General features: G+C 40.7%; 9 protein-coding genes and 1 long non-coding RNA gene across 12 annotated transcripts in view; 6 read left to right on the forward strand and 4 right to left on the reverse strand.

Annotated features, from left to right (window-relative positions):
• lin28b (lin-28 homolog B (C. elegans)) overlaps positions 1–7,267 on the reverse strand; it is a 20,257-nt gene extending 12,990 nt beyond the window's left edge. The window contains exons 1-2 of one of the 2 annotated variants that reach the window (XM_061707073.1): positions 7,053–7,267; positions 6,118–6,299 (exon numbers count right to left, since the gene is read on the reverse strand). In XM_061707073.1, coding sequence (XP_061563057.1) covers positions 6,118–6,299; positions 7,053–7,062 — 192 coding nt within the window. In that variant the 5' untranslated portion in view covers positions 7,063–7,267. The remainder of the gene's footprint in view (positions 1–6,117; positions 6,300–7,052) is intronic. The other variant, XM_061707074.1, reaches the window with a different exon arrangement.
• Positions 7,268–16,290: 9,023 nt separating this feature from the next.
• On the reverse strand, positions 16,291–31,271 carry prep (prolyl endopeptidase). The gene is made up of 14 exons (XM_061747104.1): positions 31,081–31,271; positions 30,719–30,793; positions 27,290–27,423; positions 26,188–26,318; positions 25,786–25,995; positions 24,835–24,956; positions 24,640–24,745; positions 24,149–24,340; positions 23,836–24,033; positions 23,029–23,132; positions 20,072–20,303; positions 19,400–19,531; positions 19,148–19,304; positions 16,291–17,700 (listed from the first exon to the last, which is right to left on the reverse strand). The coding sequence occupies exons 1-14, from the start codon at positions 31,216–31,218 to the stop codon at positions 17,406–17,408; spliced, it is 2,226 nt and encodes a 741-aa protein (XP_061603088.1). The 5' UTR covers positions 31,219–31,271; the 3' UTR covers positions 16,291–17,405.
• A 21,654-nt stretch (positions 31,272–52,925) lies between these two features.
• prdm1c (PR domain containing 1c, with ZNF domain) lies at positions 52,926–60,905 on the forward strand. Of its 2 annotated transcripts, XM_061746501.1 has the most exons (8): positions 52,926–53,071; positions 54,332–54,559; positions 55,714–55,833; positions 56,735–56,987; positions 58,474–59,486; positions 59,585–59,713; positions 59,933–59,993; positions 60,133–60,369. In XM_061746501.1, exons 1-8 carry the CDS (start codon positions 53,045–53,047, stop codon positions 60,225–60,227), a joined length of 1,926 nt encoding a protein of 641 aa, XP_061602485.1. In that variant the 5' UTR covers positions 52,926–53,044; the 3' UTR covers positions 60,228–60,369. The 2 variants fall into 2 exon arrangements, with proteins under 2 accessions (XP_061602485.1, XP_061602484.1); XM_061746500.1 differs by having other exon boundaries at positions 59,933–60,905.
• Positions 60,906–68,190: 7,285 nt separating this feature from the next.
• Positions 68,191–73,730, forward strand: xkr5a (XK related 5a). Its single transcript, XM_061746657.1, has 7 exons — positions 68,191–68,415; positions 69,541–69,724; positions 69,943–70,127; positions 70,220–70,432; positions 71,345–71,514; positions 71,761–71,872; positions 72,480–73,730. Exons 1-7 carry the CDS (start codon positions 68,301–68,303, stop codon positions 73,427–73,429), a joined length of 1,929 nt encoding a protein of 642 aa, XP_061602641.1. The 5' UTR covers positions 68,191–68,300; the 3' UTR covers positions 73,430–73,730.
• A 2,660-nt stretch (positions 73,731–76,390) lies between these two features.
• On the forward strand, positions 76,391–86,320 carry tram2 (translocation associated membrane protein 2). Its single transcript, XM_061706943.1, has 11 exons — positions 76,391–76,585; positions 80,665–80,728; positions 80,951–81,060; positions 81,766–81,882; positions 81,990–82,048; positions 83,593–83,677; positions 83,861–83,931; positions 84,188–84,292; positions 84,445–84,588; positions 85,225–85,382; positions 85,509–86,320. Exons 1-11 carry the CDS (start codon positions 76,466–76,468, stop codon positions 85,583–85,585), a joined length of 1,110 nt encoding a protein of 369 aa, XP_061562927.1. The 5' UTR covers positions 76,391–76,465; the 3' UTR covers positions 85,586–86,320.
• A 331-nt stretch (positions 86,321–86,651) lies between these two features.
• Positions 86,652–93,866, reverse strand: efhc1 (EF-hand domain (C-terminal) containing 1). Its single transcript, XM_061707092.1, has 10 exons — positions 93,801–93,866; positions 90,828–91,049; positions 90,439–90,726; positions 90,155–90,304; positions 89,280–89,466; positions 88,858–89,084; positions 88,612–88,752; positions 88,104–88,317; positions 86,899–87,039; positions 86,652–86,758 (listed from the first exon to the last, which is right to left on the reverse strand). Exons 1-10 carry the CDS (start codon positions 93,864–93,866, stop codon positions 86,733–86,735), a joined length of 1,662 nt encoding a protein of 553 aa, XP_061563076.1. The 3' UTR covers positions 86,652–86,732.
• Positions 93,867–94,073: 207 nt separating this feature from the next.
• LOC133464566 (protein eva-1 homolog C) lies at positions 94,074–185,159 on the reverse strand. The gene is made up of 8 exons (XM_061746620.1): positions 184,915–185,159; positions 154,881–155,104; positions 151,255–151,378; positions 147,772–147,924; positions 137,590–137,733; positions 99,514–99,615; positions 97,798–98,016; positions 94,074–96,480 (listed from the first exon to the last, which is right to left on the reverse strand). The coding sequence occupies exons 1-8, from the start codon at positions 185,021–185,023 to the stop codon at positions 96,101–96,103; spliced, it is 1,455 nt and encodes a 484-aa protein (XP_061602604.1). The 5' UTR covers positions 185,024–185,159; the 3' UTR covers positions 94,074–96,100.
• LOC133464569 (uncharacterized) lies at positions 124,896–137,751 on the forward strand. Its single transcript, XR_009784488.1, has 3 exons — positions 124,896–124,942; positions 130,227–130,397; positions 137,498–137,751. It is a non-coding gene; the product is annotated as an uncharacterized LOC133464569 (long non-coding RNA).
• A 1,075-nt stretch (positions 185,160–186,234) lies between the features above and the next one.
• mrpl19 (mitochondrial ribosomal protein L19) lies at positions 186,235–191,365 on the forward strand. The gene is made up of 6 exons (XM_061746621.1): positions 186,235–186,348; positions 186,553–186,664; positions 186,769–186,887; positions 187,335–187,469; positions 190,327–190,508; positions 190,692–191,365. Exons 1-6 carry the CDS (start codon positions 186,270–186,272, stop codon positions 190,911–190,913), a joined length of 849 nt encoding a protein of 282 aa, XP_061602605.1. The 5' UTR covers positions 186,235–186,269; the 3' UTR covers positions 190,914–191,365.
• Positions 191,366–270,013: 78,648 nt separating this feature from the next.
• Positions 270,014–275,980, forward strand: mycn (MYCN proto-oncogene, bHLH transcription factor). The gene is made up of 3 exons (XM_061706891.1): positions 270,014–270,142; positions 270,679–271,347; positions 273,698–275,980. The coding sequence occupies exons 2-3, from the start codon at positions 270,705–270,707 to the stop codon at positions 274,498–274,500; spliced, it is 1,446 nt and encodes a 481-aa protein (XP_061562875.1). The 5' UTR covers positions 270,014–270,142; positions 270,679–270,704; the 3' UTR covers positions 274,501–275,980.
• The last annotated feature ends 12,378 nt before the right edge of the window (positions 275,981–288,358 follow it).

Below are 288,358 nucleotides of genomic sequence, written 5' to 3' on the forward strand. Positions count from 1 at the left end.
GAGTGCGAGAGAGGTGGCGTTCAGCATGTGGTTGGGAGCCATTCAATAGCTTTTTATACACAGGAAATGCTAAGTGGACAAAGATGGACATAGCTCAACATGACGTTTATGAACCAATGTGGGAGGAAGATGGGAAAGGAGTGGGAAAGGTGAGAAAAGGAGGGAAAACACACACACTGCAGTGAAAACCACCAACAGCGTCACCCTCATGACGCTGACACACCAGCTCTCCCCAACACGCTGTCATTAGTGGCCCCGACCCTTGAACCCTGCCCAACCCCCATCAAACACTTAAAAGCCTTCAAGTTTCCCCTGCCTCAAATTAACAACATCCAACACCCCTGATTATGACTGAGGCAAATATTTGATCTGGGGGAGGAAGCACTAGATCATCTTACTACGTTTATCAGCACGAGGGGGGAAATGAAGCTCGGTGAGGTGGCTGGTGATAAAACACAGCCACAACAACCGGCACCTTTGCAAAACAGACCCACATCTCACCGTTCCCAAGCATTTTTTATCCACTATATAAATAAATGTCTTTGAATTTAAATTAAAAAAAAGATCAAATTCAATTAATGTCTTTAGGCATGTGTCGCATTTTTATTTTAATCTCCATGCGATTGGATTAATTCTTTTTAGAACACTAAATTGGTTCTTTATCATGTAATTACTGCACATGTTCTGTATTAAACTGATTATTTAACAATCTCTTTTCCCAGTTCGATGTGCTTACAGAAGCACACGGGAAGCAGCAGCTTTTAGTTTCCGTTTTTTTCTTTTCTTTTCTTTTTTTAACATGAGACACAAATAACTTTGTAGCAACGATTTTTTTCAATATAAAACTAAACCAAAAGGGAAATACTATAGAGGATAGAGATAAATATGACCCAAAGTGGATAAAGTAACTTCAGGCAGTTTCTTTATAACAGTACATCTAATATTTAGTTATCAACATTTTATTTGGCCCTATTGAAGCTTTTTGACAATTCTTTTCTTTACAAAAAATAACTATAATAGGAATTTGTCCTCGTCAAAATTGTTCACATTTTAAAAACTATTACCGACTTATGAATAAAATCTTAAATAAAAGAAAAGATATTTACTTTTGTGAGATCAAACAATTTGTTCTTTAACTTCATATCCAGATTGTTTGATCGACTTGTAAAACAAATGTCTACTTCTGAAATTGGAGGATTTATTTGTTGTTTAGGACATGTAATTAATGACGATAAAATGCAATAAGAAGACATACTCAGTCTATGACGTTTTAATCCTTTTTTGACTTTTTTAAGACTAAAAAAAATGAAAATATTCCAACTGGTAATGAAAAAAATAATGTGTTATTCGATTCAGTTTTGCTCAAATTTGTCTCAACCTCCTAAGACCTGGCGTACACATATCTGCACATCACACGTTTCGCTGTCTATGTCATAAAAATTAATTTCTTAACGGGGGCCCAAAGCAACAAAAAAAAAAAGCACCAGGATTTAGGAGATTAAATATTAAATAAGATAATAAAACATGTCAACAAAAAATATCAAATAGAAATCACTGCTGAAATTCTCTGTCTGGTATTTTATTAACATTATCTTAAATATTGTCATTAGTATTATTATTGTCATTATTATTATTATTATTATTTATTATTATTATTATTATTATCATCATTATTTTTATAACTACCACTACTAATGCATTAGATCAGTAAATGTAGGATGTTTAAACATCCCAAAAACATGACCTTCTCCCCGTATGACCAGCTAACTGCTCTCTTTATGTCTCAGTAGCGTTTCTGGAGCCCTGCCCTGCTTTTTCCTCTGCCTCCATTCCAATTACCAATCATCTCCGCTGTATGTGGCCATAGTATGTGGCCTGCTCCTTGAAAGGCAGTCACATGACCGGTCTTTCTTCTTCTTTTGCTCTTTTTGATGTACAGAAGAGAAGGGTGGTTGGGCGCTAGTGTGTGTGTGTGTGTGTGTGTGTGTGTGTGTGTGTGTGTGTGTGTGTGTGTGTGTGTGTGTGTGTGTGTGTGTGTGTGTGTGTGTATGCATGGAGTAGTGTGTCTGCAGGAGACAAAGCCTGATACTGGCTATCTGGAGGCAGAGTTGGGTGGGGCCTGCATGCCAAACGGTGACACAGACCAGAGGTTAATCTCACTAGGGGCCCACTTTAACCTCACTACACAAAACACACACTCTTTCGAGCGTGCACGCATGCACACACTTGAAACCTAAACCATCTTACAACGGCTCACATGTAGATTCAACAACTTTGTGGTAAAGAGCGGAGAGTAAGAACACACACACACACACACACACACACACTTAAAGGCTCCGTAAATTGAGCACGCTCTCCGGGTTCCCGATGAATAACAGCAGTAAAATGTTAAACATTTCAAATTGATTGCTGACAAAGGGCAAGCATCCCCCCACATCACCGCCACAAATAACATCAGCGTATGTAACAGTAGGAACTAAAACACACACAGACAAACTCAGCCGGGGGCAGAATGGGGGCCGACGGACAGATGATTGGGAGCAGAGATGTATTGTATCAAGAAGTGAAGATGCTACGTTACTCCCTCATCTTCCTAAAGGAAGGGATCGGACTTAAGCAGTGATGAGGAGGCTTCCCGGGAGGAGAACTCGTGATCGGGTGGGGACCCTATCACATATATATACAGCCACTTCACCCTCCCTTTCTTACTTCCCGCTCCTCCACTTACTCGTCTTTTTCCAACCTCTCACTCTTGTTTTTTCCTCTTCGACCACCACTAGCACCCTCTCCCTCCCCAGCCCGGTACATCCACCCCTCACCCACACGTATTTTTCCCACAACCCTCCTCTTTCCCTCTCCTGAGGAAACTCCTCCTCTCTCTCTCTCCCTCTCTCTCTCTCTCACATGTCCCCCTGTCCTCTAACACTCTCTTCCCCTCTCCATCGCTCTCACCCCTTTCTCTTGTGGATATAGGCTCAGTGTTTTGAAGGAATAAGTGGGAATTCTTCCACAGATTCTTTCATTCTTCAGATTCACTGAAAGCAAACCTTCAGCTGCAAATGCTGAAAACATCCAAATCTTTATGTAAAGTTAATATCTCTTCTTATACGATAACAATCTGCTTTGTGAGCAACCTTTTTGTTAGGATGCCCCTGATCTGAAATATTTCTATCCAAACAAAAACATTCCCGTTTCCAGGATTTATTTGAGATGCTTTAGCAGCACAGAACATTAACTGACAGGTTATAATTCAATTTGCCCAAATCTGAACATTTCCTCTGCACCTGGAAACATCATCCAAATAGCTTTGGGCTGCTGGCAGAGGAGGCAGAGGAGGAGGAGCAGCCAGAGAAAATGAGTGGCTGACTTAATGAGAATGAATGTGAACCCGTGCAAAGAAATGGGCCGTCTCACATTCAACATGAGGATTTGCTTCTGAATGCGTATCGTCTTCTCTTTGTGCTAAATGACAGCTGTATTCATGTAAACATGGAACCCAGACACACTGGGATGAAAATGCACAAACGTAAACACATGATTCATTGTATGGTTGTTAAATTCAAGGGGAAAATTTGCATTTTTATGGCATGTGAAAAATACATCTATTGCTGCACTTTGAATAATTTCAGATGCAGATGTAGCACGACCCACAACAACTTTTCTCTGGACAATTCCCGTCAAAAAGGCTTAAAGCATTGTGGACTGAATAAAAATGTGAATGCTATGTTGCTCTGTGAAAAAAAAAAGTCTCACATAGCAAGCATTGCACCAATCTCAGATACTATCACAGTTTTGAGGTGTGTAACTTTTATAAGCAGCGACTATGACCTTTATGGTGACTATTACATTTTTTTTCTCGGAAAACAAATGTTTGATTATAACTGAAACATTTATCTAAGTGTGTAGCATGTAGTCAAGAAGGCAAGAAAGGATAAAACTGCAGCATGCACACACCACCTACATTGTCAATCCATTTGAATGATTTGGTCAATATGCAATTCAATTTTATACATCGAGCTTCCATGAAAACGGTGCATTACTTAAACTCTAAAAGCAACAACATCACACCAGCCTGCGGCGTCCTGCTGGTTACAGGATGCTGATACAGACAGTGTTTATTTGACTCCTCCTCAGCTCTGAAGGCTGTCTCGCAGACCTGCCTGTGCTCTTGCTGGCCTGAGCCACATCTAAAACATATCTGGCCAGCGGGGAAGACGGGATCCTGGTGTACCAGAATGGATGTGGTCAGTTAATGGTGGTGCATAGTACAAGTATATGAAAAAAAACTGTAGTGACGCACTTTCCCCAGCCTCAGCAGCATCTTAACACTGTATTCACACACAAAGAGTGACAATAACTTAACCTGTGGTATTTTAAGAAGGGGATAATATTTACATTTAAGTCCTCCACATTTACCAGAGACTTCTAGTTGCTACTTTCCTTAGCCAAAAGTATATCATAACTTTAAAAACAATGAATAGCAATGATAATAAATACTCAATAAATACGTTTACATCTAATCAATGCATCTAAAATCAGTACAAATCAGCCATAAACCAATTAGCTATAACATCACTTGCTGCTTGGATAAATATAGTCATGATAATGTTTCAACAGTATGACAGCAAAGACAGAACCTGTTCTGGTGTTAATTAATATGCATCTCATCTCTGACTAAATGATTATAATGAGCAAGCATCACCGTGTACTTTTAACGCTCCTCATTTCACAAGATTCGTCTTTAATTAACAAGATTACAGGAGAATTTTTATAAAGTAGCTTAGTTTTTCAGATTTATTTATGTTTAAAACTAATACATGAATTGCACCAATGGATTAAGATATAAATAACATGTTATAAACACATCACATGAAGTTAGTTTGAAATATGATTTAACCAAAAGATTAATACGGAGAATTTTATTATAGCTGCAAATGTGTGCTTAAAAAAAAAAAAGCATTTAAGGCCCAATTACATCACAGCAAGCTGTCCCAGTGGTTGAGACACAGAACAGGCAGGAAAAAAGAAACAAGACCAGACCACTTTCTATTTTTAGACTGACATCCAACTTACAAAAAAATACAAATTGGAGTTTAGGTTCTGTAAATGTGATTTTAACTCCTTTTGGTCCACTGTGTATGTATCTCCCCACTCTTAACACGCCACATGGTAATAGCCACTGAGCTCACGTGTCTTTTCCATCCTTGCCAACATGTCACCTCCACTACATTCCCCCATTTCCCATCAGTGCAGCACACCACCCTCTGAGGCCACAATAAAGACAAGACGTGGTGTCAGATGAAATGGGGGAAATGGCCCTCCTCATCTTCTCTCGTTACTGCTGGAGTTTTTAAAAGCCACTCCAGGACCGTAAAAAGGGGCGATTTAACGGGGAAGAAAGGGGCTAAAATGAGAGAGAGAGAGAGAGAGAGAGAGAGAGAGAGAGAGAGAGAGAGAGAGAGAGAGAGAGAGAGAGAGGGGGGGGGGACCTCCATGCTTAGTGTTTTTTTCCAACGGACTGAGGAAAAAAAAACAAAAAAAACAACAAGGCCTCAGAAATGAAAAACTGCGTGAACAATAAATCCACAGCGCGTCTCGTCAAAGCAAAAAAGGGGATGTTTTGTTTCAATAAACTGCACAAATCCGAGCGTTCAAAGTTCATAGACGACGGTGTTCTCGCTGGATGGTTGCGAGGGGGGAAATCTCTGCTGTCCACTCGGACCAAAGTGTGAAACTAACCATGTCAGAACTAAGCACACACATTTCTCCCCTTCCCTTCGCAGGGGCGAGCAGGGAGGGGAGAGCTGATCGCATGTGGCCCAGAGAGGAAACTGATTTTTTTTTTTTTTTTTTTTTTCCTTCTCCCTCCTCAGCCCGTGGACAACGTGTGATTGCACAGTAACATGTTGGGAAATGCAAAACATCCGGATGATACATTATAACAACCGGCTGACGATTTGAAAAGAGGAAAGAAAAAGAGGGGGGCATCAGGAAGGGATCTGAAGTAACACTTTGAAATTTGGTTGTCGGAGGAAATGAAAGTAATCGATCACTTGTCGCCTGTCTCCACGCGTCTTAACGAGGCCGCCGCGGGAGCAGATGTTTAACTCAACTTACTTGGTGGACGAAAACATCCAGGGGGGGGTCCACGGGGCCCCCTTCGCTGTTGGTCATTGAGATGAATCCGAAGCCCATTCGGACGTTGAACCACTTGCAAAAGCCCGATCCCGACAGGATCTGCTGGGCTCGGGTCCGGTCCTCCTGCTCCGCCGACCTGGCGGGGTCTTCTCCGCCACCTCCTGCAACAAGGGGCCCCACACAAGCAGCGACACTTAGGAACACGCACGTCGCAGAAAGCACACACAATACTACAGGAGTCCCTAAACTTCCACGGGCTCTGGTGGTTTAAATACAAAAAATGAAGAAAAACAAAAAAAGAAAGAAGACTTCAAAAGAAAACGTGGGGGAATCCCCTCCACTTGCAGTGTGAAGTTCACTGCCGGTAGAAATTTTCAACATCACTTCAACGGCCAGGGGCGCATGGTGCTGAGACCTTTCCCCCTAGCTCCTGCAAAAAAAAGTTGTCACTCCATGACAGATAAATGGCTCTCTGCTTCGTGCACGGGCATGCTCGCTCTGTGCAACTTGTGGAGGGCTTGGCCCCCACCCTGCATCCACAGGCCCGTGTCCCGCTGCAGGAGCTGCAGGAGCCGGGCAGGTGTACGCACGGCTCCCCGAGCTGCACTATGGGGCCGGATGGCATCTATACCGCAACAATGCTGCGTATCTCTGCGTAGGAAAACACGCTCAGACGCGGTTTTTGTTGTTGTTTTTTCTTTTTTGGCTTGTTTTTTTTTTGTTATTGTTTTTTTTTTTTTTTTTTTGTGAGGATTGGAAGAATAATCACGTCGCACCTTGCCTCCCCTCCCTTCCTGCGTGAGCGGTGAGAGGAGAAAAACTAGCAGGAGAGGAGGGGAGGGGAGGGGGTGGGGGGGAGAAAAAGAAGAAAAAAAAAGAGGGGGGTGGGAAATAGAAAATAATTTCTGAATAACCTTCGGCCATGTTTCCCCGCGGACCCTCTGCGCCCAAGTTGCAATAGAAAAGCGTCCTCTGCGAAAACGGGCTGCGGTAGTCACCATTAATCCGACATCCTCGATCCCATCGCTCACCAGTTCCGCTCGCATGGTACGGCGTGCTTTCTGCCTTTTGGTATTTTTGTCATGTCTTTTCTCTCTTCTCCTCAATCCCTTCCTCACTCACACCACCTCTGTACTGTTCGTCCCCCCTCCTCCTCCTCCTCCTCCTCCTCCTCCTCCTCCCTTCCTCGCTCCCTCCTTCGCTCTCATTCGCTCTCGTGCTGGCTGTGCCCGTTCCCGTAGTGAGAACACGTGACTCTGTCAATTACATGCTTTCTTGCCACTAATTTCTGCAGAGAAGAAGGGAGCCGAAACTTGCACCGTCGTTCGGCAACATCCGCCCGAGTTTGATCACAGAGAAAGGGAGAGGAAATAAGTCAGATGAAATAAAAACGAGTACTGTAGGAATGATGGCTTGTTGTTTTTTTTGTTTTTTTTTAGGAGGGTGAAAAGGCAGCGCGATATGCCGCGTTTGTGTGGAGGTTGTGTATGATAAGGGGCTGGTGTAGCCACATAAGGCTATTATGTACTGAGATTAGATCAAATGATTGGATGGGATTAAATTATGTTTTAATGAATCCTGTGGGATAATTGGGTGGCCATGGTAACAGGGGAAAACACAGAAACAACGAATCAAGCAATTAGAAAGGAAAGCATAGGCGATGATGATGTTAGACACCTAAATACACAGCAGTGTATTACCCAAAAAAATACTCTCCTATCTTGTGCTTCCTTCTTAAATCGCGTGGTTTTGCATTACTTAAACCACTCTGAATACATCAACATGTAAAGAAAAATACAAATAAAACTGCATGTTAGATTTGAGATCAAATTCAGCTGCTACAGAGGAATATCTGAGTTTTTAAGAGCAATCTCAACAGCTCTAACCCATGAGGCATTGTTTTTATAATCTTGAATCCAAACGTTGATGAAAACCAATATTCAGTTGGGTGAGAACAAAACCCTGAATACATCAACATGTAAAGAAAAATACAAATAACACTGCATGTTAGATTTGAGATCAAATTCAGCTGCTACAGAGGAATATCTGAGTTTTTAAGCGCAATCTCAACAGCTCTAACCCATGAGGCATTGTTTTTATAATCTTGAATCCAAATGTAAATGAAAACCAATATTCAGTTGAGTGAGAACAAGACTACTATAATCCCCGTAAAACCTACTGTAGAGACACAACCTTTGTGTCATCCAGCTCCAGACCGTTTTAAAGTCTTGATTTAAATCTCAGCTGAATGTCTCTGCTGCAGGAGAAAACAACCACTCAGATTAAGAAAACTAAATTCCCTTTCACCTGAAGCTAAAACTTACGGATAATGTAAAACAAAGCATGCACATGTCTTCCAGCTCATGTTGCTAACACGCGACCAGTAACCTCCCAGCATCATAGTGGGCACCAGAGGAGAGTTGAACTCACAGCTTTGGAATGTGAGGGGAAAACTCAGGAAAACAAACCTGAAATGTGTCAGTTGTGATTCACACAGGACATTAGAGCATCAGCTATTTGGCTCCACTCACTTATTCTGTTGGGTTTTTATAAATTCCTGCAAAAATGTGAGTAACATGTTGGATCAAGTTGGTGTCTGAGAATCAACCACAGTATTTGATTTTTTTTGTTTTCCTGCATCACAAAAGAATAGTTTTTTTTTTCCACAGTCTTACACTTTGTAACCTTATATAAAGAAATATGTCCCTGTCTCAAGTTTCCACAAGTTGCACAGAGCACAATAAGTCTTCCTGTTTTTTTTTTTGTCCTCAAAAACAGAAAGTTGCAGGGAAGAGTTTGTGCGGTTTTTCAAGGCCATGGGGCAGCTCGACAACAACAAGCCTGAAAAATAGTCTGCTCACTGAGAAACTCCCTGTCTTATCTCACACCTAACTCCAGCGAGATGTTTCTCATGGGGTTATTCCCGGTTGTGAAGAAAGAGGTAAAACACATTGGAGGAATGAAACAACAACAAGCCTATCTCCACCCACTAACCCCTGAGAGCCCACCCTCCGGAATTCACTGGCTTTGCCCCTACCCCCATTCCAATCCATCCCAGCCCCCGCGCAAAGGCCTGTTTTTGAAGATGCTTGTAGTGGAGGCCTCTGCAGTCGCCACAGAATTAGGGTTTGGGTCACAGGATTGGATACCAGTGTCAGATGTTATCCACTCACTCATATCCTGACAGGACCTTTCTGATTAGGACAAGTCAGTGGAAATCAGCGCAGTGCAGCTCACTGGTGTGTGCAACAAAATGACAGGGAGTGATTCAAATGTGTCTGGCTTTGTTTCTTCCTGTTTTAGTCACAATAAGTGACTTTAACGGTGAAGGACAGATTTCTGGAGATTTCGAGACACCTTCATTCAGTTTAACATCATTTTTAAGTTTGTAAAATATTCTTTCATTTGTGAGCTTTAAATGAAACATCTGGGGAAAGCTTACGTTTGTGAAGTCTGATGCTTATAATCATTCTTCGTCATGCTTTTAGTTTAAACTTATCTTTCATTATTTATTTTCTCTTTTTGCAATTGCAGTGAAAATGTATCTTTTTTCAGTTTTATTTAATTCCTATAACATTGAACATTGTTTTCAAACATAACACTTTCCTGCTTTCTGAGAAGTGAAGAAACAAAAATAAGTTTTATTTTAATGTTACTTTGCAAAACATCAGGTTACTCAGATTTGGAATACAACCTGGATCACCATGAACACAAGATCCTCCCGTGTTTCTTCACCTACCTGCCTTTAAACCATCACCATAAAGCCACAGTTTTCATTTTCATTTGAGCCATATGCAAAGATTATTTTTCAGTATTTTCTTCTGTTTTCTCTATGTTGAGTCGAGGAAACTGAAAAACAATATTCAGGCTTAAAAGAACAAACAATGACATACTGGCCTCTTTAGTAGTTTTATTTTCTTAACATCACTTGAAACTTTTATAACCAACACAAACATAAATCAAAGTTGCTCTGTGAGTAAAACAGGCTTTTCAACCAGGATCAGTCATTTTGAACCTTTGAGAAGTAAAAAACAAAAATTGCTTTAAACGCTGATTGAAGTGACACATCAGTGAGATGAATATGAAGGAATCTCAATCAGATCTGATAATACAACTTCCTAATTAGCTGTTTTGTTCTGTTTGCCTTCTTCAACTTTGACTTTTTGTTTATGTTTTTTGAGGACTTGATTTAGCTTTTTCCCTATTTTCCTGAAACGTAAAAAGAACACAGAGTTTTATGAAAGGTTAGAGATTAAAAAGAAAAAAATAACTGCTCATATAACTTTTTCATTGTGCTATTGTAGCTGGTTTAACACCCACAAGTTTATCAGCCCTTATGTCCCCTTTATAAATTAGTTTTATCTTTCATCATTACATTTTTATATATATATTCTCTATCAAACAAAATGTATTCAAAACCTGTTGCATCAGCTTTTGGGGACCCTATAAAAATTGCCTTTTCTTAAGATATAAGGATTATTTTAGTTGTTTTGTGCTAGCTAGCTTTAATGTAAGTTTCTGGAAATATTTTGTTCACAGTTAAGATATATTTGATGTAAAGATACCTGCAAGTGGATTTAAAATTCTTAATGAAATAAAAAATATTGTCCAAATGTCCTCCTAACCCACTTGTTGCTAATACCAATCTATATTAGAATGATATATGCTTTTAGAGTAACTGTTTATTTTGGTTTACAAATAACATTTGTTTTTTACATTGTAATAAATCAAAACAGCTTGGATTTAGTTTAGTGCCATTCAAACATCCAATAAACCACAGTGAATACTCATATCGAGTTGTTATGTCAATATGTGAATTAATAATTAGAAAAATAAATGTAAATGAAAACCCAACAAAAAACATATTTTCCCTTCAAAACTTTTTTTTTTTTTTCAGAAAAAAAAGTGGACTGTGATTTGTAGGCATGGCTTAGATAACACCAACTCAAGGTTGTGGATTTAGCTGAACTAATGGACACTTTTGTTTCTTCTCGTATACCTTGAATGGTGTTGTTTTTAAAGCTGCAACTGAAATATTTATTTCTCCAAGTTGTGTAAAGCTATCAGGAGAGTCACTGCAGTGCAAACTGAAGCCAGTTGAATCTTCGATGAAAATCTGCATTTATGAGCACCTGATGAACAAAACCAGACTCCTGCCTGGTTTGAATACCAACTTTCTGAGCAGACTTTACATTCCATCACCCCAACTAACCCCACCCATCCCCCACTCCTCACCCTGTAGGCTCCCAGAGGAAATTTGCCTTTACCCTGCACTGCTGTCAATGTAGTTCAAAGGGTTCATTGAGTCCCTGTCTCTTTTCTCCTTTTTTTTTTTCATTTGAGGGGGTTGTTTTTGTCATTTACTTCATGCATTCCAGCTACCAATCCCTCACTTTTTTAATACCTCTTACAAGTAAGGGTAAACAGTACCCAAGCAGGTCATCTGCTATTATGGCCATTTTTTTTAGCAACTCGCTGGGTAATGTCATCCAAAGTGCTTTCAGCGCAAAAAAATAGGTCATTTTCTTAATTGTATCAATGTCTAACACAAATCATATGTATTATTGACCTTGTTGACTTTTACTTCACAGCAAGTTTCTGAGTTTTCCTGGAAAAGACAAGATCACCATTTTTTGGGGAAAAAAAATACTTTTCTTCAGCTACATTCACAGATTTCGTTAAAAAATATTTAGACTCAACGGAAAAAACGAATGGACACGCTCTACTAAAGGAATCGAGTGTAATGTGTTTTATATTTCACCACAAATGCATCATAAACAAAAGCTTCACTAGTCATCTTTGTGGGTTCATTTCATTATAATAAAGAGAAGTTGTTCGTTCAAATTTGTTATTCGCGTAGATGGCTTAACACGGCGTTCATTCCGACGGTTATTTATTAAACCACGTCCAAAACGGCCACACGAATAATAAATAACACACAAATAACATATCTTGCAATGAAAGACAGTCGGTGAATTCAAGCGTTGTTGGGTAATATAACTAAAAAAAAGAAAAGAAAAAAACACATAAAATAAACTTTTGAAATTTGATTGAATTACGTGATCCTAGAAAGAAAAACATATATCCTGCAGCAGCGACTAAATAGCCTGCAAATATGTGAATGAAACGCCCGTGACGTCACAGGGAGGGGGCGGATGGAGGAGAAGCGCTTCAACAAGCCGGTGAGCCAAAAATAAAATAAAGAAAAATAATAACTAGCACCTTGGGACCAGATCCTTTCACGTACCATTCAAACTCAGTCTTATGTTATTTCGTTGTGTTTGTCGGCGGGAATTAGACCGGTCACTGTGGGCTTTCTCTTGCCCATGAGTTCATATCACAGTTTGAAGTTTTTTTTGTTTCCCCCCACTTTTTATTTATGGTATGAATGCAGTCTTCCAAAGTCCAGAACCAAAAGATGTGCTCGATGAATCCTCTTAACAAAAGATCACTTCGATGTTCATTTAACAAACTTTTTCTTCAATTATTGCATGTGGCTCCAACATGATATGATCATTTTCGGTCTTTTTTTGGTATTTCCTTACAAAGAGTAGCTGGTTAGTTTTGATGTCCTTTTCTTGGAAATGATTGCCAGGGATTTGGGTCGGCTACGTGCACCCATCTTTAACTTTACATCTTCAACAGAGTAAAACATGTTAGGTTTTCATTAAACGTCGGTCTCCTCAGATCAATAAACACAGCATCTGAATTGATAAATATATCACAACACACATGCGGTGTTCTCATTAATGAGGGGAGGATACACGGTAGCAATTCAAGCAAAGCATTTCTGTAGACTCACCTGTGTGAGAGGCAGGAGAAGGAGTGGACATCTTTGTGAATTCTTCGTGAATAAATGAAGGTGCACGTTTTCCTTGAATGTGTCCTTAAGTCGAGATCGGCGGTCCTGCCGGACTTCAGCTCTGCCGACTCTGCAGTTTGAGTTGCATGTTTAGACTGACTTTATCTAACCTGCGTGGCGCATGATGCCAAATGACCGACTGGAATCAAAGAGATTTTCCATGGATGAATATTTCATAGTGACTGTAACAGAAGCTGCGGCAGCGCGAGGCACAGCCCGGTTACAATGGACCGTCAGATTTCTGGAGGCTCCTGCACAGATCTGAAATCTCCAAGGTGTTCCACATTGAAAAGACGCATTTTTTTCACTTCAATTCCGAACTTCTCTCAAATGAGTTGCTTTAAGCTCAGGGGCATTGCCGTCCATTGTTTTACTGAAAAGGTAGGGAAAAAAAGCTGCATCTATGCAAGCATTTCAGGACCAACATACTCGCCTAAATTTCTCATCAGAAAAAGTGATGATGGATCCATTAGTGGATCATCTGAACCTTTAAGCCAAGATGTTATTTTAAGGCCTATTCCAACATGCTCCCAGTCTTCCCCACCTCTCTTTCTCTCTTGTTGATAAAGATCCATACTTCACATCCCCCACCCAGTCTATTCACAAGCAGGATTCACCTACTCAATAGGCTACCACAGAAATATGTCCACACTCCAAGGCCACTACAAGTATTTTGCCCCCAAATCATAAAAAACAGTCATACTAAACATATCTTGGCTGAACCTGTTATATGATCAAATATAGTTTATCTACTCTTCCAATGAAGAAAAACACACAAAAAACAAAACAAACAAAAGAAGAAAAAAAAACGCCAAACTTTTCCTACTGATCTGACGTCGGCTCTAGTCTCACTTAGCCTTGTAACCGCACATGTGAGCTGGTTCCAGATCAGTGATCGGGGCCTGATCGGAGTAAAGAACTGGGGGTGGAACTGCGTGCCTACAAATAGCGCCATCCATCGGTTCCCTGATGACATGTCACCTTTACTTTTCATGGATAGAGAGGAAAACGTTGCACTTTAACAAATGGGACAATAATAAATAAATAAACAAGAAAAACGAAACCAAAAAGTAGTTAAAACTGATATAAATAAACTAACCGCACACATAACAATTAACCTTCCGCCATGTAACATAGATCCTTTACAGTGGCATGTGGTTTCCAATTGGCGGATTAATATTACAACATGTTAAGTGGTTAATTGGTCGTTTTATAAACGCCTTGGTCCTTTCCACCCATTTAAAAGTCAATTTCGTACCATTATACCGTTTGACTTGAATGACACATCCACCTTTATTTAGTTGTTGCAAAGTTTTGGGCAGAGAGCAGCTTGTGGGCACTCCGACAGTTTCACCTGCCGGGCGCCATCTGCTGGTGTGACGTCAACCGTCACCTGCGCGGACGTGCTGGCGCGCACGGACAGGCCAGCTGCAAACGGGAGTTTGGTTTTCCACGCTTTCAATCCCGCTGCCGTGTTGTGAAATAAAGATGATTACAAGAGGTGGAAGACTGAACAGTCCCAGGGGAGCAGCATTGAGCGGAAGTACAGAAAGCTATTTATCTTCTAATCTACAGGTACGATATTACATTAACTGCTGAAAGGAGATCCGGAAGCCGGCATGTTTGCGGTCTGAGTGATGCTTTGAGATAACTTAATGCTGTGCATGTTTTTTTCCCCTAGTAAATTATTTTTTTCTGGAAAATCATTTTCTGATGTAAGAAACTTTTAGTTATATCTGAGAACAGATTCCTGCTTGTTTAGTCTAAGTTAATGACAGCCTAATAAGGCTATAAGCATTAGTCTAAACAAAGGGGAGGGAATTAAACCCCGCCCCCATATCAAACTTTCAATTTACACAATTTATGACACATTTTTATTGAGACTTTATTTCGTTTTTATGTGTTGAATTTTGTTCTCATGTTTATCCTGTTTGAAGTAAGTACCAAAGTTAGTTTTTAATGATGATTTTTAAAAAACAAACCAAAAAACCACTGTTAAGAGTATTTTTGTTAGATTGAACTAGTTAGATTTTTTTTTTGTTTTTATTTTAATCAAACATAAATTAACCACAATTGCTGCTTTTTTAAATGTCATTTTCAGCCAAAGAATTTAGTTTTTGCCCATTTGGAGTTTCAGCAGGACATTTAACTTTCAGTAAGGTAAACTAAATCAGTGTTGTTGAAAGCACTTTTTTGTAAGTTAAATAACTATATTGTATATCTTGCACTTGGCCTCAGTTTAAAGGCTTTTGAGAAGACGAGAAAACTTTCTGCTTTTATATGTAGATGTCTATTAAAAAAGGTTGATCTCTTGCACTTTTTATTGCAGTGTTTTTGTTAGAAGATGATGCTTTTTATTTACTATAAAAATGTGAAACCATAGTAGAGTTTAAACACTTTTATCAAAGATCTCAACCTCTAAACTTCCATTAAACTTATTTTTTTCACTTTAATATATCACTTTTCCCTGACATCTTACATGAAGTGGAATAAAGATAACAACTTTAACATTTTCAACATCTTGACTAACTTCTTTAAAGACACATTTATGTCCATCTAAATGTTCCAAAATTTAATTAATAGTTTACTAACTGTTAATTGTAAAAATCCCTCTTGGGTTTGCTTCATGTTTTAACTTCTAGCTTCAATTCACAAAATTAGAATTTAAGGTTTGGCCTATTAAAAAGTCACCTGAACGTTTAATTTGGAAACTTGTGTATTTCTTTATACAGTGACAAAGTTTATAATCAAATGAAATGTATTTTGATTGTTAATAATTGGGATTTACAGATGATTTCATAATAATTGTTGATAATCTAATCCCTGTAATTAAATCATTACCATGAAGTGTGGAGAAGAGATTAATCTTCTGTTTAGGCCTCAGTCCAGTTGGCCTTCAGTATGAAATGTTGCAATTAGATTATTATAATCAAAATCAAGGGGATTGTGACAAAAATGTAAATAGATAATACATTAAAACGGTTTGCACTTTGTTCCATTTTGTTTTTGTTCAAAGTCAAAAGTTTGAAGAGTTTTACCCTTTTTCTTTATCTTATTTTTTAGAACAATCAAATCATGTCATAAATTACAAAATAATTTAATACAACATACTTGAAAGCATTATATATGAGTTGTATTCTCTTATGTAGATTCAGTTGGTGCTCCATGGATTTTTATGCAGAAAAAAATTAATCAGTCATTTTAAAAGAAACAAACAAAAACAAGAAAAAACAAAAGTCATTCTGCTGTTCCAAATATTTACTTAAACACAATAGTGGAATAAAAGAAAGGTTCCTGAACATGAAACATTCATGTGAAAAATCCTCATGGGACCGCTGTGTGAAACATACCACCCTCGTTTTCTGCCACTGCTTCAGGTGCTTGTTGGTTGAAAAGTGAGCGCCCCCTGCTGGCAGACGACGCAATCACAGTTACTGCAACATCAGCAGCAGCTCCAGCTATCATCACATCATCCATTTGCGACTTGAAGTTTTCACCTGTAAATCTTTATATAAATATATTCAAATGCACGTAAGTTATTTAAAGCTCCCTTTATTGATAATACCGATAATAATAAACTGTGTTGTTCCAGATGGGGCAGTTTCTATATTGCAGCAATGAGACAAATGAAAAAAAGAAGCCATTACATTGTGGTGAAGCTCATCAAATACTGCTGAAGAAAAAGATGATAAATTGCTTTTAAAAAGTTGTTTATTGTAGTTGTGGCTCTGTTTTTAGTTCCCTTTGAAAGGGTAAACAATCAGCACAAGTCAAGAGGTAGAAATCAATCTAAAAGAAGTCTGGGAACCGACAGTAAAACACACACACACACACACACACACACAAACACACGCACAAACACTTCCACATGCATACCACACTTTCTTTTTTGGAGGTTGCCATGCCAAAAGCAATACTGTCCATTTGTACCATAGCAGAATTCAGTCGGCATTGTGCATTATGCAACAATTTAAACTCAAATGGGCACCGTAATGTATACAAACAACAAATAAATAATTTGCATCATGTTTGAGCTCCTACAGATTGCAGGAGACAATCCTTAAAGTGTTTGCCATTGATACCTCAGGACTGTAATGCCTGATTACTGTAATCATGAAAGTAGCCCCTAAACTGTATAAAGAACTACAGAGAGAGCCTTCAATACATTAGCTCTGTGCAGGTGAGACACTGACAGGCTCACGCTAAGAGGAGGAGGAAACATAACCCCCCCCCCCCCCAAAAAAAACAAAACAAAACGGATTAAACAAAATCAATATGTGCTGGCGGCTGAGTAAACACAAGTTTATGTGTAGGTATTATTAAAGAACACGTCAACAGCGGGGGGTAACAGTCTTGTAGATTTGCGTAAAAGGAAAATGCAAATAAAACTGGGGGGGGAGGCAGGTTACTTGACCCAGGAGATGTTGAGACAACGGGCGATGAAGGCGTAGGTGTCGGCCACCTCCTGGATGACTTTGCTGGTGGGCTTGCCAGCGCCGTGACCTGACTTTGTGTCAACAAGGATGAACAGGGGGTTGGTCTGCTTGGGGCTACGACCTACAATCTGCTGCAAGGTGGCGATATATTTGAGGGAGTGGAGAGGCACTACCCGGTCATCATGGTCCCCCGTCAGCAGTAGGACTGCAGGATACTGGACCCCATTGCCTTCTGGGATGTGGATGTTATGCAGTGGGGAGTATCTGGAAAAGAGACAGAAATTATATATTTTCCCTTTATCATCTCTATTTTTTAACACAGATTAATGAGCAATTGTAATTGTCAGAGAGAAATGAAAAAGTGCAGTTATTTGTCCAAGGTCAAGGTGACATATTTAAAACTAACAAACGGTTCAAAACTTTTCAGATTTGAAAAGTAAACATTAAAAAAAATGACAAAAGAGGGAAACCAGTAAACCATTATAGAGTCAGACAATCACTTGATAAATCAAAACAGCCATTGAAGATGCAGGTAGACTATATTTTGCCATGTCAGGCCACATGTTTGTGTAGCTGTTTAGTGTCCTCTGTAAAAGATATGTGCTTAGGCCCTTTAGGCTGAACCAGAGTGAGTTTCAGGGTGTTGTTTGAGATGTACTCGGACGTTATCTTTGGAGATGATCCTTCCAAGTTTCTCAGACAGTTCTGTCACGTAACACTGACAGTATTTTTGTGCCCACTTTTCTTTTCTTCTGTTAGATGAAATGGTGTTTTCTTCAATGGTTCTTAGCCAAGTTGGCAAAGGCTCAATTCAGCTATTTGCAGGCTTGAAGTGTTTTCTTGATGCATCTGTTTTCTTATTCTTTTTCCTTAAAACGAGCCTCAGTCTGATGGTTCAGTGTTCCAACGACACAAAGCTTGTGTGTCAGCGTGTGATGTGAATCAACAAGAGGATATTGGTCTGTGTGAAGGTTTTTGGTATCTCAGTACTGAGACTTCTATCTATCTTCCCAAATGTGCACATAGGTCTAAAAAGCTTGTTATTTTTTGCATTTTGTCTATTGAACATGGGGGTGGGCGACATGTTCCTGAACATCCTCATCGTTCATCTGTGACAACAGCTCTCTTGTTAGTATATAATAATAAAGAAATCCATCTTTTTCAAGAAAAACAGGTTCATACTAATTGTGAAGAATAATGGAAATATTTTGTTTTGAGGTTTAAAACACCTAAGAGACCAGGCTCGTTGCAGTCACTGATTCAAATATCATGTCAGAGTGTTTGAGGAAAATGGGACGCCTTTTGAGTAAATGCTGAGTGTTGAACTGGAAGAGGAGCTCTCAGCAGGACAGATCGGTTCAAAATGAAGGAAGGTTATGAAATGTAAAGTCAAAGACCTAAGATCTAAATATCACCAAAATGTACATTTGCAAAACATCCAATAAAACCCTAAAATAACCCCAAACTGCTATAGAAAGGAAAACTAGGAAACAAGCTTCTTTCTTAAAAGGTAAAAGAAAAAAAGACTGATACTGTTCAAGCATCTTCTTCAATGATCACGCTCCTCAATTATGTTGAAAAAGTTAACTGCTTCAAGGATCATTATTGAATAAATAATGAAATTAATCAACCTAATTTATTTGAGTTTAGGAATCCTATGATGTAGTTTTTAATATACAACAACTTAATGCTCTGGTTATTGAACACCTACTTCATGAGGCATTCAAACTGCTGCTTGTTGTCTGAACAGCCAAAGTCTGTGGTCCAGGCGTGGCCGATGGTGAACTTGTGGAACTTCAGCATGTCCATGACGCCCACCTGGGCTACTGCACAGCCAAACAGTTCAGGCCGTTGATTCACACAGGCAGCTGGCAGAAGAAGCACACACAATGGCATGACGGTCACCACTCGCTACTGTTACAGTCTTTTACCCATCAATGTTGTCATTCAGCAGCAAACACACCTACGAGCAGACCCCCGTTGGAACCTCCGTTTATGGTCAGTTTGGAAGGGGATGTGTAACCCTCCTTGACGAGATATTCAGCTGCACAGTGGAAGTCTGTGAAGCAGTTCTGCTTGTTTGCCAGCATGCCAGCTGAAAAGAAAAACATAAATATGATTACAGGGTGCAAACATTAATCAGTGAGCTCCAGCCCCTTCTGTCAAAAACAACAAGCAAAAACATATTTGCATGATTGCTTTGTGCTTGTATTTTACCAATTTCCATTAGTCATGTTTTCATTTTGTTGTCAGTAATAAGGTACAATTATTTGTTAAAAAAAAAAAAAAACTCAATATTCAAGCACAGCAAATGTTATTTAATGCAAAACTGAATATGTTTTGTTTCAGACCTAAATAGATCAATATGTGATCTAACTAGACATGGAAAATGTATCAGAATTGTAATACTATCAATGTACAAGTCACAACAGTATGTGCAGTGCAGATATCAATTTTTGACATTGTCCACATATTTAACAGCATATGAATACACTTGTGGGAAACTTTCAGCGTCAGTGATTTCACTTTGAATATTTGAATATATTGTAGGCAAAAGATCCTGTAGAAATAAAAATTCCCTTGGGACGACAGTAGGTCTGCACGCTTATGCTCATAAATGCGTGAAGCTGCCCACCTTTGTGCCAGGTCTCCCCATACTCTCCTCCACCTCTGATGTTGGCAACCGCCAGAATTCCTCCCAGATGTCTGACGAAGATGAGTCGGGAGACGCTATAGCTTGGTGTGATGGAAATGTTAAAACCCCCGTAGCCATACAGAAAACCTGGATGGGAGCCATCCAATTTAATTCCCTTCTTGTGAACGATAAACATGGGTATCTGAGTGCCATCCTTGGAGGGATAGAAGATCTGACAAAACAGAGAAAAACCATCATAGAAACAAACATTCAGAAAAACAATAATGAATTGGTCGACTACCATAAAGCCTACATCATCCACATCAACCCTTGTATTGCAGTCAGATGACATGACAGCTCATAAAATCACACCCTCAGGGCCTTGTAATGTTATTTCAGACCACATCCACTTTAGCAGAAATACAACCATAAATTCAATTCAAAGACACAGCCCTTTCAGAGGCAGTGCTCCCAAGTCGACTAAAATTCCACTCTCTCAGATAGTAGCAATAGAATTAAAAAAAATGGAGCCAGAGTTTAATTTATGCAGCAACGTGGGATAAGAAAGGATGTGTTAAAGATATAAAAGATGTTTCAAATTCCTTAACTAAGAGATATGAAATTAAAATGAATGCAACAATGCCTAACACCATTTCATCTGGATGTAACATTTACAACCAACATTTGGCAACTTATTGACAGGCAACATCAGAATAATAATAGATTACATTTATATTGCGTTTTTCTTGGACACTCAAAGCACTCTCAATGGTACCATTATTCATTCACTCCATTCATACTTGGTGATGGTAAACTGCATATGAAGCCACAGCAGCCCTGGGGCAGACTGACGGAAACGTGGCAGCTGATCCACACCAACCGCCTCTTCCACCACCACCGGAACATTCATACAACATTCACACACCAGCGAGGCCTCACTGGAGGCAAGGAGGATGAAGTGTCTTGCCCAAGGACACGACGACGGATGTCTGGGGGAGCAGGGTTTGAACCACCAATCCTTTGGATCCTTGGACGACCCGCTCTACCACCTTAGCCACTGCCCCCCCCCACTTTGGTGTTGAATTTGACATGACTCTCAACAGGCCACATTATCATTTGGATAAAACTGTACCAAATGATTGTCACTCAATATGTTGGTGGTCTTCTTTAAATGTGTTAACGTTGAGCCGTTGTTCCCTGGAAATTTAGCAGTTAGCACTTATCTTCATAATTGATCATTCAGTGGATAAATAAAATAAAAAAATACTTTTTTTCTTCTACTCAGGGGTATTGTGTAATAGGTTTTCTGGGAACTGGGAGTGGGAATTGATGCGTGTTAACTGTAGTATAGTTTGATTGTATATGTGGGTAAAGACTTCAGGGTTATGTTTCTATGTTTATTGGAGTGTGATTGTCGTCTATGCCTCTCGTGTCCAAGACAAATTTCTCCTAAGGAGACAATAAAGATTCAACTTATCTTATCTTAAATGATTACAAAGTAAGGGAAAAACATTTTGTAAATATTAACATCTTGATTTGAATATTTGTAATTATTCTAGTTTCTTACTCAGTGTTAATATTTGGGCAGATGGCCCAGACATATAAAAACAACCAAAGGACATTTGGCAATGCAGATTATTTAAAAACAGTCCAAGAACCTATGCATTATTAAAAGCATATATATATATATATATATGCTTACTGCCGAGTTTGGTTGAAAAAGAAAAAAGGGGTATTTTGTTTAAAATATAGCAAGACTTTCTCCCACTCTGCTTCAAAGCCAGAGGGGCCGATTTCATATTTGTGAATGACCAAAATGATCATAATGGATGAATCTAAGTATAGTGCCAGTGCAGTTAGTTGGGCTGAATAAATGTGTCGGCCTGCGTATCTGTCCACCTTCTGTGTGTGAACTAAAACTATGCACTATTGTAACCAAATTCAAAAATAAGTTCAAAAATAAAATATTAAATATAAAACATTGATATGATGATAATATAATAATACCATGATAGTAGCAATTTGAAGCAAGTGTTTGCATGACCGCTCTCCGCTGTGGTGAAGACGCACCACATCATACCAGGTGCCCTGTAAGCCACTTGGTATGTTAAATTCTTTTTACACACCCTACTCTTAACCTCTGCTCTCCGCGCTGTACAGTCTCTAGCCAAAAAACACTTAATTTATCACTCCTTGCAATTTATAGTATGTTTTTTGTTTTGTTTTGTTTTTTTGTCTTTGCTTCTTGTCTAGATACCTCTGTTACTTGTCCAATATATCCATTCTTTTTCAATGTTTGAACCCAAATTATTAGATTTGTTTTGTATAAAACCTCCTGGGTTGAGGTTCATAAAAGGGTAGACATAATAAGCCTTGGCTTCAGCCTATACCTTTTCGGTGCCACTTAAAATATTGGACCTTTTTTATGTTGTATCCAAATGGACCGAAATAAAAAAATCAAAATCAATCTGTTAACTGAAAAACAGAATGAACAAGAAGGATGTAAATGTGAGTGATACAGGAAAATAACAGCAAAGGTGTTCTGTGCCTTTTAATAAGTGAAAATATTATTTGCAAAAACTGTCGCAAAGTGCTGGTGCACATATATTTGGTTGCATATGTAATTAGAAATTCAAGGTGGAGCTCTGAGAGGTGGAAATGCTTTAACCGTGAGACAACATATATACATTAAAATACGACTTGAGAAGAATGCAGATGATAAAACTTAACATACGCCAGTTACACAGGCAACATCGAACTCATTTTTTCATGGCCAGTTGCTACCTTATGTTTGGTCAGTACTTGTACTTGGAAAATGAGTTGATAAGTTGATTTTGTTCCAGATCTAGGTGTTGATGTTTCTTAAACATCACTCATAGAGGAAGTTGTGGAAATTGTGAGGAAACAACAACCAACTAATATCAAACATCAGTAATCCCACCTTTAAATTTGGTTACCTGGGTGGTCTGGTAGTCGGAGGGGTTGAAACCCTTGACAGTGACCTCTCTGAAGATGTGTGGCTGCAGTGGCTCCTTAGTAAGGTCACAGTGGTAAATGATGGCTAGATGGGAGAGAAGAAAAAGCAGCATTTAAATGTTTCGGCATTGCTTTAACAAAAGGTTAAAAGTCACAATTCATTTTTGAACCCATTTCATGCAACTAAGAAATAATAATAAAAAAAAAAGGCAAAAGGTAAAGTAGCAATGTTAAAACACATTAAATCTGACAGGCTTTTGAAGATTCAAGATAAACTTGAGCAGTAGCAGCTAAACAGAAGCCTTTCCTCAAACAAGCACATTATGACCACATCAGTGTTTCCCAACAGAGGTTTTGCTTTGATCTGATAACAAGAACAAAATATTTGGCCACAATCCATATTTTCACTGCGCAGGGTAGAAGCAGATTCCCAGAAGGCTAACAGTTATGCAGAGTTTCCAGACTCCGACAGGTTTACAGTGACATGCTTTCATTTTTGTGAAATAGTAGCTTTGCACAATAAATTAGTGGAGAAGAGGCTGCAATAATAGCTGGCTATCAGACAAGGTCAACATGTTTTCCTTATTCTTGTTTTTACACTTTAAGCTTTAACAATTTAATAATCACCTCATACTTGTACGCTGTCCCTGGTTCTGAATTTAAAAAAACAAGATTTGCTCATGCACTCACCACCACCAGTTTATTACACATACCAGGTGTACCTAATAAAAGCCACCGGTGAGTGTAATTTTAATCTTTAATAGTTCAACATTTTAGCAATTTGGTACCTGGAGATAGAAAAGAGGTGAAATAGTAGAAGATCTCGGAGTCCCTCTTTCGTCCTGTGAAGCCCACTATGGAGCCGACATCAAGAGGGAAGGTCCTCAGCTCTTCTCCAGAGCTCAGCGTGTACATCTTCAAAACATTCTTCACATCATGGAGGAAACACACAAAGAGATAGCTGGAGTACGAACAGGTGGCAAACACTGTGGGGAAGACGCAGCAAAAGAAATACAGCAATAAAAAAAAATGCATCTGGCACCATCAGGAGAGTACTAATAGTTTACTAGTGCAGGTCACATGACTATTCCAGCAGCTCACCAATAACGTCCTTGTCATGCTGAGGGATGAGCTCCTTCCAGTTGTTCTGATCAGAAGAAGCAAAGTCGATGTTGATGAGTCTGTAACGGGGGGCGTCTAAGTTGGTCTTGAAAGTGAACAACGTGCCCTCATTGGTCACGTATTCATACTCGGCGTCAAAGTTGTCAATTAATTTCACCCATGGCAAAAGTCCTAAACATAAAAAGGTTTATTTGAAGTGGTGAGTATGTACATTTAGAAAACAAAGTCAGAGAGTACATAAAACAATTGACATATGATGGTGTTGTGCCAAAGCATTGGGCATTAGTTCAGCTTCTTAATCCGAGAGCACACTTTCTGTCAGCCCAGAAGTGTTAGATCCTGTGCCAAAACATTACAGCTCAATACAGTTGGAAGTATATCATTATCTTAAAATCAAAAAGATCTTTTAGCTAATGCAAAAAGCATTTAGAAAAGAAAAGGATCAAGCATGTATTAAAAAAGTGACATACCTGTAATACCCTGAGGAGTTGTTTCAAGGTCACAATACCACAATCTGTTGACAGGATCACAACCCTCTCTGATTGACAGCAGCACGTAGCGCCCATCATCTGATACCTGTGATAGATATCACTGTCACTAAATCGTACCTTGATGAAATTGATAATATATTAATTGCATTAAGCACTGGAGCAAGACATGCATACCTCTGCCCCACTCATCCATTTAGGGTTGTCAGGAAACTCAGCACAAAGCACATCCTCAGACTGCGGAGTCCCCAGTACATGAAAGTACAGCTTCTGATGCAGATTAGTGGAGGTCTCAGTTCCTGACAGGTGCAACAAATTAGAATGTTATCAAAATGATTAAAATGGTAAATCTTAGGGCTGAGCGATATATATATCGAGATTTTAATATATATCGATATATTTTCAAACGCGATATGGTACGAGAAAATATCGTTTATATCGATTTAAAAAAAAAAAAAAAAAAGATTTTTTTATTTTTTTTTTTTAATGATTTTGATATAGCTTATTTTGTGACAAATTGACTTGAATGTTTTATTTGAGATTTGCACAAATGTTTTGTTATTTGCACAACTATCAACCTCAGTTGAAAAGTCTGCCTGTTATTGTACAGTGTATTTTAATTTAATTGTTGTGCAGGAAAGGGATATTTGTTTTATTTTATTCAAGAAGCATTTTTATTCTATATATGAAGGCAGTTTATTTTTATTTAATTTGTTTTATACATGTTGATATTGTGCAGACCTCTGTTAATAAATGTACCTGTGTGACATTTGGCACGAGGCTTTGTATTAAAACTGACTGTTTTTTTAAGGGTTTGCCTCAGAATAAAATGAAGCTAACAGAGATGCTATGCTATAATGCTTTGGGGGAAACCCCAATTATGGCACAGAAAAAATATCGAGATATATATCGAGTATCGCCATTCAGCTAGAAAATATCGAGATATGACTTTTGGTCCATATCGCCCAGCCCTAGTAAATCTAAAAGGATGAACTCTTCAGCAGACAGTGTGAAACCAGAGGGCCGTCTTGTTTTAAGAACTTGTTTCTTACTATAATCTATTTCAGAGTGAGTTATACCAATACTAAAATGTGTCTTCAGTCTGTCTGGATAAAGTTCTTTAGTTACCATCACTTTTTCCCTCCTGGTCAGGATAGGAGTTGTAGAAAAGGCCCTTCCCATCATGAGTCCAGGACATACAACTAAACTTGACCCGCTCCAAGTGGTCCTCCAGTTGCACCGCACCCTCAACACGCAGGAAGTGCATCTCCACCCAGTCTGATCCACTGGCACTGGTGCCATACGCCAGGTATTCCCCATCCTCAGAGAATGCATAGCCTAGGAATAATCAGAAGACACAAGAGGACATTAATAGGGATTATGTGAGAGGTTTGTTCTTAATTGAATAGCTATAAATAGCCATTTACCAAATTTTGCCTTTATTACCATATTAAGTGACTATTCTGTCCCAGTGCCTTTAGCAAAAGCACTTGAATAGCAAGATTAATGAAGTGAAATATGTGACAATACCTCGCAGGGCAACAGTCCCATCATCAGAAAATGTGTTTGGATCTAAGAAGACTGTAGGCTCAGCATCTAGACTCTCCTGCACATACATCACACTCTGGTTCTGGAGACCCGTGTTGTAGAAGTGAAAGTACCTGCAAATAAGGTAGTCATAACATAAAATGAGTCAAACTGTAAAGTAACTACACTGTGATCATTAAGGTCAAACCAAGAGTTATCACATCTTGTGGTGCCATCAGATTAAGCAACTTTGCCATTGCATTTCAAAGTTAAAATCTAAAATAAAAAAGATTTCTTACACTGAGAACTTTTGCTTCAATAAATCATAAATCACACATATGATTTATACATAAGACCTGAGGCACCCTAAGTTACATTTATGGAGTCTTAAAATCATTTATGGGGAACCTTTTGGGGGGGAGGGAAAGAAAAATATTTTGCAAATGAGTTAACTATCAAAATGGTATTAGTTGCAGCTCTAATCATCAAGCCGGTTGAAATTGGAGCAATTATAAATATATATTTTTTGAAAATATGAGATGGATTTTACATGCAAGTTACATCATTTTACTACAATTCTTTTCCAACTGATTCTGTTCACCGTAACAAAGGGCATTGTGTTATTTTTTTTTTTATCAGAAGAGTCTTGATGTATTAGAAAAAACTAAATGCTGGTTTCCTAGGGAAAAAAACAACAAAACAAACAAACAAAAAAAAAAGAAAAACCAAGTGGTATAGTAATAATGCATTCTCTAAAAAAAAGTTACCAGCTTTAAATTCTTGGCAATATACATAATTTCATTCTTATTCCTTCTAAGAAAAGACAGAACAGCTTCAATAGCATGGAAACCCTGGAAACAGTAGCATATATACATATACATCCATGAATAATACCAGCTTTTCCAGTTGATTGTAGTGACTGGCACCAGTACCTCTGACAACTGTCTCGTGTTATAAACAGACACAACAGAAAACTAAGACTCAACAGAGAGGGGGCTCAGCCAGCCAGCAGGTGATTCTGAGAAGCAACAGATCCAACCACTGGACCATGCTGCTGCCCCATCATGACAAGTGTTATTAAAGATTATGTTGCTGCTTGCCTCACCTGCTTCCCCGCCTGAAGGGACAGCTATACTTGGGGTAGTCATACAGCTCGGTCATACGCTCCTTGAACAGGTCTCGCACCTCGCAGCCCTCTAGAAATGGCAACGTCAGCTGGTTCTGAGCATTGACAAAGGCCTGATAAAAGAGAAGAGATTTTACACCTCACTGTATCATCGCCTCTTGGACCAAAATACATGCTTAGTTAGTTAGTTTCCTATGAAGCATCCAGACCCCTTAGGCCATCTGGATCTGGTTTGTTGTGTGTCCCAAGAACAAGAACCAAGCAAGGTGAGGCAGCGTTCAGTTATTCTGCTCCTCACCGGTGGAACAAACTTCCTGTAGACCTGAGGTCTGCTCCAACTGTCAGCTCCTTTAAATCAGGGCTAAAAACATTACCGTTTACTGAAGCGTACTCATAAATTAAATACTTACCTGCTGTACTCTACTGCCCTTACTTTTTAACAACTTGTGCTTTTTATTATTTTACCTCTTTTTATCATTTTATTTTTGTTATTTACTGTTTAATTGTGACTTGCTGCTATTAATGTTGATGATGAATTGTGCTATACAAATAAACTTGCCTTGCCTCTATAACTATGATTTTTAAGTTGCAGCCAAAGACAAATCCGTCTTTGGCTCAAGACAAACCACCCAAGATAAATTATGAATGCAACTTTCTAGAGACATGAATATAATGCGTAATTACACAATCCAAAAAGGAAAGACATTTTATGATCAGACTGAAAACAATCGGGAACTAACAGAAACATATAGCATTACACACATATAGGGCTTGTTCACCAAGGTGCATTCTGGGACGCGGCGGCCGTGTTGGATGCCTCCTGAGTGTAAACAAACAGCAGTGTGGTAGCACCAATTGAACAGACGGAACGCAAAAAAAAAAAAAGATGTTAAAATGCCGGAAAGGAACTGGAATTTACCGGGATACCTTAACCAAGGAAGCCAAGGACCAGTATATGGAGAAAATAATGATTATTAACGGTTTGGATCCATATGAAATCCCTACTAAAGAGTGGAGCTCCGACGAGGACTACTGCCGCAGTTCTGCAGAACCACCATCTCCGACTACCTTGTTTAGGAGTGTTTGGCAGCTGCTTTGGTAAATGTTTGACTCGCCATGTGTTTCAATAAATTTGTATAATAGTACAACATACAGTACATGTTTTGTATAACTCTTACTTTTTCTTTTTTGACTGCTACATTATGCTGACGAGGCTCCGAGGCGTGAGCAATATTTTTGTTTTCCTCGTGGGATTATTTTTTTCCTCTGTAGCTACAAATAGTTAATATTTTTTCATCAACAAACTAGTTTTATCTGAAGATTGGGGTTAATCGCACCACAGAGAGCTGGCCAGCAACTGCATTTAGCTGGAGAAGTGGGGAATAAAACCTGTGTGAATGATGCGACCCCGGTCCGTGTGAGTGTTTGTTTGTGGTTTACTGTGGAAGGTTATGTTTGGTCGTCTTACAGCCGCGATCCAAGCGAGCCGACGACTCTTTTACTCTGTTATCTCAGGTACTTGGCTTCCGTGGTTCTGCCTCCGAGCAGGAAAGCGGTGAAAAGTTAAACCACTAGCGATCTTTTCCCCACGTTTGTTATGTGTGGAGCTGCTGCAGCTACAACACAGCAACGGGTTACCATGGTTACAGAATAACTGAAAGTAACAATTATAAGTAGGCTAAGACAAAACGAAGAGGGAGCCTGTCTGTACACAGTGCACAGTGGTCCGAAGAGCTGCTAAGGTAGCATCCAACAGGGCGGCTCCGCCAGGTGATGACGTCAAGACGACCAAGCCCTATTAAGGACATACCTGTCAAGTCTCCTGTTTTGTACGGGAAACTACTCTTTCCCGCCGTCCTCCCGTATTAGTATTTTCCCCGTAAATTTCCCGTTTTATAATATAATAATTTTTAAACTGCAAACTGAATTGTCACTCATCTCGCGATAACTGCCATTTGCTGTAGCCTGTGTGGCAGTTCTCGCGAGCACAGAGATGACGTCATGAGTTCAGAGGTCTCGTTTACAAACGGATTTGTTTAATACACAGACAGCGCCAGAATGTTACAACAGGTCCTGGAAGCAGATCTAGTGATTCATAAAAGAAATGAAGAGTTTCGCGGCAATCATGTGTTATTTAGACGCTGCAACGTCTGTGTCCCGCGAGTGCCCTCATGCGCTACCGTTATAAGAAGAAGAGGCTCGCAAAAAACTCCTAATATCTTCCGAAGGACTCCAAATGACACCAAACACCTCTGGGTGAGTATACAACCATAAAAAATGCCAGAAATAAGGTCCAGGTTGTAAAAAACCGAACTTTCCCTTTAAGTAGAAATTTTGGTTATCTATACTTCACTGGAGTAATTATTCTTCAGACGACTTTTTACTTTTACTCCTTACATTTTCACGCAATTATCTGTACTTTTTACTCCTTACATTTTAAAAACAGCCTCGTTACTCTATTTCATTTCGGCTTTAAAAAAAAAACTATCCAGTTAAAATTGCTCCATCCGGATAGAGTGAATTTGGTTGTGGTTGTTTCAGATGTTCTTGTCCAGTTTTGTTCTTACATCCGTTCCCTCAGATTCCTGCAACTAAACTTGGATGTACATTCCAATAAAGGTTAGGATAAATGATAACATGCCTCTGAAGTTTGACTTTTTGCACCATTACAATACTTATATAGGCAACTAGTCATCATATCTCCTGCTCTCTGAAACACATGTTAATGCTCAATAGTACACATATATGGTTCTTTAATATATTTGCATTATACTAAGACGCATTAATTTTCAATGGCTTTTGTCCTTAATGGCTTTTTTCCCCCTTACATTACTTTTGCTTTTATACTTTAAGTAGTTTGAAACCAGTACTTTTATACTTTTACTTGAGTAAAAAACTTGAGTTGGTACTACAACTTCTGCAGGAGTATTTTTAAACTCTAGTATCTATACTTCTACCTGAGTAATGAATGTGAATAATTTGACACCTCTGCTCATGGGGGAAGGACCGATGTCCGTCATAAATACCAGAGAGCCACATGAGTGAAAATGACAAATTAAAAGAAAATGTAAATGTTTCACTTGAAGACAATCAATGTTTATATAAACTGAAAATATTTCAAATAAATAAATGTGCTTTAATTCACTTTTTGTGTTTTTATGTAGGCTCTATTATAGGAATTACATACATAGGAATGTCCACAGCATTTCAGTGTCAACAAAGGTAGAACTATCAGATTCTGAGCAGATAATAGCAGTCTGTAAGTGGTTGACAGGTAGTTATTTCTCGTAAATCTGTCTTATAATGTAAGATACTGGACCTCGGTTGGCGGAAAATGTCCCGTATTTTTAAATCCAAACCATGACAGGTCTGATTAAGAATCTAACAATGATTCTAATGAGAGTTTACCTGGGTCTTCTCACTGTCAGGGTCCTCCAGCCAGCTGTAGGGGTCCGGCACCTGGCATCCATGGTACCTGTCCACCTGAGCAGTGACAGTTACATGTGAGGGGTGCAGGTACAGATTATCTCACTACATTCTCCCAAACACAGTGGCACTTTTGTTTTGCTTCTAACAGTTAAACCAGTTATAATAGTAAACATTAAAGCTCAAGTTAAGTGCCCCTTGCTCTTCGTTAACAGTGCCAGTCAGCCCTTTAATGCCCAGCTAAGCTAACTAGCGTGCTAACAAAGCAGGAGCTAGTTGAATGAATGAAAACGTGATGGAGCTTCCGGCCCGGTAGCATGCTCGGCTAGCTCCCGCTTACTTACAACGGCCTCGTCGCGGTAAGCCTGGGGATACTGGAAAGCCATGGTAGAGGTCACTCTTCGGGATTGGCGTGAAAAACAAAGGCGACTAAGGGCTTGTGTCAGGGGTTTTGAGACGCCTCTGTGTAACCTAAAAAGCATGAAGTTGAAGCGCTGGGTTTGTGTGGGAGTGTGTGCACCGCTCACAGCCAACAAGCGCTGCAGGAGGAGAGGCGTCTCTCCCGGTGGAGGGGAACACTACAGCGCCCTCTGCTGGCAAAAGCTGATTTAAAGGGGACCTATTATGAAAAACACGTTTTCTATTGCTTTACATAAAGGCCCAATCCCAATACACCCCTACTTTTCTTCAACTAGCCCTCCCTCACTACCACTACCCCTAAAAAAGAAGGGACAGATTTTAGGGCACTTGAAATCTTCCCAGGGGCCTGTCCCAATACACCCACTACCCCTACTTTTCAGCACCACCACTAATCAGGAAGCTGAGAGCCAAAAGCTGTTTTAATTTCAGCTGTAGCGCTGTTAATATGCCACTTTATTAAGTTTTAATATTTTTTCAGGCGTAAAAGTAACCGTTAAGATCCCCAACCTGGGCTCAGTTTATCCAAATAACGCCTAAGAAATTTGATCTGATGTTTTCGGCGATGATGAGACCGGGGAGCACCAGCACCAGCAGCAGCAGCAGCAGCAGCAGCAGCAGCAGCAGCAGCAGCAGCAGCAGCAGCAGCAGCTCACGTACAGACGTGATCGCCAGGTCAACCTGCGCCGTCGTCCCGGGGAGAAACCTGCAGCTCTGTGGAGAATTACCGCTGGCTGAAATAAATCATTTAGGAAGATAAATGTTGGTTTAATAGATGAAATCTAACAGTTGTAGCTACGCCTGTTAAGAAATTTGCTCAGAAAATTTCGGGATTTCTGCCTGCCTGCCGGCTTCGGGAGATGATTTATGGTTCCGCGTTAAATCGACGCAGAGCCTACGGCATAGGGTACGGCGTACGTCGCGTGTCGCCGCATAACCTACGCCGTAGGCTCTGCGTTGATGTAACACGGAACCATAAATCAGCCTTTATTCTGGCGAGGTTGCAACAACGGGTAAACAAGTGATTATGTACATTCACTGAGTGAATATTATGAAAGTAAAATATATATTTCTCGCTAGAAATGCAGATGCAAATGACGGCGAAAAGCATTCTGGGAAATCTTTCTGGCCCTAGTTCAGCTAGTCAGCATCGGAAATCCCTCGATCCGTAGGGACAGATTCATAGCCACTACACTAGTTTTCCCCACTACCACTAGGTGGAAAGAGGAATTGGGACACCACTACCCTCACGGGAACGCGCAAAATTTAGGGGTAGGGCTGAAAACTAGGGGTAGTGGGAGTATTGGGACAGGGCCAAAGTGGTCTCCCCTCAGCCTGCCAAGTCAGAGAAGGAGGAAAGCAACCAAATTCTGGAGTGTCTGTACAGCCGCCCGGATGAGCCATCCAGTCTGATGTGGCTTCTACGAGCCGTTCAGATTCTGCTCCCGTCGTTACGTAACCAAAATGCAAACCACACCCACAACTATAAAACTGTGTAAAGCCTGAATTATGGTTCTGCGCTACACTAAAGGCTGAGTTATGGTTCTGCGTCAAAACGACGCCTTGCCTACGGCTTAGGGTACGCATCGACGCGTACCACACGCCGTCACTGACGCCGTCACTGACGCGTACCTCCCAAAAATTGTAACTACGCATCGAGGCGACGCAGACCGAGAGGGCTGTGATTGGTTCGCTTGGTAGCAACGCATTTCCGGTTTCTGGTTTGAAGCAGTCGTGAACTTTCAGCGCTCTTTTCTTCGTGTATGTGTGATTTTTTTTTGTTTTGGTTTTTTGCACAATAGTTGTCCTTATCTCTTTGATTCACTGTGACCGGAAAAGTCGGATAAACCATTCAGAAAAAGATCGCGACCTAGCGGTCGCGGGGGGTACTGCACCGTGGCGAAATGGAGTGACGGAGAAGTCTGAAGGGTTCACGACGGCGTCACGGAATGTGCTCTGCGTTAAGCCTGAATTATGGTTCTGCGTTAAATCGACGCCGTGCCTACGCCGTCACCGTGACGCCGTCGTGAACCCCTCTGACTTCTTCGTCACTCCAGTTCGCCGCGGTACAGTATAACTATGGACAACTTTTGTGCAAAAAAAACGGCGCGATAGAAAATAAAGGAATGGAATTGATTTTGTCGCTGACGCTCGCTCGCATCGCATGCAGTTATGACACGGTGTTTAGTTGTGGGCGTGGTTTGCATAGTGTCTGCTGGCTGGAGCTTCCGCCATTTTTTCGTAGCGGTGTATCGCGTCATTCAGGCAGCCAATCAGCACAGAGCCTCATTATCATAGCCCCGCCCACTCAGAATCCCGCATAGATAACGAGGTTAGAGAATGGGAGGATAAAGACATGGTTTAGAGGCTAAATTTCTAATTTATTTAACAAAAACAATCAAAGCTTGTTTTTAAGACATTCAAGGCCTGTTTAAAATAGGTATTAGATGCCATAATAGGTCCCCTTTAAGAGAGAGAGAAAAAATGATCGAATATACAGTACAACATAGCTGTCAAGTCTCCCGTTTTGGCCGGGAAACTACGGTATTTTACCCTCTTTCCCGTCGTCCTACCGTATTAGTATTTTCCCGTAAATTTCCCGTTTTATAATATAATAATTTTTAAAAAGCATTCTTGTGTCTCTCAAAACTGAAGTGTCACCAGTCTCGCCTGCTGTAGCCTGGTTGGCAGTTCTCGTGAGGTTAGTGACAACAACACGGAACAACAAATCAGAGAGATTGATGGATGTAACCAGAGAGAAAAGGCATTTCTGCCAAAAAAAGAGCAAAGACTTCATGTAAATATCTGTAAAAATGGGAAACCGAATTTACTTTCCTAAAGAGGAGCAGGATGGAGCTCAGAAACATGCGTCTGTGTCATCAGTCATTAATGCCAGAGAGCCACATGAGTGAAAATGACAAATTAAAATAAAATGTAGATGTTTCACTTGAAGACAATCAATGTGTATATTCACTGAAAATATGTGCAAATGTGTGCTTTAATTCTCTTTTGTGTTTTCATTTAGGCTCTATTATAGGAATTACATACATAGGAATGTCCACAGCATTTCAGTGTCAAAAAACGTAGAACTATCAGATTCTGAGCACCTAGTTGTAGATTGTAAGTGGTTAAGAGGTAGTTATTTTAGATTTCTCTTAAATCTGTCTTAAAATGTATTAGTTGACCTCAGTCGGGCTGGTGAGACAGCGGGTGGTGGAAAATGTCCCTTATTTTTAAATCCAAAACTTGACAGGTATGCAGTACAATGAAAAGGTATCTGAGGCGGTACCACATTAATGTATTACTTATGACTTGAAAAATAATATTAATCTGGTTTTGTTTACATGTAGTACAATGTCAAAGATTTGTTGCTGAGAGGTTGACAGAACACATTTAAAAGTGTATTTTACTACTTAAAATAGCATAAAAATTAATTTATCCATTCATCCATCTATTATTTAAGCTCACTTACTCCTGTTCAGGGTCACAAGGGTCTGCTGGAGCCTATCCCAGCTCTCTTTGTGCAAAAGACAGGGGTACACCCTTGACAGGTCACCAGTGCAATGACTTCATCATGATTAGCCTGACGTGCATGTTTTTGGGCTGGGAGGAAGTTGGATGACCCAGGGAGAAACCCTATGCAAGGATGAGGAGAACATACAAAACCCACAGAGAAAGACTCCCACCAGGAGCTGAACAAGGACCCTTTTGCTTTGAGGTAACAGTGGTGACCACCAAGCCAAAATGCTGAATGAAAGTGTAAAAATAAATTTAAACAGCGTAATATTACAAAAATAAATTCTTAGTTGCTTAAAGTTTCACTAAGTAAAATGTAAAGTTGTAAACAGTGGCGTTTATCTCTTTCTATAAGGTCACCTGAGACCACAGAGGATCTCCATCACGACTCTTATCTGTCTGACAGTGCAGGACACAGGTCAGCCCTCATTCTTCTTTCTTTCTACTCATCATTCCCCCTCCCCACCTTCCTTCCTCTACTTCTTACTTAATCAATCAGTGCTGATTTGAACATCATTATCTCTGGCAGCTACTCTTACACAATGACAAATAGCACAGGATGAGGCTTATCGAGGTAGCTTAAAGGAAGTGAGTGATAATCATTAATTACAAAAAAAAAGAACCTCCACTGAATTTGGATTTTTTTTAATTTGATTTTGGCCTGCGGCTCTAATTAATCAGCATTTATAAATGGAGATGTAAATAATTCTTATAGTAATATTTATTTTAAAGTGGTTACTTGTGGCATCAATCTTGTTCCTTGTTTTTTTTTTTTTTTTTTTTTACCTCGGTTCTTTAAAAAGGTTTCATTTCACAACAGTTTTCCTGTCAAAAAGGAAACACAATTTTTTGGATACCACCGCAGATCAGACTGTCAGATGTCTTCAAGGGAATTCCACGGTGTTGTTACTTTCAGATTCAGCTTGAGGCGTATCAGAGCTGTCACGCCCCTGAGCCAGATACATTGCAGGCCAAACTTCAGAGGAAGATGGTGTCATCTCTTTAAGGTTGAATGAGCAGCGGAGAGAAAGAGAAGACATGCAGACGGATGAAAAACAAGCTGTGTGTCACGTGTGCTGCTTTCTTCTTTGTTAAGAAAACGTTTTGAAAGGGATGTGTCACAGCTTGTGTCTTTGCTGAGCTCATATTAATACACTGTTGCTCTGCTGAGAGATGAGACTTCTTATAGTAGATCTCTGGAGTTTGTGGGAATGTTTATAGGTGGGTGTGTTTACTATCAAAACTGTGTATCAGCTCCAGGGACCCACTTCCATATGCAGGAGGGAATCCCTTCCTGTTTGCCTTTTCTCCTCTGATGCATCTGTTTTTCTTCACAAACTCGGAAGAGAGGAAAAACTGACAGTTTAAATAAACGTGGACAATGTGGACTTTTTCTGACGGCTCATAGAGCAGTCAGGTTCACGCACTCGTGTAATTGACACAGATCTGGAATGCACTGGTGGTGTCCACGCATGAATTGCACCTCCTTTTCCCTTTGTTTTCCTCCATTGTTCAGAGTCAGCGGTGATCAGTCCCCCATAGTCGGAAGCACCTGTCTCCGTTGCAAAAGACAAAAAAAGGATGACCACCTGTTGTGTTTCGCTGCACGGGTTACTACAAGGTTATCTCATTTAGAAATCTCAATGGCCTCACTCTGACTGGCTCTTGCGAACCAGCAGATTTTGTTGGATGTGTTAAGTCCTGGTTGTTTCACACCTGATTAAATAGTTACAGAGAAAGGAAGTTGATCTGCCCCATCAATGAACACAAGTTAGCAAACTTTAAAATCACATCACTTGATAAAGCACTTTAATGTTGAATGAATACATTAATATATTTGATTCTAACTCCTAATTACATTCAGAGCAACTAAATATTTTCTCATTTTAACTCAGAGAACCCTTAAAAACCACACTTCTGTTTGACACCCAGGAATCTGCTTTGTTTTATAGAAGCTTCTTAACACATTACTTTTTAGATGCTTTTTTAGACTTACTCAAGTTTTTCAGGAAGCACCTTGATTTTGGATTTTGAGTTCGTGTTTTTACTTCATTCAAGTTACTGTTATGTAAGATTTTGTTAATCTTGCTATGGTATTTTCCAGTATGGCGTACACCGCTGGGGCGTCTCTGATAAATGCTGCAACAACCACATGTATATTTGTGATGATAATGGAAAAAAACACTTACTCACAAACCAGTTACTTTTACTTAGGTTTGAAGTATATTCCACAATTGCAGTCAATAATGTGAGCCAGCTAGATGGCTCACATTACTGACTCATCTTTTTGAATGTCTTTAGGCTAAAATAAGCTAAACTAAGCTGAGATGAGTTAATGATCATGAGCTCAGTATACAAAGACATTTACTCACATTTCCCAACAATATTCTCAAATGTTTCCATATGACAACTACGAATAAAGCCAACTAAAACCTTTGTATTCCACAAAATACCAATTTTATATCTTGTTTTGACCAACTGTGTCTAATTGTCTAATCACGTGTCATTATCAAATGCCATTGACTGTTACAAAATATGAACAGATTTGCTGGATTAAAAAAAAAAGAAACATTTGGTTACATTTGGTTACATACATTGCACATTAATTAACATTTCTGTAAATGTGCCAGAATTAGCCAAAAGGCTATTTTTCATCTGTTGTCGTGGACAAGGCTCAGTTTGTCTTGCTAAAAACAAACAAGGTTAAAATGACTACACAAAGCCATTTTATTGTTAAATTCAGATTTGAATAAAATCATTAGTTTTCTCATTCGTCCTTCGCCTGATGCCTGCTCAGGACCAGGGAAGAAAAGCCTTGGTGCAATCTTTTGGTTTCCTTAGCTGGGTGATTTCATTTTTTATTTGACTTTATAATAATTTGGAATTAATTACATTGTTTTTAGAAGTGCCTTGAGGTGACATTTTTTGTGATTTGACACTATATTAGTTAAACTGAATTGAATTGAATTTAACTAAATCCAGCTTCATCATCTTTACTTCCACTCAACTACATACTGTATTCTTCCATTTGATGTTCCTTGGAAGTGGGTTATGCAAGACCGTTACCGTAACACCTGTATAGGTAGTGATAAGAGTAGAGCATAGACTGTATGAAACAATGGATGAAGCATTAGGTCAAGTGACCCATTGGTTTCTGAAGAGCAGTTTGGAAGCTGTTTTTCACCGGAACGCAGCCATGTTGCTTGTGAAGCTGATGTGAATATGCCCAACGTACAGTATGTCAATCAAAGTTAACTTTAAGTTAAAAGGAGCCGCCGGCTCCTACAGCTGAACCCCACCGTCAGACATTTACAGCAGAAAATAACATTTAACCAGTTGACTCGATGGTAAAAATCAAAAATGACAGTTGCATAGCCGACACTGGGTCGGTTATTTGAACCCGGCTGTAAATATGTTTAATTCTGCTCTAAAGTTGGACATCTTAACATGGGAGTCAATGGAGACCGACTCACTTTTGCAGCTAGCCTCAAGCAGTCGGTCAAGGAACTGCAACAAAATCTATTTCCACATGAGTCTCAACCCTGAAGTTGGATGGTTGGGGCTTGGAGTAGAGTGGCTCTTTCCACTGTCTAAAACTGACTGATCAGAAATGAAAAAAGAAAAAAAAAAAAAACCTCATGCAGAACTTTAAAAGGGAGACATATCCACTTTGAAAGTTCTGCGTGAAAGTTCCTGCTTGTGACCTTGAGGCCCAGCGATGAGACATTTTTATTATACCTCTATTGAACCTTGAAGGGTAGCACCTAAGATAATAAAGAGAAGAATAGCTGTGTGTGTGTGAGTGAATCAGCGTTACAAAATGTGCTACTCTTATCAACGACTCCTGTCACTCACATGATGCTGTGATGCCAGTATGCTGTGTGTAATCACAAGTGTATGCCACTTGCATTCAGTATGTGTGAATTACAAAGAGGAACAACTGCGGTTAAACAAGGATGTTTTTTTTTTGTGTTTTTTTCATTCCCATAATCATCGCATGATCACTGTGTGAAAAAGACTATAGTTGAAAACCAAGCTGTTGCGATGAAATCTTGAAATCTTTTTACCAAAGCAGGTGACATTAAGACCTCAGAAAACTGGGTCAGCTTATGAAATAAAGGAGCGTTATAATCAGACTGGTTTCCTCATGTTTCCAAGTTTCCCACTATAGGCGTTATGTGATGCTGTGCTGGACTGGAACCCCATCCAGGGTGTACCCCTGTCTTTGAGAGAGCTGATATTGGTTCCATCAGAACCCTGTAAGTATGAAAAGGATGAATAATCTCCCGTAGAAGTAGCCCAGTAACTACATCCATGTTAAATGGAAACCAAAGCATTTACATCATCCGTTGATGTCATTTGAGCGTAATGTTAATCAGTGAATATCAATACTTGATGTAAAACACTATACTTACAAAATATAATCAAGTTAGGATGTTTATTCTGTCAAGTTTTGCTTTGCATGGGGATTCAACATCAATATAAAAAGTTCCCTTTTTTGCAAGAGATTTTCTTGAAATGTCTCTGCGGTAGACTGATGAGGCATAAACAGTCAGATAAATAGGCCCTTCATGAATAAACTTAACCTGATTTAAGTCAAGTTTCCACTGAACTGTATGTGTACAGCATTTTGGGAGAACCAGCGTCTGTTTTGATTATACAAGCAGTCTCCAGTTTATATCTAACCTAATAACTCTTATACTCTAATTTTTGGACCGTCAGCTTTAACTACTCGTTCCACAGAAACTGGCTCTTTGGCAGCTGTGGTGCTCACTTCACATAAAACATTCCCAGACAACATTAATCATGTTTTTAAGAGAGTCTCCCAACACAAATTATTAATCATTTTTCCATTTATAGATATTTGACATTATTTTTGTCACTAGTGGGATTTCTTTGACCCAACTGTATAACAGATGTGTAGATTTAGGGTCAACACTGTCAGAAGTGAAACATGAGTTCGAGCCACCGGCTCATACCTTAGCATTAAAGATAATTTCCTGCGCTTTTTCTTGCGGGAACACTTTATTTATGAGCGGATTGTTAAATAGCATTTATTACTCATTATAATGGTCTCAAATGTCATTATCAAAAACACAGGATGTCGTGTTTCGACAGTGTTACAGTTGAGGCTGAGTCGCTCAAAGTAATGATAGTAGTCCAGGGGAAACCAACACGACAAAACAATGCACAAGCAATAATAAGGATGCTTTTAAATACAGAGATCACAGGGGACAGCTTCCTGTCTGACTGTCATTAGCCTAGGCCTGGATGTGTGTGTGTTGGGGGAAGGGGGGGGGGGTCCAGTTCAATCTGTCCCCTCAGATGTCCCGAGACAACAGGATGTTATTGGAACTCCAGGTGGGGAAATTACAGCACACATGGAAGATGGAGGCACAAATGATAGGAAACGCTAAATCCGTTTGGATGTGCCAGTTCCAGTCTAGCCCTACTTCAGGCAAAATACTAAGAGCGCTACCTGGTTGGGGATTCAGAAAACAGCCATTATGCATTGTGAGGTGTAAAAACAGACCCAGCTTTGTCTACAGGTAGCGTCACTTCACCTCATGACAGCAATGCTACCTTTAATGAGGTTCTGTCAGTATCTATTCAGACTCACAGCCCTGATTTCTATCAGCTGAAAGAACATAAATAAGAGACACAATAAGATAAGTCAGTCACCCTGAGGGGATTTTTCTTTTTTTTGGTGATGATCATCTTGAAAAGGGAATGAGTACGAGTATGTGCTGAAAGAGCCAAGAATAAAAGGGCAATTAAAAAAAAAGATTGAAAGAAAAACCAAAGGTGTTGGCTATCTTTGATTATCTGTTCAAGGACTATGTCATATTTACACTCCCGCAAGTAATGCATATGAAACAAAAAGCTGACGTCACTGTCTGTAAGTATGTCATTATCTTTCAGCTGAAGCCGTATGCACTTTGTTATCCTCCTGTCAGTGAACTATTCACACTGAAATATTATGTCTGGCCCAGGCATACAGACAACTTGACTGTCTTGTCTTGACTGCCCAGCCTTAATGTGCTTTGCAAGAACCAGCTAAGCGAGAGAACAAAGAGGAGCTCCAACAACACTGACTTCATTTAGAGAAGTGGTTTGTAATCACTGAGCTAAAGTCCACACTGACCAGAGAAACAGGCTTGAAATACTAAGTTTCTCCGTGTCATTACACAAACCCACACCAGCAGTCCATGTCCATCATCCCCCTGTCTTTGAACCTCACATGCTTTGTTTTCTGGGATCGTCAAAGTAAGAAGAGGAGGGAGCAGTGAAGAAAATGAACATTTAGTTTGCGTGCAGACAGATATTACCCTCTTAAAATGCAAAACAAATATGTGTGCACGCGTGCCCTGTAATTTTGTAGTTGACATGTGCACTTACAATGGGGCTTTGGGACCCTGTTAATGACTGGGGCAGGTAACACTGGAGACAGGTGGAGGACAGGGCTGTCTGACTGGTCCAAAAAGGGGAGTGAGTGTGTGTTTGTATGTGCTTGTGCATGACTTTTATGACACAGAGGGAGATGTGTCGACAGACACAGCGGCACCTGGTGATGTCACTCAGGTTGTCAATGAGTGATGGTAAATTCTCCTTTTATAAGGGACACTATGCCTAAGCTCTCACTCAAACAGGAAATTACAAGATTTCACCATCTCATTCATCAGCATACAGGTTGTGAAGACAGAAAGAAGCTAGTCATTTTGGAGGATGGGCTTATTATGCTGCTCAGAATGAAGTTAGATTGTTATGAATCTGCAATCCGTTCTACGAACTTGAAGCACTTTCGTTCTGAAACGTAGCAGTTACATGTAATGATGGATCATCCTGTACACCAGTACAGTCATTTTAGTGTCATGTCAGCTATATGTATTTAAAGAGTTGTAAAAAGATGAGTAAAGTGAACGATACGACATGAATGAAGGCAAAAGGATAATTACAGAACGAAAGCTTCTTATTTTTCTCTACTCAGAACACAAACAACTGTGACATGTTTTTATAACTAAAAGTAGTCTCAGACAAAGATGTTTCAGTTTTTTAGCTGATAAAATAAGCTAGCCAAAGCGAAGCTAATGGCCAATCATAAACCTATTGTGCAGTCACCGACTGTATAAGAATGATTGGACACTGTCGGGTTTTCAGAAAACTGAGATTTTGAAGCTCATTTTTACATTTATACTGTACATGTCGCCATTTTGCAAATGGATGATGCAAGCAGGTCTGGAACACGCCCACTGTAGTTAAGTTACAGTAAGTTAGCTAGTTTAGATTGGCTAGCTCAGTTTACACTAACTAATATGACTTTATATTAATTTTAAACAAATCAACACAAACATCCTTATTTTATGTATTGCTATTGGAACAGATGGAGGATTGGTGGGGCTCCACTGGGGCCGACTAAGTTTGGCATGATGTTGGCCGTTGCCTGACTACCGGTCAGCGCCCACGCATGGCAGGCTGAGAGTCTGAGGTCCCAGCAGGTCTTGTTTCTGCTCTGGCATGTCTGGTGAGTCAGCTTGGATGGGTCCTGAAAAGAGTAGAGGCAGAAGCTGCTGGAAGAGGTAGAAGCTGGTTAGTACGGGCCAACAGCCTTTAAACAGGAGTGGAGATATAGCTGCTTCAGGCATATGCCAAGCTAGCCAAGCAACAGCCAAGCTGTGTTAACATTGGGTGATGACTGACTTACATTTGGAGCAAGGCTCTAGTGGCCAGTCAAGGAACTGCAAACTTTCTTACATCTGCACTGAACTCAGTCTGTGAAATCGTGAGTAACAATCACACAGGAGCATTGTGGCAACACTTGACGGTGGGTGTATCTGATGCTTTGGGTTGTCCCTTGCTGAGATCCTTTTCAGTCCAATAAACAATTCCAATTTTTCTAGTTAAGTAGGATGCTTTGACACAGTCCTGTCACCATCTGGGACTTCATTGGCTAGCACAAGGCTGCGAAGCTGCAATTTGATTAGCTGGCGGTTGCATCAATGCCTTAAAAGTTGACCTTTTCTCAGCATCCAACAGGAGCAACGTCTCCAACATGATGCCATGCACGTACAGTATAATACAGTCAATGTTTTATGTCACCCCATTCAAAATCAATGAACAGCAATGCTGTTGACACTTCCAACAAGCGTGTGAGGGGTTAGCGTACATATACAGGAAGAAACTGATGTGTGTTCTCCTAAATGTCAAACAACTGTGTCAAAGACATCCAGACGTTAATGATATCTCTCTTATTTTGAATCTCACAAAAGCAATAAAAATCTGAAACTTTTAAGAGTGGGATCTCAGTCTCTTTGTTATAAGTCATCCACAAATCAAATCAACATGTTATTTAAATCCATCATGAGTTTGACCCTCTGTCCTCCACAGTACACACGTCGACGTTTCCTTGAGAACACGCTGAGCTCCTGCTTTATTCACAGTGCCTTCAGTGATATGAAGGCACATAAAAGAAAGGAAAAAAAGGCACAGACTAAACAAGAAACACTGTGTGGGAAGTAATGAATGAATGTGACTTGCTGTGTAAAACTGCTTTGTGTGATGAAAAAAATGAGAAAAGCGTTCTGTAGATCCAGTCCATTAGCCTTTATTTTTCTATAAATGTGTGCTTGCTTTTCCTTAACATGTTTAATTTGAACATGGTATAACAGTTCACAACAAACATACCGTAGAGCTATAAATAGACATAATACACACAATTGCGTCCTCTTGGCTGTTAATAATTAAACAACTGTCAAGGTGAGATCCAAGCCAGTATCAGTTTCTGCGCAATAAGGGAATGGTGCCACTTACACCAGGCCCAGATACACATGGTAAACGGGATGCTTATGGGTGAATGCATATACACCAAGTTATTTTACATCAGCTCATGGGACGGCGGGCGTCACTGTCTCTATTGGGGATAGTGGGGGTGAAGCTACTGTATGTGTATGAGAGAGGGAGAGTCAGTCAGAGGAAACTTTACCAGGTGCCAGAGTGTGACAGCATGGATCATGTTCAACTGTTCGTCACAGGACGTCCAGAAATATGGCAGGAATCCGAGAGCAGAGAAAACAACTGAGATGTACTGACGACTGCTGCTCCAGAGAGACAGGCGGATACAAATGTTATAAGAAAACCAGATATACGACATGCAAACCATGTACACATGCTGTTCTAATATATGCTCTCAAAATGGTTTTTTTCTCTTCTTTTTGGGGTTTGATGAACATTTTAAAAGGAACCCTGGCTATTAAGACATGTAGGTCTTAAAAGATAAATGTTGGTATCAATTATAACAATGTGATATAAAAAACCTTTTTGATGTCTTCGTTTTTATAAAATTTGAAAATATAATTTAACATGTAGGTCGCCATTGTTGTAGTGATTCTGGGTAGTAACGTCACACGGTGGCTCCTGCTGGCCCCCGTACACTGTTCTGACACCCAGAAACAGATCAAAACACAGCTAAACAGGTGACGGCGCACCAGAAACACAGATCAAAACACAGCTGAACATTAAGGTGACGGCGCACCTACAAAAAAGTTATAAAAAAAAAAAAAAGTACAGCACCATACAGCATGAACTACAAAAACACCATAAAACTCAGAGACTAACAGACCACACGTTTCAACCAGCAGATAACCGATGCTACAATAAAAACCCCAGCCAGATCTGGCGTCATTAAATTAAATAAAGATGTTCTTGCCTATTTGAAGCGAAGTCTGCGCCTCCCGTTTCGTCAAAGTCTGGGGCCAGTCCCCTCAGCCTCTGGTCTGTCATCAAACGGTGGACCCAGCACCGAGGCCGGTTTTAGGGGGGGGCAGGGGTGGGCTATGCTCACCGGCGTCTCCATCCCGGCCAGAGCGGAGAGCGGAGAGCGCAGAGCGCAGAGCGGAGAGCGGAGAGCGGGTGGCGGAGCGCTGCAGGCTCTAAGCCCCGGCTACGCAGGCTACGGCGTAGCCTACGCCGTCTGCGCCGTAGGCTCCTGCGTAGACGGCGTAGGCTACACCGTCTACGCCGTAGGCTACGCCGTCTACGCAGGAGCCTGATGCACTGGTAAGATGCTCACGACATTGATCATTTTTGCAGATCTCCCGTGCATCACAGAACTTTGATCCAGTTTGCCTGAACTGAGACGTCTTATGGGCTCCCTCGTCAGCCTCCACGGCCGGGAGATGCTGCTCAACTATGTTTTAGATACCTGTCCCAGTTAAACTAACGGGGCTTATCTTCCCAGAGCCACCGCTCTACGTCATCGCCCCCAGAATGCATTGCGCAGGTAGAACATGGCGCCTCCCGCAGGTCAAAATATGTGATAAACATTGTAGATTTTTAAAGCAATTAGATTATTTTATGTGTTTCTAACAACATATTTTAGTATAAGAGAACAATTGTGGCTAATTAGGGACTACATGTCTTAATAGCCAGGGTTCCCTTTAAGCTTAATAGGACACGTAATGCAGTTTGTTTTTCCGTGACTAAGAATGTGAACAAATTTGTGTGCATCCTTCCCGGATGACGCATCCCTCTGTTGGTCATTATTACAGTCTGGCTTAGTAATCAAGAGGAAGACAAAACAATGTAAGGAGGCTTTCATGCAGTCAGGTATGGAGGGTCTGACACTTCCTGTGCTGCACAGCTTAGCGTCATAAGATTCAGTCCACAAATCTTTCTTTCTTTCAGGTTCAATTAAATGCACTGCAGCCACTCACATTCATTTTAGACGCAATGCAACTATGTGCTGTATAGAGTTGAGCAGAATTTGTTTACTTAAGGTTAGCTGAAAGAAAAACCAGACAGCCAAAAGACAAACAAACAAAAAAAATCAAAACCCAACAAGTGGCATCAGTATTAATAATCCTAATTCTATTTCATTTTGCCCAATAAACAGGTCGGATAGAATCGAAACAAGGCGTGGGGAAGAGGAAAGATTTCAGCTGGCACCAAACACCAAAAGGGATGTTTTCTTTTTTTGTTGTCTTTAATGAAATCAAGGGTCACCACCATAAGGGGTGTTTTCAGAACGGAGGTGTGCTTCTAATGGTTAACCATGACTTCACAGTTAGATTTTCTAATAGCACTTATTTCCAATGAAATTAGATACAGGTTGTCAAATCATCATCTTTATCCTGCTCACGGGGGGGTGATGAAGCCCATCCCACTTGTCACCGGGCCATTGGTGAGGTAAACTCTGGACAGCTGGCCAGAGTATCACAGAGACAAACAACTCCACACGTTACACAGTCATATCCAGCCAACATTCAAATGAGGGACTCAAATGAGCAAAAAGTGGACATCAAAATGGACAACTGGTACACTTAATTATTGCTGAGTGCATGTACATTCATACATAAACTGTGTATGCTACTAAAACTACACACTTTTCTCAGCCCATGCCCTACATGCCTTAATACACTTGTATCCATCTAGTCCCCACATGTTTGGTTCACACAGGATTTCCAATTCTCTGAAAAATAGGGAACCAAGTCATTTGCCCATTTACAGGCCAAGCCCTCTCTGTACCCACGTAACCCACGTTTGATCCACATGGGACCCAGGGCAGTTGCTAGGAATTCTTCCCTTAAAGAATATTGCCGTGGGCCCTTTTTTTTTATTGCTGTAACAACAACAAATCTAACAAAACTTTTTTTGTTGTTTTTGGCTACTCAAATGTCGCACTAACACATCTTTACAAGACCACATTGAACACATCATGATAACATAACGGATGTTCGTTTGATGCTCATAATTACTGATAAGGCTAAAAAAAAAAAATTACTGATTAGGCTTGAATGCGTCATAATACAATCCACTGCATGTGGCATGATACTAGCAAAACAAGAATATAAGATATTTCAAATGCTTTATTGCAGCAATATTGCTGCAGAACAAAGAAACTGCTACAGTTAGTCTGGGCTACCTCACCCACCAGATAATCTAGCAACAGATGTTTCTTACCCTGAAAATAAAACATAGAAATTCAAACTAATTTTATCTATACAGCTCAAAACCATCACTAAACATGACATTTAGTCATTTCAAGTGACGGACACTGGCTGATTTATGGTCCGCGTTACACCAACGCAGAGCTTACGACGTATGATACGCGGTGACCCGTACGTACGGTGCGCGTCGCAGCGTATCCTACGCCATCGATTTAACGTGGAACCATAAATCAGGCTTAACGCGCGTGCATTTTCAGTTTTCTTTTCGTCTTTTCAACTGAGCATGCAAATACATAAACTAGGGTGCAATGCATGCTTATGCACCCTCGTAGAACCGGGCCTGGATTTGTGCTTTTTTTGTGGGGCATGATAGCTTTCCACCATCTAGCTACTGTACATCTAGTCCAGCTGTGCTCTCACGTTCACGCAGCGCGCTGCTCACTCGCACAGAGCTGGGTGGACCAAACCATTTTTAAGAAGGGAAGGGGCAAAGGGAATTATCGAAGTGATTTAAATTAGAGAATATTGTGTGACTAGTGGCTCTGTTTGAATTTGGATTCATTAGTATGAGTATATATTGTGTATTATGTATGCATAATCATTTTTTCATAGGTTACTGGGGGGGCCATGTGTGGGCCCTTGTGGGCTGTGGGCCCTTATAATTGTCACCACCTTTCTCCCCCCCTGACGGCGCTGATGGGACCCACATGGATATGCTAGCTGGGGTTTTATCCTCTATCCCTAATCCACTTCATGGTCTCTGGACTGTGGGAGGAGGAGTGAGAAAAAACATATCAGCAAGATTAGAATATAAATGCAGCGTTAACCACAACCCCATCATGCTCTGGAACATTTTTTACTTTAAACATGTTTTCACCAGAGACTTTCAGATTGTTAAAAGAGATGACAATTCAAAAACAGAGAGTATCAATGAGGTCACCACTCAGGCCTTACGAAACATCTTATCAAACATATTTACTGACTAAGTGAAGTTACAGTCATAATAACCATCCACTTAAAACAACATTTTTGTTGCTTTTTGACAGCGGGAACCAATTCCAGGAACTATTCTTTGTCTAGTGTCAATGTTGATCTTGTAAATTCAGCCGGTCATGCTACATTTTCTACTCACTGTACATTTACCACTGTACATTTGCAATGTCTTGCACAGTCACTGTACAGTACATTTCCACCAATTACCATACGGCTGCAGCACTGATGGTTTATGCTAAGAAAGCTCCTACTATGAAAAATGCACTAGAAATGACTGTACTCAAGCATTTTTCTGAAATGCAGTTGTCTGTAGTTCCTGTGGTGCTGACATAAAAAACGAAGAGGCACTGCTTCTAATAGTTACAAGATCTATGATATGGTTCAGAAAGCATTTGCCCGAAAATGGCTCAGTTAGGGACGTAGAACTTTTGAGATTACTCAGAACTTTCTGACCGGGCTGCAGTGCTGAATATCTCTGATCAAATGTCCCAGTTGTTTCATTTCTGCTTTTCCAAAAACGGACTCAGCATTTATTTATTTTTTTCCAACCACATTCAAGCATTTTGAGTTTGGGAGAATATAACAACACTTAACCCTTTAATGCCCATGTAAACCCTTTAAAATCAGGTAAATCTTTACTTTTTTTTTAATTTTTAAGTGTTAAGATTCTAAATTATATTTTTGTATCATTATGAATACACTGAGCAGTCTTATTTATTTATTTATTTTTTATTATCATTGTACAGAACTTTTTCTTTAATATATATATATATCATGGTTGGTGCAGAGGTCTCAGAAATTAATGTATCAAATTAATAAATCCGGCATTATAAGGTGAATGTTTGCACAGAGTCCAATGGATCTCAGTCTAAATAAATTATGATTTAAAGCCTCTGGCAAGTCCCAAAAATGTCATTCCTTTTAAGTGATAATGTGGAAAGAATCCTTACAGACAAACAGAGATCATTTCAACTTTGTATTTGTACAAAAAGTGTATAAAACGGATAGTTTTTATAGGCATACCCCAATCTTGTTATGAGTCCACACAAGTCAACTACTAATGTGCCACAAACTACTGTCAATAGATGCAAAAGGAGGACAGTTCCTTAACTATTTTCTGGAGTTTGGTGTATTGGTCACTAATAACAGTTTATGCTCTTTGCCATCGACCAATCGACTTTCAGTTGTTTTAACTCAAGAATGTTAGTCAAAAGGTTTGTTACAATACTCTATTTCTAGTTGTTACCTAGAGCAAGGTAACTGTAACCCTTTCACACTTGAAAAGGTACCTTCCCAACATGGGCCACAATTAAACCTTTTCCTTCCTTCCTTTTCCTCCAGTTTTTTCTTCACTGCAGATTCACCAGGACACCCAACACAGGTAAATTATGTCCTTGTCACTTTTCAAATACAAACCTGTAGTATCTTCTACAAATGGCAAGTATTAATCCCAAAGGATACGTTTGGGTTTCAAATAATAAAACATTTAATCAGAACCAACAATTTATCAATCAGCTCTAAATTGTGGACAGTGGGATTTTCATTTTATCATTTTATTTTTGTGGGCCCCTTTTATTCATGATTATCGACACTAATCCATACTTAGTGTATGCATAAACTATCAACTGAAAATGCTTTCTGTTCAGGTGAACACTGAGGCTGAAATCAAAGAAAGCAGGTGTTGTTTTTGTACAGCCAACCATGTCTGGAAACACACATGCATCTGTGTTGTCAGTGCCGGGAATTAGGTATCATTTGGTCGCAAGCATCCATTTGCAGGTCAGCTGAGTGCGGAGATACTCTTTTCTCCTCATCTATGTGGGTGGTTTTGTCAGGACTCAAAAAAAGACATCTGCTGTGAAGCACAGCAGCATTCCTCTTAGCCCCGAAACCACGATAATAACTCTTGGCTTGTCAACATGGGATCATCCAGCAATTGAGGGGAGATGGTTGCTGGACTCAGTGGGTGGTAGCTGTGGTACAGTGCTGACATTCATTCACACCTGAAATGGATAAGAAAGCAACAGAGAAAAAAAGATGGATCAAGAGTTGGTACATCACATTCATTAAGTTCACGTTGCTCAGTTTGTGTCAGTGAAGCTTATCTAACCGCGATCAAACTGTCAACGACCGGAAGAAACCTGTGACAAAAGTGTGAATGAGTGATCTCTCAGTCACGAGCAGGACAGGATACTAGGAAATGGAAAGTAAAAGAAATCACTTAGAATTATGAGGTGGATGAGGAGACCGACATAGCTGGTAGGCAGATAACAGTACAACACTGTTATCAGAGAAAAACATCGGGGCAACAAGGTGAGAGGCAGAGGAGTTTTGCAGCCTGATAGTTACGATACGATTCAAGATACTTTTCACTTGACTCAGCCATAAAGATTTAGGAAAGGGAGGGAGGCGGAGGCTTTTTAAAACATGTCAAGTGTAGTGGGTTATAAAATAGACCCATCAAAAAAACCCACCCCTGTTAAAGATCATTGTCCTCATCCATGGGGGAGTTTAAAAAGAAGGAGTGGTCACCTCTAGGCCTCCTGCGAGAAATAACCTAAGGCAAGTACAGACGCAAGCATGGAAATTACAGAGCTAAAAACAAGTCTTCCAGAGGCCCCCGAAGGCACGCTCATCCTGTGTACGCAGGTTTCTACGTTCCAGTTTTGTATATTTACTAATGACTAATTATTCACTCTTCTTTTTAGGTAGTCTACTTGTATGATTGGAAATTTTCCTTTTTCAAAAAAAGGATTGTGAAAATGTTTTCCCCTATTTCCAAAATAAGATAACGTATAGCTTGCCTACTATTTAGTTTACATCTTCACACTTTTCAAAGTTATACATTGATTGCCAGAGTGGCTGCTGTTTAACGAAAGTCTAGATTCTGTGCCGTTTAACTGGACACATCATGTTCATGATCTAAGGCACATGTATAGGCCTACCCAGCAAATAAATAAAAAAAACAAAGAGAAAGAATGTGAAATTACTTTATTTTGACAAAAAAGTGGTGCTGGAGAGTGAAACTGAGCAGTTACTGGACAAAGGCGTGTATCTTTGGTGGTTTTGTTTTCAGATGAGCCACAGGTGACTGATCAGAGTAAATGAACCTAGATAATCGCGTATGGAAAATAAAATGGACTTAGTACTTCATGAGTCAAGTCAACCCTTTTTGAGTAAAGGTCTATTGGAGCCATAAATGTTTTGGAACCATGCATTGCACTTTATGACATTTGTATGTGAACTTAACAGCACACGAAAGGACAAAGTGCCAAAGGAAGTCCGCAATGTTGTTATTGTTCACTCTTATGTGTGCAAATGACATTTCCTTACACTTTTTGCAGTCATTTTTTCGCCTCTGTAAGTCTGCTTATCATCTTGCTATTCTAAGAATGCAATTTTAGAAATCACAAAATTTAAACCAACTTCCAACTAACCATGCAGGTATATATGCCTTACCATGAAAACATCCGCCCACACATGACCAAAGAGCAATCGTGGTTCATGAGCGCTAGACAATTCAGACTAAAAGTCCATGTTGTCATTATGTGAATTAGTCACACTGCACCTCTGAGTAATATATGGAGAGAGGCTAAGGTCCAGATCGAGGCATTAGAGAGGAAAAGGAGGAGGTGGAGAACAGCAGAGCTGAATAGAAGGTGATGAATGAGATGACTGAGGGCAAACAGAAAGAATGAAACTGCAAGAGAGAAGTGGATTTTAAATTATACGGTGGTTCAATGTCAGCAGTCGTAATTAGTAGCTTGGTCAGGTGTGGTGAGTGGGACAGGAAGCCAAAAAAAAAGGAGGACATAACAACACAAAAACAAAGAAAAGTCCATCAAGAGCAGAACATAGTTCGAATATGAGAGTCCAGATATGACAGCCCCCAAAACTGCAGAAATAACAATAAGGTAAATTGTAAAAAAGAACATTGCACTTTGTTAAAGTGAAGGCGAGTGGAAATAAATGCACAGATTCCAAGGTTTTCACAGCATGGCGCGTGTCAAGCGCGTGGATAACAAACCTGAAAAGTCACGCAGTTCCTGAAATAATTGGCAGGCTGCCAAATCAAATGTGTTTGTGGAGAAAGACGGGTGAAAGGAGTCCGGGCTTGAAAGCCAGACAACAGATGTACGCAGTGACTGATCTAAGACTCATCCTGAACCTCCACTCCTCTGCACAGGGCGGACTTTTGGTTACCTGAAGTGGAACGTACCCACACGCTGCAGCATCCTACACTGACCAGTGTGAGAAATTAAGCTTTCATTTGAAACATGTGCCTACGTGAGAGTGAGAACATAATTACTTAAGTTACTGAACATTTTAAGTCATTTTAAGTCAACTCAAACAGTACAAACATGTAAGAAGAGATCATTCCAAAAGATCCTCCAGTTGTACGTGTGTCTTCTTGATCTCATTTGTGTCCACTTCTTGTTTTTCCAATGATCTCATAAAACACAGATATACTGTTCTCTCTGATCGGCTGAGAAAGAGACATGATCTCCTTGATGTCTAGTTTTTGCAAACATGTACACGTTAAAAACTATTTTTTGACACGATTCCAATTACAGAAAAATTATAACAAAAAAAAGTTGTTAGTTTTATAGAGTTCTATCTTATCTAATAGTTCTATCTTTGTCGTCCTACAGCCCACAGTCAACAACTATGTGACTCAAATGAGCAACAATCTGAAAATAGTTCAGCTTGCATATGCTTCTGTGGTAAAGGTTTGCATGCACAGTTCATTTGAAATCAAGAAGTTAACTTTACTTACTGTATTTCCATTTAATTGAAGCAATATAACATTATAGGAAGGACATACATGGAAACAATTACTTTTGGTTTTGTGTTCACGTGCAACATTGAAATTATTTAGGTTCCTATATGACATACACAAAAAAGACTATATAATATTATAAAAACTTTTTCTGGATCTAAATGACCACTGAGGCCCTGACTTCCGGACCCACGGTGCGGGTCTGTCTTCTTCTCACTCATAGATCGAGAGGCTAACTGTCAGAAAATGAAGATGCATCTGCCTGATCCGGACATAGCTGTGTGACAGCCAGCACACACCCCCCACCCCACCACCACCCCACCACCCCCATCTCCCCAACCCTCGAAGAAAAAGCCTCATGCCCCGGGGCAAGAGAGTGACACACACACAAACACTCTTCAAGGAAGAGTCATGGGGCAAAAAAAAGGTGGGGGGAGGAGAAAGAGGACGAGAGGAAAAGGGAGTGTATCTCTCTGTCACACACACTCTCAGACACACACCTTCCCTCCTCCACTCTCAAGGGTTCAGTTGCGCAGTCAGTCACACTTATGCACACAACTGATACTGAGGTTGGGTGAGCGGCAGAAGAGAAGAGACTCGGGACGGCCACAGGTTGCTCAGAGACACTCACACTCGGCGCACGCACAGACAGCCAGACCTATGTGTGGATCCTCTCAAGGCTTCAAAGTAAGTGTGCAACATCTGTCTCAGACTATCTACATGAACATATCAAAGACAATGTGCTTAACAGTCTTTATTGTTTAGTAAACAGAATCTTCTCATCCGTGTTGTTGTTAGGATGAGGTGAAGAGTGCTTTCTAGAGTCAAACTTTAAATGCTGCGCTGCTGACATACAGCTGTGTGCTTCCGATTCATTCTTGACTCAATACGATATCCCTTTGTAGGTTAATGAAGTATTATTGAATTGAAATGAGTGGATCTTCAGAACATCTTTTCTGCTGTGTCACTTGTTTCAATAGTTTCAGAGTGAGCTGTCACGCTTGTGACAGTCATTGCGAGTCAGCTGTGGCGATACTTTAGATATAAATGTCCTCTGTACATTTAATCTCTCCGCACTTTCATTTGCACGTTGTCGTAATCTGTTATTTAGGCTTGTATGTTACTTTTTGTAGGGTTTGTGCCAAATTGTTGAAATGCTTTAAATGTTTAATGGTTACACACAAAAAGTACACATAATTGTAAAGGATCCTGGAATGAATTGCTTCATAATTATTCTTTTATTTACCAGTTTGATTTAACTCTTGAACAGAGTTTAATCTTCCGTCAGTAGAGGACATAAGTCACATGAGTTCTTACCAAATATTACCGAGACAAGGGCTTATCAGTCACTAACTCAAACCGATGAGTCGATGAGAAAAGAACCTCAGCACATATTTCTTCAATCACAAGTTTTCCATCTTCTTTTCACCGTTCTCTGTTTCATCCTATCAGCGGGAGAATTCTGCTTTTGTCAGCGTGGGCTACCTGGCAACAGTCTAGATGTGAAGGGAGAGAGAGGCAGGGATCACATAGAAAGAGAAAGAGAGTTCAGAGTTGGCGGAGGGCCAAGCCTCAGTCAGTTCAGAGGAAGTCTGGTTGATTCACTGGGAGTGCTTGTTTCCTTGTGAAAGTGGTCCTGCTCCAGGGCTGACATGCAAAGGAACCTCCCGTACAGCTCCAGGCTTGTGATTTGGAGCGTCACAGGATGTATGGGACAGTGGGGCCAATGGGGCAGTGAGCATGTAGGTTCCACTTTGAAGTTTGTTTGTCCGGTAGTAGCAGCTGATGGGAAAGTCAGATTCTCCCCCTTAACACGCCCAACTTATCACTGTCTGACTTCAAACTCCAGAGCCTTAGTCTCATTTCAGTCAAGGCTCGAGTCCCCACATTTTTAACGCTGGGTGGCGTGATACATATTTCTTTACTTTATGATTCTTTCTTTTGTAGGCCACCTCAAAAAGAGAGCATAGGAGCATAGGAGCCCCCACTGCAGCAATGTCGGGGGCACAAGATGTAGATACTTCATGCTGGAGCGAGGCGGACTTTGAAGAGAAGTGCACTTACATCGTGAAGGACCAACCGCTAGAAGATGAGTCCCAGAACCGAAGCAGGACACGAGCTGAGAGGTCCCTACCCAGAAACCTTGCCCTGAAACGCTGCCGCAACTCAACAGAGGTAAAAAAAAACCTATACAGATCTATATTTGTAAGATATTTTGTAAAAACCCATACACAGTAGTTGTTTATGCTTTTCGAGACTGCTGGCCGGCTTTGCGTCACTCCAACATCCTTCCATCCATCCTCAGGCGGGAAGCACTTGACATGTTGTTGTCTAATTTGAGCCTTTCCTCTCTTCTATATGTGCGTTGAGGCAAAGGCAGAGACAATAGCCCAGCCCCCTGGACGGCACTCATCCCGAGCACACAATGATCAAAAGCAATCTTAAATTCCCATCCTGTTGTCCGAGCAGAAAATTATACCACGCAGAAAAAATTTAGACAAAATACGGATAACATCAACAAAGTTCAAAGATCCTTGAATGAAGATTTTGTTTAACTTGCTGGAAGAGGCTCAGGAAATCATTATTAGGTGGTAAATGTATGACAGGAGATTAACCTTATAGGACGATTCTCTTCAGAAGCGATAGGAATTGGAGTCTGGTTAAAGAACTTGACATGTTACAGTAATCTGTAACAAAAGAGGAAAGTCAAAGTAAGCCATCATTCAAAGCCCCTGAACATCAGGACAAAACTAGCTGGATAACCTGTTACACTGTTAGACTAACCAACTGCATTCTCTATGCTAGTATTACTCTAAGATGAAAGAGAGAATACATTACCATCGCTTCAGGGCTTTTCTCTCTAAACAAGGAGCTATGGGTGCAGTTAACTGGTCAGGGTGTGACCATGACACCTTATCCACTCTTCCTGGGCCTGAAGGCTTAAGGAATAGGGCTGAGTTTCACACCTGGAGGTAACAGAACAAGAGTGGTGGTGAAATTTTAATATGACAAAGAAACTGAAGATAACCTTGTTGACTGACTTATGAAATATTCAGCATGTGAAGGAAGGAACACATACACCCCTGCGAAAAAAACCACAACACAAAAACCCTTTTTCTTCATGAATACCGTAATTATCATTGGATTAACAGAAAAAAAAGATTAAGTCCAAACATCTTAATTGCTTATTCATATTGCTTTATTTAATTACAAATAAGCAGGAAGGAAGGTCTGATAAGCTTCCCATCCCTCTAATTACATGATCCAGATCACAGTGCTTGCTCATCGAGCCTGTTGTTTGATGTTTCTGTGTCTTGCCCGCTGAACAGGTGCTCGGGGTGACGAGTAAAGAGCTGATTCCTCAGGGGACGCGTTTCGGCCCCTTTGTCGGGGAGCGGTACACAGATGAAACCCTGCCAAAAGACACTGACAGGAAGTACTTTTGGAGGGTAAGTGAACTGCCTGTGTGAGACTCTTGATCTGTGTGCATGTGGAGATGCTGCTGCGGTGTGGGACAGCCGAGCAGCTGTGCTCACTTATACTGTCAAAGTAGAGCCTAAGATGACTTTATGGCGCTCAAAAAGTTTGATCGCATTCGTTCGCCTGCTCTGCGCTGTTGTCTGAGGTCACACACACACACACACACACACACACACACACACACACACACACACACACACACACACACACACACACACACACACACACACACACACACACACACACACACACACACACACACACACACACAGCTGTTTGGTTTCAGTGACGCAGCAGTTCTCTCTCCACTTCTCTCAGCAGTGGTATCACTGCCAGTAAGTACACCCTATACATGTCCGCACTTCTCCAGGCTCACAACTCTCACACTGACTAAGCAAGGAAGTGGCTTTAAGCCTGTGATGCTACAAATCAGCTGCATCTTCCATTACCCGCTCGCTCCTGTGAAATTCAGAAGTTCAGAGTCAGCACACGCAACATCATGCGACCTCAACCAACCGCTGGGACAGCCGTAATACAGACATTTTGCTAGTAATTACTCAGGCAACAGCATCTCTTCAAAGATGCAAACAGCATATGAAAGTGGTAAATGTGAGTGCTGAGAGTTTTCGTGGGCGAGAAACCAATACTACTATCCAGTCATATGGCAAAATTCTTGCTTGGTGTTGCATTTTTAACTGCAAATTACTTACATACCATAAATACCAGTACCTTTCTCAGCTGAAAGAGTATACAGTATTTACCATAAAGGCCTTAGGAAACTATGATATCATGGTTTCAGAATCACCACGTTGATATGTCATCACTTACTGAGTTGTTGCTTGAATCTTAAAGGTTTTTCTCATGCATTAGGTCTTCTTGGAGGGACATTTACACCACATCCTGGATGGTTTGAATGAGAACCAGAGCAACTGGATGCGTTATGTCAACCCAGCGCGCACAGTGGAGGAACAGAACCTGGTTGCATGCCAGAGCGGCCTGGAAATCTTCTTCTACACTACCAAACCCCTCCAGCCAGGCCGGGAGCTTCTAGTGTGGTACTGCTCTGAATTCGCAGGGCGTTGTAACTACCCTCCACTGGGGCAACTGACTGTTGACAAAAATGGTGAGTGTGTGCAGTATGCATTCTGAATGCTTCAACAACTGACTGTTGCTGCAGTCAATAGAAACCCCTCTTGTGACCACGCTTTGAGATGTAGGCCTATCTGGTTTGGACTGCTACTGAAGGTTTCCTGTCAAAGGGGCTGACCGTTTGACATGCGCATTGTGTAGGCATTTAAGAAATTACTCCCACCTGTCCTGCCTTTGTTAAAAGAAAGGTACAGAGGATGAGAGTAAATCATAAAGGGGTTGTATCGAGGTGGAGCCACAGTAGCAGAGTAAGGTGAAACCGATTTCAGGATTTTAGGCAATATTTCATCCATCCAGCTATTGTCTTTATTCACTTATTCCTGCTCACGGTTATGAGGGGTCTGCCAGAGACTGTTATAGTTTTCCACATTTACGCCCCGGACATGTCACCAGTCCATCACAGGGTAATGTTCTGGTATCCTATTTCTTAAACAACAGTAACTGCTCTTTCATGCACAAAACATGTGTCTTTCATTCCCAAACACAAGGAGTGTTAGCAGAAAGAGACCACAAGCACACAGCAGAAGTCTCATTTGTAAGCACCGGCACTCACACGTACACGAATGCTCACACACTGGAAGCTGCTGGAGGTGCTGACGGCCCTCTGGCACGACTCGTGTTATTTGTTTAGCTCTTAAAGAGGAAGAGAGGTAGGAAGAGCTCCAGTGACTACTTGAACTTCCTGACAAGGTGACCTGCTGACAGATTGATATCTCACTGAGTGTTAGTTGTTTGTTTGCTGAGAGTTAGGCCCTCTGGAGACAAGGGGGCAGGGTAACAAGGGAGTGAACAAAAGATAAGGCTTGCTTTTTTTGTATGTGGGTTGATGTTAACAGTGTCCAAGAGAAGGTAAAATGCACATGCATACCTCTGTATTTTGTCTCTGTCTGCTTGTCAGCCTGAGTCCTTTGTCTGCCTGGGGTACGCCAGAAAAGCTGATTTTCTAACTATAAACTTGCTCAAGTGAGAAACTGGTTTGGAGCCTGAGGTTAAACTTCAGTGGTGTGTAGAATGAGGCGGAAAATTTCCATCTTTCTAAGATAATTGTGTCTTTTAGATTTTCCTCCCCTTCAAGCATAATTTTACACTACATATCTGGTTTGGATTTGTAATGCAATATATATCAATTTTTTTGTGTGTACTGTACAGCTTCTCATACACTTCCAACTGGACATCAGATATCATGCTGTGTTCACTATCTGCATCCTCATCAAACCCTTATTGTTTAAATACTGTTGAAGTCCAAGAGTCTGAGAGATACAGACAGGGACACCTGAAAATACTGGTTAAACAGGAGCAGGCACTTTTACAGAAAAGATGTACTTTGATTAAAACAGCTGAACACGTGCCTGATCCTGTTAATGTAATGGTTGTATTTGTCCATTGATGGAGTGATAATACTGTTTCTCCAGCTGTACTGAATGAAAATAGATCACCTGACATCTAAATCTATCTAACAGATCAGAGTCGGGCCTACGAGAGGACAACAAGAAAGTTGGGACACAGTGTTTCTGAGATTCTTCGAGAGGAGCCCTCCAAACCTCTGTCCGGCTGTCCCAAACTTCTGGATAACCTTTCGTCTCATTCCTATGTCTCCGCTGTTTTGCCTTTGTGTCCCGGTGTCCACTATCCAATCCAGCCCTTCTCAGAATCCATCCACAGCCATGGATATGTACCTCTGCCATCTCTGCCATCCTGCAACCCTCTTGCTGCCAAAAGGCTAGCACTAAGAAACCCCACCCCTACCAGTTTGCACTTCACTCTCCAGCACAGCCAAGGCCCTGCCAAAGCCAAAACTCACCAAGAGCCCTCTCTGCCTGATCATGTCCACTCTGCTCTTAGGCACAGTCCCTATCCACTGCCTCACTACTCACTCGGCCTTCTACCTCATTCATACTCATTCTACGGTGATCGACTGAAAACTCACTTTACTGTCTCTTCTAATGTCCTGCCTTTTGACAACTATGCCCAGCTCCTGTGTCCTGGAGCAAGTAGCTGCAAAGACTTGACACATGTGCCATCCAATTCCAAACGAGACCTCGTTCTTTCACCTTCCGGTGAGCACAAACACAGCAAGGACCTCATATCCCAAAGGACAAACTACCTCAGGAACCCTTCAAATGACCTCAAAGATTTTAGAAACTCTGCTTGCAGCAATGTTCACAGAGACCTCCCGATGCCTGCCAAGGCCAGTGCCTCACCCATCAACACTGGCCTCCGCGGAGCACTGCCCTCTTACGGGGAATGCTCACCACCAGTGGGCATGGCCGCCTCTTCCAACCACCTGCCTTCAAAACCTACCTCCACCTCTCACAGTGATAGTATGGATGCAATGGACATCAGGAGGACAAAGCGAGGTGGGCAGGTCATTGGCTATAAAACCCTGTCATACCCTCTTACCAGAAAGAACGGAAAGATCCGCTATGAGTGCAACATCTGTGGAAAGATCTTCGGGCAGCTGTCTAACCTCAAGGTTAGTTTCTTATCGTCAAAAGGAGCTTTATACAGTGATGTGGACTGATTTTACCAATCAACGATGACTAATACTGATTTCTGATATCCTCTCCTCAGGTGCACCTGCGTGTGCACAGTGGTGAACGCCCTTTCAGGTGTCAGACCTGCAACAAGGACTTCACTCAGCTCGCACATCTGCAAAAACACTACCTGGTTCACACAGGAGAGAAGCCCCATGAGTGCAAGGTACATCTACACCTTTATTATTTTTTATGTTGAACATGTAGCTAAAAATTCTTTCCATTAGGTAAACTTAACATGAATAACTATAGCTAGTTTTTACCCTTATACTAAAATAAATAATAGAAACAAGTAATAAAATAGCAACTAAATACCCAAGTACCAAAATAAATAAGACCAAAAGACATTCATAGGTTTATTTTTCTTTGCTCTGTTTGAAAACAGGTGTGCCATAAGCGATTCAGCAGCACCAGCAACTTGAAGACACACCAGCGGCTGCACTCAGGTGAGAGGCCTTACCAATGCAAGCTCTGCCCAGCCCGGTTTACTCAGTTCATCCACCTCAAGCTCCACAAACGCCTGCACACTGGGGATCGACCTCACCGCTGTCCTCACTGCCCATCTGCTTATCTCCACTACTGCAGCCTGCAGGTGCATCTCCAAGGCTTCTGCCCTCTGTCAACCCCAGCTTCATGCAGACACTCACCAGAGGAGCTACATCGGGTCAACTCTGAGATAGAGAAGTTTGACATGAGCAATGCCGCGGAACAGCTGGAAGCCATGGCCGCTGAGGTCGAAATGGATAAGGGGAATGTTATTGACCTGATACAAAAGATACAGACTCACGCCTGGGCCCTCCACAATGCTGCCAGAGGGGAAACTGAACGAAGCATTTACAGGTCAACGAAGCAGAGTTCTGGAGCTCAGTTGTATCATGACCGCCCCCTACTTCTGAATCAAACAGCCATCAAACTGGAGTCAGGTTGCATTTCAGAGTCTTAAGACAGCCCTGGTAATCCAACCAAATAATCCTTACAGGTCAACTCAACAGCTGTCTGTCAGTGCCCTATTTGAAGTAAAGCCTTATCTCAATCATGGATTGCTTAGCCTATGGTCTACTGGGACTTTAGCTTCATATGAGTCAAGACCGCATAAGAATAGGCTAGGAAAATTGACTTGATTGATCCAATTTCTACATCTTTGTTAATTTATTCAGTTGCTTAACAGATTTGAGATATTTTCTACAATTTGTTTTGTGTCTCTGGAATTTCTTAATGAAAAAAAAAAAACAACTAAACATGTGATTATGCATAATCAATTTACCTGTATCTGTGGTTTCACTGTGTGAGACTGAGTGTTCTTGTTTATGTCATTGTGTGTATTTATGTTCCTTGATTAAAGTTACAGTGGCAGTAGAGGCATGACTGTGTAAAGTTTAAGTGAGCTGAGAGCGGGAGTGACGACACAGGAAACCTCAATTGTTCATGCATGGCACATATTCTTGCCTTTGTCTGTGTGTACTCGGCTAAAGTGGGGAATTGGTGATGCAGATAAACATCCTGTTTTGATTCTTGGGATATTCACCACTGTAAGTATCAGTACCTCACATTGAAAAAAGAAAAAAAAGTCACCATCTGTAAGATCCTGCTACACATGTATCTATGTTTTACACTTTCAGTATCAATCAGGTGGTAGACGTTTCACCCCACAAGTGAGAACTCTAGATTAATCAGATTGACATAGTCAAAAAAGTGCGTCACCAAAAGGCAGATGCTTTCACCACTCTGAAAGACTGAGCGCGTGACTAGGTCGCCAATCTAACAATAACATTTTTTTTATGTAAAACTAAACAGATTTTGGGATTTCATTATCTACCACCCATCATATCATAAAAGATTTAGAGAATCTGAAAAAAAACAAAAGTTTCCTGTATCCAAGCTGAAACGGGATAGTTGAGCCTTATATGCTGCACTAAAAACAGACACAGGTTTGTAGAGGAAAAAGTATAAACTCAGGAACACTTATGAGAAGTATTGCAGGAAAACACAAATCATCACTAAATTCACAAATCTAAGTTAAAAATTATTTGCCAGAAAAAAACATTAATGAATAAATCCATGTATGGTGCTACAGACAACGAGGCACACTCACACTCACACCTACGGGCAATTTCAAATCATCAATGAACCAAGTATGTGAAAGATTCGTGTTCTTTTGTCTGGTGAATCAAGAAAGACTAGTGGAAAGAATTACAGGTTAATTCAACTTTTAATCATGTCAAGCACAAGGTTTTTTTTTTCCGGCCGGAGGTACAGTTGTCTCCGGCCGGGGTACACTTCTTTCAGACCGCGTGAGTCGGAGAGAAATGCACAACGTTTTCATGAGTCCAGTCTTTTTTATACTCTGAAGGGGGTTGTTCTTTGCAAGTGAATTTCATTGGTGGAGGGAATCAGTTACGGGAAAGAACCCCCGAACTTTGTCACTTCCAGCTCTACATTTCCTTTACTGTCTGTCTCCCATCTGAGGTGTCAAACCAGACCGCAGATCAGACCCCCCAATGCTAAACATCTGTGTCTTTATCTCAACAAATTGTATGTGTATTGCTAATTAATTTAATTGGAAGAGCCAGCTTCAAGGAAAGTCACCTTAAGGTGTCGCCTTTTTCCCCCGTTTCCTCTCCAACAATATGTGTATTGTATTTCACTTCTAATCTAATCTAAACCTTTTGCTCTTAATCAGAATGAGATTACTTTGAAGAGAGAGCCTAGACAGTTTTGAGCTTCAGTAATTTCATGAAATCCTAACAACTTCCACTCAAAACATGATTAATTCATGTTTTTCAAATCAACCATGTAAAAATGTCCACTGGGATATAAAAATATGTGTTGTTTTTGTACCCCCTTTCTTATAAAATAGAACACCCTGCTTAGCTGTATAGACAAAGTCCCAATCCTGCAATATTAAACATGACCACCAGATGTGAAGATACAAGCAGAGCAACAGAAGAGAAAACCCACAAATGTCAAGAACCATACATACAGATTAATATACAAATACATTCAACAATCATAAATTTAAAGCTGTGGAAGTCTGAATATTTATATTGTAAACAATTGTACATCTCCTAATGGATGAGCATTTCACAAATAAACCAAATAAATCAGTATAACCATGTGTAAAGTCCGTTATACATCCCAGTCAAAAATGGGGAAATCCAGGTGTCCAGGTTTACGGCAACAAAAAATAATCCATTGTTCTTCTGGAGACGAAAGCACACCCACTCCATGATTTCCTGTAGATCGGAGTCCTGCGTCCAGGTGATGAAAGTTGTCCTCCGATGTCTCCCAAGTTTTTTGCTGTTGCATCCAAGTAGCCTTTACTCAAGCATCCACTCAGGCCCTGGAATGTCTCTGTCATGGTCCTAGAGTGGCTCCTGCCACTCTGATAGACAAGGGAGTCTTCTCCTAGCCTGGAAAAGGTTTCATTCCATATCCCTGTATGACTCAAAAAACAGAACGGACAGGTTGCACGGTAATAACTGTCTATCTATAATCTCAGTTGAGCCTTGCCCCTTTGTAACAACTTTAAACAACAGATGTTAGTTATTAGAAAAATGGCATGCAAGTAGTTTGTATTCCTCTGACGTATTAACATTGTCTACTATCATTGTCTACTATCCCCCCATTTTTTTTTTTTTTCTTATTCTTTCAACAGGCACTTTGGACAGATAACCATCTTTTCAAACTAATCCCCCGAAAAACATAAAATAAAATATAAAAATCGTAAAATAATATCCAACCAGCTCTATGAAAAAGTATGTAAAACCGATGACCCATTGGAACAAAACAGTAGGAAATGAGTGTGTGCAGTATACCCATAATCACCCCAATACTGCAACACCAGGCATCCGCAGAAAACCTCGGCCTTTCAGCACCACAGGCTGTTCCCAGAGCTGTAAGCAGATAGACCTTCGCCAGTGTCCAAGCATAGTTTCGGCAGATACAGTTGCACCTTTTTAGAAGAAGACCCGGTCGTTATCCATCAGTCTTTTCTTTGTCAGAGTCTTGTGCGAAAGCCCACCTCGTATTCAGATGAAGTTCGTATCATCAGCCGACACAGCTTTGTCGTCTCTGACCTGAAGGCGAACAGTGCTGCACATTGAAGCAGCGTAGGAGATGGATCTGAAGTTGATTTCTGTAAGTGGTTCTGTACCAGGGGTAACTTTCCAGTCAAAGTCCCACAGAAACCAGTGCAGCTCCACTTAGCACACTGCACACACCACACTTCTCTGGGTCATCAATCCTCCACCCTCTTTTTTTTTTTTTTTTTTTTTTTTTTTTTACTAAAATAAAAAAAAAAACATAACATCCGCATAAAATAAGAACAACCACAGCCATTACAATAAAAATTGATACCACCACACCTTTCCATTTACCAAGACATTAAGAGAACAAATCTCCAAGAATATTCTGGGTGTCATTGTTTGTCACCTCTGGCTTTCTCAATGTTGGTGGGGGCGTCTCCCACCCACTGTGACGTTTCCCAAAACAAAACAAAAGGGGAGGACTGATTGTCAGTCCTGAACAAAAAGGGGGGGGGGGGGGGGGGGGGGGGGGGAGGGGGGGGGGGTGCTCGCAGGGGGAGAGGGCACAAATTAATACTACATAACAGACATACATTATACATGACAAGCAAAACAATAATAGACAACAAAATTCTGTTATTTGACATTTCTTTTCATTTAAGTGTCCTTATGTGTTCAAACTTTACTTATGATCTGAAGTAATCGAATCTCTGACTACTTTAAATACTTTTAACACAAGTAGAATGTTTTAAGACATGAGAGTCGCTTGTTACGGGTAGTTTAAGGCAATCCAATAACTAAGGCAGAAAACTGCTAATCTCTGTATATGGGCCCAGGATTGCTTAGACTTCCAGAAACAAAACCTCCTGTCTGCTCATCGGTGTGGTTAACCACTGCAAACGTCATCTTAGATGAGCTCCCAATATCATCTGAACTTCAGAATCATAAACAAAGTTACCCAGCCGTGCACGGACTTGACACACTATATTCATCAATACGTTAAGACATTAATAGCTAAGGGTCCGCGACCCCCGAAAGTCCACGACTTTCAACCTGTAGTTTCACTAATCTAATGGGATCCGCGACCCCCGAAAGTCCGCGACTTTCAACCTGTAGTTTCACTAATCTAATGGGATCCGCGACCCCCGAAAGTCCGCGACTTTCAATCTGTAGTTTCACTAATCTAATGGGATCCGCGACCCCCGAAAGTCCGCGACTTTCAACCTGTAGTTTCACTAATCTAGTGGGATCCGCGACCCCCGAAAGTCCGCGACTTTCAACTGAAACTAAATTTCAAACATTGTGCATGACATACCAAAAGTCAAACCTGTCTTTAATCTTTATGAGCTTGAGAAGAATTCAATCAGACAACCACTATTAATTTGATAAATCCAAATGTGCAGAATTTCTACTCATCAGCGGTTTCTGCTTACCTTATTTTGACTAGTCAGGTTTTGGTTGTCTGCATGAAAACTTCCAGGGCTCCTCTCCAGAATTCCACAGTCAGGAAACAACCAGATCACGTCGGGGTCACCATTGAAAGATACGTGTTCTTTTGTCTGGAGAACCAAGAAAGACTAATGGAATAAAGTTACAGGTTAATACAACTTTTAATCATGTCAAGCACAAGGTTTTTTCCGGCCGGAGGTACAGTTGTCTCCGGCCGGGGTACACTTCTTCAGACCGCGTGGGTCGGAGAGAAATGCACAACGTTTTCATGAGTCCAGTCTTTTTTATACTCTGAAGGGGGTTGTTCTTTGCAAGTGAATTTCATTGGTGGAGGGAATCAGTTACGGGAAAGAACCCCCGAACTTTGTCACTTCCAGCTCTACATTTCCTTTACTGTCTGTCTCCCATCTGAGGTGTCAAACCAGACCGCAGATCAGACCCCCCAATGCTAAACATCTGTGTCTTTATCTCAACAAATTGTATGTGTATTGCTAATTAATTTAATTGGAAGAGCCAGCTTCAAGGAAAGTCACCTTAAGGTGTCGCCTTTTTCCCCCGTTTCCTCTCCAACAATATGTGTATTGTATTTCACTTCTAATCTAATCTAAACCTTTTGCTCTTAATCAGAATGAGATTACTTTGAAGAGAGAGCCTAGACAGTTTTGAGCTTCAGTAATTTCATGAAATCCTAACATATGCATGTTTTTGGACTGTGGGAGGAAGCCGGAATAACCGGAGAGAACCCACGCAAGCACGGGGAGAACATGCAAGCTCCACACAGAAGCAAACTCCACACAGAAAGACTCCTGCCGGGCCCAGGAGTCGAACCAGGAAATATATATATACACACATATATATATATATATATATATATATATATATATATATATATATATATACACATATACACACACATATATATGTTTTGTGTATCAAGGTTCATAACTCATTCTGATAAACAATAAAAGGACAGACATGCATTGTCTATGCAGTGCCATGTGATACCCTATGTCAACTTAAAAGGGTGTCAGGTGTCTGTCCGCTGACACCCAGAGAACATATTGTCTCAGCACTGATGATACAGTGAAGATCAGGTCACAGAGCGTCTACCTCAGACTGTAAATCCGCCTCCCAGCTGCTCTACAAGTTCCCCGTGAATGAAAAAAAAAGGCCTACACAATCACCTGTAGGGTTGCCAACCGTCCCTTGAAAAACTGAGTCGTCCTGTATTTATAAACTAAAGTACGTCCCGTATTGAGCTGAAAAAGGACGCACTTTGTCCCTTATTAGAGTGAGAGTCAAAAAATAGTCATGAAATGTCAATGGAAAATGGCATTGAGCTGTTGAGTTCATAAGTTATTTTTTTCTGTTTTACTACAACTGTAGCCTACAGTCATTTGAGGCACAAATATGTTTACAAGTTTTCTACAGACTTTCTGTTTGCATTTTTGTTATTGCACTAAAGATGTGCACTATTACAGAATGGATGTTCTCCTTTCTTTCTATTGTTTTATATGAATTTATACAATTTTAAGTTAAACAGTCACGTTTCTGTTTAAGAAAGATACTTATTTTATTCAGTTCATTTTGTTATTTTGTATTAAAGTGAATTGCTGGATAATAATTTGTTTTCCATGTGTTCATGGCATTAAAAAATATGCATCTAATTCAATTCAGGTTCAATCAAGTCAAATAGTTAAAAAACCGTTTCACTCACAAAAAAAGGGGCTAAAAAAATTCACCACGCCAGGAAGGGTGAAGAAGGGTTGGCCGGGCATGCCGATGAGGTGGCCCTTATTTATTTCTCAGGGAGTTGGCCTAGTCACCTGTGACCTCTCTGAGTAGGGGGCAACTCAACCAGATTAATAAGAGGCGGTTCATTACGGTATCATTTTTTTTTTTTTTTTTTTTTTTGCTTATTTGAGCCCAGTTTACTTGCCATTACAATGTAGTTTCAGTCTGGACGTTCATTACGGTATAATACAAGGAGAAATTGTGGTGATACCACGTCAAAGGGTCCGGTGTTCTGCCAATCCATGCTCCCTGCTGAGAAATGCTACTTTGTGGTTCTGCGCATGCGCACAGTCGCTTTTCAAAGTTTGATTGCCCATCATTTCTTGCACGATGTAAAATTGATAATATGGGATGTTGAGTATTTGATCCTTCAAAATACACTACCCATGACATGAATTGCATTACACTTTGTGAACATTATACGATAAAGAGAAAAAAACAAACAATTCTATCGCTTTATTTAATATTCATTCAGTCATTGGCCTTTATTTAGCCAGGCAGGTCATTAAGAACACATTCTTATTTACAATAACGGCCTGGCAAGCGACAAGGACCACTTGGGGGGGGGGAAGCATAGACATATATGTCTATGGGGAAAAGGACGTGGGCTAGGGCATGGGTGCAGATCCCGGGGGGTACGGGGGGGACAATTTCAGAAAAACATGAATTGTCCCCTCAAATAAAAATACCCTAAAAATATCCTAAATTATCCAAAATTGAACAAATGTATTTTAAGACTTAAAGGTTGAATATGTAGAATATTTATTAAAAATATATTTCTAAAATAATAATACCTCCACGGTGTGTTTTGAGGTGTACAGAATGAAAGTATTGCTACTCCATACATTTTTTTTTTTAGTTTGAATTAATATTTTGAAATTTTTTGACGGGCTCGACAATGACTTTTTGTCAACGTTCTGTTTACATTCGTACCTGCCCGTACTTTTACTTGTTTAGGGCTCCATATTTCATCCATATATTGATCGTGCATAAAGTAGTCCCATAGGATAAAAGGAAGATGGTGAGAAGAATTTGAGATGAGTAGACACTACATGCCCAAAACCCTTAAAATTATGATTTACGAATATAACAGTTAAGTAATCAGTGACACACACTGTTGGCTGTTTAGGACAAATAAACAAGAAAGGTAAGCACAATAAATGATTCCCTGTGCAGTATTTTTTGGAGAGCCTTTACCAATTTATGGCATGGTATGAGTTGCATATTGGCAAAAAATGATTGTAGCTCTACAAAAGGTAGAGAAAAACATTAGGTAGCATTTTTCAGCAGAACACCGGTCGCGCGGGGCCGCTGATTCCCCTTTAAGTGCTCACCTCGCCATGACGTCATGTACTCTGACAGCGGGGCAGGCTGCAGCGGGAGGAGGAGGAGGAGGAGAGGAATCAGGGAGCGGACGAGCCCCCGGTGGAGGATGATGCCAGGGTTAATGTCACCGGCTCACCGTCGCGCCCACACCCCCGCAGCATGATGCAGGCCGCCGCCGCAGCGCTGGCCCGCAGGAGCGGCCGCCTGACCGCCGGCTGCCAGGCGCTGCTGCTCGGCGTGTCGGCGCTGGTCATCGTGGCCGAGCGCAGCTCGCGTAAGTGGCATGCATGGCCGCACGCTAGCTTTACTGGTGCTGCACGCCAACATGAATGTTTGGATTGAAAAAAAAAACAGCCTGACAGAATGTTTGATTTCATTGTCATGCCCAGTCATGAAAGCGTGCGCTGGATGCTCGTTCAATAGCCCACACAGGTCAGGTCATTAAAGCCTGATTTATGGTTCCGCGTTAAATCGACGCAGGCTTATGCCGTAAGGTACGGCGTATCCTACGCCGTACGGTACGCGGCGACGCGCGCCGTACGTTGCGCGCCTTCGGCGTACGCTCTGCGTTGGTGTAACGCGGAACCATAAATCAGCCTTAACGCAATGAAAACGGAGGTGTTATTATACAGCCATTGCCAGTGAACTCCAACCTGGCTGGCGTTTGTACAAGAATACTGCAACGTGGACAGTTTTGCTAGGGGTCATCAATCGGGATCACAAAGCCAATAATCTTTGCAATAATGAACTGTTAAATATCAGTAGCCTGTCCTTGATTCCTGTATATAATGCTTAATACACAGTCACAAATATTAGAATATTATTAACACTGATACTGCTATTACTAGTACAGCAGTACTCAAATGAAGGCACATCTGGAGTCTGTGTTCATAACACTGCTGCACAGGGTTATCACCCCCTGGATAAGCGGATCTATGAGACAAGGTCAGGATGTCGGAGACACGACTAGATGAGCACAAAGTATGACTTTGTCTCCAGCAGACATATTATTCCCTGAAGATCAAATAAAACACTCTGATGCTGCTTGGACTAAACCCTTTTTGGATCCTTGACAAGACAGAACGTTAAGAGGTGCATTAGGTTCAGTTTACCCAATGATCACGTGCTTGACAGCTGTGTTAAAGCCCCAACTCCAATCTCATTAGGATAATTAAATCAAAATCATGTATGTGCTTTTTTGAACTTTTCTGAGACTCTGTTGTCCTCTGCTGTTGTCATTGTGTCCTCACACGTCGTTAACTGGCTGCAATGATTTGTGCATCCTTGCAAAGCATCGTAGTCCCGGCCCGGCCTTCCTGACACATTGTAACCTATTTTACATCTGAATTGTGAATACTCTCACCGACTTGCATCTGCATGTTGTCTGTGTGCACGTTAGTGATCTATTGTATAGGGTTTTACCTCTGGAATGAGGAGACGCAGTGGGCGGGCCTCACACTGGGTCTTTTTCTTCCGGGGACAGCGGTTCAGCTGCTGAGTGTGAAATGGTACTATGATGATGGTGATGACAGGCGATGCTACCTCTCTGTCATCCATATACTTCACTTGGGCATCTTCAAAAGGTAAGATCTTTGCCGCTTTGGATAGATTCACAGATTTGTAAATATTTTAAGATTTCATAAAGTAGACAGTGATTGGAAGTAAACACGACTACATTTGATGTCTTACTGTAGGTCTGTTAGGGAGGAAGAAAGCTGTTTCCACATCATTCTGTCTTTGTAACCTTAATAAGAAGGTTATGACTGCTCTGGTTTTTGCCTCTGTCTCCCTCTTCTGGCAGATTGTGGGACTGCATGAGGTCTGTGCTCCGTATGCAGGACTCAGTAGCTGAACTGGGATATGCTGTCATGCAGCAGGCAGATGTTGCTGCCCTTTGGCTGCTGGAGGCCCTCGTCCTCACGCTGCCTCAGAGCCTGCTGCAGGCGTATGTCGTGGTGTCAACTGATGTGGGCATCATGTCACCGGGTAAACTTGTGTTAATGTTAGTCGTTCTAAGCAATATTTGAACTGGAAATGAACTCTACTCTCAAATGCTTTGCCTCTGTTTTTACTCTCAGTGGGCTACTGCTGTGGCTTGTGCGTGCTGTCCATTTCCTGGGCGCTGGTGCTGTACAGCCGAGCGTGCTGCCTGATACGACCGGGCCATTTAGCCATGCCTCCAGCGGCCCTGCTGTGCCAGCTGGTGTGGAGGACGGGAATGCTGGGAGCTAGGGTGACTTGCCTCATGTTCTTTGCCAGAGTCTTCAACTGGTGGGTCTGTGGAGTGGCAGGTGAGCGCTGAAGGCAAAATTGGTGTGCTGGAATCAAAAAATGTCACAAATAGCAACAAAATATCCAAACAGAAACAGAGGACTGAGAGAGAGAGCGATGCAGATATTGTTTGTGATTTAATTCAGAATGTTTCTAAATCTAAGCCTCGTCTTTAAGGTAAATTAATGAGTTATGTAGTTGTGCTCAGAGTTAGGGCTGGGCGATATATCGAGATTTTAATATATATCGATATATTTTCAAACGCGATATGGTACGAGACAATATCGTTTATATCGATATATTATTATTTTTTTTTTTTCATGATTTTGATATAGCTTATTTTGTGACAAATTGACTTGAATGTTTTATTTGAGATTTGCACAAATGTTTTGTTATTTGCACAACTGTCAACCTCAGTGGAAAAGTCTGCCTGTTACTGTCTAAATTGTATTAATTGCACAGTGTATTTTAATTTAATGGTTATGCAGGAAAGGGATATTTGTTTTATTTTATTCAAGAAGTATTTTTATTTTATATATGCAGGCAGTTTATTTTTATTTCATTTGTTTTATACATTTTGATATTGTGCAGCCCTCTGTTAATAAAGGAACCTGTGTGACATTTGGCACGAGGCTAAAACTGACTGTTTTTTTAAGGGTTTGCCTCAGAAAAAAATGAAGCTAACAGAGATGCTATAATGCTTTGGGGGAAACCCCAATTATGTCACAGAAAAAATATCGATATATATCGAGTATCGCCATTCAGCTAGAAAATATCGAGATATGACTTTTGGTCCATATCGCCCAGCCCTGCTCAGAGTGTTGGAGTCGGTGCTCCTGGTCCAGCCTCCACTTGCTCCTCTGCTTCGGTTTGATGCTGTGTATATGGATACTCTATTGCACCTTGTAGTCTATTTTTGTATTGACCTCCAGGTTTTCACTGGCTCACGGCTTCCTTCTGGCTGGTATCACAGCAACCAGACATCTGCACCGGTCCCTGGTGTTGGCGTGCATTTAATGGCGTCCTGGGGCTCGTCCATGTCTTCCTCTTCCTCAACGTCAAGGATGGACCCTCGCGCTTTCGCATGGCTGGTTTCTATGCAGTAAGGCATTACTTCAACAAATAAAAAAAGTTATTGCCCCTCTATCTGTTTTTGTTTTCAGATTATAGTTTTGCGTTCCACGCACAGCTCGGTCTCATCGTCCCACACAGAGCAGCACGCACACAGACTTATATGCGTACATAAGCATGCAGTTTGCACCGTCATTCTCACCTCTGCGTCCTCAGCTCACAGTGACGTCAGGCTGTCTCCAGATGACTGATGATGTGACCTTCTGTCCTCTTTCAGTTCATGCTAGTGGAGAACATCACTCTGCTGCTGGCCGCCTCCGACTTCCTGAGCGAAGCATCATGGGACAACATGACCCTTCCCACCACTGCATTGTGTAGCTTTCTCTTCGGTGAGTCATTCTGTTCGCAGATTATTTTATTTACATTGAAGCAGAAACTTTGATTATTGTTAACAGTATTACTTTTCAGTTGGATGTGATTGACACGACTCCAGTAGGGGATTTTCAGAAATTAGAACCAGTCCTGACGAGAAGAAACGGAGCATCCCAAAGAGGAGAGGGCCAGACTGGCCACCTCCTTGGTGTCCATTCCACCTATTCTCTGGGGATACTAAAGTGTTTCCAGGCCAACTGAGCGATGTCATTTCTCCAAAGTATCTTCCTGGGTCTGCTGCGGGACCTCCTAGCGAAAGACCTCCTAAAGGAGGTATCTAGGGGGCCTCCTCACCAGATGCCTGAAGTCCTAGACACACATGGAGAAGAAAAAGGAAGGAGCACATATCCCTCGCCCTGATGTGGGCAAAGCATATGCATAGACTTAAATTTCTTAAAACAAATTTATAATAAGCTATCTCTATATATTTAAAATAAGAAAAGCAATAAGGTAAATTCAGATTATTTTTAATTGCACTTCCTTATTTGTATTTGATGCAAGAGTTTTGCTATTTGCTACTAGTGTACACTAAAAAACATGTTTCCCTGTCCCTGTGCTACCCAGGTGCCGCCTCTCTCATCCTGTATTATCGCTTCCTCCATCCCAAGTCCACAGAGATCTCCCAGGGTACAAGCCATCATCCCGTGGGGAGCACGTGCATAGAACAAGGGGAGTCCTCCTTCTCTCTCGGGGATAAGAGTCTGCGAGCCCCGGCCATTCCAAACCACGGTAGCTTCTCCCTCTCAGGCGTGGCCGGCTGTCTGCTGGAGCACCCGGGGCCTTGCGGAGTCCAGCCTAACAGTTCTTGTCCGTGCTACCACCACCACTGGCTCTTGATCCGCCTGGCCCTGAAAACGGGAGACGTCGGTAAAATCCACCGGGCGTACGGGGCTGGGGGAGCGACTGCAACGCTAGACATGGAACAGTACAACCAAGGGTTCAAGAGTAACGAGGGCATGACTATTACGGCCGGAGGCAGCTGCGAGGCCGTGTCCACCTCCGAGTCGCAGGGGAAGGGCCTGGCTCCCCTCTCGGACTGCAAAGAGGAGTTTCAAAGCATAAGTGACCCCACTTCCACTGATCACCCTGAAGACGAGGAGGATGAGAGTCTAGAGATGGAGAGCCCAATGGAGTCACCCGCATCAGATTTCAAGCGCAGCTCGCCTGAGGGTAAGTCTGTGTTTGGGGACAGTCCGGAGCCAAATTTCTTCCCTACAGAGTCAAGCTCAACCATATACTTCAGCGCTGATCCCCAGTCTCCCAGCAGCGCCAGTAACCCCCGTTTGGACCGGGACAGTGGCAGCCTGACGCAGCGGGGTCGCCTCTCCTCCATCCCTAGCGATCCGGCCCTCCACAGAGACGTGCGTGGACTCATGGGCCGGGTCGGACCGCGCTGCACATCCACTCCTAAACTGGACTCCGGGGTGTTTGACTCTCCCTCCAGCGTCCCCCATCTCACAGGTCCAAGGAGGCAGCTCATAATGTCCAGCAGAGATGACGACGATCATTTCTAGCTTCCTCATGACAGAATCAGGGAAACGGTTAACACAGTTTATCAACATCAACGGCTCACACCAGCTTTATCATCTGCTCAGTGTAGTGCACAATGATGGCAGCAATACCCCCTCCTTTATGTCAATGTGTATTCAACAGGATGTGGCCAAGTCAATGCAACAACTTTGGAATAATCTGAAGATTTCACAAACCATAAATCGTTTTCTAAATGTATTACCTTAACTTTTGGCACATAATGTTGCATCAAGCAGGGAATTCAAGAGCTAACTGGCCACACGGGCAGTTGCTATAACTCAGAGACACACTTTTTGGCAGCACTTAACTTAAGTCGTAGGAATTATATACTCTGGTTCTGCCAGACTAGAATCACTTATAAAGGAAGTACGATTTGTACTGATGAACTTAGCTAGATATCTCAGACAGCTCAAAGCGGGTGGTTAATTGTTTTACTGTGATAATTCCAGCTATATAACGAAAGAGAATTTGTTTCTGACATTTCTCATCTCTGTATCTTTAAACAGTGTATGCTGGATCTATTTGGCTTTTTAAAAGCACAAGTATCTTCTGTACTATATGTCTATTGCTGTGATTGCTGTGTTCTTTTTATTTATTTATTTCATTTGTTACTCTCATTTAAAAAGTAAAAACATATCCCTGCTCTCTGCTGACATTTATGAGCGGTATTTTTGTGAATGATTTTAAGTGGCATGGTATTGAGCAGGGCGGATGTGTGATTCTGGGAGAACTGTGTTTGAGGTTTTAACTTTCTTTACATGTTGATCATGTAATTGCTGAAGTATTTTTGAAATGAACACTATGTTTGAAAAGAATATGTCTGCTGGGAGACGACATGAAAAGATATTTGTGGTGATTTTTCTTTATTTTCATGTGCTCCCGGTTGCAAATTTTAAAGGATAAAACTTGAACTTTGCTGTCCTGAAACAGGGATGAAATCACTTACAACACAGTGAAATGATGCCGGGTGTTCTCTTGTGGCCAGTTGACTGCCTACTGTATATGATTTTGAGCTGTGACGTGCAAGGCCACTGGTGGCTTTAAATCAGCAATAAACAGGAGCCTGGAATTACGTGTACTGAAGAAAGTGTTTTTTTCCCCTTCATATAAGGTAAAATATTATTTTTTTTCTTCACAGCTGATGCCTTTAAACATTTAAAACTTCTTTGTCATCCTTGGGCTAAAATAGTCTTAAAACATACCAAACCATTTTGTTTGCAATGATGCCTGCAACATAACCTGAAAATATCGTCTCCTCCATTTACCTTTTTTTTTTTTTACGTTTTTAATAAAAAGGTCGTAAGGGGTGCATCAGTGCTATGTCATAGTTGTTGCATTTTTAGTTTTAAAATTCTCCACACATCCTCTGCTGACAGGTCAAGACAACGCACATGCCAGTCCATTACTCGCACCCTCTTTTTACTCAGTCATGCCTTTGTCACGTGTGCAGATGGTGGTTTTGTATCATGTTGTCATCCTTAAAATAGATGTCGTCATGGAGGCAGGGGATGATACGACCCCATACCATCACAGACTGGGTTTTGGACTTGATAACAGTCTGGGTTGCCCTTTTTGTCTTTGGTCCAAGCACACGGTACCCAGCTCTTCAAAAAAAGATCTGGAATACAAATGTATCTGACCAGAACACGTGTATACTGTGTGACGGCCGTCCCTGTTTCTCTGAGCCCAACTTTACCTCTGGATGGTTTCAGCATGAGGCCTTTTTTTTGCACAGTAACAATTTAAGTGGCATTTGCTTCGTATTGTAATGTTTGGGAAAGATTTCCCAAGATAATCCTCTGCCCACGTGGTTATATTAGGTATTAACCAATAATGGACCTTCATGTTGTGGCCTAAATCCCAGGTACGTGTAGACCTGAAACTGCTCTAGATTATTTCATTATATCCTGCACTGTGAGGAAAAATATGTAAACTCTTTTCAGTCTTCCGGGATCATTATTTTCTAAACATTTTAAATGATTTTCCTTACATATTTGTTTGAGATCCTCAGTGGAAATCTTCTACACAATTTTGCTTCTCAGATAATCAGACTTCCAGGGATACCACTTTTGTGTCAAGTCATCATTATAATCAGCTATTTGAAATAAGATATTTATTCATTTATTTACCTTTTTTTTTTTTACTTTACTTTCACTGAAATTCCCCTGTGCCACCTTTTTGGATTGTGTTGCAGGCTTGAAATGCTAAAACTGATGTTTTGAAACAAATGTAATGAAGTTGAGAAGAAAAAAGATTAAATATCTTCAGTTCAAGCTGTCTGCAAGGAAATATGTACGTTTTGTTTATATATATATATATATATATATATATATATATATATATATATATATATATATATATATATATATATATATATATATATATATATATTTTCCATTTCATAGCAACTTTTTCCAGAGTAAAACACTGTTTCACTTCAAGTAAAAGTCATGTAGTGAATGTGCTTCTTAAGACACCGTACTTTGATATAATTAGAAAACCAGAACAGCGTCCAGAACTGATGAATACTTTAAAAAGAAAACGTTTAAAGGTTAAACATGTTGGTCTAAGAAAAATGATCCTCTGCCATTTCAACACTTGAAGCTTTAAAATTGTTGGTATATAAACACGGAAATAATCATATTTCTATCAATCAAGCATCCCTTTTCTACTTCTAAAAGTAATTGAATATATGGTAATGGATTTCAAAATGTATTTCTTTTTGCAACGTGTACCTTGTAATTTTATTTTCAAACGTTTGAAATAAAATTATGGAATATAAAAACTGAAAATATCAAAGCTATATGAGTACCTTAGTAAGTGCAGGACTTGTGTGAAAGCGTTTAATTACCTTCCACTACTACTTTACCTTATTTTGTTAACGGCGTCAAAGAAGGTATTTATGGCACTGGCCCTTTAAGAAAATGCGCATGCGCACATCAGCGGGAAAGTTAACTCCTGAACTTCGTAGACAGAAATTTTCAGATTTATAAAATCACAGAGAAAACCCCTGAGATAACATGGCATTTCGCCGGAGAAACAAAAGTTACCCTTTTTTCAGCCAAGAATTCTTAATTCAAAACCATGCCGACATTGTCTTCACTCTGGTGATTTTTATTTTGATTGGATTAATGTTTGAGGTGAGATGAACTCACATTCTTCTTTTCTTCCATCGTCTCAGCTGTTTTAAGACTGCAGTCTGTTACTCTTTCACCACTGATGTAACTTGAATTCCTGTCCGGCCGAATCGCCCTCCGATGTGTAACAATGTTTGCATGTTTGATTGTTTTAGAGAACTTTTACCGTACAGCTTCGAGGATATGTTGAGATCTTGCTGCAAGTTTTTGCAAGTTTTGTGAACAATGATCGTTTATCTGTTCACAGTGTGGAGACAGATGGTGCTTATAACAACAACTAATAGAACAACTTTTACGTGTGTTGCATTATGTTAAAACATTTGGCGCCTTGCTCTTAAAAATGTTTTCATTTCTTTATCTAAACATATTAAATATTATTTTATTGACATAAACGCGTGGGAGACTAAAAAACAAAAAAGTTAAACTAAGATTTATGTTCTACCTCTTTCACGTTAACTTTCCAGCGAAACCTCTGCTAATACGTTTTAATTCCAAAGTTTGTCAAAAACTGCAGAGAACCAAATTTTTACAGGAAAAAAAAGCGTTTTCCGCCTTCAACTTAAAGGCGCCACCGTTTTTTTTAATGCAAGTTAAACCCGGTCAAACACACGTCCACGTTAGAAGCTTTAATTTTGAAAACACCCAGCGGAAGTTGCTCGACCCTTTTCCTGGCTAACTTGACGCTATTAGTTGACTGCCACGTCTCAATCTTTTCGCCAATGCTTCTGGCCACTTTGGCTTTCAGCTGTTCATAACCACCGCTTTGACCTGAAATGACTTCACGACTGACGATCACAAACTGCATTAATTACAGGTTTTATTAACTAATCGTTTCTCCCATATGTGTTAAAAGTGTCCCGGGCTGCTGCCTGGTCATTTAAAGTTTCAGAGCCCTGGCTGCAGTCACACAGCTGCTGTGGTGGAAATAAGAAGGGGATTTCCTTCACTTTTTTCTGGTTTCGGAAAAAAAGGGAACAAGAGTGCTTTAGATATAAATTTGAATTTTTTTTTTTAATATCTTTTTATTTCACAATAATTTTCACAATTCACATTTTCACATGCATGATTTCTATTATACCCACATTCCTACCCTCCCCATAATTACCCTAGGGAAAAAAAAAAACAAAAAAAACATACATTAAGGGAGAACAAAATTAAATAAATATTAAAAAAAAAATATATATATATAATGGCAGCAACAGCGATATCAAACTATATATATATATATATATATATATATATATATATATATATATATATATATATATATATATATATATATATATATCTCCATACATACAAACATACATACATATAAGGCACAAGTTCGAAAATAAAGATACTCATTAGTCCCCTTTGGAAAAATTATCCAGTTTTGAGAATAATGGGAACCAAAATTCTTGAAAAATATGAGCACGGTTGTATTTTTCTAAAGTTAATTTTTCCAATGGTAAAAAAACTGAAATTTGATCCAAAAAAAACTTGAAAGTTGGAGGGGAATCATCTTTCCAAAGTAAAAGTATGCATTTCTTAGCGAAGTATGTGATCATAATTAATATCCTGCTTTTTTTCCGGTCTAACTGAAGATCCAGTGTGTCATTTAATAAATACAAATTGGAGCTTAAATCAAAATTAATTTCTAATACTGATTGTTTGAAGGAATGAATTGATTTCCAGAAACTTATTAAAAGATCACATTCCCAAAACATATGTACAAATGTTCCATCGATTCTTTTACATCTTGGACATTTTGAAGAGATATCCTTTGAAATTTTGTGCATTTTAATTGGAGTTAAATACAGTTTGTGAATACATTTAAAATTAGCCTCTTTAATTTTATTACTAGTAAAAGAAAAATGTAAAATTTCATACATTTGAATTTGAGATTTTTAGTGACACGTATCTGCGTCGGTGCATAAAAGCAGCACTGTTGACTTGTTGCACGCATGTATTACTAGTATTATTAGTATTATTTCACTATCTGTACAACCACGTGCAGATAGGCTTGATTGACCAAGTTTTTTTTCGCAATAATTTGGTTACCTGAAAGCAATTTGAATGGCGTTTCAGTTTGATTTCCTCGGTTGTTGCTGCTTTCAAGTCATCTTGTCACGACAGGACACAAGAAAACAGTCCCCTGGGCGCTGATGTGCAGGAATCCTCCCTCAGCACTAACATGACATGACGAGCATTTTACTCACAGACCCAAGGAGATGCAATAGCACAGCAAAACCTATTATGTGCTGTGATTTTTATTTTATTCATGATGTCTTCACTGTCCTTTTTGTGTGTCCTTGCTCTTGCTTTTCTTTTTATTATTTTGTAACTATTTTCCTTTTTTTTTGGCTACCCTTTGAAACCATTTCCCATGTATTTAGCATCATTTTTTCTTTTTGCAATTTGATTTTTTCACTAAACATGGTATGTTTTTATTGCTTCATATTTTTTTTTGTCATAAGTGCTTTTACTTGCATTCACAATATATTTGAATTACTATTTTTCACTGATTCTGCCACTTTACACGTTTTCTCCCTTTTTTTTACTTGAGTGCATTTTTAGTCTTTTGTTGTGTGCCTTTCTGGGTTGCTGTTTCACATCTTTTGTAAGTAATTTTGTATCTCTTTGTTTTCTTACTCTTTTGATTGGCTGGCCTACATGAAGTGATCCAAAGAATTAGACACCTTTTGTAACTAAAGCTATTTAAAAAAAAAAAAAAAAAAAAAAAAATCTGTTCTTAAGGAGGAGAGGAGAGTGAGTTCACCCTTACTAAAAGCCAATCAAAAGCCAATCAAATGCAAATTATTTATTGATCATTAAGTATGAGCATCTCCCTTTTACAGCAGACGTTTCAGCGGTTTGCTGCTCTGGATCTTTTAGTTCTGTGTGAATACAGTGCCAAGAAGGAAAGACATAAGCATTGAGGAGTAACTGTTGCTAGAATGGGTTGTATTGCATAGTCGTTCATAAAAGAACATGGCAGCACAGCTTTGGTTTGTAAAGTTGCATCCAAACAAACCACAACATTTCTTGAAAGATGAAACCAAAGTAGAGCTGTTTGGCCAAATGCATAATGCCACGTTTGTCAAAAACCAAACATACCATATTACAATAAACTCCTGACACCAGTTGTTTAGCATAGTCAGTGGGGTGATTTGGGTTTGCTTTGCAATAAAAGCACCTTGCTGTCATAGAGCATGAACTTATTTATATTCTGAAGTATTCCAGAGTCAAATGTGAGGTAATTCGTCTGAAAGCTTAAACGTAGCTGAACTTGGGTCATGGAAGAGGACAAAGATCCCAAGGACACCAGCCAACCTGCAAGAGCATGACCGGAAAAATAGAATTAAAGTGATAAAATTGAGGTCAGGATTTTAACAATTTGTCCGCAAAAGAATTTTCATAAACCTCGAAGAACTTGAGCAGCGTCATATTGAAGAATGTGCTCCAATTCCTCTACGATGATGAGCAACAGATAACGTTAATCAGAAAATGCTAACTTCAAGGGGATTGGTGCTACAAGTGGTTTATCCAGACTTATTTTAATATTTACTTATTTTTACATACCACCTCCTCATTTTGGCTTACTTTTTGTCAAATAAATAATGCCACATGTCAGGTTCTTGTTCAGATGATGATGTACTTACTCAATTTTTGGACCTGGCAAGGACCAGATCTAATCAAAATCTTTTTTAGATGAAAATAAATGAAGTGGAAAATTTCTGCCATTGGTCAATTTACTGTTACTCCTGAAATGCAACCCATGATTGACATTAAAAGTTAAATCTCGAGTTTTGAAGCAGTGAAACGTCAGAAATGGTGAAGTTATATATATATATATATATATATATATATAAAGAAAAATTTGAAAACATCTGTTACAGCATCCCTTTTATAAAGTTTTTTTTTTCTTTCAAAGCAGCATTTTAAAATATTTCAGTTTCTTTTTACAGTCCTTCCACCACCCTGATACCATTTTGAACGCACTCCTATATTTTAATCTTGTAATGATATTTAGAGGACCAGCTTGTTGAAGTTGCTTTCAGTTGGATTCACTCAATTGTGGTTTTCCCAATTAATTTCAGGCAACAGCAAAGACGGCCATACTGTTCATTCAGCCTCAGTACAACGTCACCACATTATCACCAGGTACGAGGAGCCAGATATCATTTAAATACTCATTTACTTATGTTCCTGATGTTAATCCACAGCTGCCCGCATTTTACAGTTGACCCAGTTTCACTTCTACTCTTGTGGCTGCTGCATATTACATCATTGCATTAATGTCACAGGGCTATAAGAACATCCCGGATGCTTTAACACACCTGATCACAGTTGGTGTTTGGTGTTTCCCCTCCTTTGTGTGCTTAGAGGGAGAGGTGTCGACGTATCACTATGGATGGAAGGACTCCGCCACCATCCTCTTCTATTTCTTCATCGCCATCATCCTCCATGCGGTGGTGCAGGAGTATCTTCTCGATGTAAGAAACTTATCTTTCTGGCACAGTGCGTCAGTAAGTTTATTGCAGGTTCAGAGTCTTCTGCTGTTTGTACTGTTTATTTGGAGCAGACAACGAGACGAAAAATACCGTAAATGAAATGCTTTTTTGATGACGGTTTCTAAAAGTTCAGCACTAGTTGTGTGTTCTTACTAACTGCTGATGTAATACTACTTGTACAAAATCTTACAGTAAGTTTGCTATTGAAGTAGTACCGAAAATACATTTTGTGCACTGAAACCAGGATGTGAGCCGTTTCACTTCATGGACTTTATATTCAAATACGCTGAGTGGAATGCTTGGAGTCGAACCACACAAAAGGAAGGAAAAAAAAAAAAGATTAAAAGCCTAATTCTGAAAAAGTGCAGACACTGTTTATGTGGACAGAAGAGAGGCTGCACAGTTGTTTAGAAATACACCAGCAAGCAAAACGGTCTTATTTTAGCACCATCACCGTGCACCATCACTGTGCTTAAGTGTCTTAAAGGGAATATATCTTTAGAGGGTTTTCAGCTGCCGCCATAAATAGTATCTGCTGTCTTTCCTTGTCCCACTTCGTCGTTCCAGTGTCACTTCCTTGTGCCTGGCAGTGACGCAGTCCACCCGTCAGTCGCCTAATATGACAAGAATCCAGCAGCTCTCACATAACCTGCTTTTATTTCTTTATTTATTTTGTTCTTACTGCAGAAAGTGAACCGACGTCTTCACCTTTCCAAGAGCAAGAACACCAAGTTTAATGAGTCGGGCCAGATGTGTGTTTTTCACTTGGTGTCCAGTGTGTGGAGTTTCTACATTGTCATTTCAGTGAGTGAGAGCTTATCGGGTCCAAGTGGCCGTCGCCTTGTCCAGGACATCGTGCACATGCAGCACTAACGCTTTGAATTGTTGTCTTCTTTAAATTGTTTACACAGGAGGGATATCTCCTGCATCCCAGCAGCCTCTGGGAGAACTATCCTCATGCACATCTCAGGTATATGCGTAATTAACACTTTTTTTTTTCTTTTTTTTTTTGATAAATCTGAAAATAGTGCCGGTCCAGAGCTCAGATACATGAGGACGAGCCTGTTGGGAAGGGCATCTGATGTAAAACCTATAACAGATCAATATGAAGACTGTGATGATCTGCTGGATACAGCCAAAAGAAGTTTTCTTCATTACTTATTTGTTCAGTTCAGCACCATACTTCAAAAGTGAGCAAAAACAAGCCTGATACAGTAGAATGCAGTCAGATTTGAGCATTTTTGCTTAGACAACACATTTCCAAATAAAGTATCCGATCAAAAAACGTAGAAAGATTTAATTTATTTATTCTGGTTACAATTAAAGAAATGAGAAGTGAGTGCTGTGGGCAAGCCTTCCTATGTTGATAGATTCAGACAAAATTCCTTTGTTAACAAACCAGAAGTACCAATGGCTTTTAATGGAAGGCATTTAGTCACAAGGGTTTTCTGCCGGTTACTTTTCTGTTTTTAAATGTTGTAGAAAGTAACGCCCCGGCTGGTTTCATTGTGTTTGAGCAGCTGCAGGCGAACGGCGGGCAACGAGGCAGTACATATTACCATATTCATAGCTTAAAGCACACTACGTGAGGAAAAGGTGTAGGGTTATGTCAAGGCAACTTTACGTCACGAAGGGATTATTTTCGTGGAGAGTTCTCTGTGCATAATTCAGTTTTAGAGCTTGAATCAGTGCCAGCAGTAGCGCCTCAAATGTCAAAAGCACAGACAATTTCTTGTTAATATAGTCATATGTGTCAGTTGCTGGAAATGCCAAAGCAGTTTACAGGCAATCAAAGGCAGATGCTATTTCCACCAAGGAGTGAGTTGCCACAGAGCTTTTTAAGCATGTGGTGGAGTCTCCAGTGTGACTGTTTGCTCTCAAGAATGGTCCAAGTTTAACACGTGGTTTTGGTAGAGAAAAAATAATGGGGCAGTATGATGGTGGGTGTTGACATCTATCCATCTTTAGATGGATAATAAGTCATTAGTTGTTTTTTGTTCCCTTTTCTTTTATAAACCCTTTTCTCCGGGGAAAAAAATCCCCCGTTTGACCTTTACAGCCACATTTGGACTAGGTGATGCTATCTCTTTCGACTTTCTTGAACCCTTTCTGCCAGTGAGCCTGGAAGGCAAACAACCCCTCAATACATGTTTGCGTCATTTGTTGCTTGTACGCATTCTCTTTGTGCGTGTGCGTGTGTAACTTCCTGTCCATACACCATAAAAGCACAGCCAGAACCAGTACTTCTTTAAAAGTTATTTGCAGCGCTCACACTGATTACACTTGACTATATATGTAAATGAAGTTCCCTCTTAGAGCAGAGAAAACTATGTAACACAGATTAACACTTTGCTTGGGCAGCCGGATAATGTTGCTAAACCAACAGGTTTCCATTTTTTAACATACTGAGAAGCAGGAAGAAGGAAAATATCACTATTCCAGTGATATTGGTGCAAACTTGTTAATTGTTACTCTTTCTTTTGCTTTCATCATGTGTGTGGATTTGTGTTCCAGGTTTCAGGTGAAGTTTTTCTACCTCACACAGATGGCCTATTGGCTTCATGCCTTGCCGGAGCTCTACTTCCAGAAAGTACGCAAGGTCAGTAAGGAGGCCCTGGGAACTGGAGGAGTTTAGGAGTAGATAAGCTCTCCTTTTTTTTTATTTCTGCCTTCCGGGGTCTTGTATAAATTCTGCATTTGCATTTATCAGAGTGGGAAAGAACAAAGTCTTCACTATTCGAGTATGCAGTGCTTTTCATAACAAAAACTGTTTGTCTCTCAGGAGGAGATTCCTCGACAGCTCCAGTACATCTGCCTCTATCTGCTGCACATTTCTGCAGCATATTTGTTAAAGTAAGCACCTAGAAGGAGGACCTTTTGATAACTTGCCTATACATTCAAAGCATTGTGCAAAAATGTGCTTGGCTGGAGATAAGAGAAATTGAAAAGATAAACTCGACAATCTTTGAGTCGGTTCACGGTCTTCAGATTTTCCACAGCAGCAGATTTTTCATTTGCTTCACTTCACGTTATAGTTATATTTAATACTGTAGCTTTTTCCTTCTTTTGTTTCCTAATCTGTCATATCATTCCTTTTTCTCTTGTGTAGTTTGAGTCGTGTGGGTCTGGTACTCCTCTTCCTCCAGTATGTGTCAGAGCTTGGCTTCCACATTGCCAGACTCTTGTACTTTACTGATGAGAGCCATCAGAAAATGTAAGTACTCCCTCACCCCTTTAAAAAGCTAAATGCATATTTATAGTTTCACAGAATAGCAAAAATTGTATCCAGGATGAATGCCTGTAATATTGTGAGCTTATGAGGTGAAGAGTCCTGGGATGACATGCTGTGCTGCTGGTCTGTGTCAGGTTTGATCTGTGGGCGGTTAGCTTTGTGTTTACACGGATGGCTACACTGACCCTGATGTTCCTCTCTGTGGGGTTTGGTTTGGCTCGTGCTGAGAATCAGGGGCTGGACTTGGAGATGGGAAACTTCAACACTGTACTGATAAGGTGAGGCCCAAGCCCGGTCATTCCCTGGTGAGAAAACTAGACGAGCAATGTCCAACATCTTTTGGGTAATGATTCATTTTATTTTTTAGCACTGCCATTACAGTTAACAGTGACTTTAATAGCTCCTAATTACACTCGGTGCCCATGTTGCTCCTTTTACCGTGTCACAATGTGATTTACAGGGGACTCGGCCAAGAATGACTTTCAGTTCTGGTTTTACAGGAAAGGATGCATTTCAAAATAAAAGCATACAAAGCAATTTAGCCGGACTTAAAATTGACTAATATAATGGGATTTTAGAAAGATTATCACCATATTTCCAAATGTATGTCATACTGGTCAATACATCCTATAATTTCTTAATCTGATAGCTGCATATTTATTATGTTCAATGATTTGATTCTTCATTTCAGTGTATGTTTGTGCCAAGTGCTCAATAATTGTGGAAGATTGCTAATTAAAAATTGCATCCCAGCCAGAATCAGAGCAACATAAACTTTTAAAATGGTCAGAGTGTCTTTCAGACTCAGTATAAACAAGCAAGGTTATAAAGGGGATTTCATTAATGTGGAACATGTCGGACCCATTTTCCAAAACAAACAGTTGCACTTATCTTCTCGCCTTGGGCCTTTTCAGGATGACTGTTCTACTGCTGGTGTGCTTGACTCAGTCTTGGCTGCTCTGGAAGTTTATCCGCTTCCAGCTGAGACGCTGGAGAGAGTTCAGACACGAACAGGCGGTTCGCAAGAAGGCTACCACAAAACAACCCATACGGCCACTCAAGAGGGACTCACGTGAGTTGAAACAGCCACTCGGAGGAAACATAAATCACCTGATGGAATCTGCTCATTAGTTTAGTCTAGTTTGGTCTTGCTTTCGCTGACATGTTACATTAAGATTTCTTTTTCTCTCCCGGCTAGTTGGTCACCACGAAAACGGAGTTCTGAAAGCAGAGAATGGACTCTCTCCCCGGACGAAGAAACTCAAATCCCCTTAAGACGGCGTGCTGACGAGTGTGAAAAGTGGCTTTAGCCCTGGCTAAGGTTCCTCATCAGCTCAACGGTGAAGCTGGCAGCCCATGGCCACCTTGCTTCTGGCTGAAAATGTCCTCCGATGTTACAGGGACTCAGTTGCAACAGACCTACCCTTGAATGCTGGAAAAAAAAACAAAAAAAACAAGGAAATTCTTTTGAGCCCAACAGACATTTACTCTTCTCATTGTATCAGTATTTTTTTTTTTTTGTGCTTTTCTTTAAACATTCACGCAGCATGCAGTCCCATCCTAAGGCACCCCACTGTCTGCAGAGTGATTTGGGAAAAAAAAAAGAAGTAAATTGAGCACAGGGTGCTGCACATGTTCATGGTTGTGTCCATATTGATGCATATCCTCAGATGTTAAGTACTGTACTGGTTGTAGTGCTGCAGCTCTCTGCATTGAGCCGGCTTTGCTTGTTTTTCCATTCTGGTACACAGGAGCAGAAAAGTGTTACTGATCAACCGGTGTGATGTGAGCTCTCTGGCTAAAATCATGCATTTGTCACTGGTCGCAGATTTACATTAAGTATGCATGTTGGATATTACTGCATGCCGTTATTTTTTTTTCTTTTTATTGATATCTTTATTAAATAATGGCAATGTTCTGCAAAAAATCATGGATGTATCTGATGTAACTGGTTTTTCTACTTGTTTCTGACAAAAAGGGGGGGGAAATTATATCAATTATTGGAAACAACAGCATTCATGCCATTTTTGAAGAAACAAAGTGTTAATATCACATTTCCTAAGAAGTACTACTGTAAGCAACCATGCATTTTAAGACTAAATAGAATCAGTGACTCAAGAAGTGTGGCACTATTGCCAGCTAAAAACATCCAATTAAGGGCCTTTAAAAAAAAAAAATTTGACTAGAAAGATGTAGCTTTTGGATGAAAATGGGTCATAATTATCTCCTGGCAAATTTACAATTAAATTGCATTTTGTAATAATTCAAAGCACTTTAGAAGTGGATCTCTCCAAATAATTCATCTTTATTGCAGTTTAACTGTTTATTGTGTTCAGAGACATTTTGGAAATGTTTTCATTTGTGTTGAAATTACTGCAGTAGTATCAAGACTTGGAGCCGTAAGAGTCAAGGACGTCCCTTGTCATGAAGAGGATTCTCCTTGTAAAACTGGAAGAAAGGAAAAAAGTACAGACATAAATCATTCTGGGTCAGTTGAAATCATTTTTCCCTTAGTCAAGAGAGGCACCTACTGGATGGAAAGTGTTACTGCCTCACGTGTTCTGAGAAATGACTGATCTGATGCTTACCATTTTGGTCAGCTGGCTGATTATTTGCCAGCTTCTGCCGCAAAGAATCCAGCGTCTGTGAAGGGATCTGGCTTGAGATGGACTCCAGGTAGGTGAGCACATACTGGTCAGCATGGGTCAGCACAAAACGGTGGCTGAAAACTAAAGGCAGATGTGGTGAGCTGAGGGTTCATGCTGTTAAAAGAAGCTGTGTGCATGTAATTGCATGGATTACACAAGTGTTTTGGTGAAAAGTTGCTTTTGTTTTTAGGCAAGGCAAAGGCAAATTTATTTATATAACACAATTCAACACAAGGTAATTCAAAGTGCTTTACATTGACATTAAAAGCGGCAAGACAGTAAATAACAAATAGGTAAGAATAAGAAAAGAAGTAAAATAATAAAAAGCACAAGTTGTTAAAAAGTAAGGGCAGTAGAGTACAGCAGGTAAGTATTTAATTTAAGAGTACACTTCAGTAAAGAGTAATGTTTTTAGGCCTGGTTTAAAGGAGCTGACAGTTGGAGCAGACCTCAGGTCTACAGGAAGTTTGTTCCACCGGTGAGGAGCAGAATAACTGAACGCTGCCTCACCTTGCTTGGTTCTGGTTCTTGGGAACCACAACAAACCAGACCCAGATGAACCTCAGGGGTCTGGGAGCTTCATAGGAACTAACAGATCAACCATGTATTTTGGTCCAAGACCATTCAGGTCTTTGTAGACCAGCAGTAAGATTTTAAACTCTATCCTTTAACTCACTGGACTTAGTGATTTCATGACCGGTGTAATGTGGTCCAGTTTCCTGGTGTTTGTAAGTACTCTGGCGGCAGCGTTCTGGATCAGCTGCAGCTGCCTGATAGATTTCTTGTTAAGGCCTGTAAAGATGCTATTGCAATAATCCAACCTACTGAAAATGAATGCATGAATAAGTTTTTCCATGTCTTGTTTAGACAGAATCCCCTTAATTCTAGCAATGTTTTTCAGGTGGTAATAGGCAGATTTAGTGATAAACTTTAAATGGTTGTTGAAGTTCAGGTCTGAGTCAATAATTACACCAAGATTTCTGGCTTGATTCGTAGCTGTCAATGACATGGAGCCAAGGTGAGCGCTGATCTTTTCCCTTTCATTTTTAGGGCCAAAAATGATCACCTCTGTCTTTTACATGAACTGCTACATCTAAGGCAATGCAGAACAGCAGAATCGTTACATATCAAAAAGAAACTATTACCTTCCACAGTGGCTCCAATAGCGAAGTCTGCTGGTGAGTAGTACTCAGGATTTTCCACCGAAGAGCCCGGCTTGGGAACGCGTGTCTTTTCCAGGAACTTCCCAGAGATGATACCACAGTTGCGGGTGGGTTTTTCAAAAATGCTGATCATCTCATCGGACAGGAAGTAGGACAGTATGAAACATCGGCCTTTGTCTTGGGGATTTAGGGAGTCCTGGGGTGCAACAAAGGACAGGTCAAGAAAGGAGGCCACAGCTTTACATTTAGTGACATTTTTAAATCGCCAACATCATGAGTACGGTGTACTATAAAAATATTCATGTTAAATTGGTTCTGTGGCTTGTTGACAGGGGGGAAAAAAGATTCCAACTTTATTAAGTAAACTGCTGATGAGTTATTTAATGTCACTATTGAAGGTTTCGGGACCTGTTACAACTGAAAGCAGAGCAGAGTCATTCAACAGGTTCTATTGATCTGTATAACAAAAACACCAGAAGCGTTATCTCACCAGCTGGGCAGTGTAGCGCAACACTTTGCCGTGATTCTCTAACAACTTTAAAATATTTCTTCTGGGAGGCTTAGGAATCAGAGAGAAACAGTTCTGGAGTGAGTCTTCAATAGATCCAAATCCATTGTAGGGTGGAATCTCCTGCAAATATGGACAATATGAGGGTGTGAAATAACTCAAAGGCACCCTTTCAACTAGTCAGAATATTAGTTGTATAAATATAGTTCAAATATTTTTGCTCCTCACGATCTTTTGTTCCTGAACATTATCAGCCTTCTTCGGTACTTCTATGGACTTCACTTCCATGTCTGGGTGGTTCTTCTGGTAATAATCTTTTGTGAAACCATCACAGTCATATAAGAGGAAGCGATGCCCCAGCAGGCTAATCGTTTGGCCTAGCTGGAAGTCTTTGGGGGTGTAATACTCATCAACTTCTTCCTTGGAGATCTCCAACACACATCTAGGGAATGCCTCTGGCAAGAACCGAAAGTACAGTTGTGCAGCAATTAAATGGTAATATTTAGATTAAGTTTCTTTGGAGGCATAAAACACTGAACCGCTAAGACATTTTGGAAGCTTTAAAGGTCTACACTTTCTGTAACATAACACAACTCATTTTTTGCACTGACTAGAATAAAAGAAAGTTAAAAGTGACAAAGCACTCATACCTGATTTGGTTTTCTTAGGAATCTTATGTCTGCGCAGCAAGACAGGAAAAGGAAGCCGTCCACTGTTGCGTTTATGAACCTCTCTGATCTCCACTGTGTCATCCACCAGGTAATAGTGGATGATGACGGGCCACATCTCCGTATACAGAGAGTCAGTGTTGTCCAGCAAGGCAAAGAAACGTAGCACCTGACCAAAAACAGACTAGCTGAAACCAGAGCTGGCATCCACAGAGACATTTCAGGGCAATCATTTGGTGAGAATATCACTATAACCATTTCTTGAAGAATTTTATTCCCTGTACTTACAATATTTTTTACTTTTTTAGATACATATAAGGGAATTACAGGCTTTTAGTCAATTTTGAGAACAAGCAACCTCGTCAAACGACATGCCAAATGATTTGGACAATATGGCTATACATAGAAGTTTTTTTAAATAAAATATGCCTTATTATAAGGAATCAAAACAAGAAAAACAATGCTCAATATGTTTGCACATTGTCAATGCCACTGCCTCGTCTTACTCAGCAGATTACATAAAGCCTAAAACATGTAAAAACTTTGAAATAAAACTAATGTTTTTTTCATTTTTTGAGGGGATGAGGCTGTTGAGTTAGTTTTCCTAATTTTTAAAAAGCCAAATTATGTGAGACATAATAAAATGTTCCTTTAATAGTTATTGAAACTAAAAGTGACATTGTAAAGAGTTTGTTGGACAGAGCAGCTTTGACACTGGTTCATAAAAATGTACTTTGTCTAAATGTACTTGGTAAAGCACTGGTGGTGACATTGGAGTTCTCTGCCTATTTTGGGTGTCAAGATGTGCATTTTCAATGGTTACCCAGGGAATTTGAAACAGAGGAAACTTAATTTACCTTGCCGTCCATAGTAATAAATTGCTGAAGGCTATCAAACGTGGAGGGGGTGGTGTGAGAAGGTTGTGGGATTTTGCGATGTTTGCTATACGGGTCTTCTGGCATTGGTTCTGGGTTGCCCAGAATGATGCCCTCACTTTCCATGAATTCCTATGCAATGAATGCAATGAAACAGAGAAAGGATATATCTTTACAACATCACGGTTCTAACTCATGCCTTCATTTTGTCTGAAAGGTGCAGAGAAGATAAGAGCCAGACAGAGATGTCCTCAGCTGAGTTTTACCTTTGTGAAGAGATCACAGTCTGTGATGTGGTACTTGACCCCGTGCACCTCCAAATCCATACCAAGGTTAAGGTCTTTCCACTGGTAATAATCTCCATGTTCATTCTTCGGGACACGCTGACGTTTGGTCCGTTTCCCCTGCGGTAACCCAGAGTTCTTCACTACGGGCTCAATAATACACATGCTGTCATCCTCCAGGTAGTAGTAAATGACCACGGGCCGTACACGATACTTCTCTTCAGGTGAAAACAAGACATCTTCCATGAAATATGCATAGAAGCAAAGCATCTGCAAGAAGATTAGGTGGTGAAAAAAATGAAGAAAAAGTATTATATGGTGATGGATAAATGGGCATCTTTGTCAGTATTGAATTTGTGTGACTATCAAACCTTCTTGTCGAGCGCCACGTGGGCTGGGATGAAGGTGAAATCGTCTGTCCGGTTTAAAGGGCCGTGCGTAATTTCAAGTGCCTCAAAGGACAACTCACTGATCTCCTGTTGAAGTAACTGCTCTGATAAAAGAGGATCCTGGCCAATGCCCACCGAAGGGCGACGGCGCACAGAGTAGCCATTCTTACTGTCCAGTGTTTGGGGCCGATGGAAGGCGGACTTCTGCAGACACAGAGGGAAACAGTCAGCTCTGCATAACTCACAGTAAACTTGTAAATTCAATGAGAGATGTAAGCTGTGTTGAAATACCAATATGATATGATGCAAAGACGTGTAAGATATAAACCTATCTCCAAAAAAAGTTGTGATGCAGTGATAAAACCTTGGAGCACACCTATATCTAAATGAAAACAGCACAAAAAGACAAACTGTGGAACTCAGGGATGTTTACCTTTTTTATTTTGAATAATATGTGCATATGTCACTTCTTTTAAGAATAAAAATAAGAATAAGCTTTATTGGCCAAGTATGAACGTGCCAGACAGAGAATTTTTTTCGTTTTTTATCGCTCACTGAACCCAGATTTCAATAGTTACAAACAGTAATAAACAAATGGCTCTTATTAACATATATACAATTTAAAAGTGAAAGGTGCAGCAGTATGAGGTAGTCATGGTTATTGAAAGGTGCATTGTTACAGCATATGATTGTGGTTATTATTATTGCACGGTTGATTACTCTGAGACTCTATGAGTGATGAGCAACAGCTTGGGGGAAGAAACTGTCTCTGTGTCTGGAGGTTTTAGCGTACAGAGCTCTGTAGCGCCGTCCAGAGGGGAGGAGTTCAAACAGACTGTGTCCTGGGTGTGAGGGGTCTGCAGAGATGCTACCTGCCCTGTGCATCCTCTAAACATTTGACAAGTGTTTTACAGCGGGGAGGATGAGTTGTTGCAGTTTTGAAAATGAAAATGTAGCCACTTCTTGCACAGCGGAAGACTTCAGCAGCACAACACTTTGGGACCCTCTTTGCTATATTTTTGAGTTCTCAGAGCACCACTTGTTTGCAGTTGATGACAGGTATAAAATGCAGGGTCATTTTGCAGAATGTCGCTGAATTACAGGCTCTTCAATTCTTATTGAAAACAGTTGGAATAGTCCCTCTCCACAGTCTGGAAAATGTTGATCTATACAACAGTATTCTGTTTCACCTCATTTCATTTTAAATGAGCTCAGGACCAAAGGAGGCATTCACTTCCCTAGATCTTTTTTCATCATAGTTCTTTCTTTGCATGGTGCTATATACTTGTCTTGAAACAATAATCTGCCTTCACTGAAAATTAGTCCATGGAGTGATTTTCATCACCTTATATTGCCTACTTTTAATGAAATGGAGGGATGAAAGATCAGCAAGTAATCTAAGCACGGTGGCTTAGTGGTTAGCACTGTTGCCTCACAGCAAGAAGGTCCCCGGTTCGACTCCCAGGCCCGCCAGGGGTCTTTCTGTGTGGAGTTTGCATGTTCTCCCCGTGCTTGCGTGGGTTCTCTCCGGGTACTCCGGCTTCCTCCCACAGTCCAAAAACATGCATATTAGGTTAATTGGTGATTCTAAATTGCCCGTTTTTAAAAAAAAAAAAAAAAAAAAAAAAAAAAAAAGATCAGCAAGTAATTGTGTGTAGCTTCTTAGTGCATTCATGATACTATATAGGCCTCAGTGGTGGACAGTAATGGAGTAAATTTACTTGAGTACTGTACTTAAGTACATATCCAGAGGATTTGTACTTTACTTAAGTATTAGATTTCTTTGGTACTTATTACTCTTACTTGAATACATTTCCAAGACAAATATTTTTACTTTTACTCGAGTAAATTTCTAGGAAGGCTGAAAAGTACTCGTTACTTTCATCCTATTGGACACAAGCTGTTTTTGTCAAAGGAGGAGACCTATCACAGTGCACGCTCTCCACTGGGATGTACGTAAAGCGGAAATACGTCAAGCCTCCTCAAAACGAGACCGCCAAAGTAGCCTGCGTTTGTCAAGACAGAGCCGCAACAATGGCTACGCCTGCGTCAGGAGAAGAAAGACAATCCGCTGAGTCGTCTCTATATTGCTATATTGTACTGGTACATGTCCTTCCTGTAAAGTGAAGTGACTTCAACATTGAGTTATTGAAAGCAGAGATGTAGTTTTTTGTAAAGCAGTGGTCTTTGAGGGGGATCCAGACTTAGTTGGATGGTGCAGGTTCATTTGGTTTCAGTTCATGATTGTTAATAAACTCATTTCATTCATTTGATTTGTTTTTGGTGTTTCTGCAGGTTTTATATAAGATTGTGGTTCTAAATGCAGCACATCAGTGCAGCTGGTTTCAAAGAGTTAATTCTCAGAAACAAGAGTTAAAAGATCCTTAAATTAATTTAGAAAAAATATAGTAATTTAAATTTGAAAAATAAGAAATTTACTCTTACTCTTACTTTTACTTAAAGTAAATTTAAAAGCATTTACTTTTGGATACTTAAGTACCTTTAAAAGCAAGTACTTGTTCTACTCTTACTCGAGTAATATTTTGACTGAGCTACTTTTACTTGTAACGGAGTAAATTTTGACCAGTAGTATTTGTACTCTTACTCAAGTACTGGGGTCGAGTACTCTGTCCACCTCTGATAGGCCTACCTAAGCTCTCAACCTTGTCAAGGCCCCTCAGGCTGCCAATTATGACCCATCTCCAATCAGACACGTGCATTTATATTCACAAACTCACTTAATAAACCCTATTCCACTAAGACTGGTGTCTCTCGTCTAATAGATCTGCTAATTACTCAAATTGTCCTGGACCTTGACATGTACACAGGCTCGACACCGACGAAAGCAAACAGACTTTGCAGAAAGAAATAAACTACTAGCCTACATTTTGTTGACATTTTGCTGCATTTTTGACAATTTTCAGGTTGTTATTTTAGCCACAGGGACGATCTTACCGTAACATCCCGGAAAGTGTATCCTGGCAAAAGTGGTAATCCGTGGTTGTTCCACTTAAAAGACATTTCCTGTCTGTGTTTTTTGGGTCTGCAACTGCTTGTAAAAGGTTGATAGTTCTAACTCACTTTTTAAAGGATTGAAATAAACCCTTTGTCGGAGTGCAAAACAACCAGACACCTCGACCGTGGCAGAGTTTATGGTTTCCATGGAAACGGCGGTACTAGGGGAACAAAGAAAAACCCAAGAAATTCATTACAAATACATATTCTCAGATTTATTAAAGCGCCGTAGAAAATGCTACAATAGGGATGCATAGGAAATTCAATTTTATAGACACAAATTATGCGAACTTTCTTGAAATAACGGATTTCGTTGGTATTAGTTTTTTTTATTTACACAAATTGCATATCCCTAAAGTCACCGCCAGGGGGCAAGAAAACCCAGTTAATGTAACCGTTTCTCACAAGCGCTTGTACTCTTGACCAGGGCTGCTTGCTTAATTTTCATAATTGCAATACTGAAGACAAAATTAAACCAAAGCTTCATTGTCTGGGTTCCATATAATCGGAAAGAATAAGACAGACATGAATACATTTGAAAGAGAAGCTGACTGAAAGGTTTTTTTTCTTTCCACAGAGGAAGAAATGATAAGTTATTATTGAACACGGTTTATTCAAAGCATAGGAGTCATGTTTTGGTTTCACATTACCAATTAATTGGCACATTTCAATTCCATTCAAACTTAAGCACAAAACAATCTGTAGAAATGTGTTATTTATGAGGATAACCCTTGTTTTGTGTACTTCTTAAATTAATCTCTCAGTAAAGAAAACAAAAAACAAAAAAAACAAAGTTTTTTATAAGTGTAATTTTTTTCTCAGCTTGAATCCAGAGAAACACATACAGAACTGGGCTGAAAATAGCTTATATTATGAAAATGGCAATGTTATTAAAGAGGAGCAGTTTACAGTCTACTGTGTATTTTCTTTCAGTCGCGTCAGCTCTTTTTTCAGATGGCAATGAACAATGATTACCACAAACTACTGTTTCGAAAAAGATTAGGGAAAATACGGGCATAGTTGACAAAAGGTCTGAAATTCACAAAGTCATCACAGATGAGGATGGAAAAAAATGGCATATTGTCGTAATTTACATTTACAATAGAGTTGTAGACAGCAAGTGCAATATTCAACAGAAACATTCATATTTTACACAAGCTCCACTTCAACACAGCAACAATATTTAAAAAGGAACAAAATGTGTTAGGATAAATTTAGGATCTCCAATTAATAAATACACTGACTACTTATTAAAAGACACCTGCTGTCATTTTGACAAGGATTATTTAATTACTGGAAAAGGCACTGGACTGTGAATTACTGTATTAAAAAAAAGGCTAAATGACTAAAAGCCTCTTTGAGGTTTTTTACATCATTTTCATAATTATCATCTTTAACTGCTGACAAAGTTAGTTCAAATGGTCTTTTTTTAAGAAGTGACTAGATCAGCCAAAGACAGAAACACTAGGATTGCATCCCTGAGGTGCCAAACAAACTTCGCCAAGTATAAAAATATTTCATGATAAACCATACTTGAGGAAAAAAAATACACATCGTAAAACTATTAAATATTATAAAATATATTGCATACGGGTTGAGATGACCACCCCCTCCCACTAAAAAAAAAAAAAAAATCTTTTGGTTTGATAAAGCTCAAAAAGGCAGCACAGTTATTGATTGTGGAAAGATTGTCTTACATTTTCCCCATTGTCAAGCTTGCTTTCTTTAAAATGCCCCCCGGCTGAAGTTCACACTTGAATACTGGAGGGTAGCGAGCATGAAGCTCCAAGCGACAGTCTATTCCAGCTGCTCTACGTTGTGTATAACACAGTCCCGTCCGAGGCCTTGGTCCTTCAGTCACCATGTGGTCTCTGCAGCACTGGCAGCTAACCCATAAATCCCCACTTCAAAAAAAGGCCTACCGAGGTCACCGGCAAGTCACCTCTCACTTCCGGCGGTAAGAAGCAGCTAAGAGGCAAGCTTACAATGCAGAGTAGGAGCTTATTGTTCAACTTAAGGGGGTCGGAGCTTCTGATTCCTAGAGGAACATGGAAAACAGCAGAGAGAGGGGAAGTCTGCAAAACGTTCCTCTTTTATCATCAGAGTCCACATTTGCTTCTCCGTGCTTGCTTATAAATCTCTACATGGGCCGTGTGTCCCTTTTCCCCCTCCGATCCAAGTGCGTCCTAAATTTTGTTCAAGTCAGATAAGACTCCCATCGAAAGTCCCGGTGCTAGTCCTCAGTAATACCGGTTGAGGCTCCGCGTCCCTGGGATGTCCGGCTGACCGTTCATCCAGATCTCACGGATGATTCGCTCTCTCTCCTCCAGCCGCTGAGCTCGCTCCAGCTCCTCGGCTGACGTGAACACGTTCATGTTGAGCGTGCGTTCGAAGCGTCTGTGTCGTCGCGCCGACAGGTCCGAGGTGGTGTCCCAGTCCGAGTCCGAGTCGCTGGAATCGGACGACGAGTCCGCGGGACGGGCTCGCTTCTTGGGCTGAGGCCGTCGGCGGGGCTGGCAGTCGGTGCGACAGGAGATCTGGACCACCAGAGCGAAGAGAGTGAGGAAGAGGCCCAAGCACACGCCGCAGACGAAGAAGAGTGCAGCCCTCTCTGGGTGGTCTGTTGCAGAAGAGAGAGAGAGAGCGTGGAGATCAGGGAGGGAACTCTTACATTTACTTGACTCCCTGCAGAAAACTTGTCAAACATTCAATTGGATCTTTCTGACTGTTGAATAGTTCTTTATCTTTTCCTGATGTGTTTGACACATCATATTTCACTTGACGGCCCAGTCCCAGTAACGAACCCTGGCGGCGGCTCAGATGACTCACTTCCCTGGTTTTGTTTACTGGAGCGATGACAATATCTGATATATTCTGTAATCCCAGCTATATCGTATATATCAGCAATATCGCAACATTCATCTCAATGTCTCACTTCGTCTCGTTGTACACGAGGATCTTTCATTCACTACTAAAAGAACCAGCATGACAACTACTCCTGTCTTCCTGCTTTGAAGCCACATTTCCATCCTACAGATTGTGTCAGATCAGATCTCACCTCTCTTTTTTACTTCACGGCTTCCTTGATTCTTTGCATGCGTGTTCTCATATGCTTACAGCTCATTCGCATACTGGTGGTCTTGGTTGTCTCCAGGGAGGAGTCCCACGTCACAATCATCCCGGCGGTTTGGCTCTCGCTGGCTGTTTACATTAAACTCAGCTGCAGCAACCTCAATATATTATTTTACTTTTTTTTTCTCCATTTCCATTCTTATTAGTCCCCCGATGAACATAAAGCTCCAAATAAGAAATGAGGCTAAAAATGTATGTTTTGAACAGATCTTTTTACCTGTTTCATATTGTTTTTTTTTATGGCAAATGCTGTAAATATACACAAATGCAGATTACATATGCAAGGAAGCATTCAAAGCTCGGGGAACTTGTAACCACTTCGACCGATGAACCTCGAATGTTTATTTGACCGTATGAGAAATGCAGCTCACTATGTAGAAACTGTTTATTTGAAAGACAAAGTGCGAGGTAATAAAACAGGAAAGAGTCTTCAGCAGCTGCTCGGTGCAGGTGACCGACGGCGCGCTGCCATTATCTGTACATCTGCATTCCTCTGGCCCACATTTACCCACCTTTCAGTCACCGGAAATAGAAGAAAAAAAAAAGAAAAAAAAAAACAAAAACAAGAGGAAATAGGGGATTTTATCCAAACAAAAGTTTGCCACACTTGTGTAGCACACATGAAACCATGCATTCACATCTCAGTGTTGCTGATTTCATTAGCCAAGAAACGACTACAAGTTGCCGTTGTAATCTAAAAATGAATGCAGCTCCACCTGCAGTGGAATTTCCTCTTTCCCCGCCAGAGCCTTTCGTCTTTATTTGATGTGATGCAACATTTAAAGCTCACACACGTGGCCCCCACCTGATATGTAAGTGTAGGCTGCAAGTGCGTTGCTGAAGAGGGCCATGTCGGCTCGAGACGTGGAATTGATGATGGGATTCAAGCCTGGTGGCTGCAACGGACGCTCTTCTCCCTCTCCTCCTCCTCCTCCTCCTCCTCCTCCTCCTCCTCCTCCTCCTCCTCCTCCCGTTTCTGGCGACTTCTCCTCGAGGGGGTTTGTTTCTCTAACCTTTTTTTTATCTGGTAGAAAGATAACAAGAACAGGAAAGTGCAGTTTAACGGCACAAGCCAGACTACAGTCTTGAAGGCACATTTTCAGTTTCAAACGCAGAGAAGCCCTATGAGGTCGGAATCTGTGGCTACAATAGTCAGAAGTGATTACTTCGGCGATTTACAGGAAAACAAAGCCGTACTGTGGCAACATTGGCGAGAAACCTGATTCATCTAAAGTTTCTCAAGAGATTCTAATACTCCTTCTCCAAGTTGCACATATGTAAAGAGAAATGTGTGATTCACAAGATAATACAACATCCGCTTCTGTCAAATTCATTCTGACTCAGATCATTAGGAGACGGAGAACCACATGGAAAAAGTTTGTGCTCTGGCCACATTTCAAAAGCTCCCCAAAGTCTCAGAGGAGCTTCTATTCATAGAAGAGCAACTGTTTGCTCCTTTGGATTTCATGATGGCGAGGCTCCCGTCAGAGCTGTGTTGTGTACGCGAGAGGCGACGCTTCCTACTAATTTCTGCATCTGCTCTCCTGTAATTAATCCGCTGTAACTGTAGATCCCAGAATGAGCGAAGCCTCACTGTAAAAACAGCTCAGAGTTGTAGTAAATAAATGGCAGCATTCAGTTAAGTGGCTTGAGATCCACAGATGTCTCTGTCGTGTTTATGAGCTTGATTTTCTCCCTCTTTTTTGGTCGCTCTCTATTTAGAGTCTTTAAGGTGTGTCTCGCTCTTTATCTGATAGATACAATTTAGACTGGAATTGCCCACTGAGGATGTAAACGTTTCCACCTGGACCTACTGCTGCGGCGTGCACGTCAGCTAACACTCCAGCACAATCTCTCTCTCTCTCCAACACACACACACACAAGAAGAAAAAATACTGATACCTTCCCAGTACCTACTGCTTATATAAAATGTGAAACTTACCTCTATATATATTGTTTGTTTCATGCATTAAAAGAAAGAAACATGTCATCGTGTCACGGGCGGTTAGATCCACTTTGGTCAAACAGAATCATCAAATCTGTTTCTATTACGTTGTTCAGCTAAAAGTGGCTAAAAAAAGACAAGAAAAACTACGTTTAGCTTTTAAATCCTGCTCACATTCTTCAGCTGCTCTCACACAACCACAGGGAGATGGAAACAGGTTTTTCCAGAGCTGTAGGTGGAGTGCTGAAAGCCAGGGCAAGGAAGTGAAACCATTCATCCGTTAGGGGCTTTCAGCGCTGCGGTGCACATCCTCTGTCCTCTACCTCTCTTAACTTTTCCTTCATTCGAGTAACCTCTCAACGAATACAGTCCCGGCTGCTGAGTAGAGCAATTAGTGTGTTGGATGCAGGCCAGGCTCCCTCAACAATTAAGCTCGGATTTTTCTTCCTTGCAGGGGGTTCAGACCTGAGGGGATGTTCTCAATGCCTGGGAGGCCTTCTTTCTCTTAACGGCTCTCTTGTACACGCTGAGTCTAGATATGTGAAAAAGTGTGTGTGTGTGTGTAATTTTGCTCACCTGGAACAGTGTCAGGAACTCTGACTGGACTCCCCTCGGGAGGGCCGTCTCCCACTATGTTGGGGTCATGGGTGCTGGGCTCCTGGAGCAATCGCTTCGGGACTTCAAAGAGGAGGAGAAGTGGAGTAAAGAGGAGAAAGTTCGGGAAGGGGAAAATGAAAGAGAAAATCACAGTGCAATTAGACAATAGGTCATTTGAGAAGGAAACAAAGTAATATTTCACATTTCTGCAGAATGCCTTTTATTTATTAGGACATGTTATTTCAATATTCCTTTTTTTTATCTCTTAATTCAAGTTTAGAAAATTCAGGCAACAATAAACAGAAGCCAACAAAGCAGCGAACGCCTAGATTGAAAAAAATAAACCAACACATCCCAAAACTGCATTTTTTTTTCACACCACAAATAAGCAGCAAAAAATAAGAAAAAAGTTTTGTTTCTGTTCATGGTATTCTACCATCCTTTGTATAATTAACAGTTTTTAAAGGCTTCAAATTGTCCCTGGTTTTATTTTCTTTATAAACTATATACATCTTATAAAATCATTACTTTCATCAACAGTTGGCACTCAAAGCAAAAAAAAACCCAACAAGAATTGGATTAAGGCGCAATCTAATTATTCATCTCAAAGTCCCACTATGTAATTGTACTACTTTAGACCAGATGGAGACAGTCCATCATGAGGAAGTTCACATGTTCAGCCCCAGCTGTAAAACAACAAAGTTTCATTGTCACTCTGCATCCAGACGCCTGATGTATGTTCTGACCCAGGCAACTGTTTAATTAAATCTACTGAAACCTGGATCATCTCTCAAGTCTTATTCTTGGTAACTTAAACACTCTGTTTCAGTGCAGTTGTTCACCTAGTTGGAAAGAACATAGAGCATTTAACAGGTTTTTCCACAACACGCCCCCAGTGGAATGAGGCGGTACTACAAGGCCCATTCCCCCAGCGATTCTTCATCAACCCTGCAGATCCATGTGTGTAATACAGAAATTTCAGTTACAGAACAGAAAAAAAACAAAAACAACAACTTACATTTATCTAATCCATTTTAGATATTTTAAAATGTAAATCATACATACAGTAGCTCATTTAAATTTCCAATTAACACCAGCCCTACTTAGAACTGATCCAGCAGCAGAGGCAGCGTCAGAGCTTCCTTCAAGCTCTGCATTGCTTTTCTTGGGAGTTTTCAACCACTTCCAGGCAGAATCGTGCCAGTTTTTTTTAGACTGGATGGAAAACAAGAAAGAAGATCTTCTTTTGATGGCACTGCCATCATCACATTTGCCTACCAGGCTAATGAGGTGATGTGTAACACTTTTTCTATGAACTCTGAACGTTGCCGTTGACGACCTTGGTTTTGCGCTGCTTTGGTTCCGATGTGGAACATAGCAAAATAGTTAAATCTTTGTTTCGTAAATCAACTTTTTGTTATGATACTAATTTAGGTGTGCTTTTAGTGGGAAATACTGTCTTGGGGGGCCATTACACTTACACTATACAGGTCTGAGAAGTGGAGTGCTGCATTGGTAGCTGTCTTTTAAAAGGAACTCCAGCTCTCATTCATGGTGACCGTTGTCCTGCTACTCCTAACACTCCTCAGCGCCAAACACTTCCTTGCTGAATCTCACAAATCTACTAGTGATTGCTTACATCGTAGAACGATGAGGTGTTTCTGAGCACTTTAAATCCTGCAGATATTTCCTCACCTCTCCCCTCTGGACAATTCATTCAATTTATTGGGTCAGTCTTCACTGTCATGGACCTTAAGCGAATGCATCAGTTTCTTCCCTCCCTTTCTTTCCAGTCAAGCTGTACAGAAGGAGCATAAAAAATTCCCCTCAAGTCTGTTTTTGTTCTGTAAGTGGTTGAATTCACTCTAAGATGAGTCTTAAACTTCAAAAGGTTCTGAAACCTTGCCCAGTTTTCAAAGCTACTACAATGTCCATCCACAAATCCACTGGATTTACCGTCGCCTCTGGCAGCAACAACTGAAGATGGGTCTGAACAAATGAAAAGCCCAAGGTTTCTAAGGAGCAGCCAATAAACAGTCATGTGATGTCACGGTGACAATACACTCTGTTTACAGCTGATCTACTGTATTTAAATCTTTTTGAACAACATTTGTTGTCATTTTAAGGAAACTGGAGGAACCCAGTTTTCTTTAGCTACTTATGCTGAGTAGTGGATTAAATTAATTTCTTAGGCAATGGCTCATGTGTATTCAATAATTAAAATTTTTCTTACGATTTGATATAACAAAGCAATTTTTGTGGTTCAAACCTTTTTTTTAGATTTTCAAACCTATATAAACTTTCTCATTAATCTCAACCTGCTAGACATCTTGTGAATTATATTATCAAAAGAACAGATGGCAGCAGATGTTTCTAATGAAGGGTGAGCATTGCCTTATTGCTCACGCATTTAATTTAAGCTAAAACAAGAGCTGTGGTGCTTCAGGAGCTACTGACTGAGTCAAAGAGTATGAGGGCCATGACTCACACTCCTCCTGATGTTGCACACTAATTTCAGAAAAACTTACGATTCCCCCACCTACAACCCCCTACCTAACGGCATCCTGTGAGTCAGGGAGTCTGCACTCTTTCCCGCAGACACAAACCCAAAATGCAGTGAGCTATACATTCCTGTCCGCTCACATGTGGTTTCGGAGTCTGGGCCACGCTCCGGTCACTGTGTTGTTCCTGCCCCGCAAGATCGGCAGCAGTTCAGGGCTCAAATGATGACTGTCTGTCTGTGCAGCTATCTGCTGTCCCCGCATGTTCGTCGCCACGGACAAACATTCAGGTCATGAAGAAAAAAAAAGCAAAATCTGCTGCCTGGTGGTGCTGGCATCAGTGGTTCCAATATTAAGATTCTGACATGTTATTTAGGGTTAAAAAAAAAAAAAAAGGCACCATTTGTTTAAAAGCCAGTGAATAAACATACTGATCAAATTTCCAGAGCAGCTTTTTTGGCAGGGATCCAAGAGGCAATCAGAGTGCAGAAAGAGCGGCGTGGACCACGCTCCCCTCCTTCCATGCCCCCGGACACGTTACAAGACTTTTCCAATCGTAAGCAATGATGAAACACGGACAGGCTTATATTTCACAACTGACATTTATAGCTTTCACTATTAGGGGGATTCTCCCTGGCCTAGTTTTGTGCTCATCTCCACAGTGCTGCGTCAGTGCGGGACAATGGTCTGGCTGCACCACTGTAATGTTTTGGGACGGGGGAAATAACGCTCCATGTAGACAGGTGTCAAGTGGGAACATGTTTTGATGGAAAGGTTGGGTAAACATGACAGAACATCCCCTCAAATGTTGGAAGTTTACTCTTTATAGATCTTTATAAATGGAAAATGTTGAAAGTTTACCTTCTCTAGGGTATAAAATGCTCTTTAGAATATATACAAATAAATGAAAAACAAGTAAAATCAGCAACTAAAGCAAAACTTTTGGGGATAGAAAAGATTCTGTGGTTCTAAATATTAATGGTTCAAAACGATGAAGAAATGTTCCTTAAAAAATGACGATGCTTAAGACTTTATTTATACAGGTTCTGTACCAGAACTGATGAAAAACTAACATCACAGCTGTTAATATTTCTCAGACTTTCCAATATTTCCGCTGAACGTCTTCGGACTATTAAACCCATTTTGAATCTCTTCAGCCAAGACAAACTGCAAGTCTGAAGTTTCTGTAATCTCCCTTTGGGACTGCAGCATTTCAACAAGTGCATGTTTGAGGGTCATAAAAAGAAAAGTTTGATTTAACTGAGATACTGCTGACTGGAAATGTACTCGGGAGATGTGAATCCTCACATTTTCTTCATCCTTCTGGGTTGGAAAAAGTGGAGAAGTGCTTTCATGTATATCCTTTCATTATAGTGTAGCCGATGAGAACAGCCATCGATTAACTCGTTCTGACCTGAAGCTCTTTTTGGAAAACCCTTTTAAATTTCCTTTAAAATAAATAAATCTAAGGCTTTGAAGAAGCTATGCATGAAACAAAAACTATCTGGAAGCTTAAAACAGCACAACAATATTAGTTTCAAATTTCATTTAATGGGACATGCAGTCACGTTTAGGAGGTTAGCTCTCACTGTGTATTTATGTTTTTTTTATGACCCTTTGTCACTTGACGACAGTAAAGCTAGCTCACAGAGCTTCAATAGAAGACATAAAAAAAAGACAAGAAAGAAATAGAGGAGAAAATAAGAGAGTAAGAGAAATAGACCAAGACTTTGTTGTAAAACTTGTGCCTTTCTTGTAAATACAGAAGGTTTCAATCAATATTATTTTGAATTAAAGTTTTGGGCCTCTGTAAAACAAAAACATGCAGTAAACCCGTGTACAACTTCAACAGGGAACAACTTTGAGCAGTCCCATGTCAGTAACACTTGGCGAATGAGTACGTTTTGCTCGTTTGTCAACTCAAAAGAAGAATATATAGAAGAAACGTGCAAAACATTTTTGATGCCATTTCACCAACAGAGTTAATGGAGCTGGTTTAAAGTTCCTGCATCTCTTGTTTCTGCTTTCACTTTCTCAACTTTCTCAGCACTGTAGAATAAGTGGTTTTAAATCTCAGACTTGACACAAACCCAACCAGTAAATGTGTCACAGTCTTTCCATCAATCTGCCCATCACGCAAAAGCATTTAGCATCAGGTATGTTGTAAAAATGAACATATTCTTACATTTAAATGCCTCTCTGCAATCACATCAGATCATGTGGCGAACCGCACCAATCCATCAACTACATACGTCAAAGAATAAAAAAAAAAAAAAAAATTGAAAACTATTTACTCATGGCTGCATTGATCAAACTAAATAAACATAGCCACCACACATGTGTGTAATATATATATATATATATATATATATATATATATATATATATATTAAAAAAAAGGAGAAAGAAAAGGCAGCTAAATTCCGAAGTGGAATTGGCCAAGCAGCTCCCCCTGTTCTTCCTCATCAGTCTGACACACTAATCACGGCTCTTAAAAGGCTCCCACTACCACGCTGCCACCAGCCCAGTGCCACGCCCTGATTACAGCTTTCTGATTGGTCCTAATTGGCTGCACATGTGGCTCCGGTCCACAGCTCAGAGACACTATGATGGGACGTGCAAACACTTTCTCACACACATCATTATTATTATTATTATAATAATAATCAGTAATTATCACTATTATTCCAGTTACGGGACATTGGATTGGCACAGCATTGCAGTCAAAAACACATGCGCTGCCAGATGAACGGAGGCATAACCTGATATGCAAACGCTCAGTAAGACAATTGTTTTATATCCGTCCAAAAAACAGCTCCTCGTATTTTTCTATAGGGTTTGTTTGGAAAAGTCAGCGGAATATATTACATTGACTTCTGCCCCTCTAAAAATAACAATCAAAATGCTGAAACTTCTCGACTGAAATAGCCGCCAACCACAAGCAGTTAAAAACCGACCCAGTAAAACAGAGAAAAATGAGTGCAAGGGAGCAAAACCGAGCACATAAATCACACCCTCCATCCTGCATTATAATGCCATGGTCACATAAATGTAGGGCAAATGATTCCCCCAACTTCTTAATATAACTCCGCTGAACGGGACCGTCTCCAACGCTGCACCTCTCGGAGGCCTGGATCGCCACGGGGAGCGAAGTTACGAGGCGGCAGAGGGTGCCCATAACAATGGCTCGTGTTTACACTGGCACAGCCCAGCTTTGTTTTCACAAGGCTCTGCAGACCGGAGCGTGCGTGCACGTGTGCATGTGCAACTGTTTTTGTGGGCCATGTGCTGACCACTGCAGAACCAAGTTGAGACAAAACCCTGTAAGCCAGAGGGGATATAATGATATATTAAACCACACAGTATCCGAGGTGAGATCAAGCCTTTGCCAATAATTTGAACATACTTTAGCTTTTATGAGTACACATGCGGGGCTGCAGGGCACTAAATAGTTTGGATATTGTTTCGGGGCATGCTTTAATGCATGTAAAGTCTGCTTTACCTTTTTTAAGTGTGCTCAGACAGATCTCATCATTCATGAACTATATGTAGCAAGATTATTATATGTGTTATTAAGAGGAAAACACACATTCTTACGTGACAGAAATCTTAACACCTTTGGGAAAAATGGATTCCTTAAATGGACAAAACTCATTTTGGAAGAAAAGAAATAATTAAAACAGCGTGCTGGCATCGCGTAGGAAGTCTGAACAAAGGCGTCTGGTTTCAATCAGTGCACAGCTAGTGCCTACTTAATCTACAACATTGAGGTGACGGTTAAAGCTCAGCATTCATTTGATATAGACGAGAGCGCAACGTCTACAAAAGAAACAAAACCCAAAACCAAAACGGATCAATGTTTATGGACAAAGAGTTACTCTCTATCCTCTTGTGAGTCTTTGTTCTGCTTCCCAACAAGATGCCACACATGCAGTCAGGGAGACGTCACAAAGACATCCACAAACCCACACATGCAGACGCAATCATTTTTCACTTAGCTAATGGCATTCCTGCAGAACAACATGTAAGGTGAATCGAGCAGAAGCCGAAGGTGTTGGGAACACTTTCCTCCTCTCTCTTCCTCCCTCAGAGAAAGCTGATTGCATTTAATCTAAGCAGCTGACTGGGCTTGAGTTTGAACAAGCAATTTGGACAGTTTTATGAAGAACAGACAACACCGGGTGTTTGCTAAATGAGGGTGGCACAATAATACAAACAGTTTGATCAGTTCGGTCCGATCAAACTGAGACATTTATTTACCCCAGAATGAATGGACTGCCTCCCCCTCGGGCTGTGTGAATTGATGACTTTGTAAATGTCTACCACTGCGCGCGCGTGTGTGTGTGTGTGTGTGTGTGTGTGTGTGTGTGTGTGTGTGTGTGTGTGTGTGTGTGTGTGTGTGTGTGTGTGTGTGTGTGTGTGTGTGTGTGTGTGTGTGTGTCAGGGAACATGATTAACACAGCCATTTTTGCCTTGTGTAAACAGAAGTGGATCAGGTTTAGCACCGGTAATGTGAACTCTACCAAGGGACTGGCGGTCTGCGTGATGGACTCCACATAGTTCTGCTCCATTCTTATGTTAGTTCAAGAAATCTAACTTGCCCTGTTGCTTTATTAGGTTAGTTGTGAGTGTGTGTATTAAGAAAGATTTATAACACACTGGAAGTGTAGAAGAGCCTTAAAGACAAAGCCTAAGTCCACTGAATAACTAACTTTGTCAACATTATTGCTGACTGTTTCCCATCCTGCAGGCTTTTTACACGCTGCAAGTTTAAATTAGATTTTCAAAGCAGGAAAACCATGGATTTACTCCGGGCTTTTGTCTCAGGGCACAAGATGTAAGAGTCTGGATTTATGTGTTTCACTGACTCCCTAGGAGTCCTACACTGCTTCAATTATGTGCTGACATGGAAGTAAGAGAAGATGCAACGTTAATTTTACTTTGTTCATGATTAAAAAGGAGATTTATGGTATACTGTTCGAGAGGTGACAAGGTCCCTAGTTTTCCAAGTAAATCTCCTCGGTACATAATAGATATCCTGGCCATGATGTTTAGCTATATGAATAAAATGTTGGCAAAGTTCAGAAAGCCTTTAAAGTCCTTAGAATAAAGTTTCAAAACTTAAATTCTTCATCAGTGGTCTCAGGATTGGTTTTGTGGAAACTATGACCAAGATTTCTCTGCTGAGGAAGTTCATACCAAAGCTCTGTTCTCCAACTTGGTAATATTATGCAGCAATTTGTGTTTAAAAACAAAGACGTATCTGCATGCTCTAAAAGTATCCGGTCACGGTTGGGTTGGGAATACATTCCAAAATGAAGACGGAGCTTATGGAACAGCTCAAACCCCCATCCCGCCTCACTCAGCCTGCGACCCTACTTTCAGCTGCAAAGCGTAGCGCTGTTCCCCCATGTACTGCTTTAATGGATAACACACATCCCTCTGCTTCCAGTCACCCACAAATGTATGCACACACACAGAGACGCCACCGCTTGGGCTCAGAGGGGGACTGCTCTCACCCCACCACAACCATCCGTTAAAGCCCAAAATCACAGCTGTTTTGGCTATTTTACCACTCCTCCTACACATCACGTCCATCCACACACAGTTGGCATCGTGGACATGACTGCAGTGACGGAAATAGAGGTCTTGTTGACAGGATGGAGTCATAATCATCAGTGAAAAAGCCACTCAGTTGTCGTGCTGCCTTTCAGTCCCCAAACAAACGTATCCCTGATTGCAAGTCTCTGACAACATCCACAAGCTCAGGTTGGAGAAGCAAAATGCTGTGCACTTAAAAGCGAAGCTTGCCAAAAAGTAGTTTGGGCAGCTCAACTAGTATCTCCTGATTTGACATGCTCTCCTGCAGTACTCGAGATGAGGGGGGATGAGGGGGGGATGGCATCCCCCCCTGAAATAAAAACGGTCAAAATGACCCCCCCTGTAAAACTGCCGTCCCCCCTTTCCATCCCTTATGTCATTTCATCAATGAATGTGGTTTTACTGCTATTTCAACATTTAGAGTCATCACCAGAAAAATAACCTTTTTGACAATTTTTACCTGTTTCAAGTACATTTTCACTTGAAATATTAGAAAAATCTGCCAGTGGGACAAGATTTATCTTCTTTTTACAAGCAAAAAAATCTTGTTCCACTAATAGATTTTTCTAATTATTTTAAGTGAAAATCTACTTGAAACAGGTGAAAATTGTTGTTTTTTCCAGTGATGAGTCTTGTTTTAAGTGTAATAAGATTTTTTTTTACTAAAATGAGACATTTTAAGTAGAAATAGGACAAATATTCTTATTTTGAGTTTTTGCAGAGATCCATTTTACTTATCCTGTGAAGGACAGAGTCATATTGATAAGTTCAGAAAACTGTTTTTTATTGTTGTGTTTTGATGTATTTGATGTAAGCCCAGTGGATATTTAAAGCTTACAGAAGGCTGCATTTAACTGCTGCTATGTCATTCCTGCAGTATTTCTGCAGGTGTTTTGGTCAGTGCTATTATTTGTAATATATTATATTATTTGTAATCAGCACAAATTATCTGTCCCCATATGATAAAATCCACCATCCCCCTTGATTTCTTTTTACAACTCTAGTACTGCTCTCCTCACTATATGACCCTGCGCCACAAGCTTCACCGCCTGTCAGACTAATGCCGGTACGCTCTCTGGCTGGATGTGGGAGAGGCCCGGCAGTTGCTGAAATCAGCACAGTCTCATCATTATCTGATGTCCCACTGGGACAACAAGGATGTGACCAGAGCTGAATCATCAAACCGAGCCAGCAGCCTAAACTCACTCCTTCATAACAGAGTTGTGAGGTAACGGGGGGCTGTGATTTCACTGGGACAGAGCTGCTGGAGTCATCAAACGACAGTATCTTCCTGTCTTCAGCGTCACCGATACAGAGCAAAGAGAGAGACAGAGGAACCTGGTGGGACTTGTCCCGGCACAATCAGACATAAAGGCGATGACATTCAACAAGCGTGTTTCGACATATATCCAGGCTGCTCTAAACAATGGTGCTATCTTTAGCTGAAGGCAACAGCTGGTCACATGAGGCAGTTAATAAAATCAGCACTTGGCAACATCATGGTCTCCTGGGGCTTGAGGAGTACATGATGTATTGTAATACCTAAATACAACTGAGTCTATTTAAACTTTTTTTCCACATTCATTTTTGCCATTGTTGATGTTTGGCAGTTATGAAAGGTTGAAATGAATTTTAATCGTCCACATTCTCTCTCTAAATCTCTTCCACACTTGTATATATCTAAAGACTTTAAACCAGCAGTGATTAAGAACTTTTCACTGCCATCAGAGCTCCTGGAACATCATGATGGGTGTGTACAGCGGAGAGTACATCTGCATCTAAGAAAACTCATAAAAATCACTTACAGGCGTATTCTTTTATTTCTCACCTACGATTTTTCAAATAGAGAAATGTCATGCTTAGAAATTGCACTCCTCTTCCTCCAAACTCTGCCAGGACATCCAAAGTTGTCCCAAATATATTCTGCCTCACTGCAAAACTGTGTTTTTCTGCACACAGTTGATGCAGTTGGTACAAATGGCCAGGCACTTCTTCTGGAGGTTTTTACTACATGCTTACAAAACCTTTGCTGTTGGAGTTTTGTTTTTTACTCTCAGATTATTGTGCTCCCAAATAACACGGTTTAGTCCTGTGTTTGTTACATTTTGTTTGATAATCTCTCCAATGTAGATGTAAGCTGGACCTTAAGTTCTGAAAGAATCACAATAACAGGCCTTAGATATTGATGCATTGCTTGTCTGACAGTTGGGTTGATTGGTGATTTGAAATAGTTTTTGTAGCAGTAGGTGTGTCTGAATGGCTGTTTTGTTTGTTGCTCAAGGTCATATATATCATATATATAAAAATAAAGATTTTGAAAGATATCAAAGCTACGCTTGAATTAAAGTTAGTAAGTCAAACAGGTCGCTTCTTATAACAACAGTTTGAAAAGGTAAGCTTTTCCAGTTCTGCTAGGTTCAATGTCACAGTATTTAAATAAAAAACAAGAACAAAAAAGTCAAGATTCAGGATAAAGGAGCAGAAAAGATGAGTCTTTTATATAAAAATCAACAGAACTACCACTCCAGAATATCCAAAAAGCAAAATCATAAACATAAACAAAAGCAAGAGCACAGAAAACATGCTATGGAAGTATGATACCATAATGGCAAGAAGCTAACAAGAAGGAGAGGAGACAAATGACTATCTGGGCTGTTCTTAAAACCGTGTACAGAACTTGCAATGCAAGTTCAGTAATGTTCTCCATATTGGCCCAGTAGTCATTGCTAATACGTCATACGCCACTGTGGAAAAAAACTGCTACGGCAAAAATAGAGCTGGTCATGTGACTGCTGCCATGGGCTCTCATTGTACTGGCAGACAGCGTTATGGGATATAATGCAAGGTAGACTGGCCAGCAATTCTCTAGAAATGTTACCAAGAATAGTGAACCATCCGTGTGCATCTCGGAAACTGCAGTTTATTTGGATAAAGTTCAGTATAAACTAATTTTAAAACAAAATCCGTGTGCACTAATAGTGTAGTTGCAGTTTAAAAAACAGCCCTACACAAAACAGACACCAGCAAGACACATGTGTTGGCAATCAGGACAGAGACGACTGATACGCTAAGTCAAATAAAAATCTACGTAAAACAGGTGGTAAAGTTAACCGGTTAACACACAAAATGTCAAGTAAAGCAATGGAAAAAAACTAAATTACACAAAAGAACAGAGGCTTAATGAAGGCAGCGTAAGAAAATCAAAACTAATCTAGAAAAACCCAGATGATGAGCAAAAGAAATCACATGAAACCACAGCAGTGAAGCTAACTGAATTAAATCGTGTCATGAGGCCTTTGTACAGAAATCGCGCATCATGCAAACAGCTACTTCACAAATCCAGATAATTCATATGGCAACATTTCTTAATGACAAATAAAGCTATAATCAAACGGCAGGAGTGCTCCTGCACCTTTACAGGCGCCTCCAGTAAAAACAGATAGTAATGAAGCTGCCTGTATTCCAAACAGCCTTCTGTGCTCCGATAAATATAAAGCACCCTCCTGTTTATAAGACACATTCCAAAGTGAACTTTGGAAACAAAATGCACTATAATGGGGAGGAAGTCATCAATGTAAAGTTTGCATTTGTTAAAAAAAAAATTAAAAAAAATGACTGAATGAGAACTGTTACTGTATGTCATTGTTGTATCATGCTTTCTGTTCTCTTAACATCAAGATCTTTCCAAATGAACCCTCAGACCGATGATTAAGTCTATCAGCTTTGTTTCATCATGTGGTTAAGTGAAGTAAGACAGGCTCCGTTTTGTTGCACTAAACAGCAGCAGATCCTCAGGGGTTCATAGAGATCAACGTCCAACCTGCTGAAGGGCTGCCTTTGATTGCGATAACTTTATCAAATGACATATTAGAACAGGGACAAAGATGTGTTGCTAATGGAGGGAAGAATGCATGAATGGACTCAGCTGCAGACTTGTGCACCCTGAAGTAAAACATTTATGGAAAATCCAACTATAGTTAACATAACAATGACTATGGATGTAAAGTAAAGCCATGTGTGACTGCAGAGAGCAAGGATAGTTAGCCCACTGCGGCAATATGACGTCAGTCCTATACCGTTTAAGGCCCTCTCATCGACGCCGTGGCTTTCAAGTAAACACCAGAAAGAATTGGATTCGATGACAAGCTGCTGTTCTAAACAACAGAAGACACATCTATAACGCCATTACACAGCAGTTTGTTTCATCATCTGTGCATCATTATGTGCTCTATGATTTTATGCAGGCCATCTCTCTCTGTCATTTATCATTGTGGTAAAACACTACCACCTGCCTCATGTATAAACTTGTCCATCATACGCTCTCCTGCAGTCTGTCATTGTCAGGTAATTATACGTACTATAAGTGAGAGTGAATTACAACCAACAGGTTTCAGACTAAGCAATATCTCATTGTCCTCCACGGACAGACGGGCAGAGAACCAACGGCAGCCTAAGCATCATTACGCTCAAAATGTGTGGGAGTTGGCTCGTTCTCATTGTCCATAAGCCAGGGAGGCATATTTTTTCCTCCACGTGTTGACAGAGCTCTGGGCCATATTAGTGGTCAGGGCTGGAGGGCGATAATAACAGTGAGGTCTCGGTCAGACCTGAGTCTCTCATCGGTCTTATCACGTCAAATACACAAAAGCACACAACGGGACACCTTTTGTTTAGTCTGTCCTTGACGAACCGGGCTCGAGTTTAGCATCGATTGATATGAGAAATGTCACAAATGGCACATAACTTCCAAAACAGTTTTTCCATCTTTCAAATGACACTTGAAAACATGCGTCAAATTGAAAGTTCTGTCATGTTAAACTTAGTGCCAAAATAAACATAATGCACGGTCTAAATCCTGCAAAAACTATTGTGCTTTAACTGCTTGCAAGAAAGGAAGGGGAAGAATCTGATAAACATTTGATTTGAGTCATTTGTGATGCTTTGTTGTATGGAGATAGGGCTGGGCGATATGGCCTTTTATTAATATCTCAATATTTTTAGGCCATGTCACGATATACGATATATATCTCGATATTTTGCCTTAGCCTTGAATTAACACTTTGATGCAGACAATCACACCAGTATGATGATTCTATATGTCTACATTAAAACATTCTTGTTCATACTGCATTAATATATGCTAATTTTAAACTTTCAGGCAAAAAGGGGGAATAAGTCAAATTTACCAAAACTGTATTTATTAAACAGTTACTAAGCAGTGAGTGGCACAAACATAAAAAGTGTCATTTCAAAACAGAAAGTGCACGTTGCATCTCTCTGACTCCCCGTCTGAAGAACATCTGCTAAGAACATGTTCTGGTCCCGGTTTTACCAGGATGAGCTGCTCTGAGCAGGAGGGGCCCCTTAGAGCACCTTTATATTAAGACTATTGTAGGTGTAGGGACTGCAATGTTTCATCCTCTCCTCCTTTACTTTGCATCACTTTCACTTAATTTTAGAAATTTGACGTCATATTGTTTGACTTTATTTCGATGATAGTGATTGATTTCATGTGACCACATTTAAGCAACACTAGGTGACGTTTCTCAGCTCTGGAAGAGAAAGGCTCGGCTGCGCGCAGACGCGTGTCACACTGAGCGGATAGTTGGAGCTGCATCAGCGCGTGCGAGGAGAAAACATCCCCTCCCGTCTTTACTAAACCGTCCCAGTGTGGTTTTAAAAGAGTCCGTCGCGCGTAGCAACCGCGCGGATGAACTCACGGCGCAAACAGGCCGAGTTTGGGAAAGTTAGGTGGAACTCAGCGGCGGACCGGACAGCAGCGCCGACACCAGTAGCCGCTACCTTTCTGCTGGGCGTATGTCGACGCACGCACGTATGTAACTGGGTGCGCTTGTTTTAACTCTCTGAGAAAGAGAGACGAGACGAGAGAGTGAGAAAAGCCTGTAATTTAATGCCTGCGGCTAAAAGCAAATGCGTGACAATGTATACTCGAATATTCACGATATACTCATTTTGTACATCGCACAGAGTAGAAGCCGAGATACATCGAGTATACTCGATATATCGCCCAGCCCTATATGGAGACATTTAGGATGGCAGCAGATGCCTTGAGACCTGATAAACAGCCCACAGATTAAACCCATCCCGTCCCATTAACAGCATTTTTTAAACATTATTCTCCTCTCAACTATAATTAGAAACAGCTCCACAATTATACTTTGCTGTAGTAGGCAGGTGCTACCACCGCATACCCTCAGCAGCTGTTTGTGATCAAGAGAAAGGGAGGACAGATGAGACAGGAAGAGAAGACAAGAACCTCTAAACATTTCCTATCTCTGTTTACTTTTTTTGAGGGCTAAGCAGAGCATATCCAAGTGCAACATATGCACATGTGCTATTGATATCCACTCTTCAGATTGCACTTTGGGTCCGTAGTTGAAGTCCAATGTGGTCCCCCAGTGTTTCCAACCCCCAGTGCTGAAGATATTCTGGGTACAGCTGGTTACACACATCTCTGCTGCTGTCTAGATTCCCTAAAAACCTTTTAATATTCATGTTGAGTGTTTTTGCTCTTGTCAACTAAGCCAAAGTCTTAAAACAGCGTGAGCTGCAACAGATGCAGAAGCGTGTCCTCGGGGTTAAGAGTGGAGAGAGACAGAGCGCAGGAGACCAGCTGAGAGATGAGTGCTAGACACAGAGGAGGCTACACACCATTTTACAGCAGTCTTTAAAATAAACACCTGCTGCCGTGGGTGGTGTGCCCAGCAGACGTCAGAGCTGCTGAGGTCTAGCCACGCAAACTGAGCTAAAAAACGGACTCCCAAAGTCTTTTTTTCTTTGTTTTCTTCTCAACAAAAAAAAACAAAGTTATGGCACAATAACAGGCACAATGGATCTCTATGCTTGAATTGAAGGCGAGACCTCCCGGGGCAGATAAACTGAGGTCAAGAAAAATGCACGAGGCATAATCTTTCCACATATCTTTGTAATTTTAACAACAAGTGCCAGCAATAAAAACAAATCAAACCCTAATTGAATGCAGGAAAGTCTTTCGATTCATTTCTCGGTTCTGTGTCCTGTATTCTCCAGCTGGGCTGTAAGCCTTTTTGGTTTCTAAGTAAAAAAAAAAAAAAAAAAAAAAACCTCAGAGAAGGGGCCAACTTTGGTGTACAGCTTTAGAAAAAGCTCACTTGATCTGAAATGTTTCTGCTCTTTCCATTCTCTGTGCAGCTCTGACATAAAGCAGGCTGTTACATGCATACACTGACACAACACTTGACACTGTAACTCAAAGACACATTACACAGAACACGTCTCCAGCACCAATAACCGAGCCAGAAGAAGACATTAGAGTGGGAGGCATGGAGGATGGCCGACTGAGGGCGATGCAGGCAAGTCAGCTTCAAAACAAACGTATTCTGGTAAAGATGACAATAGTATGAAAGATAAAACTAACTGTCAGAACATATAAATATCTAGATACATACACTTAGAATATTATAGACATGCTCTGACATCTTGGGAAATATCCGTTTTGCTTTCATGATGACCGGCATGAATCGGCTCCAGACAGATCAAATGTAGCACATTCTCTGTAATGTAGTAGCACACATCAAGAGCATTGCCACTTCTGGAAACACCATTTTGCCAAAGGAGGGGTGGGTTAGGACACGATGCCCACGTGCTTGTGGTTTCAACACAGCTACCCGCTTTATCCTCACTGGAATCAGTTGAACATCACCAAGACTTTGTGTTTCCAAGCTGACAGGGTGAAGGTCATTCAGAGCACAATCAGACCCTCTCACATTTTCGCATGCATGTCTAGAAAAAGTCAGGGTTGCAGTGTATTTGGGGAAATCTCTTACTGGAAACCATCTTCTAGGTGCTTGAGAAAAGTCTGGCTTTACTTTGGCTGATGGATGTTTTTAAGCCCTCGGTTTGAAAACAAACACCCTGACATGCAGCCGGTGGGCCTTGGGAAGAAAATCCCCATCAGATGGAGTAAAAAAGTATAAATTAGGATGAGAAAACTGGAGCTACTTTTGGCTAATTGACAGGGCAGGCGAACATTTCTCATTTGATTGTTGTGCCATCTTCTACCAAGAAGCCAACTTACCAGCTACAAACAGCAAACTGAACAGACTATGTGTTGAACAGCGTTTCATGTGTCCTGTTCTGTTGTCATGGAGAAAGAGAGCAAGGATTATCCAGATTCATCCAGCATGATCTGTTGCTGTTTTTAGTGGAGTAATGCCAAGATAGCACCGGACATTAACCAAAAAAACAAAACAAAAAAAACTAGGTTAACACCGTTCCATACGGTACTGGCTTTATTTAAAAAACACACAAAGTTTACATTTGAAAAATATTCATTTAAAGCAAATGTGGAAAGAGAAGAAAGGTAAACTACTGACATAGTTCCTGAGACACAAAATAATACATTACCCAATCAGAGGTGGACAGAGTACTCGACCCCACTACTTGAGTAAGAGTACAAATACTAATGGTCAAAATTTACTCCGTTACAAGTAAAAGTAGCTCAGTCAAAATATTACTCGAGTAAGAGTAGAAAAGTACTTGCTTTTAAAGGTACTTAAGTATCCAAAAGTAAATGCTTTTAAATTTACTTTAAGTAAAAGTAGGAGTAAATTTCTTATTTTCCACATCAGTAAATTACTATATTTTTTATAAATTAATTTAAGGATCTTTTAACTCTTGTTTCTGAGAATTAACTCTTTGAAACCAGCTGTTGAGTTGTTGAAAACCAATAGGATTTTAGGGAAGAAGAAAAAAGAGCAGACCTGAAAGTAACGAGTACTTTTCAGCCTTCCTAGAAATTTACTCGAGTAAAAGTAAAAATATTTGTCTTGGAAATGTATTCAAGTAAGAGTAATAAGTACCAAAGAAATCTAATACTCAAGTAAAGTACAAATCCTCTGGATATGTACTTAAGTACAGTACTCAAGTAAATTTACTCCGTTACTGTCCAACACTGTACCCAATCACCTCAAACACTTGCTGTGTTGTGAATCAGAGGTGCAGGAGTTGGTGGTTCTCTCACCCTTTAGGTGAAGCATGTTTGATTATACCACACGTGAATCACATGCAACCACACGGGCAACTTTGTACCAACATAAATGACTAGGTGCATTAGCACAGCAGCTAATCATAAACCCCACAATAGCACACACACACACACACACACACCTCAAAGTAGCAGAACCCAATCTGGCACTGGTGTCATGTTACAGGCAGGAAACAGATGGCCTGCCGGGAAAAAAAAAGTATCCCAAATAGGGCCATTTGAGAATGCTTTCCTCCTTCTTTTTCTCCCCGCCATCCCTTCTTCCATCATCCCTTCGTCCTCGGTTGGAGGGAGAAGGAAGAGTGAGGCCGTGCTGGTGCTTGGAGCGCAGATCCGTGGGCTCTGGCTCAAGATCAGAGTGATGGAGTTTTCTGGGAGATTTTGAAATAACAATCCAGCATGGCTGGAGCATACTGGGCAAGGCTGGAGCTCTGAGCCACTCTGAGCCGGCAGGCTATTTAAGACACACTGTGGGACGAGTCCAAGTCAGTGAAAATGTATTTAAAGCCACTCCTTAGTGATGTTTGAGAGACTATGTGAGACTGATTCGGTCACTTATAACCGCTTAAAAAGTTGGGCATTTAGAGAGTTTATACATTTTGAATAATTCCACATTTTTCAGACTTGATGAGAATATACTTGCAGACATCTCCAAACACTCACTAGGATAAACACCACAACACTCCCTCTGTGAAGTGACTTCCTCCACCTCAACCTCATGACCTTTGACCGGACCCCAGAAGTGACCCGTAAACTGCTGCTCACAGATAACCTCTGACCCTGGAAACAACAATTAGACATCAATATTGTCCTGAGTAGAGCCATCTCCACAGAGGACACGCTGATAAGTGGACTGACCGGGGCTGTTCCAGGTCGTGATCAATCACATGTTTACTTCCGCTCTGCGTCTGGTTATTTTATTTTTCCGCTGCAAATGAGCATATACAGATCTTTATCACGGTAAAGCTCTCAGGCCATAACCCTGTCAGATAATGTGATCCTGAGACAGTCTGCCAGCAGACATCAAGTTCACTTACATCTGCACATAAAGCAACCAGATCCACAGTTAATGAGTAGAATCTAAGCTCAATAATAATAAAAGCAGGACAAACTTTGATTTTCTTTTCTTTAACATCTGAAAGGCAGACAGTAAAAGGATAAATCTGTTACTAATTTAAGGGTGTTATTGTAAATTATTTGCAAAAATATACATTGCAGCAGATGTTCTCCCTTCAACCATGTGAAAACCTGTTTTCCAAACATCTGTAGGTAGTCATTTAATGCTTCATTCGAAACACTCTGGGCTGTAAAAGCTACAGACATCATTAAGCATGTCTGCTAATTTCGCAAAACCTGAACTACAGCAGTGATAAAACTACTGAGCCAACACAACCCAAAACATCTGCTTACTGTGTATTGAAACCTGCGAAATGTGGCCCGACTTGTAATACGCGGTGAAAAAAAGAAAATCAAAGCCTCATCATTGAAATGTTCATTTAACTGGCTCCCTATAATTTTGCTGCAAAACATTTTAACCTTTATTGGATGTTTGAGCAGATCATCGAGGAGAGTTTGTGCCCTTTGAAAGCCTCCAGACTTCTAATAAGGAGTCAACCAAGCCAAGACATAAAAACTTTGTTAAACTGAAAAGAGGGCAAAGTCTCGCCTCCTGTCTTCACGTCTCCATTTGTTTATCTTCCCTTTGTTCTTTGTTTAAGTCATAAAAAGTACTATTGGGATGTTGAAATATACCAACAGTTCACATAGAGGGGGGGTGAGCACTTGACAGTATATATTTATACACACACATAAGTATATACATACATTTACATCAGCAGATTTACAGTTAATTTCAATTAAGAAATTATTTGACTAATAATGCTCCACCTGGTGTGTGTGTTTCTTTAAATTGAATGCTTCAATAAGTCAACACCGAAATCTGCCTTCCAAAAACAAACCTGCAAAGACCAGTGAAACATTTGCCGCCTAAGAAATAGTTCTTAATAATCCCCTATACACAGACGGAGGGGGTTTATCAAACCTACATGTGATGAGATCTTCTCCCATGATTTCAACTAAACCACCGACTACTGGTTAACTGTTATATCAGTTTTTCTATCTTAAGAACGGAGTTTTAAGAACCCGAGTGAGATCACTACATGCCTCAAGACTGTACCTAAAAGATCATGCTTAATGACGATTCCACAAGTTTGTCCCTGCAACATAGAGGAGTTCTCTGGGCCGGTCTCGCAGCAGCCCAGAAGATGCCGGCCCTTAGGTGGAAACCGCCACACTCGCTGGCTTGGCGGCATTGGGCCAAGTCGCTGGAATGGTCAGTGGCTCGTGTACACAGGGCCAGTCGTAAGACACTGTGGGCATGGGAGGCTGCCCATCAGGTATAGTTAAAGACGAGGTGCAGAGAGGCAGACGTTGATGTTTTATTCCTTTTTCAACTCATATGGTGAGAAATCCTGGGTGGGAGGTTCACACTGGGTTACCAGGGTGGGAGGAATAAAGGGGTTTTACTATCACTCCATCCCCAACACCACACAAGTGAATCTGTACGTTTGCATTAAATGGGGAGGATGAGAAGTATCTATATAATATAATATGTGCACTAGGGGTGGGCAAAAATATCGATATGGCAATATATCGCAATACTTTTCCAGCCGATTCAATATTGATATTAAAAATTTGAATATCGATTTTTTTTTTTTTTTTTTTTTTTTAAATATTTTTTATCCCCGATTTTTTCCCCATTATATCACCCAGTGCTCCTACCTAAGTGACAGTCCTGGGCATTGCCACTCTCTACCAACCCTGGGAGGGCCCTGCACTGAGCTCAGATTTTATTTCACGTTTTATTTCATTTTATAATTTATTTTTTATATAACACAATTGCCTGTCCTTAAAAAATGAAAAATAATGGACAGAGGTTTATTTATTTATGGATTTATATCTATACTGACTGATCACTGTGCCTGTCCTTGGTTTTAGTACCCATCTTTCTTGTGTTTATTATCATTTGCCACATAATTAAAGCAACCTCATACTAAATTTAATGTTAATTTCATATGATGTAAATAATATGAAAAACATATACAAATAAGTTGTAACTTTAGCTTGTATAGTTATAATAAAACATTGTTTTGACTCAGTTTGTCCCATGAATTGTCACTATAATCTGATGAACGTGCAACTCAGTTTTTAAGATCCATCACTATCATCTGATGTACATATATACAACTTGGATTTTAAGATGTGTAATGCATTTTTTAATTTTTCGGTGAACTATGTAGAATATAATAATCGGGATATCGCATAATCGGGATATCGCAATGTGTATCGTATCGTGGCTCAAGTATCGTGATGCGTATCGTATCGTGAGGTCCTTCCCAATGCCCACCCCTAATGTGCACGTTTGTATTTTGTACAATAAGTAATTGATAAAACGAAAAATGGTGTTTGATTGAGATACATGTTTTTTTTAAGCCATTTTGAGCTCATGAGCTGTTTTATAATAACCCCAACAGTCACTAAACTGCAGTGTGAAAGCCTTCATTTTTACCGTGGGCAGAGGGAAACATTCACAGCTACTGGCAGATACCAGCCGGTCAGTGTCCAGGACACACACACCTGACCAGCCAGGAGAGTGAACAAACATGCACACCCAGCAAAGCACTGACATGTGCACACATAGCCAGCATGCGCCTCAACGCTTCTGCAATGTTTCTGCTTCCCGCATGAAGCAATGCTTCAGATTAATTAACTGGACGACAGTGAATGGTCTTCTACGGCCCCTCAAGCTCTCTCATGAGTGCCTTGGAGAGAAGTCAAATTTAGCAAAAGGGCGACTAAAAGTGCAGACACCCTGATGAATAAAACCTTTCAGGAGGTCCTTTGAAATATTTGTCACATGCAAAAATGTTCATGGGCCCAGTGTGAACAGGACACGCATAATTCCTGAACTGCCGCCATTTTCCCACCATCTGTTTACATGATGCGCTTGTTCGCAATGTGAAGTTATTATATGCAGCTGAACAAGAAGCTGTTGTTGGATTTGAAAAACACCTTTAATATCAATGACAATCTAAGAATCTGAGAATGAATTAGACTTAAAGTTCTTAGGCAGATGCAGTGCCAGCTTGTTGTTTATTTACAACAGCCCGACTTGCAGTAAGCATCACTTTCAGTGTTCATTGTCACAGCAGCACAAAATTGAAACAACAAATGCATTCATACGCATCAGGGGTCCTGAGGTTTCGGTGAACCCTCAGTCTTTTACATGAAGGGACATCATTCCCCAAAGCTGTAAAGCTCTGAAATTCCCTCCATCATCCAGGCAAAAAGCACACACACACACACAAACACACACACACACACACACATCAAAGGAGAGAAAAATGTTGGTCCTTGAGTCACAAACTGTTACCATTCTTGTCAAAGTACAAAGAACTGCCCCAAGAGGAAAAGGAAAAGTTCAGTTCTTTCAGACGAGTTCAAAGTGAATAACTGTCCTCTGAACAGCTTATTAGTAGAATTGTGGTGTATAAAACTGGGAGTGATGTTCCTTACATCCATGCATGAGAAGTAGAGTCATGGCTGACAATAAATGCAGTAAAACAAGAGGAAGGAAAGCGAGCCGAGGCTGGACAAGACCAGAAGAATGTAACCAAGGTGGAAGTAGCGGGGTGAGAATGGGATTGGACATGGGAGGCTGCGTGCCTCCTTTCTACAAGAGATACTTCGACTTTGGCTATAAAAAGCCAAAGACTGGGTAAGCACTTAGCGTTTAGAACTATTTTCTCAAAGAAAGAGTAATTCTGGAGACGAGAAGTGGAGTGTGGAAGCAAGGTTAGTCATTCCAGGAAGGAAGGAAAAAAGAAAACACCTCTCTAGGAGAGCTGAAGCCATTAGGAATGCATGCTGAGTTTCAAAAACAGAGAACAGAGAAGAGAAGGATAAAAATCAAATCAAGGGCAGAGAAGAAAGAGGGGGGGTCGGAAAGGGCTTTGCTGTTTTGTGAAAGAACCAGGCCAAAGCTTAGTACAGTGCCAGGTTCCACTAAGACTAGACAAAGTAAATGAAACCACTTGATGAAAAAGAGCTAAAGGAGGCAAATGGGAGGAGGAAGGAGAACACCGAGCAAAGGAAGGATATGAAGCTGTGTGACGCTCAAAGAGAAAGCCTCTCTTTCTTTCTTTCTTTCTTTCTTTTGAGCCTTATCTGAGGCCCGGACACAGATTTACGCAGATTATCACAGCATCGGCAAAGTCACGGGGAAAAAGAAGTGCAAAAGGCAAACAGAGAAAAAAAAAAAGAAAGACAGAGGGCTCCATTCATATCAGCCGTTAATCATCCCTGCACTCATCTCATCCTCTCCTTCTACAAATGATATCCAGAGTCCTAATCTGGAATAACAAACAGAGGCAACTTCAAAATGTGAGCTGCTAAGTCCTGTTTCTGTGCTGTCAGGCTCTGGCCAGCCCCCCACCCCCCCAGCCCCCCTCTTCTCCTAACACAAACCACACACTAATTCATAAATTACAAACAAAGAGTCCCTTGTGGCACGGGAGGATACAGGGCCTGCATTACAGACTCGCGTTAAGGGGGAACGGCGGCGCGTCAATTAGAGGGAAACCTGGCCGGCGCAGAGAGGAAGGTGTAGATGCATGCGTGCACTGACAGGGTCGTGGACGTCGACAGACTGTAGACCGAGAACGGTTATGCTACAGCGACAGCGTGCACATGCTTGCAAAATGCAGCGAGACACAGACGCCATTTGGAAACCATCTAGACAATTTTGTCATTTAGGACTTTTGGATCTGACTGCACCATTGTCTGTCCACGGCACAATGAGTTACCTCAAGTCTGTTCAGGAGGTTTACGGCGCTGGAAGTTAGAGACAGGTTTCACAAGCTGAACTCGAGGAAAGGTGGGGCTGCGTTATCCTCAGTTCATATGCACACTACCACTCTGATTGGATGGGAAAGTTTTTAGAGACACATACATAAAAAGAGACTTTAAAAAAAAACAACCAAAAAAAATTGGTAGAGTTATCAAATCAGGTCGAGTCAAGGTCTGAGACACCCAGTCTTTGTTTCTGTGAGGGATAATCCAATCAAACATAAAATAAACCTGACAATATATCATATACCAATGTTTCTGATTGTTGATATTTCATTAAATATATGGTGATGTGTATTGATATAAAATAACACTTTAGAGTTTAATACCATGTTCAAAGAGCACTTGACTTTAGGAATGAATGATTATTATCAAAACAATGAGTTTTTATTTCTTTTCAAACAGCAGAAAACCAATCAAGTCTCTCCAAGAAACTATTCTGACATTTGTTGGCATCAGCTTTATAAATGTTACAATCTGCTGCTTCTTGTTTGTAACTTAGTTTTCTTCCAGACACAGTTTCAGGCTGTTTGCCAGTCAAAACAGCAGATTTAATCAAATCTCCTACGACTGGTGAGCTGCGACGGACAGCTCGTCATGCTTCATTTGATTTTTAAATTTTATTTGTAAACTAAATGATTGATAAATGAGAAAAATAAATCCATTATCAGATTTGTAAATCAGGAGTAAATGTTTCCAGTTAAGAGGAAAATGCTGCTGCATGGTTTTGGAGTTAAAGTGGCACATTTTCAGGGAGCTCGCCGCTCTGACTCAGCAGTTAGTGTTTGCTGTGTGCAGGAGAAAACACACTGCCTCTGTTACTTTTGCTGTATTATGCACCCTGCTGTTGATTACGGAGGAGTCGAGCTCCTGCAAAAAGAGCCTGTTCATTAAAGAAAAAAAAAAACAACAAAAAAACGCTGACCACGTTCGGTCAACTTGTAATAAAACCCAATTTGGTGCAGCTATTAAAAAAAAAAAAAAGGTACCGACATTGACTGAAGTGGCGTCACGCATCACTGTGGTCATGTCCACATACGCGTTTCCTATGTGTGTTTCTAAGTTTCCCTCCCCTGCCAAGAACAGCTCCTTGTTGCGAGTCAAACCTTTGCAAGTCTCTCTCTCAGCCCCTGAACGCCACACACACACACACACACACACACACACACACACACACACACACACACACACACACACACACACACACACACACACACACACACACACACACACACACACACACACACACACACACACACACACACACACACACACACACACACACACTTTAAAACCATTTATCCTCCTGGACACCATCATATTTCACACAACATTCCTGAAGATGACAGGAGATGAGTTATGTAAACATTACAAACTAAAGCATTTCACAGGACAGGTACAGAGAAGTAAAGACTTTCACATATGTGAAGTTTAAAGTCTGTAAGTTGTAAAACATAAAAAAAAAAGAAAAAAAAAATCTGAGAGGTCTCACTTTAAAATAGGAAGAATCAGCCAGTGGAGAGATTCACCAGCGTGTTCAGGCAGAAGACGAGAAGACACTTACACACACATCGCTGAACAGAAAATCCTCCAGGGTCCAAGAATTAACCTTCTCCTTGAGCGTGCCTGTGTGGCTGTCTGCCTTGTCAAACACTAACTCCTCTGATCCTCCACCTCCTCCTCTTTTCCTCTCTGTCCCGCCAGGAGAGCCGGAACTAACTGTGCCGTAAAAACAAGTGCTCACGTGAATAGTCCACCGTGGATCTGACCAGCATGACTGTGCGTGGCCAAAAAAAAAAGAAAAAAAAAGAGGAACCAGGAGGAAGGAGGGAGGAAGGATGAAAAAGAATAGACCCTTTAAGAAGGTATGCTCCTTTAAGGTGACTCCCCCTTTTTAATCCAAATGGGGCATAAAGAGAGTTTCCTTTTACTTCTTTCCTTCTTCTCTGAGAATAAGGCTTCTTCTCTTTTTGGGTTCGCCTTCCTTCTTACTCTCAGTGAGAGTGAAAGTTAAACCCGGCTTTAGGCAACTGGAATGTGACAGCGGGAGAGAGCACGGGAGAGAAAGAGGCGGCGAGGGAGGGACAGGGAGAGAGAGAGAAGCGGGACATGTGTGGTGTCCACCTCTGCTGCTGTGTGAGTGAGCAGTCAAAGAGAAGTACAAAGGGGAGGGAGAGAGCAAAGCAAGAGAGGACGGGGAGGAGGGGGGCGTGAGCGCGAGTGACTCTGAGACAGAAAACAACGAGTAAAGTCAGAGTCGAGCTCCAGGAAACGATCTGAGAATTCCATTCAACTCAATCTGGAAATCTGGGAAAGTAATTAATGAGCTGGAAGATGTTGCTGGAGGCTGAACGTAAGCGCTCGCACGCTGAGACAACACAATAGACATTTATCAGCAGGTTTGTCCACTCTGATCATGACATGGTATCTGAATATCGTGGCACAGAAGCTGAACAGTGCATTTTAAATTCACTCTTGCACTCATTCATAACTTTCCAACAGATATTTTCCATAAAAGTTCACTATAAAACTGTATGTACGCGGTACATTTTTGTAATTTGGGGGTAAATGCATCTTTGCATATTGTAACGCAGGTCATCTGATGGTAAACTTGATGTCTAAACATCTTTGGCTCCGTTTTCTGGCTTTATAACATTTTCCAGATAATTGCAGATTTCGGCCAATTAGATGTCTTTAAAGGAGACCTATTATAGCATTTAATGTATATTTTAAACAGACCTTGAATGTCTTAAAAACAATCAAATGCTTGTTTTTTTCTACATAAATTAGAGATTCAGCCTCTGGGCCATGTCTTTATTTTTACTGCTTCTAACCTCCTTCTCTATGAGGGATTCTGAGGGGAGGGGAGGCTATGATAATGAGGCTCTGTGCTGATTGGCTGCCTGAATGACGCGTAGCAGGGGAGGGAACAAAGCCTCGCTCTGGGTTAGAAGAGCCGGCTCCGTACACTATTAAAGCGTGTCCCGAGCGAGCGAGCGAGCGAGCGTCAGTGCCAAAATCAATTCCATTGCTTTATTTTCTATTGGACTGTCCTAACTGGCCGCGGGTTTACCGGTTTCAGTGTCAGGCAGCTCGACGCGATAGTCGGACGCTCGCATGCATTTATGACACGGTGTAAACGACTCCCTGGGATCTTAAAGCCTGAATTGCGGTTCTGCGTTAAATCAACGTGTACCCTACGCCGTAGGCTCTGCGTTGGTGTAACGCGGAACCATAAATCAGCCTTTAGTCACCTAAAGGGGAAACGGGTCACCTCGTCTTCACACTAACAGTTATTTACTCCGATTCCTCATCATTTCATTTCTTATGTTACAAGACAAATGAATCATGTTAACTGTAAAGAAATCACAACACTGAATGTTCACAAATGGCAACTTTATTCTTAAAAAAATAAAATAACATTTATGCACTATTGCTGGCTCAAGGAAGGATCGTGCATTTCTTCTGAAGGTGTCGTTGAACAGCTTCAGGTGCATTGCTTGGAAGATCTGAAACCATAAACAGAAAAAAAATGTATTACTAATAGAGCTCCGGTGTTACCTAACGGGTAACACCGGAGCTAAGCTAAATACTTAGCCCATGCAAAGATCATACTTGTAGACAAATATAAATAACATAAAAAATTAACGCCACTTACCGCTGACTCGTGTGCAGTTGCCGGGTCCTTGCTGTTGGAACTGATCCTTTTATGAGGGTAAGTGTCGATGCAAAACCTAATTTTTACTGTCCCTCGTTGTTGAAACAGCCACACCATACCCCGCTTCGAAACAATGGCGGAAGCTCTGGCCGGCGGAGTTAGTTGTGGGCGTGTTTTCATGCAGCGGAGGCCGACCGAGGCGTGGTTTGCATTTTGCTTACGTAACGAAAATGCGCAAATCTGAATTGCTCGTAGAAGTCACATGACACTGGACGGCTCATCTGGGCGGCTGTACAGACACTGCAGAATTTGGTTGCTTTCCTCCTTCTCTGAGTTGGCAGACTGAGGGGAGACCACTTTATATATGTTAAAGCAAGAAAAAACCTGTTTTTCATAATAGGTCCCCTTTAAGAACCAGAACTGGTGAGGTAAGACCAAAAGCAGCAGTCTCTAACCCAGCAGTGTAGATAAAATCCAATTTCCATATGATTGCTTGAATAAAGTACTCTTCACTATTCTAATGCAGGGACAGGAAGCGAAGGGACAGCTGCAGGACGAAGGCGTAAGGGAGGACAGTAAAAAACCTCAATTTATATGAACCATACCTAAATGCATCATTGAGGTCTGAAAATGGCTTAAAAGCATTTCCTTATTCAAAAAAGTATCACTGGAAACATCAGTGTTAACTAATGTTCGTCCTCTGTACCTTTGGTGGGATATTGTTGAGGAAAATCATGACATCACAGACCCAAACCAGAGTAAAAATCAACCACTGGTTCCCTGGTTCAGTGTTCACCATCTCAGAAGTGGCAAAACAAACGCCCAGCTGATGAAACGTTGTGTCTTTGTCTTCCTGTCTCTTCTCTGTAAAGTTAAAACCAATTTATAAGCTGCGGGTTAAACATGATCTGCTAGCATGAACCCTACTGTTGATTTGACAGAGGCTGATGCACTGTTGTTTTAAAGGCAAAAGTGCAGATTAAGTTGTACAGTAGTTATAACAAATGAACAATCCAGCCTCCACCAAGGCAGCAGCTGCAGCTGCCACTACAGCCTTGTTTGTTTTACTTCAGATATCACTGACTGCAAGTAATCTGGTGAAAAGAGAGGGACATACATGTACAGCCCTTGGGAGCCGGCCCCCAAACTATGACAAACATTGTCCCAGTGAATCAGCGACAAGGGGAGGGGTTTGTTAGAAATAACTCAACCAGGACCAGAAGTTGTTCACTCTGCCATCTTCTTTGTCAGCTCAGCTGAACCAAGTTGACTTGACTTTGGAAATGGCATTGGTGGACGTGGGAGGCAGGAGCTAGTCCTCTATGTTTTGCTGTTGTGATGTCATCAAAGAAATTGCCTACACTGCCTTTAATTATTTTGTTAACTTTAATAAAGTGAGAGCGTGTAAATGAGTGGAAAAACACTAACTTTGGCAGCACCATGTTAAAATCATTAGAAAAATCATAATTTGTGTCTGTCATCATGTGCAACCACTTGTAAAAATGTCCTTCAGAACTCTGCTAAAGGTCAAACGGCACATTCAGGCACTCGTGTTTATTGCCAGTACTTCAATTACTAGTTAAGGAATGCATAATTTTCCTACCCCACCCCCCAAAAAAATAAATAAAAGTTCATATTATTCTGAGGTATTATTTCTCATGTTTTATGAATTTTTACTATCAACATTTAGTGTGCTGTGGTTTAGGGAGAAAAGCTCAGCAAAGGATTGTTTTCATGTGTTGGTGCAAATACTCTGTAAACATGAGCAAGAAAAAAAAAATTCATTGCAAGCAGTCTTTAAGGCTGCAGAACGGCAGAGATGCCATGAATATGCTTGCAGAATTACAGCATAATTCCAGTTTGAGATTCTTTGGGAATGTCTCCCACCCCCCCCCAAGACTACCCCTCCACACTCGCACACAAATGCTGCCCAGTCCCCCATAATCTCTCCCCCTCTGTCTTCGTTCACCACAGGAAAACTGAAACCAGCCACAGACTGGAAAGCATTAGTCTGCCTCCTCCGTCTGATTCAACACTCTCGATGTGCAAACGAAAACAAGAACGATGGATCGCTGACAGAAAGAGCGGAGAATAGTTTCAAATACAGTGATGGAGCAATAATAATAAAAAAAACAACAAAAAAACAGCAGAGTACAACGCTTGTGACAAAGTTTGGCAGCGAGTTCTCATCCAGAGCTTTGCCTTTCCAGTTCAACAGAATGTTTTCCCAAACGAGTAGCTGCTTCTGAGCAAAAACCACAAGCTGGGGGAGATGTTTGTGTGTTCGTACTGCATGTTGAATGTTTGTGCACTCATCTACATGCTGTGTAATATATTTGTTTTTTTGTTCACGCACACATGCAGCTGTATTCACGTTAACTTGACAACATACTTCTATTACCCTGCTTTCCTAAAGAAGACAAACAGGCTGAATGCAGAACATTCCTTCATTCTCCAAAGAGATTACTCGGACATAAGTGGCTTGGACTCGTAGCTGCAGAAAGACAGCCCCTAGAAGGCTCATTGGAGAGGCTCTCGGGCCCGTGCACACAATTGTTAACATGGTCCATGTCCTCATTAAAAGGACCACAAAGGTATTACCATTGAGTCAGCTGGACAATATGAGGAAAGGTGGACATTGATTATCTACAAAGTCATTGGACTGTCTGCATGATAAAGAAGGGTGAGCAAAGCAGGACAAACGAGCAACCACAAGTCATCATTTCTACAAAAAGCAAATGAAACGATTAATAATCACGACTCAGCACTTTGTATGCAATTTCTATGTCTTAGTCTTCATCAAGAGTGACTGAATTATTTGAACCCTTAAATTGCAATACATACCACATTTAAGAGACAGTTCTTAACTGAAAATGTCAAAAGATAAAACAAATAAATTGTTGAAGATTTTAGGATTGGAATTATGGTTATATTAGCATTATTTATCGTGTGCTCTGGTAAGCAGGCGATAACGATGCTCCTTTACAAACGGACCTGGCGAGCCATTTGAGTAGCTCAAAGGTTGTAGTTGAGTCAAGTGACACTCAGTTTACACCGCGCGGTTCTTAATCCTTTCATGCTTATCAGTCCACCTGCGTTATCTGTCTGTATCGCTGTTTCTTCCCCTCTGTGTTTACTAAGCCGTCTGCAAGGAGAGGAATCAAAGGGACTGTCGGGCTCAGAGTCCGGTTCCCGCATTGCTACTTCTTCTGCGCAGTATTCAGGGCTGTTTTCAGAAGACTCTAAAAGAAAAGAGTCAATTAAGTATTTTATTCAAACATGGAACCCTGTGGCATAGGAGAAAAGGAAAGGAAATATATGTCCACATGTCAGTTCTTGTTTCAATACACAAGCATTTAATTTATTCTTTACTGTTGGTGTGTAAAGAAAATTTCAGGCAATATAGAAGAAAAAAAATAAGAAAAAGATCTTCTACGCAACCTTAAATAAAAACAAACGACAAAAAAGGTCTAAATAAATGAAAACCTTACTGCTTTTATATTTGTTCAGAATAAATGTGATTTACTCCTTCAGTGCATTAGCGCCTTGACGTTGGTCATGGTTGAGCAGTCATATGGGATTAACATTAGGCAATAAACTAACCCAGTCTTATAAAATATGAAATACTCATGTACAGAAAACATATATTTGAGCTGATGGACGCAGAAACTTTAGCAAAGTTTCTTTTTTTTGTGTCCTACCGAGTTGGAGCAAGACTCAGTAAGTCAGAGAAGAGAAGCTGTATTATTTATAGTGCATCCATTTAAAAGAGGGGGGGTTACTAAATCAGGTGTGACTACAGCTGCTTTTATTTTGCTCTAAGTGTGTGTGCTCGGCATGGTTCTTGTTTGTTCGCAGCGCCAGCAGATTTCAGATGGGGTGCAGGCAGCAGACATCAGCTGACTTAACATGCTGGCAAAACACACATCAGCAAGGCTCTCTGCACGTTACTCATGCTTTTCCTTATTATGTTTTACAGTCATCGCTTACTTCACTCAACTTCTTCAGGCCAGAGGTGAGGCGTGTTTAAAAGACAAGGTGGCCAAGTGAAGATGATTTCATACCAGGGGAAAGGAATGCCTTGTATGGGCTTTGGCTAAAACCCACAACCACCACCATGAAGGCAACAGCTCACCTCACACCCACACAGGTCAGCCGGGGTCATGTGCTTTGTGTTTTCTCACAGGAGTAGTCCTGGGAGTGCCAGCTGTTATCACAGCCCTTCTATGGAGTCAGGTTAGTGTGACGGGACTGGAGAGAATTGAGAATGGTCTTTTCAGTGTTTCCTCTCGTTTTTCAACTGGCCAAACTTCACCCAGATAAACTACAGTGTGCATTTGACTGGCAGGTTGGGCTGTCACGTCCAGTGATTGATACCTTACTAAACACAAGAGAATGTGGCTAGTGGAGCAAAACACAGGTGGCAACATGCAATCACAGAATTTTCCTATCTTTTGGCTCATCGGGTGTAAGACTCTGCTAGTACGGTACACTCAAAGGGATGAGTTCTGGAGTTGTGAATTCATCCTGCTCCGTGTTGGTTCCACCGTTGGTTTTTCACACAAACTGATAAAGTTCATGGACAAACAGTCCTGATAACAATGAAATGTAGTTGTGATAACAATGAAATGTAGATCAGGCAAGTTTCACAAACAACACAGAAACAAGTCCTTAAGAAAAAAAATAAAGAAAAAATAAACTCGACAGAAAAAGATACTTGAAGCCTCCAATAAAAAAGTGGAAGCTTTCTGGACATGAAGGTTTGGTCATGAACCCTACAGAAGGCTATGTCAGAAGGATACAGTAAGAGTAAACTACAAGGCCCAAAAAATACAAAAATAACCAAAGATGAGAACCTTCTATTGGAAAAGTCATGAATTTAATGTGTTTTAAAGCTTCTCGTTTCATCAACAATCATGTAGGACTTATTTTCTACATTTTCTACTGACAAGCAATATTTATTGTGCTACTAACTATTAACATGTTCATGAATGCCCAAATAGCTAAGTACTGCTCCTAGAACTATTCACAGACTCACGTTTTATGAATAAACCCCACTAACTGTCGTCATGGTGTGCTGCTTTCTCTGCAGCTACATTGGTTAGCACTTCAAGAACTTTCCTTCATCAAACGGCTTCCTCGCTACATTCAGGTTCAGGCAGATATGAGATTTACCTGATCTCTGACTTCATGTTGGAGGGATAAGATTGTAACACAGCAAGCTGTGAAGGAAAGTTTGGAGCTCAACCATTTCAGCTTGATGGCAGAGGAAGACAAGGATGATGAAAAACTTCCGCCCAGATAGAGATTTAAAAAAGGAGCTGAAACTCCTCTACAGACCAAGAACTTTGTGTCACATGTACGTCCATTCACACATCACCAATTTTGTGCATTCAAAAAAGGGTTTGCTTCGGTAAATTTAACATACTGCGAGTGCAATATATATATATCCCACCAGTCACGCAGCTATGCAATAAGCTATAAGTAGGAAAGACTGGTCTCCGCAGCTACCGCCTGCCGGGCTGGACAGCAGCTCCACAAAACTGAGCCAAAACAAACAGTCTCCCCACAGCCCGCTTCTCTGACACAAATGTGTGTGAGTACTGCAGCTGGAGATATACATGAACTGTCTTCGTGTCTGGATAACCAAAAGGGACAATTCAATTCCTGCCGTCAAGCTCCTGAATTACATCTTTATCTTCCCCTCTCTCTCTCTCTCTCTTACATATAAAAACCAGCCTGCTGAGCCACATGTAGGCAATCACAGCCTCTGCTGGTGCTGTGGCCTTTAAAAACAGAGCAGAGACTCCTTTTCCTGAAGTGAAATTAAACTGCATGCAAAACAGAAATGAAGATAAAGCAACAGTTGAACAGCAAATGAACGTTAGTTTTGATAACCACTGTAAAGTCTGTATATGCTGTTGTAGATATGCTGCTGTGGATTCTGTCATCCACGCGAAGATAATCCCAAAAGGCTTGACCAGAAGGCAGCTGGATACGTTTTTCTTGGTCTCCTCAGTCATAAAGAACAGAAGACGCCTTTTTTAGCTCTCTGGACACGTGTGCAAAAACTTAATATACCCGATTTAAGGCATAAAGGAAACAGTAACAATTGGAGTTTCCAATTATTAGGGCCCGAGCACCTTCAGTGCGAAGGCCCTATTGTATCTGTAGGAATTTTTATTATTTTTTCTTCTGACAAAAGGAAGGCCTTTTTGCCCCCCTAAACGTGCCCAAAAAGTCACCAAATTTTGCACGCAAGCCAAGCCTGGCGAAAAATTTTATATTTAATGGTTTGCATTCATGGGCGTGGCAAAATGGCTCAACAGCGCCCCCCGGAAAACTTTGTGCCTCAAGCCCCACAATACGGTTTGACGTACATGCACGAAAATCGCTACACACCTGTATCATGGCCCAACTTAAAGAAAAGTCTCCTGGTGCCATGACTGAAACCGAACAGGATGTCGGCCATTTTGAATTAATCGTGTCATTTTGGCGAAATTTATGCCATTCCTTCGGCAGTTAATTCGGCCCGAACCGTAATGTGCACCCAGGTGTGTTATACATCAAAATGTGCGTCTCCATCCTGCGACTACGCGCATTACTTTTCTCTTTCAAAAGTGTTACCGTGGCGACGCTAGACGCCAAAAGGCGCGCCCCCCCCTTCATCTGATTGGTCCATATTTGATAGTCACCAAATTTTGCACGCAAGCCAGGCCTGGCGATACATTTGATATTTCATGGTTTGCATTAATGGGCGTGGCCTAACGGCTCAACAGCGCCCCCTAGAATACTTTTCTCTGCCATAACTTTTGAATGGTTTGACATAGAGAGTCGTGGGTGGTGTCATCAGATTCTGTATTGAGTCCTTGACCTTCATTGGCCTGAATTAGCCCCGCCCCTTCTTCTGATTGGTTGTCCCTTTTTTCTGCTATAACTTTTCAATGGTTTGACATAGGAAGTCATGGGTGGTGTCATTTCTGATATGCTTATGGGGGCGGTGGCCGTGAGTGCGAGGGCCCGTTCATCGCTGCTTGCAGCTTTAATTGTTGTTTAGTTCGATTTATCAGGTTTATGACTGAAGAGAAATTAAGAATTACAATACATGTGTGAATATTAACATCAAATGTTTTTGTTACTCACATCTTCAAATTACGTTTTGTGTAATGTGTGGTGGAAGACAGGACATTCGTATTATTTCTACAAATATCATAATCAGACTCCCTTCAGCTTGTGAAGCTGTCCTCCCTGCTGCCCTCTTATAAAACTGTAAGTTTAAGATAATTTCATCCGATACTGCGAAGATGCAACTGAATCCTAGAAATGTGTATTTAAAAATCACAAACTCAACTTGAATGAAAAGATCTCAAAAAGTAATGTGAACCTAAATATTTCTATTTCCAAGACATCTGCAAAACAGCTGATGGAAATTATGTAATATGAATAAAGGTCTACAAAGACCACTAAACCAAAAGGTAAGACCCTGCTGTCAAAATACTCTTATTTAATACTGTATATACAAAAAAAAAAAAAAATCCTACATCTTTGATGTAGGGCTCTCTCTGATGTAGCCGTAACAGATTATTTTATTCTGAAAATATACCACGTCTATATTAACCTCAGAGTTCAAAGAGCCTGAGTAGTGTATTTCAATAGTTCTCCATCTACTGCCCCAGGTTGGATGGTAACCAGCTAAATGCCACGATTAATCAATCTCCTGCTCAGCAATTAGACTAGTTCATTAGTCTTTCCATGACATCCCCCCTCCTCTTTCCCCCTCTTAATTAGGTATGAGCTGTACAGTCTGGGCTGCATGGTTCAATAGAGCCGTGTTGTTAGTTTGGGGTGATCCATTATGCCACAGTGAGCACATTAGATGGAAATCCTGCAAAGGAACTCTAGGAGAGAGGCCCCCTCATCTTGATTCAAAGTCAGAGGTTTTAATACCTCTCTGGGGAAGAACAAGTAACTGAACTCTGGGCAGCGAGGAATGAGTTTGGGTCTGACTTGGAGGAAGAGATGAGGAGGTAAAGCTGTTTTGGATTTGATCTGGTTAGAGGTGATGCAATCATGATTTGTTGAAAGGTTTTGTAGCATTATATGAATGCACATGCTGTCACCTTACTCGCTTCGAAGTGGACTCTTGCCAATAATTTAAAAGAGCTGCAGGAAACACCTTGGATTTGAACACATGGTCCAAAAACACCCCCCCCACCTCTCACCTTAGCCATGGGAAGTGGGGGTGCGGGGTATACTGCAGCATCCCCGGTTACAATAACAGGCATCACAGCACCCTGCCGGATTTAGGTAATAAACAGTGTTTCACATTAAATCGGGTCAAGTCTGACATGAAATAAACTTAAATAAAACTGTTTAAATAGAAATATATTGCTAAGAGGCTTCCCAACATCCTCAGATGTCTTCAGACTACCCAAGACATTATTTCCATAGGCCCCAGTTGATTCTGCTTTTGGAGACCTCAAGCAACTTTTTGACAAACAAATCGTGGTGACGTTCTCCTGGGGGAGAAGATGTAAATGAAGCCTGTCAGTGTGCAGCGTTTGAAATCTGCTGGGTGACTGATGGCAAGTTCCAGGCCATTTGCCCCTCTGTTATTCCTGAAAAGTGAGTCCATCCCTGGGGCTGTGTGAGGAAGAAGCTGGAGCTCGGCAGCTGCCGGCTTTATAAATCGCAGGCAAGTTGAGGCTGACAACAAGTCTGCACTCTGAATCAAGCAAGTACTTGTGCCAAATACTTATACTACACATCTCCACTCGTAAACACTCTTCAATTATTAAGTTGGCAGTAAGAAAAAAAACAAACAACCCTTTACAACTACACACACTTTATTATGGGGCAGATTTACAGCGGGACTCCACATCCTGAGGGCACTTTGACCCGTGCAGTAGATTTAGCAGCACTGACAGGCTCCTGCTCACCAGCAGTGATGGATGTACACACATCCATGGAGCAGAAAACTACTGCTAACATACCGTACAAGATATCAGCAACAGCTGATTTAGTCTTGCACAGATGATCTTTTTAAATTGGACTAAGTCAACGATATTATTACATTTCTTTATAAAACATGATGATAAATTAAAGAATCCAGGCATTGTTTTTGAGAACAAAAGGTTTAATATATTCAAGTGAGAAACTACATGTCATAAACATGTGTCATTGAGAAAATCAGTGTTTATACAAAGGTCAGTCAGTCTGCTTAAGAATCCTAAAATGAATATAATTATATTCTCTCTGCAGTAACAAGATACACTGTCTGGGTCATACTTTCCATCTTGAAAACACAAAGTGGGGACTGCAGAGACCTTTGAGAATTAAGGGACCCCGCTTTGATTTCTTACTGGCGTGGATCCACAAGCTTCTGCTTTAGGTGAAGGACCACAATCCCCTCCAGATCTTCCACCGCTTTTTTGGATATTATTACATTTAACTACAGTTTAGCAGTGCAAAACAAGCTTGGACAATCACTGCGTTTTGTCCCTTAACTGCAGACATACTCCTGTGACCACATGGCATCAGTCCCATCTACTGTATATAAACTCCAATGACCTGTTTACATGGGACTAGCATCACCCGGGGACTTGTGCCAAGTGAGAATTAGCTTTATATATGATTTGGTAATTATGAATTCCAAGTCAAATGACCCATCCTATTTCAACAAACACAAAGATGATGAGATCATTTTAATCCCAGGTAAATCTCAGTAATTCAGTGATTTGCAGGCCAGAGTCTCTCCTTTCTTAATTTTTTCCCCCCATTATCTTTATCTGCCTTTTTTGCTTCTTTCGCAGCATTTATGGCAGCTGTAATGGATCCCCCCCCCCCCCTGATATCTGATGGTAGGCCTCTGCACCACCCCCCGAATGTATTTATATATATATATATATATATATATATATATATATATATATATATATATACACAAAAACAGATCAAACTACCCCATGTACTCATAGAGCTACAAAAATATAAATAAGAAAAATTGTTGTGGTGTTTTTTTATTTTAATATACATGTATAATGAACACTTTATATTTTTAAAAAATACATAATTTTCAGTGTATTATTCCATCTATCGGGCATGAAGGGGATAATGTTTGATAAAAGTGTCACATGGATACTCAATAAAACCCAAATATCAGCCTTGTGTGAATATGCATACCGGTACATACAACCATCCAATGCAAAGACAGGTGTCCTTCATCTCCTACAATTATTTTACTAATCCAGAAACTACAGTCATTTACTCTGATCATTCCTCTTATACTCCCACTAAAATACAGTAACCCCTTCCCCATCACAGCCTGCCCTTCATCAAAGCTTGTTTAACATGCCATATCCTGTTATAGCTCTCAGACCCTACAAACACTAGAACATCCACGAACCCAACTCCGCACCAGAGCTGTTAGGATAGCACGCTTTGTTATCTGCAACAGATAAGGGTGGCCAGACAGAGATTCAGGTCAAACGACTGTACAAACACAGCTGAACAGTCTGTGTGTTTTTGTCTGCAATGGCTGGTTGTCACTGAGATAAAGGATGGATTGAGTCTCGGAAAACTAGCTGATAGTTGAGATCATTGGTGCAGAGAAGGCACATCTTGATAAACTGACACTAAACAAACCACAAACCCTGATCAGAAAACCAAGATATTAAACAGGGGAACCAATGACAGGAAAAATAGGAATAGCAAGAAATGCAATCCATGCATATGATACGCGGGCCTAAGTGGTTCAATCCAGCCGGGTAAAGCATGGATGCAAATTTCCCTCCGACATGCCAAACCTTAGTGCAGTTCTTGTCTGATTTTGGGTCTTGGGGTCTGTGGGTTTTGGCGGATTTAAGTCCACATTATAGTACTCATTGATTGATTCCTGGTGCCCAAGGCATCTGGATAACATGTGTGTGAGAACTTGTTGTTCATGTGTTGGAGCTTGTGGTCAATGCCCTGACAGTTCAGGATTACCCGGGTGATGGTAAGCAGATAAAGAAAGAAGTCCATCATTCCCCCTGATCCACAGATATGTCAAAACAGAAGATATAAAACAAACAAACCAAAACATTAGAAGTGGGAACTAAATCAACAATCTGGGGAAATGCATCCCAACTTAATTCAGAGGAAAAGAAACTGCCATAACCACCAAAAAAAGTGAATTATTCAGTTATCATCATGATGATAATATTGTGAGTGTAACAAAACTTTTTCCTTGTCTCCAATTCTGAACCGTAGAGCTAAAACAACTCAGACACTGATAAGTTGGTCAACATCACACCCTGGTGGCCTGAAAGAGAAGCAAACAGAAAGCTTGAATTGCAACTCACCACAGGTGTAGATGACACTGAGGTACTTCCTGGTGCCAGCGTAACACGGATCTCCAAAGTCTCTGGTGGAGGCTTTCACCTGACAGCTCTTCTTCCCCTGGCAGCGGGCTGTAAGAACCTGCAAGGCCACGGACGACTGGCATTCTGGTGGGGGAGGGAGATTTTCTAGTCATCTGAAATGTCAAAAACTGCGATAAGCAACAAAATATATTAAAACACTCTTAAAATGAAATGGGTTCATCACTTATCTTTCTTTTTTTATAAACCATTTCTATCAAAGTAAAAAGCATTCCTGGTGATCTGACTCAAGGATACCTGATCCAGCCCATCTGTATATATGCTAGGGCTGTGCGATTAATCGATTTTAAATCTAAATCGGATTTATTAATCACAATCGATGTTAAAAAAAGGAAAATTGGAAAATCGATTTTCCTTTTTTGCAGCTGGCTGCATTACAGACAGAGCTCGTCTAGTCATCTTTGTTTGGTCAAGAAAATTGTAAATGTCACTTTACTAAACTCAAGGAGGATTTACAGTATCTTTCAATTGCACTTCATTCCCAATAGGGAAATTTGTTTGCTATTTTTCTTTAAAAATAAAGATAAAATATTTGAAACAATTTATTCCATTGTCTTTTGTAGTTTTACCAAAAAAAATCTAAATCGAAAATCGGGTTTTTAGAGAAAAAAATTGGGATTTTATTTTTGTCCAAAATCACCCAGCCCTAATATATGCATATAATTATATATTATTGTCTCTGTGTTTTAGGGTATTGACACCAAACAGAGTGATGGATGGGGCTCTCATTCATCATGACTAATCACCTGCCAGCTTCAAGAACCCCTCATCTCTGGCTTTCATTGTCTTGGGAGTGTGAATGCAGAGGTGAGGTCTGTGATAACACAGAAATCTAGTGCACCTTGATTCAGAGACAACATCCAAAAGGTGTGATGAGCACAAAGAAAGCCAGATGAAGCTCTTGTGGGATTGCGGACCGGCCATAGGCCTGCACCGATACTCTCTATCAGGCCTCCACGGTTCATCTAAACCCTTAAAATCAACACACGGAAGTGAGCCTTTGAAAGTGGACACTGAGCTGTCACACCGTCTCCCCTGGTGGGCCTCAGACAGAGAAAAGTCAGGAAAAAAAAAAGGATGAAGGGAAAAGGCTGGTTAAGACTTGGCTCACACGTCAACATGCCACAACAAATTATGGCACAGGGCAAAGGTTAAATGTCACAGTCAGAAAACGTATGGGGGCAATTTAGTGGTCATGCATAATATCAACACTGGGAACTCTTTCAATGGCCCCCTTTATACGTAAAAAGAACACACTTTTGTCTACATTTGTAAGGAAATCAGGGACAACATCTTCTATGATTCCAGGTCACAGTCTGAGCTTTGACAGTGGATTTCTCAGTGATGCAAGCATCCACCAGCGTTCTGTCCCCTTTTAACATGGTCTTTGGACATGGCTCATGTGGGCACCTGGGTGCTCCTCAGCTGGAACTGACACACTGGACTTTCCAACCAGGATCTAGAGGGCTGCAGGAATGTGGGAACCAGTGGGTGAAATCGGAGAACGAGCAGCATGCCTCAAAGGTTACATAGTTCCCACTGTCACTTCAATGCATTCATATCATCTGCAATGTGAAATTAGTGTCAAGGGACCTCAGGACCAGTTTCCATGAGCAGTCCTCTCAATTAGCAAGTGTGTAAAGGCCAGAAAATTATTGAGAATTCTCCTTGTAACTCATTAGCAGCACTAAACCCAAAAAATATTTAGGCAGATGCAGAAATATAATAAATATATATAATCTTGAGCATTTAGGAAATGTCTACCTCAGAACAATGAAATACACTGCTATCAACATACATACATACATACACACACTTCTATGCATTTATTTGTTATTTCAGAGTTGGTTTAAATGGTGTTATTGATTTTTTTTACCCATCAGAAAAGAAAAGGCTGATATAAAGATGACAGACTGACTGCAGCATGTGAGCAATGTCTGGCATCACAAATTGAGCTGTATTCTGAAGATCGGACAAAACAAAAAAAGAAGCATTATGTAACCTAAACTTTGAACATTATTATCAAATGATGACCCGTTGTACTTGTCAAACACATGAGACAAGCTAAACAAAAGCCTTTATCTAGAGCCTGTATTGAAAAAGTAGTGATTCACAGCAAAGTAAAGTGACTGTTTACAACAAAAAGAAGTGTCTAACGCACGTGAAGAGCTGAAACCAACAAGCATGAACTTTGATCCTTTGTTGTTTGCGGCTTATTTCAAAATACCTAGACAGTGTTTCATCAGAAGCCATTCTTGTTTAGTTCACGATAAAACTCTTATTAACCATTAATTTATAACTCAGGACAACTGTGCACATCTGCAGACCAGTGGCCTCCTGTTATTTTGTGATGGACTTTCATTTTCCTCTCCTCTCTTACCCTCCCAGAGGGCTCATTTCAGCCGGTGTGCAACGCTGACAACATCCCTGACACCCGAGTCCACTGACAGACAGCTACCCATTAGCAATAGCTTTGACTGCGTGGCGGGGTGATTTGTTGGGCATGGGGCTTACAGGGCATTGGTAGGGGGTTGACGCTGGGGTTCGGAAAGTTGTAGAGACGTTGCAGTACGTGCGGACGAAAGCACACACATATCTTTTGTCCAAAAAAGCTCAAGCAAACACACAACATACGTTTTAAAAGAGAATTCCCACAGGTCCAACCTCCTCTGGCTCTCATTAGTGGTTTTTAACACAGAAAGACAAGCATCAAACAATCCTCAGTCTCTCATGAGCAAACACAAACATACACACATAGGCATGAATAAACTCGGTTACCTGTAACCTTTCCTTCAGTTTTTCCCAAACCTATGCCAACAACAACCAACAATGACAGCCCTATAGCTCAAACAAGAAGGTCTGTAGTCAGCCACTAATGAAGGGGAGGGGTTTTCCTCCCAAACACACAAACACACATACACCCACACAGACTCCCCTATTCTCACTGATGACTCACTACAGCTGCAAACATAGACCCAGGTCACACATGAGGCCCCCAAATCATGGAGAAAGTTCCTCAACGAGTAGCCGACCCCCAGCTTCTTCTTATATGTATTGACTTTATCTGCTAGCTGAGTAGAAAAGGGGAATTCTGGGTGGAGAGACCATCGGTTAAAGCAGTTTGTTTCGCTGTGTAGCATGGTTTTGATTTGTGTGTGTTGATACGCTACCCTGTACCAGCAGCATCCCAGCTCACAGCTTTTGTCACATCAGCCATCCGTCATAAACGCCTAACTTCCTGCCCGACTGTTACTAGTATCAGTGACGAACTGTTCAGAGCTGGTTTGAAATGCCTCCACCATAACAATAACATCTCAAAAAAGGATGTCATGTGCGCCGATGCAAACCACTGAGTTTCACTTGTCACAGAACCCTTATATGAAGAACACACAGCAGACGGAGGGTGTCGTGGTTTCTGTATATTCTGGCTTCTTTCCTGCGTTTGCCACTGGCAAAAAATAAAGCGAAGAGCCCATACAATACTGATCCTCAGAAACCTCCAAAACACTCCTCCTGGTTTTCCGCCCATGCACCTTTCCTGGAATGCCAATACAATGGTGGGACAGTCTTATCATAAGCTCTCATCTCCTGTTTCACTCTGACTCATCTGTCATACAGTATGCGCTCAATAATAGGGATGTTTTGGCCTTTAAATCTTACTCCCAGATTAGTGACGCTCAGATGTCTTGATAGAGTAAACGTGTTCTGGGGAAGCCGTTAAGGAATCTGAAACTATTGTTCTCCACGCACATTTACTGAAAATGTTCTTTCAAAACTGAAAGGACTATCATTTTAAACTGTAAAGTCTCTGGCCGAATTCACAAAAACACCACTTACACAATCAAGATTTGTGCATGCATGCAAAGAAGTCTGCTCAGCTGTGTTTGTTGGTTGATAAAGTAGAATCAGACACATTCGGTACAAAAACAGACAATTTTTTGTGTGTTTGTGTGTGTGTGTGTTATCACTAAAACGCTGTAGGAAATATTAACGACATACATCGTGAATGCAAAATTTAAATGTCTTTTCTACTGTATGAAAGTTTAGTTAATATGGTCAACAACAGGACTTTAAAGGAGCATGAGGCTCCTTTTAAGAAATGAGACTCATTAGCGCCACCCTTCGCCACGACGGCCGTTGGGGGTACTGCAGCCAACAGTGAAGCCGGCACGGGAGAACGGGGACAACGCACATGCAGCGTCATTTGACGTCACATCCGCAGCCCAGCGCGGGAAATTCAGGCCCCGAATTGCAGCACATTTTGCAGCACACAGCCTGTTCAAGGCAACGGAGAGATACGGTAGAGGGCTCATTCTTTTTGGTTTGGAACGCTTCATCTGACATTATTACTAGAAATTACTTAAAACGTATACAAATTTTTTTCATAAATCCTGCCTCAATCCTGCCTCATGCTCCTTTAAGTGACTGAAGCACATGAACTACTTCTAATAAGTGACAATGTCAAATCTCCTCACGGCAAAAACTAATTTCTAAGAAAAGAAAAAACAAAAGAAAAAAGGTAGACTATTTTGCTAGTTTTAATAGTCAGAATAGGAAGAAATATGTTTGATTAATATATGACAGTTTGACTAGATTAAGGAATAACAGGCTTATTTCAAGAGGGGCTATTTTGCCGTGCAAGAACCATTTCAATGCACAGAAATTCAAATTTATTGTCATCTGCCAAACCGAAACCAGTGCTGGCACGTCGTTTATCTCCTCTGTGCATATCTATGTCAGCGATAAACACAGATAGCCACGGTGAGGCAGCTGACACCCAAGAAAGCGCTAAATATGATCTGCAGCTGTGCATTTTCAGCTTCCAACAAGCTACCACGAACCTCTGAGAGACGCACCGGCCTGTGCAGAAAGTTTGAAATATCTTCTTTGAAGCATGCACTCAAAAGTGAAAGTACAAAGGAAGGGGAAAAAAAGTGAGATCCTGCATGCCTAGCGTGGGGGGCTATTTAGATGTCAAGAGGTGTGCGTGATGGTAATGGGGCAGATGAGAGAGGAGGGCTGAGGAAGGCCCCTTCGCTTTGAGGATTCTTCATTACTGCCAAAAGCTCCCCAAGTCCACCACTCCCATCACAAACCCAAGACAAAGACGAGATGAAAGAGGGCTTCCTTTTGGGAGCGCATACCTGCACACAAGCTTGTTTTTAAAAGGTATATTTTGAAAGATTTGTTTGCATTCAACAAGCAACCAGAAAGCTTCGCTTTAATCTCAGTTAAGGTAAAGATTGCAAGTGTTAAAACACAGCCGTGGTCTTTCATTGATAACATAAACTATCTGGGATGATTTTAAGTAATAAAACCCGTTTACCCTGTAAAGCTGTGGACATAACACTATGCATGGGTCACCTGGGCAGTTGCAGCCAGAGTAGTCTGAGTTTACTGATTGATCCCACACCTCAGGCAGCAGTGAGCTTGCCAAGGAGGTGCGGTTCAGGAGATTACCATTACCTATCTTGTTGGCACACCCACACAGACATTTAAGCAAACACAAATCCTTGGTAGGTCCAAAATAAATGTGTAAATAATGTGACTGCACAAGGATATTCCTCCACTCGTGGTTGTAGCAATGCTACCTCAGGAGGGCAAAAGCTTTTCAAAATAATTAACACTGTGTGTCAAAGCTGTCACTCAAGACACCATCACATCCTCCTCCTGGTGACATCGGAGCCACATCAAAGTGAGAGTTGACAGGGGAAATCCCACTAGAGAACCACAAGCCTGTCTGGAACAGTCTTAAGAGGTGGATGTGGGTGTCTGGAGCGCACCGCACAAACCCAGAAAATCATTAAAACATAACGGCTAAACAGACATTTGGGTATGTCTGATGTTCAGTTGATTTTAGCCAACATAAATCTGTCATGTTCAAAATAAGCCTTACTTTTCTTCTGCTCAACAGACTGAGAGTTCATGGGAGCTACTGTACTTTACCCCGACTCTGAAACCAGATATAAGGCCTTCCCAGTTTCACCTGCTCCATCTACCTGTTACACATTCCTGATCCACCGCTATGAAGGGCAGTCTGCTTCAACGCAGCCCTCAATGTTCATGTAGAGAACAATTGCACGTATAGATCCTTCCACAAAGCTGTTCTTTATATCTGTCTCCGATTACATGGCAGGTGACACCTATGTCAGCCTTTCAAGACTGTCCTGAAGCATCTCACATTAAGAGGATCCCACTCACACACAAACACACACACACACACACACACACACACACACAATCATTCAAGGTTCTCCATGTTCACATTCATGCACAAGCACTTATGTAATGCGATTTTTTTTCTGTTTGTTTCTGTTGGATCCTACTATTGATTGAACACACGAACAAGCTTCTTAATCCCATTCTAACCTTACAACGCTCTGCATAAGCCAGTGTTTCTTAATTCGAAGGGGAGGACTGGAATTGAGAAACACTGGCATAAGCCAAACGTTTTTTAGGGAAGGTTTAAGGCAATCTTGATGTTTTTTTTTTGTTTGTTTGTTTTATGAGAAACGTTGTAAGGGCTCAAGATTAAAGGCACAACACTTTAATCGTGAATTCATAATTTCACAAGAAAAACAGTTGTAACATTGCCAGAATGAAAGTGTGATTTCATGAGAAAAAGTTGTAAGTTGTAATGTTCGGTAAGAAATAAACATGGGAAGCAACTTATTTAAGTTATACTTCAATATAAGATTATCAAGTAAGGACAAAATTAGTCTTTTGGCATATCAGGAGTTGAATATTAAAAGTGTCAGGATCTGAACAGAATAAACAGGAAACTGCAAACAATAGTGCTGAATGACGACTGATAAGTGTTGAAGCTTTTATCTTGTAAAATTATGGCTTTACTACTATAGATTTCTGCATGATTTGTTTGCTTAGGCTTTGTTCTTTTAATGTTAAGTAATGCAATGATTAAAACATAACAACTTTAATTTAAGTTTTAATTTTCCTGCAAAGTGGCCCTAAGTGACCAGCTTTTTGGTCCCCACAACTATAGTAGGCATTCATTTTTAAATGGAAATATAAACAACAATAATGCACACTATCACACAACCAGTCTGTTTAAAAAAGTGCAGAATACTTAATTAGTAGCACATTTCCTCCCATGCTAAAACTAAAATAGAGCATTTTCAATACACTGCATGGTTAAGCGGCTGGAGCCACCACCACAGTAGCTGAGCATGTTAGATCTGAAATTACACTCATTACCTCCAAAACAAGGACCAGTGCACATCTGGATATCCCGTGAACTCACACATTATACAAATTCACAGAATTCATGGATCTCAATAAGCCTGTTCATTTCACAGGTCAAAGTCTGAGTGATGAAGGGCATCTGATCTGCATGCTTCCTGTGGCAGTCTGCATGTTTGCATGTCTTCCCTCACCCAGAGTGGTGGTTTATAAGTCAATATACCTTTAAGAAGAAGATGAACGTTAAGTGGTGCTTTGACCCGGTGGTGGTAATCTTAACAAACCAGGTATCAGGTAATAACACAAGTCAACGAAAGTTCACCAAGAGGAAGTTCGACAGGTATTATGAGCCCGTCGGCTTTTGTTGTTCGTTTTGTAGCGATGTGTTCGAGTCTCGGCGTGTTCAGCTCATTATTGTAATTGTTGAGTTTTCCATCTGCTTGATGCTCGGCATGTTGTGCTCATAAGAGTTTTGGCATGTACATAAAATAAAATAACATTTAAAAAAATTCAAGCCATGTGACTGTGAGCGTCAATCTTACCAAACCTTTAACATGTAGAACACCGTGATGGACCAGAAGATTCAAACAAAAGCAGATAAATCTGATTCATACAACCTACATGTGCAATCATGCAAAAAAAATTGAATACAAATATGGTTGCATTGTTGTCTAAATTATGAGTGGATAGGATCACTTCATGACCCTGTAGGATAAGTCAGGAACACAGCATCTTGCAGCATAACCACTTGATATTTGTAAATCTTTCACTAGTCACAGCTGTGTTGAGTATAGTTTTTGTGTTGCTTTAAAATGGAATTTGCTCTTCTTAACTGACTGAAACATAAAAGGCTCATAAAATAAATCCCCTTCCTCCTCCCTCTATTTCTGTTTCGGCAGATGACCAATCACAAGTAGAATACCACTTGTTTTCTATATTAAAAGTCTTCCAGTTCTTTGTCTCTGTGGACTAAGCGACGCCCTGCACATTAATCTAAGAGATCTTCAGCACTAAATCACAGTACATATCAAAGAGTCTCAAAAAGCTTCTTTACAGTGAGTACTGAGGGAAATCAATCTCTCTAGAGGTTCCAGCTTGTTTTTCATCTTCCTCAAGTTCATTGAGAATAACACAGATTGGCAGTCATTCTGAAAGTATCCTTTTAATGAGTTCCAAATACGCATGAAACAGCCTCGTCCAGCCAAATTTCTGAAAGGGTTCTTTTGGGCAGCAAATAACTGCACGAGTATCATTCACATCCTCATCACGTACTTTTTACTTTGAAAGCGGGACTCTTATGAAAACATGTGTAACCAGGTCCAAAGACCAATGTGTTCAGTCATTAACGTTCCTGCACCTGGATAGTAAAGGCAGACAGCGCTCATTTTTTACACTGAACAGAATTTGCACCAGGTGTGATATGAAAGTAAATCTGTCCCCAGGATTTGTGGTTTATTGATTCTTGTGTTTTATTTTGAAACTCTCTTTTCACATTTTAAAGTCAGTTTTACTTTCTCTTCTTTTTTTGTTTTGGAAGTTATTTTTTTCTGGATGCAATTCTGCTAGTTTTGCTTTTTGTGTTAATTTACTTTAGTTTGAGTTCAGCTGATTACCCTACCGCGCTTTTCCCATCATGCACACCTGTTTGCTATCAGTTTTTATTGTACACGCGCCTTACACGCTCCTTGATTTTCTGTTCTCTGTTCTGTTAACCCAGTTTGTCATCTTACTCCCACATCAGTCCACGTATGCTTTCTGCATTTCCTTTCTTTGTTCAGTTTTTTAAAATAAGTTTACGTTTTTTTTAATGCACTTTCTTATCTGTGTGTGTGCCATTTGATCCTATACTATTACCCACAAGTGCCAGGAAAGAAAATAACAATCAATTATCCAACTCCTTTTCAGCTTTAAGAGCTAGCGTGAGAGCCATTTGTTCCTTTCATCATTTAGCCAAAAGTGTTGACTTATTTTGAGAATAAAGGTTCTTTGTTTGAGCTTACACAGTTATTAAAGTAGTTATTATTAAACTACTTTTACTGCTAAAAGCGAAATGGATACTGAAAGCAGTACTGGAACAGTCGTCATTTACTAAATTAGACCTTCTTTCATAATAATAGACTTCTGCAAACTATAAAGCTCTTAGGAGACAAAGCAGTATTGTCCATAAGAAGTCAGTGCAGCATCATGTGCTATACAGCAGGAGATCCACTCCACGAGTTAAAATAACCTATTTTTTTAACAGCATACTTTAATCTATTTACCACAGACTGTATGAGAAGAACTGGACAACCCCCCACTGTGATGTCACTCATAGATTTTCTGAAGTCATTCTTTTTCCTTGTACTCCAAAAGGGAGGAAGGAGCCTGGGTAGCTGACTGGAACACTTTACAACCCACAGCCCACCTCATGTCAGTCAAAACCCCTTTTCTTTAAAATATGAAATCCTTAGGCTTACACACTGAGTCTTTATTCAAAGCTCTGAAGCTATTCTAAGAAGTCAATACAGTAGCAACAGCAATGCCAGCTAGTCACTGGCTGTCTCAACCACCAATCAAAAGGCCAAGCTCCTCATTTCACTTAAACTGGTTTTTTATATAATTTTACCAGATGTGTGTGAAAGAAAAGTTGTCATGGATATGGAAACCAGATATAGAGACCAAACCCATAGTGTGAACAATATTGTAAACAGATTTATTTCTGCTGCAAAGTTGGACATTTGAAGGTAGTGTCAATAGAAACTTACTTTAGGAGCCATCCCCCAGTGGTCATTATAGGAACTGCAATTCATATTTTCGTTCCTGGTTGGCTTTAGTCTAGAAGTTGGAATGTTGGCAATTGTCTTTTTACATATTAGGAGATCTTGCATTCTGTAATTTCATGCTGACAGGGAAAAAGTGTCTCACCTACTGATGGGGCCCTCCTGTGGTGAGCGGGGCACTCCAGTGTGCCCTGCTGAGTTCGACCAAACATGGCGGAGTAAATGGCAATCTGCATACCCCTTTTGCAGCTCAGCCTCATCCTCTCCTCCTCACAGACCACTTTGCTCTTATACTCATCTGTAGATAAGGAGAAAGAGGGCAGAAAGGTTAACAACCAATTAGAAAGAAATGTGCAGACGTGTCAAGTAACGAAGTACAAATACTTGTTACCTTACTTAAGTAGAAATTTTGGTTATCTATACTTCACTGGAGTAATTATTTTCAGACGACTTTTTACTTTTACTCCTTACATTTTCACCCAATTATCTGTACTTTTTACTCCTTACATTTTAAAAACAGCCTCGTTACTCTATTTCATTTCGGCCTTTAATAAAAACTATCCAGTTAAATTGCTCCATCCGGATAGAGTGAATTTGGTTGTGGTTGTTTCAGATGTTCTTGTCCAGTTTTGTTCTTACATCCGTTCCCTCAGATTCCTGCAACTAAACTTGGATGTACATTCCAATAAAGGTTAGGATAAATGATAACATGCCTCTGAAGTTTGACTTTTTGCACCATTACAATACTTATAGGCAACTAGTCATCATATCTCCTGCTCTCTGAAACACATGTTAATGCTCAATAGTACACATATATGGTTCTTTAATATATTTGTATTATACTAAGATGCATTCATTTTCAATGGCTTTTGTGCTTAATGGCTTTTTTCCCCCTTACATTACTTTTACTTTTATACTTTAAGTAGTTTTGAAACCAGTACTTTTATACTTTTACTTCAGTAAAAAACTTGAGTGGATACTTCAACTTCTACAGGAGTATTTTTAAACTCTAGTATCTATACTTCTACCTGAGTAATGAATGTGAATACATTTGACACCTCTGGAAATGTGTTACCTACAATTAAATAAAATAACTAAAGTTATAATTAATCAACTATGGTTTTCGTATACGTCTCTAAGAATTGAATGATAAAGCGATTCATCCGCTGAAGTATTTTCAATCAAGTTTAGAAACAGATTTGCAAACATTTTTTGAATGTGGTTTCATCTGATGTAAACATTCAGGGACAGATCAAGACTTTGTCGTTGGACATGTGGAGCCATGTAGCGGCATTCCTCGCACACATCCAGCCAAAGAGGCCTGTGGATGTGAGGAACAGCTCCAATGGCCTGCAAATACAAACACAACAGCGGCCATTTCTCCATCCATGTGGGGAGTGGAACAGGAATGCAGAATAAAGAGAGAGCGGACAAAATGGGCAGGATATTTCCTGGAGACAGATTCACGGTTTTCCCTCACACACAGCTTTCCTTCAGTTCCTCCGTCCTCCATCCACCTCTCCTTTCAGAGGCAGTGACACCTGCCCGTTGCACCTCACTAACAACCCATGCTTCCTTTCTTTCTTCCGTGGAGAAGTCATTGGTTAAGTGACATTGAACAAAGAGCTGTTGATTGGCCGCGAGGTCCAGTGGAGGGAGAAAATATGAGGAGGGGGATCAGTGGATTAACGCTCACTTGTGGTCACTCTAGTGAAAAGTTTTACACAGCTCAGTGCGCCTTGGCTCAACACAGCCCTGACGCTCGAATGGATGCTAGGATCTGGGTGGGATTACTGCACTCTTAGCTTCCTGGCTAGTGGGGTGAAAAAAGGCAAAGAATCAAGGGAGCGGCACACATAGACTTATCTCTTTTTTCTTCTTTAACAAAGTCAGAAAAGGGGCATGGAACTGACTCACACAGAGAGGGACATTCAATTCTGAAGTCCATTGGAGTCTAAAAATACTCATGAGCACTGCCAATGTGTGAGGGCTCTTTTAGACCCAGTTGTGAACACACACAATGTGGGAAAACAGAAACAAACAGCGGTTGCCCCCTACAGTGTTGGAGAACTGTGTAAAGCCAGTATTTATGGAAAGATGCCAGCTGGATGTGTGTACAATTAATCAAGCCAATGGAAAAGTCAGCAGAGTCAGAACAAGTGGTCAGGTACAAGGCAATCCGCAAACAACCTCACCTACTGCCTTTGATGATGAACATATGGTTACGTAAGCAACCCCGTAACTAAGAATTCAGACCGAATCGCTTGAGGAGTTTGGAAACTTGTGATGTTTTTCACTTGGTTCGACTGAAATTGAAACCGAATTCAGTTTAAGCCACTTTATTTGCAGTGTACTGCAGTTTACATCTAGTCATCTCAAGGCACTTCACACAGAGAGCAAACACGTTTAATGGACTTAAGTATAATCCAGTTCAGTATATGAATCCTCCAATTCATACAAATTCATTGTCATTACGTTATAATGCAATTAATTCCAGTTGAGACCACTTTTATCAATCCATCCATCCATCCATCCATCCATCCATCCATCCATCCATCCATCCATCCATCCATCCATCCATCCATCCATCCATCCATCCATCCATCCATCCATCCATCCATCCATCCATCCATCCATCCATCCATCCATCCATCCATCCATCCATCCATCCATCCATCCAGGGGCCGGGACTTGAACCTGCGCCGTCCGCACGAGGATTATAATGCTTATACAGAAATATTAATTACACTAGTGATAGACACAGACATAACACTAGACATGTTGCAATGGGTCGATTCACAATGCCTAAGCCGAGAACTGAGGCAATGAGGAACACAGTCATGTACAGGGCAATGACTTTCTGGAACTCTTTGCCAGCATGTATTACAGAAATTAACGATAAAAGGCAGTTTAAGAAACGACTGAAGGAGTTTCTTATACACAATGAAAATATTGTAATTTAACTTTTAACTTTTTTTATGCTGTAATGAATTGTTCTCTCTTGCAATATTTGTATTTTTATTTTTATTTTTAATTCAATGTTTTTGTATGTATTTTGTATGATATTTTGAGGACCCCAGGAAGAATAGCTGTTGCCAAGTGTAACAGCTAATGGGGATCCTAAATAAACTAAATAAACTAAACTAAATAAATTATAGCCTCTACAAATGGCAGCCCGCTCAACCCACTGAGGGCTCCAGGGCCCCAGGTTTTTTTTTTAATTTTTATTTCACAGCTGAGCCCCGTTGGATCGAGATCAACCTTTTCCGGGGGACATCAGTCTGGTTGTGTTGGTACGCATCCAAATGTGATAAATGCATTCACACTGGAAATAACAAACCCTAGCAATCAGTAAAAGACACTTTGAAACACATGAAGTAATATGCATAATAAAAAGGCAATCCTCAGTGGTAGAAAATGCAGATGTACCCAATAGCCCAACCCTGCTGGATGCAAAAACTATCCCCATCCCTTTTGGTTTGTGGAAGACCAATACCTGTTCAGTGTGCAGTACAGAGGAACATGAGCTTTCTTTGCTTGTTAATTTTAATATTTAAAAAAGGAAGACAAAAACAGGTTTGAGTAAAACGTGTGTTAATTTCAGAAAACTGGTCATCGTGGGACTTACTCGGCCTGCACTTGTACCAGACAATGAGGTATTTACTGCTACTGGGGCACTGATCAATCCCAAACACGCGGCTGTTGACAAGGACCTGGCAGCTCCTTCTGTCTTCGCACTCGTCCAGCATTTTCTAAAAAAGGAAAAAGTGACACTGAGCAACCAAAGACAAGTTTACAGGGAAAGCAATATATCAACGATGGTGAGGTCAACAGCACGCAAACACAGAACCACTTCAAAGAGGCTGCTTACATCCAAGGGAGAAGTCTCTGGAGAGCTTCAGCCTCCTCATTTCCTGCTTCTCTACTTTTATCATCCTTTAGCTTACTGTAACCCAGGTGAGAACATTCCAACCCATAACATCCAAGACCAAATTCCCGGGTGCTGCACGAATGTCTGGTGGGATAATGCTCAGAACCTTCCCAGAACTCAACTTTGAGGGTGTAAAAGTTTTATGAATAGTCTAAAAAATATGAGCTGGGTAGCTCCCAACAGATGTTGTAATTGTCATTCTATTGACAATAACATAAGATGTATAAACTATAATAGCTAAACTGAGAAATTAGACCGTTTTTTCTATAATTATTCCATACATATTATTATTGTTGTTATTGTTAATATTTTCTCATTTTGAATTTGAATTTTACTTTATCGCATCTTTCTGGGAATTGTATCATCTCTATTTGAAAGCTTCATGAAATCCAGAGAAATCTCTGTTATCAAAAGACAAAGGCTGGTATGGCTATGAACTCTGAGGTGGCAGGCAGCACTAAAGTGAAAAAAGACACGATTCTGCTGCTGAAATCCCTGCATGTGATCAGGAACCTGAAAAGTACTGTTCATGAACAGTGTGTTGCTGTCAATTGGAGAGACGTTGATGAACTAGTTCAGGCTAACACATGTATGCTGCTACTGCTGCTGCTGCCTGCTCTACACGCCAAGCTCCCTTGTTTACCCTTAACCTCCAAGAGCAGGCTCTGGGGTATTGAAAAAAAAATAAATCAAACCCTCAATCATCATTTCCATGAAATATTAAGAAAGTATGTTCTCAGGGAGAATAAAACTCTGAGGAAAGTAACAACCTTTCCCAAGATCACTGAAGACATACTGAAGTAGTAGAAAAATGTCCTGTCGTCCAGCAAATCCACATTTGAATTAAATTTCTTTTGGAAAGCATGTTGCAGCATCCTCTGAACTAAAGAAAATAAAAACTGCCTCAATCACTAGTTTCAAGTGCACCCTTCTCAGAACTAGCATCACAACATATGGGTACGTTAGTGAATATTACAAGGCTACTCTGGATATCACTGGAAGGGCTAATAGACTTGTGTGAGATGCAGGATTTGGAACAACATACTGCAGGACGCAGAGGAGGAAGTCATCCTTCGTCCCTAGAGCTGTCCAGCTCCTAAACTCAGCATCTTAATCTATTTTATCATCAATCTATTTATTGTTTCTTTTTTACTCATCTTAACCTTTTTTTAGACCCCAGAAAGCTAAGTGCACTTTAAAACAAACGTATTTTAAATGTTGAACATCCGTTATGTGCAATTGTATGTTTGTTTGTATGTCCTTAAGCTGCTGTCATGCCTTTTAAATTGCCCCTAAGGGATAAATAAAGTGATTTGAATTGAATTGAATTGAATACTGCCATCAAAAGCATGTTTTTCTGTAAAACTTTTCATATTTAAGCAAGACCATGCCAAACCTAAAGTTCATTTGTATAGCACATTACAACACAATTCAAAGTGCTTTACATAAAAAACATTTTAAAAAAGGCATTGGAAAGTAAAAATTACTGAAATGCAGAAGTAAATAAAAAGGTTTTCAATCTTGACTTAAACCTATTAAGAGTTTCAGCAGCACTGATGCATTCTGGGAGTTTGTTCCACAGGTGAAGAGGCAGCTGAAAGCTCATCGTGTTTGGTTCCAACTTTTGGTACAGAAAGAAGGCATGACTCTGACGACGTGAAGGTTCTGGTTGGCTCATAATGGACCAGGAGATGTATTTTGGCTTTAGATCATTCAGAGATTTATAAACCGTGAGCAGGATTTTTAAATCTATTCTGTGACAGACAGGAAGCCAGTGTAAAGATCTAAGAACTGAAATGGTCCACTCTCCTGGTTTGAGCGAGGACTCAGGACTAACTGCAGCTGTTGGATGGACTTTTTAGGGAGACCCATGAGAACAACATTACACTAGCCCAGTCTACTGAAGATAGAAGCATGGACAGGTTTTTCTAATTCCTGCTGAGACATCAGTCCTGCAGTCTTACACATGTTCTGCAGGTGATAATAGGCTGACTTCACTACTGTCTTAATGTGGCTGTTAAAAATTCAGGTCTGAGTCCAAACCCCCCCCAGAGTTCTGGCTTGGCTCTTGGTTTTTAGCTTCACTGCTTGAAGCTGAGTGCTGACTTTTAATCTTTCTTCCTTGGTTCCAAACACTAATATTTCTGTTTTGTCTTCATTTAACTGAAATCTGCACTTATTAAAATAAAACAGCTCACGGGCCCAGTGCAAAGTCCAGAAGTGCACTGCTAGAATTGGCACTTCAGAGCACCTTACGGTTTGAGAGTTTTTCATATAACTGAGAGCTCCACAGTCCAGACATGTCACCCACTTAAAAAGACTGAGTGCACAGGGTTAAGAAAACTGTAAAAGGGCCCCCGTCTGAAGTTTGCTCAATTCCATTCAAAGCAATAATAGCTTATTCTTCTCTCAAGGGATATTTTAAAACAAGTCTCAACTTCTTATTGAAATTTAAAAGCTGACTACAGCAACCAGATTTTTAACGTTTTAGATTAAATAGCAACTCGTTCAACTAAAAAGGCCGCAGACCCAAAAACAAATCTGCATCACTTGCTATGAGCAGTCATAAGGTACTTTAGGAAGAAAACTCACCTTCCAGGTTGATAAAACAAAAGTTATTAATTTCATTTCACAGGATAAATAAGATATTAAAAATCTGACAAACATAAAATATGAGTACCGGTAATTGTTTTTATTTAAGGGGGGCTAAACTAATCTTTTCACATGGAAGCTTGGTCACTTTGTCAACAGAACAAGACACGTGAACAGGTGGTGTGATGGGATTCTTCCAGGTTGTATTTATGTTGGGGACGCAGATGTCAGCCAGTCTCTCGCTTTGACCCAATGCACCCTTCCATCTGTGCATTCATGGCTCTCCTGACTGTTACAGAAGCAAACCAAACAGCCGACTGAATGCCAGGCATGATGTGTTAACACCGGTGCTGCAACAAGGGGCTTGCAAATCCCAATTTAGAAGAGGATGCTCAAGCAAAAAGTATTTAAAATTGTATTATGTCATGGGAACGCGCAAGAGTGCTTTCTCCTCAAAGCATTGCATAACCATTGATCTTCCAAAATTTAACTTGGACCAATTTAGGCATTTTACAGGATGGGGACGTAATGCTCAGAAATATATGCTTATGTCTGTGTTAGAGTGGACTAATAGAGCAAGTGATGCCAAAGGCAGGATGGCGCCCGGCCTGGAATAAACTGGTGTTACTGGGATAGAATCTGACGGGCTTTTGCAGAGGTACAATAATAAGCACAATAATAACAAAAAAACGATACGCTAGTAAAAGAGATGTGTAATCTTGGTTGTTTACTTGTAGTGCAGTGGACATAGAACAATATCGGTCATCCTCCTGACGGTGGGAAGAGCTCAGGAGGGCCTGGTAGGTGTGGGAGCACTGCTGGAGATCAGAGGAACCTCTTCTTCCGTAGAATGCTGACTGGATGGTGATGGTGGTGCGGGACGGACAGCGAACAGACAGGAAGTCTCCGTCACAGGCCTGTTCGGTGTAGTTCCTCAACACTTTGGACAGGTAGCCTGTAATGTGGCAAGAAAAAAGCACTGAGTTCCCGAAACGTTGAAACTTTGCAATCCCATGAACATAAAAGGCTTTACATTCCCACCAAAAGGACTTTAAAGTGTATGATTTCATTTAAATGCACTTTAAAAGCCAGATCAAAGCCAAAACATTATCACAATCTTTCCTCGCTTCAGAGGTACTACCGTCTTTAGGAGTATCAACAGGTTCTGTGCCTCTTCTGAGATGATTCAACTTGTATTCTAAAAGCTTTTTGTTTCCGGTCTGTTTTAATACTAACTTTGTATCGACCAAACTTCCAGCAGCACATGGCTTTTCTCCTCCACAGAGCACAGCATTTGTGAAATGTCTGTGTTAATAACGGCATGTTGCATTTAAATATGATACAAACTGAATACCAGCATTTCTGCACATGCCAGAGCGGCACTCACAATTAAGGTTGGCGACAGTGTTTGATAAATGCTTACATTGCTGGAACAAAGTGACACTAAAGCTGTCTTTTTTTATTTATTTATTTTTTTTAATTGACACCCACAGAGTTAAAACCGCTTTTGTTGGCCACAACGTCCCACCCTCAGCCCTTGAAATAAACAGTCCTTAATTGTAAACCAACAGAATTGTGTTGTGCACAGAAACCAGTTTTCATGGCCGGCAGCTGCTTTGGCGCTGACGAAACCTAAATAAGTGGGTTGAGATTAGGGATTGGCTCCAAACCAGCCCTGGGCCTCCTCGCAATCCAGGAGGATCTTATTTGCATAATGGAGGGCTTCCATGGTGATTTGAGCTCATTGAATCTTTTAATGTGCTACTCTTCGGACCCTTTTACTCTTGACGTGCTGTTTGCTTGCTCTTTAACCACGCTCACTTGCGTTGCACAATGTGGTCTCGGGACTGAATGGAAAGATTATGTGAAATATTATGGAGCCAAATCAGGGCCAAAAGTTTTGCTAATTTGAAAATAAAATTTGAACCTGAAATTTTTTTTTTACAGTTTCAGTTTTATTTTTTTCAGTATCAGATCTTTTTTTCAGTTTCAAATCTTTTTATTTCAGTTTCAAATCTTTTTTTCAGTTACAAATCTTTTTTTTTCAGTTTCACGTCTTTTTTTTTCAGTTTCACATCTTTTTTTTTCAGTTTCACTTCTTTTTTTTTCAGTTACAAATTTTTTTTTCAGGTTCAGACTTTTGGCCCGGATCTGGCGTGGGGGGCGTGGCATCAACTGAGAGGGGCGTGGCATCATGAGTGACAGCAGAACAGAGAAGGCGGGGGACGTTACTCAGTCATGTTGCCTTCAGGAAACGTAGGTTGCAGAAGTTATCAGTAGAAGTATGATTCAACACTGTATAAACACTATATTCACGTGATTGGCAGTGGAAAAAACTGATATTAGTGACACATTTCTGTTTGAAAGGCTGTTTTAGACCGTACTTGGCACCAATCGCAGTATAAAAGCAATAAACTATGCCAGACTGTACAGTTCAACAGCCACACTTTAAAGTTTGACATTTCCCACTTCCACATACTACCAAGTACGGTCTAAAACAGCTTTTTAAACAGAAATGTGTCACTAATATCAGTTTTTTCCACTGCCAATCACGTGAATATGGTGTATATACAGTGTTGAATCAAACTTCTACTGATAACTTCTGCAACCTACGTTTCCTGAAGGCAACGTGACTGAAGAACGTCCCCCGCCTTCTCTGTTCTGCTGTCACCATGGATGTATTATATAACTGGATACCGGATCGAAAATGGCCGCCCATTCATTTCAATGGAGTTTGCTCACCCAGCGCATCCGCCGAAAAAATTTCTGACTTCCTGGTTTACTTCCTGGTACACGGGCCCATAGAGCATGCGCAGTTGAGTCACCTCCCATGATGCTCTGGGGCCTCCCATCATGCCCCGGGGCAATGTGAACGAGCGCTGCGCGCTCTGGACAAGCGCTGCGCGCTCATGAGTCCTTCAGACCGGTAATGATAGATGTACACAATGAAATTAGGGATTTATAGGGCAAATCAACCGATGCTGTTCTCAAAGTCATGGTTATAGACTATACATGGTTCATTTGTGTGTTTTTTTTAATTAAAGATAAAACGAGTCATTTTTATTTAAGATGAGACACCCCAGGTTAATAGGCTAAAATAGGGTAAAAATGTAAATAGCAGGTATCACCATGAAACTTCCCAAGTTTATTACTTACATTAAGACAAATATTTTTTGTATTACAAGTTTTGTCAAGTATTATGTTTAAATATGTCAAATATTATGTTTAAATGTGGTTAATTTACTGCGTTACACAGAGGCTACGCCGTAGGCTCCGCGGCTCCGCGCACCCTACGGCGTAGGAGCCGCGGAGCCGCGGACTGCCCACTGCCCACTGCCCTGCGGGCACTGCCCGGCTTCGCAGTGCCCGCGGAGCTGCGGAGGTGCAGCTTCCCCGGGAGCACTGTCATAAAATAAGCTGAGGATTAAGGGTTAAGATGATGTTAAACACATGACATCTAAAACTCCACGGCACCGTCGCAACAACTACGACACATCTCTCTCCCTGCACGTTTGCTCAAACCTGATGGAGGTCAGTTTTATTGTGAGGTGGGGATCTCACGCCACAAGCTCATTTTGTTAATATTGACCCTCATTTAGTCCCGTGCAGGGCGCTGCCTCCAAATGAAAGAGCAACAGAAGAATACATATTTGAAGTGCGTTAGGTGTGTGTGTGCAGGAGGATCTCAGTGGAAACACCCACACCTGCGCCTCCGCGGAGCCGCAGATGATCTACAGGATCATTAGAATGCTTATGAATGTGGTCGAAAACGCAGATCTTCGGTTATGTGTGGATGCAAATGTTTTTATAAACGGAGGGGGGGAAATATTCGTTTTTAAAAATACCCGGCTACGTGTGGACAGGGTCTTAGACTTGTGTGATAGACCTGCCTGATATCTTATTTTCACAAACCATACACCGTTGGCTACAACGGAAATGTTTAAGTACAAGAATGACAAACCATTATTATTCTTGCTATTAAACATTTCTGTTTGGTGCAAATTGGCAATGCAATGTGTTTCTGAGTGATTATTCCCGCGAACGGCTTAGTTTCAGCCATCCTCGTTCCCGAGACACACACGACCGCGCTTTGCGAGTCCACGGCACAGCCGTGACGTCACGCCCAGAAAGAGACTTTTCTTTGACTTTTCTGGCCGTTATAAAACATTTTTGACGGATATAAAGTCCATGACTTAAAAATATAGAATACAAAGATTAGTAATTGGTGGTGATTACAGCTGGAGGTTTCCTGTGAACAGTTTTAGAGGCTTCTCTTTTACTATTGCGGTCTATGGGAAAAAAGCTTTCTGGGCCCCATGGGATTTTTTGTTGCAGTACCGCGGCTGGCCACTGGAAAAAATCGGCGTGCCTGCTGAGCGCGAGACTGGGGGCCTGGCTGTCACTCATGATGCCACGCCCCTCTCAGTTGATGCCACGCCCCCCACGCCAGATCCGGGCCAAAAGTCTGAACCTGAAAAAAAAATTTGTAACTGAAAAAAAAAGAAGTGAAACTGAAAAAAAAAGACGTGAAACTGAAAAAAAAAGATTTGTAACTGAAAAAAAGATTTGAAACTGAAATAAAAAGATTTGAAACTGAAAAAAAGATCTGATACTGAAAAAAATAAAACTGAAACTGTAAAAAAAAAATTTCAGGTTCAAATTTTATTTTCAAATTAGCAAAACTTTTGGCCCTGATTTGGCTCCATAAAATATATAATGTATCAAAAAATACTCTGAGCTTTTATTTAACATAGTATGATGTTTTGAATAAGCTGCCTTTTTTTTAAAAAAAGGAGATAAGAAAAGAACATTCCTCCAGTAAGTTGACTGTGCAGCTAAGAAACATTTAGAGTTGCCATCCAGCCTGTCAGTCATTCATAAGATGTGAACCCATCACAAAGCCTCCATTAACATTCCAGTCTGGGAGAATGAAGCAGATAAAAGTGAGAACTGATCCCTGAGACATAAAATGTCTTTCTGGACTTATCTGGTTCACTTACGAGCTAACTGTTGCAGAGGAGAAGAAGTGGTGTAACGCTAAGCCTCCTCCATTTCTGAGATTTGCTGGGATTGTCAAAATGATCAAAATGATTAGCGTGCTCATTCTCTTCAGTTGCATTTTATAAAGTTGGTCTTTATATGTTTGTCTCTATATATATATATATATATATATATATATATATATATATATATATATATATATATATATATATATATATATATATGTATATATATATATATATATATATATATATATATATATATATATATATATATATATATATACATTACACAAGAATGTATGTCACAAACCTTCGTCTCAGCATGTAAAAAGGCCCAAAGTGCGCTCAAGCTTCCCTCTAAAAGCTTCGCAAACACATTTACAGAAATGTCATTACACACAGCCTCAAACAGATTAACAAAGTGGAAACACTGTGATTCAATTACCCTTATTTGGTTAGCTCTGAGTAGAAAAACAACACAGAAACTGTGTTTTCCAGCACTCATGAACGCATATAAAACACACACACATTGTCTCCTCATCACCATGGTCACAGAGAAAAGGAAGCAAATCAGGAGACATTCCCAGGCTTTGAGAGATCAGTTTTACTCTAAATAGAGATGGTTATTAAACTCCTATTTCTCCCACCGACAGAGAGAACAGGTGCATATGCAGTCTGACTTTATTTAGAAATCCTTTGAATAGCACTTACCCCATTACCGTAAGCCCACCTTGAAAGCAAACACAGCACCGGCTTTCCTTAAGGCTCACAGGTATGGTAAACCTTCCAACTGCTCTATCATATCTATATTCATTAAAAGTATTCATGTTCGATCCATATCCATTAAAAATAATTCAAATCAATCCTTGAACTAGCTTTTTGTATATGTATATGTGTGTTTGGCTTTAATATTTGATCACTGTGCAACTTAAAGACTATTTAAGTAGCTCTTGTGGAGCTTAGAAACAGCATTAAGGCATCATTAATGCATTTTCAATTCTTGAATTGTATTGTGTTACGTAGATTCTCCTTCTCCACAGTAATCTCCTGCAAACACACCCGTCTGCTTTGCCTGTCACATTCCACACAGGGGGAGAGGGGAACTTGGCATTCCCCCTGGCAGCAGGACCACACACACACACACACACACACACACACACTCACACACGCAAAACATCAACACAAACAATGTGGGTTGGGACAAGCCTGCCTGGCTCTTGGAGCAAGGGTGTGCGGTGATGGCGTAATCGCAATGTATATCACATTATCTGAAGCTGGTTCTTGGCACAACCAGCTGTCATGAGAAAGCACGCGCTGTCCGGTAAGCAAGCCTGTGGGTGAGGTTTCCATGGAAACGGATGAGGTTCGGAAGGGGGGGGGTGAAACCGAAAGGGGCCATGAAAGATGAGAGAATTTCCCACTTGGGCATTTCTTAAGAGAGCTGTCCTTGTGCAACAATCTGAGCACCACAAACACTCCGACACTCCTTACTCCACCCTACAAAGGGGGGCTGAGAGAAAAAGGCAAACAGATTATCTCACACAAACCCTCAGGTGCTTTCTAAAGAATCTATTTCTTCTTTTCCACCATCCCGCCCTCCTCCCACTCTCTTCCTCTTTCTTCTTCGGGATCATCACTATTGTTCCTCTCATGCTACCTGTTGACTGAGGCCTCCTTTCAAGGCCAAAAACACAGGCAGCGCTAAGGCACCTGTATAGACCGCCCAGCCAATGACAGGTGTCCCTCAAAGGCAGAAGACTTAACAATGCTGGAGGAACACCCAGGCGTCTCTCTTCCTCCGTTTCCTCCCCCCCCAACCCATTTTCTTTTCATGTGGGGGCAAATGCCTTCTTTTAACTAGCTCTCTGCCCTTTTACTTGACAAAAAAAACAAAAAAAACTGCACTGTTTTCTTTGCTGGTTTGTTCAGTCAATAAAAGACAGGAAGTTGCGGTTGCTGTGGATGCTGCTCTTTAATAAACAATTCACTGTTGTTGTGAATCGTACTGAAAGGACCCATTTTTAATCTCTGCACAAACAGCACCGGGATCTGCTGTGAACATAGACACGGGCAGCTGCACCTGCCATCTGTATTTATGCTCCAACACAGATGGGATATTGTCATATGATGCAACTTAACCTGCATGGGAGTAATCCCCCACAAATCATAAATCTAAAAATCAGAGGCCCCCGGTGATTGTAAGCTCCTCATCTGCGGTCATGTGATGACCTTAAAGTCCGACACAGGCAGAGGAAGGTCAAGAAGGATGGAGATTAGCAACCAGCATGGTGTTGTGTCAACATGGCAGAGAAAGAGGAGACTCTCATCAGTTATAAACTCCTGCGTATTATGTAGCAATGCAGTAGCGTGTGTAAATATGTTTCAAATTATTTATTGACGATGATGACATCCAGGGAATAGTTCTGTTCCCCAGCTTGGAGCCTCAGCTGCAATCTTACCCACCTCTTTTTCACATCTACTATTGTAACTAATTCCCCTCACAGTCCCATCATGCTGAGGTGTTGGGTATCTGTTCATAATGAGTATGACAGGTACGTATGACATGAGAGAGGTTTGACTACAGTTCAGGTGGACTGTTCATGCTCAAGGCTTTCTCCTCCTTTTGAAAGGTGCCACCTATTCTCATTGGCCGAGCCTCTGGCGGGAACAATGCACCGCAGCAGTACGTATAACCAGAGGTGGGTAGAGGAGCCAAAAATTGTACTCAAGTAAAAGTACTGTTACTTCAGAATAATATGACTCAAGTAAAAGTAAAAAGTAGTCATCCAAATAATTACTTGAGTAAAAGTAAAAAAGTACTTGGTGAAAAAACTACTCAAGTACTGAGTAACTGTTGAGTAACGTCTGATTTATTTTTTTAACACAACCATTCAAACAGACAAAAGTACAAAATAATGATCTTAAGGTAAATTAAATCAATAAAATAATAAAATAAATTAAAATTAATACAAAAAAATAGCTTAAATTAAAATAATCTTAAAGTAAATTCAAGTACTTTAATAAATAATAACAGAATAAAAAAATAAATTAAGCACAAGTAGCACAAAATTTCAAGCCTTTGTACTTTTCTTTTTTAACCAGGCAGAACTAGAACAAACATGAACTAATATAAACTCTGTGTGTGTTTGAATCTGTGTATATGTGACAAAACATGCAAAAACAAAGTTTTTTCCCAAAGAATCACCCAGTGATGTCATGAGATTGACGCGTACGCGGATAAAAGGGATAAAAGAAAAGTAACAGCTCAACGTAGTCTAATGTAGCGGAGTAAGAGTAACAGTTTCTTCTTCACAAATCTACTCAAGTAAAAGTAAAAAGTAAAAAGATTCAAAACTACTCCTAAAAGTACAAATTTTCCCAAAACTTACTCAAGTAAATGTAACGGAGTAAATGTAACTCGTTACTACCCACCTCTGCGTATAACTGACACGTTACTGCAGCGTTGACCTAGCGCTGCTTCCTATTCAGCTGCTTTCTCCTCTAACCGTGCTCGTAAACTAATGTTGGCAAAGCCTCTTGCATTGGGCAAGAATGTGTAATGTTGCTGAATATTATATGATTATAGCTTAGCTTAATGCCACAAAAGTGCCTATTTACATTGTAGTTTAGAGATAATAAACAGGCAGTTGCTGTAAACTGCATGATCATGTGGCTAGAATCAAAGTGCATCACTTCAAAATGCATTCCATGAAAAAAACTTTAGAAGAAGGAAAAAGAATCGCTGCGATCTCGAGCGCAACAAAACCAAACGCTGGATTGTGTTTCATCTTGGCACATTAAGTATTTAGGCATTTACAGCCTCATAACTTTATTGGTATTATTTTAAGCAAATTATAGCCATCAAACCATCAAACGTTCAAAGAAGCAGAGCTGCAGGCCTGCTGCAGGAGAAAGAATTCCCTTTAAGTGGTAATTTCTGGGAAGAGTTGAGGTTTTCCTCAAAGACACAAGCTGCACTCTGGCCATGTGCAGAAGAAGGAAGGGAGGGAGGGAGGAACAGGACAAAAAGTTGGGAATATGATGCATGATGGAGAAGCAGAGTGGCTGATACAGACATGCAACAGGCTGCTCAATCATCCACTGTGTTATTTATTAAAATAAGATGTCGAGGAGAGGAGAAGAATAATCGGCATGTGGCGAGATGAGAGCAAATCTTTTTTAAAAGCAAAGCCACCGCTTTCAGGATGTGGCAGCAGAGGTCTAAAGGCCTGAGCCGGTGGCTTTAGGCCTTGTAGTAATTAGTTTCTCTCCCAAAACCACAGAGGCAGTGCAAATGCCTGAAGCAGGGCAGGACGTTTAGATAAAACAACCATTGGATGTAAATCATATGTGGTCAAATCTCCGCATTCACCTCCTCAGACCTGAGGTAACAGTTGTATTAGGAAGGATAAAAAAAACAGGTTGTTAAAAGTGTGCTGACATGTAATCAGAGCTCGACAAAACCTCACAGATTAGGCTCAAAGTTCCCGTTGATGCCATACAGGAGGACACGCAGCAACGCAATGGAGGTGATGCGGAAGGAAAGCGATCCGTATCTGTTTCTGTACATTTGCCAAGTTCACCCCTCACCGTGATCCATTCAGATTTGAGCATAAAAAAATGCATTCCTGAAATTCACTGCATTCCTTTGCTCAGAATGCATCGCTCTTTCTATTATAGTCACGTCTTGGATTAACCTACTTTCTAGATCGGACCCAAAGATGATGGAGGCATTTTGCAAGACACTAATGAGGTTAAATTAAGTATTTCTTAATATTAAAACTTTTTGAACCGCTCAAGAACGTTAAGGAAGTAGTTCATTCAAAGTTTTTTGAGGGCCTGTAGTGCATGTTGAATGAAATAATCTCAGATTTTGCTCAGGTATTTGAAGAAACTTGCAGCAGCTTTACATTGTTGTACATAGATGCTTTGATTCAAAGAAACTGGAGCCTGGTAATATTTTCAAATAGAACAACCTTTAACAGATCTATGTTGGTGGGTGGTCCTCCCTCTTTAAAGATAAACTAGAATTCAAAGGGAAAAAGGTTGATCGGGGAAAGAAAAGGCTGAACATGCTTCTTAAATGCAGGGGGGCACGGTCGCGCCGCCTCACAGCTAGAAGGTCCCGGGTTCAATTCTCACCGGGGACGCTGTGGGTGCCAAGGGCTTGCATGTTCTCCCTGTGTTCCCTCGGGTAGCTAATGTGAGCTACCCTCACAAAAACATGCAGCAGTGCTGGGCTATACATGCCCCCTCTGGCCAGCCGGGGCGCCAGATGGGGGGGGGAGGATCAGCGCTACGTCCGGCCGGAGAAGCCCCACCCTGTCTGGTGAAAAGAAGTGGCTGGTTCACTCCTCAGGTTAAGGAGGAGACCTGAGCTCAGTGCAGGGCCCTCCCGGGGTTGGTAGAGGGAGCAATGCCCAGGACTGACGTAGGTAGCAGCACTGGCTGATAAAATGAAAAAAAAAAAAATGGTGAAAAAAAGCGGGGATAAAAATATATATATATATATATATATATATATATATATATATATATATATATATATATATATATATATATATATATATATATATATATATAAAAGCATGCAAAAAAATGCTTTTATAGTAACTCAAATTTTCATTTTACAGTGGAGAAATACTTTTAGATGATACACTGACCATGGCTTGTGGACAAAACATTGCACGAGAGAAGTTTATACTTCTGGAAAGTAAGTCTCTTATGAATCTCAGACCCTGTGGTTTCTTTTCAAACATCTCAACAGACCAGTCCGGGTCAAACTGGCCACTTAGCATCGAACAGGTGGACTGACAAAGTTGTGAAGTGGTTCTGTTGGAGACAGAACAATCCTTCTTTAATAATTTCGCTCGAGTCGCTGGCCCAGGCAAGTTTCTTCAACACAAGTTAGAGTATCATTTCCAGCACTCTGCTCTCAGTCAAAGACGGCAGTTCGACTCTGCAACATAAATATATATATGACTTTTATGGACAGTCAGACTCAAAGGGTTTTCAACTTTATGCGAATAAAGGGGTCTGTGAGACTTAAAGCCTGGACTAAGCCGACTCTGGACCAGGGACGTGCGGTCAGGGGAGGCAGGTGAGGCAGAGCCTCACCTGTCATCATGACAAGTAAAAAAATAAATAATTATAACATCAAATTTATACTAATATTTGTCCACTGATCTTTATGTATGACTAATTTCGAACATTTATTATAGTCAAAATCGCTGAATTTGCCTATTTCCTGTTCAAATACGATGCTGAAACGTGAGGTGAAGCAGCAGCGAGCCGAGCCGAGCCTCTGATTGCGCAATCCATCACAAACTGGGCTGATATACGTGTGATTGGCCCGTGCTGGTTGCCGTATCTCTGCATGTCGCCAATATAATGTTTGCAGATACGTTTATTTGACCTGATTTTACACAGTCTGGCTAATGTCTTTAACCATTAAAGTTTAATGTTTGTTAGTGACATATTTAGTTTCGCTGATGGGAAATAAAACCGCAGTGAAAAAGGCACAGGGTGAGCCAGACAATACTCTGCCTCCCTTGAAGGGGACGAACGTGAGTCAACGCCGTTCGCTCACGTACGAAAATAAGGAGGACTTTTACAACAAAGTAACGGAGGTTTTTGTGGCGAAGGACAGGCGCATGGACTTCATTTACAAATAAAAGTAAGACCACAAACACTTTAAATCGTATAAAAAAGAGATTAGACTAAGAAAAATACAATAGAATATTTAAAAACTAAATTTTGGCCTTAAATAAAATATTCTTTGTTTTTCTTTTCATGGTTTTTGTTGAGCAATCTGTATTAAATTGATTAAAGTATCAGAATTAAACGTTTTAAAAACAACTGAATATTTCACTAAAGGTCAAAATTTAAATCTGTGGTTTTGTACACCAGTTTATACTCTCATTTATTTAAGCAAATGCACGTTTTTCTTACCTTTACGTATCTGTTCCGTGTGTGTGTGTGTGAGTGTGTGTGCCCGTGTGTTTTTTTTGTGAAGAATGCTGATGAGATATGAAATAACCAGTGAATAAGCTACAGTTTTTGGTTTATATATTTGTAAATCTGACACTAAAGGAGTCAGTGCCTCACCAACCATGAACCTCACCGCACGTCACTGCTCTGGACAGTTAAAGACAGCGTTCTTCAAGCGTTGCTGTTAAACTTAAAACTGGTCAAAAACAGCAAAAGGACGAGGGATAAAAAACAGTGTGAGACAAAATAAATTGTGAAAAAGAGAAACACTGGTGATCATTCAGTGAATTGAGGCATCTGGATGTGTTTCAATGGTAAAACTATGAAGTGCATTTCAATGCAGCATTGTGGAGATCATCATAACCTGCACACGTTTCATACGGGTTCATGTAGTTTTAAGGGTCCCCATTTATCCAGAAATGTAACTTGGAATCCAGAAGAAGAATAACCGCACTAAAGAGATGTATAAATATTCTCAGACAATAACGCAAACACCAGAACCACCAACCCATCTCCTCATCCTCCCCTCCACTGGCTGCGAGGAGGCCGGAGTCTGAGCAGCTGAGGTCATTAAAGCTGGAGACAAAAACACAAACACCCCTCTTGCATGGTCTTTCCTCCTCCCTATGCCAACACACACACACACACACACACACACACACACACACACACACACACACACACACACACACACACACACACACACACACACACACACACACACACACACACACACACACACACAGGCACGAACATACACCCACACATAAATCAAGAAGAAGCCCAGAAACATTAACCTGTCGGACATGGATAACGACCTTCCAGAGCCACCTCTGCCCCCTGCTTTACTGAACGCACTTCATTTATTTTTTCATGATTCGTGTAATCAAGAGCCGCAGTCTGATAAGCTTGGAATGAACTGCTTGTTTTATGGTCTTAAAAAGATAACAGCATAAAGATCTGGCAATAGAAGTGGAAAATAGAGCGGATTCCGGCCGCAACAATACCAACACAGTGGTGTGTGGCTGACATCATAGACAGAAAAGGAGAAAAATAGTCACATGCTAAGTCAGGCACATAACAGGAAGAACAAGGAGGTCGGGCAGTGGAGAGCTACATCACCACCTCACACAGCCAAGGAAACAAATTCACAGTAAGTGGTCAGGCCTAGATGAAACCAGGGGAGAAGCCTCGACTTAGCGCGAGGACAGACGCGATACCTCAGGTTATCCTCATTAGTTGACTCGTGAAGACAATGAGAGGATGTCCACCTGTGGCTCCGTTGTCCAAACTTGTCCAGGGGGATGGGTTGGGGGGGTGTTAATGAGTATAAAACATCTGCCAGCTTAGACATGTCCTCACAGTTTGACAGTGTGAGCTAAGACTCCCCTGGGGAGTCCCCAAACCCAAACACTGGTCCCACCCAAGCCCTCCCACGACCTCTGTTAGCGCGTGGCTTTCCCGGTGACCCTTGAGGGCCAAAGGCCACTCGGGAAGAGGACTCTTCTACTCCGGTTCTCTGAGCATGTGTTTTTTTTATCAGTGTGGGACATGGGGTTGAAGGGTGAAGGAGAGGGGGCACTCGGAGTTTCCGGGAAGCCCCCTGCTGATGATGTCTATGTGCATGTCCAGACACTCTCAGAGACCCAGAGATGCAGAGAAAGACGCATATAGTGAGAGTAAGAGTCTGAGGAGGACACATCTGTCATTTTAATGGTGACTTTTTACGGCCCGGGAGAGCTGGGTGGCAGCCAGACAGACCATCACTGACGACAGCCCACCAGACAACACACACATGCATCAGTGTGCTGCGTTACTGTCACCGAGCGGACAACAGATGGATGTTCGTCAGTTATCCTCACCTTAACAGACTGGATTTAACCCTTTAGGCCAACTTTCAGCTTAAGATGGAAATGTTTCCTTCTGTGGACATTAGGGATGGGCGGTATTGACTAAAAAATGTATCACGGTAATTTCTGGCATTTATCCCGATAACGATAAAAATGACGATAAAAAAAATACCAATTCAAAAAGTGTCATCAACGGGAATATTTCTTTCTTTCTTTCTTTCTTTCTTTCTTTCTTTCTTTCTTTCTTTCTTTCTTTCTTTCTTTCTTTCTTTCTTTCTTTCTTTCTTTCTTTCTTTCTTTCTTTCTTTCTTTCTTTCTTTCTTTCTTGCTCATTTCTTTCTTTCTTTCTTTCTTTCTTTCTTTCTTTCTTTCTTTCTTTCTTTCTTTCTTTCTTTCTGGCTCATTTCTTTCTTTCTTTCTTTCTTTCTTTCTTTCTTTCTTTCTTTCTTTCTTTCTTTCTTTCTTTCTTTCTTTCTTTCTTTCTTTCTTTCTTTCTTTCTTTCAGGCTCATTTCTTTCTTTCTTTCTTTCTTTCTTTCTTTCTTTCTTTCTTTCTTTCTTTCTTTCTTTCTTTCTTTCTTTCTTTCTTTCTTTCTTTCTTTCTTTCTTTCTGGCTCATTTCTTCTTTCTTTCTTTCTTTCTTTCTTTCTTTCTTTCTTTCTTTCTTTCTTTCTTGCTTTCTTTCTGGCTCATTTCTTTCTTTCTTTCTTTCTTTCTTTCTTTCTTTCTTTCTTTCTTTCTTTCTTTCTTTCTTTCTTTCTCTTTTCTTTCTTTCTTTCTTCTTTCTTTCTTTCTTTCTTCTTCTTTCTTTCTTTCTTTCTTTCTTTCTTTCTTTCTTTCTTTCTTCTTTCTTTCTTTCTTTCTTTCTTTCTTCTTTCTTTCTTTCTTTCTTTCTTTCTTTCTTTCTGGCTCATTTCTTTCTTTCTTTCTTTCTTTCTTCTTTCTTTCTTTCTTTCTTTCTTTCTTTCTTTCTTTCTTTCTTTCTTTCTTTCTTTTCTTCTCATTTCTTTCTTTCTTTCTTTCTTTCTTTCTTTCTTTCTTTCTTTCTTTCTTTCTTTCTTTCTTTCTTTCTTGCTCATTTCTTTCTTTCTTTCTTTCTTTCTTTCTTTCTTTCTTTCTTTCTTTCAGGCTCATTTCTTTCTTTCTTTCTTTCTTTCTTTCTTTCTTTCTTTCTTTCTTTCTTTCTTTCTTTCTTTCTGGCTCATTTCTTTCTTTCTTTCTTTCTTCTTTCTTCTTTCTTTCTTTCTTTCTGGCTCATTTCTTTCTTTCTTTCTTTCTTTCTTTCTTTCTTTCTTTCAGGCTCATTTCTTTCTTTCTTTCTTTCTTTCTTTCTTTCTTTCTTTCTGGCTCATTTCTTTCTTTCTTTCTTTCTGGCTCATTTCTTTCTTTCTTTCTTTCTTTCTTTCTTTCTTTCTTTCTGGCTCATTTCTTTCTTTCTTTCTTTCTTTCTTTCTTTCTTTCTTTCTTTCTTTCTTTCTTTCTTTCTTTCTTTCTTTCTTTCTTTCTTTCTTTCTTTCTGGCTCATTTCTTTCTTTCTTTCTTTCTTTCTTTCTTTCTTTCAGGCTCATTTCTTTCTTTCTTTCTTTCTTTCTTTCTTTCTTTCTTTCTTTCTTTCTTTCTTTCTTTCTTTCTTTCTTTCTTTCTTTCTTTCTTTCTTTCTGGCTCATTTCTTTCTTTCTTTCTTTCTTTCTTTCTTTCTTTCTTTCTTTCTTTCTTTCTTTCTTTCTTTCTTTCTTTCTTTCTTTCTTTCTTTCTTTCTTTCTTTCTTTCTTTCTTTCTGGCTCATTTCTTTCTTTCTTTCTTTCTTTCTTTCTTTCAGGCTCATTTCTTTCTTTCTTTCTTTCTTTCTTTCTTTCTTTCTTTCTTTCTTTCTTTCTTTCTTTCTTTCTTTCAGGCTCATTTCCTCAATTTATCATTTTTACCGTGAGATGACAAATTCTTACTGTGGGGAATTTTGTTGACGGTTTATCGTGAACGGTAAAATATCACCCATTCCTAGTGGACATTCAACAATTGTCTGTTTAAGTTAACTTGTCTGACATCGTCCTTAGCTTCCCTTGGATTTATCCAATCTATGTACAATTAAAAATATTACACTTTTAAGTCAAGGGCGTAAAGGTCAAATCAGGGTTATGTTAGAGTGGTTAGCTTTTTGTCATTTTACCACGGTAGATTTATTTTTTGATTTGTCTCAGGTATAGTTCTCAGACTATGACGGCAGGTTCAGCAGGTGGAACCAAACTTATGTTTTAACAATTTTTGCTTTAAGTGACAGCTGGATACCGCTCCTGCAGTCTGGGGCCTTGAGACGTGAGCTTTTTACAGAAAAGGCCATCAAACAATATGATTCCCTGCCACTCTTTGTCTCTGCTTGTGTGTAGTTCAGTAAGTAACCAACAAGATATCTAAATACTTCAACTTGATAGGTTCCTTTGAGAAAACTGCCACAAAAAAGTCGCAGCAATAGAACATCTTTGCGATATGAACAAAGGTGTACAGAAAGCAGGCAAAGACGAAGTTTGGCTTAGGAGGAAACATAAAATATATTTATGTGCGTTTATCAGCAAACCTGCATAAGTGTTCGATGAGCATGAAAGTGAACCTAACAGCGGCCTTTGATCATGTAAAAAGAAAAAACAAAAAAAGGGCAGCTTCAAAAATGTCTACAAAAATGTTATCATTGATGAAAAGTAGAAGACAAACCATGTTGTGGAGGAACTAAAATTATTGGATGTTGAAAACCACCAATCTCCTGATTTATTCAACTAAAGAAGAAGTCTGGATTATTATCAATTGTTTTATGATTTCATTGCTGATGAATCTTGAAGAAAATTAAGCCCTGGCAGAGAACAAAAAAACAAATTTGAAAGGAAGTAAATCTCAACAGCAGAACCAGAGTTAAATTTTTGTTTGTGTCGGCTCATCGTTGGTGCATTGACAAGGGCATTTTCTCAAATGCAAACGTCTTAAGCAACCCTTGTCTTGTTGTTTTACAAAAGTTTAAATTATAATTTATTTTTTGGTCTCCTTATTAGGACACAAACAGGAAAGACAGTGATAATATTAGAATATTAGGATAAATCAGATGGCTGAACGTTTCCCATTTCTAAAGAAAAACCCTGTCAATGGATTGACCCCCTCGATTGACCCCTCGGAAATATAAACACAAAATATAACCAGAAATTGTTCAAAACAAAATGACTCTACGAGCAAGGGTCAGTATTTAGTGTTTCCTCCTTCAGAACCAAGATTAATGAAGACTGTCGCACCCAGACGTTTGCAATGACGTTTATTAGGATTCTGTCACTTCTAGCCTCCTTGTCGTCCAGCATTGTTGTGACCCATTACTCTCACAGTTACTCAGCCCCCTCACGTGACCCCTGCAGAGAGTTAACTTTAATGCGTTAACAGCCAGACGGCATGCCTTTAGTGGGGGTCAGGCATGTGCAGTGAAGAAAGGAGAAGAATCCCCAAAAAGCACGGGAGTTGGTGGGCACTTTTTGGGGAGAATTAACAAGCTTATCTCGGGGGCAACGCTGTGAAAACAAGCTCTGCTGCATGTCCTATGGGACTTAGACGGGAGATTTAATTTTATTTACAACGAAACTCAGGCAAAACTGCAGGAAAACTAGAGTTGATGACTCATTTTTGTTTTGTTTCTGTTTTGGTGCTTCAACTCCAGTATTTATGTCTCATTCAGTGCAAATGAAATTTTCTCCACTGAATCATTAAACAAACTGGCCTACTATGTCCCAGGTTGACAGATTTATTATATATTGTTAGAAAGGCTGCACCTCACGTTTCACTTTTGCTTTCAGGCTGTTTGTTTTGGCCCGAGAGCTTACTATTCAAATGGGATACACAGTAGTTTCCTGAGATTGTATAATGTCCCCCTGGGTGCCGGGTTTTAATCGAGCCTGTCCTTCACCACTCTAAAACAGAATGCATTTGGTGTTTACTGGGCTCAGATGCCGACATCTGCGTTCAACAACACATTTGTAAATGGGTCACGGCAGGTCTAACATGCTCGTTGTGGTGTTGAGTTATGTTTGAATGCTGCTTTGGGAAACTAGACCTGAGGAATGACAGTGCCTTTGAAGTTTTCTTACGACAGATTGTTGTCTTTTCTTCCTCGGTTCCCTTTACTCTCTAGTCTAGACAATCCAAAAATCTACTTTTTTACATTTAACTGCATGAATCATTAAAGACACAGTGTTGCATGCAGTTTTTGCCCCCGTACCCCCCACCCACCCCTTACCTGAGCTGGCCAGAAAGGAAACAGATTAGCAGTGCTGTGGAGAGCAGGCTGCTGTAGCGTGCTGTAATGCAGACTGTCAGTCCGACACAGTTGGGGGGCAACACAATGCCTCCTTGTTCAGACTGGCCCTTCGGCGCCCCACCTCCCTACCTCTCCATCTCGTCTGCTGTCTCTCTCTTTGCCTCAAGGGGTTTAATCAAACCATAAAACCCAGCAGTGTTCAAAATATATATCTTTTGACTCTCCTATATCAGTGAGTTTGAGGTGAAGAGGGCGGAAGGGATCAAGGGATGGAGAAAAATTTGACAAAAGGAAGCCAGATCAATGCCGGCATGTCAGCTTTTAAACCAAACATAAATCAGCTCCCAGGAAATGGAGTGAAAGAAAAATGGGAAGGAGGAGCGGCATCAAAGCATGGCTGACATTCTCCAAGTAGCAGAAAAAGGTGTGTGCACACAGGGTTTTACACGTGCATATGAGTGTGAGCATTGGCGTATGTTTTGGGGCCTGGCAACAGTTTTATTCAACAGCATGAGCTGATCGCTGCCAGTGCACACACCCACCAGTCTCAGTCTAGAAACTGATTTCTGTTTATTCACACCTCGGTTTCATCCTCACACTCACAGCCTGGACCTGCCGCAGTCAACTGTCACGGCTTCTCTGACAGACCTCTCTTTCTCACAACATGATGATGAATAAAGTCTTTGTTACAAAACATGACAAATGAGCATACATTCTTAGCGATACCCTCAATTGTTGCCTAAACAGAAACAGCAGAGATGTGGAGATAGTTTCTCATTGCAGCTGCATGCAGTAATGCCGGCATGCCGCTCAAGAATCCTCTTCATGTAAATCCCAGTGTTTTCTTTGAGGCGTCTAACTCTGTCACGCAAGAGAGGGCAAGTGCAAACACACACCTGCAATGTGTGTATATACATCTTCTCAGGTATATGTGTATAAGCATTGCTTTCGCCCCTCATCTTATCTCAATAATAGTCATTACTCAAAAAAAAACAACAAAAAAAAACTCCAACTGAACATCTGACTGGGCGATTTGGGTGGTTTTACGTATTAAAAGGAACCTATGCAAAATAATGATTATCACATTTAGGGCTATCTGCGTGAGCAGTTTTCTGCTGATAATAAGCCATGATTTAGATAGTTAGACCTTCCTCTCAGCCGATGTTAGTAATTTAAGATACAGCCTGGATTTAGATTTCAAGTTTCACACTGAAATCACACGAGACACTGTTGGAAAACACTCAAAATGAAGTGATTTTGTTTTTATTACTATTATTATTATTATCTATTTACAGGAGCCAATGTAAGCACATTACCCAAAACACCAACAAGAGTCCATTACATTGCTGTGTATTGCTGAGCGGATGACAAGTTTGGCTCATGGAAAAACACCAAGTTACACAATTGGTGGAAACTATATCCTGCAGCCTTAGCACTTCATGCATCGATGGGAGGAAATCAAAAGAAAGAGCTATCTATGAGCTTTATTTCTATTATTAGACTACCTGTACATCACACGAGGAATTATAACAAACGTGTGTTCATATAACGGTATTTACTGTATGTGGGCACTTTTAACTCAGAAATCACAAAGACGTTTCTGTTTTAACACCTTTCCACTTTCTCAGGGACCCACATTTAGGTGGTTTCGTACCAGGTGTTTGGTTGACACCTGAATTCAGCTGACAGTTTTTAAACCGACCAAAATGAATAACAAAACGAGCACGTGCACCACTCCAAACAGATCTGCGAAAACGTGCTAAACACATAACTTCACATGGTTGGATGTGAACAAACCTGTGACGATCTTTAAACAACCATGACCGTTTAAGTTGATGTGAATAAGAAGAACATGAAACTGATACACTGCAAAAACAACCCCTCTAGAAATAAGCCCAATATTCCATAAATCTAGTCATATATGTTTTATGTTAAGTAAAAATATCCTTACCAATAGGGTAAAATACACTTTCTTCACTAGAATTCAAAAAACCAGCAAAAAAGTCTAAAATAGTTTTTCTAATTTTCTTGAAACAAGACTTTTTTTAATCCCTCAGAAATTCGTTTTTACAGTGTAGACAAGCAACGTCACCATCACTATTTCTACTTATTGTGCAACATTCTTCTGCTGTGATTTAATGGCATCGATCCATCATCTCAAGGTGCTTAACTTCTCACGTCAAACAAGCTGCATTTCAATAACCCGGAGGGGGTGATTTGGCGGATTTGCAGCAAAAAAGCTGGCAGTCAACATCGATAATACCACTAATCTAAAAGTAATGGTGGCACAAAATTGTTCAATTAGGACGACTAAAACCTTAATCACAAAAATAAGTTAGATAAGTAGTTGCCATATAGAATACCATGGCAACTCGGATAGCTTTAAAATAATTTCTTCTAGTTGATGCTTCTATAATAAGCTTCACGGCAGCACACAGAGCCCCTTTTTTCTTTGTACAGTATCTTTTACTATAAAACTTCAGTGACCAGCACACATTTGGATCTTCAATGACACGTATAGTAAGACCGGGAAATATCCCGAGATGGAAACTCGAGAAAGCTTTGTTTTTTGATAATAAGTACTGTCTGGATGGCACCAGGTCATTACTGATGTAACACGATTTAATAAAGGTCAAAAAACAAAAAACGTACTTTTAAGGCCGCTATGAAGACATTTTAGATAAATAATGTGTGCTTTTGTGTTAAATGCGTTGTCCTTTCAAAAGTTAATTCAGTATGTTGTGGTTTTGTTTAAAAAAATGAAAAGGATACCTGACAAGAAAAGTGAAAAATCAATATTAAAGAATTCCAACTATTCAATCTTAAATCATTTTCCTGCCAACCCAGCTCCACCATCTTTGTTTATTGCTGTATGATGGGGGGTAACTTAATTTCCTCATGTCAAACAGAAAATGAGTGTTGCTTCCTGCTGTAAACACCCATCTCTCATCACTAACACCACTTCACTGTTCCCCAGCATGATGTCAAGCTCTGCTTTATGTGTGTTTGTTTATGTGCTTATTGTAACCTGGGGGAGGAACTTACACGTCGTTCATCACGATCATGTTGTGCCAGCCCAGACTTCCACCTTAAATTACACGCGCACACCCCTCGCACTCTGCCTTACGGGGGCAGAAATGATGTACTGCATCCCTAGGTTGTGGCAATCTTTCACATTTTTCAGTTATTATATATATCACCGCAAATGAAAAATGAATATAGCATGAGGGTGATGCATTGCAGTGCAGCAACATACAGCACTAACGGTGCTGGCTGGGTAAATAAAAGCAGAGCATGACTATCTGAACCAGCGGAGCAACCCTGGAACAACTCAGCATGATGATGAAATTACTGAATGTTTAAGCTAACATCCAAAAACTTCTAACATCTAAAAGCCTATGAAAGGATAACCTAGTTTTTTAACTGCAAAGAATGTTTTATTGTTTATTCATTGAAGCATGTTTGTTAATTCATATCAAATGATAAAAATGTAACTAATTAATATAAGATGTTTAAAAATCTACATCAAAGAACACATATCGTAACTTCTTTTCAAATGGTGACATGATTTTCTGAGGGCTCATAAGAGCTGATTATAGGGGATGGAGTTACTCCACTACACCCACTTCTTCCTCAGGATGTACATCTTTTAAAACTGGTGAAGTACAGAATAGACAGCATGATGTGAAGTTTAGCAGGACACAAATTCTACTCAAATCCGGTTCTGTGATGTCATTGTATCATGCAAATCTTAACAGTTCAACGGCAGTGGTTCTCAATTCCGGTCCTACATACATAAAGAGCAAGATGTTTAAACAAATAATAATAATAATAATAATAATAATAATAATAATAATAATAATAATAATAATAATAATAATAATAATAATAATAAATTAATTAATTAATCATTTTATTTGATCAATTAATTTTATCAGTGTTTGATTTTGATTTTACTCTCCTGGTGAGATGGTTATATAGATTTGTGTGTCATCTGCATAGTCATGGTAACACATTTAGTTCTTTTTCATAATTTGAGCTAGTGGGAGTATATAGATGTTAAACAACGGAAATCCCAGAACTGAACCTTGAGGAACTCCACATGTTATTTTTGTTAGCTCCGATTTTGAGTTACCTAAAGACACAAAATAGTCCCTGTCTTTTAGATAGGACTCTAACCAGGCAAGTGCTGTGCCAGAAAGTCCCACCCAGTTCTTTAGCGGCTCTATCACGATGTTATAGTCAACCGTGTCGAACACCGCACTGAGATCCAGTAAGACCAAGACTGAAATGTTGCTACTGTCAGTATTGGAGCTGATGTCATTAAGGACCTTTACTAGAGCTGTCTCAGTGCTGTGATGTGGCCGGAAACCTGACGGGAAAAAATCTAAATAGTAATTTAGTGTCAGGAGGTTATACAGCTGTTGAAAAACAGCTTTTTCTATGATTTTACTAAGAAAGGGGAGGTTTGATACAGGCCTATAGCTGTTCATAAGTGATCTGTCTAGACTGTTTATTTTTTAAAGTGGCTTAATGACAGCTGTATTTAGGCAGAGATGCTGTCTAGAAGATCTGAGGGCATACAATGTACAACACTTGCAAAAAACCTGTTGGCAGAGTATCAAGGCTAATTAGCTTGTCATCAAGTTCTGCACAACTCTGTTGATGAGCCAGCTGCTTGTATCACGGTATACTGAAGTAGGGTAATATCTAAATATATAACATATAATAATAATATAATATTAATATAATAATATAATAATATCTAAAACATGCAGGACAAGGGAGCACGGGGATTGAGAATCACTGAGTCAGGGTCAGTATGAAAACCAATATGATGCACTTATTTTGTTCTAGTTTGCATGGCTTGATGATGGAAACACAGGTGGGTACCATACAGAAAACTGTACCGTGGTGCTTGGTTGAAATGGGCTAAAATTGCCACGGTTGAGTCATGTCAGCCTTTTGAGTTAATAGTGACATAAAATAGTCTATAAAAAATGCCCTCAGGCTCAGAAAAAGGTAGGTTTTTTTTTTAAATTACTTTTTCTGATAGGATAGGATCCTCCTTAGGATCCATCTTTTGCTGCTGATCCAGAGTCGAGTCATGGGGCGGTAGCCTAAGCAGGGAAGCCCAGACTTCCCTCTCCCTGGACACATCATCCAGCGCATCTGGGGGTATCTCAAGTCGTTCCCATGACAACTGAGAGACATAGTCCGTCCAGCGTGTCCTGGTTCTTCCCTGGGATCTTCTCCCAGTGAGACATGCCCAGAAAACCTCACCAGGGAAGCGTCCGGGAAGACTCCTCACCAGAGGAGGAGCAGCGGATGACTCTGAGTCCTTACTGGATGACTGAGCTTCTCACCCTATCTCTATGGGAGGGCCCAGACACCCTGCAGAGGAAACTCATTTCAGTCGCATCTATCTGCAGTCTTGATCTTTTGGTCATTACCCACAGCTTGTGACCTAGGTGAGGGTGGAAACGTAGACTGGCTGATAAATCAAGATATCGTCTTTTGGCTCAACTCCTTCTTCACCTTCTTCACCACAATGATCAAATCCCTGAGATACCTGAACTCCTTCACTTGGGGCAGGATCGGATCCCTGACCCGGAGAGGACAATCCACCCTTTTCCGGCTTTTTCTTAACAAGTTCCTTCCTTGAGTCGATGTTCTCTGTTTTCTACTATGTTTAATTTTATTTCAATTAATTTCTGATTTTGATTTTGAAATGCATTCATCTCTCACAAAAAAATAAACAAATAACATTTTAATTGAATCATTTGCTGTTGCATGAGCGTCATATCCAGCGTTAATTTATCATCAACCTTTGCTGCTGAAATTTATATTGTGCCAACAATGCTTCGTGGGATTGGAAATGATTTGGAGTCTATAAGCAGATTGAAAAAAAAAAACATTTCAAGTACATAAAATGGCATAAATTCTGCCATTTCCTCCTGCATTCAGTCTGCTCTGTGCATTTAGCTGGATTAGAAAGATGAAATCTAGAAGGGATTTTCCTTTAAACCAAAAGTGCATTCATTCTCTCGAGAACGCCGGTCACAGAAGCCATTCTTTTACGAGAAGCATCCCATATTCAGTTTAAAGAAAAGCAGCATTATGCCAAGCCCTCGCTGTCCGCCAAGCCGCCTGCCTGCACCTCAGTAGACAAAACAAGTGGGAGGCAGGATTTGTTTAGACAGAGCTCACCTGGCACACACACAGACACAGAAACAGTGATCAGGCAAGCCCGAGGGAGGAGTAGCGGCAGTGAATGAGCCGTGGAGGAGGAGAAGCAGCGGTGGTGTTGGTGGAGAAAGACGAGGGTGAGATGATGAGGGGGGAAGGGATAGGGCTAAGAGAGGAAAGCGTGGCGTCCAGTATGTTACCCATATCCACAGCTATTCAAAAATCTAAGTGGATTAAGATTTAAGGGGCATGAGTGGTGTTCAGTTATCGGTGGAGGGATGTGGGGGTGGGCAGAGTAGGGTTTAGGAGTAGCATAATCCAGCACTTGCCCATGGGGTAACAGAGGTGGTGGATTTGAGGGTCTATGTGTGTGCGCTGGCTGCACTTCCATGCAATTAACAGCACTCGGCAACAGGAAAGAGGCAAGAGGAAAATGCAGCTGATCTATGTATTAGGATACACTGAACTCTGCAGACTTTACATGCAGCGTTAAAACAGCAACAAACTAAAATGTTTTTCAATCAGACACAACGATCGTAGGGCAACAAGAGATAATTGTGTTAGTTATGAAGGTGTACTTTGCAGACAAGACTGGATAACAATGATGGTCTCATGCACTATCAAATTTTCAGACATAGGTCAAATAAACAATAATGATCCTACAGGGTTCATTCAGACAGACATATACCAGCAACAGAGAGGGCCAAGGTGCCTGCACTATAATCACAAGAACAATAGGTACACAAGAAGCAGAATTCAGAGAACTTTTGAATGGGAACCTTTCCAGAATTAACGGTAAGAAACTCGAAATATGAAAGCGTTTCAGATTAGCCTAACAAAGAACGTAAAGATAGTTGAAACAACATCCTTCACCACAATCTTCACTATAACTATCTATTGATAATGAAATGGTGCTTAAATATATGGCAGAATAGCACACAGTTCTCACAACAATGTAGTGGTAACACTTACTGGTGGGTGTTTTTAATGTGCCTTCAACTTATCAACCAGCAGCCAATCACAATTAAGATGCACAAGGAAGCTGCGTGCTTTTCCCACATTTAATAATAATAATAATAACAACAACTTGTATTTATAAAGCGCCTTTCAAGGAATCCAAGGCTGCTACAATGGTCATATATTATTAATTCACTCCATTCATACTTGGTGATGGTAAACTACATGTGTAGCCACAGCTGCCCTGGGGCAGACTGATGGAAACGTGGCAGCCGATCCGACCGCCACCAGAACATTCATACACATTCACACGCCAGCGAGGCCTCACTGGAGGCAAGGAGGATGAAATGTCTTGCCCAAGGACACGACGACAGATGTCTGGGGGGAGCTGGGTTCGAACCACCAATCCTTTGATCATTGGACGACCCGCTTTACCACCTGCCACTGTCGCCCCGTACAATGTCAGTGGTTAGTACTGACTGTGAAGAAACAATTTGACTGGCTGACATTCAATGCATAAAAAGTTGAACTTTTCTCAATCTTTATTGGGTCCAGTGCTTCAACAGTGAGGCAATAGACCGACCATCCAGCGCGACAACGCTTGAGTCACCCAGACATCGACTTCACTAACACTTGCGTGTGCATTCAGAATAAGACAAAGTGACTGAGTAGAACAAATTGCACGATGGAGAAAAGCAAAACAAAATATGTACTTCTCTTATGCCACTTTCAAGTTGTTCCATTTCAGTTCATTTGCTCGGAAAATGTGTTTTGTTTGGGGAGGTGCAAATGTGGAACTGAACTCTGATGTGGGTCAAAGAATCAAACTCTGGTCCAGCTAAAAAATGAGGTCTTGGTCCACTTAAACTAAACCATATTAAGGAAACGCAACCTAAACAAACGCACGTGTAGCTGGGAGAACTGGATCGCAGTCTGGACAAGGTAAAAGCTCTGACTGAAGTATGGTCAATTGAAATGAACACACTTGTGCTCCAAAGGATTAGCACTTAGTAAAGGACATGGCACAACTTGACTACACACCTGTGAGCGACAATAACTGATATATCACCAGTGTTTCATGTAATTAGTACCACAACACCTCCAGAGGGAGGTGATTGCATCCCAGCATCACTCCCCTAATGCCATCCCTCACTGCTCCTCACCAACACACCTCCATGGCTATACCTCCAAAATGGCTTCCACAACCAAATTAAAATAGCATTGCCTCAATATATCACAAAATCTGGTAAGCACTCACGAGAACAACAAAGTTTGTAAAGTAATTAGAACTATTGCTGCATTAACCAATAGATAAGCAAGGCTTCCTAGTAGGGCTGGGCGATATATCGATATTTTAAAATATATCGATATATTTTCAAACGCGATATGGTACGAGACAATATCGTTTATATCGATTTTTTTACATTTTTTTTTAATGATTTTGATATAGCTTATTTCGTGAAAAATTGATTTGAATGTTTTATTTGAGATTTGCACAAATGTTTTGTTATTTGCACAACTGTCAACCTCAGTGGAAAAGTCTGCCTGTTACTGTCTACATTGTATTAATTGCACAGTGTATTTTAATTTAATTGTTATGCAGGAAAGGGATATTTGTTTTATTTTATTCAAGAAGCATTTTTATTCTATATATGCAGGCAGTTTATTTTTATTTCATTTGTTGTATACATGTTGATATTGTGCAGACCTCTGTTAATAAAGGAACCTGTGTGACATTTGGCACGAGGCTTTGTATTAAAACTGACTATTTTTTTAAGGGTTTGCCTCAGAAAAAAATGAAGCTAACAGAGATGCTAACAGAGATGCTATGCTATAATGCTTTTGGGGAAACCCCAATTATGGTACAGAAAAAATATCGATATATATCGAGTATCGCCATTCAGCTAGAAAATATTGAGATATGACTTTTGGTCCATATCGCCCAGCCCTACTTCCTATGTATTATTTGTTTTGGCTTCTCTTTCAGTGATTCTTGATCCAGCACCACCACAGGCGAGAAGGAGAATATGTTATTCCAAGGGTTCGGTTCGTTTGTTGAAGTGCAGTGTGCAGGCAAACTCGGACCAGCTGAATGTTGCATCCCCAGCTGAATCAAGTCCCCTATCGTACCGAGTCTACCAAACTATTAGATGTGAAAACGATCCTGAAACAACTGACAGTCAATGAGCAAACAAATGCAAAAATTAAAAGTCATCATGACAACTCTTTCGAACTGAAGTGAGATTCAAAACTGTAAAAAAAAAAAAAAAGAAAAAAAAAGGGTCTGTGTTGACTCTCCCTCGGCCTTTCTCCTCCTCTGTGAAAAACGTGTGTGATGAGGGTCGACAGCAGGGAACAAAGAGCAAAGATGGATGATAACTCCCCCTAGCCACACACTCACAATTACTATGGGTTGACCTCAGCTGACCCCTTGGCCCCTCAACAGCCTCTCATCCCATTGACTGAGATTAAATGGGGTTTTGCCTGCAGGGTTTTATGATGGAGGAACAGAACGAAAGTGGCCTCGCTGTAACCCTTTGGCGACAGATTGGCCTGGTGACATCTGATTAACAATGTACTTGTTCTAAATTACAGCTGCAGCTACAAGAAACACACAACATGTTCTGCTCGCCTTCATATTCTGTCAAAAGGCTCTGTCCAAAAAGGCCTGTTGCAGTCAGTTCTGACAACTTTCCTCTAGCTTCAAATCTACTCATAACTTCATGCAGTTGGAGGAAGAAAATGATAAATAACTGCAATCTAATGTACCCATACATGTTCCTAGAAATTACATTTTTTTCAATTATTGTTTGTTATCTAATAATGAAAGGGTATTAGGTGTTCTTTGAGAATAAAGTACATGAGAAAGATCTAAGAATGTATTCAACAAAGTATTAATTAGCTGATACCGCTGTTAGTATAAGGGCTCTTAAGTGTGGAGCAGCTCACGCTGCACCTCTTATTATCTGTGCAGGCAGCTGTTTACTGTAATAGCAGATGATAAGGGGGGAGAAGCAATGTCAAATCACCCATGAACATACTGCTGTGCCGAAAGGTGCAAGTGCATGCAGACAACTTCAGACAACATGTGATGAAGTTAAAGCAACCTTTACTGGCATGAACACCTGCCTGGAAGCCAACGGGTGATGTCAGGAGTTTATTTCACCTCAGTTACAAGGTTTGCTAATGTGAGGAGACTGCTTGTTATCACTGACCAAACCACGGCCAAGCTGGCAGATGTTGGATCCAAATCTGCCACACTGTCATCCTGCAGGTTGGCAGCACCTGTCAATCAAAGAGCTTCTGTCGTCTCCTGGGAGACCCCAGCTGGTCAAGAATGTGAAGACTAAAGGATGCCTTTGTCCCAGAGGTATTCTGTCGGAGTCTCTGTCTTATTTCATTGACAAAGAATGCTTGGCTACCAACTCTGTTGCACGACAACGAAATTATATCTCAGAAGTCAACAGTGACGTCACTAAAAGGCCCCGGCTGATATGAGATACTTCCAGTTCATATGTCTAAATGTCAGCATTGCTTATCCCTTTCTCCCAGGAGCAAAATATTCTGACATTTCAGAACAAGACAATGTGACGCAGAGTTTTGTCGGATTTGCATAATCGCACATAAGCTTTGTTCAAGCTGCAGAAATCTGGAATCATACGGTTTTATCGTTTCCATGGTTTGCTAATTAACCACCATGTAATCTGCTCAGTTGTACTGTTTGTAATAAAAACAACAACACCCACTCACACAAGTGTTGCAATTACAATATGAAGGATTAACACCTGATGGTCTTTAGCAGCTCATTAAGCAGCATCAAGGACACATGTAAACAGAATCATACACAAGGGGTATGTTACATGCATCTGCTGTTTAGCACCTTTCACCATAGTGCTGGTCTGCAGCGTCTAACCATTAAACCCATTAGAGGCCAATTAACACTGACACAAAGCTCCCTTCCTGTTTTATAGCACCATAAACAAAACCTGCAGGCTTGCCTTGGGCTCAGCACAGCTCAAGACTCAAATGCAACACAAAACTTGGTTTAGAAATTAAATCCTAGCCTGTTACCTAACCTCTAGCAATTCACATAAGGTCTTAGGCCTTGATGGGTATGCTTTTTAATACGTTTCCTTCAAAATAAAGGCAGTGAAACTCATGGCAGTTACTCTGGGGACACTATTTGCTCTTTTTTGAGTTGTAAATCTACATTGAAGGCCAGCATTTGATCCAGACAGTAGTTCACACTCTGTAACATATTAACTACATTGTTCCCTTGCATCTCCTTTGCATTATCAGTGGTGGTTCAAGCTGCAGGTAGCCTATACGTTAGGGTTGCCACCCATCCCGTAAAATACGGAATTGTCCTTTATTTGAGAAAAAAATGTTGCGTCCCGTATTGAACTAATACGGGATGCGATTTGTACCGTATTTTCATTAACTTTTACACCATATTCTAGTTGAATTATTGAAATAAATTACCCTTTACACCATATTCTAGTTGAATTATTGAAATAAGTAACTTTTACACCATATTCTAGTTGAATTATTGAAATAAATTTACTTTTACACCATATTCTGGTTGAATTATTGAAATAAATTAACCTTTATACCATATTCTAGTTGAATTATTGAAATAAATTAACCTTTATACCATATTCTAGTTGAATTATTGAAATAAATTAACTTTTACACCATATTCTAGTTGAATTATTGAAATAAATTAACTTTTATACCATATTCTTCACCTGTAACTATATTATACATCTGGGCTGATGTGGACATACGTAGCATAGGAGGCTATTTCAGTTGCTAGTGTGGTTGGCTGTCTGTACAGTCATGCAAGTTCAATGCTATTAAAGCACTTTAAACTTTAAATCAAAGCATTTTGTTTTTTTCATATAAAATAAACACATTTTTATTCAGTTTAGAAGTTTTGGGGCTTTTTTTTGGCTCCTGCGCTGCTGAAATCAGGGCGTCCCTTATTTCTATTTCTGAAAGGTGGCAACCCTACTATACGTTGTTGTCCTTTTCAACCAAAATCATAGTTTCTCGGACACCTGTTATCTGGACTTGCCCTGTGTGGTTCATCCCAATCAAACTGCGTCAAAGTGGGCCAGCAGCTTCGCACTGCGTGGGTCTTTTGCGCGTGTTCCAAGTTGTGTGCCAGTTGTTTTATGAGGCAAACCTTTGCATGTGCATGCTGCAGCACGCCAGAGGCACGGGTCTTCCTGAGAGGAGAACTTGATGCGACGCAACACTCAAATCACTGTTTACGATGGTGGAGAGTCGTGCACAAGAGGAAAACAGGAAACGCGTGAAGCGTGCGTAAAAAAAAGTTCATAATTTCTTAATTCCTAAGCTTTAAGTACCATTTCAATTTAAAAATGTGTGAAACCTTGAGTCCAAATTTGCAGTATGAACATTGGTCTTCCATAATAAGCCTAGAAAATGACTCAATTGTACTTTTAATTGCACAAACAACATAAATTCCCGACCTGAAAAGTCTGAAGAGCCCTTGGTGAGATCGCAGAAGACGGTGACGCACGTTATTCCCAACAGGAGCGCAAAACTGACGGCTGAGAAAGTCCCATCTGAGAAGAACATCCTTGAAGCGTCAAAGTTTTTGGTTTGCTCCAGATCATTAGAAAATCCCCCAAAGCTGCCTCAGCATGAATAGTGTTAGATTCGGGAGATGTGTGATCCCATGTTTCTAGCCTTGCCTCATCCTCCCGTCTCCGCAGTGCTGTGAGCTTTTCTGCGGGCTGGAGCCGTGCGCAGAAAGAAATCTGCGTGGTTTCCAACTGCGTGATGTGTTGAGGAGGAAGTCTGTCCACCTGCAGGCGCGACTCGCTGCTCTCAGAGCAGCAGCTCCACGCAAACACAGGCAGGCACACGGAAATATTCCCCCTGAACACAGCTAAAAATGAACTTCAGCTGTCCCGGAAAAGTCTGTGAGCTAAAGAAAACTTAACACCTGGTTCACTTTTTTTTTTGGATCCCTGACACATTCAAGACTCAGTGTTAGCGACCTGCTGTTGATGCAATATTACTTTTCAGTTTAATCGTAAATAAGCCTATTCATACTCTATTTGTCTACATTCCAGACGCGCGTGACACTTTTTATTGAGATAATCTGTCAATTACCAATCAAATTGAAGTCATTATACACTTGTAAAACATGACTTGTCAAATATATTGTCTAGGTTTAAAGTAGAAAATAGATATACCATGACTGCATTTTGCGAATACAATTTATTCTTCATATTAGTAAATACATTTCTGAAATTGTTAAAGCCTAACTTTAAAAGGGTGTGGGGAATTACCTGTTGGTGGTTATTTGTGTTGCTTTTTAGTGACATTCGACTTTAATGGATATAATAATATCTCGTTTTATCATAAAAGGTCAATTCTAAACAGTAAAACAAATACATGAAAATCTGTTTTCAATCAATCAAATTTTATTTATATAGCACCTTTCATCCAGGTACATGAAATACAAGGTGCTTTGACATTTTGACTGAAAAATAAGCATAATAAACAAATACATAAAAACTGGAGACCAAAAAATAAAAACTGGGAGACCAATGCACCCTGACATACAATATAGAATATATAAAATGTATAAAAAGATAAAAGTTCAAGGATTAAGGCTAAAAAATAATCAAGTGTTATTTCCGCTCAATAAAAACGTTTTCACTAGTAGTCGCATATAAAGAAGAGTCCATGTTAATTAAACTGCCCAATGGCGCCATCTTGTGTCAGCGTTGCTGAACTACAACGCAGTGAGATCGCGTTTCAAAGCCGTTTGACTTTTGCGGCTTCCGTACAATGTGACAACAGAAGGTCAGTCATGGCAGCCTGCACCAAAGTGCTCGATAAATGTAGCTTTTCTCTGAAGACATGGCGGCTTTTACAGTTTCACAATGAACGTAAGTATAATGAAAACGTATTTAATTCCATTGTATTAAAATCTGTTGCAAAATAGTTTGTAATTTGTCATGTACAGCCATCATGAGCTAACGATGCTAACGGTGGACCGACTGGACAACGATTCCCCCCCAGTAATCACTGCGAATGTACTTTCTAAAGAATCTCTGATTGAAAACAGCATATTGCTTTTTCCATGTGTTCAGGTTTTTTTTCCACGTCTCTGTGTCGTCGTGCTGACAGTGAGCCACCCAGATTTGTCCCTCCTCCCAAACCTGTCATTGTGGATAAGACGCAGACTGTGACGTCCCTGCGAAAGTAAGACGTTTCTTTGTGCAACAGAAGCTCTGGTGGCATTCACAATCCTGTGGAAAAGAAAAAGACTTAATTTAAAGTCTCACCTGTCTATCTCTTCATCCAAGATTTCTGAGTCCAGAGTTCATCCCTCCCAGGCAGAGGACGAATCCAGTAAAGTTTTCGATGGAGAGGAAAGACATGGTTCGCAGGAGGAAAGTGCTCGACATCCCCGAGTTCTACGTTGGTAGGAACCTTTTTATTTTACTAACTCGCTTTCTCACAAATGTGGTTGGTTGGTTGTAGTGTTTATTTCGAATATGAATCTTATTAAAAAAAAGAAAGATAAAGACAATCGTCTTAACATGAGACATAATAGAGTACATATTCGAAAGGGAGTGAGAAGAAGTAAAACTTATAAACTCTCACCCCCTCTCCTTAAATATGACTAGCTAATATATGCAATGTGTGCAAACATAACATTATACAAACATAATTTTGCCTATACACAATAATTACACACGTACACACACACACACACACACACACACACACACACACACACACACACACACTAGTACCTACATACATGTATACATAGGGACACATACTGCATATAGGACAAAAGGAAAAAAAAAAAAAACTTTCTCACAAATGTGCAAGTTAATATGCTTATTGTTTTAATTCCTTTCAGGGAGTATCCTTGCAGTGACCATGGCCGATATCAATGCCAGTGGGAAAACCAATCGCTTTGTTGGCATCTGCATCCAGAGGGGCGGGAAAGGATTGGGAGCCACATTCATTTTGAGGAACATCATTAATAGTCAAGGTGAAGCTTGATTTTCAACACATCTACTGAAATGGCATCACTCAGGAACTGGGAGTGAAAAAAGCAAATGTATAAAGAACTTTGATTTTTACAATGCAATTCTTCCAGGCCAAAAACTATCAAGCACCTCAACAGACCTAGTTGGGTCTTCAGCCTCTGGGTGTGATGGCTCTGCACAGATATGTGGTCCGTCTGCTTGTGTGTGAAGCAGAAGCAGAACTGACCGTCTGCTTCAGAAAATAACTAGACTGTTTGAAAGGTTGTTATACCAAAATAGTACCTAAAAGGCTCTGAAGGAAGTCTATAGTTGGCTAAATCTGCTTGGTTACAAATCTACCTCAGGGGTTGTCCTCTCGTGCATGATCATGTATTAGTTCATATTTGAAAATAAAAAGGGGAAAAAATGCACAGTACAGATAATAATATATTAATTAATGCAGTTGTGAAGAACTTTTTTTTTTCTTTTTAATTGTGCAACTTAACTTTGGTCGGTAGCTATGACCGTTCAACAATACATTAAGGTCTCGGTCGATGTAGGATGCTGGTGGGGGGGGGGGGAGGCACTCACTGAAAACACTCACAAAGCAATCTGTGAAATGAAAAGTGAGGCAAGTGTTGGCAGTCATCCTCAATTCTCTGCACAAATCAGTCCACTAAGCGCCTATCGACCGCAGTGTATTTGTTGTCTGATTACGTGCATAGCGCCTTCAGTCTCTGCAGTACGGCACTGACTCTTCACAGAAGGAAAAAAGGCAAAAACCGTGGTGCAACAAGATCAACTTGGCCCTTCACTCCACTGAGCATGCATTTGATTATCTGATATGTTGTGATCCCTGACATAAACCTTGACTCAAAGGACCAGTAACATATGAGCAGGACAAGAGGTACGCTTTAAGGAAATAACAACAAAAAAACATAAAAAACTACACAAACCATTCCTAACCTCCTGACTCCTAATCTAACCTAACTGACCCAAAACCTTGCAGAACAGAACCATCGGGTGGTGTTGGTGTGGGGGAGAGTTAAGTGTAGCTTCTGTACTTCATCACATTCTCACTTTTCACAAAATCAACCCGCTTCCCCTTATTTTCATTGTTCATCTTCAGTTAAAATTGACAGTCCAAGTTCTAAAAGTTCTGGCATGTTGTTCTGGTTTCAGGAGCTGGGTTGGGTTTATCTTGTTCTGGTGGTTCTGGTGTCAGGAGCTGGGTTGGGTTCAGCTTGTATTAACTACTTTCTACACTTCTTCTTGGAGCCCTGATTTCAGAATTAGCCTAAAAATCCTAACTGTCTTTATTCCCCATAAATCAGGGCAGCGCAGCTCTCAGTTTCTCAAGATGCTTTAGGAAAATGTTGTGCACCACATGATGTGTTTTCATGCAAAGCTCTTATTTGCCAAGTCTGTGAAGATTTAAGGAAAGTTGACGTGTGATTAGTCACTTAAAGCAGCACAATGTAACTTTCAGCTTTTGTTGAGTTTGGACAAAAGCGGTAGTGCTTTACCAGTAGTGTGGAAGGGTTCCTACCATCCACCTCAAAGTTACATAGTGCCAGTGAAGGCGATACAGACCCCTCAGACCATGACAGAGGTGTCATTAAACCTGTTTAAGGAAGTTGATGTACCATCACAATGACTCTGGAAATATTATATTAAGCTGGAAAAGTTACATTGTGCTGCTTTAATGTGAACATCAGCCACTGGATAAACGTAACTTGCATCATCCCTCCTTTGTTTCATTTTATAATAATAATAATAATAATAATAATAATAATAATAATAATAGATTTTTTTTATAGAGCACTCTTCATTCAAATAATCTCAGAGTGTTTACAAGATTAAAACAAGTTAAAAACAGGTACAAATTTAAAAACTCAGAGACTCAGATTATTTCATGCATCATAACTGATGTTTACTGCATCATTCCATGTAGACTGGTTTTTATAGTTGTGGTGGTCATTTATGGACTTTTGATCATCAGTGCTGATTATTTTGAATCCGGGAGTCTGATGGCTGATACACAGCAGCAATAGGTTAGTCGAGCCTTTTCAGACATCTTAGAAATGCATTAAGGCTGTAAATATCAGTAAATCTTTATCTGTATAAATTGGGGAGAAACATAATTGCAATGTATGTGACAGAGAACCACTTGTTAAGTCTGATAAAAGGCTCTCAGAGAGTTTAGTCAGAAATCAGAAATCAGAAAAGGGGTTTATTGCCAAGTTTTCACACGAGGAATTTGTTATGGTGATTGGTGCAACACAATACAATTATAAAAACAAATATATAAGAGATAAAATAAAATGTATAAAGTTTAGTTTGGTGACTTTGCTCCAAAGTAAGTTTTTAAAAAAACCTTGCAGCCTCTCCACAGTTAAATTTACGTGCAAGATTGAAGTTATTGCCCAGCGCATAAAACCCTGGCGTGACCAAAGTTTTAGGTGTATTCAGGTGTTTACCTGTCAATTGTGTGAATGATACCCTCCACATCGGTTTCTTATTTGAATCAACCTGTCAGAAGTCTGTCTGCAATGCGAAAACACACACTTGCACCTCAGCTGTAAACCGTGTCGGCGCAACAACGATGTGTTTCTTAGTTTGTTGGAAACTGGCTCATCGATGGGAGGGTTCTGTCAGGCAATACTACAGCTTCAAAAATACTTCCACTAGTATGACAAGTCTATTTCTTATATCTCCTTTTTTATTTGCTTGTTTGCACGTGATACAATGATAGCATTTTTATCAGGGTTACAGGTAATCTGATTAATTTGACTGATGAATGAGTCAGTCAGAGGCATCTGGTACAAAAGCGAGTGTGGTTAACGTCAGATTAAACGTGTGTGTGTGTGTGTGGACCAGGTGTGGAGATCTGCTACGAGCTGTACAGCCCACGGATAGTTACAATGGAAGTGCTGAAGCTGGAGAAAAGACTGGATGACAACCTGATGTACCTGAGAGATGCTCTGCCTGAGTACAGCACTGTGGACCCAGAGATGAAACCTATCCTCGTCGACCCGACCGGAGACGTGCCGCTCAACGAGGTGAGCAGCGCGCTCCTGAAAAAAATAATCATTTGGCCCCTAAAATTGTCTTAGAGCTCCTTTTCTTGTGCCAGTATTTTTTTTTTTATTTAAGTCCCTTTAGTCCAGGATTTTATCTTTAATGTTTTAACTGAGGACAATGTTTACTCACCCTCCAATTAAACATTTTCATCCTTCCATCAGCTCAAAGTGAAAATGCGCCCGAAGCCGTGGTCCAAACGATGGGAACGGCCCAAGTTTAACATCCAGGGCATTCGCTTCGACCTCTGCATGACGCCTAGACAGATGGAGTTTGTGCAGAAGTTTGCGCAGCCTTGGCTGGAGTACGACATGCTGAAGGAGTACGACACGTCTGAACTGGAGGAGCATATCTTCACTGAAGTCCAGCAGGAGATGAGCAAGTGAGGAAGATCCTCAAAAACTGCAGCTTAACTGTCGGCAGAGACTTCTCCAGGAATGAGACATGACCGGGAGGTTAAGTTTGAGTGGATATGGATGACTTCTTCTTAGCGAACCGTTTTTAAGTTTAGCGGTTTGTGGGAGAAGGAACCGATATGGACTCTGGTTTTCTACAGTACATTGTCAGATCTTCAATATGTTCTATATTTACCCTTTCAGCATCGTTGACATTAGCTCGTATGTTGCCACTATGCAGGAATTAAATAATTAACATGTCAAAGTCATTAAACTGTCCAAGCTCTTTGTTTATCCTATATTCCCTCCTTGGCTCCTCTGAGCATTTTAGTCCTTAAGTGTCATGTTGGATTCAAGTCAAAGAGGAGATCTGAGGAGTGAGGGGTCAAAGTTACTTCATTTAATAAACTGAACTTAAAAAAAAATAGAGATCAATTGAATATGGGATGTCTGGCATGATTTAATTATATATTGTCTGTCACTTAATTTGATGTATGTTTTAGGAGGTGCCACTAAGTGGCACTATTTCTTCATTATTGCTGCTCATCGCTGGTTGCAGAAGTGAACTACACAACTAACCCTAAGCCCCGTCATACTAAAACAAACAGTTATATGTTATTCAAACAAATTATTTACAAGCCTTTTTCCAAAACACAGCAGATCTACTCAGTTCTCAGGTTTTACATTTTGGGGGAAAAATAAACAGAAACCTGAAGGGGATCTGGGTAAAAGTCAGTCTGCTCTGTGAAACAAGCTTCAGTACTTAACTCTTTAAAAAGAAGGGGGGAAAAAATCCTCTGGTATTCAAGGAGTGCACACACCAAAGACACCCGGTAGTGTTTTACTGTTGTGGATGGAAAATTGTGGTGCTGAGATGGTATGTTGGAGCGTCAGTTGAGGTAGTATAAAAACACTTGGACTCCTTATGTTATGTCTGCGCTCTGTAAATGTGTGTGTGTAAACAAGCTGAATGAGTCTCTGCACTCTAATTTCTCCGTATTACAGGATGAGACGCGGAGAAAATGGTCTCTAATACGAGAGTAGCAGATGTTTGCTGAGCTCATTATGGACCACACAGATACCCTGTGTAGGGAGACAGACAGGAGCGTATCAGGAAATACTATTGGTGCTACATTTAGGGTCATGAAATTTAGGAAAGTTTAACGGAATCTAATGCAAAAGTTTAAAGTTTTGTGAATTTTTTTGCTTTCTTTTTTTTGTCTGCATCTTCTGCACCTGTCGGAGGTATACAGGACTCTCTCAGAAAGTTAGAATATTGTGATAAAGTTCTTTATTTTCTGTAATGCAATTTAAAAAAACAAAAATGTCATACATTCTGGATTCATTACAAATCAACTGAAATATTGCAAGCCTTTTATTATTTTAATATTGCTGATTATGGTTTACAGTTTAAGATTAAGATTCCCAGAATATTCAATTTTTTTGAGATAGGATATTTGAGTTTTCTTAAGCTGTAAGCCATGATCAGCAATATTAAAATAATAAAAGGCTTGCAATATTTCAGTTGATTTGTAATGAATCCAGAATGTATGACATTTTTGCATTACAGAAAATAAAGAACTTTATCACAATATTCTAATTTTCTGAGACAGTCCTGTACATTTCCACAGGGTTGTGTGCAGATTGTTTTATTAACTAATTAACCCTCTTCTAAATCAAACCTGACGTGCAGCAGTGAAGAGCAGCTCCATCTGCTTTGTAAGTGTCCGTCCTGCGCGTTGTCATTACCCGACCCACTGAACCAGCTGGCCCTTTCACCTTTTTAGTTTTGGCTCGCAGTATTTCTGTGTGAGACTGACTGATGCTCCCACGCGGAGGCAGTAACAGAAATGTTTATCCTACAGCACATTATTGAGTCTTCAGAGGCATTCCACGGCAACACCACTGGACTGGTAAACCAGTTTAAACCGCAAGGTTACTCAGTCTGAAACCTCCAGCCACTGTGTTTATGTGCACGTGTGTTCGCCTCAGAGTTGTCATCTCAGTCTGAACGTGCCTCCCATGCCCTCGGGGTGACTTTTCTGCACCTGGAGTGAAGTTAAAGCCCCTTGGCTGGGAAAGGAGATCAAACACCTCTCACACACACACACACCTACAGTACACACACATTAGGTAACTTCCAGACAGACTATCATATCAGCCTTCGCCACAGCCTGACACGTCAAACAGTTCCAACTGTAAATGTGTGGGCCAGCCTGTATGTCGGTACTCAAGTGAAACTAGATACGCTCCATTCACGGTGTGCAGCATGCAGGTCGGAGACGACCATAATCCCACCCCTCGATAACACCCAACTGCAAAGCATGGAGGGCTGATGATAGCTCCAGTGCCACACCGCTATGAAGGTCAGTGCAGGAATGCAGTGAGGGGTGTGCTCTTCTAATCTGTCTTCCTCCCTTTTTCTGGCACTCCCATAGCCTTCATCTCTTTCCCTCTCCGAGGGGAGGGGGGGGGGGGGGGGGGGGGGTCTAGCTCCGACTTTGAAACAGAGCCAGGTTGGTGAATCGGAGAGGATGTGAAGCAACTCCCACAGGTTGCGATCCTGGGGTAATGTCTTTACCCGAGTGTCTCTATCGTTCAGAGTGTTAATCTCTAACGTCTGTGTCACCGTGGGATTTCTCACCCTCCCGTCTGCAGACCTGGGGTAATTAGATTCACTTTCTCAGTCTGTGTCACTGCTACTATGAGCTGCGTTAGAGCCGTCTGCACGTATGACAAGTGCAACAGGACACCGGGCCACCCATAGCCCCCATGAAAATGACACCCTGCCATTGTGCACGTGCATGTGCTCATGTGTAGACACAGCTCAGGGCCACCCGTAGACCTAGGTAAATTACACACTTGAGTTTCACCATATGTTTCCTGAGAAACGGCGCGACCGTCTGCTCCTCTCCGACCGTCCCCTGGGCCTGACGGGAGCAGCTCCTGCTGCCATCACTCTCTCTTTGTTGTGCACACACAGAGACACAGACAGTCTTGCAGTGTGGCACCTGTTAGGAAACATTACATTGCGAGCAGCTGATAGCAGAAGTTGAACAGGCACTCATCACAGCAGCTTTTCTATTATAGACCTCTGTGTGGAGTGCGTCTGATGGCAATGGGTTCTTATCCAGTTGGAGCCAAGCATCCCAGAAATGTTCAGATCAAAGTGCTTCTCGAATGCCACAAATTTAACTTTGGTTTGAGGACATTTCAAGTAATACAATCAAAGCGAAGGTGACCTTGCAGCACAAAGCTGGAAGAACGTTAAGGCGCCAGTCTGCTGCACAGATTCTCCAGGGATGAAATTCACTTATTTGAGGGTGAGAATATGCTGCGGAGCAGTCAACTTTTGTCCAAGAGACTAAAGTGACCCTGATGTTAGTGCTGGGCATGCCCTCAACAGGTGTATTGGTTTAAAAATGCTCTAAAAATGTTCCTTAATCATTTCTGACCATACACTAAAGTCAGATACAGGTTTTAAGAGTATATTTTGTTTTCTCCCAGCCCCATCCATCCGTAGCTCCAACTGTTGTGAATCGACTGGAAATATAAAAGAATATAAAAAACATTCTCATCTTATTGTTATCTTACTGTTTCTGCGTTTCCCAACTTGCTCTGGAAGATCTGAAAACTTAAAGGGCTCAAACACAGCTGGTGGCAGATGCAGGGGGGAGGGGCCCAGGTTGAGAGCGTTGTGTTTGCAGGCAATCATGGAAAATTGTGGCTTTGCTTGCTTTTAAGCCTGAGAAAAGTGTTAAAATATATATCACCAAAGCTACGTGAAGTTAAACGTCCCCTGATGACAAAGCATGTATGCCGGAGCTGAGTCTCTGACAGTTTCGGCGCAGTTTAACCCCTCATTATGCAGATGTATTTCATGGTGGTGATGTCAAGTTCTGGAAGAAAAAGCCTGCAAATGAGGTGTTTCAGGTGATTTGGGAGAAGCGTCCTCTGTGGGAGAGAATATTTCCATTTGGTGTGACTACGAGTTCTGACTTAAGGCTGTTACATCCCATATAAAACACCAAAAGAAGCGCTTTTAAAAAGCACCATATGTCCTCTTTTATACTGATGGCACAAACTTTGTGATTTCCCCTCATTTCAATGTTAAAACAAATGCTGGTTTCGTCAGGAACATCCATGGAAGAGGACAGGAAACTTCTTCAATGCAAGCATAAACAAACAGCTTGAAAATGTTTTAGTGGATTCAAAAATGGTCAAAGTCTTAAACAATGTGGGGGAAAAAGGAATAGTAGTGCATAAATCTTTTTGTGTGTAAATTAATGCCGTTTCATCAATGTTTTCTGTCACATTAACTAGTCAAATGCAATAGTTAGTATGCTAATGCTATTTTGAAGTGTGTGTGTAAAACCATTACAAAAATCATCTGATCATAGTTTATATAACAAAACTGAATCCAAAGAAAAAGAAAAAGCATGTGGGCAATACTAAGTATCCTCATGATTTAATAACTTAAGATCTACCTTCAGCAGCAATAACTTTAATAATAACAGCAATGACTTTATCAGCCTCTCATACCACTTTTTTCAGTTTGTTGAGTAATAGTGTTTGGGCATTCACTTATGGACAGCTTTGTTTAGGACCCACACTAGCGTTTCATTTGGGTTGAGGTTGGGACTAAACCGGTCCGAAACCTTGATTCTTTTATTTTTCACCCATGTTGAGATAGATTTCCCGGTGTGCTTCAGATCACTGTCCCGTTGCACGGCCCACTTTAAGGGAGACTGTAGCTGTTGGACGGACGGCCCTACATTCACCTCGTGAGTATTCTAGTCTACGGAGGAGTTGGTGGCCAACTCAGTGACTGCAACATGTCCTTTAGTTTCAAAACAAGCCCAAATCATCATCTGTCCACCTCCATGCTCAACAGTTGATGTGAGGAGTTTTTGGTCATTTCCTGTCTGGTATCTGCCAAACATGATACTGGGCTTTAAGGCCAATCAGCTCCACTTTTCCCATCTGTCTCTTTGTTTGTTTAGGTGCAGTTTTGTGAGTCTTATTTATGTTTTCATACCCTCTTCAGGGAGAATAGGCGTTCCCTCAGCAACCCTTGTTCAGTCTTCTTATTCTGCTGTCATGGCAATAATTGCTTCTCTAAAACCACGACCTGTTTCTTTAGCTCTTGGTATTACATTAATACACACTAGAATTCTCCAGACGAGCAAACTGCCATAATGTCTGCTTTTATGGCGGTCTGTGCACCTGTTGATTCTTGTGCAACCTATACCCTCTTAAACCCTATAGACGCAGTAGGAATGTGTTCGTCTTGCCCACATGAGCTTTTCTTCTTGGCTTCACTTTTGTTAAATAAATACTGGTGTGGGGAAAAAAAAAATACAGTGTGTGGTTTTTTCATCTGATACTAAGATTCACTGCAATCAGAATTTTTTTAACACAAAAATTTAGCTTTTAAAGAGGGGTACTAACTTTTGCGCATGACTGCTTTTTCCCTACATAACCAGGAGGAAAATCACTTAAGGTCAAGACAAGACTTAACTTAACTGTGGGATCATTTTTACATCAAAGTAACATTTTTTAATATAATTCCTTAGATTTGGGTCATTTTCTAAACCACATAATTCATACAACGTGGTGTATTTCATACTGGTCTGGCAGTCGTCATTGATGAGCAGTATCCCACCATAAAAGTGATTGTACTACATGTAGTCACTATACTGTATGTGGAATACACAGCAGTGTGTAAGTCAGACCGGTCAGATGGACACTGGAACGTTTCCCATAAGCAGCACACCATCTGGATATCTTTAGCATATTGCAGTCTGTGCAGTTTCCTGTATCCTGCATACTGCATGTGGACTAAATGAGTACACACTTGTAGTCTAATATGCAATTTTAAAAGTGGCCTTTTTGTTTAAACAGGTCCTAAGTCTCTTAAATGAGGTTCCGTGAACATATGGGCCTGGAGCGGAGATGCAGTGGAAGTCAGTAATCCAGCCTTGGTTATGGGCCTTTCATGGGATTTGTTGACATTCAGCAAAATAAGGAGAATCACCTGACTTATCCTCTGGCCTGGGAGCATCTTTGGCAATAGCGGCACAGTTAGGGATCGTTTGATTTAATGTGACTTTTGGAGCATTGCTGTTCTGGTCCAACTCGGTCCAGGCCCAAACAATTAAAACAGAGGAGGGTGTTACAACTTTGCCTCGATACACTGCAGACTTAAGTCGCTCTCAGTCATATGATCAGTGAAACACTGTGAGCAGACCGGAGCTGAAAAAAATAATACTTTAACCTTTTGTTTGATGATAATCCTGTTAGATTTCAGATAATCATATAGTATAATGAGTAAGCTTGTTAATACAGCCACAAAAAAGGGTTTCTTCATCAATTCTGTGCCTCGAGGACATGAGCATTAAGATGAAAGGAGAATCAACTCCACCAGCAGCAGGAAAAGGACTGAGTTTAAGAGACGTACACTTGCAAACCTATTCTGGATTAACTAACAGCATTCCTTCACATACGCAGGTCACAGATGTCTGGATTTTTTTTATTGTTTACGAGTTTCCTTTAGTAATGCATCCTTAAAGTAGATTATTCTCTACTTTTAGGATGTCCTTCTCCACACGCTGTTCAAGGCAAGAGCAGCCAAGGCTGTTGGATGCATTCTTCACATTTCATCGGTATCGCTGCTTGTTCCAGTGAGCGCTCAGTGGTGCTTTAATGCTCAGGACATACGAGATCAGGTCATAACACAGCACATTATTTGTTATGATGGGTTGTATTCCTGCTTGGTCACGATGACCCTGCCAGGTACTTGAACAACCATGTGGTCTGAAAGTATGCCTTTCCTTGGAAGCGAGCGATAACTTATGTGGTGGAAGTGTCAGCAGTGTGTCTCTCCCGCCTCTGAGGGGCGCCCTCATCTTTGTCTTCCCCCAATCTCTCCTCTGCTGCTCTCAGTGGCCCCTGCACAGCTGGTCTTCTTCTCTCCTGAGCTGTAATTGCAGCTCTGTCCTGGGAAAACGAGGGAGGAAATCCCAGAGCTTTCGCCTTGCAACAATGACAATAAAACAGAGGTGAGGAAAAGAGGAAGAAAGCATTTCAGCTGAGATGAAAGAAGGAGGGAGGCTTAGGAGGAGAGGGGAGGTGGAGGAGCTGGCTCAGGAGTGCAGAGAGAGGTGGAGGTGGGGAGGGAAAGATGAAGGAGAAAGCAAGGGAGGAGGGATGGTGTTAGTGATGGTAGTAAACTCTTGAGTTTATTAACCTCATTTAGTTGAGAGGCAGAGAGTGAAGGGAAGAGGAGGAGTGGTGTGTTCATACTGTGAACGCAGTACTGGAGTTTACTAATGAGGGCTTCAAATGCACACACACACACACACACACACACACACACACACACACACACACACACACACACACACACACACACACACACACACACACACACACACACACTCATACTTTCCGTCGCTCATACCAGATTCACCTTGATCTAATGCCAAGTCTGCAGGGAGAGCAGGCATTCACGGGGCTGGGTATCACTAACTTCATCTAACTGCCTGTTCATTTTTTTTTAAACTCATATCAAGCAGCAGCTGAGAGGCAATTTTACCCAAATTACAGTTGATATTCATAGAAGGAGCTGAGGCACACAATCATTTGATTCCCAGCCAAACTACACTACTCGCTGCTAGAGGCAACTTGCTTTAGATTGTCTGGGTTTTTCTATTTTTTTCTTAATTTTTGTTTAGTGCTTTTGGATCTTCTTAGTTCTCATGCATTACTTTGAGCATTGAGACAATAACTTTGACCTTTTTACGAAAAGTGCAGACTCTACGTGTCTAGGATGACATTCCTCTTAAATGCTCGCCTCTTGACTGTGGGAAGCAACCAAAAGGTTTAGAAGAAAACCAGACAAACACTACAACGCCCGGGGTCAAGAAGGTTAACGAACAACTAAACGATTCATATAAGGTCGTGCGAGGTAAATGTGCCCGGCCCCTCAAGACACAGATCCCCTCCACTGATGTTTACGGGGAATAAAGTTGATGAGTCTTATCAAACCTTCATTTCTCTGCAGCGGATTGATCCAATCTTAGAGTCTATTTTAAGGCATATGTGGACTTAAATGCAGACACATCCACATGCCCATCGATGTTCCTGTTATAGCGGATGTTCTGACAGTTATGGTCCACACGTGTTCAGTAGTTTGGCATTTACAGGGAGATATATTCCTCACGAGCCTTCAGGTACCCGACCCGCTATGCAGACGCATACCAGAAACCCCACAAAAGTCTATGAATCTTCACATCTCCACGTCACACTTTTGGCTTCCAAACTTGCCCCCACTCATGAACACAGAAGACTATAATACTTACTGGAACATTTATAAGTAAGAATGATAATAATACTGTCAAATGTATCATTATCTTATTGTATGGTTGTTTTTTTTCCCTCTTGTTCTTTGTCTTTTGTCAAGTAAGAGATAACAGAAGGCAGAGAGAGTCTCCAAAAGAACAAAAGATCCACAAACATCTGTCTTTGGTACATCCTCCCAAGAAAATAATCCTTTCATGATGTTATCTAACGTGTTGCACAAATTTGATTTACATTTCAATATCTTTGATATTGTTACTGATTGAATCTTCTGCCCCAACACAAAACTTTCCTTTATCAGCAAATGAAACAGAAAAGAGACTTGTGGTGTTGAGTTCTGAACATGTATCAGCCTCCACGCTGGATTTCAAACATCCAAATGCTGTTATGATATATTTTAGCAGCACATTAGCTTTGGATATTTATAAACAAAGGTTAACATATTGGAAGTAAGATAAATGGGATTCTCTTCTTTCTTAGATGTTAATGAAAACCAATACTGTTCATCAAATTGTCACTATTTATGCTGATTATTTCAAGTTCTCTAGATGGAAAAGAGAAAGCGATTATAACACAAACGGGAGGTCTTACAATCAGCTTCAGACAACGACATGCTTCAATTTCTGCCGGTAGTGACCCACCCTACTCATCCATTAAACATGCAGACCACTATGACCTGGTAAGAAAGCACTCTTAGAATGTTTGCAGAAGATGAATGAGTGAAGATTCACACTGAACTACTGACAAATGGTGTGAAGCACACACTCTCCACTGACACATGCTTAGAATGCACGGCGAAGACAGATGACGCACCGAGGACGGTCCATGAGCTGAACTGCAGTTGACAAATGGTCAGACACCTCGGAGCATGTCCCGCCCCCCTGCCGTGGACGACCGCGGGGGGGTTATTCTGTCGTCTGATGAGAGGTTAAGAGACCAGTTCATCTTGCATTAGCTGACTTCTTGACCAAGAGATAAACTGGAGACTAACTTTTGTGCGCAGGCAAGTCAGTTGGGTTTATTTGGGGAAAATTGAAGATTGATTCGATATGAGGAATAAAAAAAAAAAAGAAAAAAGAACTGAACATCTGTTTATTGAATCTGTTTCATGGACTTGAACATAAAGTCAAAAATGTGCCCAACTCTTAAAAAGTTAAAAAGTTAAGTAAGAAACGGTCCCAATCTTTACTTTTTTCGCTGTTAGCAAAGCAGCAACCGTTTTCGCTTTCTTTTTCATTCATTCATTTTTTCATTTCAACTATTTGGAGAAGCAGATGAGTGGTAATATACAGCAAGGTATAATGTCAACTTACAACCCAGGGACTGACAGCTCAGCAAACACTCTTTGAAGTGCTGTAATGCAGTAAACCCTTTACCATCTGGAACTTCAGGCAGGCTAAAAAAAAGAGAAATAAGACTGACAGACAAATATTTTGTCCCAGGCCTGGTGTAAAAACAAATTCTCTAGCTGCCGATAGATTCCACAGAGACTCAGAACCTCATCTGAACTGGCCTAAACCATCCGTCCTAGGCACTGGAAGTCCGTCTTAAAGAGCTGTGACCCGCCTTTCAGGACGGCTCTGAACCATTTGTTGACCACTTTCCATCTTTAAACTTTTGACCCGCTTGCGTTCTGCACTATCTGACTAATCATCAGAGGTGGGTAGAGGAGCCAAAAATTGTACTCAAGTAAAAGTACTGTTACTTCAGAATAATATGACTCAAGTAGAAGTAAAAAGTAGTCATCAGAATAATTACTTGAGTAAAAGTAAAAAAGTACTTGGTGAAAAAACTACTCAAGTACTGAGTAACTGTTGAGTAACGTCTGATTCATTTTTTTAACATAACCATTCAAACAGACAAAAGTACAAAATAATCATCTTCAGGCAAATTAAATCAATAAAATAATAAAATAAATTAAAATTAATACAAAATAAAAAATAGCTTAAATTAAAATAATCTTAAAGTAAATTCAAGTACTTTAATAAATAATAACAGAATAAAAAAATAAATTAAGCACAAGTAGCACAAATTTTCAAGCCTTTGTACTTTTCTTTTTTAACCAGGCAGAACTAGAACAAGCACATGAACTCATAGAAACTCTGTGTGTGTTTGAGTCTGTGTAAATGTGACAAAACATGCAAAAACAAAGTTTTTTCCCAAAGAATCACCCATTGATGTCATGAGATAATGAGACGCGTACGCGGATAAAAGGAATAAAAGAAAAGTAACAACTCAACGTAGCCTAATGTAGCGGAGTAAGAGGAACAGTTTCTTCTTCACAAATCTACTCAAGTAAAAGTAAAAAGTATAGTGATTCAAAACTACTCCTAAAAGTACAAATTTTCCCAAAACGTACTCAAGTAAATGTAACGGAGTAAATGTAACTCGTTACTACCCACCTCTGCTAATCATCACTATTACACTCAAGAACACACACGTACACACTTACACAATTAAAGGCATAGCTCAGCTGTTATACACTGCATGTGTACAATAAATCCTAAAGCCTGCGCTACAGCCTCATACGCCATCTGACTGTTCTGATCTACCACCTTCAAACCACCCGCTACCCTGCACCGGCCCACACTACAGAATTACAGAGATCAGCTGCACAGCCCATTACAAGGCAATAATACGAGACGGTTTCATTGTTTTATCAATGACATGGCTGGTCCTGTAATGAAACCAAACAGCATATAATCCACGGGAATGAAACAGACATCCTGAGAGAATTTCATGATTTCATGTGTTGTGAGTGTGGAATAGCTAGTTTCTGTGATTTTACCACAGCTTAGCCAGCTGATCACTCTGATAACAACGCAGTATCCATTACTCGATGCTATATCCATCCACTATTACAAATTACCTTGAGGTCAAGACCTCCAGCCATTCAGCTTCCTTGCCAGTCTCTCCAGCCAACTGCTGGCCAGCACCACTCAATACCCCAGGTCCAGTTTCCCCTATCGGTATCACCCCCTCCCCACCACCCTCTTGATCTCCACCGCGGTCCCCATAGTAGTGTCTGGATAGGGGGCTGTTGGCGCCTAACCAGCAGCAGATGTGGCTCCGTAGAGAACACCGGCCCTCATTAACTTCAATGGATTTCCTAATGCGACAGCTACCATATTTCATTTACCGCGCACCCAGACCCCAGCGGACCTGATGGAGGCCAACTGATACTTCCATTCCCTTGCAGCGCAGAGTGCTGGCGGGGGCGGAGGAATTAGGGTAAAGCCGTGCAAACCGAGAGCGAGGGGTGAGAGAGGAGATGGGGAAGAAAGGATCTCAGAAACCAGAGCAGAAAACATGACCCCTCTTCGCTGGGAGGAAATCAATTAATTCAAACTTTTTTTATGGCGCGGCATCTGAAACAAGGGGCTACAGCCAAGGCGGCAATCTGCGGCAGATGTCAGAGCAAAACATCTGCAATATTACATTATATCAAAAAAGAGGGGAGCGGGAGAAAGGAGAGGCGTAGTTTGGGTGTGAAAGATAGATGGAAAAGAGACAAAAAGAAAAAAGCATGGCAGCTAAGGGAGAGGGATGCAAACCGAGGGAGAGAGGGAATTTATGATCCTTATTGTTTCTGTATACAAGAGAGTACACAGCTGGGGGAAAAGAGGGAAATGGGGTGCAGATGTAGTGTATCAAACACGCAGAGGCCTGAACTTCAATAGATACATTACGATGCAGTCCCCTGCTGCACTCCTTTCCCCAACATCAAAACCTCCTTCTACCTTTCTCACCCTCCGAGCTACTGCCCCTCCCCTCTTTCCAACACACACATTTACCTTATAGCCCCTTTCTTACACTAATATCCGCAGCACCCCACCCCCCCACCCCTCTCTCTCTCCGTGGCAGTAGGTTGCATTCATTTCCCTTAATGCTCCTTGCTTTACGGACGCAGCAGGTATCAGGATTTGGCAGCAAGCTGTGGCCTCCTTTGAACTGTGACTTGCTTGTTTTAAAACCTGCCTTAACACACATACAGATGTTCACGAGCCTTAATGGCAAGGGTATATTATCATGCCCTGGACGACAGTTCATCACAGCTGTTCACACTTTCCCCCACCTCTCCTTCCACATCCCTTTAACACACACATACAAATCATTATGAGAGGACATATGGAAGTAGAAGAGGAAGCACGGGAGGGTGTGAGAGGATTGTGCCCCCTGATCCTGGAGGATTTACCCTGTTTCAGGGCTGGAAGGGTGAGGGGTGGGGTAAAGTGGAGCACGGGTATAACTGGAGGCACTGGAAGTGGGACAGCACGTGACCTCCTCTCCTCGTCTTCCCTGTTAGCTATAGAAAGACAAGCGAGAGCTTCCCCAAGGAGTGGGGAGCTGAGACACTGGATAATTCTCGGTGCTTTCCCCGATGCCTATAGAGGAAGGGGCCCCTCTGGATTTGTCAGTTGTGGCTGCAGCTGTCTCTGGGCAAAATGGACCACAGTGGAACTGACACATGATCCCTCTTCTCTCTCTCTGCTTCTTTTTTATCCTTTTATCTCTCTCTCACTGCACTACCCCTGTGTCTGTCTTTCTCCATCATTCCCTTCACTGTCTCACACTTGCTATCTGCTCCCCCCCACCCCCTCCTGAGGGTAGGTTGACTGCTTTTTAAAATGTACTATTGCTCAATTTAAGTCTTTTGGCTTCGGCAAAGCTTATTCCAATCCAGAAACACAGTTTTTTTTTTGTTTTTTTTTTTTTGTTTTTTTTTACAACTTCTGCAACTTCAAAAACAAATGCTAGATTTGAATTCCTGTGCAGATGAGCGGATGAGAATCTTTGGAAATTATGATGTGAACCTCCATACTCGGACACGCGTATGGAGGCCTGACTTTCTGAGATCAACCAATTTCAATGTCATCGCTGCTGCCAGCTTGAAACAATGATCATTTAGATGAGCAAGCTGAAAACCAAAATAAAATAAACGATGATTTCCCATAAAAGCGGATCCTGCCATTTTTGATACGCAAACGACGTATTAACGTTTCCTGTTTCAGATGTCGGCTGCGCAAACTTGTCATTTGCCAACTCTGTGGAGGATGACAGCAAAGGGTACTTTCTCTCCCGTTCACATACTTGAAGGTTGCCCGGTATCCTGATGAAAACAAAGGGAAAAAGAAACTTTGAATTAAAGTTCACCTCCATCCAAAATATTTGATTCACTTCCAACAATCTTTAAATGCTTTAAATACACAATGGAAGCAACTATCAACGTAAAATTAATGATTCACCCATATTGAGGCACAGCTTGATTAAAGAAGAACTTTAAATCTGCCTAAACTAAATACATAAATAAATAGAAATCACCTTTAGTAGCTGAAATTTGCATGACATTTATTTGTTAGGACTCAAACAAACAGGCTTTTTTCACATCCTTTGAAGTTTAGAAATAACGTCTGATGAAAAACGACAATAAACCAGACCTTGGCCTTGCCTCTAACCAGCTTCTCTTTCTCTGGTTACACTTTTACACTACCCCACACATTTAATAGTTAAATAATTTAGGGATGCTCTGTATTACCTGTGAAGCATAGTGCAAACATGCCATAACAGCTAAAAGCGTGATGCGCTTTACACTATCAGCATGAGTGAACAGAAAATCATGCAACTATGTAAGCACTGAAACAGTTTGTGAAGAAAAAAAAAAGGTGGGGATACTTTGTTTCCTGCAAAGGATCTCACTTGGGCTACACAGAGCCTTGCATATTAATTACATGCCGTAAAGTTATGTGTAAACAGAATCAGACAAAAATGATAAAAAACATAAAAACATCAGAAAGACCCCTTTGGACAAGTATTTTCTTTTGTATTTTGCATTAAATGAGGTGTCTGTGCTACTGCCAGTGCTGCCGAGCTCCAGTCCAAGCTGTGACAAGGTCCACCAACTAGCAGCCAAGCTTTGCACAAGCATTCAGAGTTATGTTTGGAACACTATGATCCAAGACATCCAAAAAAAGCTGAGAGTTGTGAGATTGTCTTTAAAAACCATTGCAAACAGCTCCCAGGACTTTTCTCTGTTGTTGGGGGACTAGTGTTGCAAGGCCTGGTGTAACTCACTCGAATGGACACAAGGGTTGAATGGTTTGGGGACTGACAGATGTTGTGATTGCAATTTGATTTGCAATGTAATGTTTGAAAGTCAAGTTTCAGTGTATTAATCACTATAAGAAATGACTCGGAAATGTCATGTTTTACGAAAAAGAACAACGCTTCTTCTGTGAGCTCATTCGTTGCCTATATGGTGCTTTTACAGATGTTGGCATGTGGCAATCTTGTCAACTCAAGGAGCATACATATTCTCCAAAAGAATCAGTTTTGAGCTGCATGAATAATTGCAGTCTGATTTGATCATTACACCGTTTGAGATGGCAAAATCAATTTATTTTTCAACCCTATTAAACCCAGAAAGACACGTTGAGAAGTCATGTGAAATCACCCTGCAGGTCTGCAGCATCAGCAGCACCCTCAAGATTTCCTCCCTTTTTTAAATAAAAGTGTGCATTTTTACAATGCTTTCACCATTTTTCTTTTTAAATTAAAACACAATCTACATAAATTAAGAAAATACATGTGCAAGCAATGCATCTGGCTGAGAACCCATGCAGGGGCAATGTCCACTGGGATGTGACTACAGCACTTACTGTCAATGTCAGCAGCTACACGTTTAATTATGCATACTCATACTCAATATGGTTTAAACAGGCAAAAAAATGAAAGAAAAGAAAAAAATATACATATAAATGATTTTTCTTCACAGCACTGGTAACATTTCTACATATAGAGGCACAGGATCACTCCTAACAATTACAGGCAAATAGTTCTATTTTTACCAATGTAAAGATTTTAAAAATGATGGATCTTGATGTCATCCCAAAATTGCATCTAATGCGCACTTTTTAAGATTCAGGTGTCGTGTGGAGCAGTAGCTACCTTTATTATCCCTGCAGGGCAGCTGGGTTTGCAGCACAATTGCAGTCACAAAGCAAAGTCACTTTTTTTTTTTTTTTGTGGAAAAAATCTAGAAAAAATAAAGTTGATTCAAATCAATCAATATTACCTTCTTCAGACACACGTGTTTTATCAAAAATCAAGCAGGACCAACTAAATTCTAAATGTAGAGTACATGTTTATCGCTTCTTTAATGTGCACATCGGCTGCTAAACAAATGTAAAAACTCTACTGGTGGGTCTGATGTAAGATGCTCTTGCTCCTGATTGGTCAATCATGTTGGTCACAGTAACCATGACCTACATATGTTATCAAAGGATCCCTGTTACATTTAACTAACAAGAAATTCTATTCAGTTTAATCTTAGGGAGATAATGCTGCTTTGATGAATGGGAAAGAAAAAAAAATGCCTACTGTACCACTCAAATTGAATTAAAAATTAAGGAGAAACGTATAGGTTTTGTGTATACATAATGTGTACAAACAAGATTTGAGGATGCGCAACAAGCCAGCATTCCTTAACCCTGAGACTTGGTTCCACATGGTTAGGATTAGGGTCAAAGAGAGGGTTCGGAGCAATGAAAGTAATCCCAGCCAACCACGTCTAATGGTTGAAGAATTACCCCCACATAGTTTATGCATGGACCTTTCCCTCCACAAACCTGCTGTAACCGTGTGGTCCTATTGTAAAAACAATACGGACAGACTTTACATATGTTTCAGTCCGACTCTGCAGTAGCATGGTGTAAATGTATTCTGTGACGGACAGACGGCGGTTTTACATGAATAACTTAATTGGTATTTTAGCACCTGTATTTGAAGAACCCATCTCAGCGTTCCTTCATCCTCAAGTAATTACCCGACTTACACATACAACACATCTGGCCCCCAGAGCTGTCCAGTCAGGCCCAAAGTCTCTATAAAGTGAAACACCATCCATAAAATCTCCATTAGAGCAGGGCTGCCTGGAGGTCACCAGGAGGAGAATCGGGGGGTCAGTTCTCCACTGTAATGCCTTCACACGTGGGGTTAGAGGTGAGCACTGTTGACATTCCTCCCATGACTGTCTGATATCACTGAGATTGATCAGCAGGGGAGAGGCTCTGGGAGGTACACGCCCACTCAGCCTCCAGCTTAAACATTTACGTTAGGCCCTGCAGCTTTCGGTCAAGCTGGTCCTTTCTTTTTCTCGCTATCTGTGCATCTTGTTTTCCCCTCTGTCACCTAAATGTCTGGTGGATATCCAGGGGAGGCTTTAATGTCACACAGGGATTAACCTTGAAGAAACAGCACCAGAGAGTGTTTATCAGGCTTTCCTCTTAGCTAAACCAGATAAAAGAAGAGATTCGTGATTGATCGCCCACTCTTTGCCTGTGCCTTCGAAGGTTTTCAGTTAACAGTTGCGTGTGAACTACAGTAGAGACTTGTGAGTTATTGCCTTGTTAAATTCCACACCCAGTGCCGTTGCCCTTGAAGGGCAGGTAAAGACTTCTACCTGTTCCATATACAGTACACGTAATATATTTCTTTATCTTTTGATATATTTTAAGGACTTACATTCCTCTTAGGAAGGAATGTGATGGATGTTCACGTGTAAACGGTTCTTTTTTTAGATTCCTCCCCTATCAAAAGACATGACAATAAGCTCTCAGTGGGAAATTGGACCTGCAAATCCTGCGATCTGTGATTTCCAAAACAGAGCTCTCTTGACAAATACTTGTAAACGTCTCGGGGTTAAACCTTGAGCATCTGACATGTCTTCTCTGAGTGCCACACCTCCCTCAGCAAAGAAGTGGTGGGCCGCCACTTTCTCTGGGATCTGTTTGAAAACAGACATGAAAGGGAGGAAAATGTTTCCTCGCTCACTGTGCCGGCTGCTCAAAATGAGGATCCAATCATGTATTTTACAGACACTTGTGATTTACAGTAAAGAGTCAGTTGGACACAACACGCCCAGCCTTCCCGTAGGTCAGTCGGTCATTAAAGCCCACTCACAGTGCGCCTTATCGCCACCAATCAAACACAACAGCCCCACAAAATAACATGTAATTGCTGGGTTTTTTTTTTCTTTATTTCTTTCCAATTCCTTTCAGCCTGAGCTCTCTGAAGATAACCTTTCCTGCTGCTGCTGTCTCTGGTGTCTTTGAGTAAACAAACACACAAAGTTGGAAACATGCAGTCAGGAGCGGGGCGGGCTTTCCGGGGTTCAGTCGCCAGGGTGATGGGATCCTGGCCTGTTAGTTTTCCCCCTGGGAGGCGTGTTTGCTGTGTGTGTGTGTGTGTGTGTGTGTGTGTGTGTGTGTGTGTGTGTGTGTGTGTGTGTGTGTGTGTGTGTGTGTGTGTGTGTGTTTATTACTATAATTTGTCTGAGTGGCTCTAGAGAGATTTCAGGGCTCTTTGAAGCGGCCCTGGATGAAGCCTGGAGCGTGGCATGCTGTGCCCGGGATTTGGGCCCAGTTTCTAATTCGTCTACTAACCCCTGCCTCCGCCCAGACTACACCCTTTCTGTAATCCTCTGTCCCAATCCTGTATCCTGAGCTGCATCATCTTGGATTTGACTAGATCTTAAAGGCTACACAAACACACAGAACTTGTAGAAATTAGTCTGCTGGGATTTTTGTGCTTTGAAATGTCAGTGTCAGGCATTTTTGTATCTGTGAAATATACTGAACACTAAAGGCCCGATTTACTAAGATCCTAAATAAAGAGTACTAAATTGCGTGTGCACTGAAAAAGTTTGCGCGTGCTGTTGTTGTGTGTTTTGCGGGTGATCAACTAAGATTGCGTGCGCAATTGATAACGGGTGCAAACAGCAGTATTTAAATGAGGTGTTGCGTGTCTTACGGTTTGCGGCGCAAACTTTGCGTCATGGAGAGTCTGGATGGAAAGCAGGATATAGTCGCAAGCGCAAAATGAAATTTGACGAGTTGGAGTTATAGAGATATTAGTGCAAGAGGCAAATTGTTGTGCGGTATTCAGCACCCCTGCCGTGAAAAGCACCCCCTCGTATATTCAATGATAAGTAGACCAAGAAAAAAAACAACACACTGACACTTCAATATATTTATATACCGGTATACACACTCACACAAACACATAGGAGTTTATATTATATATATTTACAAATATTATGGAAGACAACACAGTAAGCAGGCTATTAATTAATGACATCAATAACCATTTACCCGATTTTTTTTTTTTACCCGAATCCATGAGCGCATTTAAACATGAATCATTAACACAAAACTGGACGCTAAACAGAACATGAACAGAACACGGAATGAGAATATCATTTTTGTCAGACGAGGGGGTTCTTTTCACGGCAGGGGTGCTGAATACGGCACAACACCGGGGTATGACCACTACAGAACAATAGGCGCACAATGAGAAACACTTTTTTCTCCATGAAAACATGTGATTTATTTATTATCACAAATAAAAAAATTAATGTGCCTCCTGTGGCAACCTTTTGCTGAATAATACTCGATTTAACATTCAAATAAAATATTTCTCCTTTTGCATGTGGAGATTAGCACCTTCCTTTTGAACGTATTAAATACAGACGCAATCACAATCCCCGCAAAAACTTTCAGGCTTGGTAAATCTCATTGCGCGTGGTAAATGGACCAATTTGCATCTTCCCCTCCCAGTATTTAGCGATTTCTGGTGGGTACGCCCCATATTGATTATTCATCAGGGCAAAAGTACTAAATGGAATGCGTGTGCTATTTTGCGCATTTGAGAGACGCAGTCCTCTTTGCACGCTGTAGATCAGCTGGCACTTTGGTTTGCGGGTGCTGTCAAGTTTGCACACGTTTTTACACACGCAAACCTTTAGTAAATCGGGCCCTAAAAGTAGTTGTAGGTCAAGTGAACAATGTTTATAAAACGGTATTTGTCTTGGACTTCTATATACGAGGTAACAAATCAGTCAGTCGGTTCTTGAAGCTGATTTTTTTTTTACTTTTAACAACCTTGACCACGGCCAGATTCTGATGACTGAATGACTGAGTGAGAGCTCCTTCTGTAGTTGGTATAAACTAAAACTTATCCAAAACAAAGAAAGCCAATTTTCTAGTGACAGGGTCATGAGCACCTCGGGGCCCAGTGATGCTCATGGGAAGTGAACTCTCCTGTGTGGTCTGATCTGACAGCGGAGCCGTTGTAGCACAAATTGCCAAAAAAACTTAAAGGTAGACTGTTTATTTTTAGTCTCTACTGCCAATGAAATGCACCCCTCTCTCTGTTGCTCCCTTGGAAGCAAAACCCCCTGAATTCATGAACACATGACCAGGGAAACGATGGCAACAACTGGCCTGGAGGGGGCTTATTTCTTATAGCTGAAGCGAACAAGTGGACAACAGGACACAACATATTTCTACAAGCAGCATCCTCACTTATAAATATCGAATAGAAAACTTGATAGATTGAAATCTAGAATAACTGTATTTTCTTCATTTAGTTTGATGCTCCTCAGCATCAGTTCAAACAGATGACTTCAGTTTTGCAGCAAAGTTAGCCGTATAACATCTCAAACGATCCATAAATTCATCAAGGCTTTGTTTATAGGTTTTTGTGGTTTTTAAGACAAATAAATAACCCAAAGGCTAAATGATGACATACTAAGTATCATGATGAAGAGCTGATGCAGAAAAAAGACACAACGAACCATGTGTCATTTACCTGGTGAAGGAATGGCAGAGCTATGTGCAGAGAGCAAAGTGGGAGCGGCAGTGTCACGCTGTGGGACAAGTTATTCTAGCAAACCTCAGGCCCTGGAAATGATATAGTTGTTCCTTTGACTCCGTCTGCCAAAAACCATATTGCAGACCACATACATCCCGTCAAGGTAATGTTATTCGCTCTTTTAGCAGGATACAGAACCCAAAGCCTGATTAATGCCTGTCAGTCAACTCCATGCAAAGGAAATAACGTCAGTTCTCAAAGATCTGTGTTAAGCTTGGATGCCACAAAACCCTTCATCGCCGAAACATTAGGGGGTGTCGAGTTGTGGAAGAGTCTGTGGGTGCAGTACAGAGCACCAGCCCCGGCCCCTGTGGTCTCATCGTTAGAGAGATGCATCATTTGGATGTGCATGTCGGGCAACGCAGAGCTATGTGGAGGGGCTTCATGTCCACACAGAGGCTCTGCATCACGATAACGTCAATTCAGTGGAGAACCAGGATTCAGGCTTAACAGAGTACTAGTAGGAATACAGTAGGAGCCATTTTTCTTTTATATATACTGTATATATCCACAACAACTGCATATATATCAAGGCTGGTGCCTTAATCGGCAAAACTTTTTTGGCAATATATAAGCATTAGAATTAGGAGCAATTTGAGGAACGTGAGTGTGCTGCAATTTGCATGTCTGATCTGCGGAGGCTCCCACATAGCAATTTGTGGGACTAAAGGGAAATTCTGTTAATGTTTTGATGCCAGATATCAAAAAAAGCCTTTAGAGGTTCAGGGTCAAAGCCAGTTTGGCAGTTTTGACAGTAGGTGTGGCCTCTACATTACATTGAGCAGGGAGATTGGTGGGGTATTCAGTCAGAAGTTTGGTCACATTCATTTTTAATAATTATGCTTTTCCAAACCGTTTACTTGTACTGTATGTAAATGTGACATCTATATAAAGTAACAGGGACAGCTGCTACTTGCACAAGGTACTAATTTGTGTTCCCGTTCTGCTGTGTTTTTATAACCTTGATGTGATACTGACTTGATATTATAGTGACATCATTTCATGTTGAATCTCATTAAAAAAAAATAGAAAAAAAGTGCTATGCAAATACTCAAATGCCAGTGAATCACAGCTTGCTCCAGTTTTTGACAGTTAGCTGTCCTAATATATCTTCTTAATCTAGTTTAAATTTGCCTACACGAGATAGAAGAGGATTCCAATTTCAGTGTAAATCTAAGAATAATTAGATTAATTTAAGTCTTATAAAGGAAACGCTGTATTGATTATGTATCCAAGAATGTGGTGCATGTGTGTGCGTGCATGTTTGCTGGTGACAGTCTGCATGTGTCATTGTGTCCATCTTCATATTGGATGTCTGCAGGAAGTCCACTTATGCGGCCCTCACCCATCATGTGCGTGGTTGTCTGTGTGGCGTGTCCTGAGGGGGAGGCCTCACTCGCTCCCAGAGCAGGTTTAATTGGTGTCAAGCAGGCCTCAGTGAAAAGCCATCAGAGACTAAGGACACTCAGTGAGACAGGAAAGCTTTTATTAGGAGACTTCCCTCCAACTGCATGACTCTCTAAGTCCATGTCTGTCCCATTGTCTCTCCCCATATCCCTCCCTCTTAAAATCTATCACCGCCGCTAAGTTTCCATCTGCTCTCTTCCTCTCCCTCTCACTCTCCACTGGCTTCAAACATTTACCATTCAACAGTCCTCCCATCCTCGATGCTCTCCGTCTCCTCCTTTCTCTGTGGTATTGTTTTTAAGTCTGATGTCTGTCCTTGAATGACTGAGGGAGTTTGTCTCTGGGGAAATCTGGTGACCGCAGAGCCTGACCAAGCCAGCCGGCCTAATAATGAGAACACTTCCTGACAGGCAACAGACACAAACACTCTCATAGCCAATCCTACATGGCAGATGCACATCTACACTGATTTTTTTTTTTTTAAAGAAAGTTCCAGGAAAAAGGAATTTTGAATAATTTTGAATCTCAGCATCTCAGTTATGTACCGGATTTCTGTCATTATATAGGCTAATGCATTTTATACTACGAACAAAGTTTTCATCTAAAAACTTTTTTTTAAAAACGTCTTTTTGGATTTTCTGTGGCACAAAACTTGACATGTACAGTGTTTCCTAAAAATCAAGAGAAGATCTTTGGTGGTGTTCATTACCAAAGTTTACCAAACAAATGAAAGAATATCTTAGTCAACTTGACTCAGACACCTTCACTTGAAAGTGAGAATGTGTCATCAGTTTAACACCTTGTTTCTGTTTAGCCTCTTGTTTCCGCTTCAGCCAGAAGTTCATTGATTGCTATGGAAACATCCTTTTTTTGATACTTTTCAGTACCTGCCTCACTTCCACGGAAAAATTTCAACTTGTTTCAGATGTACAGACTATGCAAGCATAGCACGACTGGAATAATTAGATGGCTTAAAAAAAAAGAATTTCAGCTATTCACAAATAACTTAACTTCTATAGGTGGAAATCACATCTAACTTGGAGTTTAAAAACAGAACTTTGACTGAAGTCACCTTCCTGTTGACTGAATTATAGAGACAAAGTTGTAAAACAAACCATCTCCAAACTCTGGACCAGCCATGACCGCTGCTAGCAAATGTTGCTATTTCACAGCAACGCTGTTTGCTGCTTTTAGCACATACAGAGCACATAGCATAAACTTCACTGGTGCGCAGTGAACAGTACTATGAGTATGTTTGCATTGTTCTGAATGAATAAAACAAAACTGTTCTAAACAGGAAATGTAGCTCAGTCATTATGTCTACTTTGTTAAAGTGTGTAGCAACCATGTTGGATTCTGAAATCTGGGGGGAAGAAGTTTCTCCAAGTTGGATCCAGATTTCAGGTGGTGTTCCAGTTGAAACTTCTAACTAGTAACTCAGTCATTCAAATAAAAATGGAGCTCAGTAAAACAGCAAGCAAGGTTTGCATACACACAAATCAAGGAAAATCACTAAAAAAACGGTGTTTCTGGAAACATTACTTTTCAAGTTAGATAAACTGACTATTCAGACTAATAACATTGTTAAGAAGACATGTTAATTATTATTTTTTCATCCCTGAAACACCTTTGTTGCCATATGCAATATTTTGAGGTGCGCTTTATTTATTTGTGTAAAGAGGAATGACAACTGTTTTCTGTTTTCCTATCACATCCTTTTAAAATAATTAGCATAGAGAGACGGATGGTGGAACATTATCATGCTTTGACAAAGTTAATTTAAATAAACCTTTGTATATAGATTTTACATTTTCTCTTGCCAAGATATTAATTTAAAATAAAAATAATGTGTACACGCATGGGATGAAAGTGAAGCAGTCATCACTCATTTCTGCTTGTGTAAAATTCCTTTAATATTCATGCATATAATGTCAAATCAAGATTGGTTTCATGTCTTTTTCGACACACACAATCATTTGCATACATATATACAAACCCACACACATCCATAAAGATAATGGAGCAGCTGCTTCTCCAAAGTGCAGCCTGCTGTATTTTGTCAGCAAGCTTAACTGTAACAGTCGCTGTAATTACCGTTGATCAAGAGTAAATAGACAAAGAAAAAACATAACTTCAGACACCTTCTCTCCTTTTGGCGTGCTAGTTCACAGCAGCTGTCAGGCACACCTGTCCCTCAGGTAACAGAGCTTATCGCATAAAGCCGTCATTCACATGTGTCCTGCGAGTCGTGGAGATTTTCAGAATCTTCAATATTTTGTGTTACATTTTAAGAGCAAACTGAGAGCTGTCATCTCTCATTGTAGTTCTTTTTAGGAAACTTTTGTCAGCAATATTCAAGGAAGATGTAATCAGTCTGTTTGAATAAATAAATTGATCCATATCCAAAAGTGTGCCAACCACCATGAGAAATCACACCCCTTTGTGCAGGTCCGTGTACGTCACAGTACATTTATTAGGTGGGAGAACCATATATGCAACAGGAACAAGGAAGCAAGGACAAGTACAAACTCATCCTGACAGCTAAGCTGCAACGGTGGATGCCTAACTGCCATTGTTACGAAAGCCTGCACAAAGTTCGTTTCTTGTTTCATGATGAGACAAGCTTGCACACTCTGCAAGCGAAACTATCTCAATGATCTCCATGTACCTGCAGGACAGGAGATGGTTTTTTTTTTTTTTTTTCAAACAGCTCAGCAAGTTTCAGTCTTGTTCCCATAAAAACTTCTCAAATGCCAGTAGAAAAAAAGGAATTGCTCCATTGTTGTTTTTTTTTTTTTTTACAAGACACACTGCAATCGCTTTGCAGCCAATCTTTCTCTCCTTTGTTCTCTGTTTCTGCCTTGGTTCCCTTTCTCTGCATTTCATTTATTTCAACCTCTCCTCCACCTCTTCACCTTTCTCTTTGAATTCCTTTCGATCTTGCCCTTTTCTTTTTCTCTTTCATTTTTATATATTGTTGAATGCAACCCTTTTCAGCAAGTCTCCCCCACATTTTTTCTACTCCCATCCTCCAAACACTTCTTCTGCACCCTTCTCATTTTCGATCCCTGACTCAACTTTCACATTCCTGAAGCATTCCTGTAGGATTAGCCTTTAGCATTTTCAGGCTAAGAAGAGGCCACGGCCCCCCCACTGTGATGGTGGCAGGCACTAACAAATGACAGAAAAAAGTGTGTGTGTGTGTGTGTGTTGGGGGGGGGGGGGGGGGGGGTTGAGTGTGTGAGTATGTGTGCCGCCCTTTCACTTTCTTTCATCGCCACCCTCCTCCAAGCCTGCTGCCTAATTTCCATCATCCTCAGCTTCCATCACAGTCAGCAACCGTCAGTGTCCTAAAACTAACCTTTCATGGTTGTACCATCACATGCATGCAGATACAAGTCCTTTCTCAGATGCTACCAGAAAGCACTAATTTTATTGATTTTGCTCAGTAAATTGACTCCCTTTTGTGTGCACGAAATCACAAATGATCTGTGGTCTGCGTGGATCACCCCCATTTTGCAGCATATTCTGAGATGCAGATTGATCTTTTTTTGGGGAGAAAAAACTGGGGCAGCAGTGCGGATTGATAGAGCTTGTGATCACAAAGGAAAGTGGCCTCTGGCATCTTTGAAGTCACCTGTATGGAAATAGTTTGGCCCCCTCTGGACGACAGTACATCGAACTCACACGGTGCATAGTCGGTGGAGGTTACAGTGCTGGATGCACATGCGTTGTTGGTTTGGTGTTGAAGTTTAATTCAGCTTAAAAGGTATATAAAGCATAAATTCCCTTAAAATAGTTTTTTTAAAGGAGCATGAGGCTCCTTTTAAGAAATTAGACTCTCTAGCGCCACCATTCGCCAGGACGGCCGTTGGGGGTACTGCAGCCAACAGTGAAGCCGGCACGGGAGAACGGGGAGAACGTGCATGCAGCGTCATGTGACGTCACATCCGCCGCCCAGCGCGGGAAATTCGGATATATTTTCATCTTCATTCTTTTTGCACAGACTATTTTAAGTAGAGCTATGCTTCTCTATTGCACTTTTACTCATCTTGTTTGAGTGTGCTATTGTTGTAGGCTACAGCAATGCTATCCCTCTAAAAGAAATTCTTATCTGCAAAAGTGAATATCCTCCTTGATATGTCAATTTTAAAATGAAAAGAGATTGTGTTATTTTTAGATTATATAAACATTTTACCTGTTGAATGTTGTTTCTTACTTTAAGTGTTTTTTCTTATGAATAGCAGATGGAAAACAAAATAAAGCTAAGGAATCAATTTCCAGTATACACGCTTATTATGAAATAAAAAAATATCTCCCTTCATGGGTAGAACAGTGAACGGTTAACTGCAGCAGCAGAACTTGTGTTACAAGTGGACGAATGTCTCTGTCGTTCACACTAATGCTCCTTTGCATCAAAGTTAATATTTTGCATTGACACGTTTCAATTAAGGCAACCAAGTTTTACAAAAGAGGTACAGGGACAGGACAAAAATGAATTAATCACTACATAGAGGAAAAAAAGTATTTCAATTTAAGTGTCATTTCTATGTACAAATCATAAAAAAAAGAGAGATTCATATTTAATCAATGGCTGTGATTAAAACACATGCACAGCACATCCATCTCTACTCTCCTTTTCCACTGCTGCCCTCAGTTTTTAATCCAAGGCTCCAAGCTAAAAGTGAAGCACTATGAGGTAATCGCGGCCTCTTTCCTGTTTGTTCTTGTGTTTCTATAAGGGGGCTTTGTGTCGAGTCAGTGTTACAAGCCAAACTGGTAGCACTGGCCTACCACATGTGGAAACACTCACATCACCTCCCAGGATAAAATACTTGGCAGAGACACAACGGAGGAGGGGAGAGGGTGAGAGAAGAAGAGAGCGAGTGTGTGTTGGTGAGACGGCAAGCAAATATCGTAAGTATCGGCTTACTTCAGCCAAAATAAGAGTGCGATCAGAGCCAGAGACGCTTTTCAAAAACCTCTCAGCTGTTTCCCCCTTCTCCTCTGCCAATTTAACTTTTTTTTCTTTTTTTCTGCTCCATGCAAACTCCCCTTCCTTTTCTCTAATTTTTGTCATTCAGATGTCAACCCGTGTATTTGTTTTGGATGAAATTAAACTCTTCAATGCTCTTTTATAGCCTTCCTGTTTTTCAAAATGGATTACATCTCTTTGGCCCTTGGTTCAGCTCTTCCTGCAGCGTACGCCTCAATCGATTTTTGCTCTCTCCTCAGCCAGTTTCTCCCCTTATCCAGCGCTGTATCTAAATCCCTCTCCCCTGGCTCATATTGCAACTCTTTCTGTAAATGCACAGTAACGTATTCTGTTCCTCCACATCAAGCTGATTGCTTTCTGTTAGGCTTTACTGCTGCCAGCGACCCCGAGGATGACGGGTCCTTCATGTCTAAACATCTGTCCATCCCATTACTGTAGCTGCTGCTGAACCTGAGCCCTTTTACTCATGCTGACAGCAACACTGGCAAGAATGGGAATGATATCCAAGGGAATGCTGCTATTCCCGAGTGCCTCCTCAAAGCTCCTGATTATGTGAGCCAGCTGGTTGAGAGACATGAGGAGTCGCCGGGCGGCGTTCCACTGGGCTTCCGATAGGGTCCCGGATGTTTTCTAAGTATGAGTATGTAAGGAGCATGTACGGGGATCAGTGTGAGAATGGGAATGCACGCCCTGAGTGGGCCATCAGTCGGCTGGGTCGTTTGGTTGGAATGTGACTCAGGAAACCCATAATGGGCTTTGCTGCATGTGCTGTCTGGAGAACTGTTGTCTTTTAGCACCATGAGGTTCAGAGGAAACGGATATGGCTAAAGGTGATGGTAGCTATGATGGTGATGATGATGAGGCCGCAGCGCTTTTCAATAGAACAATATGAAAGCAGAGAGATGTATGCTTACGTAGCTGAACTACCTGGAGAAATCATTAAACTGCTAATAATAGTTTTGGGCAGAATTAAATACGTTCTTAGAAGTGTACTGCATGCCAGATAATATTATGTGTTTGCATACACAGAAAAGCAGAAAATCACAATTACTATCTACAAAAGTTATTTTTGTATTATAATCAATATTCATATTATTGGCAAAATTGCTGGAATGCACAGCCATTAAACTTACTGTAAATGTATCAAGGCTTCTATCATATTTTACGCACTTAAATATAAAAAAAGAAAGAACAAGGGGATGGAAATGACAGTGAAGAAAAGTAGAGACTTGCTTGACTAAAGCACTGAGATAGTTTTCCCATCAATAAAGCTGACTCGTGTCATCTAAAGAAAAATGGGATATTGTTGATGGTTATGCAGCATTTTGTTCTGCATTCCTATTAGACATGTCTTCATTTCATTCCAGACGCTAATTTTCATTTTAAAATGTGGCATCTACAGGTGCTACCAATTAAAATCAGTCACTTTACAGCCCACCATCATGACCAACAATACTCTGTATCTTTTAAGCGATGCATACATGTAGAACCTAAGATCAGATGACCTTTTACAAACTCAGCTGATGCATTCAAATGCAGCAGGTCACAAGAAGCAGCAAAGCTTTGTTCCTCAGCGGCACTGATAGACGACATACCGACTTTGCTCTGCAGTAATTCCAGGGTAACGCTTGGATTTGCCGGAATAAGGAAACAAGACAGTCTGTGGATTGATGAAACCACATCCATCACGTCCAGCCTCGTAGTTACCAAACCAGAACTTTTTCTTGAGTAATCACTCAAAGCAGGATCTGTGTCCGTATACCTCGCCATGACGTGCTTCAGGCAACTTCTCACTTCCCAGCTTTGTCCTCTGTGTCTTAGTCAGCATATAATGGGAGAGGAGAGCAGATCCCCGGCAGTTCATCCCTAAGACAGACTTAACAGAATCCTGTTGTGACTTTGACCTCCTGTGTGGTCAGATCAGATAAGAGCCACAGGTAAACACAAACACTTGGAGAGGGGGGGAAAACAAAGCTTAGATGATTAGTGACTCACATGCTTGGACAGACACGATTGCGGTCTGACAGTCTGAATTTAGAGACAAAAAGTGCCCAGTAATTGCTGGGATGCTCACGCACACATCCAGACACACACACACATACACACACACATGCACACACCAGTGCAGGAGTGACCTATCACCCATGATTGTGGCACATTGAGTAATGAGGGGTCATTTGCTTCAGCTAAATATGTTTAGGTTCGAGGGGGGGGGGGGGGGGGGGGGGGTGACCAGAGGCCTAACCACACACACAAAACACAAAAACTTGCACATATGGAGATGCTTTCATGTTCCTGCACACACATTCACACACACACGCGATCTTTTCAGAGTAGCATCTTCATAATTGTGCATATATACCAATAGAAAAGTACACACTTGCTTATGCAAGTTCATACATCTGCACAACCCCCTCTGAACACACACTACACCCTTGACTTGTGTAAGTGAGATGTCTCCTGTTTCAACAATGTGTGTAGTGTGTGCCGTCTGCATTTTCTTCTCTTTGTCAGAGTTAGCCAATGTCCTAATGCACATTCTGCACAGATGACGACAAACCCTTTTCATGATGCCGCCGGAGCCACCCGTTTAGTTCCGCCTTGGTTCTGTACACGCTCAGTTCATGGGGTCAGAGGGCCAATGGGGATGACTCTCTGTGAGAGCAGCTATGAAAAAGCCCAGAGTGTATAAGGTCTCTAATGAACAGCTTTGATCTGCTTGGCTGACTGTAATATCGCCATATCACATACAGCGCCATGTTGTGGGTATACTAAGAAAAATATAACTTACCCTGAATTTGATCTCTGACAACGAGAGTATGATGAATTTGAACCTCTGAACGCACTGAAAAGCCCTTCTGTTGACCTTCCTGGAAATCAGCAGATATGGAGTGAGACTGTGTGAGTTCATGTATGTGTGTTTGTATTCGTGTGTGGTTGCCTGTGGCTATTCCCTCACCTCTGCTGACCCCTCAAGAAAGAGCTCAGAGGCACAGAGGTGATGCTCCCTGGCCTCTGACTGAATCCAAGCCAAATTAGAAAACGCCACTCATTTATTAACGCGGGTCACGACTTTTCACGGATAACATGGGAATGCGCTCCAGAATCGACGGCCGGGGTGAGACCTGCCTGTTTACATGTCAGAGATTATCATTCCCCACTTATTTACACACGGCTGACCGTGTTAGCACAGTGATTTAGTCAGATCACACAGAGCGGGATTCACGCATCGGTTTGAGGATTTTGTAAAAGAATGAGTCAGCAAATTTAAGGGGCGGATCAGGCGCAGCTTATACGTGGTGACCTGTTTCATTAGACGTACTTTACGTGAAGTTTCAAGAACTTCACAGCTTGGAATCATTGACGGAGTGGAGTGAGAAATTTGAAATGAAACCAAATGAAATCTAAACCATTTTTCCATAATTGGTGGCTTTTTTGCGCAAGCTTCTGCACGCAGCTGCTGAGCCAGCAACACCCAGAGCCTCTCCCCAGCTGATTCCCAGAGAAAACAAGTTGTGCGACTGTGAGACTTTCAATTAAGACACACTGAGCTGGTTGTACTGAGCCTGAGGTCTGGCATGCAGCACCCATACTCACTAACGTTTTATGATGCTCTCAAATCTATAAACTCACTTATTATATAAACATATTGCAGAGGCTTGTTGTTGGCTCACTGAGATGCACCGTGTTTGTGCGTTTGTGCGTTTGTGTGTGCCTGAGTCTATAGGTGCGCCTGGGAGCCTAACTGGAAAAAACAACAAAAAAACGCTTATGTGAGAATGTGGAAACAAATAATTGCTCTTGTGTATCTCATTTTATCCCAGATTATGTGGGCGTGATCTGCGCACACGCACTAGCATGTGCATGTTTGTGCCTTCAGGAACAGGATGTGTGCAAACACAGCAGAGCAGAGTTTGGCATGGTCGCCTGAGAGACTGGCAAAACGTGGATGAAACTGGCACAAGGTCATGTTGTGACGCTGCATGTTGCGTAAAAAACACAGAGCGACGCGCTACAGGAGCCACAACACGCTGAAAGGGTGAAAGAGGGTGTAACAGCATGAGGGAGTGAGAAACACACAAAAGATGCTTTCACACAGTCAGGCTTTTAGTTTGCTGTTAAAGGGCTGATGCAGCTGTGGCAGAAAACATTAACTGAAGTACATACTGTAGAACGATCACTTCTTTTTAACTGTCACAGCTTGTTAGTGTCTGAAAACCCTTCTTCTTTAAATGTACAGTATATACGACCAAGTGGAAAGAAAGCAAACCTTCTTCCTTTTACATTTCAGGGCAAAATTAGGTTAATGGAACTTCAAATAAGCAACAGCATCTGACATATTATGGTGTGTCATTTTTAGCAAAAACATAAAAACTCTTTAGCAGGTATTATCATAAATATATATATATATATATATATATATATATATATATATATATATATATATATATATATATAGCTGAAGTTTTCACAGTTCAGCCAATAAAAACACTGCCAATGAGCAAAAACATAAGCAGTGATCTCAGAGGAGCCAATCTTTCCAGCAGAGAAAGTTCCCCTGAGGTCAAACAGTTCGATTATCAGAGGATTTGTAGAAAAAAAAAGGGTCTGAGCATAAAGACTTCAACCAAGCACATCATATTCAGGCCTTACACTCACCCTGTAAAGCATGGTGGGGTGAGTGTGATGGTTTGAGTTTGTGTAGTGGATTACAAGAGTTATTTACAGTACAGTGGAATCAAATTCAACAAGTTATGTGATGTAAGCTTCTTCTGTACATATAATTTCCACAAAAGCACTGTTGTTTGTTTTTTTTTTTCTTTATGACATTATCACTATAGAGCTGGGGTCCGTTTCACAAAGCAGGTTTAGTGAAAACTCGGAGTCTGTTAACCCTGAAATGAGGGAAACTCTGAGTTTTCCGTTTCACAAAGGGAGGTAACTCAAACCAGAGAAAGAGAGGTAACTCTAGCCTGTTTCACAAAGAGAGGTAACTTAAGCTCTCGGTCAGTTACCGTAGTAACAGACGCTCTGAAACTAACCTGGTCGGGACCAGGTTTATATCGTGAAACCTGGAGTTTTTCTGCGTCTCTGACTCTTTCAGAGCCACACGCACATTTCATTTCCTCATTCATTCAGTCAGCAGGCGAGTTTTGGCGAAGTTCTGCCGTCTGTCATTAAAAACAGAGTCAGTATATATATTAGAAGTCCATTGTCACGAACATGGCATGTCCTTTTGATGAAGACACAATCGATGAAGGTGCAGAATTAATGCGCAGAGAATTAAATATTCGTCGGGAGATGGTTATCAGACCACGTAATACATGTATATTACAGTACATAGTCTCATTACAGGCAAAGCAATATATGTTAATCCTTTATTTGTTATAATTTTGATGATTGAATTGTTTAATGATTTCATAATATATTCTAATTTTTTGAGATTTTTTATTTGGGGTTTTCATAAACTGTGAGCCATAATCATCAAAATTATAACAAATAAAGACTTGAAATATCTCACTTTGCATGTAGTGGGAAATAATATTTGTTTCACCTTAAGTTGAATTTACTACGAATGAAGTTTTGCAATATATTAAAATTTTCGGACCTCCACCTGTATATTATTACATGTATAAATATGAGCATAATACAGGGGTCTCCAACTCCGGTCCTGGATCCACCTATCCAGCATGTTTTAGGTGTCTCCCTGCATGAACACACCTGATTCTAATCAAGGGTCGTCATTAACTTGTCATCAAGGTCCGGACAGTTCTGTTGCTGACACAGCTCCTTGTATCATGGTGTGCTGAAGCAGGGAAAGATCTAAAACATGCTGGATAGGTGCTCTCCAGGACCAGGGTTGGAGAACTCTGGCATAATATGTGTCTGTATTGGTTCAATACGGAACGCAACCTTTAATTCCCAATTACGGAACAATTCTGTATTTCAAGGGACGGGTGGCAAGCCTATTATCATAAACCTGTCCAAGCCATCAAGGAGTTCCACAGGATTGCAGGTGAATGATGTAGAGATCTGTTAAATTAATTTTATATTATATTCTGTGCTGCGGTGTTACTCTTTTTTTAAAAAAACATGTTCAAATTCACCGTATGCGCGCATTAAGATCTCTAATTCCATTCGGGTGAAAAAGGACACGGCGTGAAGTATGTGGATCTTCAGATGCAATGTTTCCTCAAAGGGATTTTGTAAATTGAAATGATAAATAAATACATATTTCCCTCACGCACAAGTTTAACTCCAGGTGAAACTACTTAGAGTTGAGTAAATTACCTCAAATCCGCTGTTCTGGAATCGAAAACTCAGAGTTTCCGATCTCAGAGTAGATCAACTAAGAGTTCAGGATTAGACTCAGAGTTTGTTGAACCTGCTTTGTGAAACGGACCCCTGATGGTAAGGACGCATTTAAATATTTAGTTGTTGATACTTTGTGCGATGAGATGGGATGTAATAAGTCTCTACGTCTTCCCTCTTCTTTTCGGGCATGTTTATTATTTTATTTCTTTTGTTGTTCACTTTTCCATTTAATTATTATTATTATTATTATTATTATTATTATTATTATTATTATTATTATTATTATTATTATTATTATTATTATTATTATTATTATTATTATTATTATTATTATTATTATTATTATTTATTATTCTTTTTTTTTATTTATTATTATTATTTTTTTATTACACGCTTGGAATAAACTACAATTTTATAAAAGATTCAAAAAAGAAAATGTGTCTTGGAGATAGTTATTATAATCCTGCAATATTTTGTTAAATCTTCTGTTTACCTTCAAGAACTTCTGTGCACCTGTCTACCAGTTGTTCCTATAAAACGCATTTTCTAATCTGGCTATTTTATTGACACACTGAAAGTCTCCCGTCTTGGAGGCATCAAAGTATTCATGATTAAAAAAATCACACAAACAAACAATACAAAACTTCACCATGTTTTCTGTAAACAGAGTGTTCTTCTCCTTACACGCTTCATTTTACTGCTATTACGTAAAAAGCTCGGCATTACGAAAGACCTCTTCTTCCATTTGCTCCATCCATGGAGTATAATTTGTAACACACTTAGCATACAATTGCCTTGCTTTTCTGCCTTTATTTTAATCCGTTCATACAATACAATTGCAAGTGGTAGAGGCAGAAGAAACACCAGCCTAAAGAAACACCCCAGCCTCCACACACCATTGCAGAATATTATAGTTTCTTCTTAGTGGAACATCCTGAAAGGATTATAAAGGTTTTCTGACAGTGATGCTTCTTGATAAGATTATCAGCTCTTAAATGATGATTTCAAAATCGTTGGCAGTTGTCTTGTGTCTTTTTACTCTTCACCATTGTGAAAAAGAAAGTGAAAACGCTCTGCCCTTTATATAGGGTGAAACCATCATTGCTTAGCTAATGTTTGTAAATATTGCCCTAATTACTTGTAAATTACCAAGTTAATTTTTGCTTCGAGGACCTAATTCAACTGCTTATCATTGTGATGACTGCCCTTTTTTTGTATGCATTTTTTTTTTTTTTACACAATATACGTCCTTTCATTGCAGTTGTTCAGTTGCTTTGATCATTTTGTTAAAATATCCTGAATATACAAAATCGATTATTTTGTAGAATATAAATAATTCTTTGCTAAATATTCAGGGAAAGCAATAATCATGGCCAGTGCTGTATAAACAAAAATTGATAGTGGGAGACTCTTTCTAGCTCCTGTCCGTACATCCTGCCGTCTGTAGCCTCTCACATGCTCCACAGGACCCCCACTTCCTTCCAGGGTTACAGCCCAGGACTTGGCCTTTCCCCAGGTGGCTCCTGTCTGGTCACCAGCCTTTCACATCCTACTCTGTCTGGGATACAACACATGCTTATTTTACTACGTGTAGATACCTTTCCACACTTTAAAAGATCATTTGATTCCTGCATCTAATAAAAGATCATTCTGCACATTCTGTTTAAATGTGTCTCTGATACCTCATGAGAAAAGGTAAGCCCATCTGTTAAAGGGGACACCGACATGATGCTCAAGCCTCACACCGCATCCCTTCTGCATGTTGGCCTTTTGTGTAAAATAACAAAACATGAATGAATTTCAGTCATTCTTGGCGCAGACTTCCATCACATATCCAGCAGCTCTGTCTTCCTGCCACTGTGTTATCACCTCTACTCACTTCCACTCTTCTTAAAAGAATTGCGTGTGTGTTTGTGCGTGGGTTTTTTGTACATCGTACATATGTTTGAGCTTCTGGTGCCACGCCTGTGTGTGTGTGTTTGTGTAATGAAAAGGGAAAAAGCACAGCGGATGCACAACGAAGACTCCTGGTCCAGATACCTCATGAACAATCAGAGGGTTTCCACTCCGTTTCCTGTTTGACTCTTTATTGGCTATGGAGTCATCACCGCGGCGACACTGACAGGAAGTGCTGCACAACTGCATGATGGACAAATGGACAGGAAGATTAAAACATGAGAGGAGAATGAACGGATACACTCCCTCATCTATTTCAGGAGCTGAAAACACATATAGACAGGAATACACACGCAGGGACACTCCAAGGATACTTTGCTTCCTGCCCTCTTCTATCAGTTACTCAGATGTTTTGACTCTTACTTTGTATTTGTTTTGAATACCTTTCACTTTGCCTTAAATGTCAACACAAAATCAAGCCTGTCAAGTGGCTACATGAGCATGTATTGTATAATATCACTTATTGCATGCAAATATATGTTGATAAAGTCCAATATTTTGAATTTATATAGTGTCTTGATAAGATATTATGAGATAAGCACAAAAGGGCAGGGAAAACAATAATAATTAAAGCTGCAAGCAGCGATGAACGGGACCTCGCGCATGCAATTTTCACTGATTAAGGTCAAGGACTCAAAACTAAGTCTGATGACACCACCCATGACTCTTTATGTCACACCATTCAAAAGTTATGGCAGAAAATAGGGACTATCAAATATTGACCAATCAGAAGAAGGGGCGGGGCTAATTCAGGCCAATGAAGGGCAAGTACTCAATACCGAGTCCGATGACACCACCCACATGTCTTTATCACAACCTGTTCAAAAGTTATGGCAGAGAATAGGGACTATCAAATATCGAGCAATCAGAAGAAGGGGCGGGGCTAATTTGCACCAATTATGGTCAAGGACTCAAAACTGAGTCTGATGACACCACCCACGACTCTGTATGTCAAACCATTCAAAAGTTTTGACCACTTCTTTGACCATTTCAGGAAAATTCACGATTTTGATAACTTTTCATCGTTAATGTCTTTTGTGTCTCCTCAGCAAGTTTTATGTCGAACAGATGATCATGCTAGGAGGAGTTAGTTAAAGTACAACACGTGAAAATGGCATAAATTGCGCCAAAATTACACGATTAATTCAAAATGGCTGACTTCCTGTTCGGTTTCGGCCATGGCACCAAGAGACTTTTCTTTAAGTTGCGACATCATACAGGTGTGTAGCGATTTTCGTGCATGTGCGTCAAACCGTATTGTGGGGCTTGAGGCACGAAGTTTTCTAGGGGGCGCTGTTGAGCCATTAGACCACTCCCATTAATGCAAACCATTAAATATCAAATTTATCGCCAGGCCTGGCTTGCGTGCAAAATTTGGTGACTTTTGGGGCACGTTTAGGGGAGAAAAAAGGCCCTCATTTTGTCGGAAGAAGGAAAAAAAAAAAAAATTCCAAGATACAATAGGGCATTCGCACTGTCAGTGCTCGGGCCCTAATAGGTGAAATGACGAATGATTGAATGAATAATGAAACAACCTACAGTCTGTAAAATTCTGATAAACCTTCTGTTAAATGTAATAAGTAAATCATTAAATATTATTATTTTAATAATATTTACAGTGGACAATATTTTGCAAAGCTTAAGTTATTTTGTTTTCTAGACTCTATTCATTTTTGCTCAGTTCCTTCTTTTTCTGGTGTGTCCAAGACAAGCCATGTACAAGCAAATGCCAAAGAGAGTTTTTATTTCCTCAGGAGAGGTGTTTAAGCTTACTTCAGTCACCAGAACTTCACGTTGGTTTGTGAATATTAATACAGTGTTTCTTCAAAAACCTCATCTGAATTCACTGTGTGAGCACATTTGAGGGGAGATTTGTATCCACACTTTTAATTTAAAACATGATAAGCATAAGTTAGCTCTGGCAGACAAACTGAAGTGACGTACTGCTTCACACACATACATCCACACGGTTCATGTGTCTATTCAGGGACCCACTGGTGCCCAGGTAACTGATGCACAGCTGCTGCACTCCGACTCTCCTGTAGAGATGTCTGTTTGTCTAGTTGTCTGAGAGAAATTGGGCTATTTCCTTTTTTCTTCAGTTTTGATAATCTGACAATCTGAACAACCTGAACGCATGATGGCTAAGTATAACTTAAATTTTTTTTTTAAATATGAATTATAATTATATAATAATAATACAGGCATTTATGTTCATTCTGTTGCATCAGATCTGTACTTTTATTTCTGTTATTCTTAAAATAAAAATATATATCAAAAAAGAAACAAGGTTTATAAATGTGTATTTCGTCTTGCTTTAAGATGACAAAGGTGGTGTTCAGCTCAACTGTCAAAAGTGAATGAGCACTGCTTCCTAATCCTGTACACTACCAATTACATTCCCATTACATCAGTTACTTTTCTATGTTTTTTTTTTGTTTTTTTTTTTGCTCATTCGTGGCTTTAAAATGTTAAAAATGCTTCTCTTACAGCTACCAGAGAAAATTCCTTCCTGGCCTACTTCTATACCTTTTTTCTTTTTTTTTTTACAATAATGTATTTATGCCCTTGCATTGCTGCCTTTCGCCTGAAGGACAAATAAGATTATTTTAGATAAGAGTTAAAAGTCATTGTTATACCTTGAATAATAATTACTGAAACATCCTTTTATTTAGCTCTACATCACAAGTTATCGTCTTGTTCTCCTAGAAGTGTGTTTTCTCAGCCTCTTCCACAATCACTTCCCATCTCCCATTCCCGTTCCCATAGGAGTTTCAAGTAATCAGCGCTCCTTTGATGGGGAAGCAGCGCGAGGAGAGGCACAAGGGATTATACGCGAAACAGCCGCAGCTTTGGTTGCAGCCTCTTTGTTTTCTAAGCCGGCATAAAGGCAATTTGGGAATTTTCCACTGAATTATAGAAAAGGGAATGTAAGGAAACATGGCTCACACACATGTAATCACAGCAAAATGTGCATGGTACATCAGTGCAATTTAATGTGCAAAGAGAAGCATTTGTTGAAGAACGGTTCACACAGCTGCAGTGAAAAGAGATACATCGATCATGTGGATATTTAAGTGTCCCTGCTTTGGCCAGTTAATGCATTGGTTTTAGTAAACAAGGAGAGTTCATGGAGGCCGTGTTCCGAGCTTTATATCCTTACCCTGAACACAAAGTTCATTCTTGGTTCTTTAAGAACGATGGTGAAATTTAGACATCAAAGAACCCTAATGAAATGTGCAAAATGAGTCAGTCTTTCTAATTAAAATCTTGTGAATGCCTTAATCACGTTCATTATCTCGAGCAACTTGTAAACACAAACAGTACTCCTTCTTCTCTCTACTTTTATCCTCTTTTATTCTCATTTAATTATAATGAGCTCTTCCTGACAATTCCCATCAAAGCTCTTATTAAGGAACGTTCCCAACAGGGATGAGTTCTAATAGACCTCTTTATTGCGTATTCATTTTAAGCTCTTTAATTCCCCAGAAGAGTTCATCTCTCATATTGCCATGTTGGTGCGAGATGGTTATTCCATTACATCATGACCTTTTTTTCAGGGCCTTTCATTAGCCTGCTTGTTATCTCATTAGCAAATTGCATGAACCTCGTTAGCACCTGCAAGCTCTGGCAGAGCGGCGATGGTTAACGGTTTGCTATTTGTTAATGAGATTGACTTTTAGGATAGGCAAGTGTTCCAGTTTTTCTTTTTGAACCATTCTGGATGAATTTCTGCTCTCAAGGAAATCTGTCTGAGAAGGGACTGGGCTCGGAAATAATTTTATCACCAACATGGGCCAGTGGTGTGTCTGTGAATTATCTGACCAACCTATAGCTGGAGCTCGTGGCCAGAAATGTCGACCACACGCTTGAGTCACCCACTGCATGAGGCTGTTTATGGTTTAACTTAATAGATAGCAGTCTGCTCTTCTGTGTTGGCAACAAGAAAAACACAAATAAATTTAGACTTGCAGGAAGAGAGGTTTGCCCTTCAAATTGACGAAAAACAACAAACACAAGCAAACAAAGAGCTCGTTTGAATTATCCCTTTATTTGTGTTAAGCGCCTGTGCATTTCTGGAAGTGGACAGCCCGGGGAAAGGAGGAGGTGGGTGGGTGGGGGGAGAAGGTGGAGTGCGTAGGTTAATTTGGCCCTGTTTTGTTGGTGGTCATGCTAAAACGGTGCATTGCCCAGAGGGACGTGCTGTTTTGGGGTGATGTGGGGTGCTTTCATTGTCAGAGGGGACACAAACGCACAGAGGAAACACTGGTAGCACTTAAGAAAAGCCAAATAAACAATTTGAGTCCAAATGATTCGCAGGTGTGGGAAGGAACAACTGCCATCTGTGGCGGGGCCCACGGTGGCACAACCCCTGTCCCCCGCACCACCTTCTCTCTCCTCTTCTCTCCTCCTCCTCCCCCAACTGTGGTGGCACGGTCGATCTGCTGCAGGAGTGTGATTATGTAATTGCTTCAGCTGTCGTCAGGGCTCAAACCAAACCACAGAAGTAGGGAACATGGGTGCTGTAGACTTTTTGGTGCACTTCTTGAATAACTCTGTGTGTGCATGCATGTGTGGAATTCTAGGGGTCTCGTGTGTTCAGAGTTCTCACATTCCCTGTGTGTTTTAAGGATCAGCTATGCATATACTTTCCTCGACAACTGGTTAGTGGGTGTTTCACAAGCCCTCTTTCTCTGCAAGACCAGTGCATTTTGATCAGATGTCCTGGGCTTTTGACATGAAGTAGATATTTTGTTTTTGAAGGATGTGGAGGGAAGTTAATAAAATTGCATCAAGGCCTGGGATATTAAAGCACATTAGCAGGTAAAAATTCTCTATGTACACAAAAACTCAATATCATAATCAGTTAAAACGCAGGCAGAAAACACAAACACACAGCATAGCTTTTTTGAACAAACCTTCTTTCAACGTTGGCCCCAGTGGTCAAAGCCTTTACTTGATTAGTGGGATAAACATCAGCCCAAAAGCATTAGTGCGGTATGGTAAAATGGTGACCTCACTGATAATGCACACACACACTTAGCAAGCACTAAAACTAAGCTCGGAATGGGCAGCTGCCAAGGCCAATCAAAGCCCTTTGTACATCCCGGGAGCAGCTGTCTCTTCCAGTCATAGCTGCACGTGTGTCATCTGCTTCTCACTTGGAAATTTCACAATAGGACTGTATGAACTTACCAGCATAACATTTTGGTTGCATGTGTGTCCATGTCATAGGAGGAAGGGTGGTATTTGGTACACCTAAAGTTTCATATGGATAAGACAAATGTGGAATCAAATTGAAGTTCAAAGCTTCAAAAAGATAACTGATCTAAGAGCAATGTAAAAAAAAACATCCAAATGTGGTTCAGCCGACACCAAACCAAACTCCTCACTTTTAATTTTCAACAAAAATGTGAGCCTGCCTGTTCTTGGTAAACCCTGTGACAACAGACTGTTCTAGTCAAATTCCCAGCAGGTGACGGAAGCTGGGACTCTCCTTTTTCTTACCTAGCGTTACATTCCCTAATAAGCCATCAAAGACCGATCACTGCACACAAGGATCCAGGCAGACTGGGGTGACCTCAGGTGACCTCCGTGTGGGTGAGTTCCCGTGCCCAGAGGCGTTCCACTGCTTAGAACTAGCCAAAGGTCATGGCAAGGAAGGGGGGGAAAGAGAGGAGGGATGATGGGAAAAGAGATTTCAAAAAAAGATGGAGGTTTCCCCTTCCAACATGCACAACGAATGCAGTCCAGATTTTTTAAGGATAACCAACTGAGGTGTAAGTGTTCTCCAGAGGGGTGCTGGATAAAGAGGAGCCCTGTTTCCTCGGCTGCACAAAGCGTGTCTGTGGTGAGGTCGGCTGGTGACAGCTGAACGCTCCAAATCTGAACACCTCAGCCAGCCACTGCTTGGCATACTTACTGAAAAGGCTGATTCATGCATTCATCTTGGTAGCAAAATGATTCACAGCGAGCATGAGCTCTCTCGCGCTCACACACACACACACACACACACACACACACACACACACACACACACACACACACACACACACACACACACACACACACACACACACACACACACACACACACACACATGCTACAGAGAGACATTTGGACCCCAAGCAGGGCTAGGAGGTCTTAACACAATCACCTTTTCTTCTTTGTTGGAAGGCAGGAAAAACAGTGGAGCGACACAGCGGCTTCTCTGCCCATGTGGAAAGACTCATGGGAGATTATCACAGTGTAGCCCGGGCCGGGGCCGAACAAGGGCCCAGCTGTTGAACAGGAAGTCACCTCCGGCATGGCCCTGCGCCTCCAACAACCCTCCTCGCTGCCTGGTGGGCAGCCGGTAGAGGGAGGAAAGTCAAAACTGACACCGATACAGCAAAATCTCCAGGACTCAAGAAAAAGCTCCCAGTGTGTTTTAATTGTGGGAGAGGGAATTTGAAAGAGACAAGAGTGGGAGAGTTGAATGGACGAAGGAGGGGAGGAAGTGTTCAAGATTTGATTAAAAACATTTTTCCGGTGGAATAAATCCAAGGAAGTTCCTTGGACACCGTAGTGGGAGTAGAGTTACGACTTTACAAGAAGGTGTTTAATGCCCAACTGAAATTTGAGCCTACGAGGAAGCTGTGCACAAGAAAATGAGAACTGAAAACAGGGCTGTTTTCTTGTATAATGCCTACCTGATGTCACATCCATAAAATTAAAATAATAATAATCATAATAAATGCAAATGGTCTTTCAAATGACCGTCACTGTCAGGACTGTGCCACATTCTGCACTCAGCTGAGACATACAGCTTCTTTTGACATGCAGCTTCAGATGCGGTGCCTACGCAACTGCAAAGCTGAAAAAAGAAGGAAAGAGATGGAGATTTGTAAAGAGGACAAAAACATGGAAGGACAGAGCTCTATAGAGAAAATGCAAACCTCTCCCAGCCAGAGAGAGAAACACTGTCACTCAGTCATTAGCATTGCAGATGCTAGTGATAGGAAGTGTGAAAAAGCCTCATGCATCCAGTCTGAATCCGAGCATTGTCCAAGAACTGCGCAGCAGTCTTGTTGTACGCCGGAGTGTGGGAGTGGAGTCGGGATCCAGCAGTTGGAATTTACTGTGGATATGTGTGGGATTCAAGGCTTTCCTCTTATCACAGCCAAATGTCAAAGTGAGGATGTAGTGGCGCGGAAACATAATAAAGCATAGCAGAAATACTTCTCAGGCTGTGTCAGCGGCGTGCTTCACATTCAGACGCGGGCTCAAGTGAAGCACTCTCTCATGTGAGCTTTCAGATCTCCAGCTGATGTGCTGATATAACAAGAGTACAGAGATACACTGTGTGAAAATAGACACTCCCATTCACTTCCCAGGAACAAACCTGCCCACACTGAGCGTGTACAACGGCAAACTTACATAACTCATTACAAACAACTAGATGTTGATTACACAATGCGATGTCCACTGTCCCTTTAGGCTGACACTATATGATCATGTCTGACAACTGGGTAAAAGGTGAGGAAATCCCAAGTCACCCCGTGACAGAACACGCTACCTCATCTCCTGCTGCCTCCCTGATCTCCCATTTATTCAACACGACCAAACGCAACCTAACAATGTTAGCTCTGCCCTATCCACAACCTAAACTCCCTCCTGACCCCCATTAACTGACTATGTCTGTCCTCTGCACGGTCCATCAGTTCTGTTTGAAGTGTGTGTGTGTGTGTGTGTGTCACTGTCGCCTCCAGCTCTGTGACAGATGACCCAATGACCGTTTCTTCGGGGGGATCAATAAATACAAAGGGCTTCTCCCATCATCAAACAAGCTGAAGCCATGTGTTTGCACATGTGTGAATGTGCACAGTCTACTTATTCTAAATCTGGCATAATTCTGGTTTTAGTCAATACAGACGGGGGGACGCGGGGGATGATTAGCATTAAACATGTCTATTGATTAGAAGTGTTTGTGTTGAATATTCCCTTGTGAGCACTGCTGGCTTAAAACATACTGATCAATAGACCCCGTGAACATATTTGACAAATACGAGTATAAACATTTAAATAACGTCATTAGTGCTGATTCTTTACAAACCAACAATATGAACTGGGAAGTTATATTCATGTTTGTACTCAATTCATAACATAAATTGAATTAAATCAAGCCTATTTAATCAAATATAATCATTAATGTATCCAAAGTTGTTGAACTATAGTGGCTTTAATAGAGACATAAACCATAACCAAATCTACCACAGACACATTTATTTGCATCTTTTTATTAAAAGTGAACATCTGGAATGGAAAAACATCATTTCAAAAGGTGATTTGATCCTTCAAAAGCTCACATAATCCCTGTTTCAAAGGTTTGATCATATCAGGAAATTTTCCAGTCAAACTGTTGAGATGCTTCAAAGATGGGCCACTGAGAAGAACCTTAGAAAGACAAGGTTGTGAATGTTTGTGCTGGGGAGGACAGTGCAGCTCAACGGAAGACACAAAAATGCTTTTGAATGCTGCTCTTTTTTTTCTTTTCCTAATAGCGCTCTAAAACATGTTTGGGGTTCTATCGTACTGTGGGCTGCTTTGATATATCTGGATACACCAAACATATCAAACGCGTATTGAAATAATGTTTTTGAATAGAAAAGCAGGTTTGAAGTTGAGATTGTTCTTTGAACATGTCAGAAAACCAAAGTACATATCGAACAGCAGAAAAGAATGATTGACCAAAAGAAACATGGTCTCTTCTAACCTAAAAACCTTTGTAAACCTTTTGAGAGCACACATATTCTGGAGTTTGCAGGAATAAACTCTTCAAACTTTAAATAACTTAAACTCATAAAAAGAAAATAACATGCGCAAGAAGGTTCCAGCTACTCCAAGGCACATTGAGAGGATGCTGATGTTGATGCAAGTTCTAAAACAAAGTGTTCAAGAAGGCTGACAATAACTGTGGCTGCGATACAGTACTGTGCAAAGGTCTTTTGCACTCTTAACCAGACCAAATAATCCTAAACAGAATGGAATCCTAATTAATATCAAAGGAAACATCTGTATGAGACCGTCTCCTTTTAAATAATTAAATCTGTGCTGGATTCTAATGGAGGTCACACTAAATACTGAACTATACCTACAAAACTCGCCCTGCATATAGTATAAATCATATTCAAAAGCTATATTTAGTCTTGGAACCCCTGGCCGGTATAGGGAGCAATGTCAAAGTAATATTTAACAGCAACTGTCTAGCTTTTTTCCTGTAATAAATCAAACGGTAGCAGGATGCAATATGTTATCTCTCACATCTTGTATTTTTCTACATTTGAAAAAGAGATGGATATTAATGTCTTTGGGAAAAGCTGAACCCAGCACTGACTGTAAAAATGTCATCTCCATCTTTAAGAATGGCTCGCACTGTAATGCTTTTTTTACTTCCACTTACCTCAAATATGCAGCCTGTGCCGAACAGTCACAGCAGCTCCCTGAGAGTTTGGTCAGGCTGCATAACTTGAGGTGAAAGCATCTGTATATTCCATACTCACACAGCGTGGAGGGAGATTCGCCTTCACATCTCACGGCAATCTGTCAGAGAGCCACAAGCGGCACGCTGACACACCAAAACAGGGGCTCCATTCTCCTCAAATGTTTCTCAACCTAGATGAGTCACAGGGTAACTGGCACTGCTTGAAACAAGCATGTCGGCCCTTCGGTTCCTTGCGGCCAGGGCTGAGGGGATAATAAGAGAGCTGGTAGGAACAAGGGGCCTTTCTAAGCCTAACCTCCTCATAGACAGCACTATTATCAACCTTGTGTTTAAGTCAGATTACACGGTGCAATTAAAGGAGGCATCGGCAGGCTACTCTACGGGAATTACTCGAGCGAGCCAAGCGCTAAGGATTTGGTGAGTTTTGGAGAAACCGGCCTTGTTTTATGGGACGCAGAGGCTGACAAACTGTCCTAGTGGTAGTGGTGGAGTGGTTTAGTCATGAGGTTATGCTAAACATGGGTGGAGATGCGTAAACATGGGCCGTACACCGAGGAATATTTTCATATACAACGGGGGTAATTAAAGAGGGTTTTATAAACATTTTATACCTTGCAAATAGGCAGATGTGTGAGTCATACCAAAGGCATGCTGCTCAGCCACTGGGCTGACATTTTATAAATGGTCAAACTTATGAAATGCAGACGTCTCATTAGCATGCTCTGTATCTTCAACCGATTTAACATTTCAAAAAAGTGTGCCGGCTATAAATCATGTGTTATGCACAGACGAGTAAATAAGGGGCAGAAAAAGATTCTGGGTATAAAGAAACCCGGTAACTCTCAACAGTCTTACTGCAAAATTCACACAGGCAGTGCACACATCCACGTGCACATGCAAATAAAGTAACTGTTCATATGTTATAATGCATATATGACAGCTGGATCGAAACAAAGTCAGTGGCAAAGGAACAAAATGAATAAACAAATGTGTAAATGAATAAGCAGCAGATGAATGAATGCATTAATTGTCTTGGCTCCTCCCAGTCCCGCTTGCACACAGCAGCGGGTGTGTGTGGTACTGACAAGAGGCCAATGGGGAAATCAATGGAGACGCTTTAAAAGCCTTAATGCAGTCAAATTGTTTTCAGATTTCCCATTGATGGACAGTTTCCTTTCAAGCCTTTAACTACCTCACACACACACGCACTCTCCTCTCAAGCCCTGGTCAGTTGCTCTGAGTCTGGACATCGTTACGACGTTCTTCACTCGACCCTTGACCTGTGACCTGTGATCTTGAAGTGCCATTGCATCGTGAGCTACCGAGGTGGGCAGGATAGAGGACTAATCTGAGACAGGAAATCATGGCCGGAAGAGAAGGAGAGGGGCCGGTGGGGCCTGATTGATATATACCTAAATAAACCAATAGAGATCAAAGGCAAAGATAAGTCTTGAAGAAACGCTTGAAAAAAATTCTTCATATCTGGGTTTTCTTTTCCCTCTCTCTTTTCTTTTTTCTTTCAGGAGCAGAAATCATGAAGTGTGAGAGATATTTGAAACACCAGTGGCATCCGGTTTCTGCCCCGACTTGTGCTTTACACCCGATTAGTTACAGGAGGTGAACAGATGAGCACAGATGAAATGAAACGGAAGACAAATGGGATGAAAGAGAAGTGAGAGGAGGCAAATCTTAAACAAAGATAAGGCCTCTTATCCTCATTCAGATCTTATCTAGGTCGTGCTAATCTCCAATCATCTAAATACTGTGGGGATTGTGACATCCACTCAGAGGACCACTCATCCTCCTTCACTTTAGTGTTGAAAAAGACAAAGAAAGATACTCATCAGTGGCCTGCATGCAAGCATTTCAATTGTATCTGCATAATCTCTATTTCTATTTATTTTGTTCCCCGTTTATTTGAAATAATTATCCACTTCTGCAATTACCAACGCACACAAGAAGTTTGGGAAATCCCCATTCACCATGTGATATGTTTCAGCGATTATCATAGAGAACACTGTTTTTGAGCACACTTCACCACATTGTTCCTGTTGCAGCCATTATATATGTTTGATTATTGATTGTTTATTTGTTGTTTTTTGAACGCTAGATGGTGTATGGCAGAGGTGTCAAGTAACAAAGTACAAATACTTCGTTACCTTACTTAAGTAGAATTTTGGTTATCTATACTTCACTGGAGTAATTATTTTTCAGACGAATTTTTACTTTTACTCCTTACATTTTCACACAATTATCTGTACTTTTTACTCCTTACATTTTAAAAACAGCCTCGTTACTCTATTTCATTTCGGCCTTTAAAAAAAAAAACTATCCAGTTAAAATTGCTCCATCCGGATAGAGTGAATTTGGTTGTGGTTGTTTCAGATGTTCTTGTCCAGTTTTGTTCTTACATCCCTCAGATTCCTGCAACTAAACTTGGATGTACATTCCAATAAAGGTTAGGATAAATGATAACATGCCTCTGAAGTTTGACTTTTTGCACCATTACAATACTTACAGGCAACTACTCATCATATCTGCTGCTCTCTGAAACACATGATAATGCTCAATAGTACACATATATGGTTCTTTAATATATTTGCATTATACTAAGATGCATTCATTTTCAATGGCTTTTGTCCTTAATGGCTTTTTCCCCCCTTATATTACTTTTACTTTTATACTTTAAGTAGTTTTGAAACCAGTACTTTTATACTTTTACTTGAGTAAAAAACTTGAGTTGATACTTCTACAGGAGTATTTTTAAACTCCAGTATCTATACTTCTACCTGAGTAATGAATGTGAATACTTCTGACATCTCTGGTGTATGGGTACAAGAGGTAATTTAGGTGAGCTCACGGGTGCAGGTGAGATTGATTGCGGGATGAGCAAACAGTTTGTGACCGTGTAGCCATGCACACGTTCTTTTGGATTTTATATTGGAATAAACACTGATAATGTGACAGAAGTCATGTGTCTTTAGTTCACGCGTCCAAACTTTTTATGTCCCAGTAAAGCAATCCCTTACGGACTTTTTGAGTAGCAATAGTCATCACAGTTCCCTTGGGCCAAAAACGTTTTACTTGCTCATGTCCAAACCAGGCAGAGCTGAGTGGCTGAGGCATGACCAGACAAGTGAAAGGGTTCAGGATGTCAGTGACTGAAAAGACTGGGGGATACAGGGATGGACGTTATGGAGGTGGGGGCTGTGGGAGATATCATTCTGTGAGTTTAGAGCCACAAAGATGCAGTCGAGATGCCCTCCTCTCCACAGCTGTGCATTCATAGTGATCATACAGTATAGAGTCTTATTAGGTGTGTTTTCACTAGTGGGAATTCTGGGTACATTTTTTGGGTTCGGATCGTTGAAGCATGTCTCCATTACCAGGAACATCCTGCAAAATTGGCCTTCAGGAATCTTTACAGGGCGAAAAATGTTCCTGTAGTTGGAGAGGTACTGAAGTTGGCCAACAGGGACCTCCGGGACCTCTGCTAATCGGGTTTCTCTAAATTATGTTCAGCACGCTCACGTGAACATAATTCATGTGAACACAACTCAGTTGAACGTATTGGACCAGAAACATTTTGCTCCGAGTATATTTAATGAAGTTGGAGTTTACAAGAAAAAACGACAGACGGGACGAGTTCGTTCAGGCCTTGTTGGCACATTACATCGATGTAGAGGACCAAGGGAGGGTTTCTGTAGGAAAAGTTATCTTATCCTGCAAACATAGAGAGGAGTGAAGAAAAACAACACACACGTTACTTCGTTTTACCTGCTGCAAAGGGAGACAGTCTCTCTACCGGGTCTTCCCATTCACAGCACTTTTATTAGGTTGATTTCATGGCGGACATTTACATACAAACACTATTTTTCCACTTTCTTATAATCTTATCTTCATAGTCACAGCAACAAGGGTCATTCATAGCTTTTGCATTTGAGAACGAGATTCAACACAATGGAGACTAGTAACAGTTGGTTTCACGAGTGTTCAGAGAACATTCTCACGCTGTACTGAAGCTCACCACCAACGTTCAGTAGCGCTTTCAAAACAGCTTTTACACATCTGTAATGTCCGCAATTATAACGTGTATTTACAATTATTTCTAACAGTTTTCTCTGATTCTCAAATGCTAGAACTGCAGTGATTAAAAAAAAAAGTTAAATGCAAGCAGCATCTACTGTTGTACGTGTTTCTTCTTCTAATGGGCTAGGGTTAGCATTACCGCCACCTCATGGTCAGGAGTATTATTTTTTCAGTCTACGGTTCTCGTATGGAACTACAGTGTTGTGGAGATATGCCGGTCGGGAACTCCTGCTAGTGGAAAAAAAGGCCTAATATTTGAGTGACAAAGTTCCTAAAACAGCCATTCAAGGCAATCCCTGCCTATCCAATGACTATGGTTGAAAACTTGGTGGTATTTTCTGTAAATATGTTTATTTTTGCTGCGAATTTGGACATTTTCAAATGGTGGGTGAAAAATGAAGCAAGTCCCTAATGGCCATTCAAGGAACTGCAGGTTTCCTTAATTATGATCTCCGCTCTGAAGCTGTCCCTTAGTTAGGAATCTAAAATGCGTTCATGTTCATGAAACAGAAACAAAAGGATTCCGTAGTGGTGTAAAGGTGCAAAATATGTGTCTATGTGAGCACAAGCAACGTTAGTCAGTCTATAATCATATAAACTGAGAAAGTGTTTTTTTACTTTTCCCCTTTCCTTCAGCTGTATCAGATGATGTTTTTCTTTTTATAAGAGATTTTTCTTCTGCAAAACAAGCTTAATTTTGGATTTTAAGATGATGAATTTTCTGTAGATGCTTTTTCTCAATTAGTTTACAGAAGGGGCATCTTTAATTGTATCTCTGTGTCTCTGAGGTTTCATTCCATTAAACGCTGTAATAATCTCAGTCATGCTGGCTCTTGCCTCTGACTCAGACTGGCTGAGTCATGTTCAACAATGCTCTGAAGTGCCCCCTAATAAATAAACTGTGTTAACTACAATCTGTTTGACACAGATGTCATTTGTGTTCTGCCTTTAGTCATTTGTATGTTCAAATAGCCTATATTGCGGTTATTTACAGGTCTTTGATTTTATTTTAGCTGTAAATTATTTATTTTTGTGTTGCTTTAGTGATACAGTTATCTAATGGTAGTCACTGCCCAAGCCTCCTTATCTTTTGTCTCAATAGCTGTTGGGTGTCCTGTCTTTACCTCACACAGAAAGTGCTGGCCTGCTCTGACTAGTCAGCTCACTGTGTGCCAGGGTTATGCAAATGCAGAAGTAGGTAAATAACAAAGAATAACTAGATAAGAACATGAAGAAAAGTCTGGACTGCCAAAAAGATGTGTCACACCATTTAAAGAATGCTGTCCCTGCTGGGAGGGAATGACTGTAACGGTTTTGCAAGTTTGCACATGAACATAAACAAAAGTAACACATTGAAGAGGAAACAAGGCACAATATGTCTTCTTGAAGCCAATGCTTAAAATAAAAAAAATAATTCTGTGTTTCTTTTATTTTCTAACTTCAGTTTAATTCATCCATTTCAACTTTTTAAAGCTGAAATGACAGCACATAGACAGCACGATATTCTCCGAATCAGATTTGACAAAGACTGTTTTGAAATTACAACTCTTCATTTTTTGTTTTCTTCCTCTTCATTATTTTCTTTCTTGTTCCAGCAGTAAATATTACACTTCAGGCAGGACACTTATCCAACAAAAAGTTTTCCAAGAGCAATAACATGCTGTGACCCAGGAAGTTCATACATGCCTTTCAGCATTTCTACCACACACACACACACACACACACACACACACACACACACACACACACACACACACACACACACACACACACACACACACACACACACACACACACACACACACACACACACACACACACACACACACCATAGACAGGGCAACATCTGTGTATGGCGAAGTGGTCAGCGTGCCTGTTAAACTGGATGAGGCTTTAAAGACATTCCTTCATTTTACGGCTAGGTGAAGGAGAGACGGCTGAAGGTAACGAGGAGGCGAATGGCTCAAGTGTCATCCTAACCACCTCCCTGATCCCTATCACAGCTTTTTCCACAAGGCCAAACAAACAAACACACAACAGGACAAACAATGCATAGGTAATTGGCATTCCTGATGAGGTGGAACACACTCCCCCGCAGAGTTGTAAATATGTTTGTTTATATGCACATTCAATTCACCATCTCATTGCAGCGTACACAACACTCATTGCAAGGCTCCTTATGGCTGCAACATGTCAAAAGTTACAATGAGATCATTTGGCACAGATATACCATCTAGCTCCATGGGCTTTGGCACTAGCCAGCAACTTATGGAAGAGACTGCTTTATTCTTTTTGGATTTTCCCCTTTCCATCAGTGCCCTACATGTACGAGTTCAGCAAAGTTGCAAAAGTTCACACTAAATGTAATTATTCTTTCATAGTGAAGAGATTCTTACTGTATCTGACAACCAGACCTTTTTCTTTTCCCCTGATAACTTATGTAGATGACTACTGTATCTAACACACTATTACCCATCCTTTTTCAACAAGTATAAAAAAGAAAAAGAAAAGAAGCCTTTTGTAGTGCTTTTGTCTGCTGGAGTTTTTCAAATAGTGTGTTTTATTAGAAAATACTTAATTAGCATATGGAAACATACACATTCAGAAAAGACAGAAATAACTGATATGGTTTTTTTCCGTTTATTTTTTCCAACTTTTTCCCAATATTTCCTAATTTGGGGTTGTATGTAGGTGAGAAAGTTACACATGTCATGCATTATCAGTTGCAAACATAAACCATGAGCCTTTTTTGGTCACTATTTTTTTTTTTTTTCTTAAATACCGGCTTCATCCTGCTCATTATCACTATTATGATGTGGTTCACTCAACACATTTGGCTCAATGTGTCCGGAAATGACTGACCTAACTGATGAGATTTTAGTACCAAATTTATGCAAGTTTAGTCATCTTTGGCTATGCTTATTTTAATATTTCAGATTTTTTTTTTGTGATATAGCACTGTATATTTTTTGTAATTTATCTTTTAAAACTGACAAAATACCATTTTCATGCAGTAACGTGAGCCCTTTATAGTAAATATAATAATAATGTTGCCCTTTACTGCAGTCGTAACATTCAATATAATTGTTTTATCAAAGCTGCTCATGATCGAACACGTTTTCAAAAACACCTTTCTACATCACACTTGGGTGTGGGCTACGCCTTATAATTTCCATCACTTACCAAAAACAACAATCAGAAATTTGCTTCATGACTGACTGGCCAAGTTGAAAAAAAAGTATAAACTTTGAACTCATATCTAGTTCTCTTTTTTATTTATATATTTATTATACAGTCATATGAAGTTTATTTCATATCACTGCCATATTAAGAAAAAATATTTTTTCTGATCATAGTTTCTTCCTCAAAAACGGTGGTTGGCATCTGGATTAAACACTTCTGTGTTTGTCTGCACATAGAAATAATCATAATACACAGATGAAAGTCAATGTGATTTAACCCTGCGTCATAAACAAGTAACCTCCAGAGTTAAGCATAGATATTGATCAAAGGCAATCGATAAAAAACTGATGACAGCAGAGGTTTAATTTGCATACACATTACCCTAAAAAGATCAATATCTGAGCGAGGGATCCATGTCCAAACGGAAATCTTTGGAGCAAATGTGCAGCGGCTCAGGCAGATGTGTCAACAACTGGCACTCACAGGTTGACAGACTGGCATGTCTCTGTCATGCCAAATTCCTCCTGCATCAAGTCACGTCACGCCGCAGGTCAGACACCACTGTCTTAGCCAACTTACAGCGTGTGTGAGTAATGTGGAGTGTCACACACCCTCTCCAATCCAAGGCCAAGCTATCCAAACAGCACCGGCGAGCATGGGGAGGAAATTGAACCCCCCCCCCCCCAAAAAAAAAAGACAGACATCCAAATCCCCATCAACAGGAGCTTAGAAAGCCTGCAGTCCATCAAATTTCATCTGCCACGGTGGTCTGCCCAAATCAGGTTCCTCTATTAATATGTCCTCCTTTTTTCAAATGATGCACGTGCAAAAATTAAGACTTTGCACAAGCATTCTTCCTCTCACATGAGCTCACATGCACAAACAAAAAAACATCCACACAATCAAACAAATGCAAACACACACACACCCCCCTACCCCGACCCCTCAGCACCAGCCCGAGCATCAACAATCAACAATCTGCGGCATTGTGGAGCCTGTGATCCTGTGACCTTTCACCCCTGGTGTTAACCCCAGAGCAGTCAGCGCTGAGAGGTGAAACAGGCAGCACACTGAAAGGAGCCACAATTCCCATGAGAAAAGGGAACATGGGAGGTTTAGAGATCCCTGAGGATGACGGTGACGAAGGGTTTGAAGTGGACTTTTTTTGTTGTGACGTGATTTAGGCTTTAGCTGGAATGTGAACTATTGCAATATAAAATATTCTTGTAAAAGTAACAGGATTGTAATTCCACCTGGGTGAGCGCTTGAAGCACAGTTTTAAACAATGATGACACTTCAAGTGATAAGGAACCACCCAGACACAGATCTCCAAACTTTCTTACTAATGTAGATATTAACGTGATCAGAGAACACAACTCCTTGAGCTCCATTCACCCCCTCTCCCCGTTCCCCGTTCATTACTGTGCTGACAGTCTAACACACAACAGCTGCTCCACGCAGCACCAGCATCATCTCTCCAGAGGAAAATCGCAGCTGCAACACCTCTCTCTGGGCATCCAGGTCAGCAACCCCACCACCTCCCAAGTGCAAAGGGTCTTGCATGAAAGGAACCAAACTGGCCATTAAATAAAAATACGACCATGGTGCATTTTGGTGACAATACCGATCCACTCTGGTGACTGTTGGACCCCTAAATTTGGAAAATATGCTGCAATCTATCTTTAATAGAATCTGACTGGCGGTAATGAAGACGCGTGTAAACGGTTTTGCCTCGCAGATAAGTAGAGATAATGCCATTGTATTAATGTTAAGCTGTTAAACCATAAGAGATTCCAGGGATGGCACTCTAGATTAGGCGCTAATAACTTAATATTAGAAAAAAAAAAAAAAAAAAAAGGTAACAGTGCAACAGTTTCAGTAGAAAAAAAATGTTGATCATCATCTGCTACAAACAGCAGTTAAAGAGACGAAAGAGTCACACACAAGTGGGGAAGAGCCTTCCGTTTGAAAGTACTGCAATGATTAATGTGTTTCAGTTGGCAACAAGTTATTTAACCCTAACTAATGCGGGGAAGAGCTTCTTACTCCTTGAACAAGCATGTTAAAGACACATCCTGTGGTCATGGAAAAGATGTTACTCTGGTTGTGAAGGGTCAAATTCTTGGACTGCATCAAGAAAACAAAACAACAAAGGAGATTGTTGAAAGCACTGAAAAAAAATCTCGATTGATCGTGATCAGAGATAACTTCAAAGTTTGGTGCAATCTGATAAGTAGAACTTACAGCATGTCTAATCGTGAAAGAAAGAGCATTTCCAAGTCAAGGCGTTGGGTCTAAACAGCTTGTAGCCTAAAGAAAAACTTATCAGTGAGTTCCATTGAGTGAAAGAGGCTACTACTACTGGAGTAACAGAATAAATGTCCTTTGTTCTCCAGAGTTCAGATTTATCCTCATCCAGCGTGATGGGAACAGTGGTGGAAGAAGTGGATTTACCCATCATTCTCTTTTCATGAGCCTGTAGCAGCAGTGTTCGGATCTGGTTGCTCAGTTTCGGGTTCATCAACATTATCCGCTACAAAAACTATAGTCATCTCACAATCTGAATGAAGTGAATAACCTGGTTGATGATCCTGATGTGTGCAGGATTCCCTGGGCTCACACTGTGTACAAGAGAGGTTTAGGGAAGGAGGCGCGTCATTTTGACACATGGATTGACCACCATAAAATCTGGACTTTAACCCCATGGAGAATCTCTGGAATGTGCTCGAGGACTTCACCCAGGTCTAAAAAAAACTTGCTACTTTTGGTGCAAAAAATGTATAAATGTATTTCTATCATTAATGAAGCATCTTTGAAACAAGAATGACAGCTGACATCCATGAGGAAAGTTGGCAGTGGGCCGCTCTGTGGTTCTGTGGTGTTTCTCGTGCATAAACACAAGGATTTTAGAAACAGAAGATGGACTTGTTGCAGACTATATAACCGCATCCACACCTTGTTGAAATAAGAAAGCGCACTCAAGGCCCAGCATGGCCTTAAAAGTTACCTGAACACATAGCGGATAGATCCACAAAAGCATAACAGTGACACTTCTGCCTCTGATTGTGTTGTACAATCATACAGCTTGCACATGGACACATGCTTTCTGACAGCAGTCTATATCCTGTTTGGCGGCGGTCTAATGACCTCTAAACAATGTATCCTTTAGATAAAGATCGGATCTGTGTGTGTGTTGTGTGTGTGTGTGTGTGTGTGTGTCTGTGTGTATATATATGTGTGTCTCCTTGCGCGTGTGATGCTGGTCATAATCGGCAGTATTCATGCCGCACCGGGCTTCCAACATTTCTACAGCTGTCGCCTTTTGTGCTGTCTGACCTCCACTAATATGTCCTGAGGCCATAAGCCCTCATGGCAGCCTCTCAAGCGGTCCAATCTTATGAGCAGAAATACAGAGCAAAGGAACTAAAGCAGCGGACGAGCAACCCGGTACTTTGGACAACACTAATGACATAACTACTCTGGGAGTTTACACATATAATGCTGAAGTTATGTGTGCTGGCTCACAAGTCCATGCAGTGGATCCCTTTTTTCCAGGCAACAAGCAACAAAACTATTATCATTAAACTATTATCAGCTCTCAGGATAATCCAACATCTGTATGTTTTAGTTTCATAAGCCTTTTTTATTGCTTCCAATGAAATGGACTGTGAAGAGCTCAACTTTAACTTTATAATGATCTGTCATGAGGAGGGGAAATCACACACTTTAAAAAAAAAATCCTTAATTTGATGAATGCATGACTGTGCGGTTTTGTTGCAAGTTATTGGCACAGCAGAGTGTCGGGAAGCACTGATTCGAACCAGAGAAGGATCCTGGTGGGGTTCCTTCTGCGTGGAGTTTGCATGATCTCTGTCTGCCGGTGTGGGTTTTCGTCAGGTACTCTCATTTTAAAAACATTATACGTTAGGATGACCGGTAATTTTGCAAACATCCATGGTGCATGGAGCTTGTTTTGTTTTGTTTTTTTTTTCTTGTCTTGAACCTTTGGTGTAATCACTAAAAAGAAAAGACAAAATGAATAGTAATGATAAACACATCTTTTAAATTTGAGTATGTTCATTGGAGTACAGCATGAATAAGAACCATCTTTTGACAGGCTGCATAGATCGTAACAACACCTCCAATAAGCTGCACATCTCCTCCAGTCAAATATCTCATTGATCAGTCACGCACTGCTTTAGAAACAGATCGAACGTTGTGTAGCCCCAACTGGTTAAGCCTCATGAATATGCAGCTCTTTATGAACAGGTGGTATTCATCAGTGTGAAATGAACAATTTACGACATGTTTATGCAGCCAAGACAGTTTAGTTAATTAGACCTGGAAAGGCTTATGAAACAAGTCTCACAGAAAAAAGAAAGTGAAGTTTGGCACCGGAATGTAAAATATTTTGGCACGGCTTCAGCAGACAAAATGTGAAAAACGCAGACAATTTCACAAAACATATTAAATGATTTGTCAGTTGTGGAGTTTAGTTAAATGTATTTTATTTGAATGTTTCCCTAAATCTATGGTGATGATTGCTAAATTACATGTAATTAAGAGTGATAAAGTAAAATCATGTTTGCGTTTTTGAATATTTACAGTTCCCGACATCATGACAAGTATTCTTTTGTTGCACAAACATGTATGCATAGACACTCATTCATCCAGCCCCTGGCTCCAGTGGATTAAATACCCACTTCCCGTCCACACACACTCACAAGTCTTCATTCGTTCCATAATGGCCATCGGGCAGTCTTCCGGAGGCCTCCGATGGATAAACCCTCTCTCTGTGGACCCTCAGTCAGTCACATGAGTCTCATGAGTATGGACATCTCCCCCCAGAACAAGGCAAACACAGACAAAGTGTGATATCCATCACCAGTGGCATTCATATCTCCTAGCCTCAAGCCCACAGTGGGTCCAAATGTTCACTATTAGAATCATGTGCAGATAGATAAGTGCCCAACCAAATGGCAGAATGGGAAAGCAAGCCCAGGCCCTCTTCATCTGCAGCAGGGTCAACTCAAGTGGATGGAAAACCATCTCAGGAAAGGGCCATCAGCACTGACACAGATGCTCTTCTGTTCTCTGCTTCCGCTAAAGTTTTTCTGCCATATAAACATGTAGACACTCAATCTGTGATGGATGTCCACTCCACAAATGTGAACACATGAAGTCAGGGGATTCCCGTTTCCCAGAGGCCACTGGGTGGCTGTGGCGGGAGACAGGACCTCTGTTACGTAAACAAAGCAGGCTGCACTTCCTGCTTGGTCAGAGAGAGAGAAGGGGGAGAGAGTGCGAGCAATGCTTTATCTCATTCCTGAGACAAAACACGGATCATGAAGGAGGACATGGGAAGAGCAGGAGCAGGAGGAGCGGGGGTGGCAGAGGAAGAGCCCTTTCCCTCTCAGCTGCACCTCCACTTCCTGTGTGGGGAGGAAGTCCCTTGTTGGGCGCACAGTGATCTCATCCAAGCTTGCGAGGTGCTTCCGTCCTGGCGTGCAGGCAGCGCTTTGAACCGGCAACCGTACAAGAGGAGAAATGGAGGAACGGGGCGCACGCACACACACATGCCTGTGCTGATTATCGCAGTGGAAAACACTCACCCACACAGCCGCCCCAGCAGGAAACAGTGCTATTCCGAACAAACAAGCACTTCCTGCGTGAACTGGGGCCCATTCTCACAGAGAGCCCAATCAAAATCCAATGTTCTGTCTACTGCATCATTATCACCATCATTCAGGAGACATTACTACTCATTTGCTTATAGCCAAAAGGTCTTATTTATAATTACAGCTCCCCCCCCAAACCTAAACCCCCTCGCTGATGACCCGTGTTTAGACTTTCTCTATGCGGAAGCAAGCTTTTCCTTTAAAAGTTGACCACTAATTGAAATACATTAGCTTTAAATTGCCTCTTTTTTCCTTTCACCCATCATGTTGACAGACGACCAGAGATTTAGGTTTGCCTCTGTAATTTGTTGAAGGAATACGAAGGCAGTGTGGCTCAAGGGCCTTTTGGGCTTCCAGTTTGCAGTACCATTACCTTGAGAGATGGCAGGGACTATTATGTTCTGAGGTCATAGAGCGGTCAGCCCAGAACTACTTCTAACACTAGTTAGATACTGGACTGTGTTACTTCAGTTATAAAAAAAAAACTTCAAGAAGGGTTTAAAAAAGACTCAAATAAATTGTATTATTCATCTTTTCTCAGAGATGCTTGAGCTGCTTGGACGAAAATCAAACACTACTCCATGTGCTGTAATACAATTAAATGAAAATTGGCAGAGAAATCAGTTTTTGAAATATAATATTTTTCATTGCAATTACGCTCTACAATTTATTTAAGTTTTTAAAAAATCCCTTTCAAACACACAATCCCCAGAACATTAGTCTTAGCTTCAGGGTGAATTGGTAATATAGGTGGTTACTATATTACATGTGACTGCAGTTAACACCTTGAGCAGCTTTGCCATAAAATAAGTGGAAAAGAAAATGTTCTCTGCTCAAATTGCAAAAAAATAAATAAATAAAAACAGACAAACTCACAAAAGAAAAGATTCAGTAATCATTCCTACTTCAGTCTGAATTCATATAATCTAAAAGAGAACCTCACAACCTCACTGTGTATTTTTCACAGTAAAGCTATGTTGTAGCTGCAGTCTACGACTGTATAATGTCCATGTGGTTGTGTCCCAGTACTTTCTTGGGGTTTTTGACAAAATGTCAGGATATTCCATATATTTCCCTTGCTTGCTTTACATTAGAAGCGATGGTATATTTTATACAGGGCGGGGAATGGTTCATATCCTGCAGTTGAATCAGAATTTAGTGCCACACTGGCATGGGAGGACGTGTCATAGTTCACATCAATGTTGCATTATATGAAATGCTTCTAATTCTGCAATACTGAGACAGAGCTTCACCACTTCCATTTGGTCACTGAAAACAAATTATCCTAAAACAGTCCTGTCTAAAATGTGCTAGAGATAATTGCATCGTTTGCATTGAACACTAATGAAAAAAAAAAAAAAAACGCATAGTGAAGGAACATGCATGTATACATTTATGACATCAGATATTAGTATTACTATAAACTTAAAAATAGGTCTTATCTTCTGATGTTCAAGTAAGATTTGGTCTGTACAGAAACTCTGAAGACCTAAAAGGATAAACAAGTAAGGAATTTGTGAGCTATCTCTTTTTATATACCTTTTTATGATATTTCTGCCTTGGTTTGTTGAGTCAGTATTTGATGGCAAGAAGTTCAGAAAGCAAGAAAATCCGACTGGTTCTGGGATCTTAACTGGGCCACAGTTATTAGTTCTTAATGGGCTAAATTCCTTGACCACTAAAAGGGCCCCATTTAGTTTGTTAAAACTATATATATATATATATATATATATATATATATATATATATATATATATATATATATATATATATATACATACATACATATATATGTATATATATATATATATATATATATATATATATATATATATACATACATACATATATATATATATATATATATATATATATATATATATATATATATATATATATATATATATATATATATATATATATATATATATGCAAACAAGAAGATAAAATGTCTATTCATTCGTCTTCTCCTTAGTAGCCTGAATAACATATTATTCATCAACTGAATACCAACACTAATCCGCACAACAGTACTCTCTAAATTACTGAGTCACTTTTCAAACAAAAGATACCTGTGATAACACTTTGCTGTTTACTTCCCTCCCCCTTTTTTCTTTCTGCCTTTATTTTCCCTGTGTGTGTGTGCGTGTGCGTGTGCGTGTGCGTGTGTGTGTGTGTGTGTGTGTGTGTGTGTGTGTGTGTGTGTGTGTGTGTGTGTGTGTGTGTGTGTGTGTGTGTGTGTGTGTGTGTGTGTGTGTGTGTGTGTGTTTGGATCAGGGAGCACCCCCCTTATCTGAACACATAACCTGAATGAACAGCAGGGCAACCTGTGGAAGCTCAATACAGGGTAAACTTTGCCTTAACTTTGAAGCTGGCCGTGTGAGTGCTTGTCCTGGGGGCTGCTCGGAGCACTCAGTCGCGGTGGCTCTCCAAAGAGGAGGTCAATGGGACAGGTAAACAGGAAGCGCCAGTGCTGTGATTGACAGCCTGTTTAGACACAAAGAGATGGATACGCTGAGAACGCTGAATTACTGAGAAATTACTGAGAAACAGCTTGCCCAAGAGATGCAACAGGGCACATGGGTGCCTTCCTGTTCTCTTAATCACCATTAGAAGTTTACCTGTTGTGTGTTTTCATAATTTCTTCAGTATAATTTAACTTTGTAGGCTGTTTTTGTTGTTTCCCGAGTCGTCAGGTTGTTTAATATTGCTTTTTATGGACATCTCATCAGATTATACAGTATATCTTGCTGCGAACATGATGTGAAAATCAATATTTCATCCGGTTGACCCGTTATTTCTGCTTAAAAGAGTGGGAGGCTGTGACATCCAGTGAAAAGCAAAATGTTTTTACACTGTCTGGAGTTTGTTTCCCAGAGGGAGCTATTTGTTTGCAATACAGCATTGGTTCATTTTCTGACCCTGCAAAGGAGGAAGTTTTTTTTTTCCCCACAATTCTCATCAGATATTCTAAATAAGGCCACAATCTTGAACTTGTGGCCCATAACTGATTTCTCCATCTCTTCAGTTACAGTCCTTCCTCCGTCTGCCGACTTGCTCCACATCCAGTCAGCTCTAATCACAAAGTCTCCTGTGTTGTCACCTCCGCTGCACCCATGCAGTGATGCTGAGGGTGCTCGCAGGCCAGCAGCAGCCTGGGTGGCAGACTGAGGTCTGGTGTAGCCGCTCACTCAAGCTAATCACGTTGATTATTCCGATTACAGGCCATTTCCCCCGCTCAGTGTCACGCCGCAACTTAGTGACCTGAATCTAACAGGAAGTCCTGCTTGCCATAGGCGATCTGTCTTCCTGTTCTCCTCTGTCCAAGTCTTCACCACCCACCCATCTACCCAAAACACTCTTTCCCTCCCTCCTTTCCTGCACTCAAACACAATCGCTCCCAAAGGTAACTCTGAGGCAGTTTCCTCAATGCAAGTCACAGCCAAGAGGTTTACTCGAAACCCTGCATCACACACAGACTTTAATATCCCCTGCATTTTCTTTCTGCTTAACTTCCTCTTTTTCATCAAAGGCAGTTGCATAAAGTTTGTCCTGCTACTGTGTGGCCAGCGGGCATGCAGATGTTTGTCCCCTTTCTCCTTGCCCATATGTTTATCAGATCACCGTACTGTTTTATAATCTACATTATAAGCTCTGAGCAGATAACAAACCCTTTGATTTGGGCCTGATTTTCCTCCTTATCCCCCATGTTAAATTTAGCACAGTGATTACCCAGTGAGATTATGGGCCTCTAGGGCCTTATGTAAATCATATGGGACCCACACACGCAGACGTCCTGCTTATAGAGCAGGAAGGAAAAAAGGAAGGTAATATTAAAAAATTTAAGAATACGTTTATTTGGTCTTCCACTCAAAAAAACACACCTAAGGAAGTGATATAAAAAACATGTTTTCCTTCGGTTTCTGACACTTTTTGAAGCTAAAGTTCTCTCTAAGGGAACATGATTGTTTGCAGCTTATTCCTACATTACTATCGAGCTTCTTTGTTAATGGCACTCCGACTAGCAGCTCATTCCTTTAATGAGTTTAATTCTATGGTGCGATGTGACAGACAAAACAGCAAACAAAGGCGTTGGAACGAGGCTCATTAAGTTATATTTACCCGGCAAGCTTTTGCTGAATACGCGGCTTCTTCTTCTGCAACATCTTGCTGCATATTCATTCAAACATTCCCACCCTAAAACTGCTCTATATATGTATATATACATATATATGTACATATATAGGAACTAAAAAAAAGTAGCTCAATTTATAAATTTAAAAAAAATTATAAATCTAAAATAATGGATAAATATAGAACACAAATATAAATTCTCTTCATATTAAACTGTCTAAATTATGCAACTTTCCTCCTGCAGCTATCCTCAAATCGTGAGTGACCACATTTATTTTCTTCTCTTCTTTGTTTATTTTCTTTGTTTTGTTCGTTCGTTTCGTTTTCTTCTTATTAGTATCTTTTGTTTCTGAAGTCTGCCTTTGTTGAAAAGGATAGGCAAAATAAGCCATGAGGCTTCAGCCTATACCTTTTTGGTCAAAAAAAAAAAAAATATATAATGTATATATTTATACCTGTGTGTATACTGTACATATACAGTGTGTATATGCAAACATCTTAAAATGTAAATGCCCAAAACAAAATAAACTAAACAAAACTATATATATGTATATATATATATATATATATATATATATATATATATATATATATATATATATATATATATATATATATATATATATATATATATATATATATATATTATCATTACATGTGCAGGTGTGGTTGTCTGTCACATGAAGGACTTTCTGAACCGTTCTTTGTGGCAGCTGAGTTGAATGAATCTTCTGGAGAAAGACCTCTGCTGCGTTTGCTCAGTGTCCTTCTGCTCTTTGCTGAATCAAACATATCCAGGCTCTGTCCAATGATGTTATCAGCTGTCAACAGCAAAGTAGATGGACCGGTAGAAGATCTCCAACATCTTGCTGCACATTGAATGATCTGAGTTTACTAATGAAACAGTCTGCTCATCGTCTTCTTGCATGCCACATCGGTGTTCCAGGCCAGTGCGTCAAAAACAGAAAGAAAGAGCAAAGAAAGAGAAGAGACGCTCAGATTTAATCTTTCATGTGTTCTTCAGACCTTGCCAAACAAAGGGGCTGATATGATTTTACTGAATATCACAACGGGATTCAATAACAGCCATCTAATAACAAAGACTAAGTGCATTTGAACAAGTTCACTTCCTCAAAAAAATGTAATTGTAGTAAATTGATGATAATAATAATGATAAAAGTTGTCAAACTCAAAAGCACTGAAAGAAACAAAGATTTTACATTGAGCCCAAATAACCATACTCAACAAATTAGCATAGAGCCTGTTATTATAGCGACACATATTTAATCCTGCACAAAAATGTTGGATTTAGTGTTGAACACAAACCTTTGAGAGAATGAGGTCAAAAAGCTTCACTTTTGGAGCAGCAATCTGCCACCCCCATCAAGTTGAAAAAGTAATCCAAGAGTATTAATTATGTATCAACATTAATTTTTATTCCTAATCTTGAACATTCATGGAGTAGTTCAAAAGTCCTCATTTAACTGGGATTGGAAGTCAGGAATATAGACAACCTGGACTTGAATCCAGGATTATTCCATTGCCATTCTGCCATCTATTGCCCTTGAAACCTGCTACGGATCTGCTCATCTACTGCTACATAAAACAGTTTTCATATCTCAATGTTGTGAGAGGGATGCCCCGCTTTTACATTACTCAGACTTTGGTTTTATTAAAACAAGGACAGTTTTTTTTTTGTTTTTTTTTTGTAATGATTCCAGTATACTTTCCCAGGAGGGTCTTGGTGGCAGCACAGACCCAACACATTTTCATATTCATGATATTTCATATGGAATATTAAATATCTTCAAATGATGTTGCTGTAATGCAAAAACTGTATGACTGAAGAAGTAGATGTAAAGAACTGTGCGATTCTGAAATATCCCATCATATAATTTAAGACATTTAATAATTTTGTCTTCTGTGACTATAATACCTATATCTATACTTCAATTTAATGTTCGCTAATGAGCATTAAAAAGCTGTCTTGGTGTTTGGAAAATGTTACGCTTTCAAAAATGTTAAACTAACGTCTGAGGCCACGTTTACACATAGCTTTACAAAAACGGATATTTCCCCCCATACGTTTTGAAAAATTCCATCATTTACACAAGATCGTTTTCAAAATCTCTTCATTTACACGAATCCGCATAAATACGCTGTTAAGGTGCTATGAGCCAATCAGAATCCTGGAAAAAACATCAACAAATGACGAGTGTAACTTCCAGTTAAGGCTGATTTATGGTCCCGCGTTACGTCAACGCAGAGCCTACGACGTTTGGAACGCAGCGACGCACACCGTACGGTGCGCGTACCGCGTACCCTACGCCGTAGGGCCTGCGTCGATTTAACGCAGGACCATAAATCAGGCTTTACTTCCAAGACGGAACGAGAGTCTTTCGTTTGGAATGACAGAGAAGTGGAGTTACTTTTAAGTGTGACTTTAGAATATAAAACAGGTAAAATATTGACGGTGGCCAAATGAATTGTAAACACAGGTGGCACTCATGAAGCTGGTGACGTTTCTGTCTCATAATGTGACGTCCTGAAGCCTAAATCTCTGTTTTCCTCCGTTTACAAGCAAACGTGAAAACAGAGTTTTTGAAAATCTCCACTTTAGCCAGAGTTTTCAGAAATGATCGTTTTTGGGGGCTTTGAGCTCCGTTTTCGTGTAAACGAACAGCCAAAACGCATGAAAACGCCACCGTTTTTTGCACCGTGTAAACGGGGCCTAAAGCTCATTGTGTTTCTACCCATCATTTGTCCACGGTTGAAGTTTTGGGCTTCTACAACGAGTTCTAGCTGAAGTTATACTGCGACTGTGGCCAAGAGGTCAACTGTTTATCCAACTTAGTTTTTCATTATTACTTGAATGAATGAATGAATGAATGAATGAATGAATGAATGAATGAATGAATGAATGAATGAATGAATGAATGAATCCGTTATTTTGAACAAATAATAATAATAATAATAATCATTATTATTATTTTTTAAATTTATTTTATTATTATCATAATGCCGATTACAATAACAAGCTGTTTGAAAAGAAGTAAGGAAAAGCAAAGCTTTGTATTATTTCCATATAGAGTTAAGTTTGTCACATTGGAGTTCAACTATATAAGGTCTTCTCTTTTTTTGTTTACTTTTATTTTAATTCAAATTATTTATTTCATTTTGACAGTGTAAGGGGGAGACAGCGATTATTAAAAAAAAAAAATCTCCAGAGGAAATGCTAGCATGACATCACTGGAGAGGAACGTAAGATGGGGTTTAATTGATTATAGGTCCACATGATGGAGGTCTTGAAGATGGGGGAAGGGTCTGGTAAGGAAGTTTTTTTTCTCTTTTTTTTTCAAGAGGGTTGGGTGGGAGGTTTTTATCTTTGTAGAAGGCAGGTCAGAGACCTGCAGGCTACCGGGGCCTGTTGGGAATTCCTCCACGGAGACCTTTCATTCCAATACACTCCTTCAATACATTCCCACTGATCGACAGCTAAGCATGATGCTTTATGACAAGACAAGGTCTGCTAAGGCTGGCTGTATAAGCATAGTATCTCCTAGCTTTGACTACTGCTGTTATTTTATTCATTATCTCCTTAATGTAGTCTCCTCGCAGCCTGTTTTTGTGCCTTGTTTCTCACTGTTTTGTGCAATTATATGCATGTTGCCCCCATGTCTTCGAGCATGATGGATGACATGAGAGTCATATCCTGCCAGGTGACGTGCCTTTAATTGCTGCACGCACTCACACTTATAGGCACCATGAACAGATGGAGCAGCATGGCTTGTCTGACAGGCTGCCTTGTTGGTGGTCAGAATGAACCCAATGCCCACAGCGCGTCATCCTTTGACACCGGTGGCCGTCCTCTGTGGGCAGATTCAAAGTCACAGATGGAAACACTACTGTGAGCCACATACTAACTCACTTCTGCTCGTCTCTCTTGAATCAGGTATGTGTCCCTGACATTCAGCTTGACCCCAAGAAGCATCAAAATATTTCATCCAGACAAAGCATCTAAATATAAAGTGCTTTGCATAAGTTGTCAGAATGTTTAAATGTGTATGGTTGATGTCGAAGCAGCTTGATTTTTGTCACTTAGAAGATTATTTCTTTTTTTATGTTTTCATGTGTCAGGCTGTTGAGTTTCACAGCGTTTTCTCATGAAACCCTCCAGGGAGAGTCGAATGAGTGAGAAGAAGAGAAGAAATACAAGAAGGCTGCCACATGCCTGTCAATACTCCAATCACAGCCATCTCTCCAGAGACGGTCAGGGGGGACCGAGGGAGCATCACTATGACAACCCCTAGACCCCCGAATTCAGCACTTCAAAGGTGGAGAGGTATCCCACTGAGAGAGTGGGAGACCACCTCCTGCAGTCATTTACATCTCATTAGGACAAAACCGCTTTTTAACAACTAACACAAAAACATATACACCCACGGGTCCCCACTATGCTTAGGTATCATCTTTTTACTAGATCCATCCAAGTCATATTAGTGATCATCTCAAGAACGAATGACTTGAGCATGTCTTAAAGTCTTAAACGTCTACGTGACATGCCTAATCAGCAGGGTTTTTACAGCGACAACAATAACAGAAATTACACTTTTATTATTTGACATCTGCTGATGTACATACAAAAGAAAGACCCTTATCCGATTCAATGTTTTATGTTTAAAGCCTTTAAAAGATCATCCTGTAAGGTTTTAAAATTAGGTAATTTATTAGTAACTACATTAAAATGCCGAGACAGTATTTTTTTTAAAGTGCGCCACATGATTTAATGACTTGCAAAACCACCTTCAGCAGCAATTACTTTAAGAAATTGGTTTGTGTGTGATATTACAGTCTTGTGTTGCTGTCTTCTTTACAACATTGCTCCCATTCATCGTGGTTTGCAAGCATTAGTTTATGCATAACCCTTTTAACATCCCACCATAGCAGTCAATCAGGTTGACGTCTGGACCTTGACTGGGCCATTACAACAGTTTTTCATTCATTTGACGCAGATTTGCAGTGCGCCTGGTACTACTGTTTTGTGGCATGGCCAAATGTAGCCACGTTTTAGGTTTGGACAGAAATGCTCACATTTTACTCTTGATGGCTGACTCTGGGAATGCAAGATGCCTAGGGCCTGTGGCTGAAAAACAAGCCCATATTATGATCATTGGACCACTGTGCTTAATTGCTGGGATAATTGTTCATACATATTATAACTGCATCCAAAATTTTCTTGCCGTCAGTTTATAGTTATCTCAGCTTTTCTCTTCCCTCTTGAAAAGTGTCATAAACTACCATTTTGGTATAAAATCCCTTTTGCATCTGCAAAGACATATGTAATCCATTGACTTCTCTCACTGGTGCAGAGATGCTTTGATTATCTATATGCTTCTTTTATTGTTAATTTGCCTTTAATTGGACTTAACACAGGGAAAAAAAAGAAGATCAATTAATCTAAACTGTCCCTTCACTGGTCTGCTCTTGCTATGTGTGACTTTTGATGATAATACTGTATTTACTACCAATCCATGTACTATTAACACTACTAAAACGTATATTCCTGATACAGACATGCTAAATATAGATAGTTTTCCTCCTCAGTGATGCAACAGTAACTACTTGAGATTTTTGTAGTTTTTTCCCTTTCACTTTGAGTTCTACTTAACTACATTTTGAAAACTTTTATAATATTTACTTGACAACTTTTCTTGTTAATGGCTTTTCACATTAAGAGCAATGGTATAAAAAACATGCAGATATACTAAAATACACACTGATATTATAAATATATGCTTCTTTTCTAAACGTGTAACATCTCCACTACTTATATTGCCACACTACTACAGCTGTACCATTGTCATATAACGCTACAGACCAGCCAGAACACATACGGATATATCCAAACACGACATGCAACGAAATTCGGGACTTGCATGTAGGGCCAACAGATGTGAGGGCTAAACTCTGAGCTCCAAACACCACATGAGGGTCCAGCACAGGAGGAAAGAATCACTCATCACAGAGACAAATGGTTCCTTTGACCACTGATAGCTAAACGTTGTTAGGACAACCATTTTTCTAGACTGCTGACTTCCTGTTTAGGTCAGAGCTCAACAAATCACCACTGCCGTCATTAAAAATGTTCGAACTACTTAACTTCCTGTCAGCATAAACATTCACCTAAAATTCATGACATTGGATTCTTTCTTCTCGCTTCGCATACAAATAATCCTTCTTCTCTTCTTCTTTTTTTCTCCTCAATTCCTCTTACTTCTCGTAAGTCATCCTAATCTGACTGCAGCAGACTGACAGGACCGAACATGTTTGCAGGAAGTTAAATGTTCCATTTTCTTTCTCCTCCAAACTGCACATTGATGATCTCAGGGGTGATATATCAACCAGGAGGCTGGGAACCCAACCCTCGAGGAGGAATGCATTTAGACACACACACACACACACATATATTCACATAAAAAAGCACACGTAAAAACACACAGAAGGCCTCCCCTGCCCAAGGTGTTGAAATGCTTGTAAGTCTTGAAATGCCAGTTGAGATGCTAAGCTCCCCTTTCACACACCGAGCAGCCAGAGACAAGAGAGTTGACAAATGGATGCGTTGAAACATATTAACCATCTCCCTTTGTGCACGGACAAACATTTAGTCTGGCTAATGACCCCTGAGGATCAAAACAAATGCAGGAAGATAAAGATGGGCAGAGGAAGGAGGAGGCAAATACTAAAAAGAGCTCATTGAACTCAACGAGCGCTAAGCAGGGTTCACCAGGGCCAGGGGCTTGTTTGGTTCAGTGGGTTATCTGTATATGAAGCAATATGAAGAGGAAGTGAAAGAATGAAATACCCGTTCTTAGACTTGAGGGTGTTGCCGAAGATTGTTGTGTCAAGCACGGTGTGAGGTGAAGACGAATCCAAACAAAGACTTCAGATATCAATGTCTCCATCAGTGTTCATCACTAAACAAGTCACTTAGCATAACCTATCTTGCTCCGTTTTGGCCCCTTCAAGCCCACATTGAGCGTTTATCTTAAGCCAGCGATCATGCTGGTAATGCTATGATTACACAACATGTGTTACACGTCATCTGTTATCGGTCTCCCCTATCAAAACTAGCCAACAGCTGCACTAAACAGACAAGGGAGGTCACCTGCACTCATAAAACAGATGTGTCACTTTGAAAAAGACTGCAGGGTTTTTTTGTTACCTTCCAACACCACATATTTTTGCACTTTGAGATAGTCTGCACCAAAATGTTGAGCTGCTATTGTTAAAGATAATGGTGGCTCATCCATGCTGTTCTCTAGAGTTTATTTTCTAAATCAATCTTAAAGAGACACTGAAGAGCTTCTTCAGGGGTGAAAGTAGGCCGCATTGGTCCAAAACTACATTTTGGTATAAGATTATTAGTGTATGTTGTATGTTGTAATTTGGTTAAAAGAAGAGAACAGCTGTTCAGTACCAGTCAAAGTGGCATTTTCAACAGAAAAGTTGCCTCTAAGCTGTCCAAGTCCATGTCATGATCCTTCATTACAGGTCTTTAGATTAAACCTCAACTTCTCTTTTGTCCAGTTCTTTTGGACTTTTGTATGTTTACTTCCCAGGGCAATGTCTTTAATAACTACACTTTGTGGCAAAAGCAGCTATATTTGCAATTCCTGCACCACAGTAGAAGACACGATTGCAACATCATACTGCATATTGCTTCAGGGCAATACACAGAATCCACATTCTGTGTAGGAAGTGAGGAAGACAAAGAGAGTGACTCAGCAAGAGGCAAAAAAAGGATACATCCCAGATAGTATCATAAAAGAGACTTAAAAACCTCTAAAACGCACAAGGAAACTCATGTTTTAGAGCACCTCACCATTTGCCCGCTGATTGCTGCTTTATTTTTGCAAATGTGCCAGATACCTGAGCTCAGCTACACTCAACCAAAGCTGTCCTCCAGCCAGATTTTTTTTGTTTTAGCTCCGGTCCAAGATGTTATCATGCAGCAGGCTAGGAATTATGAGGGTAATGATATTATACAGTATTTGAATATTTACATTTCTGTGTCGACAACGGCGGACACCACAGAGATAACATGTGCTTATACGGTGTGAGCATAAACCTGCAGGCGGAGAAAACAACGCTGCTCTTCTTGCACAGGAAATTTGTGACAGGTTTTTGCAAGAAAAAGGCTCAGATGATGATACAATGATGATATTACAAAACAACTCACAACTAAATCATGTGAAACATTGTTTAAGGTATGTTATACTTAATGTAAAATGAAGCCACTTATGTATGCAAAAAAGGTTAGCCCAAATACTTCCATAAAAAGTGTAATATGACAAGTGTGCCTTTGTACAAGCAGAATAAAAATAAATCATTTAAATGCCTCATTGCTGTGAATATGTTTACTCTGAGCCTAAAACACTTTCAAAAAAGATGTTTTCTTGCAAGCATACTTCTAGACGTATTTCCCATTGAAGCAGATATATTTGACTGAAAAATATATTTAGAAGTTCAAAAGTACTTCTAAATGACATTTTACCTTGACTCCACTAAAGTGTTGTACAATGTTGTCACATTATTCAACTTAGCACAACATATACTGTTATACACATTATCAATTAACTAGACAAATTCCTAACCAATCATTGCATGATACAATGTTTAGCACAGACTTGAGCTGTTTGAGCTGAAAGTTAAAATTCTGACTGGGGGGCGACTTCGGCTAGCTTGGTCAGACATCCTAATTAATTATTCTGGTTCCTTTGGATTTGACTTTGCTTCCCAGGGGGCAGCACCAACAGACACATAAGAAACTACTTCTCAATGCCATTTCATAGGCTGACAGCACATCAAAGGACAAAGTATACAATGTAGGCGGAGCAGCAAGCGGACCAGTATCAAGCATATCAACAAAGGACATCCAAAACGGGATGCTGTGGAGTAGGAACGCTGGTGAAACAATGTTGTCTGTTTTGTGGTAAAAACTTGTTGACTCAAGGAGATATATCAATTCTGCATCCATTTTCAATGTTTTGTTTAGTGGCTTATGGACTTTTTATCACATAAAGCCCACCCCCGACCCATTGAAATAGGCTCAGTAAAGGAAATGGATGTGATTGGGAGAGGTACCAGCGCCACTTCACTAGAGATAATTTCCTTGAACAGATTGGGTAGAGTCGGCCAGGCTAGACCTTGGCTGCACGTCAGAACAGAGAGGAATTATAAACACAATTTTCAATGTTTTAAGGTAAATTTGCTACATATGGCCTCCTGGAAACTGTGACAAACTGTATTAGAAAATTGTATAATTGTAAGTGCTTTGCCATGAAAGTTGCAAGAATAATTGGATTTGATCTGTAAAACCACATTTTAAAATATCAGAATCAGAATCAGAATCAGAATCAGAAATGGGTTTATTGCCAAGTTTTCACACGAGGAATTTGTTATGGTGATTGGTGCAACACAATACAATTATAAAAGCAATATGTACGAGATAAAATTAAATGAAATGTATAAACAATAAAAAGTATAAACAGTAAAATAAAATGTAGACCGGAAATGTACAAAATTAGGTTTTAGAGTGCCGGGTGAGTCTGTACAAAAGTGACTTAGGAACTTAGAATAGGTAAAAAGTATAGACAGAAATGTACAATGAGGTTTGTAAAGTACCTAGACGAACAAATCCAATTAGGCTGATTTTTGACTAATTTGAACTGAATAATTAAGGCAGTGAAATGGTGTTAAAATGTAAACGTTAATGTAGCTATTGGTCCACTACTAAGTCATACAAAGTTGTCGTGAGTATTTTGTATATTGGTTGGTAATCTGTGATGTAACTCATGCAAGTTATGTAACTGCTTCAATCTTCCCTTAGGGACATCAGCTATATTGGAAAAAAAAAAAAAAAAAGAACCCATCCAAAGCGAGTGTGAGATAAGTGAGATAACCATTTCTAATAAGATACTTTCAAGCTTGTAATGAGATACTGAGAGATGGATGCATGGATAGAAGACATCGCTGCACATCCTGTACTACAAACAACCGTAAGAAAATTGCTGATTTAAGGATGTCTTATCAGTTGAGAGTTTATTTAACGCTCTGTGGTCCTGTCTGTGTAACTGAACCCCCCCCCACCATCATCAGTTGAATAAGGCTTCCTTCCCCTGATTCACAACTCTCCTAACTCACCAAGCCTCCCTTTTTTTAAAAAAAAAAAGCAACAATGGACCCATAAAGCTGTCAAGACAAGGCTGAATTTATGAGCTACACTTTTAACAACCAAACCTTCTCCCAGGGTGAGCCTGGAGAGGTTTTAGAAAGATGGGTGGAGTGAGTGGGGCTGTGGGTGCACATTTCAGCTCAAGACCAGCAATAGAGGAGCTTCCTGTTTCACGGTGAAACGATCAGATCAGACAGACTGGATCACATTGCTGGAGCCCGCTGCTGTTAATCCATCACTGACATTGGTTTCTGCTCGATCGCCAGGACTCCCGATGACGGTCACCCTCGGGGCTAAAATTATTGATTGATTGTCAAGCCTCGATCCATAACCTGTAATGCGATCTATACAACAACAGTGACGCGCAATTACCCCCTATTTTCCGCTCTAATGGCATCTGCTGAAGGCTGCAAATGATCAATATAATGAATAAACAAAGTGAAATATTTAATAAGGGTCACATGAATGAAATCTATGAAAGAAGTGTGCTTGAACGCCTGATGTCTAATCAGTGTTGCGCTGTTGTGCATGTTCCATACCTACGTATGATTATCTGTCGTTATTATGTTCTTTCACTTCAGCAAGGTGATGGGAAAACTTGCATATCACTGTCCATCTCTGAGACGGCTCCCACACCGTGTAGATTCCTGGTTATCACTTGCATTACATCTCTCAACGCATTCTTCCCCTGGTCAACTGTTGTGTGATTGTGCGCCTAACAGTTAATTTGTCCTGTGTTTCTTCAATGAAACCAGCCAGACAAACTTGTATATTGTCTCCCGTGAAATTACCATGACAGAGCATTTTCTGTTTTCAAAGTTGAACCACGTGAATGTGATATTTGCCAAAAGGGCAAAGCATTACAGTCATTTATCCAATCTTCATCTATACATGCACTGTTTCCCCAGGACAAAGTCATTTTATTTTAATCTTCCTTTAAACACATTTGCTGCTGAGACACAGGAAGTATGAACTGGGGTGGAATGACTTCCACTAGGATTCTGGCAAAAATAAACAAAAGCATTACTGTGGAAAGAAAAATAATGTTTATGCAGTCCATTAATCACCTGATGTGCCTCTTTAACTGCACAGGTATAAATGTAGGCAGACACAGATTGAGGGCAAGATCTAACAAGAAAACAGCCACTTCCCTCACATGTTTTTGGCACTGAGAAAATCCGATATCTAAGGGCCGGAATACTTCCTGAATGAATTTATAGCCCCCAAAAACAGAACTGATGTGAAAAGGATGCCTTATTAGGCGAGAGACGCAGAGAGAAACAAATGTCTTGCAAGCTTACTCATATTTGTTCATATTAAAAAAAACAAAACAAAGAAAATACAAAACAGCAACAATATCCGGCTTGAAAAATGTTTCCTCGCCAGAGTTGTTCAGTGAGAAATTGCTAGAGAGTTGATAGAAATTCCTGCTTTGTTGCAACTCGCTCACTTTTTTCACTTCAAAGCTAAGTCTCTTGCAAAATGTTGATGAAGTCAGATCTGGCAACGCTATTAATGTGAGGAGCTTCTTTTTCCCTGAATCATCACCTGAGGCTCATGTACAATTAGATTCCACAAAGGTCAACTCCAAAGAAGAGTGCTCTGGAGCAAGATGCTAACGATATCCGTGCATCCAGTCTGACATTATAAACATTTCATTAGAAATGTGTCGCCATTATGAAAAGGCCAAACAATTCACTAAATAGTGTCATAAAAGCACCAATAACGATTTAAACAAAACAAAATGGTGAGCTTAAGATGTTAAAGTGGCACTAAAACTCATGTTTGGATGGATAATGAACAGCTTTTGGGATAAAAGTGAGCAGCTGCTCGGTTTGGGGTGACATGTAGATGATGCAAGTGGGGGAAGGTGAGTGTAAGCTCCGCAGTGTTGGTGTGGTCTGTGGGGTGGAGGGTTTCGCTGGAGCGGGAATGTAATGGTGCGGATCGTGGTCAAACATTGCCAAGCTGGTTTGTTTGAGAAGAAGATGACACTGTGGAATCTGACTTGACATGACTGAAGAAGAGGAGACTTAATGCCGTCCACAGACTTAACGCTGTGCAGGTACGGACCATGTGAGACACTGCTGGATTTATGGAAGGATTTCCCAGAACTTTGATGCTTTAAAATGTTTGACTATCGTAAATACACCTTGATGATTCCAACACGTGAAAATACATGTTGAAATACCAGAGAGATAAGGAACTATTACCTCGGGATAAAACAGGTGCTAGCTTATTAAAAGCATATTGTTGGGATGCTGGAAGTTAGACCACTGACTCTTATTTCTTAAATCTCAAAGGGAAAACGCCTTTTGCCTTTTCCCTTTTCCCTTTGGAATTAAATATTAGAGGTTGTGGTCATGTCTGACGAGGGTTTAACTACTGCAACTTTACGTTTTTTTCTTTGGTGTCTTTAAAGCCAGTGGTCCGAGCATCTGTCAGTAAACACAATAAGCAGCACAATGAAATGTGTCGGGGCAGCTTCAATAACGCCCAGAAGTGGATTCTTTTATTTAATTGGTTCTTTTTGTTTGCTTTGGAAAAGAGTGCTGTTACAACAGATATAATGAATACTGTCAACAGTCCCAATTAAACACTTTAAAATCAGTTACAGAATATAAACACACTTAGTGTTGAGTGAAAAAGAAAGTATGCACTCTGTCACTTTTAAGGATTTACATGTCAGGCTAAGATTTGAATAAAAAAAAGAAGAATCAACTAGTTCTGATCAGGTTTTTCATAGGAATCAAGAGGGTACATAGTTGCCAGTTGCTACTAATCAATTGCACTTGATTCATTTATCACCACCAGGTGTGGGCACCTCTGTAGCGGCAAATGTTTTGGTATTTTGCTAGTGTAGATTATTCTGGTGTGTGTTTGCAAAATGTCAAGAGAGAAAGGCAACAGAAGCTTTATAAAGCAATTCCCAAACAGTCTGAAGTTTCAATTATTCAGAAGAGGAACAGATCCAAACCAACCTTTAAAGGAGTGGACGCGCCAGAAGGTTCCCACCCCCCAAAATCACTCTGTACAACACTTCGAGAAACCGCAGAACATCCAAGAGCTACATCTTTTTATTCTTAATGCCTTTAGGAGGGATTTCAAGAACAAACAGACACATTTCCACAGCTGGAGGGAAATTGTGAAGCGTCTCGTGTGTGTTGGCTCTCACGACCTCAGTCGTGAGGTGTAAGGTACCAATCGAAGCCAGCTGGAGGAAGTCTTTTCTGCATCTTTGATTCGTGTCTCATCAGAGCAGAGTAAATAGTTACTAACAATTTAAAACTTTGTCTTATTATCTTTAGTTGTGTGAGAGTTACACTTATTTTAAAAAAAAAAGTATTTTTAATGTTCTGCAGAGTCGTCTAAGTGCACAGTCAGCATTAGACTTTCATGGGCCTTAGCATTTAAAATGTTAGTTTCACTAAAAGCTGAAAAAAGACCGAACAGGTATGACAGGTAAGCCTTTCGCACGATGTTGGGAGAACACCAAACACAGCATATCATGATGGAAGTATACCAACTGTGAAGCGCAGTGTTGGAGGTGCGATAATTTGATGTTGTTTTTCCCGGGTATCTTCAAGAAACTACTTCAACCATGAACTCCTCTGTACGCTGAAGTATTCTTTAAATCAATATGAAACCACCTTTCCAACTTGGCTTAAATGTGCTGTACAACAGGACCACGATCACAAACTCACAGGTATATCTACAATAAAACGAGCGTGAAAAATAAAGAATCAAGGTGTTGCAATGATCCAGTCAGTCAAAGTCCAGAGCTACACCTGACCGAAGAGAGCTGTGCATACACAAACGCGTGCAAAGTTCATCGTACTGAAGCGGCAGTTTAAAGGAAGATAGGCCAAAATTCCTCCTAAAACTCAGGGAGTGACTCATTAGGTCATTAAGGTCAGGCAACATTTACTCCAAGTTATTGTTGCTAAAGGTGGTTCTACAAGCTTTTGAATCGGAGGGTGTGTTAAGCTCTTCGCATGCTGCTTCTGCTTGTTGGCTTGTTTTTTTTTCTGTTTTTTGATAAATAACAATATTGTTCATCTGAGCCTGTGTATATGTGTGTGTGTGTGTGTGTGTGTGTGTGTGTATGTGTGTGTGTGTGTGTGTGTGTGTGTGTGTGTATGTAAAAAATAAAAAAATATATATATAAATTATCATTATTAATAAAATATCCTAATGCGTAAAACCTGAGAATTAAGATGTAGTTTTCTCAATGTTTCTTCATCACTACATATGTATACCTGGAGGTTGATTTAGGTCAATTTGATTGGTTCAATCTAGTTTTGGCGGTTTCCCATCTCAAAATGTTCTTGTTTTCTGGTGTGAGTTTAGCCACCTGAGAAAATATCTCAGTCAGTGATCATACTTGCGGGCAACTGTAACATCAGAGGCACAGATGAGAGCACAATTATCCAGCTTCTGTGGGTCGCGCAAAGCTGTTGCGCGGATTTAAAAAGAGGCACAACCCGTCAGGAAAAAGGGATCAGAGAGGAGTGTCTCCCTCCACCTCCTAAATGCAGGTGCTCGGAGCACAGTTGGTTGAAAAGGGAGTGCTTTGGTGGATGTATGTGACATTTCAAAAAAAGCATGATGCACACATTTTATCACAACATCAGGAAATTGTGTTCACGTATGAAAATCGTCCATAAACGTTTCCTGTAAATGACTGTATGGACATAGAGGGAAAGGAGTGGACAACGGCACACAATAAACAGGAACGGGAATCAAACGGAGGAACTTCTAGGGGCCAAAGTCCAGCTGGAATAACTCAGTGGTGGAGGAAGTATCCACATCCTACAGTAAAAGTACAAAGTACTAAGCAATCGAATCACATTTTTCACTATTGAACCCAAGAATAAATGGGGCGATAATTTGAATACCAGCAGGTAGGTAATGCAGAATGTATGAAGTTTATGTTTGGCAACATCTCTTCACTTATTTTCAAATGCCCTTCTGAGAGACTGAATGCCGTTGGCTTACAAATATCACAGGTGACTGAAGATGTTATGGCTGCATCTTCAGACCATGCTGTATTATTTAGGTCCTCTGCGTCACTGAAACAACTAAGCACGCACACATCCACCATCACACTCGTGCAGAGCGCACGGCTCAGACATGACGATGTGCGTGCTGTATGACCTGACGCAGCCCGTCCCGATGACACTCCAGCAGATTTTTACTCAGAACACGCTTGTGTTTGCACTATCCACTGGGGTGACTTATGAATCTTTTATCAAAACTGGCCTAATTGCTTAACCATCCGTGTCCTGGTCCAGAGGTGAATGGAGGGGATGGAGGACATGCCATGATTGTCATAAAAACAACAAGCAATGAGGCCAGCATCGCTCCACCTTTGACAAATCTGCCTTTCTCTCTACACCTCAACGTGTCTTATTCAGCTAAAGGCAGTCACTTTGAGGGTGGGGGTTATTTCATGAAGGGGACTGCATAATTAGAAATAGACAAAACAAAATGGACATGAAGCTGCACTTCAAGGGAAGTGTTATTTTGCTCCTTGGTGGGGATTTGGACTCTACTGAATGAAAATACGAGCAGGCTGCTAAGAATTGACCAGTTTATGGGTAATTTCAGAGGAAATCAGAAAGTATGCAGTGGAGCGAACACACTAATTTCAATTTATGAACATAATTCAATGCAAATAAAATCCAGTACTGTATCAGGGCTTTAGTGTTTTCGCTTCTGATTTTCTCAAGAAAGTGATGGCCAATAGGCAATATCACTTCCTGTGCTAACCGTATTGAAAAGAAAAGTCTCTCACTCCTACTCTCTGCTTGGTTTCACAGCTCAGGAAGCTGCTGCCGCTGGAAGGTCAGAGCAGAAGCAGTTTGAGAAAAAGTAAAAGGAGTGGACATGTAGGAGCCTGTGGGGAGTTTCTGACTCCAGAGCCGTGGCTTCCATATTCCTGGGAGCTGACTCTATAGAAAGTCCCAGGAAACTCCCTGCTATCCCTGCACTGTGGATTAAACAGCTGCAGAATCTCAGTTTACTGCCTTTGGTTTGTTTGAGCAAAACCCCAATAAGCGAATTAATGGTTAAAACAAACAGACAAATATATACCAGAATGTGTCAGTTTTGTTTCAAATAGTGTCATTTATCAATGCTATTATATGTTCATTCATATTTTTATGAAACACAAATAGCGCCATTGTTGGTGAAATTGTGCTTCTTAAAATATCAAATGCTATTTTTAATATCTTCCTTTTATTCTTGAGGGGGGAAAAAATCTGGAAGTTGTCATTCTTCCTGCTCACAGCTGGTCAAAGCAGTTTTAGGGAAGAACCCCCCCCCCTTTTCTTTTTTTTTTTGTTGCTCCCAATGAGTAAATATCAGTACTGTGTGCACGCCTGTGCATAATTACAGATGCACAACTTCTCCTAAGCTTTCATTATAAAAGGGAATGGGAATTACTCCAGGCTACAACCACCGCTTGCGGTTACGTAATATGCTCTTCTCGGATCTTGTCTTATCCCGGAGGCAGCTGAAAGCTCTCCCGTCCTGCGCAGCCTGTTTTCAGAGGAAACGCTGCTCCTTCCAAGCCCAGCAGAAGTATATTACTGTTTTCCCTTCAAGATACGTGCTTTAGTGCCATTTATTTAAGAAAAAAAAAACCTCTCTGTTGTCACGTCTGTGTTTTACGGGCTCTGCTCTCATCTCGGCTGCTGATGGGACGCGTCCCGGTTGCGCTTTTGGAAATGGCCGCAAGTGGGCGCGCGTGTGCCCTACTTTGTCTTCTCACTGAGGGATGCTGGTGGTCCTCAGACAAAAGAGGAAATATTTAGAGCTCCACAGGAGTGAAAGAGTAGAGCTGGAGGGTTTGTTGTGTGAAACATCTCCAAACGTGTATTTTAAAAACAAAATATATTATAACATTTTCACTGAAGTGTTTTTATTTTGACACAAAAACATTATTCCTTCAACAACATTTCCCACATTGTTCCCTAATTGCATAGGACTTCTATTGTTTTGAATATATGTGTATATACAAGTAGGCTCTTCTTTCAGTAGGCATTATAAATTGTTTTGTTAATTTCCAGCAAACGATCTAAATGACCTTTACTCGGTCATCCTGCTGCAGTGCCCTTGGGCAATCTGAAAGAAAGCACATCTTATCACCAACAGTTTATACTTGAATTTCTCCAATACTTATTGTGGCTTTGACATCCCATTGGAGATGTAAGACAGTTTGCCTGAGGATATCAAATATGCATTATTTCATACTTTTTTAATGAGTCTTTTTAATCTTTAGATTATTTCCTTTCTGCTGTTCTCTTATATGTAATACTTTTTTTTTTTCTCGCTCCCCTTCTTACTTTAAGCGCTAAGGTTATTTCCTTGCTTCACCTTGAAAAAAAACGAAAAAAAAAAAAAATAGCTCCCAGTCTGCGTGTCTCCCGCGTCTCATCGCATCCCAAAGCTCGGCTGTAGGTACCTCCCCCCGCCAGCCTCTGTGGGAGGAGACTACTTTCATCCTGCACAAGCCCGTGGATAACACTCGGCAGCCTGCAACAATGTGTGTCAGAGGACTGTCTGTGCTCCCAAAGTAGATGACTGCTCCCAATTTGGTGTCTGTATTACTGACTGCGAGATAAGAGGGAAATTGGTTCACACATCACCATCATCCCAAGTCAGGACGTGGTGAGCATCCTCTTAAAATCTACCTAAATCTGAAATCATTTCACGCTTGTCTCACATTCTTCAGAGAAAACATATTCTCTGTTAGGTGGGAATTGCTGTCATTGGATTTATTTTTTTTTCCAGTAAGAGTGTTTTTTTTTTTTGTGTGTGTGTTTTCGTGTGTGTTGGAAAAAGAAATCGGCATGTGAGTCGCTTTGGCACATACTACTTTGTGCGTCACGGTCACATTTTACGCACATTCTCCATGTGAGATTCGTGTGGTTTTTTAAACCCCAGGTTGGAATTTAGAGCGTTAGACTGTGTGTGGGCTCCGACTCTGTTTTCAGGTGTGATAAAGGAGAATGGGGAATCGGAAGAGAGAGGCGCTCTTCTACTCTGGCCACTAAAGGCTGATTTATAGTCCCGCGTTACACCAACGCAGACCCTATACGGCGTAAGGTACCGCGGCGACGCGCTCCGTGCGTAAAGGGCTCTGCGTCGATTTAACGCAAAACCATAATTCAGGCTTAACGCAGATATCTTTTGTCTCTTCACAGGTTTTTTTTCCGATTGTGGGACAGAAATGCCGGCGATCATGAATAAGAACTCGGATTTGGAATTTGACTCCTTACAGCCATGTTTCTACCCGGATGAGGACGATTTCTACTTCTGTGGTCCCGACTCTGCGCCACCGGGGGAGGACATCTGGAAGAAATTCGAGTTGCTCCCCACTCCGCCTCTCTCCCCGAGCCGCGCCGCGCTGCCGGGGGAGCCGGCCGGCTCCGCGGAGCCGGACCCCCTCGGCTTCGGCCTGGGGGACCCGCTGGACTGGGCTTCTGAGCTGCTGCTGCTCCCGGAGGACGACATATGGGGAGCGTCCGAGGACGGGGACCTGTTCGGCTCGGCTTTGGATACAAACCCCAGCAGCAGCATCATTATACAGGACTGCATGTGGAGCGGCTTCTCCGCCAGAGAGAAACTGGAACGGGTGGTCACGGAGAAACTCGGCAAGGCTATTTCCACGGCCGCGGCAGGTGGAAGGAGCGTGTTCGTTAAGGCGCCGGAGGAGGCGGTGAGCCGCAGCGCGGTGTCGGAGTGCGTGGACCCCGCGGTGGTCTTCCCCTTCCCGGTGAACAAGAACAGCAGCAGCAGCAGCTGCAGCAGCAGCAGGGACGCATGTGGGACCGATACATCCACCATTCACGGGAACGCACAGAGTGACTCCGGTGAGAACCCAAATAAACCTTTGTTACACTTCTGAGAATCTTTTTTCATCAGAAAAAAACTTTAAACGTGATGTAAAGTAAAGTAAATGTATTAATGGATAGCCCCTTGAGATGAATCATCTCGTTTTCGAGGGGGTCCAACAAAAAACATACAACACAATACAAAATAGTTACATGCAACATACATAATACATAATACATAAGGCTCTCACACACAAACCTGCCCACACACCAGACCCCAAGACCTACCACACCTGAAGAACACAGGTAAACACTGCATATAATGCAGTAATAGCAACAAGAACAACAATATTAATATTAATGGTAGTCATTGTCATCATCATTATGATATGATGTGACTATTGTTCCTTTTCATATTGTTCTTAATTGTAAGCTCTACATCCCATCTAGTCAGAATGACTGGAGCTTGTTCATATGACTGGCCCACAATCGGATTACCTCCTCACACACACACACACACACACACACACACACACACACACACACACACACACACACACACACACACACACACACACACACACACACACACACACACACACACACACACACACACACACACACACTAAGACCCATGCGCGTGCACAAACACAAAGTGGAGTAGTGACACAGTGAACTGGGTTTATGTAATCAGCGGCTCTTCATCCGGCAGATGGCAGTAAAATAGGGAATTGTGTGCCTTACTGAACCCGGGTTGGCATCTGAGCCAAACAACAAAAAGACACAACACAGATCCCCCCCCAAACCCACGCGCGCACACCGGCCAGGTTGTAGGAGGAAATGAAAAAAAGGTCTCCAATTATGTGCTGAGCTGATAAAGCGTCCAGTTCACAGCGCCGTGAACGCAGTTATTACGCATGGATTAAGGGACACTATGCGCCCCGTGGGTGAGACACCGACACTTATTTTAGCCGCCTGTTCAGACGGCTGACCCGAGTTAAACTTTAGATAAGCCTTTTGGTGAGAGAACAGGGGAATGTAAAGTGGTGCGAAACAAGAAGAGCCAGACTGGAACTGACAACAGAGAAGATGTTTCTTAACTGTCTTTAGAAATGTACTCCAGGCGGTATAGGCCTAATTGTGTGTGTTTAGATTGGGGAAATTGCTGTGTGTATTTCCAAGACAAAAACTTGAACTATTACTGCCCACCAGTCTCTTAATCAAACACTCAAGAGTTCTTATCAATGTTGGCACACAGAGGGCACAAGAAAACGGAGCAGAGTCCCGACTGCTTCTCCTTTTTTCTCGGCGTCAGTGTGTGTGAGGGGGGAGGAAGGGGTGACAGCTGTCTCCTTGGCGCAGCTCCACTTGTGAGGCTTAAATTGTGGTGAGCCGATGCCTGACGCCCCACCATCCCGTGCACTTTGACCCTCCAGTGCTCTTCTGCAGTTTGCAGCGTCAAAGATCCTCCCTCTCCCCTTCGTATTCTTCACTTTTACATGAAAGGGACAATGTTTTGTTATTATTTAAGAAAGAAATCTATGTTTATCCCTTTAGTTTGACCAGTCTATATTAAAAAAACAACTTAAATGGAAGGCAGAGTTGAAGAACTTGAAGCAATTTCCTCCAAGACGCTTTTTATATGAGCTGTTCCATTCTGAGGGCACCAGAGCACTAAATCCCTCACATGTGGCAAAGTCGGCCACACCCCCCTCATCCAGCCAGCTGTGCCCAGCTTTGTTTTGATGTCAGCAGCAGACAGTGTGTGTGATCAGCATGCGCATTGAGACATCATTCTGGTGTAGCGGGTGTCTGAAGTGGGTTACCATAAGCTGTAAAATGCCACACTCTTCAGATGCTTTAGAGCTGATAATGAGAGCTATTATCACAAAGGCATTTTAACTGGGCCTCACACTCTCTGCCTCACGATCGGCCACTTCCTCTCACCTTCAAATGCTACATCGGTGTATGAGAAGTCTCTACTGCTCTGTTTGATGTTGGGTTTAAATCCATAAAGGGTCAATATTAAAGCCAATACCAACACACCCACTGTGACTGGCACAGCACGGACACACTGAGAGCATCCGACTGAAAGACAGAGAAGATTAGAGGTCTTAAAGGAAGGAGTTAGAATGAAAGTCAGAAATCCAACTTGTCTGCTCAGCACTGAGACTGAACATGCCAATGCCTGCAGAGCAGATTAGTTAAGAAGATACTGACACTCAGCATTAGGAGGTTTCTGCTTGTGCAAACAGCGCTGAGCAACAAGTTCTCCCACACACACTCTCGCTCACACAAATACCAGTCACCTGCGAGTGCACACAGTGACATTGTGAGAAGGTTTGGTGTGTCAGACTAATTAAGCCACTCGCTTTTCTTCTTTTCCCAGAAGAGGAAGATGATGATGACGATGATGATGATGATGACGAAGACGAAGATGAAGAAGAAGATGAGGAGGACGAGGAGGATGAGGAGGAGGAGGAAGAGGAGATTGATGTCGTTACGGTAGAGAAGAGGCGTTCTACAATCAGCAGGGCATCGCCCACGGCTACGGGGACAGTCACCATCTCGGTACATCCCAAGATCCAAGATGCAAGAGGAATTGTCTCAGGGTCCGGCGTGGTCAGTCGGTTCGTCACACGAGCTCCCCAGGAGCTCATTCTGAAGAGGAGTTCCGTTCACCAGCAGCAACACAACTACGCAGCGCCCTCACCGTACGCCTCAGATGACGACCCCATCCCGGCTCCAAAGAAGCAGAGGATGTCAGACGCACCACGGCCTTCCACCAGAACCATCTCTTCATCCTCTTCGTCTTCGTCCTCGTCCTACGGCCCGGTCTGCGGCACGTCGGGGTCACGCAGCAAGCGCAGCAACAGCGGCAACAGCGGCAACAGCGGCGACAGCAGCCCGCGCGGCAGCTCTGACTCTGAGGACAGCGAGCGGCGGCGCAACCACAACATCCTGGAGCGCCAGCGCCGCAACGACCTGCGCTCCAGCTTCCTGAGTCTGCGCGACCACGTGCCGGAGCTGGCGCACAACGAGAAGGCAGCGAAGGTGCTGATCCTGAAGAAGGCCACCGAGTACGTTAGTTCGCTGGAGAGGGAGGAGATGAGGCTCCATCAGGAGAAGGACAGGCTGCAGGCTCGCCGGCAACAGCTGATGCGCAGGCTGGAGCAGGCCAGGACTCGCTAACCGACAACCGCTACAACACAGAAACACTCACATAAACCCTGGATGACTCCCCGCCCACACACAACTCCTCTGCCTCAACAGTCTGAAATATGATCAGACGCACACACGGGCCTGTACACTTGAGCACAGGCACACAAGCCTCTATATCTGTTGTACATGTGCACACCCAAACACAGAATCTCAGAGGACATTTCTCTATAGATGCTGACACACGCACACACACAAACACACACACCTAGAGGAGGGGAAAGAAGTGGGTGGTTAGGTGGGGGGGTTGTTGCTGGAGGGTATGCTCGGACTTTCACTGCCGCCACTTTTTTTGCACATTTGTTGACGTTAAGAATGTTTAGGGTTTACTTTTTCAATCCAGTCACATTGAGGAAAGATTTTTTTTTTCTTTTTTTTTTTAAAGAGCAAAGACTGAGGGGGAAGATAGGAGACACTTTTTGGTCTTTTCCTCCTCTGGTTTTTATATCATTTCTATTTGTATTTTTTTGTACTCACTGTGACACCAGCCTGGAATCAGGGGATTCCACACAGGGACGGGTGTCAGAGGGCACTTTGCTTGGAGAGTTCACTACAAGAAAGCAGTGCACGCTTACTTTGCCTTCACCACTGCAAAAATGAAAAGACTTATGATGACTGAGGCGTTATGGGTCATGTAAACAATGCCACTACAGGTTCTCCTTTCTCTCACTCCTCTCACACTGGTGCTCAAACTAAGTCAGTGGATGTATAACTGTGCACCTTGCTAGCCGACACTTTTGTAAATAACAACAGTGTACAGACAAAATACACTCAGATCTGCCTTGTTTTTTAATACAGTTTGTCCTTGTTTTTATAAGTATATATATATATATATATATATATATATATATATATATATATATATATATATATATATATATATATATACATATATATATATATATATATATTCAAGTCAGGAAGCTGCCAATAACTAGACTGGAAGTTTATATACCTTTAAAAGTACTGTAAGGCCTCAATTTCTGAGAGTCACAAAAGTTTGTAATATAACAACATATTGTTTTTCTTTTTTTCCCTTTTTCTTTGTATTATATCATATTACTAATTCTATCCATGTTTATGCTTTTAGTGTGATCCTGATACATACTAAATTTGATACTTATATTTTCGTATGAAAATGAGTTCCAGGTAGATATCAGTTTATCTCGTCATTTTTTCTCTCTTTTCTCAAATAATTCTTTTGTACGACAAATGTGTTCTATCCTCATGTACCCGGACTTTCTCTTTTTCTTTTCCTCTTTTGTTTATATTTGTCACTATTGGGTGCATAGAACTGGGTAAACTGATATGTATTTTTCATTTTTAAAATGTACATTTAGTGCTGCAACTCATAGCACTTTGAAATACCTCATTTTGGAAAAATAAATAGACATAATAAAATCCAGAAGTTCATCTTTGTGAGGCCTTTGTTGCAAAAAACAAAACAAAAAAAAAACATCACCATCACCCCCCTCCACAACCTTTCACATTGCGCTCTCTCTATTTATTGTCCTATTTGCCTCCACGTTTCTGTATTTGTTTTGCTTCCCCTCAAAGACCCATCCCGACAAAGAAAGAGAGCGTCTTCTGAATCCTCTCTGCCTCAGCACCCTGCGGCTACCTCCGCCTCTGCCGCCTCTCACACCCACCCACACACACACACACACACACACCTAAACACTCACACGCACACTTCTCTGTTTCCCTCTCTAACCAACGCAGCTCTTCCCGCTACATTGTTCAGACTGTCGCCATGGAAACTGAAGCAGCTGCTGAGTGGCAGACACGAGATTGAGTCTTTTATTTGTCTGTTAGTACTGTGTGTATTCCAGTCCGTGTGTGCGTGCGTGCGTGTGTGTGTGTGTGTGTGTGTGTGTGTATGAATGCAAATGTCTGTATGTGTGCCTACCTTTTGTCGCGGTCTGTGTGTGGCCTGGGCGCCTGATATCTCCGGCGCTGCGCGCTGCCTGCCCTGACGCCAGGACAAGGCTGAATACTGTTTACCAACATCAGCCACATGGCTCTGCCCTCCTCCCTCCCCTCCATCTCCTCTGACCTCTCCTCTCCTCTCGCCCCTCTGTGACTCCGGTGCCGGGCCTTAGCCCAAATATGTGCCTTTCAGGAGCCGGGCCAGGCATTCTCTGGAGATGGCTGAAAGAGAAATCTGTTGCTATGGTCTGTGGAGCCATTCAGCACAACAGTGTGTTCACAGAGGGATGAGAAAGAGACATGGAGAGAAGGGAATTAACATGGCATAAAATACACATTGTTGATGACTTTCAAAGATCCTCTTTTGTCTGGGAAGATAAAAAGATTTGCTCTCGTTGTGTAAATAAATACAGTCTATTGCTTTCTCTAAATTCCAACTGTACAAATAAAGCAGTCAAATGTTTACTTCACATCATAAAAATGATCCAGACGTATGTTCCCTCCATAAGAGATTGGCTATATGGAGACTGATGACTTTGTTTTGGAGTTGAGGCAGCCCGAGACTGAGCCTCTCAACGGGGGAGTGGAGCTGGTGGATTACATAACAGGGGTCTGGTGTCTTTGTGCACACTTACAGTGCATGTGTGTGTATAGGACAGGAGTCTGGTGTCTTTGTCTGCGCATGCGTGCATGTGTGTCCTCTCCTGGGGCTTCCTCTTGCCATCTGTCTAATGACTTATCCTGCTTGGTTATAGAAGAAGAAAACAAGCTCATGGACAATAACATTTAGGAAGGAAGCTGAACATTTAAGAGGGAAAAAGAATACATCAGAGAGACAACCCACCAGGTTTAAAAAAAAACTAAATACATACACAGCAACAGATTACTGCTTGTCGACTGTTTTACAGTACCGCCAAATTGTGACATTTCTCATGTGTCCAGGGGCACATTTGAACTGCACAACTGCTTCTCTTGAAAATGATGCTAATTGGTTGAGAAGGGAGGTGGTGTCATGACATGCACAATGTACACAAAAAAGTTTTGTCAACACGCTGCTGTCATCTTTTTCTCTTTTTGAGATCTGTATTACCTCTGCAATTAATGGACAAACGCTGAGCCACAATGTTTCTATTGTCCTGTTGGACACCAGATCTGCATTCAACATGTCGACCTTTCCATATGGAGGAAAACAGTGCGTCCTGTGTGTGCGTCCACACACAAGTGTGTCTGTGCCCAACCTCTGCACAATGGCATCACCCATGCGCCACACTGGGCTCTGTTTGCCAAGAGCCCCGCTATCTGTTGGGTGGGGGTTGGGGTGGGTGCGCGAGGGGAGGGATTTCACCATCTGCTTCGGGGTCTAGCGCTGTCGCAGGTGCTAAGAAATGGTGTGTTGGGATCACAGTAGGTAAAGGAGCAAAGCCTTAAAGAGGGAGGGCTGCAGGGGTGTACTGGGGCAGAAAACATGGATATGTGTGTGTGTGTTTGTGTGAGTGTGTGAGCATGAAATGGGGGCAGTTCCTTGAGGGAAGCCTTTGCCCTAGCTGAGTAATATGCAGCCGTGACAAAGAGCTGTGCAGCTACAGTAATTGCAGAACACATAGTGGACAGTGAAGCAAGAAAAGGGTGGGAGGGAGGGAGTACGGGGAGAGAAAAGGAGGCCTGTGCATTTGATCAAAGTTTACCAAAGTCTGAGGAGATTTGCATACAGATGGTACTGTAGCACAGCCCCCCTGTAATACCTTTCCCTCTCTTTAGTTTTTTCTTAGTCTCTCTTTCTCCTTCCCTGACATACACCCACACTTGCACCCAAATGCAGCAGGGTTTACTTGGAAAACCATGAATAGCCTTTCAAGAGTATATCCCAGGGAAGAAACGGCCTTGGCAACACAACATAGCACCTTGAAAACTGAAAGTAAAAGTGAGGGAAAGATGAAAAGAACAAAGATAAAAAGATTAAAGCAAACAAAAGGCAAAGGTCAAGACTGAAGATGAGATAAGGAAGGAAAGTGACAATAGAAATACATGAAGGGAAACCGTTTCCTTCCAGCAATAAATAATAAAACTAAATTCATCCTTCAGAAGTCATAAAATACATTGACGGTATGGTGACTTGACCTTTCTCCTTTCATCGGTTCCTTTCGCCCATCTTCAGTCCATACCGACTTTGAAAACCTCTCTTGTGGGACATCAATAGTGTCAGCGCCCTCCGCATTTGTATGTCCCATCCATTGTTCTGAGGAAAGCCTGGGATGATGACGCAACATGATATCTAACTGTGAAAGGCAGAAAGTATGCCCAAAGCCAGCCCCAACACGCCGTTAGCTGCCGCTCTGCTGACAGAATAAAATAATATTATACTGTTGGTTTCTAGGATCAACTTTGAATAAAAACAACCTCACAAATCACTCAGAGTAAATTTCCGAGACACTCGTCTGTCAGTGAGCAATTTGTGAAGCACTTTTCAAAACAGTAGCTGTGAAGTGCTTTACAGTGGAGGTGAAGCAGAAAATTCAGATATGATTAAACCGTCAAGGGAGTCACAAAAAAACACTGAGTGATTGAATGAAGGAAAAAAAGCCAAGTAAAGCAGTGAATTACAAAGTGTTTATATCTAGTGGTCCCCAAACCCTCTGAAACCATCAAAAAGTAACATGCACAAGCTATTTTGTTTGTGCTTCTCACACCAGTCATTTATAACGTTTATAATATCCAGTGGTGACACAGAACAAGCGCCAATGAGGCAGAGCAATCGTTGTTTTGTTGCTATGACGTTTGTGACGTACAGATGAGGGTTAACAAAAACACATATTGTTTTTGTTTCTACACCACAAAACAGGCAGGAAAGATAACATTGGTGGTCAGTTGCTATTACTTTAAAATATATGCTAATATCACAGTCAAATTAAATATTTTTATAGAAAATACGACTGTGAGTCTATGACGTCTCAGACGTGGATGGAAAAATGTACTTAATATCTCTTACACAGAATGGCTTTGAGAAGAATATGATTCAAGCCGTCAGTTCAGTTTGGTGGTGTGATCTTTCATCCACAACACTTAGTCTTGCCCTGCTGTAGTTTTTTAGCGTACCCTTAGCAGAAGTTCAGCCCTGCTACTCAAAGTCCTTTCACATCTGGTTGAGCCTCAAGATGGAGCACATATTATGGTTCGTTTAAACAAACTGGCCTACTGTAAAAAGTGTAAATATATATAAAGCATAAACCTAAACTGGAATTACAGTTTGATGACTATTTATATGAAACAAGTTTTTGTTAGTTTTTTTTCTTCTCTCTTAAGGTGTATTTAAACATGAGCGTGTTCTCTCTCAACCTCCTCTGGAGTATGTGTGATCCCTTTCAGTGTGTGTTTATTTGGGGTAATCACCGGGGCGCTTCTGTGTTTGTACATTTGCAGTGAGATTGTTACACGAGTGTTCCTCCAGAGGCAACAGATAACAAATGGTTTTCTGCTCCAATAAACACTGTCTGCCTGTAAACCAAATTACACTAAACTAAACCATCCTCCACATGCAGCAGAGCGAGGCTGGATAGATGACCAGCTACGAAGCCGTCTCAGACTGAGGTGGAACTCCGTGGATCGACTGAGAGATGGCAGACCGGCTACACTCCCTGGTGGCAAACTGATCCAATCAATCAGTGTGTGTTTGACCAGGGACATGTTGGCAAATATGTTTATCAAAACTCCTATGTTTTAGTGATCAATATAGCTGGATGCAAATGCTTGGTCAACACAACAAAAGTGATATATTTGGTGATTCTGGGTAAAAATAAAATCAGGCTATGGGAAAAAAAGAGGTCAAGACCTTGAAGAGTAAAATAGATTTTAAGATAAAAACCAGTTAGATACCGAGCAAAATCCCTGTATGTGTGTAGAAATCATCAGAAAGGACCCCAACTTGGAGTTGACCTCATCACAAACTGACATCTGCAGAGCATCATCTGGATGAGTCATTTATTTTGTCAGTGAGCGCCATGGAGAGACTGACATGAAAAGATGAAACCAGCTGTTCAGCATAGGGGAGGACCCGTTCTGCTTTGGGCTGTGCGACAGAAACAGAAATTACTGCATGAGGAGAGTGACGAGCCATTTCTGCTGAACATCAGCACATTCTTGATGCAAATGTCAAGCACGCAGGGAAGTGAAACTGAGAAGATGATGACTTCTGCGATAGGATGATTCAAAGAGGACCTCAAAATCCACTAAGATCTATTTTAAAAAACTGGGGCAGCAGCTTGAGGAATGCCCCTTGGTGCCCCAGGACAGCTGGTAGAGACCTTCATCATACTGTGGCGCAAGATAGTCAACAAAGACTTCTTAGGAACATAAAAATGTCACAGTGTTTGCTAAAAAAATCTCTATTCACGTGTCCCTGGTAGGGCTGGGCAAGATCCGTATCCCAAATCCAAACAGATCCTTCAAACATGGTTCCTATTGTTGGAATTCAGAAAGTCTATCTGAGATCAAATGACGTCACAGTTAGGTCATTTGGACGATGACAGTTCTTGTGATTTTGCCTTAAGATAACATTACAATGGATTTGAAACAAAATAATCAAGCGGTGATGAAACTGTAGACTTTATTAGACATTTATTTAATCCATTTCAAATAAATATGGCACTTACCATTTAGGAATTACAGCCATCACATCGACGCCTTACGTCGATGTCAGAGCACCAGAAGCTTTCTTGTGGCGGTCATGGAGGACCGGCAGGCAGAGGTAAGTGGTTAATATCGGTCCCGTCTTCATCATATATGATAACCTTAACCTTGTTAATGTCATTGACTGGTTACAGTCTGAGTTCCTGGTTACCACTTCTGGGTTTTGGATCTCAGATTTTGGATTTTGATTTACAATAGATTTGGCATTGTAATGTTGCCATGCATCTCAAACAAAGCACCTCCATTTCTAAGGGTTCAATAGTACACGGATAACTAAATTGGCCAGATGAGGTTCATGTCCTCGTTACTTCAAGACAAAAAAGCCGATCAAAGGTCTAGTGTTGATATCAGGTACTGGATTAGTATCTGGCAGCTGTTTGACAGGAGCTACTAATATGAAGTCCAAGGAGATCCAAGTACAAGTGAAAGGAGGCCATCATTAGGCTGAAAAACAAAGCCCAACATAAATATATAAGCTTGTATCAGAATGAATGAATGAATGAATGAATGAATGAATGAATGAATGAATGAATGAATGAATGAATGAATGAATGAATTGTTTATTTTGGTTACATTACATTATTTGCAATTCAAACTGTGTGTGTGTGTGTGTGTGTGTGTGTGTGTGTGTAAATGACAAAACACTTTCATACAAGTTTACACTCATCGGTTTCACACAAAAAATAATAATAAACTCTGTAACCGAAAAAGGAATAGGCTGAAGCCAAAGCTTATATTTGCCTACCCTGTACTTTCCAACAGAAAACCCAGATTATCTGCAATATGAAAAGAAACAAAAGAGAAATTTCCCTTTAAATTGTTCTGCTTAACCAAATTATACTCCAATCATTTAGCATTGTAATCCTTAATTATTTTACTTTTCAATATTTTTTTTAAATTCAACAGAGATTTACACAGTTTCACTTCATCACTAAGTTGATTCCATAATTTGACTCCCAAAAAATGATGAGAACTTTCTTGCTTACTCTCTTGCTTACTCTCAAACAAATGTTATTTCTTATTTATAAGCAGGTTAAAACATAAGAACTTAACATAAAATGTTTTTAAATATGCTCTTTGAAGTGCTATAAGTAAGTATTTGGATCCACTTCATGGCAAACAAAATAAACCCTCTTTGTTGAATTGAGATAAGATGAAGAAGTTGGTGAGTTGAAGCTTCTGCTCATTTAAAAATAACTGTCAAAATCGATTGATACATGACGCTCCTGATTTGATATCTAAAAGCTTGAAGCTCAGATGATCAGATCGATCAAACAGTGGGCAGTCCTTAGCCAATCCTTTGAGAACATGCACAACACATCACTGGGGAGACCTCGCTCTTCGACAGTTATCTGTCGGTTTGATGCTGAGCTGGAGTGCAACGGGCAAGAGAACAGGGCCAGGCGGGGCGGCAGAATCCTAAGGAGGCGCCCCCCCTGACACATGTGGGACAGGGCTCAGTGGAAATTGGGTTAATGAATCATAGAGAGAAGGAAACGGCAGGGTTACCCGTCTTTCAATACCCAGCCCATCATTATCAGTTGGACCAGCGCTCATCTGCACAACCAGGGGAGAAGGGAGAGACAGGGAGGTCAGTAGGTGGCATATCTGGACCTGCAAAAACGATTTCAGACAATACATCATAGACGTGTAAAACAAAGCAAATGTCCCTGATGTGTCACAGTCAATTTTTAATTCTTTGTATTTTTGTGGGTGTTCTTGTATAAGATTTTAATTTAACCGTCAAGTACAAGCTGAGTGTTTACTTTATAATTCCTTTTTTTCCCTTTTCTCCCACCCTTCAGTTTGCAGCGACTGCCTGGCTGCCTTTGTTTGAGTGTATTCTCGGGTGGGTCTTTGGTCCATGACGAGTCCATTACAAGCCTGTCTGGTTCGGCCGTCACGTCTTCCTGATGGATCAGTGAACTTAAGACAGAAGCTCTTGTCTCTGTTTTAATAACGACATTTAAACCCAACTCAGATACAAATCAGTGCATTTCAACCGATCTGTGCTCCTCCTATCTGCAGTTTTTACTGTTCTTGAAAGGTTTTTTAACCCTCCACCACTGATCAAGTTAAATGACTGGAGAAAATTAGCTTAATTAGGACAAACCACCATAATCCATCCTGTCTAAACACATAATTCGCCTATCTAAGAGGATGAAATATATTTGCATACTTAATAAGAGGCTTATAGGCACTTCTTGTGTTTGACAGCTGTTGAGTCAGACGACGGCATTGTCCGAATATGAGTCAGTATGTGCTAATCTAATCAGGGAAACCTTGGTTTGGGTATTGAGTTGGCATTCTGGACATCCATCAGCAAGCTGTCAGGATTACATTCTAGGTTAATTATAGAAGAATTAGATTAAGAAGGATAATGCCTTTATCACTGATAAGAGTAAGGTGACAGTGGTGACAACCTTATGTGAATGAAAACCCAAAGAAAAGGGGCCCTTTAGGTAACTCAGGCGTGGTATTGATTACTGTAATTGGTGGATGGAGTGTGGAGAGCGTTATTGGATTTGATCTGAACCACCCCTCCTTCTCTGAGACACTTCAGACACAATCCACCGTCAGACTTCACATTATCTGAAGCACTCAACATCTATTTGGGATTTTACATCAAGCAGAAGTCTTAATTTGCCATCTCTCCTCCCAGACATTGCCAATGTCCTCCAATTTGTCCTTGTTGGTCATTGATTCAAAACCAGAAAAAAGCACGACTCAGGAATTTTTAAAGTTGGCTGGTCATGAAATGAGGCATTTCCATTTGAAATAAGGCTATTATGAGAGAAGGAAAGGTGTTTGTCCAACATGTCAGCATTTTATAGGACACTGTACCAGTTTCATTTTTACCAGTTTTTACCATTATGGTTTTGCATTTTCTATATGTTGAGTCTGTGTATGTGTCTGTGGTTTTTTTTTTCTGAAACCTTGCCATTTTTCTTTTTTGTGTTTTTCCCCATTTCTGCACCTCACAGCCATCGTTATACCAGCCAGTTCCTATTATAGTTTACTAAAATGTCCCAATTCAGTTTCTCTTTTGTCAAACCTCTGACTCCTCTGACAGGAGTGAAGCAAAGCTAAAAACTGGTAACACCTTCAAGCTTTGGTGTTTTGAACATCAAGTTTGTCAGGTGTTAAGCGATGTAAAAGCACACACAGCAATTGCTCAATGTCACAAATTTGCATGCATGTCCATTGTGGTTATATTCTGTGCTTCAAAAAATAAAGAAAGAAAGAAAAAGCTAGATCATTTTACTGGTTATGTAAATTCAGTGGGTCAAAGCGTTATCTTTCCATGGAGTTTTCCTGGGTATTGTACAACTGCCCTCTACCGAGAACCATATGCTTTGCTGTCCCAGGAAGTTACAGGTAGTTACAGGTAGAGCTGACAGCAGAAACAAATTAGCCTGGCAGTTAAAACAGTTGCACTGATAGGACCTCACCCACTCAAAATCTAATCAGATGACACCATATCGAGTACAGAGCACCTACATCTTCTTTTGTTTCGTTGTCTGAAAAATCTTGTGATAAATCTGCATCATTGGGATACCTCCGAAATGTTAGGAACTATTCCTCCATGTCATCATTTCTATTTTCCTCCCAATTGCAGACAAAGTTAAATAAGACACACACCCTGATACACTGACACATTTGATCGAGTGGGCACTGTGCATGCCATTGATACTCTGCTCGGACTTCATCCATCACCGATAATAGCTGAGGACAGCTGTGTGTTCAGTACCCCCTCTCTCCATCATAGCCCAAGCTTGAGGCAGAAGGATGGATGGGAGGAGGGGTATATTTATTCTCATCTACGGTCTGATCGCACACTACCTATCCTGTAGTACTGTCCTGAAACCCCCCCCAGTGTAGAGAAAACTTGCCCAAGGGCCAGGCCCAGATGGTCATGCCTTGGAGCAGCCTTGTGATCAGCCACTATCTGGCTCCAGATCTGCAGCAGGGGTGGAATAGGAATTGGTGATGCAAAGCTGTGGTCCATAAACACACACACACATACAGAGAAAGAGAGACAGAGAGAGACAAAGATGAATGCCTTCATGCACTGTTATACATAAATTTCCAAGCATCCTCCCACTTTTACAGCATCTCTTTCACACACATGCATCAATACGCACACACCACACAAGGATGCACTGTTTAGACTGCAGCTAATGAAGAGATAACAGCTGATGTGATTAGTTTCCGCATGAATGGAGTCTGTCAGGGCTCCATTTTGGGTGATTTTCCCAATTTTACAAACTGCATTCAGTGTACATCAGTGGAAGGAGGCTTTTTCTACATGCCATCCTTAAAGTATTTATTTCAAATAAGTTGAAATACTGCAATGAAGTTGGAGCATAGTATTAGTAATATTAAAAAGTAAAGTAAAATTCACACTTGCCCATTAGATTAGATATTTCTTAATTCATCCCTCAGTGGGGAAATTCGCTTTGAGCAGCAGTAGTACACACAACACTCACATCTGTGGGCGGTTTCTCTTTTCAAGTACAGGTTCCCTACCAGAGGCCTGAGAGCTTCAGGGTTCTTCACAGTAATTTTGCTGTTTCTAGGACTGCACACTTCTGGGCCGAGATCTCTGATCATGTACCTGGGATCTGCTGGATCCACTCTCCCAGCTTTGAAGTCACAGCACTGATTTCCCTAACCACCACCGGCACAACTGTTGCCTTCACCTTCCAGATCTTTTCCATCCCTTCCTTCAACTCTTCATATTTCTCCAATTTCTTGTGTTCCTTCGTCTTGATGTTGTTGTCACTTTGGGAATGCCAAGTGGTATCTATGGAAGTAGCTTGGCACCGGATATGAATCCAACAGTGTATATATTTCTGAATGAAAAAAGATGGGCAATTACAAGGAGAGGCTCTACCTGAAAACAAAAGGTGAGAGAATTTGGGAACCATGGCCACTTTGCCCATAATGTTTCCACTAAAATTCAAACATACACCAGTTGCCAACAGAATAGAAAGACTTCACCTTTTTTTGGTTCAGACTCAAGAGCATTCCAGTGATTATGGTTAGTTTTAGTCTTTCTGCAAACCCAGTAGCGTACAGGGTTTCCATGAAGTGGTCCATAAAAACAAACTGCATGTGTTTCCACTGAACTGTGTTTTTCTTTTTATGAGCGTAACTCTCCTAGTTCTTTCTCTGTATCTCAGTAACTCTCCCTAAATTGTCCTGTGAGACCTGTCATCCTTTCAAAGAAAAGAAGATGGACTTTAAAGAACATAGACGGAAACATCTTTAGTTTTGGAAATATTATTGCAAGGCTGCTATCGCTGTTGAGAAAATAGTCAACAGAAGTCAAAGGCAGCGGATGATCATTTAAATGATTATTTAGAGGCAAAGCTCTTATGTAACGCAGTAATGGATAACGATTAAGTTGGGCTATAGCAGAAGCAAATCATATAAATGGGGTCAATAAGTAGATTTTGATACCTTTACATTAACAATGTCACATCCAGTGATGCTGTAGACATGCAAATTCAAAAAAAGGTTTTATATTCCTCTTTTGTATTAAACTGGACTATCAACACATTGTCATGATCCCTCACCTAATCACCTGTCTGCCACTCCCACCTCATCAGTGCAACGGCTTCACCTGTGCTCCCTCACCAGATATATACCCAATCCTTCCACTCAGTCTTTGCTTGATTGTCTCCATACAAAGTATTCTAGCAGTTTCCTCTGGATTGTCTTGCTCGGATTCCCTGCCTGAAGGGTTCTGCGTCTAAGGACTGATTTTTGGCCTGTTCAGGTTGTGGACTACTACGTTCAGCTTTGGCTTGTACCACCATATTTTTGGCTAATAAATTGAACTTTTCCACCGCCCTCAAGCTATTCTTGGGTTTGCATACACACACACACACACACATATATATATATATATATATATATATATATATATATATATATATATATATATATATATATATATATATATATATATATATATATATATATATATGCACACATAACACTTGTATAGATACATAAATACATTGAGAGGGAGCAGTACACATACATATAAACACACTCTTAATAATATAATAACATAATATAATAATATATAATATAATATATAATAATAATAATATATAATAATCATAATGACAACAGTAATAGTGACAGAAAATAAATAAATAAATACAGAAACAACAACCATAAGAATAATAATAACAATATTACCAATGCTAGTATCATTATTACTTGTATTATAATTAGTAATAGTACAACAAACAGTAACAACGGTAGTTATTATCATCATCTCTGCCAACACTGCCACCCTCCTCTCTGGCCGCCCTGAGTCCCTCACGGGCACACGACCACCGGCCGTCCCCACCAGTGGCCGGGAGACACGCCCAGAGGCTGCCTGTGGCTCCGGGGCCGACACCATACAGGGGCAGCACCCCGAACCGACCAGACTCAGAGAGTCTAGGGCTGTGGCCAGAGAGTCCCTTCCCGGCCCCCCAGACCGCCAAGCCCCAGTTCGTGGCACTGACGCTGCCAGGAGAAACTGACCCAATAGACCACTACCGCACGAGAGCGGAAGAACTAGAGCGAATTAGATGATACTCTGAGATCATATGTTTCAGCTGTATCAGTCGACTGGGATTTGTGCATATGCTATTTTGTTAATATAATAGTTACACTTGTAATGGTAAAAAGGTGCTTTCACTGTTTCCATAAAACGTTTGCATTACGACTACAATGTTAATGTTGATGATGTATTAGCATCGTCATCTGTCGTCACCTAGTGTTTTTATCAATTTGACATCAACAATGGGCTGCATCTACGTGACATATTTACTCATATTTTCACCTAATCTGTAATCTAAACACCACATTGAGGTCAGCTCCAGTAAATCTCCACAGATGGCAAGCTAATGTTATTCAATTAGCAATTGATGTGGAAAGGTGTAACCCAATCGCCAACAAAACACCAGTCCAGCACACTCCCCTCTATAAAAGACACCTGTCAGAAACAAGAGCCTCTTTTACCTTGGCTGTTAAAGGAAAGCACTATCCTTGTCTCATCATCATTTAAGACTTAGGCACTTCAAAGCTGGGCAGGTACAATAGTAGTGAGCAGGCTGCCTTCAAAAGAACAGCACAAGTTATGGTGGGCTGGCGGGAAAGAAGAATAGCCCTGTAAATCATAGTAGAGGTCAAAATATAAAAGACGAGGCGG

This window comes from Cololabis saira, chromosome 18 (assembly GCF_033807715.1).
Source record: "Cololabis saira isolate AMF1-May2022 chromosome 18, fColSai1.1, whole genome shotgun sequence".
In the NCBI taxonomy this organism is placed as follows: Eukaryota; Metazoa; Chordata; class Actinopteri; order Beloniformes; family Belonidae; genus Cololabis; species Cololabis saira.

Coding starts and splice junctions, on each gene's coding strand:
- prep (XM_061747104.1), bottom strand. CDS start 31,218: ATGCTTTTTAGGTTACACAGAGGCGTCTCAAAACCCCTGACACAAGCC. Junction 24,341..24,639: donor AACTCCTCAGGGTATTACAG/GTATGTCACTTT, acceptor TTTTATGTTTAG/GACTTTTGCCATGGGTGAAA. Junction 19,532..20,071: donor TGGGGAGACCTGGCACAAAG/GTGGGCAGCTTC, acceptor TTTTCTTTTCAG/CTGGCATGCTGGCAAACAAG.
- prdm1c (XM_061746500.1), top strand. CDS start 53,045: ATGTGTGGATCCTCTCAAGGCTTCAAA. Junction 56,988..58,473: donor ACTGACTGTTGACAAAAATG/GTGAGTGTGTGC, acceptor TCTATCTAACAG/ATCAGAGTCGGGCCTACGAG. Junction 59,714..59,932: donor AGAAGCCCCATGAGTGCAAG/GTACATCTACAC, acceptor GTTTGAAAACAG/GTGTGCCATAAGCGATTCAG.
- xkr5a (XM_061746657.1), top strand. CDS start 68,301: ATGATGCAGGCCGCCGCCGCAGCGCTGGCCCGCAGGAGCGGCCGCCTG. Junction 70,128..70,219: donor TGTGGGCATCATGTCACCGG/GTAAACTTGTGT, acceptor TTTTACTCTCAG/TGGGCTACTGCTGTGGCTTG. Junction 71,873..72,479: donor ATTGTGTAGCTTTCTCTTCG/GTGAGTCATTCT, acceptor TGTGCTACCCAG/GTGCCGCCTCTCTCATCCTG.
- tram2 (XM_061706943.1), top strand. CDS start 76,466: ATGGCATTTCGCCGGAGAAACAAAAGTTACCCTTTTTTCAGCCAAGAA. Junction 84,293..84,444: donor GATGAGAGCCATCAGAAAAT/GTAAGTACTCCC, acceptor GGTCTGTGTCAG/GTTTGATCTGTGGGCGGTTA. Junction 85,383..85,508: donor GCCACTCAAGAGGGACTCAC/GTGAGTTGAAAC, acceptor TCTCCCGGCTAG/TTGGTCACCACGAAAACGGA.
- efhc1 (XM_061707092.1), bottom strand. CDS start 93,866: ATGTCTTTTAAGTGGAACAACCACGGATTACCACTTTTGCCAGGATAC. Junction 91,050..93,800: donor ACACTTTCCGGGATGTTACG/GTAAGATCGTCC, acceptor CTGTGTCTGCAG/AAGTCCGCCTTCCATCGGCC. Junction 88,318..88,611: donor TGCGCTACACTGCCCAGCTG/GTGAGATAACGC, acceptor GTTGCACCCCAG/GACTCCCTAAATCCCCAAGA.
- LOC133464566 (XM_061746620.1), bottom strand. CDS start 185,023: ATGTTCTTCTCAGATGGGACTTTCTCAGCCGTCAGTTTTGCGCTCCTG. Junction 155,105..184,914: donor GGGCTCTTCAGACTTTTCAG/GTCGGGAATTTA, acceptor GCCACATTACAG/GCTACCTGTCCAAAGTGTTG. Junction 96,481..97,797: donor AGCCTACACTTACATATCAG/GTGGGGGCCACG, acceptor CTTCTGCAACAG/ACCACCCAGAGAGGGCTGCA.
- mrpl19 (XM_061746621.1), top strand. CDS start 186,270: ATGGCAGCCTGCACCAAAGTGCTCGATAAATGTAGCTTTTCTCTGAAG. Junction 186,665..186,768: donor ACTGTGACGTCCCTGCGAAA/GTAAGACGTTTC, acceptor TCTTCATCCAAG/ATTTCTGAGTCCAGAGTTCA. Junction 186,888..187,334: donor CATCCCCGAGTTCTACGTTG/GTAGGAACCTTT, acceptor AATTCCTTTCAG/GGAGTATCCTTGCAGTGACC.
- mycn (XM_061706891.1), top strand. CDS start 270,705: ATGCCGGCGATCATGAATAAGAACTCGGATTTGGAATTTGACTCCTTA. Junction 271,348..273,697: donor GAACGCACAGAGTGACTCCG/GTGAGAACCCAA, acceptor TTCTTTTCCCAG/AAGAGGAAGATGATGATGAC.